At 37.4% G+C, this 254,811-nt stretch overlaps 6 protein-coding genes across 14 annotated transcripts; 3 read left to right on the plus strand and 3 right to left on the minus strand.

The window, feature by feature from the left end:
- Window positions 1-11,090: 11,090 nt before the first annotated feature.
- On the minus strand, window positions 11,091-58,595 carry npnta (nephronectin a). 3 transcript variants are annotated; one of them, XM_039688726.2, is made up of 14 exons: window positions 58,273-58,595; window positions 47,456-47,556; window positions 41,921-41,971; window positions 37,106-37,198; window positions 32,348-32,440; window positions 27,475-27,594; window positions 25,672-25,791; window positions 22,512-22,646; window positions 20,760-20,882; window positions 18,160-18,600; window positions 15,537-15,626; window positions 14,292-14,390; window positions 13,373-13,632; window positions 11,091-13,288 (listed from the first exon to the last, which is right to left on the minus strand). In XM_039688726.2, exons 1-14 carry the CDS (start codon window positions 58,338-58,340, stop codon window positions 13,178-13,180), a joined length of 1,905 nt encoding a protein of 634 aa, XP_039544660.2. In that variant the 5' UTR covers window positions 58,341-58,595; the 3' UTR covers window positions 11,091-13,177. The 3 variants fall into 3 exon arrangements, with proteins under 3 accessions (XP_039544660.2, XP_039544679.2, XP_039544688.2); XM_039688745.2 differs by lacking the exon at window positions 32,348-32,440 and having other exon boundaries at window positions 58,273-58,593; XM_039688754.2 differs by lacking the exons at window positions 32,348-32,440; window positions 41,921-41,971 and having other exon boundaries at window positions 58,273-58,592.
- Window positions 58,596-63,589: 4,994 nt separating this feature from the next.
- Window positions 63,590-146,325, minus strand: gstcd (glutathione S-transferase, C-terminal domain containing). Of its 5 annotated transcripts, none has more exons than XM_039688783.2 (12): window positions 146,190-146,325; window positions 116,488-116,932; window positions 114,127-114,567; window positions 109,926-110,183; window positions 102,902-102,995; window positions 83,329-83,444; window positions 83,011-83,055; window positions 82,457-82,585; window positions 73,495-73,628; window positions 72,595-72,625; window positions 68,849-68,918; window positions 63,590-65,530 (listed from the first exon to the last, which is right to left on the minus strand). In XM_039688783.2, exons 2-12 carry the CDS (start codon window positions 116,902-116,904, stop codon window positions 65,391-65,393), a joined length of 1,875 nt encoding a protein of 624 aa, XP_039544717.2. In that variant the 5' UTR covers window positions 116,905-116,932; window positions 146,190-146,325; the 3' UTR covers window positions 63,590-65,390. The 5 variants fall into 5 exon arrangements, with proteins under 5 accessions (XP_039544717.2, XP_039544700.2, XP_039544709.2 ...); XM_039688766.2 differs by lacking the exon at window positions 146,190-146,325 and adding an exon at window positions 117,284-117,371; XM_039688775.2 differs by lacking the exon at window positions 146,190-146,325 and adding an exon at window positions 117,280-117,338.
- Window positions 118,776-130,963, plus strand: sgms2a (sphingomyelin synthase 2a). Its single transcript, XM_039688814.2, has 6 exons — window positions 118,776-118,848; window positions 122,502-123,073; window positions 124,687-124,804; window positions 125,049-125,202; window positions 125,354-125,520; window positions 130,115-130,963. Exons 2-6 carry the CDS (start codon window positions 122,637-122,639, stop codon window positions 130,298-130,300), a joined length of 1,062 nt encoding a protein of 353 aa, XP_039544748.1. The 5' UTR covers window positions 118,776-118,848; window positions 122,502-122,636; the 3' UTR covers window positions 130,301-130,963.
- cyp2u1 (cytochrome P450 family 2 subfamily U member 1) lies at window positions 131,382-138,201 on the plus strand. Its single transcript, XM_039688793.2, has 5 exons — window positions 131,382-131,945; window positions 134,225-134,878; window positions 134,958-135,119; window positions 135,386-135,553; window positions 137,420-138,201. Exons 1-5 carry the CDS (start codon window positions 131,507-131,509, stop codon window positions 137,596-137,598), a joined length of 1,602 nt encoding a protein of 533 aa, XP_039544727.2. The 5' UTR covers window positions 131,382-131,506; the 3' UTR covers window positions 137,599-138,201.
- On the plus strand, window positions 139,355-145,063 carry hadh (hydroxyacyl-CoA dehydrogenase). The gene is made up of 8 exons (XM_039688826.2): window positions 139,355-139,517; window positions 140,684-140,812; window positions 140,926-141,083; window positions 143,363-143,489; window positions 143,611-143,700; window positions 144,357-144,429; window positions 144,525-144,641; window positions 144,710-145,063. The coding sequence occupies exons 1-8, from the start codon at window positions 139,404-139,406 to the stop codon at window positions 144,826-144,828; spliced, it is 927 nt and encodes a 308-aa protein (XP_039544760.1). The 5' UTR covers window positions 139,355-139,403; the 3' UTR covers window positions 144,829-145,063.
- Window positions 146,326-148,500: 2,175 nt separating the features above from the next.
- lef1 (lymphoid enhancer-binding factor 1) lies at window positions 148,501-194,739 on the minus strand. 3 transcript variants are annotated; one of them, XM_039688858.2, is made up of 11 exons: window positions 194,079-194,739; window positions 192,532-192,598; window positions 191,615-191,742; window positions 169,188-169,320; window positions 167,146-167,239; window positions 166,801-166,920; window positions 164,204-164,366; window positions 163,516-163,623; window positions 160,777-160,825; window positions 159,733-159,773; window positions 148,501-149,832 (listed from the first exon to the last, which is right to left on the minus strand). In XM_039688858.2, exons 1-10 carry the CDS (start codon window positions 194,283-194,285, stop codon window positions 159,739-159,741), a joined length of 1,104 nt encoding a protein of 367 aa, XP_039544792.1. In that variant the 5' UTR covers window positions 194,286-194,739; the 3' UTR covers window positions 148,501-149,832; window positions 159,733-159,738. The 3 variants fall into 3 exon arrangements, with proteins under 3 accessions (XP_039544792.1, XP_039544781.1, XP_039544773.1); XM_039688847.2 differs by lacking the exon at window positions 159,733-159,773 and having other exon boundaries at window positions 167,146-167,236; XM_039688839.2 differs by lacking the exon at window positions 159,733-159,773.
- Window positions 194,740-254,811: the final 60,072 nt, after the last annotated feature.

A 254,811-nucleotide genomic window follows, 5' to 3' on the forward strand; every position in this document is an offset into this window, starting at 1 on the left:
TCTCCAATCTTCCCAAATTCTGATAGAGGGCCACGAGACTTAGACCTGAGTGCAAAAATGGAGGCTCTAGCCCCTTCCAGAGCTGAGATATCGAAACTCAAAAATTCGGCCCGAAAAAAAAAACGACAGTGGTACCCCTTACGGTTTTTTTTTCGGGCGAAAAATTAAGTTTCTCCAATCTTCCCAAAACTCTGGATTCTGATAGAGGGTCATGGGACTTAGACCTGAGTGCAAAAATGGAGGCTCTAGCCCCTTCCAGAGCTGAGATATCGAAACTCAAAAATTCGGCCCGAAAAAAAAAACGACAGTGGTACCCCTTACGTTTTTTTTTTTCGGGCGAAAAATTAAGTTTCTCCAATCTTCCCAAAACTCTGGATTCTGATAGAGGGTCATGAGACTTAGACCTGAGTGCAAAAATGGAGGCTCTAGCCCCTTCCAGAGCTGAGATATCGAAACTCAAAAATTCGGCCCGAAAAAAAACGACAGTGGTACCCCTTACGTTTTTTTTTGGGGGCGAAAAATTAAGTTTCTCCAATCTTCCCAAAACTCTGGATTCTGATAGAGGGCCATGAGACTTAGACCTGAGTGCTAAAATGGAGGCTCTAGCCCCTTCCAGAGCTGAGATATCGAAACTCAAAAATTCGGCCCGAAAAAAAAACGACAGTGGTACCCCTTACGTTTTTTTTTGGGGCAAAAAATTAAGTTTCTCCAATCTTCCCAAAACTCTGGATTCTGATAGAGGGCCATGAGACTTAGACCTGAGTGCAAAAATGGAGGCTCTAGCCCCTTCCAGAGCTGAGATATCGAAACTCAAAAATTCGGCCCGAAAAAAAAACGACAGTGGTACCCCTTACGTTTTTTTTTTTTGGCCGAAAAATTAAGTTTCTCCAATCTTCCCAAATTCTGATAGAGGGCCATGAGACTTAGACCTGAGTGCAAAAATGGAGGCTCTAGCCCCTTCCAGAGCTGAGATATCGAAACTCAAAAATTCGGCCCGAAAAAAAAACGACAGTGGTACCCCTTACGTTTTTTTGTTGGGGCGAAAAATTAAGTTTCTCCAATCTTCCCAAATTCTGATAGAGGGCCATGAGACTTAGACCTGAGTGCAAAAATGGAGGCTCTAGCCCCTTCCAGAGCTGAGATATCGAAACTCAAAAATTCGGCCCGAAAAAAAAAACGACAGTGGTACCCCTTACGTTTTTTTTTTGGGCGAAAAATTAAGTTTCTCTAATCTTCCCAAATTCTGATAGAGGGCCATGAGACTTAGCCCTGAGTGCAAAAATGGAGGCTCTAGCCCCTTCCAGAGCTGAGATATCGAAACTCAAAAATTCGGCCCGAAAAAAAAACGACAGTGGTACCCCTTACGTTTTTTTTTGGGCGAAAAATTAAGTTTCTCCAATCTTCCCAAAACTCTGGATTCTGATAGAGGGCCACGAGACTTACACCTGAGTGCAAAAATGGAGGCTCTAGACCCTTCCAGAGCTGAGATATCGAAACTCAAAAATTCGGCCCGAAAAAAAACGACAGTGGTACCCCTCACGTTTTTTTTTTGGGGCGAAAAATTAAGTTTCTCCAATCTTCCCAAAACTCTCGATTCTGATAGAGGGCCATGAGACTTAGACCTGAGTGCAAAAATGGAGGCTCTAGCCCCTTCCAGAGCTGAGATATCGAATCTCAAAAATTCGGCCCGAAAAAAAAAACGACAGTGGTACCCCTTACGTTTTTTTTTTTTGGGCGAAAAATTAAGTTTCTCCAATCTTCCCAAATTCTGATAGAGGGCCATGAGACTTAGACCTGAGTGCAAAAATGGAGGCTCTAGCCCCTTCCAGAGCTGAGATATCGAAACTCAAAAATTCGGCCCGAAAAAAAAACGACAGTGGTACCCCTTACGTTTTTTTTTTTGGGGCGAAAAATTAAGTTTCTCCAATCTTCCCAAATTCTGATAGAGGGCCATGAGACTTAGACCTGAGTGCAAAAATGGAGGCTCTAGCCCCTTCCAGAGCTGAGATATCGAAACTCAAAAATTCGGCCCGAAAAAAAAAAACGACAGTTGTACCCCTTTCGTTTTTTTTAGGGGGCGAAAAATTAAGTTTCTCCAATCTTCTCAAAACTCTGGATTCTGATAGAGGGCCATGTGACTTTCACATGAGTGCAAAAATGGAGGCTCCAGACCCTTCCAGAGCTGAGATATCAAAATTCAACATTTCGACCCGAAAAAAAAAACGACAGTGTTACCCCTTTCGTTTTTTTCGTTTTCGGGCGAAAAATTAAGTTTCTCCAATCTTCTCAAAACTCTCAATTATGATAGAGGACCACAAGACTTTGACCTGAGTGCAAAAATGGAGGCTCTAGACCCTTCCAGAGCTGAGATATCGAAATTCAAAATTTTGACCCGAAAAAAAAACGACAGTGTTACCATTTTCGTTTTTTTTCGTTTTCGGGCGAAAAATTAAGTTTCTCCAATCTTCTCAAAACTCTGGATTCTGATCGAGGGGCACAAGACTTTGACCTGAGTGCAAAAATGGAGGCTCTAGACCCTTCTAGAGCTGAGATATTGAATCTCAAAATTTTGACCCGAAAAAAAAAAACGACAGTGTTACCCCTTTCGTTTTTTTTCGTTTTCGGGCGAAAAATTAAGTTTCTCCAATCTTCTCAAAACTCTGGATTATGATAGAGGGCTTTGAGACTTTGACCTGAGTGCAAAAATGGAGGCTCTAGACCTTTCTAGAGCTGAGATATCGAATCTCAAAATTTTGACCCCAAAAAAAAAAAAAACGACAGTGTTACCCCTTTCGTTTTTTTCGTTTTCGGGCGAAAAATTAAGTTTCTCCAATCTTCTCAAAACTCTAAATTATGATTGAGGGCTGTGAGACTTTGACCTGAGTGCAAAAATGGAGGCTCTAGACCCTTCCAGAGCTGATATATCAAAATTCAAAATTTCGACCTGAAAAAAAAAAACGACAGTGTTACCCCTTTCGGGGTTTTTTTCGGGCGAAAAATTAAGATTCTCCATTCTTCTCAAAACTCTGGATTCTGATAGAGGGCCATGAGACTTTCACATGAGTGCAAAAATGGAGGCTCCAGACCCTTCCAAAGCTGAGATATCAAAATTCAAAATTTCGACCCGAAAAAAAAAAACCACAGTGTTACCCCTTTCATTTTTTTTCGTTTTCGGGCAAAAAATTAAGTTTCTCCAATCTTCTAAAAACTCTGGATTATGATAGAGGGCTGTGAGACTTTGACCTGAGTGCAAAAATGGAGGCTCTAGACCCTTCCAGAGCTGAGATATCAAAATTCAAAATTTCGGCCCGAAAAAAATAACGACAGTGTTACCCCCTTCATTTTTTTTCGTTTTCGGGCGAAAAATTAAGTTTCTCCAATCTTCTCAAAACTCTGGATTATGATAGAGGGCTGTGAGACTTTGACCTGAGTGCAAAAATGGAGGCTCCAGACCCTTCCAGAGCTGAGATATCGAATCTCAAAATTTTGACCCGAAAAAAAAACAAACGATAGTGGTACCCCTTTCGTTTTTTTTTTTTTTCGGCGAAAAATTACGTTTCTCCAATCTTCTCAAAACTCTCGATTCTGATAGAGGGCCATGAGACTTAATCCTGAGTGCAAAAATGGAGGCTTTAGACCCTTCCAGAGCTGAGATATCGAATCTCAAAATTTAGATCCGAAAAAAAAAACGACAGTGTTACCCCTTTCGTTTTTTTTCGTTTCGGGCGAAAAATTAAGTTTTTTCAATCTTCTCAAAACTCTGGATTATGATAGAGGGCTGTGAGACTTTGACCTGAGTGCAAAAATGGAGGATCTAGACCCTTCCAGAGCTGAGATATCAAAATTCAAAATTTCGACCCGAAAAAAAAAACGACAGTGTTACCCCTTTCGCTTTTACGTTTTCGGGCGAAAAATTAATTTTCTCCAATCTTCTCAAAACTCTGGATTCTGATAGAGGGCCACGAGACTTTGACCTGAGTTTAAAAATGGAGGCTCTAGACCCTTTCAGAGCTGAGATATCGAAATTCAAAATTTCGACCCGAAAAAAAAACGACAGTGTTACCCCTTTCGTTTTTTTTTTTCGTTTTGGTGCAAAAAATTAAGTTTCTCCAATCTTCTCAAAACTCTGGATTCTGATAGAGGGCCACGAGACTTTCACCTGAGTGCAAAAATGGAGGCTCTAGACCCTTCCAGAGCTGACATATCGAAATTAAAAATTTCGTGCCTGAAAAACAACAACGACAGTGTTACCCCTTTCGGTTTTTTTTCGGGCGAAAAATTAAGTTTCTCCAATCTTCTCAAAACTCTGGATTCTGATAGAGGGCCATGAGACTTTCACATGAGTGCAAAAATGGAGGCTCCAGACCCTTCCAGAGCTGAGATATCAAAATTCAAAATTTCAGCCCGAAAAAAAAAATGACAGTGTTACCCCTTTCGTTTTTTTTTTTCGGGTGAAAAATTAAGTTTCTCTAATCTTCTCAAAACTCTGGATTCTGATAGAGGGCCATGAGACTTTCACAAGAGTGCAAAAATGGAGGCTCCAGACCCTTCCAGAGCTGAGATATCAAAATTAAAAATTTCGACCCGAAAGAAAAAACTACAGTGTTACCCCTTTCGTTTTTTTCGTTTTCGGGCGAAAAATTAAGTTTCTCCAATCTTCTCAAAACTCTGAATTATGATAGAGGGCTGTGAGACTTTGACCTGAGTGCAAAAATGGAGGCTCTAGACCCTTCCAGAGCTGAGATATCAAAATTAAAAATTTCGACCCGAAAAAAAAAACGACAGTGTTACCCCTTTGGTTTTTTTCGTTTTCGGGCGAAAAATTAAGTTTCTCCAATCTTCTCAAAACTCTGGATTCTGATAGAGGGCCACGAGACTTTGACCTGAGTAGAAAAATGGAGGCTCTAGACCCTTCCAGAGCTGAGATATCAAAATTCAAAATTTCGACCCGAAAAAATAAATGACAGTGTTACCCCTTTCGTTTTTTTTTTCGTTTTCGGGCGAAAAATTAAGTTTCTCCAATCTTCTCAAAACTCTCAAATATGATAGAGGGCTGTGAGACTTTGACCTGAGTGCAAAAATGGAGGATCTAGACCCTTCCAGAGATGAGATATCAAAATAAAAAATTTCGACCCGAAAAAAAAAAAACGACAGTGTTACCCCTTTCGTTTTTTTCGTTTTCGGGCGAAAAATTAAGTTTCTCCAATCTTCTCAAAACTCTGGATTCTGATAGAGGGCCACGAGACTTTGACCTGAGTGCAAAAATGGAGGATCTAGACCCTTCCAGAGCTGAGATATCAAAATAAAAAATTTCGACCCGAAAAAAAAAAAAACGACAGTGTTACCCCTTTCGTTTTTTTTTTTGTTTTCGGACGAAAAATTAAGTTTCTCAGATCTTCATGAAACTCTGGATTCTGATAGAGGGCCATGGGACTTAGACCTGAGTGTAAAAATGGAGGCTCTAGACCCTTACTGAGCTGAGATATTGACATCCCACGTAGCATTTATGCCATTATAAATATCTCATTATCTCAGCTCTGGAAGGGTCTAGAGCCTCCATTTTTACACTCAGGTCAAAGTCCCATGGTCCTCTATCAGAATCCAGAGTTTCAAGAAGATCACAGAAACTCAAAATTTCGACCCAAAGAAAAAAACGACAGTTACCCCTGTCTTTTTTTTTTTTTTTGTTGCAAAAAATAAGTTTCTCAGATCTTCTTGAAACTCTGGATTCTGATAGAGGGCCATGGGACTTAGACCTGAGTGTAAAAATGGAGGCTCTAGACCCTGCGAGAACTGAGATATTGAGATCCCACGTAGCATTTGCCATTATAAATATCTCAATATCTCCGCTCTGGAAGGGTCTAGAGCCTCCATTTTTGCACACAGGTCTAAGTCCCATGGCCCTCTATCAGAATCCAGAGTTTCAAGAAGATCAGAGAAACTAAAAATTTTGACCCAAAAAAAAAAACGTCAGTGTTACCCCTTTCGTTTTTTGTTTTTTTTGCGAAAAAATAAGTTTCTCCAATCTTCTTGAAACTCTGGATTCTGATAGAGGGCCATGGGACTTAGACCTGAGTGCAAAAATGGAGGCTCTAGTCTAGACCCTTCCAGAGGTGAGATATTGAGATATTTATAATGGCATAAATGATACATTGGATCTCAATATCTCAGCTCAGGAAGGGTCTAGAGCCTCCATTTTTGCACACAGGTCAAAGTCCCATGGCCCTCTATCAGAATCCAGAGTTTCAAAAAGATCAGAGAAACTAAAAATTTTGACCCAAAAAAAAAAAAGACAGTGTTTCGTTTTTTTTTTTTTTTTTTTTTTTTGCGAAAAAATAAGTTTCTCCAATCTTCTTGAAACTCTGGATTCTGATAGAGGGCCATGGGACTTAGATCTGAGTGTAAAAATGGAGGCTCCAGACCCTTACTGAGCTGAGATATTGAGATACCACGTAGCATTTATGCCAATGAAAGCTTTAGCTTAAGTTCTGTTGGGAAGACTCAATCAGCACGTCATGTATTACCTCATTCCTATCCAATCAGGTGTTAACAGTCACAGTATAAAAGATTGGTACTTACACTTGTCTGAGTTTGCAGATGCTGATGCTGCCATTCACCTCCATCCTCCCCAACCACCACCAAGATGGTACCTTCCCCTCCATCCTCCCCATCATCACCACTACCAGGATGGTCCCTTCCTTACACTATCTGTAAAGCTGCTTTGAAATAATATGTATGTTGGCCAGAGGAGAACTGGCCCCCGACTGAGCCTGGGTTCTCCCAAGGTTTTTTTTTCTCCATCCAATCACCAGATGGAGTTTTGGTTCCTTGCCACTGTTGCCTTGCTTTTGGCTTGCTTAGTTGGGGACATTTAATATTCAACAATGTTATTGATCTGTGCTGTATTACTTTCATGTTACCACTGTGAAGCTGCTTTGATATATGTTACCACTGTGAAGCTGCTTTTTACCCTTTACCCTTTACCCCTATCCCTTTAAATATCGAAAATAAAGTTGTTGTCTTTCGAGAAAAAACTCGTTAAATTTGTGAAAAAACTCGAAATACAATCTTGAGAATAAACTCATTAAATATTGAGAATAAAGTCGTGTTTCAAGAAAAAAAACTCATTCAATTTCGAGAAAAAAAGTCAAAATACAATCTTGAGAATAAACTCATTAAATATTGAAAATAAAGTCGTTGTGTTTCGAGAAAAAAAGTCTAAATACAATATTGAGAATAAAGTCATTGTCTTTCTAAAAAAAACCTCCTAAAATTTTGAGAAAAAAGTTTAAATACAATCTTGAGAATAAACTCATTAATTTTCGAGAATAAAGACGTTGTGTTTCGAGAAAAAAACTCGTTCAATTTCGAGAAAAAAAGTCAAAATACAATCTTGAGAATAAAACTCATTAAGTTTCGAGAATAAAGACGTTGTGTTTCGAGAAAAAAACTAGTTCAATTTCAAGAAAAAAAGTCGAAATACATTCTTGAGAATAAACTCATTAAATATCGAGAATAAAGTTGTTGTCTTTCGAGAAAAAACTCGTAAAATTTCAAGAAAAAAGTCTAAATACAATCTTGAGAATAAACTCATTAAATATTAAGAATAAAGTTGTTGTGTTTCGAGAAAAAAACTCATTAAATTTCGAGAAAAAAGTTGAAATACAATCTTGAGAATATACTCTCATTAAATATTGAAAATAAAGTCATTGTGTTTCGTGAAAAAAAGTTGAAATACAATCTTGAGAATAAACTCATTCAATTTCGAGAATAAAGTCATTGTGTGGCAGTAATACAATGGTTTTTACCATGGAGACAGTTTCTCGAAACACGAATTTATTCTCGAAATTGTAAAAGTTTTTTTCCCGAAACACAAAGACTTTATTCTCCAAATTTAATTAGTTTATTCCAAAGATTGTATTTCGACTTTTTTGTCGAAATATAACAAGTTTAATCTCTCATTAAGACTTTAATCACGAGATGGTTTTATTTTTTTATTATTGCTTGGCCCTAATCCTCTTCCGTATGAATAGCCAGTCTATTAGACTTCAAAATCAAGACCTTTAAAACCTCTTTAATAAAATGTAGCATGCATGTATAGATAGCTCCATTCCATGTATGCTAAGCACAACCTATGCTTTTAAGGATGTTTTTTGGAAGACTTAAAGCTCTGCAAAAGAAATTGTTCACCCAGAAAATAAAACTGTCATTTACTCACCCTCATGTCGATGCACACCTGTATTAGATTGTTGTGTAGAACACAGAATGACATATTTTGCATAATTTGCTAAAAAATAATTTTGGCACACAATGCAAGTGTTGGGGGACCGACAGTGTTTGTGAAGGATCAAACTGAAACTTGAATCATTATTAGTTAAAAAATCTTATTTGCTTCTCATTTATATTCTAATTTGTTGCCTCGAGGCATCTTTTTTTTCAACGGATAAAAGTTGTAGTTTGCATAGCATTTTTTGTGTTCCATGGATAAAAGAAACTTGATTGATGTATATTTGATTTGTCATGTTAAAAAACACCATTATCTGCTTCCAGATGTAGCGAGACCTTTCAGATGAGCTGGAAAAACTTGTTTGGTGCTAACAAATCAGAACGGAACAGACCGTCCTGGCAAAATGTTTCCATTATGCAAGAATTCAGGCTTTGCTGGAGAAAAAATATGGAGTTATTAAAGTCTACAGTAGGTTAGTGCACCAAATATAAGTTGCCACTGAAAGTACATTCTTCACTTCTATTGAATGCAAAGCCATGTCTCTAGAGGTGACTGCTGCCGTTTCAAAAGGAAAATGTGCAGATTTTATTTTCCAGTTTCCCCTTGGGGATCGATAAAATTGATATTTTAGATAACTGCTGGATTTTGAACCTCATTGCTACCCAGCCCCAAAGCATAAAGGAAAATATAAAACAACACTCATCATTCTCTCGTACTTGTAATGTGCCTTCAGAGGAACACAACTCTACAACACTAATCTAAGCCACTGCCACCATTTTTTATTAAGATTTTACGTCATCTAACTGATGCTTTTCACCATATGTCAACATTCGACGTTTTGACATCAGTTAGATCCTAATCCTAACCCTACCCCAGACCTAAACCTGCCCGAGTCATCTAATTGACGCTAAAGGTAAAGCATCAGTTAGAGGACGCCCTAGGATAGTGTCCTCTAACTGACGTTAAAGGGTGTCCTAAAACGTAGGATGTTTTTTGACCGTATGGTTGGATCATTAATATTACAACCCGGAATCCGAAAAAGTTGGGAAATTTTGTAAAATACAATAAAATCAAGAATCTGTGATATGTTCATTAACCTTTTATTAACTGACAAAAGTACAAATTTTCCAATGTTTTCACTGACCAACATAATTGTATTTTGTAAATATGAACAAATTTTGATTTTGATGGCTGCAACACACCCCAAAAAAGTTGGGACAGAGACATGTTTACCGCAGTGTCACATCATCTTCCCTTTGAATTACACTTTTTAATCATTTGGGAGTTGAGGATACTAATTGTTGGAGTTTTGCTAGTGGAATATTTGACCAATTTTGTCTGATACAAGACAGTTGCTCAACAGAATGTTAAGTATAGTAACTTAGTTAAGTATAGTTTACTTAATCATATGTGTGAAATTTACTCAAAAAATATCAGTGCAAAAAACTTGCCTTAAAAAAATAGTAAATTTTACTCATTGTTTTTTGCTTAAAAAGACTGAGAAGCACTTTTACACCCAAACATGAACTATTACCACTGTAAAAAAGAAAAAAATATTGTTGGTTTAACTTAAAAAGTTAAGTAACTGGTTGTCTTAAAATTTTAAGTTGATTGAACTTGAAAACGTGAGTTAATACAATAGGGATTGATTTAATCATCACAAACTCAAAATAATAAGTTATCTGAACTAAATAAATTATTTAAGTTGATTTGACAAAAGAAAAAAATGTTGTGATAACAAATCTTGAAAATATCTATATATATATATTTTACAGTGTGCTCATTGTGGACTATTTCAAAATAGTTAGATAATTTAATTTGGATAATCTTTTCACTTTTATTTGGTCTCTGTCCCAACTTTTTTTGGGGTGTGTTGCAGCCATCAAAATCAAAATTTGTTCATATTTACATACAATTATGTTGGTTGGGTAAAACATTGGAAAACGTTTTTTTGTACTTTTGTCAGCTAATAAAAGGTTAAATAGAATGCAATAAAATAAAGAATCTGTGATTTGTTCATTTTACAAAATGTCTTTTTTTTTCTTATTTGGGGTTGTATTTAAAACAACTACCACAATAGAAATGTTTTTTAATATATCCAAACAGAGGATTGGAAGAGGTTTTATTTTCTATTATTCTATCTTTCTACTTATTATTACAGTTGAATCTCAAAACCGCTATTTAAAATGCAACATATTAAAAAATTATATTATTTACAATGGGAATCCTAATAAATCTCGTAAAATTCACTTCTTATAAAATGTATTGGTTCATATCAAGGCCATTAGATGGAAAGAGTAGAAAGAATTAAACTGGCCTTGTTCATGGAATACACAAGCAAGAACAAATTTCTGTGCAAATCATTATTGAATTGATTGCAATCTCTTTACACAAGAAAGCTTGACCGATTAACATAGTTGTTCTGCTTGTTTTTATGAATGAGGGCTTAATGTTTTTCAGACTAGTCAGAACAATATTTCTCCGACACATTTCTCCGGGTTTCAATGAGGGTGACGGTATTATCTGAACAGATCGATTTACACTAAATACCACTATTATGATTAGAAAACTCCAGAATTAATTAACTATATATATGCTACAAAAAAGACAATATAAAGTGCTGTGCAACCATCGTCCCAGGGAATCAAATTAACAGGCAAATCGTTTGGTTCATTTATTTGCAGCATCCAATCTGATTCACTAATAGAATTTGACTTCCCAGTTCTTCAAATGAAAAAGAGTCTAGTTTAGGACAGCTGGTTATTAATTAAAGCTGTGTGTGCAAAACAACATGACATTAACTTCAAACTCTACTTAAAAAGCTGTTACTCCCCAACAAGAGTAAAAAAATACAAGACATATATTTCATGTTCACACCTTTTAATGTCTGGAGGTCGTTGCTTCATCTGAATATTAAACCAAGATCGTTCATAATCAACATACAGTCGTTGTGGTGATCATAAAGGATGGCTGATACAGCCATTAATAAGAAAAATTCAGAACTGTTTACTGGTTTGTAATTAACAATATACGTCAATAAAATACTGGGTCGTGTGATGTAAACATTGTCCTGCATCACTTATACGATGAAGAATTCACATATATGTGCACCTACAAAGCATATTTGAAATATATTTATATATATATATATACACAAGTTTGAATACATTTACAATAATACACCAAAAATAGTCACTCAGATTAGCTGCAAACTGGGCTAACAAATCACGTCGGTCAAATTGAAAAGGGGATTTTGAAAGGACATCTTCATCATCATCATCATTCGGGTGACGAACAGCTGAACTGGCCAACTTACATTTACAATGGCACGATGGCGTCTGCTCGACAGTTTGACAAAAAAAGATTTGAGGTGGGAGACATTTACAAAATTAAAATTTCATTTTCATTTCAGACTTTGACAATTTCGACATCTCATCTAATAGAGTGCTGCAATGATGACATATTTTTGTAAGTCATTACTCGGGTTCCCTTGACAAAAACCCTATAGGACTTTTCCATTGGCTTTGGGATTATTGCAGAAAATAAAATTTGTGATTCGTACACGTGTTGTTCATTATGATAAGCTTCACAAATGAATATAACCTTTGGGAATTTTGAAGCCTAAATACAATCAACAGAAGTAAAAAGCTAAACAGTCACATGACTCCAACATCACCGTCACTAAGCTTTCAACAACTCTTTCAGTCTACTTTCTTCTAGCATTTGCAAGTTTATATCTCGCAATTCTGAATTTAAATCTCACAATTGCGAGATATAAAGTTCAATTCTGAGGGAAAAATACTGGTAGACTGAATTTTTCTGTCAGAATTGTGAGTTTATATCTCACATTTCTGACTTTATAACTCACGATTGCTAGTTATAAAGTCAGAATTGTGAGGTGAAAAGTTGTGATTTCCACAATTTCATAAAAACAACATTTTGAACAAAAAGCTGAGAAAATCGAGTTTAGTCTTTTGTCAAAGACTACAACATGCATGAGCAATGCTTTTATCGCTTGTTTCTACTCCTTTTTTGCCTGTGTTTTGTTTCCGGAGATTAAATACTCTTTCAGAAGATGCATAACAGCGCCCCCTACCATATAACAGTCAAAAGTTGAAAACAAGGAGTTGGAAAATTCTCTCAATGGCAGGGAAACAGTTCAGTAAAACTAAGCCTGTCACAGTTCCTGCTTCCAGAACGCGAAGTAGGGATACATAACTTACCGGTCAACAATAATTTTCTCGATAAAGATTTAGATTATCAGCCCTAATGTCTAGACCATCCGAGGCAGACTGACCACAAGCTATGAGGTTTTTACTCCCGTTGAAGCTATAAGTTCGTATGAAATCAACCTTGTTTTAAGAAAAACAACATCTTATGGAAAAAAAAACTATAGTACCCACAATCCTAAGCGTAGCAGCAACGTCTGCTGTTTGGTCCAACTCGCTGTTACCATAGAAACGTTTACCTTACTAGCGAATGCCTAGAGCTACCCTCAGCTGTTGTTGTAGTGTATCGGGTTGCTCAGCATCAGGACGTAGACAGCCATACCTCAGCTTTCACGCTTTCCCACTTGAGAGTTTTCATTTACCATCTGATAGATGTATTTACTGATGTACTTTATGTTGTAGAAAAAAAAAAACAAGAAAATATGTTGACCTTTTGTTAACCACATTTAACCAAAAACCCATTCAGAAAACCCATTGACTTTGAAACAATGGAACCGGACGTACCAAAACGCTAACGGGGTTTTGGCCTACAAAAATACGTCGTCCCTACAGCACTCAACTGAGCACATGCACTTGTAGCCATTGAGGAAGGTGCACCCATAACCGTACCGGGACTGACAGGAAGTGTCCGTCAGGTGTACCTTTCTGTAAGGTGTCCGTCTTCCTAGAGTCCCGTGAGTAAAGCTGGCGTTAAAAGTCTCTGTTTGTGGTGTTGTTGGTGTTAAAGTCTCCTCAGATTGTACTCTTCCTGACAAGAACCTCGTTTGAGACTCAAGTCGTCCAGAGCTATTTCGCCCTTACGGCCTCTCCGCCGCTCGCCCTTCACGATCACCTGTAGTGACATAAATCAAATAACACCTTGGTGAAACCTTTCGAGACATTCACAGATGTGAGTGTATTCAGGGTTGACGCTTACACTTTCTAGGCCATTGCCCCAAATGGTGATCTGCGTGGACCTCCAGCCGCTTCCTCCCGTTCGACCCCAGACCGCGGGGCTGTGCTGCCGTCCCTTCTGTACGAACACCTGCAGCATGCCAACGTGGTGGCCCGCCATGTTGTGTCTGAAGGCCAGGCACAGGTTCCCCTCGTTCCAGGGCGTCGTCAGGGGGAGGATCAGCTGAGCGCCACGCCCACCTCGCTTTTCTCCGCCCTCAGAGATCGTTAGGTACCGCCCACCTGCCAAAGAGATCACGACAGAGACAAGCGGATTACGTGAATTACGTTCAAAACACTTTATTTGTCCCCGAGGGGCAATTAACGAGTCCATGTAGTCACGTAAACAGTTTACACAAACATTTTCAGCATTTTTCGCATCCGTAGCAAGCATTTTGAAAGGTGTATTGACAATTCAGAGCCACGGAATGAGGAATCCAAAAAAAACGCATACGAAAATGAGAACGCAAACTGGTGTTTTTGTAGTTTACACACATAACGGTATAATTTTCAAAAACTTGTATTTTGAAACCCGTTGTTCCTTTGTGGCGAGCAGGACGATGCCGAGGGACGTGAGAGAGCGCCGCGAGGCCGGTGGCGTGAGTGATAATGAACGACACCTGTGAGACGCGCCTTGCATCTCACGTTCCTTGGCCTTTGTTCTGCTCACCACAACCATGATTTAGGGTTTTATTTAGTTATAATAAACAAAAAAGCAAACCGAATTTTTTATCCGATTAATCGGAAAATAATCGTCAGATTAATCGATTATCGACATAATCGTTAGTTGCAGCCCTAGGCCAAACCATAAAAAAGTTCTGTTTTTACTTGAAAACGATTTCGTGTTAAATTCTTATTTGTCATTTGACCCAATAACATTTTATAGAAAACCCCCATAATACCTGAAGGATCTGCAGTCGTCTCCCAGTGAAGATCTCCCTCTCTGTGCTGGATCCATCCACAGAGACCATGAGCAAAAGAGCAGCTCAGATGGCCCGTCTCTGTGGAATATGACACAATTGATCAAAAAATGAGTTGACAAAAATGAAATGCAATTTTAGAAATTACTCTGAACTCCAAAAAAAAAAAAAAAAAATGTAATCATGAAACTGGGAACAAAAAATATTCACTTCAACCAGTGTGGGAAAATACAATTTTGTCCAGCAGCCAGCCACGAGGATCATGAACCATTCAGAATTGAATTGATAATTGGAGATTTGTAATTTGAAGGAGAAATTGAAATAAAATGAAATTCAATTTTTTTTGTATGAATTACTCGCATAGCCTCATACACACAAGATATTGGGTATTTCCAAAAATCTTATAGATGATATCAATAATTTAAAATAATTGTATTTAATTTTTTATTTTCATTACATTTAATTGGTTTTCCTTTTGTGGAATAAAGAATATTATAACTGATAAATTAATTTGTATGTTTATCTGCAAACAATGAGTTACGAGTTTATATCTCACAATTCTGAGAAAAAAATGGGTGGTGAGTGGATGGATGGATAGTCAAAATGAATGAAGACAACAACATCTAAGCATCTTCAGCACAAAGGGCTTTCTTGGCAGAAATCAAGCCGAGATTCACCTTCCACACGGCTCAGAAAATGAAGCATTTGACTGGGGATGGGTGTTAATTTCACACCGTTTGCAAACAATTAAAATATTGGTTAAGGCTCTGGGCTGGTATTCCCAGGCTCAATCCACGATGGCCATTAACTGAGATCTTCTATTATCATCATGCCCTTGAGTAACACACTGAATAGAGGAAACTCCTGGGAAACTGCCCTTGCAAGCAGCGCAAGTGAAACTGCTAAATGAAGAGTAACTCAGAATTGCGCTATTCTCAATTTCCCACAGGGATCAGTGAAGCGTGGGTATTTTCATGAAGGCCAAAGAAAGCTGTTCGCCTCACAACACTGATCCAATTCATCTGGAGTGACATCAAAAGTCAAGATTAATACCTGCAAAATGCCTGTGATGTAAATAACAGAAAACATTGCAAATAGGCAGTCTCACTGTGTGTTCCCATTTGCTGTATGTCTATTGCTATCAACAGACTAGTCTGCACCCAATAATCGAACACTCTAAAAAACATCTGCAATTTCAGCCAAAAAATAAAAGGAGCCTTCTTTTACCTGGGTCATCCTTCATCTCCTCTTCTGTGTTGCCAAGTTCAATGTCTAAATCGATATCAAACACATTGTTTTTCCCATGATTTCGTGGTACTAGAGGGGAAAAAAGAAAACAAAGAGTTTAGACTATACTGATTCCCAACAAAATTCATATATATATATATATATATATATATATATGAAGAGTTAAGATGCAAAAGCCTCTAAATGGCATTTGAAATTTTCTTCTTTAATGATAATTTTTATCAAACTTGTATATTTAAGTTCAGTAATTTCACTTAAATAACAATTAATAGGTAATTATCATTGTCATTTAAGTGAAATTACTGAACTTAAATATACAAGTTTGATAAAAATCATCATTAAAGAAGAAAATTTCAAATGGCATTTAGAGGCTTTTGCATCTGAACTCTTCATATATATATACATATATATATATATATATATATATATATATATATATATAGCCTAGCTTAAGGACTGTCATTACTATAACATTTAATAAACTATTATAATTCACTATATTTTGAATGTAGTCAAGGGTTCGCAGCAAATCAGCAGAGCCATGATTATATATCTCGGCCTCATTGCTTTATTGAAACAACTAAATGTTGAGGACAAGACAAGTTATCCCCTCAATTACTTTTTTTTACCCATAACTGAAATGTGAGCTTAATGGAGGATTGGAGATAAGTGAGTGTACATCAAATATATGGCTGGATAACAGCAGGAAGGAGGGCAAGTCTGTAATTAGTCTATTGATTTCAATTATCCCTCAAGCCTTTGGTTGTTGACACAGCCCTCCAATAGAAACAATGTCCTTCCAGCTAATAAGAACACGTAGTAAACCAACATTACCCTAAGGTCATTTCCAAACACTGCAGGTGTTCGTGTTGGGGCTATACAACTTTGACACGATTGTTATGGTTTATAATTAAGGAGATATAATTCTATTTAAATCCTAGATGTATATTTGCTATTTCCCCACTGTTTCAGAGCCATCATTATTTATTAGGCCTATTGTGAGTCCTCGGAGGCAGTGCGGGGTAACTGATTTATATCCCGAGGCAGGGTCGACTGGTAATGTAATCTCTCTAGGTGAGTCTTCTGTTTTCATTAGGTGCCGTCATCTGGATAGGAGGCTTTGGGATGCAATTTGCTTTCCTGAAAAATCTGGTTTCACCTTGTGGGAAGCCCAAGAGATACCCAAAAAAGAGCTTATGAACATGAAAGATACAGCATAGTCCTTTGGGCCAGGAAATGGTTTTCTTGGATAGATCCAATGGCCTTCATGACCCTGTCCCAAAGGGTGCACTCAGCAGTCCTCCTCTAAATTCACACATTGATTACAAAAGGCCACATGGACAAGTGCGAACTAAATGTGAGTGAATCGAGGCCGTGTAGTAGCAAAGGGAGCATTTGTGCGTGTGCTTTTGGATCATAAATTGATATAGGACACCCTACAGTCTCAGACTTTACCAAGAAACAGGAGTAAAGGATGTAAGACCACATCATAATTCACATGAAAGAGCCTTTAAAGCACATTTTTGCAAATATTTGGGAAACTCTCAAGGAAGCTATTTTTTTTACACTGACCCTAAAGGAGCAGGACTGTACACCCATGAAAATTAATGTACATGCTATTTTTGTGAGCGAAATCCAGCCATTATAGGAATTCACATGATTGGGAATTTTGTGTAAATGCAAAGGATTTTTCCCATACAGATTTAAAGGAGTAGTTCACTTTTGAAAAAGCTTTTGCTGATAATTTACTCACCCCCATGTCATCCAAGATGTTCATGTCATTCTTTCTTCAGTCGAAAAGAAATTAAGGTTTTTGATGAAAACATTCCTGCATTTTTCTCCATATAATAGACTTTACTGGGTACCAAAAGGTTCAAGGTCCAAAAGACAGTTTCAGTGCAGCTTCAAACGATTCCAGACAATGAATAAGGGTCTTATCAAGCGAAACGATCGCTCATTTAAAACATAAATAACAAAGTTTAAGTTTTATAAGCTTAAACGCTCGCCTTGCTCTGTACTGCGATGCACGTTCGTGACTCTCCTGTTCGAACTCGTTCATCATAATGAACGAATCTTTTTTCGAGTCATTTGGTTCATTCAACGAACGAAACGAACGAATTGACTCGGAAAAAGATTCTTTCATTTTGATAAACGAGTTCGAACAGGAGAGTCACGAACGTGCATCGCAGTACAGAGCAAAGCGAGCATTTGAGCTTATAAAACTTAAACTTTGTTATTTATTTATTAAACGAGCAATCGTTTCGCTTGATAAGAGCCTTATTCATTGTCTGGAATCGTTTAAAGCCCTTTGAACAGTTTGCAGTTTGCACTGAAAGTGTCTTTTGGACCTTGAACCGTTTGGTTCCCACTGAAGTCCATTATATGGAGAAAAATCCTGAAATGTTTTCATCAAAAACCTTAATTTCTTTTCGACTGAAGAAAGAATGACATGGACATCTTGGATGACATGGGGGTGAGTAAATTATCAGCAAAAGTTTTTTGAAAAGTGAACTACTCCTTTAACGACGGTTTTTGCTTAAGACAGAGGAATTGTGGAGATCTGAATAATATTTTATAAAAAAAACCAAGTAAAAGTACTTACTGTGAACATCACCTCTTTGTTTCTGGGTAATGTCTTTGATGCTGTTATCAATTGGCGTCACAAAGGGGATTAAAGGTCTGCGTGTTGGGATAAAGGGAACCGCCGCTGTTACCACTGGGGCTTTTGTGGTAGTTCTGATTGTGGGTCGGGACGGGACCTTAGGTTTGGTTGTCACCACAACAGGGGGTTTACGTGTCGGTATGAAAGGCCTACGGGTGGTAGTCGCTGGGACTCTCGCTGGAGGGGTGACTTTTTTGGTCGGAGGAGGTTTAGTGGTAGTTGTTGTTGTAGGTGAGATCCGTTTAGCTGTCACTGGTGGTCTGAGTGTTGTGGTGGTTCTCTTTTGGTCTGAGCCGGGAATTTTGTTGCCCCCTTTGTTGTCATTGTTGCTTGGCGTGGTCTTTCCAGGTCGTGGAGGGTCAATAACCACTTTTGGGATAGCTAAAAGGAGAACAAACAGGATTCTTAGTTTCATTTGAAGTTAACATGATATTAAAATGGCTCAACTTATTTTTATTCACGTGTTGAATATGTCTTTCTTATCTGGTTTAAACGTTTTTGGGAATTAAGTCTGCGGCTAAACAAGGCCCAATGGAAAAGTCACCATTCATATTTTAAATGAAACTGAAAAGGACACTTTTAGCTCATATGTACAATGAATGCACGAAAGTCATCCATCACATTCGAAATCAATACCAGAAGCGTAGACCCTCGCGCTTGTGTCATTCTTAAGGATGGAACACTAAGGAATGAATGTGACAATGCTATCTCAGGTTTCACAGGAGCTTTGATATATGATTCCCAAAAAGGCAGTTATTCAACACTTTTGAGTCACACCTGGCTGGAAGTTTTCAGAACAGATGCTAAGGAGGGATGGGTTGCCTCATTGGTTTAACGATGATTAAATCAGATGTCAGATTCACAACAACAATTTTTGTCCACTTAACAAATAATAACAAGATTGAGCAGGTTGCATGCATGCAGAATACTTCATGCACAAAGCCACTGACAGTGTTTTGTAAAGGCAGTAGAGAGTGCATGTGAAGAGCGTGCAGCTGTGGTGTCATCATGAACCTCTCTTTGTTCACAAAGATTGAAAACATGGCATCGATCAACCTCAAGGCACAGCAGACAAAAGAATTCCAGGCAGGGAGGTGATGCACACGATATTTTCTTTCATCAGATCTAAAGTGTAGCAAATAAAACCAGCACCTTTTTCATACCACATACAGACATGTAATTTATGATCATTTCGAACAATAACGCCTAAAAAATAACAAATAAAAGTGGGTGTGTTTGTAAAATATAAATAAAAAGTATAAAAATTTGGGGTCAGAGCTATTTTCTTAAATAAATTCATACATTTCCTCAGCAAGGATGCATTAAATTAATCAAAAGGGATAATAAAGCCATATAATGTTACAAGACATTTCTATTGTTCTTTTGAGCTTTCTATTAATCAAAGAAACCTGGAAAAAAAAATGCGTCACAGTTTCCACAAAAATATTAAGCAGCACAACTGTTTTACCATTGATAATAATAAGAAATGTGTCTTGAGCATGTGAAATATTAAATTAGAAAACAGTATTGCTATATCCCTTCTCATTGTTACAAATTGTTCTGTATTTCTGATTAAATAAATCTTATTTTTATCCCAATCTTTTGAACAGCAGTGCTTTTTTTCATATACACGTCTTTACTACTTAAATGTTTGCAAAATTTTGAGCTACATTTTGTATCATTTATCATTATCTACAAATATGCATTGCAATCTTTGCATATTTGAAGGACTGACTTTTTTTTACCCTAATATATTCTTTCCTGTCATTCAGCCACTATATGCTTCATTTGGGATTGTGCTATGGGGTGCTGTCACATTGAAAAGGTGAACAATCTACCCATGTTCAACATACTGGCTGAGGCTCTGGCTTTTCCTCAAGATTTTTCATCATCCATCTTCTTTTCTTACCTGAAAAGTGCCCCAATCCCAGGCCAAGGGGAAGAAAATCTACAAAGAACATGCATTCACCAGTGCAAACTGCAGTAATGGTTTACCTCAGTCTACTCTGTCACTGTTCACCCACACAAGCCAGATCAGTGTTTGCCACAAAAAGGCCTATAGCTCCATCAAAGTCCATAAATCTCCTGTAATCAGCCTTTTTGGTTGTCTACTTTCGAGGGATGCCCGTACGCCGTTCACCTCTTAATGATAACCTTGCCTTAGCTTTTGTCCTTAAAGCATTCATAGTAATGACTCCTGACTTAAGCCTGTCCAAACCTTTATCCTGAAGTGCCTTTGAAAGCACCGTTCCACCTTGTTTTACTTCATACAGCTGCTTTTAATCTAAATTAATCAAAATCACTGCAACTGAGAACAGATGGGGACCAATTAAACTGTTGCCTGAGCCATAATGTGATCAGTTTATGCATGGAGTGTGTTCACTGTTCATTAATGCAAATGAGATATTTTTTATTGTTGTGATATGGATTTTAATCTCGGTTTAAAACGTGTGCATTATAACAGTAACAAAAAGTAAACACTTTGAAGTGGATTTCAATATTCCATCGCAGTAATTATTTGGTTTGCATAGGCTACTTACGTTTGCAGTCGTAGCCCACGCCTCTGTAGTCATCCATACACTTGCACTTGTATGAACCAGGTGTGTTATAGCAGGTGGCATAGGGACCACACTGGTGTTGACTCGAAGAGCATTCATTCACATCTAAAGGACCATTAAAGCAGAAAGAATTGCTTCTGTGAGATCAGGTAGATTTTAAGGTAGATTATAGTGAACAACACTAGCTTCTTTTTTTCTGTACTCTTATATTGAAGTCTTGAGTTTTCTTTCGAGAACAAAAACATCACATTCCTCATTTAAATAATTCCCACCCAAGGCATGAAAAAATAAATAAATAAAGGGGCTTGGTTTGGTTGAGTTATGCCTTGTTCACACTACATGATTATAAAACGCCGGGCTGAACTGTGCAGTTCACACTACATGACTTGCTCTCAGTGAAATCAGGAGTGTTCAAGTTGTTTAGCTGTTCAAACCACACAACACAACGTGACTGATCTGAAACAGGAGGTAATGCACGTTACACGGGCTGACAACAACTCTGTCACCCAACGATTCTATCTTGTCTACAAAACACGTTTTGTCGCGAAAAAACATGCAATAAGACCAACTGGAAATGTTCGTGCGTCAATACCCAGCGAAGAAAAGAACACAACACGCGAATATGGATGTCAGACAGAAACTAGTGCTTCAAACTGTTTGCGCGATGATTTGCTCTGAGAAAAAAATTGCAGAAAAAGAAAAAAATACGATTTACCCGGTGACCTCAACCCATGGCTTGCTCTGATTGGCTGGAGCTCATGACATCACTGAGGTTGAGTCGTGCGACAGCTCTGGATATCTAGCATGCTAGATAATTTTCTGGGCTCGTCGACGCGTCTGTGAGGCGTTTATGAGCGTCTTTGATGCGTTGTTGGCTCTTTCATACTAACAGATTGGCAAGCGTTCATCGTCCGCCAATCCCCCGCGATTTGCACGTGATAACACATTTTTAAGATTTCCACTCTCTGGAGGGTGGTTTCAAATTACGTGTTCACCTGCGAGCGTTCTCGTGTAAACAACAGGGCCTTAGTGTGTTGAATCTCGTGGTTATGGTAAGGGGCGTGACATTTCCCAAACACGATCAAAACGGTTGACCAATCACAACCGTTCCAGACGACCAATCAGAGCACAGTGTGCTTTTCAGAAGGATTGACTTCATAGAGACAGACGTTATGGACAGACTAGGAAGAGAGGTGCTGCAACAATAGTTGCTCAAAAATAATGTTTTATGATCATTCCAACATAAAAAACTCAAAAACTAAATCAAGACTTTATAAAAGGGCATAACATCGCCTCTGTAATGTTTTCAATAAAACATTTGCTGTTATTGTTACCGAAATGTTGGTGCATCACTACTTAGCATAGTGCATTCAGGTTAAAAATAGTTATTTTGATTATCTAAAACAAGATATTACAATAACATGCCATTTTTCAACAGGCATTTTCTACTTGGCTCATCCACGATTGGATAGATTTTCTCAATGCATTATGGTTTATTGAAATGTCTTGTCAGTGAATCCCACATGCAATAATTTCTTACAATTAATTGCTTGCAGGAGTGCCATTTATACTGTTTTCACATAATAAAACATAAAATGCTTCACAAAATCTCTACTGTTGGCAATAATGTGAGTTATGTAGAAGATTTTCGACACTATTCCAACAATTCACATTGTTTGAAAGGTTTTTGGACGTTGTCTATGAATGTAATGTTAATGTACACCACCAGCTTACCTGTACACTGAAATTTCCCGTTGATGTACTGCAGGTCAAAGCCATCATGGCACTTGCAGATGTAACTCCCAAATGTGTTGATGCACTTACGGAAACGGGGACAAACCGCATGACCTGTGGCGCATTCATCCACATCTGCGAAAAACAAACACACCAATCCATCGTTTCTCTACTCTTTTTCAATCTCTGGTTTGGATCAAAGTAAAAAGGTCCCAGTGAATTAAGGTCATCACCTCAAAACTATACTTATATAATTCATGATCCTTGAATTGATGTGGTGCATAATGCTGTCAGTATTCATTTTTGAGACTGGCTATTGTACACTGTGAAGTTTTGTGCTGGCATATGCTGCAATTAAGGTTTAACTAAACAGAGAACTGCATCAAGCAGTGTGTGAACGCGCTGCAGGAGTCCCATTCAAACTCAACACTTATGAGTGCATGTTCAGGCATCCATCTAACAAAAGCTGCCCTCCTCGGAGCGATAAAAGTCCTCTGCTGAAATGCCTAAAGAGCTGAACACCTGTGTCGTGAAACATTAAGATGGTCAGTCTTATGATTTATGGTGCCCTTTTAAAAAACTCACACTGTTTTCTGCACTCCCCTCCTCATACCCTCCAGAAAAGGGGCAGAAAAGTGAGGGAAAAAATGTAGGAGTCAAGCAAGACAAATGTGCGTAGGAGAGCATTAGGTTAACTGACTCAATTTGTCGCATTCCATTTGTGATTTAGTGATCTGTGTGGTGAAGATGTGAATATCTGCTTCTTCAAACAGTCTATGTAGTTGACATCTCTAGGACTAAGGCACACCATTAAAACAGTAATTAATGAACGCCACAATGACATTTCCAAGCACTTAATGCATAATTAGAGTATCAAACGAAAGAAGCACAGCTCTGTTGTCAAGGACAGGTGCAATCCGCACAGTGTTATAGCAGGAGCGCAGACGTGAGTGAAAGCGACTGTGGTGTGACACGTTCGTAATAGCAAAGCTTTGTTGATCTTTTCTGACAGCCACAAAAAAATCATGTCACACCTTCAAAAGATGACTAAACAAAGCCAAACTATCTTGCTCATTCTTCTTTTGACTTAAAGGGGTCATGTCATTTATTATTTAATGTTTTTTTTTGTTTTGTTTTGTTTTGTTTTTTCACACCAGTCTACATTGATTTAAATTTATGCAAATTAGCAGATGATTTCATCTAAAGCAATTTACAGTATTCAAGTCTCCTGGAAATGGCATTGATAGTGTCATATTATTATCATTATTAGTATTATTAGGAATGGCATTGCTAGTGTCATATTATTAGTAGGCTAGTATTATTATTATCAGGAATGGCATTGCTAGTGTCATATTGGCTTGAGAAAGTGGAATTTAAACACTCTGAGACAAAAATTTCTGACTGCTATTCCTCCTAGATCTTTAAAGCTAGAACCACCAAACTCGGGTCAGACCTTCCCAAAAAGCAAACTGACATTGAATCAACGTGGAAACGACGTCTCTCATGACATTGAAACAACGTTGATTTGCTCATCGAATTAACGTTGAACCAACGTCAGACGCGGCATTCTTCAAAGCTAAATGAAATCGAAAATTGGTTTGCTTTCATAACGTTGAAACAACGCGTTGATTTCAAGTTGATTTTCCGTTAGTTTTGAAAGAATGACGCATCTGACGTTGGTTCAACGTTAATTCGATGAGCAAAACAATGTCAGATCAACGTTGTTTCGATGTCATATTTCCACGTTGATTCAATGTCAGACTGTTCTGACTTACCATGCTAACAACAGTCTGGCAATGTGCTAAATTATGCTAGCAAGATGTTAAATTATGCTAGCAAGATGTTAGATCATGCTAACAACATGTTAAATCATGCTAACAACATGCTAAATCGTGCTGCTAGGTATGTGCTAAATAATGCTAACAACAGGTCAAATCATGTTAGCAATGTGCTAAATCATGTTACCATCATGCTGAATCATGCTAGAAATGTGCTAATAATGCTAGGAATGTGCTATTTATATATATTTTTTCAGTTAATTATAATGTATATAATAATGCATACATATATTTTGGCATATAATTTATAAATATGAATATAAGCCTATATTATACACTTTATTATAAATATAAAATATTGACACTTTTGATGGCAGATTTTTAGATGCACTGCTATAGTACGCAAAAAACAGTACGCCAACAGAGTAGCCGGCCTATGTCTGAATGCAAAGTATCGGAAAATGCCCCGGATGACCTACAACTCCCGGCAAGATTCTGAAGTGTGCATTCGATGGACACTTCACTACCCAGACAGCAAACTGACATTGAATCAACATGGAAACGACGTCTCTCATGACATCGAAACAACGTTGATCTGGCATTGTTTTGCTCATCGAATTAACGTTGAACCAACGTCAGATGCGGCATTCTTCAAAGCTAAATGAAAATCGAAAATTGGTTTGCTTTCCTAACGTTGAAACAACGTTGATTTCAAGTTGATTTATCCGTTAGTTTTGAAGAATGACGTGTCTGACGTTGGTTCAACGTTAATTCGATGAGCAAAACAATGTCAGATCAACGTTGTTTCGATGTCATGTTTCCACGTTGATTCAATGTCAGTTTGCTACCTGGGTATCGGGAGAAGATTTATGAATGGCAGTTAAGCGACACAACTGATGCTGGTAGATCACCTAATAATGACAACATGGTGAATGTAGTACGTCCAGATTACATTCATACTACACACACTCATACTAAATACAACATACTTTTTTTAACAGTCATGAAGTAATTTTTAAATTCAAATGTAGGCTAGTATCTCACGAAAGTATCTGATTCCAGGCGCAGCTATAGAAAGTTTTTGTTCGGAAATGTACATTATGTTCTCATAATTGTCCCAATCCTGTTCTGTTTGGTTGTTTCTGTCATGTCTGTATTAATTCTCATTTGTTTCTATGGTGTCTGATTGGTTCCTCTCTGTCCAGCTGGTCCTGTTTAGTGTCCTGTTATGTGTACTTATACTCCCTGTTCTGTTCAGTTGGTTTTATCAGTGTCTACTCTTCTGTGTTTGCAGTTGGATTAAAGGCTTTTGTATTTGTTCATCACCATCTTTGCCGTGTGCTTCCTACAGTTAAAGTAATGCATTAGACACAAACACATACCCACACAGGTCCTGCCATCTGGAGCGAGCTGCAGACCTGGAGACGGGCACTGGCAGCGAACCTCTCCTTTCATTACTTCACAGCCGTACTGGCAGTTCGCCATGCTGCATGTTCGGGCATCTGACAGAGAGATGCGCACACCAGGTTTAGCACTTATGATACACATTTCCTCCACTTAAACATTAAGACACAGAACAACTCGAGTATAAAAAGCACACTGTACATGGAAAACAAAATGTAGCAACAGATGTCCCATATGTAAGCATCCAAGCAAGAGAAAGATGAACAGCCATTGAATGGGGTGCAAGGCCACAGGTCGCAGAAGGGAACACACTTTTCCATATTTAGCCTCATGGCCTTGAAGGAATCGAGCAGTGAAGCAGATAACCTTGGGTTATTAGATTGTGCAGTGATCTATTAGGCCTGCGGAGAAACATTCTCAACTAGTGTCGAGGGGGTCGTCACAGACGGCACAGCCCGTTTTACGTCAGACGGAAACACGAAAGAAGATGCCACATTGTTCCTGCTAATGCAAGTCGAAAAACCAAGTCTTGAAGGAAATGAAATTAGAAAGAGATGTGTTAACTCACGAAACGTTTAATTTCTTGTGTACTGCATAAGTAATAGATCTCAATTCTGGACCATGTTATATCACATAACAATATCAAATAACATTAAAATAAAAGTGAGTTTTGAGTAAATCTTGTGTTTTTATTTTTTTGTTTTGTGTTTTATTAAGTGTTTTAATTAACGTTTGGCATTTAATTTTGAGCAATTTTGTGTATTCTGTGAATCGTTTATTATTATTATTATTATAAATTAATATTTTTTTACATTTATATTTTATGAATAAATATTTTTAAATGCAGGTGGAATACGTTTATTTTTTGAATAGTTATATTATTAATTTTAATAAAATGATATTTTGTTATTGTTATAATAAATAATTATATTTTGTATTATTATATTTGATAGATTTTAATTAATTATAAAGTTATAAAATATAAAATTATAATTTTAATTAAATTGAATTGAATAAAAAAGTTTAATAATAACAAAAAATAATAAAAGTCAGCATATTTGGCACTTACAGTATGATGAAGCTAATTTCAAAAGAGCATTTTTTTACAATCACATAACATAAAGTTAAGAATAATTTGAGCTTGCTCAGACTTTAATCAGATCAGCACCCAGCCTCTCCAAACTATGCAGTAATCTGCCGTCCGAGCTTTGACAATGATCGTACCACCCACGTCACCACACTTTGATTAACTCTGTGATTCAGTGGTGTTTGCTGAAGTGTGAGCTGTGGGAAGGTGAGAAAACATTTATCAGAGAGCATAATCTTGGAAGAACACTTAGCACCAGGCAAGCACAGGCACAGTCCACTTGGCGTAGGGAGGATCGCTTAAGGCCAGCAATAAGACTTAGCCTTAGCCTGGCAGGGTTGAAGTTCACAGCTTTCTCATATTTTTTTTGTGAGTCACTTGAAAGCTCTCTGCGGGGTTGAGGGACGCCCTGAGCTCTTGGAATGATTTGTGTATGGAAGAAGAGACTATAAAAACACACTTTTTTCATTTATGGTTTAAATTAATCCATGAAAGTAAAACTATTTTTAATAATCCTCATTTTATGTTGTCTGTATTTTTGCATTATCTTCGTAAGGCTTTTTGGAACAATATACTATAAAGCCTGTAGAAATCCAGCTAGGCGAAATAAAACACACACACTGCTGGTAACACTCGTCTCAAGCAAAGCGCTGAAGAGCTATTAAACCACGTGTAAAACAGAGACGTAACTCACTTCCACAGCTCCCGTCAGGTAACAGCATGTATCCGTTCAGGCAGTAGCATTTGTAGCTCCCGTATGTGTTCATGCACCTGTGTTTACAGGGCCGAGGCTTGAGGCCGCACTCGTTCAGGTCTGCAGACAGAAGAACAGAGAGGGGGAGGTCAGAACATCCTCGTGTGAGAGAGCCAGGAATTAGGCTTAGACCAGAGGTCAAATTTAAAAGGTCAATCCTTTTAAACCTGTGAGGCGGCGTCTGCTAGAAGAAGGTGAAGCCGCGGGCCACCGTGTCGGGACAGGCCCACCTCTGAGTGCCTCACTCCTCAGGACGCTACACTTTAACAAACCTGAGCTTTAGTGTCCAACACTCTATGTCTAACACAGAAATGAACTTCTTCCTTTTGACAACTCTGCACAACTCTGAAAAGGTCAACTACGCACTCATTACCAGACTTTAAATATTCTAAACTTTAAAGCTGTTGAACTAAAACACTAACCTTATACTGCCCAATATTTGAACCATAACCACCTTAAAACTGTAACTTCAGGACAGCAGATTGAGTAGCAGACCAAATAGGTAAATCAATAGAGCTATGCATTATATTAAAAATCATATGTATATAAAAAATAAAAAACATCACATTATGGGACCAATTTTTGCATGGATTCTTTATTCTCAATTGCTGAATTAGTGTTATTGTTACTAAAACTTAAACTAAAATTATTCAAAATAATTTGCATATGTTTATCATATATATCAGATGAAAAACAAAAACAAAATTGACATTTTTCAATTTTTTCAAAATTGAAATAAAGTGAGTTTAAGTTAAATAAAAAAAATTTAAAAGTAAATAAATTGTAGAAAATATGGGGAAAAAATTTCTAAAATGAAAAATTAAAGGTCATTTAAAATGTGAATAAATACTATAATAGTAAGCTAATAATACTAAAATAACACTGAACTGCTGATCTGAAAACTGTATTATTTTATATTTTTCACTAATTGTATTTTTTCGAAATTTTACACATTTTATTATTGAGGATAATTCATTAATTAATATCCAAAAGGAAAAGATTTTTTTTGTAAATTGTGTGTAATTCTCCCAAAGAAATAATGATTTACAATTTTATGTAAATAGTGAAACAAACATTGTATTTTCACTTAACTTAATACAGACATTTAATTTTATAAATTTTATAAATTATTATTTGATCTTTTTATCCTCAAAATTAAGTGATTGTTTAATTGTTTATCCTTTCCTCGAATGATTATTGCGTAGCACAAAGTAGCCCTCATTTGTTGATACAAGTAAGAGGTTTTCTATCACCAAGGCAAAGAAAAAAACGATATAGTTCAATCCGTGCTCAAGCATATATCCACATGGGCCATCAGCTGGGCTACATATCACTTACATCTCAATATCATAAGCTACACAGCCAGGTTTATAGGCCAGACACGTAGCATGATGCCTGCAGTCTCATTTGCACCGGACTGAAATAGATCCTCCTGGCTGGTGTACATGAATGTCTTTGGCATGGCCCAGTTCTGAGAGAATGGCGCCATCTTTAGCGGTCGGTTATGTGCGGAATGCATTCTAGAGAAGCGTACGCTGGCTATATTTGACAGGTGGCATAGATTTAAATAGATGAATCGCAGTGTATTGCTGGTAATTGGCAGTGGTGGGAGGTCACTTGACTGGGATGATTAGCAGAGGTGTGTGAGGACAGATACAATCACAAGCTATTCATCTTAGTCCACCTCTAGGACCAAAGCAATCTCTCAGTTTCAAAGTTGAATCAAAATCGAGTCAAAATCTTTAACACCGTTTTAAACCGTACAACATTCTTCTGTAAGTGCACATTGTAGCTCTGAGTCGTGATTACGCACTCCGAATTTCAATCCCCAATTAGGCTGCAATTCCCTGATGATTTTGGACTAACGTTGACCCTTTCATTGACATGTTCTTCGCTTGTGGATTTCAGCGGGGCATTTGCAACACTTTGTTAATAGAAACAAGCTGAACTAGTTGGAAATGTGGCAAGACACCTCTATGAAGTGTTATGAGAAATAAAAAGTCTTCTAGGGGAAGAATCAAATAGTGAAAGAGTCATAAGTATTGAAATACGCACTAGTATAATTCATCCTAAAAATATAATATTAAGATCAAAATATATAAATAGAACATTAGAGGAAAATTTCACCGCAAAAAAAAATAAAAATAATAATAATAAAAATTCACCCTCATGATTTCTAAGCATGTAATTACATTTATAAATATACACTGTATACGTATATGAAACACAAAAGAAGATATTTTGAAAATACAAAAATGCTGCCATTCAGTTTGCTGTCAAACTGACCAAAAATGAGAATTTCAGCTCTCCAGTAACATCAAAGCTAGCATGATGAGTCTTAAAATTGAAAATATGCACACTTTATCACATTTGTTGCATGGATATTATATGGTGTTTTGTCATCAGTTGAGCTATAATTCATATTCTTTGTACAGACAATTATTATTATCATTATTAGCACCATCATACATCAAGATTATAATTATTATTTAACAACAGCGACCTTTCATGTATCCTCCAATAAATATCCATTGCAGGGATAAGGGCAGGCAGAACATTCTGTCAAACGTCTGCTTTTATGTTTCATGAAAGAAATGAGGGAGAATGAATAATGACATCATTAAATTTTTTGGGTGAGCTTAACTATGAGCTTTAAGAAAAAAAATGTAATTAGAACTTCTTCACTATACCAAGTGATATCAAATCATCTGTAAAATCTGTACACGTCTATATCGCATGAAGTCTTAGTGGTTCAGGCTGTAAGTCAACTCTCTGAGCACAGCAGCGAGTTAACAAATACATTGCAGAAAGATGTTTAGAAAAATGAAGCAACTCCTGTTTCTGTCAACGGAGGGGAAGAAGAAACTAACCCATCATCAGAGAAGCCTCATTGGCCCTTTGCTAACTAAAATAACGCTGAAAACCGCAGAAATTAAATGTCACATTCCCAGAATAGCCATTCTTGACAGGAGACCGCTCTGAGCTGTAACACATGGCAAACTAATGATAATAATAAAAACGCCTAAATTGTCCAGTTTGGAACAGAGAAAATGGAGGGTAGGAGGTGTGAAGGTGTTGAAACCCACAAACAGAGTGCAGGAAGATTAAACAAGTTTACACTGTATAGAAAGTGTGACCGCAGACTATTTCTGAGTGCTGCACTTAAGCAGTAGAGAGAGAGGAGGAGAGAGAGAGAGAGAGAGAGAGAGAGAGAGAGAGAGAGAGAGAGAGAGAGAGAGAGAGAGAGAGAGAGAGAGAGAGAGAGAGAGAGAGAGAGAGAGAGAGAGAGAGAGAGAGAGATTAACAAAATTAATCTCTCTCTCAGATTAACAAGATTATTTACCAGCCTTCATACCACCCTTAAAATATTTACCATGGCAACCAATAATTCCATAAAATGCAGGGTGGATGGATTGGGATTGGGATTAGGATTAGGATTGGGATGGATGGATGGATGCGATTGGGATAGATGGGTTTGGGATTGATGGATGGATGGGATTGGATAGATGGGAGTGGGATGGATAGATGGGATTGGGACGGATGGATGGGATTGGGATGGATGGGATTTGGATTAGGACAGATGGATGGATGGATGGGATTGGGATTGGGATTGGGATTGGGATTGGGATTCGGATGGATGGATGGGATTGGATGGATGGATGGATGGGATTGGGATGGATGGATGTGATTGGTGGATGGGATTGGATGGGTGGGATTGGGATGGATGGATGGATGGAATTGATGGATGGATGGATGAATGGATGGGATTGGGATGGATGGATGGATGATGTATTGGTTTAGATTGGAATGGATGGATTGGATGGATGGATGGATTGGATTGGATGGGACTGGATGGGATTTCATGAATGGGTTTGGATTGAATTAGATGTGGATGGATGGATTAGATTGGTGTGGATGGATGGACAGGATTATATTGTGATGGATGGATGGATTGGAAAGGATTGGATGGATGGATTGGACTGAATTGATTATTTGATTGGAGATTGGATAGGAGTCATTGGACTGGATAGGATGGATGGATGTGTGGATGATGGATGGGATGGGATGGGATGGAATGGGATTGGATTGTGATGGATGGATGGATTGGATTGGAATGGATGGATGGATGATTTGATTGAAGATTGGATTAGACTGGATGGATGGATGATTTGATTGGGATAGATAGATAGATAGATAGATAGATAGATAGATAGATAGATAGATAGATAGATAGATAGATAGATAGATAGATAGATAGATAGATAGATAGATAGATAGATAGATAGATGGATAGATAGATGGATAGATAGATAGATCGTGAGGGCAGTTCATCTCATTATCCAATTACCATTCAATTACCTCAGAGGCAGACAACAACAACAAAAACAACAACAACAACATGACAGACGCTCTTTGAATGACAGGACAGTTGTTTAGGAACTGGAGATGGGCCTGAGATAAAGGAGACAGGCAGAAGTTTCAAAGAGGAGGAAAGCAGCGGGACAGCCACTTGAGTTCTTACGGAGAAAAGAAGTTCAGAGGAACTGACAGACACAGACAGGATGTGTGTGTAGAAGAAAGAAAGCAGGGTGAAACATAACAGCCTCTTAAAGGCTTTGTGTGTGTGTTTCTGCCAAGGCATGCATGGCTTTCTCCATGTCATTGCAGCCATGCCTGTGGAGGCTTTGGGGATCTGCTGAAAGGAAAGTCCTGACTCTCGCACCATGCACGTGGGCCAGAGGGGTGGCATTCGGGATGCAGGCGTCACCCGGAGAGAGTGTGCATGAAAATCACACACAGAGGATTAGCTCACCCTCTGAAGGCACCGCAATCGGCTGGTGGTCCATGGGAACAAAAACAGGAGGGTGACTGTGCCATAACGGGGCGATAACATAGCCCTGCTCTTCTTTAGGAGTGAGGAAAACAGACAGATAACAGCACACAGGACAATGTGGACAAAAACATGTATACAAATATTCCTGTAGAGGAGAATAATAACATTATTCAGTAAATAAAGATTATATGCAAATTAGCAGATCAAATAAGAATGCACTAGACATGCTTTTAGCTTCAGCATATTCTGAGCTAAACAATGTAAGACTGGGTTTTGATCGTGAAAAGTATTCATTCATATTTTATTCACCAACGTCGTCTTGGTAACATCAAAAGAGAGTCATTACTACGGACAGGGCATTTGTGAAAACTTGCGAGAAACTTTTTACGTGCACAGTGCTCAAACCTTACAATTTTAGGAATATATAATATATAAGGGACATTTCTGAGGTGGAAAAGATCATTATATTTCAATAAAAAATGAATAAATATTAAAATATGAATCTTTCTTCATATTCGCCTTTTGAATTTTTCATCAGAATGTATTACCACCTCTGAAATGACTTTCCTTTTTGCTCCTTCCAACCCCCATTCACATAAAGAGCACTTTTCACAATCCATTCCTAATGATAAAACTGAAAGTCTTGTCTGACATTATTTCTGGTCAAACACAGAAACAGAACAGACATGGGCTGCCAAAGCTGTTTCTTGTTGAAACTCAATTATGATTTGATGATTTCTCTGAAGGAAACATTACTGTAAGATCCCTCGTCTGCAGAAAATGGATAGGACAGATTCGTTGGATATAAATAAAAGTGGGCAGGTTTGGTCTCAGCTGCATAATTACATGGTGAGCACCAACCATCATGACTGGAACAATCCTGACCGCTTTTATTCTGGAACAGCTGATATTAGAGGATGAACAAAAAGACTAAACCTAAAAATAGTGGAGAGTGACTGAACGGTTTGGTATTTAAAGTGTTTATAGTCCAATGTAACCCTTCAGCTTTCAAACATACCAATACAGTACCAACAACTGTCTGTGATTGACACTGGAAAAAAGATGAGAGCAGGGAATGTCAGTGTTACAGAACAATGTCGGCGCTTTACAGCTTAATTATATGATGACGTAAAGAATCCCATATAATCCCCTCAGCTGTGCTTGGCTTTGTCCAACTCCTAAATATCACATGGAAATGAACAATGCTTTTCAAAAAACAAAACACGTTAACCGTTATTATGGCCCTGGCTTGCTGAAAATCAAACATTTAGACTTTGCAAATTTTTAAATCCATGGGTCAATATTATTTTTATGTTTGCCCTAAAGAGACTATACTATGATGTTAGTCCAAAACAGTTGTAGTTTAGCTTCATATGACTATTTTACATCCGTTTGCTGTTTTTTTTTCCCCTACTGAAATTTGTACAGTACCTACTACCCTACTTTGAAATTAATTTTTGGTATGTTTTAGAGAGTTCCCCGAACGTTCCCGAATGGTCCCATGAGGTTATTTTTTGGGAACCAAACAAGAACGTTATAGGAACATTCCATGTAGGGTATTTTTAGGTTCCATTTTAAGGGAACATTCCCTTAACCTTAAGGGAAAGTTCTAGGAACGTTCTGGGAACCAAAAACTAACGTTCCCAGAACATAAATTTGTTTGCTGGGTAGGTGTCTTTGTTTCTGCAGTAGTTTCAATTTTGATATTTTTAGGTCAAACCGTTTGTGTCTATCAGTCATATAATGGAGGTCTATGGTCACCACCTCAAAGAGCATGCACAGAGAAGTCCAAATTAAATTATTATGATTTAATGACTTGTAAAATTAGGTACACATTGATGGCCTAAGAAAATGAACAGTTTTTATATCGTTTTACCTCTTGTAACCTTTGTTTTAAAATCTTTGTGGCTGTGGTTACACGATGCAAAAAAACATGACTGATAGACAAGAACGGTTTAATCTAAAAATATCAAAATTGAAACTACTGTGGAAACAAAGACACCAACAATCGTGGATGCCCTTGAGGTGAGCTAAAACATACCAAAATTATTTTCAAAGTGAACTATCACTTTAAGAGGTGAGCATTTATTTTCTGTATCTGCTCTCTCAGCCTGACCAACTGAAAAAGGCGGCAAACTGTCCAACAATAGGTTTAATCAGACTAAAAAGTGTACATTTATGAGCCAACCCATTTGATATCTTACTATTTTGCCAAATCACTTTAGCTTGAGACTGGAACATCGATTTTAGTAATAAATGCCATGTGCACCAGACCATTTATGCATGATGTTAAAAACAATTGCTTTAATAGCCATTTCATAAACTAAGCATTTGACATAGGCTACAGAGAAGTGCACCCTGGATAATGCATTTTTAAGAACAAAAAGCAGGTTTATCTTCATATCTGAAAGCATTTCACGATATCTGATTCGCCATAATGGATTCCTGACAGATTCCAGTAACAGCAGGTAAGCAGATTCTCATTAACAGAGACCTCCTCTGAAAATTAGCATCTTATTAAATTGATTTGATCCACGGAGAGGCGAATGCAGCTCAGTGTCATTTGACTCCTAAATGGATTAGCGCTTTAATGAGTTTATTTGTTCAGGGCAAAGATGCCCATCTGCCTCAGATCATCTCCATGACAGTGATGTTACAGTGAAGAGCAACAGCAGCCATTGGCAAAACTGAGTATCAAAGAAGACGAATGCTATTGTGCTTTAAAGGGATAGTTTACCCCCTTGAAGATTCTTCTGCTGAACAAAAAAAGAAGATATTTTGTAGAATGTCAGTAATCAAACAGTTGATAGACCCCATTGACTTCCATAGTGTTATTTTGTTCCTACTATGGAAGTCAATGGGTGCAGTCAACTGTTTGATAACCATATTATCTGTTTAATAAACTACCTTTTTTTCAGTCAAAGATGCTCTTCTATCAGCTTAAATCAGTCGGCCCATTCTCCTCTGACCTCTAGCATCAACAAGGCATTTTCGCCCACAGGACTGCCCCATACTGGATGTTTTTCCCTTTTCACACCATTCTTTGTAAACCCTAGAAATTGTTGTGCATGAAAATCCCAGTAACTGAGCAGATTGTGAAAAACTCAGACCGGCCCGTCTGGCACTAACAACCATGCCACGCTCAAAATTGCTTAAATCACCTTTCTTTCCCATTCTGATACTCAGTTTGGAGTTCAGGAGATTGTCTTGACCAGGACCACACCCCTAAATGCATTGAAGCAGCTGCCATGAGATTGGTTGAACAGGTGAGTGTATATGCAGGGCCTAAAATTAACACTCGCCAGCACCAAATACGACTACAAATCAACATTGGATTGAGCTCTCTTTCACATCTTCTTGCACTTGAAAAGACATATTCAAACAAAATGATGTCAAAATGCCCATCTTGGCGAGTATCCTTGTAAACATAATCATTTATGTTTTAAAGCGTAATCAGTTGACAAATAAAACGCATGTGTATTGGATCTGTGCATTAGCTCTTAAAGTGACAGCAGCCTAATAATCCTTCTGCTGTTTTTGTTTTTAATCAGAACAAAAGTTGTGTGTTAATCAAACAACAAAACACAGAAAACAATCACTCTACTCTTGACTGAATAAATTTTGTAACTTTATATTTCATGGCTGGTAAAAAAATATTTAAGTCAGAATGGCAAAAAGTTAGTTTTAGGTATGATATTATATTTATTAATATTGCGATTGTTAATACAAAAATAAACTAATATGTAAAACACATTTTGATTACATTAGGATTAGTATAGAGCTATTAACAATCAGCGTCTGCATTGCAAATGATCGACTACGCTTTCACAAAGGATTCAAAATAAATCATGAATAACATTAGCAATTATTACAATATCTTATAAAATACAAGTGATCGGGTGTTTTGTGTGGTATAATTCTATTTGCATGTTGATTGTTTTGTTACAAATAATTTCAATAAACAAAACCAATTAGCGGCTTGAAAAACACTCCAGTCAGTCACACTGAAAACTAAAAGCATGATTATTTCCACCTATCATTTTAATATGCCACCCAGGTGTCAGCGCAAACCAGCACCTGTCAAAGTTTGAAACACGCAGGACAAACAAGCCCTCGGCATGACCATCATCTGTCATTACCTATAAAACCCATCAGATTCGTTAAATCGCTCTTGCCACGGAAGCCAAGTGAAGCTGTTATCTGTTGTGATGATAAACCCATTTCCACCCAGTCCAGCAATGCTAAAGAAGTTTCATCAACTTGACAAGAAACCATGTCGCAAGGGAAAACCGAAAAGATTCTATTCCACATTCCAGAGGGGATTGTTTCTTCTTTCCTTCCCGTCTTTTAATTACACCTTCTCCCTTTGCCTTCTTAGGGCACAGAATCCTCAGTTTAAATCTCCCAGCCTTCTCCTCTCAAATGAAAATGTGCTGTTTTAAATCAGGGGTTATCTCCGACGCCAGCGCTCTTCTGATGAGACAACTACAGACAGAGTTTAGTCCCTTGGCTCTGTTTTATTTTCGGTACAGCGCTCTTAGTTCAGTAATTGAGATATTATCAGTTTAAGGGAAGCCCCACATCCTGAATCACTATATCGCTCAATACAACACAGATACATTGTTTTATGTTATATCTACATCCAGAGGCCTTTAACTTAATGCAGGGGCAAATTGGTGCTTCAGAATGGAAAGAGAGATTGATTTAAACGTAATGTATGCACACTTCAGCACTTACCTTGGTTGCATGTTTTTCCTGTATAACCTGGATGGCACTTGCATTTGTTGGGACCCACGCATTCTCCATGTTTGCATCCGTGCTGACATACCGCTGTAGGCACAAAGATCATCAGTATCATTTTACTCCATAGTCAGAGTCTATGTAGTATAGATATGGAAACACGTAACATAAAAACAGCTTTCAGTTTCAGTAAAACCACCGTTCGCACTGAGGGAAATAAGTGTCCGTGCGATTAGACCTTGAGGATATTGTGGTGAGAAATCCACAAAAACATTATTTTGGAACGCTGGCCCCCTACATCAATAATTCATTGTTTGCCTTGGTCATTTTAATGAACCGAGTGTACGGTCCACCTCACTTCTCCTTTATGACTCATTACATCTCACATTTGGATTGGGAAGCAGCCCGGAGCTGTGCAACATCAGAAACATTTTAGATCCGAGACAAAAGGAAAACTCCAATATATTTTAAGGTAAAATTATACTCAAGTACTGAGTCATATTAACTACATGTACTTACTATAGAGGTACGGTTAGGGTTTGGTTTAGGGTTAGATACTTGTAAGTATGCATAATTTACTGTTATTACAATAGTAAGTACATGTAGTAACGTGTAACCATGTAACCTTAAACTCAAGTTACTGAAAACTCAAGTTACTGCTTCTGACATCTTCAAAATAGAGACAAAAACATGCAAATTTAAAGAAAAAAAAACAGAAAAAAAATGTCACCAAAATTACCCTAGTTACTTGATCACTTGCATGTGCAGGGCCAAGCCAGAATACTAAATGGTCTTTTAATGGTCTCAACCATTTTAATCAGAAATCACTGGTCAGGAAATTAGCAAGAATTGCACGAATACTGTAGATGAAGTGATAGAATGATCTTTCTTGCTGACAGATTTCTACAGGAAGAAGAGTCAGTGTTGTTCCACTCGATGTTAAAGGCTTCAAACAGCTCATGAGTTGAAAAATGTCTCCCAGTTTGTTTGAGTTTAATTGCCAATAATAAGCCTGATGGACTTGTTCTCAAACCACTTCTCCTCATTGTCTTGTTAAAAAAACAACATCTGATCATTCCTCTTTGTGAAAAAAAGCCATTCTGTGTTATTCTCCTGTACTCTAAAGCATTACAGTAAATGACTTTTCACAGTGAAGAAACTCACCATTTATTATTATATTTCTCTGCAGATTTCTGAAGACAACGCTCTGGAGCTTCACTATGCAACGTGTGTTTCATTGTGATTCAAATTTTGACCAATAGGTTGTTGGTAAAACAATTAAAAACTTAGTTTTTAGTCATTTTTTACTTTTTTTTATAGACCTCAATATAAATATATATAATTTATTTGTATGGGATTTATTTTAATTTTGTGTTTTCCATTTTCATTTTACTCAACGTTTTAGTAATTTTGTTGTTTTTGTCAATTTTATTTATTTAAATGACATTATTTGTTTTAGTAAATTTGCTTTGGCAACAAGTTGAAATAAAGTTTATTTGTAAAAAATGTCTAATATATTTCAGCTAACATTTATTTAGTTTCAAAGTCCCGACCCTGGCTGTAACATTAGGCTGGACTATAGGGCGCTTTATACCAGAGTCTGCAGTCGGCCGATACTAATTTCCATTGAAAGCTTTGTTGAGTCTCCAATTATAGAGGCCAACCACAGCTATTCATTTTCCTCACTGGTGTGAAAGAATACGCTACAAATACTACAAGAGACATGAATGAGAAAGATGCTACTGTATATAACCCCTTGTCCCCAGATGGTGAAAGCAAGACTAGTGTGTACTACACTCGAAAAAATGCTGGGTTGTTTCAACCCAAATTCGGGTAAAATATGGGCAAACCCAAATGTTGGGTTAAAAATGTCATAATAAAAAAATGAACAGTTGAAAGTGAAAGCTGAAGTTGGTTTAAAATGTTTAACCCAACATTCGGGTTTGTCCATATTTGACCAGAATTTGGGTTAAAGCAACCCAGCATTGTTTAGAGTATAGAGTGTAGTGATAAAAGACACACAGATATCTACTTTCAGACTGTTCAAACTGCATGAAGGCGGAAAAGCATTAGCCCACTCTGGAAAAATGGTGAGATAAGAATCAGGCCGTCTCATTCCACCTTATTAGATTGAGAAAGCTAATCAAAGGTACATGTTGACCTTGCTTTTAACCTGGGTTAATCAATATAGAGGGTAGACAGTAAAATCAAACCGCACATTTAAAACACGTTGGCCCTAATTTGGTGGTAAACCCCAAGCTGGCCGAAGACAAACAAGGAAACCGTTAGAGTTCTCTGACATTGAGAGTATATCCGGGCGGCTGCCTTATCTCGCGAGCCAGACTGTTATCAAATGTGATGAAATCATGGATTAATCCTGGTGGGACGCTGTGTGATCACAGGCAGTGGTTATATTTTTAAGTGCTGACGAATGAAGAGCTTAAGGACAGGGCTTTAAAGGGAAACCTATCTGCCGCAGTCCGGTTCAGAGAAATGCCGACACTTGGAACACAAACCACCGGCGAAACGGGCCAAGGGAAGTAGGCTACCCGTTATTGACAAACCACATCAAACGGTCCTGCTGGCTTCAAAACGCCTAGCTCCTCTCTCACCACATGCGCTCCTCTACCCCTGGAGACTTTCATTCTCGGCATAGCATACCTATCAATCCATGCGCTCTGATGACGCATGACCGGATGGCAGCTTCAAAGCAATATGTCAGGAAGTGTTACTGGTGAATTTCATGAAAATAAGATTCGTAATAAGGCTCACTGAGTATTATAAAAACTAATAATGATTTTTTTTTCAAGCAGGAAAAATCAATAAACTTTGCAGAAGCACATCCGCACCATTTCCTAGTGGTTTGTGCCACTAGGTCGATTTTTGTTGTTCATGGACGGACATAAAATTGTATTTAAAAATATATATTAAACATTAGCTTTAATATTTAAAATCTTTTTACTTATATATATATATATATATATATATATATATATATATATATAGGTTTCACAATAAGTAACTACACTACAATATCCCATATAAAAATAAATATATATATATATACACACAGTTTTAGTGAGTAATGGAAATTATTCAACCCCCATTGCAAATCAGGTATATTGGAAAAATTTACAGACTTTCGGCTGCTTTGAAATGAACAAATAAAACAAAAGGCTATTTGGGCTATTCCATCGAATGGGTGACATTTGCTTGTTGTAACTCTTCAAAAATAAACTTTCTTTTTTATCTTTTTCAACATTGAATCTAATACTACACATATTTAACTACTCAAAATGTGTACTTGTCAATCTCAACTATATTTTTTTACAAGGTTTAAGCAGAATATGGACGCATGTTTTCTCAATCCTGTTACTGAAAATCATGTGTAATTTAAAAAGCAAGTTTGGAAGCATGTCAAATAATTCATTTGTTTTCCCCACAAGAAAATGTTTATTTTAAAGAAATTGTTGGTTATATGTTCAAAAAAGTTGATATTTGTGCCAATAAAACCACTATTAAAGCAAGGTGTATTTTGATAAAAAACCCCACAAAAAAAAAAACCCCACAAAAAAAAAAACACAAAGGCATTTTTTTTCATTTTAAAGATGACCAAAGTTTATTATTTTTTAATTAATTCATTAAATAATTGTACAAATGGGCCTAACAAAACTGATAACAATGATAAATGGTTTAATTTGATTTTTTTTAGAAAAAGGAAAAAAAAAATAGTAACAGGACTGAAAGTAACAGGATTAGGTTTTTTGAGCAAAAAGTTATCAAATAAATGGCATATGGCCACATAGCATTGATGCTAATAGCGTGAGGACACTGAGCCATTATTTATCTAAAATATTACATCAAATGTTTTTTCTTTTTTCACTTTAAAGCAGTTTGGATATAAAGTAACACAACAATGCAAGAAAAATCCGATTTCTGCAGGATTTTAATCATAATATTTCACGGTAAAGTTTAGAGATAAAGAGTTGGGACATGCAGATAATACTATTTTTTTTAGTGTTCTGTGTCGTTTTTATTAATGATTTTAATCATTAATGTTTTTAATCAGGTTTTAAATTTGTAGTTAGCTTAATGTGCATGACATTTTGCTTAATAATAAAATATATTTTAGAGTTAATTTTCATGCAATTTTATACATATAATGTCCTGGGGACAGAAATGTCACTGCAGATATTTTCCAGATCTCTAGCCGACATATTACAGACGTACATGTGCCATCTGAAAAAATGATATTAAATGTTAACTTTAACATTTAGAATTTTTTCTTCTTTTATATTTCAGTTTTATTTATACACACTAAAAAATTTATACCACTACAATGTCACATCATAAATGTCTCTACAGGACAACTAGATAGCTAATCAAGTAGTTAAAATGTTTGTTGTTGTTTTTGCTTTGGACGTGTTATCCATAGAAGCCAATAAAACAAAGATACGCATGAGATTTAGCTGTACTGCTCAAATGGGAGATGCCAGTTTAAATCTGGTTTCCATCTTCCATCATTCTGTGTTAAAAGGCCAAAAACACCCTTGATGTGAGATCCTTTGAGGCTGACGTGGGGGAACAAACAAAATATGAATATAAACAGTGATATCCAAATATCCTGGAGGGTCCAGATATTCAAATGGAAGCAGGAGCAGGTGTGAAGTGTTCGCAGGATATCAGGATATTCTCAAAGGAGGAGTGCACGCGGGGGACTATAAATAAACGGGAACTCGGTATTCAGCGGATGCGTGTTCTGAATGACGCTCAGGCAAGATGATTGCAAAGGAAATATGATGTGGTGCTAACCTTGGGGTTGGCACCTTATCCCGATTACTCTGCGGGTTAAGACGTAGAGGGCTGCAAAACAAACAGCCAGACAGAAAAAAAAGAAAAAAAGAAGGAAGCTTCGTCTAAATGTGAGATGAAAACATTACATGGGAGCCATGCTGATGATGGACAAGCATTATAAACGCAACACATACAATACACACACAGATTAAAGATTAAAGTCTCTCACATTTCATGTGGTGATAAGAACTTTTTAAGTGACATTTACGGTTCAAGATACATTTAGAATAAATTCACAGGAATAAATGTTTTCCACGATATTACTGTGAATGGACATATTGTTACGACGAAGTACAAAAATATCAACGCTTAAACTGTTTCCAAAGTATAAAAAAAAGACGACGGTCCACAAAAACAGAGTTTCACTCCTCTAGTTCCTATGTTCTCTTGCCCAGGCAGAGGGCAGCCTCAATAACAAAGGTTTCTTTGCAGTTCCTCAGTCACACAGCTTCACACACACTCCCCTGTGAACTACTGATGCTCAAACATTTTGAGAAACATTTTGCTGAGCTGGTATTTTAAGAGCAGCTTAGGAACAGGATAGTTGGGTGTTGCAGATGTTCAACTATTAAATCCCCCTTGTCCTGCATGACCTCAATGGTCCTCATGTGGGCCAATTACTTCAAATTAAATGATGCTTTAAACTACAGAAGTGACGACTCTCAGAGCTAACATTACCCTTCAAAAGATACCAATACACTTTGCGTTTGAACTGTAATGAAGATATATTAAAGGGGTGGTTTACTGCTTTTTTTTTCTTTGCATGATTGTGTTTATGGGTTGCAATATAACATGTATTTGTGTTTTTTCTTTTATAAAAAGTCTTTTTTTTTCATAAATTTTACCTTTATTGTAAGCTGCTATCTCTTCTGTCATTTGAACGACCGGTTTACTTCCTGATTCTATGAAACCACTCCCTCAGAAACAGGCAGTGGGCTCAGATTGGTTAGTTTGGGCCGGTGTGTTGTGATTGGCTAAACTGAGTAGTGCACATTGTCCGGATACTTCACGCCCATTACCTTTACGGGCGAAGTTGCATGTGTTGTCAACGCATTCTCATCCTTTAGCGTCATATGACGCTATATGACAAAACGACGAAATACTACGCACATGGCACCCGTTATCGTTAATATAACACGCGCTGTGATGGGTAGGTTTAGGTGTGGGGTAGGGTAGTCTCATATTAACGCTTAGGATTTATGACGCCTTGGGTTCGAATGTTATATTAACACTAGAACGGCCACAACGGTCATTTTGACCGTTTTGAATTTTATATCTACAATAACTTTGTTGAAAAAAATAATAAAATCCTGCTGGTACCTGACTTTTCCTAAAATTGTCTGTATTTTCATTTAAAATGCTTTTCATATAAATTAAGTTACGTAAACGTAAGGCAAAACAAAAAAAAATGAACATATTTACCTATTTCGGCCATAGACGGTCATATTGACCGCACTGAATTTTGCGGTATTTTTTGGTTAAATATCCCGCGGTTGATCGTGTTCTCTCTCAACTGTCAACAGAAAGGTCTGTCCGGTCACCTCTGTAGCAGTGTTTGCTATAATATTTATAGTTTGCTAATGTATTTCTACATTAGTTGTTGATCAGAAATAAACAAATAAAACCAGACTATAGTTATCTATAATACTTACGTTATCTATAGGCTATATAGCCTATATATATATATTGCAAGGCTAAAATGTCTAAAATGAATGAGCGAATTAGTAGGAACATGACTCGAACCATGGCCGTGGAGATGCTTCAGAACTTGACGAGTGATTCGGATGCAGGGGAACAATCGGAGGTGGAAAGTGATAGCGACGTTCCCTGGGTGCAAGTTAACATTTTCTCCTCATCAGAGAGTGATTCAGAGTCAGAGTCCACATCAAGGGAAAAGAGACGGCTGCTATCATCAGACACGGCGGATCCAGATGTTCCGTTCATGTCGGATGATCCTGGTGAGCGCTGCTGCCCCGTCCTGCGCTGTTTGTTTTGCTTCATGGGCTGTTCACTAGTTCTGCTAGTCCTATTTTTATTAGCCTATTGACCGCTTCGCAAATCGTCACTATCTAACATTTTCGTCATAGTTTTTGTCATTCAAACCTAGTTTTTATTTAGTTATCGTCTCGTTTTCGTCTTTGAAAAAATGTGGTTTACGAAAATAATTACGAAAATTATTCGTCAACACTGTTTTGAATCTAACGGTCAAAATGACCGTTTGTGGCTGTTCTAGTAGTTTTGGAATTCTGGCACTTCTAGTGTTAACGATAAAGGGCGCCATGTGCGTAGTATTTCGCCGTTTTGTCATATAGCGTCACATCTGACGCTAAAGGATGAGAACGGGCTCGTGTTGTTCCTGTCAAATGTACATAATGGTGTCGATACTGCAGTATGAGCCAGAATCAGACCCAGAAAGCGGCGACGAAGAGAGACAAGCAGAACCTCACCACACACGGATCTTACAAAACGTTTCTGAATGGTAATTTGCCTATATTTTTTTTAACTTGATACACGTTTGTCTTACACAAAATAGCATCGAACTAACTTGCTACTTTATACACAAACAGCGTTGGCATTTTGGTCAAATCGAAAAATAACGTCATAAAGTATATATATATATATATACATGACAAATACATTTACAAACATAGTACATATACAAATTCAGGTCTAAAATGTTTGTACGCGTTTTTCGTAGACACGAAATAGCATAACTAAGTGGCTAAGTGACGTTACGTCTGAAATACATGTAAAATGATTAAGTCTTACTTACAGGTTGTGGCCCAACAACTGCTGCCTCTGGTTTGAAAGTTGGAACTGCTTCATGTTTTAGTAACAGTTTCTTGTTGAATCCGGCATTGAATTCGTGGAGGTTCTGGAAGCTGTTTTACGATTGAGCTAAATTACGATTGTAATTTTTAGGAACATAATCAAACATAAATTGTATCCATTGTTGACGAACTACAACGTCCGTGGGAAGCCCAAACACAGAAGACCTGACAGCTTGGTGAACATAACACACTTTCGACGAGCCGCAGAAATATGGCCATGCCCTTTTTTGCATATTCCGGAGGGAGGGTTGATGGAAATGTGTGGGTTAGTGACGTCAAAAACCCGTTGTAGTCCCAATTGAGTTGTTTTTGTTGGCATTAAACTTCCTGATTTTTAAAAGACGATATCTCTGCTTACATTGAACGTTCAGCGCTGCAACCTTGCAGATACCGTTCATGTACCAACAGCAACAAAACAGTGAAATTTCAACAGTGAAATCACAATCAACCACCCCTTTAATGTTGACTGCCTGTCCTCAAGCACTTGCAGTACACATGCTTTACTGTAACTATGATTTTGCACTTTTCATAACCTGAGGGATGAGGCGAAATGATCTTCGTTGGTAATCCACACAATCCCATGAAAGCTGTTGATAGAGCTTAACTTGTATTGAACCTGGAACGTTCCTTTAAAATTCAGCTTTTAGAGGGAGAACGAGAGAGATTACAGTCCGAGATGTGTCCTGAAGCTTGAGATAGATATTTCTCGTGAAGGAACCTCATCAAAATTCATCCTCAGCTGGAGATCTTGTTAACTCTAGATGATTAGGTTGTTGTGATTGGGGAATCTAATTTCGTCTGTGAGGTATATCCCTAATCACGAATTCAGCCCACGAAACCGAGGGCTGCCCCCTAAACCAGCTGTTTTGAGAAAGTCAAATATTGCAGCTTCATGTTCCCGTTATTGAGGTGTGAATGGAGCCAGATATGACTGCGGCGACTAACAAAACCTTTGACTGGATGGATATTTGAAAAGCATTTCTGAGCTGGGCACTTCACTTTCCCTGAGGACTCGGTGTTCAGGGATGCATTTATTACAGCAATGTGCATCTTCACCCAGTATGAACACCGACCGGCCAAAACAAAACGCAGCAATCTCATCAAACACATGAGATGCAGGGATCCCGTAATCAGTCACGATGGAGCCCTCAACACACGCTTTCTATTCTCTGACAAAATTGCGAGTTCAACCGCTGGCTGACTTGCCGTCCGTGATTGAGAACAGAATCGGTTTGTTTACCGCCCATCGTGCATATTTATTTACTTCAAATCACCGTTTTCAGCACGTATAATACAGTCTTTGTTGAGCAAAATGCGCAATTTGCAAAGGCGTACCTCGCCCACTTGAAGTGTGAGAGACATTTGCACACACAGTCACATTGCTCTGTTACAAAATACGGTATAAAGACGAAACGGTGACGATCTACTAGAAGCACAAGCATTAGTTTTTGGAGCCCCTCAGCATGTGACCCGGGTGAACTGTAATTCTTTGGCAAAGGCAACAGCTGGGCTATCATGTGCACAAGCCATGCAGAGAATCTTGCATTTGTCAGGCTGCCCGATACATTGTGCCAGCATAATACTGTCATGCATCACAAAGTAGCCCATGAATCAGCGCTATAGGCTTGTTCCATTTTTTGATACGGTCAAACATTTGTTCAGAAGCATGGCATATCTTTTTTAGATTTGTAGCGAACATATGGCAGCTGATAAATGAAGCATAAGACGCTATTAATATGAGCAGCGGGAGCACATCCTCAGATTCCATGATAACGCAATAAAATGAGCTTATCCGTACTTGAAGATCATTACGTGATTAATGTGGTGTAAGATTTGAGAGGCATCATCACTTCTAGTGCGAGATGAATGCATTTATATGGATCCCACATTACAGATCTGCATAATCCATGCTTGATCCAACAAAAGGTATTGTGGGTAATACAATGGCTGGAAGTGATCAAATTAGACTTGATTTATCATATATACGTACATTATACTGTGTATATATATTTAGAGCAGCAATTTATTTAATGTTCTTTACTTTTCCCTATTATTGTACAGCACGTATTATTGTTGTGCTTTCTCAATGAATGATTGGACTTTTTAGACCTCAAACTAATCCTGCAGGAATGTGGTGCTGTTGCAGCAGCAAACTACTCGTTGTACCTTTTAATTATTCCAAATGACTGAACCACATAATATTGGGTGTCATGCAGAATATCTCAAAGACAAAGCAGACATCCGGAAGGCTTATCGTTGCGAATAGACCAGTTAGTAAGCATGAAATCCAGAAGCATTATTTCCCAAGACATGGTCTTGCTTATTTTCAGCCATCATATTCTACCACTACTGTGAAGTCACCAGTTCATTATACAGTATTTGGAGGAATCAAATGGATCCTGCAATCAAATCAAATCAGCATCTAAAACTTAAAATTCCATTAAGAGTAAAAGACTTAAAAGAGTATTGACAATAGAAATTCAGTTTTCGCTAAGCTATTCAAATGAATTTGAAATATGGTAGCAACTCCAATGAACTGGTGACTTGCTGTCAGGTGTTGTTAAGTGTCAGAAGAAGGTTAAAGTAGCATGGAGGTCTAGAAGCCATTAAGCGCCCCCCAACCCCCCACAGCACTGTTCACCCTATAGCAGCAGTTACTCACGCTGGCACTGGCCCCAGGAGACTCGCGTCCAGCCCCAGCAGCAGTCCACCCGAGCGCCGTATCGACACAGCCCATTGGACGAGGACATCTGTCTGGGCCACCTATCAGGAGACAGTTTGATCAGATCTTGGCCAATCACTGCACAGAAGACAGTTAAGCGAGTGACAAATAACATCAAATAACATAGTACATAGCTTTAGTATCTATCCATCCATCCATCCATCCATCCATCCATCCATCCATCCACTCTATCTATCTATCTATCTATCTATCTATCTATCTATCTATCTATCTATCTATCTATCTATCTATCTATCTATCTATCTATCTATCTATCTATCTATCTATCTATCTATCTACCCATCCATCTATCCATCCATCTATCTATCCATCCACTCTATCTACCATCTATCTATCTATCTATCTATCTATCTATCTATCTATCTATCTATCTATCTATCTATCTATCTATCTATCTATCTATCTATCTATCTATCTATCTATCTATCTATCTATCTATCTATCTATCTATCTATCTATCTATCTATCCATCCATCCATCCATCCATCCATCCATCCATCCATCCATCCACTCTATCTATCCATCTATCCATCCATCCATCCATCCATCCATCCATCCATCTATCTATCTCTCCATCCATCCATCCATCCATCCATCCATCCATCGGTAGGCCTGCCTAAGTCAATCTAAGCCCATGAATCTGTAGATTCATGATTCTAACACATTTGCAATTCATGAGGTAACATCTATTGTTTCAGTTTTTACTGTTGACTTATCCATTGCATCAGTCAGCCAGTGACGTGTTATCTATATTCACAAAGCTTTCGTTGTACTCAGTGACACAGGTGCTGCAGATAAGAGAACTGTGAGTTATCACTCTTCCACCAGAGGCAGATCTTCTCATTTGGTGATGCTGGATGCACACACAGCGCAGAGATCAGATGAAGTCTGTCTGTACTTATGCTAGAGGGAAGTTATGAAAAAATAAGGGTGTTTTTAGAAAAATATATGTTACATGACCCAACAATGTGAGTGAACAAGACAGATTTTTGGAAAACATCATTCTTGGAAACAACAGGGAAGGCCGTTTCAAACCGATTTTCCATAAAATGGAAAATAAAGGTACAGCTGAAGTGCTTTTGAATCAGAGAGTTTCTTGGCAGTGCACACCAGGATTACAAATCTCTTTTTTTTCCACCAGCAGAGCTCCAAATGTTTTTGTGAAGAAGTAAAACCATTTAAGGTCTATGAAAATAAGCAAAAGGGAATGAACACAGGTCAAATGACGTCATGTAAATGGATCATCGTGGGTAATAGATACAGGGAAAGCACAGAGCACAATCTAAAATTAAACTTCTACTCAAAATGGCTGACTGTATTTAAACAGTGAACAGAAAACAAGAAAGAAAATAAACGGAGCTAATCATAAATCAAATATTAACATTCTCTATATTTGTTAAATAACTTTAATTAAAAAAAAAACCAGATAAGATGATTTGTTTTTGGTAACCCTTACATACATACATACACATATACACAGTGATACTCTATTTTCAAGGATTACTTGATACATTATAAATGTCTTTATTGTATTTCACCTTGAATAAAAAAACACGGACATATCTCAAAAAGTTGCATGTGTTGTATTATGCATACTGTAAGTGCAGGAAACTATTGTGAATTTCAGCCGCACGGTCACTGTCCTCTTCAGTTAGTCTGGATCGTAAGGCAGTGAAAATGCTAATGTGGCCACTACGGCTGCCAGTCACTCCAGTAAGAAAGTGTGATGGTGGCACTAAATGAGAGTGACAGGCTGAAGGGGAAATGTTTGCGTGTGCAGCTCGGAGAGGGGAAGGAGACGGCTCTAAAGACACAGGGCGCATGCTAAGAGGATTGAGTCCGAGCTCCTGCCTGTCACTCTGCTATATCTTACCTGAAACACACATTTAATCACAAACACACACACAGAAACTGGCCGGACTCACCGTGTTCCAACACAATCATCTCTGTATGCGTTAAAACATCACTTCTAACTCACTACAAAGATGCTGGGTGCAGAATACATCACATTTTGCAATGGCTCCCAGGGTTGAACATGTTTTTCAATTATATTTTGTCTTCATTTTTAAAAAGTAAGAATGTAGACTGCACACATAAACATAATGAGACCATATCGTCATATTCAGTCATGCTGCTATACTTCTTTATTATTACTATTTATTTAACTAACACAGTAACATGGTTTATTTTCATTTAGCTGACCATGACCCTATCAGAACAGAAATGAGTTAAGAACAACAATGTCTGTCATAAAAAATGAAAGTGAGGGATCATAATTCATACTAACATTCACTAAGCATCCTTATGGTTGCTCTCCAGATAGGCGGAACACCAAATATGTTAGTTGGCTCTGATTTTGTCTTTTCACAAAATATTTGACTTTCAGGGAGGACAGAAAAAAATGCTGTGAAAGCTTTTTAGAAAATGGAAAGCTTATATTATAACAATAAGATGCTTTGGTTTTGTTTTTAGCCTCTACTAGAAAAGGTTTTCATGCTTTAACAAATTAAAAACACTATTTTTCACATATTTTACAATGTTGCTGCAACTCTCTTCCCAGTCTGTCAGTAAAACTGTTTAGTTACGGTCTATATGAAGCCCCTCCTTCTGACTGTACGCGTTCACACCGGACGCCGAATTAACGCGGCACGAATTGACACCAAATTTTTGATTTTTCAACTCGGGCGGCAGACGCGAATTTGCGTCAAACGCGTGAATGCACAAATAGCACTAACTAAATCATTCGCGTTTAACGCACCAGACGCTCAATTCGCGCCATTCGCGCAAACTTGACGCGCGAATTAGGCGTATTCACGTCTACCGCGTCGCAGGAATTTTTTAAGCGTGTTACGGGCCTTTGCTTTGATTTAAAATCGAAATCATTCACGCCTGATGCACTATTCGTGTCCGGTGTGAACGCACCATGAAAGAGCTCTGATTGGCCGGCTGGACCAGTGTGTTGTGATTGGTCAAGCGCTTTAAGTGGAAATGTCCAGCCCGTTCTCATCCTTTAGCGTCACATAGAACGCTATATGACAAAACGGCGCTATACTACACACACACTACGCACATCGCACCCTTTATCGTTAATATTCACGCAAACCCAAGGCATCATACTGTAAATCCTTTAGCTTAATATGAGACTACCCTACCCTACCCCACACCTAAACCTAACCATCACAGCGCGTGTTATATTAACGATAACGGGTGCCATGTGCGTAGTACAGCGTCGTTTTGTCATATAGCGTTCTATATGACGCTAAAGGATGAGAATGCGTTGAAATGTCACGCCACTTACTGTACCATATAAAAATGAGTTTCAACACACCACTAACTGAATCAACCTTGCTAATTTTTTTTGCGTTTTCCATTTAAATGAGGGATATTTGTCTTGTTCGTAAAGAAAAAAAAAGACTACAACTGAGGCGTTTCAGGGAATTCAGAAACAGTGCGCACTGATATAGAGAATAGAGAGTGACTTTGTCAAGTGATGTCAAAAAGCAAATAAGCCCTCTTTAACATAAAAGAAAGCAAGAAAGAACCAAATAGAGGGAGGGGGAGAAGGGCAATGAGAGAAAGACAAATCTCCTCATGTGTAGCGCTTGCCCCACCAGACACAAGTGAATACGTGCCAGTCAGCAATCTGCAAAATCTGGGCCCGATCCAAAGAGACACCAAACTGAGAGAGAGAAAGAGAGAGAGCGTCGCCCAGCGAGAAACCGGCGCCACATTCACTGAGGTAACAAGTCTGTCACAACAAATCTCACATCCACCTGAGTAAGTGTCTTTCCTCACCTTGTTAAAGATGCAGCCATTACACAGTTTCAATTTCCAGCTCAATCCGGCATTAGTGGATTACACATACGACAAATATCTACATAATGCAATTCTGTCCCGGCTGCTCAAAGGAGGCAACCGGGTCACAAAAATTAGACGTAGATGCCTTTATCTCTATGCCCTGCACATTTGAGTCATGAAAAATTCATGCAATTCACATTTCTATTTGTCTGGAGCGGTCTGACACAATTCATGCGGCTCCGTAGTGAGTCTGCACATGTATATGAATGATGACATGTAGCGGGACTTGAGTGCAAGTGCAGGGGGGTTTAATTACAGCCCTTCACATTCCTCCACCACCTCCACAGACTGCCAGACAATTAGACACGAGCCTTTGAAACATGCGCTCGAGAGACTTGAGCTGTCTTCATTCCCCAGCCTCCATATAGAATATGTGCCTCTGGAGAATGACACACCGGTCAAGCAAAGTCCATCTCAATCAGAGCTAAGCAGCAATCACACGCAGTAGGTACAACTCTGAAATAAACGCGCCATGTGGTGGAAGGGACAGATTTAGGAATCTCTCACAGTTTCTGAGATGTTTATCAGTGTTTGAAGAGTTTTTCCAATGGTCAGCGCAGTTATAAAGCTGATGGGGTTGGAAATTTAGAAGTAGATTCAGAAAAAAAATACTGAAAATCCTAAAAAAAAAAAAAAAAAAAGAGTGGCAATTGAAAAAGAGCATTTTAGCATTGCAAGTGAAGTCACATTAGACTTCTTCCATTCATATGCATGCGATTGTGGGCGGGAGGAAATGCAGGCCAAAGTTTCAACTCTGGCCTGTGAATTTGCATTGAAAGAAGATGGTTGACCAATTAAGAATCGAAAAATGTCACAGATTAAACATTTGCCTCAGTAAAAATCCAAAGCTGCATTTGCTTCAAGTGTTTCCGGGAAATTGGAATAAACAATACATTTTACTCCTTAAAACGCCCCGATTGTAGTCTTGAGTTTTCTTCCGGTAACGAACATGTCACAATATTCCTCATTTAAATATTTCCCGCCCAAGGCAAACGGAAAACAAAGGTGTGAAGCCTGGTTGAGTTAGGGGGTTATAGTAAGTGACCACTTGAAGCGGTTGACCAATCACAACACACTGCTCCAGCCAACCAATCAGAGCACAATGTGCTTATCAGAAGGAGCTTCATAGAGACAGGAACTAAACAGAGCGTTACTGATAGACTGAGAAGAGAGGTGCTGCAACAATGTAATGTGTTTTGTGAACATTTAGGCATGAAAACTACAGAGCCCCCAAAGGGACCTTTGCAAAAATAAAAATATACAGACTTTCACATGCTCACGAGAAACATGCTCCGTAGAAAACCTATTCTATTAGAGCCCAAAAAGAAAACCAAGAAAAGGTCATAATAAGTCCCCTTTAACATATTCAACTTATTATTTGATATTTTTAATTTTATTCTTAAAGGGGTCATGAACTGGCTTTTTAAAATTTGTTATATTGTTGTCTGAGGTCAACTTATGACATTCGCTTGATTTTTGCATTCAAAAACATCAAAATGAATAAGTAATATGCTATTTTGTATCCAAGTTTTGAGTCTAGCTGAAAAACGCTCGATTTTTTGGGGCGTCTCGCACTGAAGACTTGCAAGTAAACGCCCAGTTTTGCATATTATAATGAGTTTCAACTCACCCGTCGATGAACGTGGTTTGTTTTCAAAACGTCCAATGTTGTAAAATGGCAACCGGAATGATCCGCCCATACATGTTCGACGCAGAGTCCGTGTGTTGCACAATTCCTGTCCGATCCAATATAGACGGCACAGCACCGTTCTTTACTCTTAATTGGTCTGCAAATCCAATCTTGTTTACAAAACAATCCTCAGTGAAATGAAGCGAACAGACGGACGATGTTTTGGAACTGGAGCTGGAACGTCATTAAAAATAAAGTTTTAATCCAGAGGAAGCTTATGCAGCGACTGTCTTCTTCCACAACCAGGCACTGCACAATATTTTCTATTGCTCGTTAGCTCGATCTATGTTATTTAGCTATGCGTGTAATGCGCAAATCGGTGGGCGGGGCTAAACTGGCCGTGTTGAAGTAGGCGTTGATCTTCTTCTTCTGTTTTATCCTCTTTGACATCATAGTTCCCCACTTTGAAAAAGGCTGGTGTCAATAAAAGCTTTTATTGGACTAACAAGGACGTTTTTAGTTCTGAAACTTACAGGATATTCTTATAAAATGATGACCTCTTAGATGTCAAAAGCTCAAGGAACATTTGATTTCTCAGTTCATCACCCCTTTAACAACAAAAGCCTCAGAATGTGACAGCATATCTTGTTCCCCATATGTAATCATGATGAGTAGGGTGCATCTCATTTTCAACAGACGGACTGCCGGAGAGGGTCAAATCCAAACATTGAAAGTAATTTGACTACAGACCAGGTGACAAAGCATTTTCACTCAAATACTCATTCATTGGCCATGGAAGCTGACTCTGCCACTGCATGACAGCAAAGTCAGGCCTGGGGTCAAATTCTGCTCCCTGAGACAATTCAGATGATGAAATCAATTGTAAGACCACAAAGAGTGTCAACCGGACATGTGGACATAATTCAAGCCCTTCTGAACAGGCTTGTAGGGTTTACCCGGGGAGTAACAAAGCACTGTTGACAAAATATATAAGAACAATTAGAGATGCGGGGAATGTACATTCTGCTCCAGTGAGTGGGAACCCCCTGCTCAACAGTCCAAAACCCCATGTTGGAAGAGTTGAAAAAGTTAGAAACTTTAATGAGTCTGTCTGGAATTGATTACTCTTGTTATCAAGTCAGCCAATGACAAGCTGGCGGTTTAGCAGTGAGTCATCCCTCAGGTGTAGCACAAGCCATTAGACATGAGCTTAACGGCCCCTGCTAAGGGCCGGGATATAATGAATGAGCCCCTCACTGTGCTCTCACGCACTATATTCTCTCTGTGAATTTAGATCGGGGCAGTGAAGCAGGTTTATAAGCAGGGCAAATTGGCAAATAATGGCCCTGGTGACAAGCGAACTCCATCACGACCGAAATTAATAATGTGCGCCAACAGGTTAATGTACACGTTCATTACAGTGGGCAGCTCCCGCTCCTGAAATGCCAGCACAAGCCATGCCCTGAAGAAAACGCATCAATATCGTGTCTGTGAGTTACACAAACATTAAGCTTGTGATGTATGGGATGACAAAGAGAAGTTAGAATGCACAGAATGCAATGAATAACAGTCTTGACTAAATGAGTGTGCTAAGGTCATTTGGACAGATGACAAACAAGCACGCATTAGTTGTTCATTATGTCTCTAAAAGAGCGCTGCTAATGTTGTACCAAAAAAACTGTTACTAATGTCCCCCTAGCTGAGTACGGATGTGTTCGTGAAACCGCATCATAGCTGTGCTCTGCCTCTGGGCAACTCGCAATGATAAATAAGGGGAAAATGAAGAAGCAAAAGAACCAAGCTTGAATTTTAACACAAAAAATGCTTCTGCCAGTGAATACATTTCCAGTCCATTTCGAAGGACAGCTATTGCTCATCTTGCCAAAAGGAGAAAATGATTCCCAGCAGAGCGGAAGATAGAAGATGCCATAAAGATCACTGCGGGAGTTGAATTCACAAGTCCATACTTGGGTGGCCAGTGTCTCAGAGGAACACCCTGTGGGAACCGTGTGACTGTGACAGTGAATGGGAAGTGAGGCATTCACAACAATGACCAACCGGTAATTAGGCGATGCATACATAATACGTGACGTAATTTGGCGATGCATACTTAAAACATTAAGTAATTAGGCGATGTATACTTAATACATGACGTTCGATTTTCACGTTATTTAGGTGAGGGAAACTTAATACATGATGTAATTAGGCGATACATGTTACATGACGTAATTAAATGATGTATACTTAATACATTACTTAAATAGCCAACACATACTTAATATATGACATAATTAGACAATACTTGATACATGACGGAATTAGGTGATGCAAACCTCTTACATGACGTAAATAGGCGATGCATACATAATAAATGACATTAGGCGATGCATACTTGATACATGACGGAATTAGATGATGCATACTTGATAAATGACAGAATTGGATGATGCAAACTTCATACATGACGTAATTAGGCGATGCATACACAATACATGACTAATTAGGTGATGCAAACATAATACATGACATGATTAGGCAATGCATACTCAATACGTTACGTTAGACGTTATGTATTTAAGCGAGGCAAACTTAATACATGACATTAGGGGATGCATACTTGATACATGACGTAATTAGGTGATGCATAATACATGACGTAATTAAATGATGTATACTTAATACATTACTTAAACAGCCAACGCATACTTAATATTTGACTTAATTAGACAATACATACTTAACATATGACGTTAGGCGATGCATACTTGATACACAACGGAATTAGGTGATGTAAACTTCATACTGTAAATGACGTAATTAGGCGATGCATACATAATACATGACGTAAGGCGATGCATACTTGATACCTGACTGAATTAGATGATGCATACTTGATACATGACAGAATTAGGTGATGCATACATAATACATGATGCAATTAAATGATGTATACTTAATACATTACTTAAACAGACAATGCATACTTGATATTTGACATAATTAGACAATGCATACTTAATACATGCCGTTAGGCGATGCATACTTGATACACGACGGAATTATGTGATGCAAACGTCATACTGTAAATGACGTAATTAGGCGATGCATACTTGATACCTGACTGAATTAGATGATGCATACTTGACACATGACAGAATTAGGTGATGCAAACATCATGCATGACGTAATTAGGTGATGCAGACATAATACATGACTAATTAGGTGATGCAAACATAATACACGACGAAATTAGGTGATGCATACTTCATACATGACTTAAGTAGGCCAAAGCATACTTAAGTAAGCCAAAGCATACTTAGGCGATACATACTTAATACATGACTTAAGTTGGTAATGCATACATAATACATCACATAATTAGACAATGCATACCTAATACATTATGTAAGGCGATGCAAACTTACTATATAACATAATTGGTAGGCTTAATTAACAATACTTGAATGAGGTATCTGAGCATTCCATAATGAATGGTGTCATTCAACAATGCATGCTCAATAGGGATGAGTCATAAGCTCTGTTTTTAAAGAACTTTCTCCAAGTCACAGGAGAGATCAATGAGCCCCTCTAATAATGTCCCTGGAGCCATTCATTCTTGAAAGTCTCTCAGATTGCACCTTTTGGATATCTCTCTTATTTAGCACATCTTATTCAGCACATATTATTCAACAATCAATCTTACTAGCAGAGGGATTCATGAACAACACTGTGCCAGATTAGCAAGACCCTTAAAACGTGCAGACAGTGCAGTGCCAGGAACAGACAGAGAAACCTTGCCCTAAGGTATACTGAGCTACTTATACTAAAGCACATAGTTAATTTCAAGCATGGACATTCAATCCCCTTTAATCTCAATGAAGCTTTAAGCAGATTTGAATCTTTGGCACGTTTCTGTTCACCACATATTTCACATTACATGTTGGGGCACGAAACAACCGGGAGCATGTGCGCCGACTGTCCAAGAGGGAGAATAAATGATTCTTAAACACGATTTTGTTTTTAAACTCCCATTACACACAGTATTCAACACAGTTAGATAAGTTAAAGAATGAATGCTTTTAGCATTTGGGAAGATCTTTAGTGCAGCTGTAGACTGATGCAAGTTCACAAGTTCACCGTGCTGATTGACAACACAGTAACACAACACACACCAAAACCCGTCCTAAACTGAGCTGATGTCAACAGCACTAAACGTGAGGCTAACCTGTTATGCTTTCAGAAGCGTATTTATGACTCGACTTCTATAGAAATAAATCGTTAACACAAACATTGACTATATGAATTACTTGCAGTGTTTTTTAACGAGGGCTTTGAGCCAGAGGGGCGTCTGTGGCTTTAAACTTTACAGGACAGACAAAACACTTTGTTTTTGACCACATTTCAATCACCTGTATTATTAACCTTAAACCACAAACATTGCAACCACATGCATACTTACATGAATGAGTATTTAAGTAAAAAATGTATGGCATATGAAAAAAAATAAGTCGCCTTTTTGTTGCTTTATTCAATACAGTTTGATATCAGATAGGGATTTTTGCACCATTGGATAGAGCTCATCAAGACCTTTATTTTGATATAAAGAACTCATATTCGCCCAAAATGCCACTTGTGCCCCAAGCCTAATTTAGATTTTGTTATTAGTCAACCCTGTTACCAGCAACTTCCTCAAAAACATTTCGAAAATTATACATATAGTAAAAAATAAACAAAATAAAAACAGTGTCATAATGGGATCGTTATACATGGACGTTGACTCCTTAAGCAAAAGTGTCTCATGGTTTTTATCTCATTCTTTTTTCGAAGCTTGTCAGGGGATGATCTTAAGCAGCCCTGTTATCACGATTTCTTTACATAATACAACGACTTATTCAAAAGTGGATGTTTGAAGAATTATCAGCATTAAAATTTCTTTCTAATAAACACACTGTAGTGTTTTGATCTTGAACATAATAATGCCTAAATTAACTTAAAATTGTCAACTCTGTTACCTTTGTTATGAACCCAGTATCTAGCCCATATGTATTATATTGCATTTTGCCTGAGATGCAATTTATTAATTCTTAAAAGACATTGAATGTTCAAAATCTTAAAGCAGTTTAGTTTATATTCATCTTAAAAAAAAAACCAGAACCATAAAATGACTCTTAAAACAAACTCTCACGCTCTACCAAAACTCTTAACATCACATTGATACAGTCGTCTAGACGTTTAACTGCCGTCTCACCTGCCATCGAAGTCCGCGCTCACTCCGAACCAGCAGGTCCAAATCAGCATGAACTTTATGATCCACATCTCCTTGCGTGTACGCTGCGTATATCCAAACGCCGCCGCTGGTTTCTGCTGTTTAAATGGAAATAATGGTGATGGTTAGGTCCGTCAATTTTCAAAGCTACGAAGCGGGTCGAGCAGAATGCGTTGACTGCTGTTCATGCACGAGACACCGGCAGAGTCTCTGTCTGCGCTCCGCTCTTTCTGTGGAGAACCGTGGACTGGAGGAGCGCAGAGTCGGTGCGCTCAGCACTCTCTCTCTATCTCTCTCTACACACACTGAATGAGAACTGCGCGCCCAATAAGGAGGGACGGGAACGCTTATACATACCATAGCAAACCAATGCACATTCGAGTGAACATACTGTTTATATGAACAGTATGAGTTTATAGGGCCATTTAGACTATATGCACATAGAAAATATTTACTCACACACAAACACACATAAACGCATATTTCAAGCCTTTTTTTGTTATAATTTTGATGATTACGGTTTTCATAAGCTGTAAGCTGCAATCATCAAAATTATAACAAATAAAGGCTTGAAATATCTCACTATGATACACACCGGTAAAAAGTTTTATATCGGTAAGATATTTTATGTCTTGGTTTTATGCTCACCAAGGCTGCATTATTTGATAAGATGCTCAAGGAACATTTATGATTATTATCCATGTTGAAAACAGTTTTTTTTTTACATTTTTATTTCAGGATTCTTTGATGAATAGAAAGTTCAAAAGAACAGAATTGATCTGAAATGGAAAGCTTTTGTAACATTAATCACTACCTTTCAAAAGTTTGGGGTCAGTAAGGATTTATTTTTTATTTTGGGGGAAAGAAATAAGAAAATACTTTTATTCATCAAGGATGAGTTAAATTGATCAAAAGTTACAGTAAAGACATTTATAATGTTAGAAAAGATTATATTTTAAATAAATGCTGTTCTTTTGAACTTTCTATTCATCATAGAATTTTGGGGGGAAATGGTACACAACTGTTTTCAACATTGAAAATAATAATTTATGTTTTTTGAGCATAAAATCAGCATATTAGAATGATTTCTGAAGGATCATGACACTGAAAACTGATGTGGAATCAGCAACAGTAATGATGTTGAAAATTCAGCTTTCAAATTACATTTTTAAATATATTAAAATAGAAAACAGTAATTTTAAATTGCCATAATGTTTCACAATATTACTGTTTGTCATTTTTTATTAAATAAAGCAGCCTTGGTGAGCAGAAGAGACTTCATTTAATAACATAAAAAATCTTACTGATCTAAAACTTTTGACCGGTAGTGTGTGTGTGTATATATACTGTATATATATATATATATATATATATATATATATATATATATATATATATATATGCATGTATATATATATACTTTGCATGTAATGAGTCTATACAATATATTAGTTTCACCTTTTGAATTACTGAAATAAATTAACTTTTGCATGAGTTTTTTGAGTTTCACCTGTATATACGCTAGCCTACATATTTTATATATAGTATTATATATGATAAGAAATCACTGGTAAAGGTTTTTGCAGACAGGAGGGCACCTGCTTTTGTCGTGTAAAACTGCTGGAAGGAAGATTTATGGTTCAAAGTCATCACTTGAGTTTCAGGTCTCAAGGAGTCGTGTGCAGGGTTACGTCTCATTTTTAGTTTCCATTTCCATTGGGTAAACACTTAGAAATGCAAGTATGCCAGATGCCATCTATATCTGGTCTCATCTCAAATCAGTCACATTCGGTGATATCTTCATGCTCTACTCTTTAACTAAAGTGCTATATTCCAGGGAAAATAAGGAAACAGATCATGTTTCAATAGTAAGATATTGAAAAAGTCGCCTTTAAAAGTGTTACTGTGCGCAGCTTGTTGGAATACATTTACACCCCATTCCATTGTTCTGCTTAAATACTATTTTGTGAAACATGCACTCACCGGCCACTTTATTAGATATACCTGTTCAACTGCACATTAATGCAAATATCTAATCAGCCAATCACATGGCAGAAGCTCAATGCATTTAGCCATTTAGAAATGGCCAAGAAGATCTGCTGAAGTTCAAACTGAGTATCAGAACAGGAAAGAAAGGGGATTTAAGTGACTTTTTTTGTGCCAGACGAGCAGGTCTGAGTATTTTAGAAATCCAGAGAGAATATCAAGTGCAGTTCAGTGGATGAAAATGCCTTCCTGATGCCAGAGGTCAGAGGAGAATGACCAGACTGGATTGAGCTGATAGAAGGGCAACAGTAACTCAAATAAGCACGCGTTACACCCGAGTTCTGCAGAAGAGCGTCTCTGAAAATGCTGAACTTTGAAGCAGAAGAGCTTCAGTGGCAAAACACACACACCAGTGACTTTCCTGTGAGGCGACAACAGGAAACTGAGGCTACAATTCACACGGGCTCACGAAAATCAGACATTAGAAGATTAGAAAAACGTTGCCTGGTCTGATGAGTCTTGATTTCTGACATTCATACATTGGCATAAACAATAAAAGCATGGATCCATCCTGCCTTGTATCAGCAGTTCAGGCTTCTACTGGTGTGATGGTGGAGGAGATTTTCTTGGCACACTTTGGGCCTTTTAGTACCAATTGAACATCGATTAAACGCCACAGTCTATCTAAGTATTGTTGCTGACCATGTCCATCACTTTATGATCACAGTATATCATCATCTGATGGACACTTTCAGCAGGATGATGAGCCATCATAAAGCTCAAATCATCTCAAACATGACAATGAGTTCACTAAACTCAAACAGCCTCCACAGTCACCGGATCTAAATGGAGGAACGGGAGATTCACATCATAGATGTGCAGCCGACAAATCCGCAGCAACTGAGATCTTGTCAATATGGACCAAAATCTCAGAGAATTTGATTTTGGTCTGATATATATATATATATATATATATATATATTAGTAGGCGTACCTTATATTACTGAGCTCTAAAACCTTATCACAGCACTGGGCATTTTTAGCATACTCGCTGTAAATCAAGAACATGATTAGGACATTATAAGGGCGTATAAATTCAACTGATGTAAAATTTATATTGCTGAATGTTCACACTGCCAAGATTTTGATTCTTTTATGTGTCATATTTATTTCCACATGAAAGAGGCCCAGATCTGAATAAAAAAATGGCAGATTTTATGTGAATTTGGTCTACATTCAGCTGTGGTGTAAATGTACAGTATAATTAGAATATGCTACAGCTTTCTTTTAAGTTAATATGTTCAAATTTGCCAATTTTATAAGCTCGTTATAGTGTCAAAGAGAAACGTGCTTCATGTGTATTTTCAGTCCAGTTTTGCATGAACTACACAGTGACATTTCAAAGATGGAACGACACGGTCACTCTAAATTTATGGAGATATAGAACGTCCACAGCCTCTATGAATGGTGACACTGGAGAAAAACTCATTTCAGCCTCTTCAGAACTGGAGAGCCTGCCACGCTTTCTGATTAGGTTTTGTCACAGATGAATTTAAGGCGGACTGCGGCTTGATTTGGTCATGAATTTTGCGACCTGCAATAGGTGAAATTGCACATTGCTCTTCTGATATTTCCAAAGAAACTTTCCTGTCTCAAGGTAAGAAGGAAACAGGAGATAATGTGAAGGAAGCAATAGCACAGTCTGTACTTGTCATTTGACAAGCGCTTTGAGCACCCTTGATGCGTCTTTCCTACCTCGGGTCTTTGGCTACATAAGCAGACTTTGATTAGCATTTTTGGAAAGCAAAAACAAAACCATTAAATTCTTGCTAGGGTGTTTGCAATGGTTGCCATGATGGTTTGAGTGGTTGCTAAGAGTAGCAACCACTACTACTGGCCCACCCCCAAGTTTCTATGATATTCTGATGGGCCCCATTTAAACTCCACCCCTTGTATTGATCCTTCCCTAAGCCACGCCCAAAAACCGCCACTGGTCAATTATGTCTTAGCAACCGTAACTAGGCGGGGGGTCTGGCAAGCTCTCGAGCGAGGGAAACAGTATGGATTGTGCAAATCTGACACACAGTATTCTAAAAGTTTGGACGGGGGAGTGGAATTGTTTTCCTTCCCGAAAATCTAAAAGCGAAGGGGAAAAATGATGGCCGTGATCAAGCAGTGTGGGAGACCCATTCACAACTAAATGTCGACATGATTAACAAAAACACCTATTGCTTGGAAATACTGACGGTTCTTTGGTCATAATGCATATATTTTAATGTAAAATAAGACGATTAACCCCTTAACGCCAACTGTTGCGAATTCGCATCAAACCCCTTCCATTCAGACTGCAGGCGAGATAGCATGTGTATTCCCCCAATGCCTGTTTTTTTTATATAATTGTAAAACAAGTCAGGACAAGTCAGAGGCTCACTGACATACTTTATAATATATTTCAGCATTTTGTTAATCGACGGCCTACTACCCCTGACTAAGCAACTTTTAGTAGCTGTTCCTCAATTTGTGTTTCCCATTTAAATGGTCAGCACGAGGCGGCTGCTGCTTGCGCTGGGACTATAGGCTTTAGCTTCAATTTTTAAGAAATTATTCTCTAATCAGTTGCATATTATGTCATGAATATATGATCTAAAATCTTTCAATTCAGTTGAAAAATCGCTCCTCTTCATAACGTAAGGATCACATCCAACATAATGTTTGATTTTTTGTTTATATATTTCTCTTGTAATAGTGTGTAAAGTAGTACAGTATGTATTTTCCTCCATCTCCCTCATTGCGCTCTTCACTCCCTGCCCTCCATCTGAATTTCGCGCGTCATCGTAATCACATGACTGAAACCCAGCTAATAGATATGTCTGACACCAGTGCATACACACTGTAATAGATGTGCCAGCCGCGAAAGCTTGACAGGCGTAGCAACAGTAACTAGGGAGGGCGGGGCTTAGTGAAGGGTCATGTCCACGATGTGAAATTCACAAGCATTTCAGGAAAGTAACAAACCTCTCCTCAACAAGCCATGTGAGCTAGAGTTCAACAGTCGGGTTCCGGAAGTAAAAACACAATTCATTTTACTTCATACGAAGAAATATTTTTTAACAGTAACTTATAAACCTTTAAAGATAGATACTGTGGATTCAGAGGCTGTTAATAGATGGCACTGTATAAGTCATCAGTCCACATTATTTTAACTACTTTTTAAAAGAATCGTGTTTAACAGTTCAAAAACTTTGAAAAAACTTCATTACCCATGATGCAGTACAGAAAATTCCACCAATCGCGGCAAATCACACCAAAGATGTCCTTTTAAGGGTTCCACCCCATACTTTTTCCTGTGTATTTAGCAAAATATTGTGTTGATGAAAAGATTTACAGAGCATTTTCAACATGTTTTCAGTAAAAAAAAAAAATAATAAACACCAAAACACTCGCACCTACACTTCTGCCTTCAGTACTGACTTTATGCAGAATATTTTTTTTTTAGCATTAATGTGTCACTGCCATATTTTGGCATATTGCATCATATATTGTATTCTTCAAACCTGTAGTTCTGTAGAAGGAAAAAACAATGAAACAATCTTTCAATATCTTTGTCAACATTACAGTAATGCAATTATATAGTCTCATTTTAATTTCAACCTATCCTATTATGTATTTGTTTTTCCATGTACATTTAATCAGGGACCAGAGCCAATCCTTGAGGAAAGAAGAAGCATTTCCCATTGAAATGATTCCAGGTCTTTGGAAGGTGCCCCCGTCTCCAGTCTTTCACACTCAGAAAGATTGGCTCCGCTAGCAGAATTCAGATGAGTTTCGCTAGCTTGGCTCCTCAAAGCTTAAGGTTGTGCACTTCCTCTTGGCGGAGGAACATATCTCATCTCTACATCACAAACGTGACAGTCCACTGCTTTTCTGTAGCGAGCGATCCGGAGGCGTGTTTGATGACAGTCGTGCAAACACAGCAAAGTAAAACGGGGAAATAGTTCATATATCAGCAAAAGCTCTAGACCGATTGCAGCGCTTTGACATTTGTGTGAGCCGTGGCCTAATCAAATATTCATAACTGTGGTCAGATTAATCCATGCACGCACCATTTCATAAATATTAACCCCTCCAATTCTCCTGACCCGTGTCACAAGAGAATCGTGATAAATTCCTCCTCGTGTTTACTTTCAATACTTTTAATCAAACACTTTAAGACAAAAGCTCGAGAGTGCGAGGGAGAGGTGCAAATTACAATGAATAATTTTACATTGTTAATAACTGGGAAAGGCTGGACTCTTTTGTTTTGTGCGTATTGTGCATTAATGGTGGAGGAGGGAGTGCGAGGTGGTTTTACACAATTCAATGTGACTGATTTGCAAACGACTTTTAAAGTTATGATAAATTGGGGATGCTGGTTTTTGTTTCTATTTACACAAACATCAGGCATGCAAATCAGGACTCATCTGAAAGACATTACTGAAATTAAAATCTCTAATAGTTTAGATGAAGCCAAGTTTAAAAGCTAAGCTTAAAAATCAATTAAAAATCATACTAATTGCACAACTAGTTCAAACCATTATTCAAGTGTGTGCGCAAATAAGTAGCAGATCAAAGGAAAAATATTAAAGGAATAGTTCATCCAAAAATGAAAATCTTAAAGTCATTCAAAAGAAGAATTATTTTCCTCTGTGTTCCATAAAACGAGATGTCAGACAAAATGTCAAAGCTTCTGTTCTGCATAAGAGAAATGGGGATGGCCTACAAAAAAAGCACCATAAAAACAACCTAATTTAGATTCTGTACCTTATACAAAGCTATCGTGTGTCTCCAGAAGACTAGCACACTAATCCAATGGACTTTGTGGTGCTTTTCTGTCAGTATTCACACAATTTACTCTCATGTTATGTAAAAGATTGATCTTTTTTCGTTTTATAGAAGAATGTAAAACGTAATACGAGGTTGGAATGACTTGAAGGTGATTCAATTATTTTTGAGGGAACTATCCCTCCCCGTTTGCACTTATAAATTGACCAAATTCAAACATCCCATGGAATAAAAAATACATTTTTGTAGTCCCGAAGTTTGTCTTGATGTGGGTATTTCTCAGTGAGTCAGTGTTATGTTGTAGGAAAGCCCACAAGCATATTGTTCTTAGGCGAGCAGCCCTCAGGGACCATAGTCATCACTCTCACAGAATACCCATGAGTCTCGGCGGCCCAACTGCGGTCCAAGTCCACTAGTCCCATACAGCGCTTCCCTGGTGATTGACGGAGAAAACAATGGGAAATGAGACCAAAAATTAAATGAGTTACGTTTATTAAGAGCAGGCCAGAAATCTACACCGAAAAACATTACTCAGATATTACATTGTTGTTAATTAACTTTTTTACCCGGCATTGACAGAATACAGATTTTTTTTTTTAATAAAAGCTGTGGCTTTCTTCTTTCTTTTGGTGTATTGTTTGTTCAGATATTCAGTCAATAAAATATTTTCGGGGCCATAAAAGTTTCATAAAAAGATCAATAATGCGGCCTCTATTCATTTAAGTTTAGAAACTATTAATTTTGAGTACTGTGAACTCATTTCATTTGAGTTCACTAAAAGAATGTTTACTAAAATACGATTAAACCCTCGATTTACTTAACTTTTAATATAAAAAAACATTCTGCTTAATATAATCAGCTATTGAGTTCACATCAATTGTTCTATTAAGTGCAATGAACTAGTGATAATTGAATGAAATTAACTAGTTTTACAGTGTTTAAAAGTTTAAGTTTTTAAAATTGTTATATAAAAATCAAATGAAAATAAAAAGTATTTTTAATGTTGAAATCAGTCATGCTACTTCATATTTTTTGAGGAAACCATAATAAATTTTTTTTCTTAATTATGATGAGTAGAAAATGCAAGAACCGTATCAATCTTTCAAATTTCATGAAGTAATTTTGAAACTTTTTCTAAATTAAAGTCCTTTGAAATGCCATTTCTTTAAAGAAGCTCTGTAATCTGACGGATAAAACAGTGAGACTTTAAACAAACTTTCTCATCTTTTTAAACTGTAATTAACAGCTCATCTAAACTCAAAGATATCTGCCTTTGAAAGCCTTTGTGAAGCGTGTGGTTTGACTGGCACGGCACAGGCTACAGCGCCGGTTAGCATGTGTTTTGTAAAGAGGCAGAGAGGCTGTCATCTCGCCAGCTATAAAAGATGGCCAGTGGAAGGAAAGATGACAGCGGCGTCAGATTTATGCGCGAGTAGGATGAGACAGCGGGGCTACAAGTGTGTAGCGAGAAGTTTGATAGAGAGAAGGGTCACAGTGCGGGGAGATCTTGTCTGTGTCGGAAATCGCCCTCGATCCACTCATTCACAGTTCCCTACATTAGTCCACTAATATAGTTCACTTTAAAGGGTTCATGAACTGGCTTTTCACTTTTTTTTTTATTGTTGTCTGAGGTCAACTTATGACGTTCACTTGGATTTTACATTAAAAAACATCAAAATGAATAAGTACTAGGCTATTTCCTACCCTATGTTATTTAGCTATGAGTGTAATGTACGAATCCGTAAGCGGGGCTAAACCGGCCATGTTGAAGTAGCCGTTGATCTTCTTCTGCGGGGGTGGTGTTTTATCCTCTTTGACGTCATAGTTCCCCACTTTGAAAAACGAGTCGTTTGCTGAGCCTGGTGTCAACAGCTTTTATTGGACTAACAAGGACGTTTTGAAACATAGAGGATATTCTTATAATACGATAATCTCCTATGGTGTGTTCAGACCGAACGCGATTAGAGCGTCAAATACGCGTCTATCGTGTCTAGTTAGATGCTTGAACATTCGCTCGAGTTCAAATTTTTCAACCTGCGTGGAAGACATTCGCGGCAAACGCGTCGCCCAATTCGCGTCATTGGCAACGCCCGGCGCGAATGATGCGTCTGTTCGCGTCTTTGCATTGACTTATAATAAAATTCGCGTTCGGTGTGAACACACCATTAGATGTCAAAAGCTCAAGGAAAATTTGATTTCTCAGTTCATCACCCCTTTAAGGAGTGAATGAAAACGAGTGAGTGGAAAGGCTGCTGCTTTTGCATAGTTTGTGCGATTTCAGACACATTTTTTGTCACATTTTTTTCTCTCCATTTATCCTAGACGGAAACCCTTCTTAAAAGTCAATTGGTAACCCAACAACTGCTTACGGTCCATAGAACCATTAACAAGTTTCTTAAATGCTCAATGAAAGTACAACCCAATTAACCATGCTGCAATTAACTAATTAATTAATACTAAGCAGTTGCCAAGGAGTTCTTACTAGTCACCAGTGTTGGTCAAGTTACTTGGAAATAGTAATTAGTTACTGATTACTTCTCCAAGAAAGTAATCCAGTTACTTTAATGATTACTTATTTTCAAAAGTAATTAGTTACTTTACTAGTTACGTTTCAAAAACATGATGCACGACCTGAACACGCTAAAGCAATAGAAATTTCAGCCTAATTCTATTCTTTCTGCTTATTCCATCATCTAAAATGTAATTAGAATAGAATTTAAAATTTTGCTTTTTGTTTTTAAAGCCATGAACAATTTAGCTCCAAGCTATCTGTCTGATCTTTTGAAACTAAATGACTGTACTAGATCACTGAGGTCATCTCAACAAAGATTGTTGATGGTTCCAAGATCAAGGCTGAAGACGAGAGGGGACCGTGCTTTTTCTGTTGTTGGTCCAAAACTATGGAATAGTCTTCCTGTATCTTTAAGATTAATATCCACTGAGTCTGTTTTTAAATCTAAGTTAAAAACCTACCTGTTTTCACTGGCCTACAAGTGTCCTTGATTGAATGTTGAATGGTCAAATTGGTGGTTTCGATGTAAACACCCCCCCCTCCTTTTCACATTAGTTTTGCGGTCAGTCTTGCTTTTTTTTACGATATTTTATTTCTTTTGTACAGCACAATGTTCAACTACTGTTGTTTTTATTGTGCTTTATAAATAAAAGTTGATTGATTGATTGATAATCAAATTAAACATTCTCTTTTTAAACTTGTTTTATTAGTTTCAATATTTTAACTTTATGCAAATTGCATCATGCAAAAAATAAATTAAATGCAACACTTTCAGACTAGAAGAAAACTGAAAACTTAAACCTATTTTCTGCACATTACACCATATTTTAATGAAATAAAAGAAAGTTGCTCATACATCATTGTTATTCACGCACGACTCATGTCACGAGACAGTCTCACTAAACAAAATCGCGGTTATCTAACGCAGTAATGCAGCCTGTTTACAGGGAAGTAATGGTAATCTAATTACCGTTTTTCAATTGTAATCCCTTACTTTACTCGTTACTTGAAAAAAGTAATCAGATTACAGTAACGCGTTACTTCTAACGCGTTACTGCCCATCAGTGCTAGTCACTCACATCCAGAATTTTGATTTCGCCATAAAGTCTGCTCAACACTGCAGCTTATTCAGAGCTTAAAATTGTAGCCATTTGGACGAACTCTATTAGGAATTTCCAGAACCTAAAGCAACAGTGTCACAATAACTCCAGCCACCTGTTAAAACCCCAAACATCTTACCGATTAATCGCCGTTCCAGAGGTAAACTGACAGCTGTCTGGTCTGCAAACCTGCACAGGATCATATGCTCCTGTGGAAACCATAGAACATATGTTAATGTACCAAAAACACATACTGACACATCAATAAACACACTTGCACATAAACACACAAAAACATCTGAAAAACTGCTCAGCTGCAGAGAAATATCAATGCATGAGATCGTTAGGGTTGTGGTGAGAGACCATTTATCAAGCATTGTAACCAGCCATTAGAGGAGAAACAGAGGAAAGCAGCATCCAGTTCATTTCATGTAAATCAATGCACTCTAATTGCAGTTTCTTTCGCCTTTTTTTGTAGGGTCTGTTGCAAGGAAGTGCCACAAAATGACTTCCTCTGCTGTTCCTGGCCAATGATGGCTTCAAGCAACCATTATTCTGCATTAACTGAGTGAAACAAGTGCAGATGGAAAGGAACATAACAGCCCTGGCAGATTAATACCTCCTATCAAGTTGAATCCTTTGGGCTAATAGCTGTGATCGATGCTAAAACTTGGTAAAGAGTTAATTTAACAAAGTAAAGCATTTCTTCAGTATTTTTTAGTATTCGTAGTCGTACCAATACGAACTTTTGCATCGATCATGCTTGCTTGGAAAGAAGCAAAGGGAATCCATCTGTTTTACATTTTGTAAAACTCAAATCAATTCCAAAGGATTAAAATAAAATCAATTTTTTTCTGCAGGGAATTTCAATGGATTCATTTTAAACCACAATGCATTGAATAATCCAGTCAAATTAAAGCAGTTGACGCCTTGCAAATTAAAAAAGGGGGGAATTATATGCATCTAAACTGTGTCTAGATCAAACTTTAAGTGATATTTACCTGCCCCAAAGTTGCTATAGGGCGTTTTTACTGTACACTGTAAAAAATTATAAAGATTTTTATGTTAATGGTTAACGGAAAGTTTCTGTTCTATATAAAGTGAATAACTGTATTAGATCTAACCCTAAACTAAATTACAGTAAAATACCGGTAAATACGTTTTTCGAAGTGAAAAAGAACTAGTCATTTTTTTAATTTACAGTGAAAAACTGTAAGAATTCCCAGTGTGACGCTTCACATTTTACTTTTTTTTTTTACTGTAAATTTAAGTTAAATCCGTAAAGTCTAAAATGTTGCTACCGTATTTTTTACGTTCAATTTCTGGCAACCACAGCTGCCGTATTGTCTTACCGTAAATTTATTTTACAGTGTACAAACAGTTTAATTCATAATTCAGTTTGTTCAAACACTAATAGCAACAGTGATGCTCGTCTTAGCAAACATTAGAGGTTAAATTTCGAATTGCTCAAGATCTCTTCCAAAGGAACTGGCAGTGGGCTTGAGCACAGCGTGAAAGAGGCAGATGCAGGAGTCGAGCAAACACTGATGACAGTGAGATACAGAACGACTGATTAGCCTCATCCATTTCTCACACTTCTGCCTCCACTGCAGCACAGTGCCTGGAGCAGGAAAAAACCATAAAAAAATACAATGTGCAACTACAAGGGGCACTCTATTCTCAGGAATACATTATTTCATCTGAGAATCATGAGAAGAGAAGGAAAAACATCGGCTTAAGGACAGATGTTTTGTGCTACTCAGAACCTGCGGTAACATTTTTATAGAGCTGGAGCTGAGAGAAAAAAGAAATCCTCTAGTGAAGATGAGTCATGACGAGAAATACACTAGTACAGAAAGTTCGGCTGAAACTAATTATTTTCATGGTGACAACTGATTAATTAACAGAATATTACAACCCAGTTTACACACAAAAATACCTCCTGTACTTAAGCCGGGTGCACCGTGAACCATTTATAATAGTCGTTTATGATTGATGCTTGTCAGACTATATGAAGATGCTCCCTGCTGTAAACCATGTCACACTGTGGGCTCTCAGTTCTCATTAATGTCAGACTGAATGGCAGTAAAGAAGCGTTCAAATTTACAAGCGTTTAATTTTGATCATGGCTTCTCTTGAAAAAAAAAAACTGAAAATATGAAGACAAGTGGTGATTTGCTGCGGTTTCATTAGTTGCATCATCATGTTCGACGCTCCTTGGTTTTTGATTTACCGGTCAAAGTCAGACTACAGGACGCAGCGCATCAAAACTTCTCACACTGCCAGAATTTCATCAGAGGTCAAATTTAATTGCAACGGTCGTTAATAGGCAAGTGCACTGATTCATAAGTCACATTCCTTAAAAAAATTCATCCATGACAATGCTTTCACTGTTTGGCATTGATTATTTAGTTTTTTTTCACTAAAATCTATTTCAGACTGAAGATTCTTTAATCATCATTTTTTATAACTACACACACACAAAAAAAAAATTATTTAGTAGATTCAACAGCAGTGCAGGAAACATTTAATATTGTATTCTAGTAACTTTACAAATGTTCAAGAACTTTTAAAATAATAGCATCATGAAACTTGCAATGACTTTTTTTATTTTTTTTAATAAACTGGTTCTAAATTCCTAACCTAATTCATATTAAGTAAAAATGTCAACAAAAAAAAAGCAAAAAAAAAAAAAAAACTTTAAAAAGTATTAATGTTGACAACAAACTGGCTAAAGATTATAGAAGAAAAAGTAGAAAAAATATAAAAAATAAATGAAAGCTAACTAGAAAAAAAGTAAAAATACAAAAACTAAATATTAAATAAAAAGAATCAAATAGCAAAAAAAAAAAAAAAACACTATATACAAATACCACACACACACACACACACACACACACACACACATATATATATATACCAACCCGGTCTCATCCCAAGACGTCATATAACGTTTTGGGACGTCTTTTGACCATACGTCAATATTCGCCTTTTTAGGGCCCCCTTAAACGTCGGTAGATGAGGTTATGGGATCCTAACTCTACCCCAGACCTAAACTTAACCCTAAACCTAACCCGTCACCTAACTGACGTTAAAGGTAAAGTGTCAGTTGTATGACGGCCCGGGATCGCCATCTACCGACGTTTAAGGAGGCCCTAAAAAGGCGAATATTGACATATGGTCAAAAAACGTCCCAAGACGTCAGTTATATGACTTTTTGGGATGAGACTGTGTTATATATACACACACATATATATGCACACATACAGTATATGTATATATATATATATATATACACACACACACACACACACACACATATATATATATATATTCATTTATACACATATATATATATATACACACACACACACACATATATATATATATATATATATATATATATATATACATATATATACATGTATATATATATATATATATATATATATTTATACACAGATATATACTGTATATATATATACACACACACACACACACACACATATATATATATATATATATATTTATACACACATATATATACATATATATACACATATATATATATATATATATATACACACACACACACACACACATATATATATATATATATATATATATATATATATATATGTATATATATATTTATACACAGATTTATATATATATATATATACACACACACACATATATATATATATATATATATATATTTCACACATACACCGTGCATCCAAACTAATGACCTAAACAGGACTAAATCGAACACTGTGTTTCACATACATGAGGCGTACTCCTGTGGAGATTGTGCATTAAGAAATAGGAAGTGTGGAGTCACACACATGTAGATGATAATGAAAAGAGTGTTGCAACACTTACCTTATAGCTCAAAGTCTGCGCAAACCTCGTGCTGTGGAGAGAGAGAGACGAAGGGGGGCAGACTTAATGAACTCGCACACACACACTGAGGAGCGAATGAAGAATGACATGACACGTTAAACGAAAACACGCTTAAGGAGAAGACAGTCCATCCAGATCATAGGAGATGCTGGAAACATTCTATATGGACAATGTAGTGCCGTGCGTACTGTAAATACAACGAGATGTCTCGCGTAACACTCGCATGATAAAGACAAGCCCTGCAACTCTTATGTGTGTGGTAGGTAATGTTTGGTACATTAACTGTCTGTCATCAGGTCGCCCTTCCTCTCCTAACTGTAGAATGCAACAAATAGACAAATCCCTGGATGGGCCGCTGCCATAGCAACACCATGAACACAACCACGGAAAAATCATTTCCTGCGCTCGCTGCTCTCGCCACCCTGCGGCAAAATTCCTGCCAGAGATTAAATGACAGTTTACGCCGGATTTGGAGAGTGATTGCTTGAGATCAGGGGGAAAAACCGATGACTGTTTGAAAGCAGTCGTCACCGTTAAGAAGTTTTAAAACACACTCTCTAATTTTTAGCATTTTCTCGCCAACATTTAACATGGCACTGATGAGGCTCAGCTGTGATTGTTGATACAGGAGAACGTTCATGTGAAGAGAACGACAGAAATAGACGCAATAAGGTATGTTTATTATGCTGATCTATTGTGGTTGGCTATTTTCGAACGGCCTCGTGTTCTTGTCGGGATCTTTTGAAGGTATGCAGAGCTTAGCTTTTAATATTCTGTGGATTATAACATCTACACTGTCGTTGTGTACTGTGGAATTAGGGGAACAAATGAGAAGAGAGACAGATAGGAAGCAAGAAGGAAGAAGGAAACAGTATTGACCTCTTGGGGAAGTTGAACTTGAGTGTGTTTTGAATGAACCCGTAGCAGCATGGACTAATGACGAATCCCGCCCGCACCTGGAGGCAGCGATCCAACACCATGTCTGTTGCCACTCCGCACGCATGCAGGGCCACCTGAAATACACACCACACACCAATCATGCTGGTTACAGACATGGGTTCTTAAACAAAAGTTGGTAACCAAACTACCTGGGCTCTAGAGAAAGATATGTGTGGGGAAACTGTCTATTGTAATAAGTGACAAAGAAGGTCGGTCATTTTCCATTCAAATGTTTGTAAGGTCGCATTCCCTGGATACATAACCAGCCAGTGTTCAAAACTATCTGCTTGCCTTAGCTTTTTTTTAAATTTTTAACTCCAGTGGTACTGGTGGATTTCCGTGGAAGATTTGAGCATGTCTTTGCGTCGTTACGTCACATCTGTACACATAAAGATGGAGTCTCAGCTTGTGTAGGCTATATTGCGTGTGAGGATGTTGGAGGTGGAGATTTATAGCCTATTCTCACAGCACTTGATATAATTCAACTTAGCAATTTGATGGCGGATCCAGAAAGGTTCAAACGACGATCACCAGTGACAAAAGATTCACCCGTTGTAAAATGCAAAAGACTTTGTTCGGACTTCGGAGTGGCTACAGAAAAAAGAGACTTCAACCGGCCCCATGCGAAAACAAGGATAATATCGGAAGAACATTAGATGCGACTAGAGCCAGACCGATATATCGGTCGATATTAGACATTTTCCAAACTATCGGTATCGGCAGTTATAATGGCCGATAATGAATATGAATATGAATATTTCAAAAATAAGATAAAAACGGACGAAACACGCTTCAATCATCTCTCCTTGGCCTGTTAAATTGAAAATGTATGTTTTACAATTTGCAGTATGACGTTATTGCTAAATTATGGCTCATCATAGACTAGCTAACCTGACATTGTAATTATAAGGTAGCTTATAAGGCAATGTAGGGACTAATTATTATTTTATTTATCAGAACTTTAATATATTTTGATGTTCCTCTGTTCTGTTGTGACAATAAAAGAAACAAGTTTCTTTTTAAAATGCTTTATCATATTATTTCAGATAAAACTCATAAAATAACTACAAGTAACTATGTTAGGGAAATCTGTTAATTTTTTGTTGCACGTTTCTTAAAAAAAATAAATAAATAAAAAATATCGTCCGATATATCGGAATATCGGATTTTAAAACCAAAAAATATTTGTATTGGTATCGGGATTCAAAATCGGTCGGGCTCAGATGCGACTTACAGCAGCACACTCTCCTCAAATATTGTTCATAAGTGCTGTGCCGTGCCGAGGGTGTTGAAGTACAACTCACGTAAAGTTGCTAATTCCGCAAATGACTGCAATTGTAGATTTCGAACAGAGATGGCGACAAAGAGGAAAAACGCCGGACTGCAGCTTTAATATATTCAAAAATGTAAGTTATTTCTGTGATGGCAAAGCAGAATTTTTAACGTCAGTGTCAGAGAAATCATTCTAATATGCCGATTTGCTCATCAAAAAACATTTATTATTATCAATTCTGAAAAACGGCTACTTAATATTTTAGTGGACTATACATTTACATTTTATGACGCATTCCATGATACATTCCTCAAGATTATTTGATTAATATAAACATTAAAAGAATATTTATTTGAGAAAAAATCATTAACATATCATTATATAACATAATAAATGTCTTTGCTGTCATTTTTGATCAATTTAATGCTTATTTTCTGAATAAAAGTATTCATTTATAAAAGGAAATCTCTTGAACAGTAGTGAATTTTTTTTAATATTATTTTGGTTACAAAATGAAGTATATATATAGTCTTCATTTTCATAATTAAAATTCATTTTTTGATTTTTTTTGAAAAGGTTACATAAAAAAAGGAAAAAAACGAAATGGCTCATTAAAAGGATGAAATACACAAGTTACAAAGTTACACAACAAAGTCAGTACAAATTTGGTGAATGATATAGCAGTTTTTTCCAAAACAAATTAAGCCGACATGAAAGATTAAAAATTACTCGTAGCACTCTATTCGTCCTGTTCCCCATGCACGTACTTATTATAGTAATAACAATAACTGAGTAATAACAAGGTATTAACCCTGAACCTAACCTCAATTACCTTATATTAACCAGTACTAGGTAAGTACATTGTAAGTACACATACTGTAAAATAAAGTGCAACCAAATTACCAGAACGAACTTGGCTTTTGACCAGAAGGTCATTTTATCTAAAGCATGATGCATAAAAGCATAACACAATTTTGGTTACATCATTGCAAATGTGTGAATTAGACTATTTCCCAGTGCTCAGAGTGGCGTTAATCTACGCATGGCAATTAAAAACGGTTTAAAATCAATGCTTATTGCCTGTCCTTGGCCACATTTCCACACATCTCAAAATTCTTCCCACCTTTCTGTATATAACGTGTTCTCATTGATCTGTTAGTGACTCGGGCACAGAGAGAGAGAGAGCGAGAGAGAGAGAGCATGCCGGTCATATCCTGCCGTGTGACACTGTATGACAGCAGATGTCTCTCTGCCTGTTAGCAGGAAAAGTGGATCAAACAGCTTGATGGAGGGTAAAGAAAAGCTTTAGATGTCCATACAGAGGCTTGTGAAAGATCAAGCGTTCGACTTTGCTCACGTCTTTACCGGACCACTGCCTGTCTCCATCACCATTAGGGTGAGAAACTGGAACAAATAATGCAAACTCTGGCCTCAGCGAGTGTGAGCGCACAGTTGACCAAACCCATGGATTAACACCCTTCAAATCCCCCATAAGAAGTTTACTGGGAAATGTGGCCAAATCTCAGAGGATTCGCTTTACACACTGCTTGGAGTTGCCATAGGAGAGGAATTATGTCCGTGAACTCTGTGTGGGAAAACACACAGCCTAAAGCCGAGACGAAATAAATTAGGAAAAAGCAATATTGGCAAAGCGTCCAGTGTGGATTGTAATTAAGTTCTCGAGACGCTAATTAGACTGAAATGATTCATAATGTGTTTTTAACAGGATCTGGAATAAAGCCATTCTCAAAAATCCTGGGCAGGTGTTTGAGTATTCAAGGGCCACCGTAATGTACTAATCACAATCCATTAACGCAGGTTTTTAGTTCTTTGAAGTAGACCTGTATTTGCATCTAAAGTGAAAAACAGAACGCCTCATCACCACAACAAGCAAAATCAACTGTGAAAACCTTTAGCTTTGAGGACGTCATGCAGCAGGTGCATTTCAAAAGTTGACAATGATGCAACGAAATGACAATATTACAGAGGGTGTTTAAGGACGCTGGGAGAACTTTCAGAAGATGTTTTGTGAAAGTACAACTTTGAATGACCATTCACTGATGAGAGACTCTGAGAGACTTTAAAGAGTAAATCAATGCACAACTAGAGTAGAGCTTCAGGAATATAGAGCGGGAAGAAAACACTTTTTCACAACACGAATTAAATGAAAAATATAGCAAATAACAGACGGGTCTATTCACACCGAAGGCACAAAAAATATTCTGGTAGTTCAGATGCTTTAATGTCTGTTTGCTTCATTGCACATGATCAAAAGGCTTTTATTTTTCAGTTTTGTTGTTGAACAAACAAACAAAAACTATGGAAGCTTGTTTCCGCCACTGATTTTTTTTTTTAAATTGCAACTTTTTATCTCAGAATTGCGAGATATGAAGTCGCAATACCGAGAAATAAAGTCGCAATTGGGAGATAAAAAGTCGCAATTCAGAAAAATAAACTCGCAATTACGATATATAAAGTCGCAATTCTGAGAAAGTCACAATCGCGAAATATAGTCGCAATTCTGAGAAATAAAGTCGCAATTGCGAGATATAAAGTCGCAATTCAGAGAAATAAAGTCGCAATTGCAATATATAAAGTCGCAATTCTGAGAATTAGTCAGAATTGCGATCTATAAAGTCGCAATTCTGAGAAATAAAGTCGCAATCGCGAAATATAAAGTCGCAATTCTGAGAAATAAAGTCGCAATTGCGTGATATAAAGTCGCAATTCTGAGAAATAAAGTCGCAATTGCGTCATATAAAGTCGCAATTCTGAGAAATAAAGTCGCAATCGCGAAATATAAAGTCACAATTCTGAGAAATAAAGTCGCAATTGCGTGATATAAAGTCGCAATTCTGAGAAATAAAGTCGCAATTGCGAGAAATAAATTCGCAATTGCGATATATAAAGTCGCAATTCTGAGAAATGAAGTCGCAATTGCGTGATATAAAGTTGAAATTCTGAGAAATAGTCGCAATTGCGAGAAATAAAGTCGCAATTGCGATATATGAAGTCGCAATTCTGAGAAATAAAGTCACAGTTGTGTGAAAAAGACGGAATTGCAACTTTTTATCTCACAATTCTGACTTTTTTTCTCACAATTGCGAGTTTACATCTAGCAATTCTGACTTTAAAACACATAATTGCGAGTTTATATCTCGAAATTCTGACACCTTCTCAGAATTGTGAGATATATATATACTCGCAATTGCGAGTTATCAGGCCAATTTTAAGGGGAAAAAAAGACTAACTTTTTTCCCCCTCAGAATAGTTTATATCTCACAATTCTTACTTTAAAACACACAATTTCGACTTTATGTCATGCATTTCTGAATTTATAACACATAATTGTGACTTTATATCACACAATTACGACTTTATATCGTTATAAAGTCAGAATTGTGAGATGTAAACTCGCAATTGTGAGATAAAAAGCCGCAATTACCCTTGTTATTTTTCAATCTGTGGTGGAAGCAAGCTTCCATAACAAACTGTTCTCATAGCAAAAAACTAAAAACAAACAAAAAAAAAAAAATCAAAGCAAAGAAAAAAACGAAATAAAAACAAAACAAATAAGCAAGAAAAAAAGCCCAGTTCAACAGAAATCAATCCATGTCCAAAAACAAAATCAAAAGCGATAAAACAAAATCAGGAATGAAAAATAAGATCCAAACAAAAAAAAAAAAAAAAAACACGCTTTATGGGGATTATTTTTTTTTTTTAGTGCCAACGGGTCAGTAGAAACGAAACAACACATTGTTTGTTAGCATTTGTGGGTGAATGTTCTGTAAAAACACAGTAAAGCATTATTTAGCAGCATGCAATTACGACAGAATCTATTCTTTACAAATGTAAAGAGGTTGGAAAAGCACATCACAGTCATTCCAAGTCTTCCATCGGAACGTCGGATGCTCCGTCTCCAGTACAAATTCAGTCATAATGAGACAAAGCTGGTGGGCCGTCGCCCAAAAGATCCGATGAATGTTGTTTAGCAATGGGAAAGAAGCAGTGTTACAAAGCTCAAGTTTGTTTTTCCTTTGCAAGCAAATAAAGTGTCAGAGTCTGCAAAGGTTTTGTGTGGTCTCTTGTACTGAAGGATCTAATAAATTAAGTTTTCTGAAAGCACTGAAAATGTAAGACATTGACAAAGAGCTTAACGTCATCCTCAATGCAAGTTTTTCTTGTATAAATCATTCAGCGATGGAAAAATAATAAAGCAGGCTGCAAAAGCATATTCTTTATTAGTTTTTCTCATGCAGTAGGTCTTTGTTTTTTTGCTGATGATGTTTCTTTTCTTCCCTTCAATGGGGTTAAAATACTTTTTCTGTCTTTATAATTAAGTAGTTTGCCCCGGGGATGGAAGGCACAACTTCACGACTACGATGCAAGTACATTATTCACAGCCACCGAACACAGCAATGTGCTTGTTTCACCATCATTCAACAGGTACAACAAATCAAGTTTGAGCAAACAGCCCATAACTTCTCTTTTCACATCATTACCCATGTTTAGTCATTTTAGTGTAGCTGCAAGCCTTATTACAGACTGTCTTAAAAAGAAATAGTAGCTATTTTCACGCATCTAACCCACTGGGAAACAATAGTTCTGGCTCTGCTGTTTTAGCAAGCAAACCTTTTAATCATTTATGCTGATGAGTTATGCAAGAAAATAACACAATATAGCTTAGAAACTCAAAGATAAAAATGTAAAATTCGATAACTTAAAGACCTAAATCCATCTTTATACCAAAACAAAAAAAACACAATCACTTTACAGAGCTTTCTCAATGCCCGATCTGGCTTGAACATCTGCTTCCTTTCACTTGTTGTAATCGCTGTTTAAGTTATAAAATAAAATCATTCAAATTCATACCAATTTAGCAATGAATCAATCAACTTCTTCAATGTCTAATTATTAATTTCCAAGCCTGTAAATCACCGCCTTACATTTATTCTTGTACAAGAAGCAATTTCACTTGGATATACAACACAATGGGGGGAAAAAAGACTATCACAACTAAATATACACCTAAATCTTATTTATTTGCAAAACTTTTCAATAGGACAAGACTCTAGAGACAAATCTCTGTCCGCTGCGGCGTAACGTGACAAATTGGAGGTTTCTAATGTTTAACCATATACATGATGTTTAATGTCCGCTTGTCACAAGTGCTAAAAAAGTCAGATTTACATGAAAGAGAAAGCTTTTAGTGCAGGAATATTTCATCCCCGCATGGAGGTCTGGATGGAAAAAAAAAATAAATACTATAAAGCTAGTATGTAAATTATGAGAAATAGTGAGTCTCAAATGCATGATATAAAGTCGCAATTCTGAGAAATAAAGTTGCAATTGCGAGAAATAAAGTCGCAATTGCGATATATAAAGTCGCAATTCTGAGAAATAAAGTCGCAATTGCAAGATATAAATTTGCAATTCTGAGAAATAAAGTCGCAATTGCGAGAAATAAAGTCGCAATTCTGAGAAATAGTCACAATTGCGAGATATAAAGTCGCAATTCTGAGAAATAAATTCGCAATTGCGATATATAAATTCGCAATTGCGATATATAAAGTCGCAATTCTGAGAAATAAAGTCGCAATTGCGTGATATAAAGTTGCAATTCTGAGAAATAAAGTTGCAATTGCGAGATATAAATTCGCAATTCTGAGAAATAAAGTCGCAATCGCGAGAAATAAAGTCGCAATTCTGAGAAATAAAGTCGCAATTGCGATATATAAAGTCGCAATTCTAAGTCGCAATCACGAGATATAAAGTCGCAATTCTGAGAAATAAAGTCGCAATTCTGAGAAATAAAGTCGGAATTGCGAGAAATAAAGTCGCAATTGAAATAAAGTCGCAAAGAGAAAGCTTTTAGTGGAGGAATATTTCATCCCCGCATGGAGGTCTGGAGGGGGGAGGGGGGGGGGGTATGGGGGAATACTATAAACCTAGTATGTAAATTATTTTAAAAAATTGTGACTGTTTGATATGAATCCCATTATGAATCTCATTGACATTCTTATTTTTAATGATTGTGCTAGGTGCCCAAAAGAAACTCTACATAGATACAGGTATAAGATTTGGTAACCAGTGAAGGTCTGATAAAGACTCTGTTCGGAAGAAAATAACCACCCCCCTCACACACTCACACACACACAACGGAGCAGTGTGTGAAGCTCAATACTGCAGCTGCAGCTCTCTGTGGATACGAGGCCAGAGGCTGCAGGTCTCTGGCAAAAAGAAACATCTCATTACCTCCAGAAACAAATATAAGAACTGCAGAAAGTACAAACTTCCTCAGTTATCACAGAAAACAGTACCTCTCAAACAGTACACATCAAAAAAAAAAAAATCTAAATCAGGATTTGAATCTTTTTTTTTAGTAAAACTACCTAAACATACTTAAAATGGACAATTGTGTAAGATAAGACTTGATTTCAGAGAATATAAATTGAATTACGTTTTTCCCCCCCTTCACCACTTTGGCAAACTGTAACAAAAAAAACAAACCTCGCAAGGTTTCTACTCAAAGCAAGCCAAAACAATTTGCCAGAGCTGTATGAAAAATAAATAATTTGGTTAAATTTAAATAAAAGTAAATACATTTCGGTCCACCTCAAATATGATTAGGGAGTGCTCTTAACAAATATACAATCCAACTAGATTGCAGTCTAATTTACATTATGCTTGTGGTTACAATATTTGAGCGAATTAAAAAAAAAATTAAGAGAACACAAAACAAATGTGTGTAAATGCAATAGTGCCCACAATCAGTCTCATTTAACATTACATGTAATCTTAATGTTGTCAAGTTGTCGAGGAGCCGATTTCATCACTCAAAATGCAGTAATGAGCAACCCATTCTCGTTAGAAAGGATTTAAAGGACAAATGTGAGGGTGAACTGCATAATTAATATGGATGGCAGGGAGAATCAAACAAGCAACAACTACAGAGTGCCAGAATCCATTCTTTTAAACAGGCTTTGCAATGCAAATGAAGAGATATCTATACCTTATGGACAAAAATGTGTGTGAAATTATTGAAACTGCTCATAGCAAGAACAAGCGCTGAGAGCAAACATTAATAAAAGCACTTATAGACTCAAGGCTGCAGTGGGATCCAAATGGCTGTGGCCATATTGAAATATATCTAATGTAAAACTAGATTAAACAGTTTTTGAAAAATGTAACACCAAGATGCACAATGAAATATTAAACCCTTATGTACTATTTGGCATCTGAGAGACTCCAGTGCTATTTTAATAGCTAAACAACCTTTCTTAATGTTATGAGAAATGATTATAAACCTAAAATCAACTTCATAACAGCCATTACAAATACAAATGTGCCATTTAAATCTCTCTCTCTCTCTCTCTCTCTCTCTCTCTCTCTCTCTCTCTCTCTCTCTCTCTCTCTCTCTCTCTCTCTCTCTCTCTCTCTCTCTCTCTCTCTCTCTCTCTCTCTCTCTCTCTCTCTATATATATATACACACACACACACACACACACACACACACACACACACACACACACACACTTCATGTATGTCATGTATGTTTTATATAAGACGGTGTGTGCCAGATATATACATCATAAATATCATGTATGTTTTATATAAGACGGTTCTCACCCCGATGTTGAAGTTTCCGGTGAAGTAGTCGAGGTTTGTCTGGATGAAGCCAATGTTTGTCAATCCAAGCTGAGCACTTCGGTCTCTGGCCCTGACCAGAGACTCCTCTTTGTTTTCAATGAGAATAACCTGATCAATGACAAAAACTGGATATTTCACCATTCTGCATATTATCTCTCTTACAACTCACTGGTTCATTGCAAAATTGCTCACTGATTCATCTCAAATTGCTCTATGAAAAGCCATTTCATTAAAAGGAGAGAAAAAGTACATCATCTATTCTAAACAACTACCTAACAATCCACTGAACCATTAAATATGTATTTAGCACTCAAAGAGTATTCAAGTACCGAGTTGATTTTCCAATCCGCATTTGTAAAAGCACAATTTCCCCAACAAGGGCTTAGGGAGACAAAATACAACAATAGAGTGGAATCATTTTATTTTTCCAGTGTCTACAAATGATCTCACCAGGGATGAAGGCAGATTTGGTTTCTTTCCTTTGAATCTTTTAACCGGAACTTGCTACACTTGAACAAATCACAAAGTCTTACCTGACATTTAGGAAGCGTGTACGCCAAAACAATCCCAACGTGCCCCTGAGAAAACAAACGAAGAAAAAGCTGCTAAAGAACTCAAAGAGCTCATCAGAGCAAAGTCTGCTGAAGAGAACACACAAGCGAACAGAAGAACATTGACCTGTAGCCCAAATGCTGTAACGTCAGGGCTTATATTTATGCACAGAATAACAAGAGCACTCCCAAAGATTACACGAGGTGACAACTGAGGAGAACAGATGCTTTTTTGGCTGAGTCCCATAAGAAAACAGAAACAAGTCCAAGACGTTTTTAACATGTCAGAAGATAACCTACACCCCCGCTGCAGAAATCCACCACTGTGTTCCCCGGGTGGGCCAGATCCGTCACCATGGCAAGCAGGTTGTTGAGTTGTTGTTGTTTGCGCACGGCGCGGGCGTCTGACATCTTACCTTTGGAGACAAGGGAATGTTAACACCGAAACTGCCAACAGCAACACACTGCAACAAGACTCTTCTTAACCCATAGCCAAAATACTGTAGAAATGTGTGTCCAAATTACAAATGTATTGTTACAATCCAGTAAATACGTGATAATGTACAGCCAAACAGATCATTAACGCAAACTAAACCCACATCGGAATCAGTCCATCACCCTGAATGGGTTTATTTGGGAAATTACTAATTAGTTGGCAAATAATTTGTTAATTTTGTTGGCAAATAATAAGTAGAAAAAAAAAAGTTATATAATTAGGGATTTCAAATGATTAATCGCGATTAATCGCATCCAAAATAAAAGTTTGTGTTTATATAATATATGTGGGTGCACTGTATAATTATTTTATATATATATATATATATATAAATATATAAATACACACACATGCTTGTATATATTTAAGAAATATTTTCATGTATATACTGTATATAGATTTATAATTTTATACATTTAAATTTATAATATTTTTATTATTAAAATTATTTTATTATTATTATTATTATCGTTTGACAGCCCTAAATATAATATAATATCTTGTTTTTCAATAAAATAAAATTAAATTAAACCATCTATTTATGTATTTATTTATTCTCCTAAAGTAAAATTTAACAAAAAATTTAATTTTTACATTAAACAAATATTTGTTTGTTTGATTAATCGCGATTAATCACATCTAACAAAAATGTGTAAATATAAGTGTGTTTTTATATATACATATAATAGATATATAACATACATATAATACATATGTATAAAATACACATATCTATAAACTTTTTTTAGATGTGACTAATCGTGATTAATCGATTCTTTAATTATGTAATATAATTAATTTATATGTACAGTGAGCACTAACATTTTACAACAGTATGGACATTTATATACTTGCAGTCACACAAATGACTGAATACAAAGTCATGGTCAAGAGAAAAAAATGGTTATACATTTATAATGCATTCTCCTAAATTAAAATGTAACAAAATTAAAACCTTTTACATTAAACAAATATTTCTTTGTTTGATTAATCGTGATTAATCACATTTAACAAAAGTTTGTAAATATAAGTGTGTTTTATATATATATATATATATATATATATATATACACACACACATACTTTTTTTAGATGTGACTAATCGCGATTAATCGATTTGACAGTACTAAATAATATAATGTAATATAATATAATTATTTGTACAGTGAGCACTAAAATTTCACAACAGTATGGACATTTATATACTTGCAGTCACACAAATGACTGAAAGCAAAGCCATGGTCAAGAGAAAAAAAATGGTTATACATTTGTAGGTAATATTCTGTTGTAACATTTTTACCAAGCACAATGTGTTAGGGTATAATAATAATGAACAACAGTATAATTAAAAAGATTAATAGAACGTGGTTGTCTAGCGATGAGAATGATTATTTTAGTTCCGTTTGGTTTGTCCACCGCTTGGCTCTAAAAATGGCATTCGGCACATTTAGCATTCTTACAGTTCGCAAATTGAAAAGAGGAGAGCCAAGGACCACTTTCAGCTGTGATTAAACGGATTGAATTATTTCAACGGCTGTTTGAGAAAAGTTAAAAGCGGAAATACTCTCAAAATATACAATTTTTGACCCTTTTTCTCCCTCCCTCGCCACTCAAGTCTTCTCAAACTTTAATTGGAGTCGAAGGCTGTTTTCACACAGCCACACTCTCTGCCACGGGGAATAAATTTGCAGCAGATTTCCTGTTTGGAGCCAAGCGCTGAAGAAACACCATCGGTGTAATATAAATCACAGACGCGTCTGTCGTGCACTGCTGCGCTCATTTTGTGCACGACTCTCTGATGAGAGCGGAAGAACTACCTGGAGCCAAATAGGAAACAAAACCATGAAACAAAGCTTTGTACAGATTTGTTCATCATGTGTCATCAACACCTGGTAATTAATTAATGTTTACGATTCTGACAGGCAACAAAAGAATCAATCAGGCTCAGGTGAGGAGGAAAAGACAAACATGCAGATTTCTTTTGCAAAGAACGCCTGTGGAATTTGCATGTGTTCTTTCTCTAACAGGATCTGAATGGCAGGCGCGCAATCAGAGAGGAGCAGATACGTGGAATGCAGCGAAGATGCAACTCATTAACCGAGAACACGTTTGCAGTGCGTCTCTGAGAGACATAAATCCAGAGGAATGTCGGCCTGGTGTCCCTCCAACATCAAGAGAATCAAATCCGTCTGAAAATCTGCAATCCTTTCAATGAACAACGATGTTTAGGTTTTTATGAGATGCTGACGGATTCAAATTCTAAAATGAATTGTTTGAATTGCTTGAAAATGAAATGATTTTCTCAAAATGTTGTAAGTTCATCTGGCTCACTCAGACAATAGTGGGCAGAGTTAACGTAAATAGCCTCTGCCAACATAGTCATGCTACAAAACTTTGAACATGGCATTTCTGAGAATTACACAATAATTTGCTGTTTTCTCACTATTGCCAAATCAAAAGTAGCAGAATGGCTGAACATATGTTAAAATAAAAAAACTACAGTAAATAAAGCAGCCGACAAGCATGCAAGCAAATAAAGCAATCAAATAAGTGAAATAAAATAAAACTAAGAACCATAAATAAATACATGCGTATCTCTACCTACCCTACCTAACACATGGAGGTGTCACCAAAAAGTGACTGGTAATACTATTAAAGGGGTGGTAAAATACCATTTTCACAACTGATTTGAAGTTTTAGCACAAAATACGCTTTCACTTTTTGAGGGTTTGCAAAAACGTACCATTTTGTGCCTGGCCCTTTAAATGCAAATGAGCTGCTCGTGTGTTAGCAGCTGCGATTACCTCATAATGTTAAAACATAGTCAGTCAAAGATGGAGAGACTCAAGAAGAAGTGACAACATGTAGAATACAACAGGACATCTCTGAATAGTTATGTTGCTGATGTGGAGTTAACTATCTTCAATTAGGATATTATGTCATGTAATCTATAAATCGCTCATATAGGAACTGTTGTGAGATACACACAGAGTGACTTTCTATTGCATGTGAAAAGATGGATGCTAAAGTTTGAGCTGACTCACAAATGTACTCTTAAACAACCAATCTTCCTCTTCTCAACATGGACTGAGTGTTCCCGGGGGCGGGGTTTATGTACATTTTAGGGTTGGTGATGTCACTAACCCGGGAGGAAGCTTGTGTAGTCCCTACCAGCCATTTGTTGTAGTCCTTTTCTTTAAAAGCAAATATCTTCCTTTGCTTTGAACTTTGAACATTGTAACTTTGATACTGTTGTTTATGCTCAAACAGCAACATTACACACTAACTAAAGTTAGAAAAGTTAAATAATATTTTATCACCCCTTTAAAAGAACTCTAAAAATACTAAGTGGGGAAATTCCTACAAAAGATGTTTTCTGCAGACATGATTCTGGTCCTGAGAGTTTTGTTGGAAAAACCAGGAAGACTTTCATAGAATAATAAGATATATTGATCAGGGAGAGTTTTTAATTTACCCAAGATACCCAGGTTTGGTCCAAAACACCCTGCAGTCCTTTAAGACAAACAGAGCTTGTGATAGTGGAGACACAGATGATTGAGACACAAGTGGGATTTCTTGGAAAAATGGATGAAACAAATGAGAAAATATCCTGGGCTGTACTGATAAAAATCACATATCAACATTGCAATTATTTTTCTCATGATATTGCTTTTTCCCAATTCTTTAAATCCTTGTTTATGTGCCCTTTCATGTGATTTCCCCCAGTTAAATTAATGAAAAAACAGGTTGTTTTAATAAACTGACATTCCTCAGTATGGTCAGCTGTGATACAAAATGACATGGGCTCCACCTACTCAGTTATGCCATTTTTAATGCAAATATGACATTGAGATGTCTTTGTTATGACACCTTGACATAAACCAATACATCATAACCTGTAAGTGTCTTTGTTATGACAACTTGACATTACTAAGACAACACAACCTGTCATTAACATGACATAGCAGATAAATTATCAAACTTAAGAAAGCACCTAGCTTTATTGGTTGACATTACATTAAACTTTCCGGTGGTTGGTTTTGACTTTGGCTGTCATGAAGCCATTATAACTTTTTAATGACAAATTCAATTAGTACCACTGTAGTTGAGGCCACGAAATGTAAAAAAAATGTAATTTAAAAGCTGAACTTCCAACATCATTACTGTTGCTGATTCCACATCAGTTTTCAGTGTCACATGATCCTTCAGAAATCATTCTAATATGCTGATTTTATGCTCAAAAAAAAAAATTATTATTTTCAATGTTGAAAACAGTCGTGTACCACCCCCCCCCCCCAAAAAAAAAAATCTACGATGAATAGAAAGTTCAAAAGAACAGCATTTATTTAAAATATAATATTTTCTAACATTATAAATGTCTTTACTGTAACTTTTGATCAATTTAACTCATCCTTGATGAATAAAATTCTTTTCTAAATTCTTTCCCCCCAAAATAAAAAAATAATTGACAACACAAAATATTTTAAAATTTAATTTATTCAGTGATCAAATCAAATTTTTCAGCATCATTACTCTGATGATTTGCTGCTCAAGAAACATTTCTGATTACTGTCAATGTTGAAAACAGTTGTGCTGCTTAATATTTTCATGTAAAATGTTATAAATGTAAAAATATTTTGATTGATAGAATTTATGTATAATTAACATTAAACATGTATTTTTTTTATCAAATTAATACATTCTTGCTGTATAAAAGTATACATTTCTTTCTTTAAATGAAAAAAAAAAAAAAAAAAAAAAAAAAAAAAAACACCAAACGGTAGTGCATATCAATGTAATTGCTGGAATGAAATGTTCCCACTGAACAAGCTTTCTCAAAAATCGACAGCATGGAGGACAGAACAAATGAAATACAGGGACTCTCTTTTCATCATAACTCGGCTTACAAGAGGCTTATGGCATCCAAGCAATAGGCTTCCAAACAGTAAACCAAGGGGAGAATATTTTCCAGCAATCCAGACCACAATTTCCTTCCTTTCTGCTACAATGTAAGCAGGGGAGGGAGAACTTCTATAATAGAGACAAAAGCAGAAAAAACAGGCCTCCCGAGTGGACAATCAGAATAGCGTGTTCAAGTGGCTACATCTGTGCTTACGACTACGAGATGAGGAGAGGACTGAATGGAGGTATTTAAGCAAAAATTGTTAAGGAGGGCATCCTCAAGGATGTTTTTTTCTGCTAACTATAACTATTCACAGTCGCAGCAGCTTCAGTGAGCAATCTGGAGCAGGAACAAAACACTTAAGAGAGTTTACAGATAAAAGGCCAAATTCTGTGACCTCAAGTCACAGTTAGATGGGATACTGTAAAAAACATTTGTGATCATGTAACTGTAGTCATGCCGCCCACCATTACTTCCCACAGTTACCTTTGATAAACTGAAAAGCAAGAACCTTTTTGCTAGGCCATGCATCTCAAAGCACAACAATATTACGACCGCTTATAAAGGTAGTTTTTCCACTAATTGTTAATACTGTAACATACAAATAAGAAACAAACACGAATGAGGGATTATTTTCAGGGAACCTAAAAGCATTAAACAATTGTAAAGGATTTGAAAATAAGCCACATTATGCTCACATTATGGCTTCTATAAGTCCATTAAAAGCAAATAATTCACTTTCTTTGCTTCAATATATATACAGCATACAGATTTGTACTCTCTGAAGGAACCGAGTCAAACCTCAAAGACTTAAGCTCATTCGACGATTTACCTCATTTAAGAAATATATGATTGGTTCTTGTTTTGGATAGTATGTAGTAGTGCAAAACACAGTGAAATATGAGCTCAAGAACACTGCAAGAGGTTAGGAACAGGTCAAATTTGTATCAATTGCATTTTTGACAGCTGAACTTAATAGCTAAAAATATCCACTTGTACTTTACAAACACTGACACATTCAGGTCAAACATGAACAAAGTTAATTCTCAAAGTAGACAAGCAAGAGTTTGAAACCATTTGAATTACCCAGCGTGTACGCGAGACATTTCAGACAGACATGACAAGGTTCAATGTTATATTAAGCCTAAAAGATTAAAGGGATACTCCACCCTTTTTTCATATTAAACTGTTATTCCCTTAACTAAGACAAACACCTCCACGTTTTCCCTATTTAAATACAGTTACTCGAGCAGTGTAACTCGACCTAGGACAGTAAAACAAAATAAAACATTGCGCTTTTCTCTGCTTGGCCCAGTTTGAATGATCTGGACTAGTTAAGTGCGATCAAAGTGTCTCAAGTGCCAGAGCGATTCAGTGCACGCACTGAGATGAGAGAGGTATGCATCAACTCATCTTAGTTAATGGAATAACATAGTTTAATACGAAAAAGAAAAAAAAAATGCGTGAGTATCCCTTTATCCACACACAAATCTGCATTAAAACACAAACCATGACACTTCAAAAAGTCTGTTTGAAATGAATTTTTCTGAAAATAACACCACAACCTGTATAAAAACTGTGTTTCACTGATATAGCGTCTAAATATTTGAGGAGAAAGGTGTAGAATGAGCCAGAATAGACAGTTATGACATCTTATCATCTCATCAGTTATGCCAAAATCATCATATTAGAATGATTTCTGAAGGATCATGCGACACTGAAGACTGGAGTAATGATGCTGACAATTCAGCTCTGATTCACGGGAATAAATTACATTTTAAAATGTAAAATAGAAAATTGTAACAATATTATTTCACAATATTATAATATTTACTGTATTTTATCAAATAAATGTGGCCTTTGTGGGCAGAACTTCTTTTAAAAATATTGAAACAAATCTTCACCCCAAACTTTTGAACACTTACGTAGCACATGACAAAAACATATGGTATTATCCATATAATGTACTTTTATTACAAGACTGTGTGATGCTTTGGTGTTAATACAGCAAAATTATTATTAAAGGGATACTCCACTTTTTTTGGAAATAGGCTCATTTTACAACTCCCCCAGAGTTAAACAGTTGAGTTTTACCATTTTCGAATCCATTCAGCCGATTTTCTGATATTTAGAAGAATGTCAGTAACCAGACAGTTTCCGGTCTCATTGACTTCCATAGTAGGAAAAAAATATATACTATGGAAGTCAATGAGACCAGAAACTGTCTGGTAACTGATATTCTTCTAAATATCAGAAAATCGGCTGAATGGATTCGAAAACGCTAAAACTCGACTGTTTAACTCTGGGGGAGTTGTAAAATGAGCCTATTTCCAAAAAAAGTGGAGTATCCCTTTAAATCTATCATGGCACCGTTTATACGATACTGCAAGCAACTGCAAAACCATGGTACTACCACAGTTCACGTCTAACACAAAGGTTTTGCCACAGTATTTAAATAAAACGAGACTAAAACCATGTTTGTTCAGCTATCAAACAAGTCAACCCAGAATAAAAAAGGGAAAAACATGCAACAAAATTGAGCATTAGTTATTGAATGCGTATGTAGCCTGAGGGCCATTTTCCACAAATGCAGAGACATTTTCAACTGAAGCATCTAATGGCCTTTTAACGACCTCTTAGTGATTTCAAAGAGGACATACACATAAAGTATGACAGCAAGGCTGTTTTCTGACAAACTAAGGGCCTGTGTCTCCATGATTACATTGTTCAGAGGAAACTGGAAGAGCAGTGGGGAAGAAGCGGCACAGCCGGCAGTCTCTCCCCAGCCCTGAGCTCTCGTTTGGAGTCGGACACATTTGCTGAGAGAGAAAAAACAACAGCTGTATTGCGTCCATAATAAAGCATGAGCGGTGGCGCTAGTTCGGCCCATCTGGCTGAGCTCACGTTCCCAGGGAACCCACGCGGATCGTGTGGGAAGTAGACGGCAGCCAACGGAAGCTTAAAGACGCCTTCTATGAAGTGACTCTGAGGTTAACCAATATAGGGAAACTCATTAGTAAAGATGACAGCTTGATTAGTGCAACCCGTTATTGACTTGAGCATTTTGTGGAAGGGCAATGACATAAAACGGGGTAATAAATGAATCCAGAGCCTTGTTCATTCTCACAGTGACAACTAGCAATTAAAACCAATGTGTATTCTTCACACGTACAGCACTGCCTGCTTTTGTTTTCCATCCAAAACACTTCAGATCGTCCCCCACTGGAACCGCCACAGGTCAGTCTGTTCTCACAGGAGCGCAGAATTTATACAAAAACCAGAGCGATAAAACAAACAGAGGATAAGTGAGAGAAGTTTTGTCCTGTGGAGCATATCTATTCAAAACTCTCTCCTCGCTCTATATGCTGAGGATCTCTTATCGTCAGTCATCCATCAGCAATGCTCTGCACCTCAGACCACAATATCTCAGAGATCACAATGTAAACAGAGTCGATGCCTGTGAAAAGCCTTTGTTGAAACTTGAGTTCCAGAACATTCTTGAAGCTTTCAGACAAAGCAAGATGGGCCCAATTGTCCCTAAAACAACCAACGTTTTATACTAATAGTGGTCCCCTTAAATTGCTAACAATTAAGCTAAAAACTAAGATGTAAACTGACAAATTTATTATTGTAATTTGTTATCTCAAAATTGTTTAGACTTTTAGATCAGTCTTGAAAAAAGGAGATAACTGGACTCTTATTTTGATATTCTGTTCCGTTTCCTTTAGTTCCTGTTTCCCTGCTCGGTTTAGTTTCAGTTTCCTTGGTTTCTGTGATTAATCATTATCAGCTGCATCTTATTTAGTTCCTGATTATCCCCTGCATTTATATATATATATATATATATATATATATATATATATATATATATATATATATATATATATCCCCTGCATATATACTTTGTTCAGTTTAATCCTGTATTGGTTAAAGGAGTAGTTCACTTTTAAAAAAAAAACTTTTACTGATAATTTACTCACCCCCCCATGTCATCCAAGATATCCATGTCATTCTTTCTTCAGTCGAAAAGAAATTAAGGTTTTTGATGAAAACATTCCAGGATTTTTCTCCATATAATGGACTTTACTGGTAACCAAACGGTTCAAGGTCCAAAAGACAGTTTCAGTGCAAACTGCAAACTGTTCAAAGGGCTTTAAACGATTTCAGACGATGAATAAGGGTCTCATCAAGCAAAACGATCGCTCATTTAAAAAAAAATAAAAATAATAAAGTTTGTTTTATAAGCTCAAATGCTCGCTTTGCTCTGTTCTGTGATGAGCATTCGTGACTCTCCTGTTCGACCTCTTCCTGAGTCAACTCGTTCACTTCATTCGTTGAATGAACCAAATGTCACAAAAAAAAAAAGATTTGTTCATTTTGATAAACGAGTCACGAACGCGCATCACAGAACAGAGCAAGGCGAACATTTGAGCTTATAAAACGTAAACTTTGTTATTTTTTGTTGAGCGATTGTTTCGCTTGATAAGACCCTTATTCATCGTCTGAAATCGCTTAAAGCCCTTTGAACAGTTTGCACTGAAACTTGTCTTTTGGACCTTGAACCGTTTGGTTCCCATTGAAGTCCATTATATGGAGAAAAATCCTGGAATGTTTTCATCAAAAACCTTAATTTATTTTCGACTGAAGAAAGAATGACATGGACATCTTGGATGACATGGGGGTGAGTAAATTATCAGCAAAAGTTTTTTTTAAAAGTGAACTACTCCTTTAAAGTTTGCATTTCCAATGTATTCCTGATTAAAGATTATTCTAGTTAATACTCGATGCGCGATTGTGCACTGTTACATTATGCAAAATAATTTATGTGTAAAATAATTGTTTTCCAGTTATGTCAAGTTCTAAAATATTTTAGATTGTAATATTTGATATTATTGTAAACGAACAGGCAGAGAGACAGAACAAAGAGAAGATATAAAATTTTTACAAAAATCACTTTGCCAATTTGGCCTTCAGTAAGAAACGTTCAGAGGGAAAGATTATGCTAGTCAAGACCAGAAAATGTTGACACTAATGAACAGTCCCACTTCATTCTAATCATTCATAGCAGCCATTCTGAAAATAATGTGTTTCACATTCTTACATGATGTTCCCTGACCGCCGCTCCGAGGGCAACCAAATCACTGCATAGTTTCTGAAGAGAGCCAAGATAACTGCGAAATCTCAACCTCAAATTGCTTTTGGGCTAAAAGATGTATAAAACATCTTACCCCCCCCCCCCCTCCCCCCTCCCCCCACAACACAATTTATTCATCACTCTTACAAGAACATATTGTGAAAAGGGGAAAACAGCCTCTTGGAAGAGATTGAGGTCTGGTTAGCATGATCCAATTTGATGTCGCAAGTAGACCATTATCTTGATGGTCAGTCAGAGTTGGCGTATATTCTTATAAAATACGATTTTAACAAGCAACATTTAAAAATAACACATTTCTTAAATTATATTACAATAGGTGTTTGCAAGTGCCCAATCTGTTTTTGTAAGGCTTTTTCCTTGTCTACAGCTTTTGGCATCCTCAGGGTAGTTGATTGGGAAAGGTCACAAGTGCATACTTCTAAAAGTCAGCTTTCACCAGCTATTATGGACCTTCTTGTGTTTGATGGACGTGTGCATCTTATTCTTACAAAGACAAAGAGAGAAGACCAGCTAGAAAAGGATACCCATCTCCAGGCAGGCATGCTGTCAAGTATCAGGCACAGTGGAGAGATTAAATTAGCTCTTCGGTTTATTAGTGAAGCAAAAAATCCACGGCAGAACAGGCATTAGGGAGGGCGCAAAGAAAATATGAAGTGATTTGTGCAACCGTACATTCGACTTTGCACCTTTATTTCACTGTGGACAACTGAACTATCAAGACAAGGGCTGGATCCTAATTTGACAAAGACGTCCAATAGAGTAGCTAGATGCAGAAGCATGAACCATCAAAAGCCTGCTGGGATTCATGTGCGTTCAGTCAGAATGGTTCCAGTTCTGACAGGAACTATCCAATCGAAAAACGTTTTACTCTTACAGAAAGATGAGCAAGAAACTACGGGTAGAGAGGAGCCTGGCTTTAAGTCAGGATTTAAGAGAGGCCTGGGAAATGGTGTCTGTGAAAGAAAACAGAATCTTCCGAGCCACATGGGACTCTTTACCGATAGCTGTGTGGCTAAAAATCTCACATTTCCCCCAAATTTATTCAATACCAAGTTTTAGACTAAGGTTTTTCAGTTGTAATTAAATTTTACAAAAAAAATTGCAGAACTTATCTCTTATCGTTGGTTATATCAGCTGGAATGACACATTTTTACACATTTAACAATTATGCATGATGCTGTTATCTTTCAGTTAATTTGTGATAGAGTATGTTGCTCTAAAGAAAAGTGTCTTTTTCAGCTTTATTTGGGTAAAAAAAAATAAAAAAAATCCCAGTCTGAATTACACCGTATAATTCTATTAATCAAGTATTGGCCCGTATTTTTAATTGAAGAAATATCATAGTAGTAATAGATTATGCATTTGGATTGACTAATTTCATTTAACTGGCCTATAGGTAATGATACAAAAATGAAAATGTTTGAACTTAATTCATGGAATCCAATTCATTGAATTATTAAATAACTCCATAAATTATAATAATTGTTTGTTAAAAATGCCATCAACAACACCTGTCCCAATTATGGGACCATCTTACTCGAAGGGACTCGAAGGGTCTCAATAAAGACATTATTTGTTACGATACACATCTAAAATAATTACTGTATCCACAAAACAAAAAAAAAAGTTTAAAATTCACCATTCAATAAATTCACAAATCACTATTATCCAATTAACAAAGAAATAAGATCATTTAAGTAACGCTTCTTAAAAATCTAGGTTTCAGAGTTAGTTGGGAACACCCATATACTTCAACGCATTCTACATTACTTCCACAGGAAATAGTATTTAACAGCCAATCCAACACAGCTATGATAACACTGATGTCCTCGTGCGTACCTTCAGTATGTGGGTTCATGTCGGACAAAGACGCCGCCAAAACATACACATGCCTATTCTGGAGAAATGTAAATAAAGCCTGTGAAACCAAACACCACCCTTACACCGCATTCAAACAACACGTCAGAGATTACATTGTTCCACAGCGATGTGTACAATAGTTGTTCTGTTTGTCTAACAGCTTCATCATACCCAAGAGTTTCAAATTCACACTTGAGTTGCGAGGAAGGTCGGGTGTTGGAAAAACAGACGTGTTGGGGGCTGACCCGCCCTATGAAGACGAGCATGTCAGATGATCCAAAAGGTGCATGAAGTAAATGCACTAGATGCATCTTTGTCCCATAAACCCTACAATAAACTCTCTTTTACCTAGACACAAAGTTTGAAATCCAGAGTAACCTTAACTGATGCGTCGATCTCGCCTTTAACATCATGTTATCATTCAACAGAGAGCTTCAAGTGAAGCACTGGCTCTCTGAACTGACGTTGACTGATGTTTGAACTCCAGGAAATAGCTGTCACTTCTGAAGACAACAACTACACTCAGCACATTCCAGGAATCAACTACATCCATCTTTTTGCACCTGCATTGTAGACAAAAAAGAAATGGTGCGCAACTCACTAACCGTGATCCGTCTGCAAATACCCAAGATAAATGTAAGCAGTGGTAGACACCGCTAAAAAAGGCCCTCTAAAAGATTGTGGCAGTCATCACTTGGGAAGTGGAAGATGAAAAGTGGAAGATTCTGACATCCTGTCAATTCAACAACGCTGTTTGGTAAACAAGAAGGCTGGCATTGGCTTTTTACCATTCTTTTAAACCTAATGAGGTCTATATCGCACCACTCAAGACATGTCAGCAGTAGAAGGCCTAGCATTGGAAAAGAGGACACAAATGTGGCCAAAAAGCCCAGTAAACAAGCAAAAGATGCTTCAATTTCCTTCGCTTTTTTATCAGTTCAGAAAAAAAACATATTGCTAAAACCAAACTCCATCCGCACCACAACTCAAATGAGTGTTGATAAAACTCCTCACAGCCGCTTACAAGGCCTAGGTGATAATAAGGTGCTTTTTTTGCAGTTTAACACTACAACTTTAACAGAAGAAAAGAGGTGAGAAAGCAAGAGGAATTTTAATTGTGCCTCCTAGTCTTCTAAAAAGACTCAAATGAACTCAAAAATAAACTCTTAATTGAGTCTTCATAACAAATGGTGTATATAATAAAAATCACTGACAGCCATGCAACAGAGAGCAGGAATCTAGTATACCCAAGAGGACATTCAAGAAAAATAAAATAAATAAATTGACAGCTAGACAGGAGTTACAGGTGGAGGTCAGCATCTGACGGTTAACAATAGATGTTTTGCGTATGAAATGAGAATCTGAAAGGAAAGAAAAGAAGATACAGTGAAAATATAGAAGAGGGAGAGATAAATGAGAGCTTGGCCTGATCCAATGTATTATTTAGGATGACAATAGAATAACACAGCATGAAAATTAACTAGGACAATCTAAAGGCTGAGAAGACAGCGGTAGAGATGCTTGTTTTACACTGTAACCAGGCCGTAAATTATAATACCATTTTTGTGTAAATATAGGACAAAACCCCAAAAAAAACATTCTTCACATAATGAGAAAAATAACACCATGTTAAGAAAGTGGCATTTTATTAATAAATAGGATCAAATAAAAAAGGACTGGTGTATTGCACACACATTCATGACTCAAACATTTCATCAATTAAAACTCATTTAAAGCTGGAGTGTAGGCTAGTGGAAGAGCTACCAAGTTGAGAAAGTGCTGATGAATCTCCAGTTGGGACCAACAAAACTGAAAGCCAGCTTTGACAGCAACATTTAATTGGTATTGATTAACTGAACCAATCTAACTGAAGAAATTGAGGCTTAATTAATCAAACGTAATAAAATATCGGCTCCTGGAAGTGTAGCTGGCACATGTACAGTATGGGGGGGGGGGGGGGGGGGGGGGGAGTAGGACTTTCGTCTGCAATTATCTGGTTAATCCAGAAAATTGTCAGAATTGAAGAATTGTCTTCCTTTCAATTTACAGGAGGGAGGATTGTAATTGAAGAGTTCAGATGCAAAAGCCTCTAAGTGCCATTTGAAATTTTCTTCTAAAATGATCATTTTTATCAAGCTTGTATATTTAAGTTCAGTAATTTCACTTAAATGGCAATGAAGATTACCTATTAATTGTCATTTAAGTGAAATTACTGAACTTAAAAATACAAGCTTGATAAAAATAGTCATTTTAGAAGAAAATTTCAAATGACATTTAGAGGCTTTTGCATCTGAACTCTTCAATTGTATTTTTATATATATATATATAAAATTAAAAGCGCTTAATGAGATATATAAACTAAATACAAATGTATACCATAGGCGTCATTTAAAAAAAAAAAAAAAGGTTGTCAGTAAGGCCTATCAAGGCCTCAAACATTTGAAGAGTTCAGATGCAAAAGCCTCTAAATGCCATTTGAAATTTTCTTCTTTAATGATGATTTTTTATCAAACTTGTATATTTAAGTTCAGTAATTTCACTTAAATGGCAATGATAATTACATATTAATTGTTATTTAAGTGATATTACTGAACTTAAATATACAAGTTTGATAAAAATCATCATTAAAGAAGAAAATTTCAAATGGCATTTAGAGGCTTTTGCATCTGAACTCTTCATTTTAAAACTGGTTTTAAATCTTTCAAAAGGCTTTGTCATGCAAACATTCAGTTAAAACATATTTCCATATATTTCAAGCTATTTTAATTCTACATCCTTATGTTCAAATTTGAATTGCAATTCTGTATCATGTTTGCTGCCTAAATTCAAATTCAGGAACTGAACTGGAAATTAAAAGGCTTTTTTTTTTCAACTCGTAATGGTGAATAGTAATTTGAGAAGTGGAAGCAAAAACACTGACAAATTCAGGTATCTGGAAAATTCAGGATAGTTCTTCACAATGCTTCTGAATGTGTTAAAGGGATGCTTCAGGATTTAGGATTAAGCGTTGTATTAGTAAAAAACCTGTAGTATTTTCGAATTATCATGCTTTCCACCCGATTTATGCATTTAAAAAAAATCCTCTGATGACGCCAAAAATCGTCATTTTGTTTACATGCACACCTTGTTTCAATCTAACTGAATTCATTCCGATTGGTGAATCTGAATGTAGTGTTTACATGAACGCTAAACTAGTGATCAGTTGACGTGCGTTTTAGCATTGCTAAGAAAATTCCCGCTCCTCTGTGAGAGATACGAGACAGACACGCCTCACAGGTGTCGCTCATCGGTAATCACGCCACCGGCCTCGCGCCGTTCTCCCGCGGCCCTAACCTCGCCCTGTTTGCCACAGTAAACATAACGAATGGCGACTCTAGAATGCAAAAGCCGAATCTCGGACATTTTAGGAAACCTTGAAACACAGACTTATCACTAGTAGCCTAGACTTGTTGTTTAACCACTGCGCTCTGTTACCAGTAGGCGTGGCCTCCTAGGACAGCGAAGCAAGTGCATTCTGGGAGTTGTTGTCTTTCATCCACATAACCCAAAAATACATTTTCTGGCTTTTCTCAGTCTAGAAAGCTCCAAATTCAAAAATAATTTCACATTTCTTGAACATAAATGACCCATTTTAAATACACATTCATCTTTCCAGAGGTGAAGTATCCCTTTAATACAGGTGAAGCAGCATGTAATCTCTACCTCAGACTGCACTGCCACAGACTGTCTAAAGCAAATTCCACATTAAAATGGCAAGAACAGTTTGAAATCTAACAGACAGTTTCCAAGAATCATGGTGCAAAGGTTATTTTAAGTAATGAAGAAACAAAGCTATGTTTGCAAGGTTGCTACAGGGTTGGATGCCGACATCTTACTGGTGTATCATTGATTTCAGATTTATCTGTCCTAACATCACAGTTGGTCTTCCAGTCTAAAACATAGTACGGACCATACGTTTGCCAACAGTCAAAGCCTGGTCCTTGAGATGAAGCAGCATTTCTAAGTCATTCAATCATGTGACTGAGCAATAACGCATCTTTGAAGGTGCTGTAGGCTGTTGAACTTCCCTCCTCCTAGGCCATAAACTGTCTAGAGATGAAGCAATTCAGACAAGTAGTTGCCAAAACAGGCAGATGCGTCCGGAATGCGCGTCCCATGTAAATGTCCCCTTCCCACATAAACACAGTGGAGTCTCTTAATACTCAACAGGGCTGGTGTTGACAGTGAAAATAAATTCACATTCATGGCACCACTGCCAACCGCGTTTCCCAGGTGGCCCTGGGGTTTCTCTTGCTCTGTAGTGGTGACAGCGACTAGTTCTCTCTCCTGCTCTCGACAAACTGCATAATAGACACCCAGGCGATGCAATCCACCCACAGACTGTCCTCAATTTAAAACAATATTTATCAGCAGTGTGGAGGTGGCTCGCAAAATGTGGGTGGTAGTTGCGGTAGTCTCACAAACGTCTAAATATTTAGCTAAAATGGCTCCCAAAGAAAACGGCCAATACATTTATGTCGCTGCCTTTTTAGGAACGAAGCATGTCAAATTTCTAAAGACTCTAGTGGCGAAGCCTGTCTCCCAAATGAAACACGACTCATTTGTAATCTTGTCCATACGACAGCTCCTCTATAGACGTGCCCACGTACTAACATCTTATCCAATGACGCAGTCATCGACTCTGAAACTAAATGCATGTAAAAATATTACAAGAAAAGCAGACATGTCCCAGAAGAGACATACTTGGGGTAAATCACCACACACATAGTGAGAAGATTTACAAACTGTTTTTAGTCCAACAATGTGGAGTGGCCCAACACAGTGCCTTGAGGCACTCCTACACCATCTTCTAGTCAGAAGCTCTCCTGGCAAGCACTAACAACTCAGGAGATGTTTTTTTTTTCCCTTTGTGTAGGAAGGCAGGATCTGCTGACCAGACATATACATGTCTGCTTGAGTAATCTGGTTTAAAAGTTAGGATACAAAAATTCAAGAGTCAGAGATTTGGGTGGCGCAGGCAGACTGCTGATACACTTTCTCCAACAGTTGCAGACTATGACAATCTCATAACAATAGAGCTTGTCTTCACTCTACGGGTTACCTGAATGTTGAAAGATGACAGGAGCGATTAGTGGAGCGCTGAAGCGATTGAGGATTCATAACAAACAGCAGGACATACACAGGCCTCTCTGTGAACATGGATTCAGCACTTGAAAAGACATTACGGTGAAGCGTGTGTGGGCGCATGCTGAAAGACAGAGCTGCAATAGTAAAAGAAAAAGATGGTACCAAATAAAAGCAACATACTTTTTTATGTGGGGGTTCATCTACTGTACAAACCTACTGTATGTTCAGAATGTGACTTGTTCTCAAAACACTAGAAAATGTTACCAAATAAAAGCAACATACTTTGCTTTTAAAAAGATACTTTGCTTTTAAAGCAAAGTACCAAGATAGTACCATCTTTTTAAAAACATACTTTGCTTTTAAAAAAATGGTACCGAATAACATACTTTTTTTACGTGGGGGTTCATCTACATGCCTATGTTCAAAGTGCAACTTGTTCTCAGAACTGTTTTCTCTGAAGGACCCTGCATTAAAACACTAGAAAATGGGAACAAATAAAAGCAGCATACTTTTTTTTTACGTGGGGGTTCATCTACGTGCCTACGTTCAGAGTGCGACTGTTTTCTCTGAAGGGCCCTGCTTTAAAACACTAGAAAATCAGCAGAAAAGAGGCAACATGACTAAAGAACCATCAAAAATGTCCAGGGAACATGACAATCATTTATAGACATTTGGGAGTTCATTTCTGAAAAAGAGTTTGATGCAAATGTGAACAGAGCAATGGAAGTTCACTACAGACTGCGCTGAACGGAAAAATCTCCTAAAAGCCTCAAATAATAAGCAATCTTAGAATGCAAATGGAAGATGAATAGGTTTTTATTTTGAGAGAGACTAAAAATCATGACCTTGGCCTGTCCAGCAAAAAGCAGTTACTACAGTACACTGAATCTGCTATACTGTATGGACAAAAACATTGAGAAATTTCTGTCATTTTTTTACACTTATGTCATATTTCCATTTATCAATGGAAGAAAAAGAAGACTATTTGAAGAATGTTCATGCTGTCTCTTCTATGTAATGCAATTTTTAAGGCTGTCAAACCCAGTTCTACTGAAGCATAAAATTAGGTACTAGAGCCAGACCGATATATCGGCAGACCGATATTAGGCATTTTCCAAACTATCGGTATCGGCAGTTATAATGGCAGATAAATGAATATTTCAAAAATAAAATAAAAACGGACGAAACACGCTTGAACCATGTCACGAGTGTTGGAGTTGTATAGTTTGTCCACCAGAGGGCACTCTACACCGTTCCTGTTGGCAACACTCGTTGAGTTGGGCACGATACATACATTGCTTGAATAACAATTAAAAGAACATCCCCATCAGTTCTCTTAACTCAAATAAGCATGACAAAATTTGTGACTATCATGTCCAGTTTAAAATAAATAATTAAATAAATAAAATAAAATATCGGCCGATATATCGGATTTTAAAACCCAAAAATATTTGCATCTGTATCGGCCTTCAAAATCCTTTATCGGTCGGGCTCTATTAGGTACCAAATTTTTTTGTGCACAAACTCCGAAATCCCTTCTTTCTTACCAACTGAAAATATACGTAGTTTTTAAACTCAAGTAAATTATTCTCTCAGGGGCGTGAGTCGATGAGGATTGTTTCCAGACTCTTTGAACGAACTGGATTTCTGTCTCTACACGGAGCTCGAGCGTCTGTCTGTGCAAGGTGATTGGCATCTCGCTCATTCCTGGTGAAAAACAGCTGCCTGCTGTTTGAGCTAGTTAAGACTCCAGAACACGGCTGTGGAGAGCTCATGACACAGGACAACCAGAACAATCTCTGCTCAGAAACGCATTTCTACAGGTATAGCATAAATTTTCTTCCAAAAAGGCAAAGCAATGCCTGGAGATAACAGATAAAGTGTCCGTTACTGATTTTAGATTGCTTATTATATGCTAACTTGATGCCCATCAATCATAGACATAAAGCTGTCACTTCATCAATAGCTGAAATCATATTAAAGCCATTTCCTTCGTAGTCTCTGTGTGAAGCAGCAACAGTTAAATCAAATTAAATCACTTCCTTGGTAATTTCTTTGTCAAGTACATTACTTGCCAAGCAGAGTGGGTTACAATTTTAAATGCTTCATTAGAGAGCCGGAAAACAATTCTCAACGTGGCTGATGGAAATGATACAAATGACAAGGTTTTACTAACATAGAATATGGAAAGAACTGGGATCGAATACATGACTACCAAAATGGTTCTACACAAATATTTCAATATTACATGAATCAAAAAGATGCTTATCACTATTGGTATGGTAAGAGTAGGGTTGTGTTCCACTTGTTTGGAAATTACAGCCGAGGTTACCTTCAGTGGGGTTGACGGCCATTGGTAGGCTCTCCCAATCAACGGTCCATGACGGGCAAGGGTGAGCGGTGTAAACAGCGTCTATCCCTTTTTCCTACAGGACATAAGAAGACATAAGAACAGGTTAAACCACTCCTGACAGAAGCCTCCAGGCAACCACATGACCACTGCTCACACTTCCTCAGAACGCCTGAGACAAGATGCTAATTAAATCAGGAACCCGTTACAGAGCAGTTCATCCCACTTTACAAACTAATTTAAAGTTCTGTAATTGATTTGACATTTTTCTAGTTGGTTCTTAATCATTAAAGAGACCTAGAAGACCTAGAAGGGTAAAAAGTGTGCTCCGACGTTTATTCCTCATTGAGAATATAAGATGCAAAATACATGCAATGCTACAGAACATATGGTGTTGTGTTGGGGGATTTCATAGGGTACTTTTTTAGTACAAACAAGTCTTCACCAGTTTGACGAGATGAGGTTAGTCACCTACTTACAATGAAATTAACCTGAATGATTAAACAAACTCATGTGGAACGAAGTGAAGTGAAGGAGTGAAGGCAGGGTCAGATTGGTGTTAAAACCTCTAGGAAAGACTTTTTGCTTAACAAAATGCACAAACAATAAGAAACTAAAGGAAAAGTTAAAGTATTAAAGGGTTAGTTCACCCAAAAATGAAAATTCTGTCAGTATTTACTCACGCTCATGTTGTTCCAACCCCGTAAGACCTTCGTTCATCTTCGGAACACAAATTAAGATATTTAAGATATTAAGATCGCTCCTGCATACAGTCCGTAGGCTTTTTGAGGGACTGGCTCTTGCTGTCCCCGAAAAGTCATTAAAGACATCGTTAAAATAGTCCAAGTGACTACAGGGGCTCAATCTTAAGTTTATCAAACAACGAGAACACTTTTGTGCGCAAAAAAACAACAAAAATAACGACTTTATTTAAACTATTCACTTCCTTCTCCATGGGCCTGTAGTCAGTTAACGTAGTGTGATTGCGTAGAGCTACGTCACACGTAGGCTCACTATTGGCCGACGCTGGTCATGTGTGTGTGATGCGTGTGAGGTACAATAACAGAAGCTTGCGCTATTAAACTAGTAACCTGACTCACGCAGAGGGAGAAATAAACGAATAGTTGAAATAAAGTCGTTATTTTTGTTGTTTTTTGCACACAAAAGTGTTCTCGTCGTTTGATAAACTTAAGATTGAGCCCCTGTAGTCACTTGGACTATTTTAACGATGTGACTTTTCGGGGACAGCAAGAGCCAGTCCCTCAAGAAGCCTATGGACTGTATGCAGGAGCGATCTTAATATCTTAAATATCTTAATTTGTGTTCCGAAGATGAACGAAGGTCTTACGGGTTTGGAACAACATGAGGGTGAGTAAATACTGACAGAATTTTCATTTTTGGGTGAACTAGCCCTTTAAGATTCAAAAAGGATGCAAAGAAACAGAAGCATAAAAAAAGTTGAAGCCTAGTCTATATGACTCATGCACTTTGTCTGAAGAGAAACACTGTATATTTAAAATAAGTGAAGTTACTTTCCCATATTACAGTAAACACGGTTAATGGTTAACATTGCATTAACACAAAAACTTTACCATTTAACTTCCAGTGAATAACAGTAAAATGACATTCCGATAAGTCCCTGTGTGACATCACACACGATTTAATTTTAAGTAGTTTTGTTGCGGTGTATGACCCCTGTGCACTTACAATGACATTTTAAGTAAAAAAAAAAAGGATTTTGGTAATTAAACTCTGCATTTAACATTATTAAACAATGAAATATACGTTTAAAAGTCAAATACACATATTGTTCAATACCTGAAACAAAACAAGATTAAAAAATGGATAGTTAACTCCCATGTTTTCTGGAATAGGTCAACAAAGCCTTCCAGACATGCTGAGATTAACCACAATACACAGTATATCAAAACTCTGCTAATCTGTCTAATGACACACTTTAGCAGAGACTAAACTGAGTAAAACCATCTCAAACCATCAAATGAAGCTCCTGAGATGCTCTTGGTCACTGATTTAGAACGAGCCTGGTTCTGCTTGTTAAACAGTAGCTATTGCAACGGTGCATCTATGTTTACTGCCCTGACATTACAAATCCAGGCTGGCCATAAGGTTTGGCTCCGAGAATAAAAATGTAATTTGCTCTAAAGCAATGAGCCACCAGCAACAGCTGCAGAGCAGACCTAAAGCAGAAAGCACGCAGCCTGGAAAATCCCAGTGGACTGCTATGCATTAAGAGAGCCTGCTGAGCTCCAACTCATTGACACACACCAAATTGATATCCACTAGCGTGACGGGAAATATCTGATTTATAGTAGCTGAATGGGAGAGGTGGCAAACACCAAGCGCACACATACAAAGCTGGAAGTCCTGCAGCAGGCCTGAAAACTAGACGACAGCTGTGTTTTTTTTTATCACCTGCTAGGGACTCGACTTCAGCATTGTGGTCCGGGGCAGACAGTACAGAGATCCAGCATTGCTACTCGGTTTGCCTCTCCTGCGGGAGTCGTACGGCAGAAGTGTATGAGACCACTGCGGGCTCTTTACTCATTATCGGCAGATTTCTGCACCGGGGGATGTAGTGTTGCTAGAGTTTGTGGGTCATTTAGATGCTGGGTAAATCAGCAGGAATGCTATGGAAGTGGTGGGAAATTGAATAAGCAGGCAGAAGACTGTGCAGGAGGTTATGGACCGAATCGGCGGTTCCTCTGGGGAGGAAAAAAAGAGCGCTCATCAGGACAGTTATGATGATGCCACAAGCTGAGCTGTCCATGTAATACAGCCTCTTAAAGGTGCATTATTATCTGGAAAGGTGAGGAAACATGGGGGTCTGCAAGTAGAGGGGTACATGAGTAACAGCCCTTAAAAAGTATGCTTGCGGTACCAAACATTTTGATATAGTGGCCCCAAACCAATTTGAACACTAAATCAACAATATATATATATAAGTCACTGAATTTGACATTTCTTTCATACTGAAGAGGATTAGGGCCAAGTGATAACAAAAATATAAAACCACCTCGAGATTAAAGTCATTATAATGCGAGGTTAAACTTGTTAAATTTCGAGAAAAAAGTTGAAACACAATCTTGAGAATAAACTCATTAAATATCGAGAATAAAGTCGTTGTGTTTCGAGAAAAAAAAAACTCATTAAATTTCGAGAAAAAAAGTCGAATTACAATCTTGAGAATAAAGTCGTTGTGTTTCGAGAAAAAAAACCTCTTTAAATTTCGAGAATAAAGTCGTGTTTTGAGAAACTGTCACCATGGTTACTTTGTAAAAACCTTTGCATTGATGCCACACTACCTTTTTTTGGTCCCCGTACGCGCGGAGCTCTCAGGACACCCTCCTATGCCAGTAACTGTTTTTTATGAAGTAGCTAACTGGCTATTACTTTAGGATCGTTATTGGTTGTGTACGCCTCCAACCACAGAATGTCACGACTGTAACCATCTATACAGTCATTACTGGCAATACCGTGCATACGGTTTTACGACTGATCATATTAGCTGTCCATATGCCAGAGTGCTTTTGGGCCAGCGCTGTTCGTTGTTGAAGTGATGGCTCGAACATCTTTTATCAATAAAGTTCTGCATGGGCAAATTCAGTGACACTTTTAATGCAATACATTAGTGCTAAAGTTGATAGTATTTCTTTGTTACTGAAATAAAATCTAAAATATAGCTTGACTAATGATACAACTCTGCCATGTCCTATATCAGAAGGCTATGCAATGAACACTGATCGAATGCGTTATTCTTTATATTTCATTTCAACGTTTTTTTTTCTCGCATAATTTAATTAGTTTATTCTCAAGATTGTATTTCGACTTTTTTCTCGAAATTTAATACGTTTTTTTTTTCTCGAAACACAACAACTTTATTCTCGATATACAATGAGTTTATTCTCAAGATTGTATTTGGACTTTTTTCTCGAAATTTAACACGTTTTTTTTCTCGAAACACAATGACTTTATTCTTGATATTTAATGAGTTTATTCTCACGATTATTTAGACTTTTTTCTCGAAATTTAATACGTTTTTTTTCACGAAACACAATGACTTTATTCTCGAAATTTAATTAGTTTATTCTCACGATTATTTAAAAAATTTTCTCAAAATTTAATACGTTTTTTTTCTCTCGCAACACAGCGACTTTATTCTCAACATTTAATGAGATTATTCCAAGATTGTATTTCGACTTTTTCTTGAAATTTAACACGTTTTTTTTTCTCGAAATACAACGACTTTTCTCGATATTTAATGAGTTTATTCTCAAGATTGTTTTTCGACTTTTTTTTCTCATAATTTAAGGAGTTTAATTCCACATTATAATGACTTTAATCTCGAGATGGTTTTGTTTTTTCATTATTGCTTGGCCCTAATCTTCTTCCGTACTTTCATCTTTATCTTAAAGAAATATCAATTGTTTTATCATTTTGTGACAATGTAAAAACATGCATACATTTGAAAGACATTTTTAAATGTCAACGTATACTTATTTTTACCATAATCAAAGAAAACCACTTTGGCATCATATATGTCCAAAAATTTACTTTCTGCTTTTTCTACTTGCACAAGAAAAAAAAAGTTAATATAGTTAAATGTTTCACACACGTCTAGATGCTTGACTGGCTTGGTATAGGGTCACTATGGTTCTTTTTGTTTAAGGACAAACTTTATCTTACACTTGTGGTTAAACGTTAGCCCACCTTTCAGGACAAACATGTTTGAAGAGTGAAAGAGTGAACTGTGAATTGAAATTAAGTGAACTGTGAGAGAAAAAAAATAGCTTCTTTCAGTTTTGTTATAATACATCATTATTAATAACATGAAAACATGTGGTGTGTAGGATTCCTAAAGACAATGATGATGAATTAAACTGTTACTTTTTATAATAAAATTAATGGACTGAAATATGAAACTCACTTATAGTTTAAAATAAAATAAATCAATCTATATAATTCACCTGATATATTTTCAGCAATGCATGTCTTTGTAAACTAAGCCTAATTATTTACCTATTTACACTACTATTGAAAAGTTTGGGGTCATAAGATTTTTAATGCATTTGAAAGGATTTCTTCTGCTCACCATGGCAACATTTATTTGATCAGTAATATAGTAAAATATAACAATTTAACTGTTTTCTATTTTAACACATATTAAAACATATAGTTTGATGATATAAAAACACCCGTGTTGAAAACAGTTAAACAGCTGCAATTTTTTTAATGTTTTGCATTTACTGTCAATTTTGATCACTTTAATGCAACCTAACTGAATAAAAGGATTCATTTATTTAAAGTATTATTTATTTACTGACCCCCAAACTTTTAAACGGTAGTGTTTATATTGTACAAACACTAAACAGGTTACTGTGTAAAGTGGAGAAAAATTACATTATAATTTAACTAATTTAGGCATTTGTAGTTGCCACTCGCCACAGTAGATTTATTTTAAATTTAGCCATATTAGCAAAGGTATTAACCACAGTTTATGGTCTGCAAAAGAGAGAATAACTGCAAAATTGCATGTTTTATTTAATATCTTATTTTTATGAAGCAAAACTGTTCACTGAATTCATGTTTCTCCTGATCGTTTGACCTTCGTAAAGCAGTGGTTCCCAAACTGGGGCACGTGAGGTGACAGAGGGGGTACGTGAACAAAATGCTGAGCTTTCCCATTCATTTAATTCTACCCAACCTTAAAATAACATTACAACCGAGCATAAGCATAAGCTCAAGCATATGACATCCAATCAAATTACCTCATCTTTTGCATTCAAAACTGACAGTATCCATTCCACACAAGCAACGTGCATATGATAGATGGCCCGCAGAGTATCCTGCTACAAATCTCACTACATTACTGCCGTTCTCGACAATTTACCTTTGTAAAAGTGCATGCACGTTAAACTGTTTTTGGGAACTCCTAAAACAAAAATAGGAACATTTCAAATGCTATGATAGGGGCTCTTTAAGTGATGTGCACTTTAAATACATTAAATTTTGCAACTAAATAATAGTTCCAACAAAAACCACCACAGAGCTGCATTATACAACGGTGTTTGGTGAACAAATCTGCGGTTTTGAACGAATCAGGAGAGTCAATGATTCAATGACCCATTTATAAATACAGCCTTGTTACTGGATGAATGAATGACTCAATGGCTCAGTAATTAAGACAGTGACTTACTGCCACCTACTGGCGGATTTTAAAGTATCTCTTCGTGTTCACCATTATTTCATATTTCTCTATTACACATTTTTATTTAAAACATCATTTTATAAAGGTATATATAAGGGTTAAAATGCACTGGAAAATCAATTTAAGGGGAAAACTACTGTGCCTTAATAGAAAAGTGGAAGACTGGGTGTACGTAGAAAGATAAAAAGTTTGGGAACCACTGGCTTTAAGCATGAAATTAGTCACAATTGATCACAATGCATTTCTTTTTAAATAAAACTCATGAATGTTTCTTTATTTATGAATAAGGATTTCATTGTATATTGAAGTTTCTCTGTTATATCCCCCTACATAGTCTTTAGCACAACTAATGAACGTCAGACGAACAGCTGAAAGAACTCGCAGTGCTTGTCGAAGTCAGACAGCCACGTAATACCAGTCTCCTTAAAGTATCAAGTGGCAGGGAGTCCCATCAGTTAAGAGCGAGTCGGTACGGCTGCTGTTCTGCCTCGCTGGAGTGCATAAATCCTTTATCATCACGGTTCAGGCCCGCAGTGGCACACGGGGCTGCCGTAGAGGGACGGGAGCAAAGCACTGAACGTATTGAGAGCAGATCACTGTTTAGGGATTATGCGAGTTCGCCTCTGACAGGTTTAGTGAAGTGGCAAAGAGAAGCGCTTCTGTGCGTGGCATGTGTAATCTCCTTCTGTGCGAAGGAAGAGTTAGGGAAAGAGAAATGAGGAGAATAAAATAAAAGAGCAAGAGTGCGGGAGAAAAAGAGAGCGAGTGAAATTCAATTACTTGCAGCTTGGTGAGAGTTGGCCTCGGGCCCCCGATGAATGGCTCTTGCTTAAGTTTGGGGCCGTCCTGCTGTGCTCCACTGGATCGTGGGGCCTCTGGCTGAGGAGGGCAAGGGTCGACCGTGCTGGGACTGAAGAGGGCCATCCCACAATCCTTTGCGGCCCTCAGTACGCCGGGGAGCTCCTGCACACGCTGGTACCATCTCAGCAGCAAGGGCAGACGGGACAGGGTAGAGGGGGTGTGCTTTTGGATGGAGATCTAGAATGGTGTAATCAAAGACGTGATGCTTATTATATTCAGAACCTCACATCTCATATGACTGTGTATAAAATTGATATATGAAAAAAGAACTGCATTAATAATAATAATAAAAAAAAAAATATATATATATAGACATACTGTATATAATAATATACATTATTTATTACAGTGAGATTAGTTACAATGAGATTTTTTGCTTTACAGTTAAGAGCATATGGAAGTAAAATATGCCTAATTATCATTACCATCATTTTTTTAATTGCTCTAAAAAAATTCAATATATAGATATCAAAATATTTGCACATGTACATGCACACATTATGTATAATTCACACACACACACACACACACATACATATTCACTTGCATATTGTTGCACTCCTGTTGTTGGTTTGTTTCTATTGTTCTCATTTGGGTGAAAGCGTCTGCTAAATGGTTACATGGAATTTAATATATATATATATATATATATATATATACAGCCCAATATATGAAGAGTTCAGATGCAAAAGCCTCTAAATGCCATTTGAAATTTTGTTCTAGAATGACCATTTTTATCAAGCTTGTATATTTAAGTTCAGTAATTTCACTTAAATGACAATTAATAAGTAATCCTCATTGGCATTTAAGTGAAACAACTGAACTTAAATATACAAGCTTGATAAAAATGATAATTTTAGAAGAAAATTTCAAATGGCACTTAGAGGCTTTTGCATCTGAACTCTTCATATATATATATATATATATATACAGTGCCCAGTGTATAAAAAAAGTCGTCATTTGGATTTAAATAGACAAATCTATATGATTGGATCATTATTGCAGTGATTATTATGTTTCAAGCATGTTATATATTCGGCAACAGTTCTTCTAACCCTAATTGATGGAGTGTGTAGTTTTTCATGCACCTCTTGATGGAAATAACATCAAAAACAAGAGAAAATCAAGAAAAAGATTTTTCATGCTCCCTCCCTACCATTCTTTCACAATTTGAGCCTGATGAATCTTGAACTTGACAAACAAAACTAAAGCCATTTATCAAAGTTTAAGAGTAAAAACTGAGGTCACATTTCAGAAAACAAATGTGCAATCGTTATGGCAAATAGGCGAGAAAGTGAAGCCTCTGTGTGTATGTTGCATATTAAAAAAATGCACACTGACAGTGAGATGCTGTGACTTAAGTAACCCATCAGAGTGCTGTGTCCACTGAACCGAGATCAACCCCGGCTATCATCGCGCCGCAGAGGAAAGACAGGGAGAAAGGGATGAGGAGGACAGAAGGAGGGAGACATGCTAGACGGCGTGTGAAACTAGGAGGCACCGATGCGCCGCTGACCACAGAGAGCCGAGAGCGAGAGAATGACAGGAGCAGAGGGAGAGAAGAATGAACAATGATCAGAGGAGGAAGAACAGAGCAAGAGAGAAAGAGAAAAAGATGACAAAAGTACACACTTCACCGCAGAGACACAGCATGGTCTGAAAGAGACAAAGTCTCTATGATATTCAGCTCTCAAGATATCACTGCACAGTTTGTTTTTTTGTGTGGAGGAATACATTAAGTTCTCATTCTTTTCCATAATACATGCATCACCAATTAAATAATGATTAATTACTAATAAAATAATGAAAAATAGTAAAATACATTTAAAATAAGCTGATTGGTGGAGAGAATCATGGGTAATCCAATTTTCCACCAGAAATTCCACTGTCAAACATGATTATTTAAAAAAAATACGTTAAACTCATGTGATGACTGACATCTTCAAGCAAATACCATTAACCTTGAAGCTGAGAGTAGGACTGTCTTTAAAGATTCAAAATCAAATCAAGAGAAATTTTTATGAGATTTTTACTTCCAGAACTGCACTCTATTCATTTCACTTTATCACCTCCAACCAAACCAAAGGAGTCTGAAAAGGATGGATTCTGATTGGTTGTCAATGTCACCAGCGATATATATATATATAAAAAAAAAATCACTCTGAAAGAGATTCCAACAATATAGTTCCTCTGTATTACTATAGTTGAAGCTGCCGGACTTTCTATTCGCACAGAACGATTCTAAAAAACATCACAGTTATAATTATTGTCCCTAGTAGAAACAGATCTTAAAGGGATACTCCACTTTTTTTGGAAAAAGGCTCATTTTACAACTCCCCCAGAGTTAAACAGTTGGGTTTTACCGTTTTCGAATCAATTTTTGGATCAATTTTTGGATATTTAGAAAAATATTAGTAAACAGACAGCTTCTTGTCTCATTGACTTCCATAGAAGGAAAAAATATATACTATGGAAGTCAATGAGACCAGAAACTGTCTGGTTACTGATATTCTTCTAAATATCCAAAAACCGGCTGAATGGATTCGGAAACGGTAAAACCTATTTCGGAGTGGTAAAATGAGCCTATTTCCAACAAAAAAAGTGGAGTATCCCTTTAAAGAGCACTTAATGCGGCATAAAACTTAACTGCAGTAATGTCATCTAGCACTTTATTTCAATAGTGTCCACACAGTTTATCTAACAGACCGTTAAAAATAAAGGTGGTGGTGGGGGGGTTGCGAAAGAACCACCGTTTTAGGTTCCCTAAAGAACATTTCAGTGAACAGTTCTTAAAAAAAAACCCAATCTTTTTCTTAGTTTAAAGAACATTTTAATAATCGAGAGAACTAACTTCCACTATAAAGAACCTTTTTTCGAATGGAAAGATTGCAAGGTTCTTTATGGAACCATCAACACCAATAAAGAAGCTTTATTTTTTAAAAGTGCATAGTTATAATTCATGTTGTGAAGAGACCTTTATAAACCAGATGCCACTGATGAGTAATAGTCAAGTGAATGCTGGCGTGTCAAAGTTCTGAGAGTGAGAGACCAGGGACATCACACTGCAATGAATCTAATTCAGAGTCCCAATTGAAATAGAAACTAGTGGCCTTATTTAAAGGTGCATTGCGCAAGTTTCTGAGTTTTTGCAGAACTACGCCCCCTCTGGCGACAAGTGAAACTACAACCAGAGGTGTGCACGCTCATGGACCACAAGCACGCTTGCACGAGCTGTTCATAAGCCGCACAAATCTTTTGTTAGTCATAATATCTTCAGAGGTAATAAAGTTATAAATCTGCAAGTCATTCTAAATATATGAAAGGAAAGGCATTTGAGTAAATGACAAACTTATGTGTGAGGGAAAACTTCGGTTAAACTGTTTTATGTGCTTACTGTATCCACTTATGATTGTATTATTATGGAAACACGTTCATGAACAATATAAGTTATTACTTTGTATACAGTAGGATTCCGTTTGAGCCCTAGAACAGACCGGAGATCTCTCCATTTGTTGAAAGCCTTGCCGATGTTGACTCTCGTCTTATTCGGACGCCTGGCACTAGACAAAAGTTTTTATTTTCTTTGTCTTATGTGGAGTTTGTGTTGGGGTTTGGACTGAACTACAAGCCGGTCTCTTTGAATCCTTCTTACTTTTGTGGAAAGTAGACTCAATTTTTGTCGTTCAAGTTGTCTTCGCTTATACGGAGAATGGCGGCGAATACACAAACCTGCCAGATATAGCGAGGTGAGCGTGAACGCGCATGACGTCACGCCCAGGCTCAAATTCCGTCCCGAATCCCTCTTATTTATTTTACTGTACAGGATTAAAGAGGCATTCGCAGTGATCAGAGAAGGGCTCATTCAGCCCATCATGTATGGGTTAGAAAAAGGGCTATTTTTAACACAAATTTTGCGCAATGCACCTTTAACGCGGGACTGAGAAAATCACCTTGAAGTAGGAAAAGTCAGAGTCACGGGAGACTTCTGTGTTTGATATAACTTGAAAGCACCTGTGAGCCTCAATGGTCTACTCTACTCCAGAAACAAATGAATGAATGACTCTGTCTGTGAGGAATAGTGATTTAAACGTAAAACGGTTTTTCGATTTGTTTGTTTTACCAGGTATTGATGGATGCAGGGGAGCAGGACGACGTCAGTGAGGGTGAAATACAGCCCTTCTGCAAACACATGCTCCAGCTCGGGAAGGTCTGTGCTCTTGACTTTCCTGATGTCAGAGCTCTCCCTGGTGGAGGGAGAAGGAACCGCGACCGCAGAGAGCTTCCCCAGAGCAGCACTGAGCTCAACTCCAGGGTGGGATTCATTCAGGCCATCTAGACTCTCTGTGCTGGGGCCTTTTAGTTGAGAATCACTCTTCTTCTGCTGCTGTAGCTTCTGTCTGCGAATCTTGTCGTCATTGTGGACCTTGACGGGTTCCCCTAACCTCTTCTCTAAGTTCAGGATCGCAGCAGGAAGTCTACACATCTGGTCTTCAGGATTTCGTAAGTGTTCCTCCACTGCAGAGGGAATGTCCAACTCACACAGTCTAGTCCACTGACTCACCTGAGGAGCAAATGACAGTTAGAAATCATTTAATAACTGATAAATGTGATGTACAACCCATGATTTATTTGGATGGTTCATCAGAGTTTCATGTAATTATGAAAACTGATTCTGAAATTGTGGCCAATAATGAAAATCTGATCATGTGACACTGAATACTGGAGTAATGATGCTGAAAATTCAGCTTTGCAATGATTTTATAATAATCATAGAAAACAGAGATTTTAATTTTTTTAATTTTTAATTTTTGTATTTTTGATCAAATAAATGCAACCCTGGATATCATAAAAGACTTCTTTCAAAAACATTAAGTATTCCAAACTTTTGACTAAAAGTATTGGTTTAATCATTTATATTAAATGCTGGGTTGTTTTAGACCAATTTGGGGTGAAATATCTACAAACCCAGCCATTGGGTTAAAAATTTAATTTAAAAATGCAACCCAATGGCTGAGTTTGTCCATATTTTACCCAAAATTGGGTTAAAACAACCCAGCATTTTTTTATCATCCCAAACATCTGATATGGCCCATGAAATACATTTGAAATTGTAATAGATTGAATGACACACAACAAAAGCTTCCTAAAAAATGAAAGTTGCTTTAAGGCATTTTAAAACCATAAATATCACTAGTATCTATCTGACAGACATGTCTGAAACGGGTGTCTTGAGACATCGCACCTATCCTGGTGACAGCCCAAGGCTCTAAAGACAGCAAAAAAAGAATCAGGGGAGCAACCCAAGCTTGTTTTTGCTTTGTTATGCCTTACAGCTTCTATCTGAAAAGCATTGAGCTCAAATATCAACATCTGAATGTGTGATTCTGTGATGTTGACCTCCAAAATTTAAGTGATCGTGCCTGTCAAAACATGTCAACATGCTTGTCACCCCACAGCTACAGTAGTTCACACTTATAAGGCCTAAAATCAACACTCACCAAGCACCAAATGCGAGTAAAAATCTGGTTTGCCGAGTACATAAAATGGTGCCATTCCCGGTAACATTTTTATGAATTCTAAAAAACATGAACAACGCTCGGGACAGTTGACACTGCATCGTCACAAAAGTTTAAGCCTTGACAATTTAAATATTCAAGCATCTCGAGGAAGATGGAGACATTTTTTTACACATACTCATGGCAAAAAATAGTGAGAATTCTAGTAAATATAGTTGAGAAAGCAAACAAAGTGTACAGTGGTTAAAGTGGGATTTGGCAGGTGGGAACACTCAAATTTTGTGTAGATGCAATCGGGACCAGCGAGATTTGTTGAGATTAATGAATCTATCCATTTATTAATTTATTTGAGGACCGTTCTGGCACACTTTAACCCAGTATCTGTATACTATAATCCTGATGTGTTTTTAATGTTCATCAAACAACAAAGGACAAAAAAATAAATAAAAAAAAATATCACTCACTGCCTTTGACTGAAAACATTTTTTAACTTTAAAAAGGATTAATTAATAAGGATGTTTAATTTATACAGTGAAGACTACGCAGTATTATTTTACTTACTGTTAGACCTACATGAAAAGCCTGAAAAGCAGATTATTTAATTTGTGTCTTTGTTATATTGTATTTATTTGTGCATTTGATTGCAATTAGATTTTTTTTCTTATTTTATTGCTGACTGTTTACTTTTCTTTCAAAAATATATATTTTATTTTACCGGTCCGGTATAGTAGTGAGCTAGTAGTTTTAGCTGTGGTATCGAAACTGGAATAGAGAATTTTCACTAAATTTTTGGTGTAATCACTGTCTGTATTTGCAAAGATAGAACATATGTATGGCCGGTACATTTTCACAAGTCACCGGCCATTGACAGGTGTGGCAAAAAGTTACTTTTAAGCCCTGTTGTGACTATGCAATGGGATTTTAAGCACTTGTCCTCTTGGTTGTTTTGAAAATCGTATTCTCACCTCAGCACAAGCCTTGAGACAGGTGTTCTTGAAGCCCAAGAGGGACGCCACATCCCTACGGCTTGGCATTAGCTGGCATGTACTCTGAATTATGTGTCTCAGTACGACAGCTAAGCCAGCCCTGCAAAAGCAAACATCAGGCTCCAGCGCAGCGGGGAGACGACACATCTTAACCAGCCGTGGCAGCTCGTCCCTCTTCACCCCAGACACAGTGAGACCCCCGGGCACCAGCCCTGACAGGGACGGCAGGATGTCTGCTTGATCTGTGACCAGGTAGGTGTGGAAAGAAGAGCACTCTGTGTAGGAGAGGAGGAAGAGGACGATAGAGGAGTGCAGGGGGAGAGACACGACTCCGTTCACACTGGACACTTCCAGATAGAGGCTCTCTCTGTCTGTTTGTGCCTCAGTTTGCTTCATTCTGACTGTCTAGTGGAAGGCTTGAAGTCTGCAATAGAAATAAATGGATGGACTCATTAAAAATGTTTCAAATGAATGTTTTAGCAGCATAAAGCCAGTGAAAAATTTAAATATGAGAGTGAATGTCTGGAACACAGTTACAAGATGCACAGTTATAAATAACGTGTTCTATAACTAAAAATAAATAACTAAAAACCTCCTATGCCGCATGCATTGTATAGTTTGTGCAATAAATGTTTAAGTTTAGCACATCAATAAATGTCACTTGTCACTATGTGAGATTGCTATCTGACCGTTTACCGTGGCGTCACGACATTACAAAGTACAATCAGGTAAAAAAAAAAAAAATGAAGGAAGATTGTGAAGTGAACCTACTCACAGTACTGTTTGAAATGAGCAAAACAACCACTAGGAAACACATGTGCAACTGTTTGTGTTACATTAAAAATAGTCCGACTATAAACCGACAATCGCGCTTGAGTTCCATCGATACTTTGGTGGGCGAATAAAAATGTTATCAAAATAACATTGCTTGTTTTATGATTTTTATAATCAAAGAAAATGAACAAGTAATACTTAAAACAACGTTGCAATCGTTTGTTGCAATCACATATAATGAGTTTTTATCGCGTGACAGTGAGTGAATGCCACTTTTTTTGAGGCGTAATTCCAGTAGCAGTTATGTTTAAATAGGGGAAAGATGCAAAGCATCAATTATGTGATGTTTATTTTGTAGTGACTTTATAAAGTAAAGTCAAAGGTATGCTGAACAAAACTGTTTTCAATTCAAAACTACTGTATGAGAAGTGTTTTTATTTTATTTTTAATTATGGTTTTAAAGTCTCGTAAATAATAATAATAATAAATTATGTCATTTAGCGATCTTGTTCACAATTTTTGTCCAAACTTGTTTTGAATGATATAAAAATAAATACTGTTTTAAATGCAGCGCACAGCATCATACCGTTGTCGTTGCTATGGTTACATCCTCACGCCAGCGATAACATTTTGAAAAACGTCGTATATTCTTGTAATCAATCAATCTAGCTTTTGTTTTCACTGATGCACTTTCAGCATTTTCACATAGATTTATTTGATTAAAATCAATCTCGTTTTAAATAAAGAAAAAAGTGAAGGGCGCCGAGTGCGAGAGAACACTGCAGAGGAAGAGTTGCCCACTAAACATGAAAAAAGGTAACGTTATGTTTCTTCTTTAGTAGTTACGTGTAATGAGTTATAAACCTGATAGTTTATGATATCTAATTTGTTGCTGACATTCGGTTTTGGATTAAAAGAGAAAGGACAGCTGGAATTATGGTTTATTTGCGACCCTTAAAGGGATAGTTCACACAAAAATATAAATAAAAAATGTCTTAATTTACGTTACTCGCCCTCAAGTTGTTCAAAACGTGTATGAGTTTCTTTCTTCTGCTGAACACAAAAGAAGATATTTCTGAAAATTTCCCCATTGACTTCAATAGTATTTTCCATACTGTGGAAGTCAATGCGTCTCACAGCTGTTTGGTTAGCTACTGACATCCCAAAAGACATTCAGGTTTAGGTTTGGAATAACTTTGAGAGTGAGTAAAGTAAACAATCTCAGAATTTGTAACGTTTGGGTAAACTATATTTTTCTGTAATTAATCCTGTCTGTAAATTTCTGAATTTCTGTAGGCCTAATCCTCTTGTTTCTATATCTTTTTGATTATATTCAGAGATTATTTGGAACTTTTATCCAGTTGCTTAATGTTCAGTTTACAGTCCAATTCAACGAACACAATCTAAATTTGGAAACCTGCTGAACATTACAAATATGCACTCTTTGTAGGACGTAACAACTCATTACATTGCAACCGTCCTCTCTCCCATCCAGCTATCAATTCACATGGGAGAGGCACAGTGGTTTAAGCCCAGCCAAGGAGGCATCCCATAAACCTTCAAAGGGTGTGTAAATAGTTTATAATTTACATCTGAACATAATTGCATGGTTACACACACGTTGGTTTCACTAAGACATCTCACAGAGGTGATGATGTCTGTTAAACCAACCCTAGTATACATATTTCAAATAGTGAGAACTAGTGCTGTCAAATCGATTAATCGCAATTAATCACATCTAACATAAACGTTTGTAAATATAGCTCGAAATTATCCAAACCCCATTGCAAATCATGGGCTCGTTTTCCGCTTTTTACACAGCCAAACCTGCACACACCTTCCTCTGCTTTCAAAACCGACAATTAGTTTCAACATTTCTACATCAAGATAATGTTTTTATTCAAGTCAAAATATCACTGAATATATTAGAAAACATCAACTAAAGATATTGTTAAGGGTCAGAACAGGCACACTGAAAAACATTTGATGTACAAACAACTTTTAGTCAGAAACTACTTGTAAATGTCAGCCATAATTACAAATAGACAGCAAGTTACTCTGAATTAAACATGACATTTTGAAGTTGGATTAAAACATGGTTTTCTTGTAAAACACGCTCAAATTATCATATTTTTTTGCAGTGTAGAAATAACCCATAAGGTAGCAACTGCAACTTTAACAATGTCACAATGTTACAATTGAAATGGTAATATCTAAAGCTTGGTTTTCAATCCACATCCAAAACATGTTCCAGGAAGTGTATGTTAGTGTACTATATGCATTTACATTATTCATGAAACAGATGCCTTTATGCAAACGACACAGCAAGTGTCGAATCCTTCATCATAATCCGCTCAAATTCAGTAAAGTACGCAAGTTTGAAAACACAAGTGCATGAGTGTGCCTGAAAGGGATCATATAATCAACTCAGAGTCAGCACACGAGAAGAAAAGCCTTTCTCTCTCATCTTTTTAAGTGTGAGGCGGGGTCTCTTCAGCTTTTTCCATCCTTCCCTTTGATGCTGAATTGAAGCTCCGCGCGAGCTGGGAGGGGAGGGGGGGCGGGGAGCTCAACAGGCCTCGGAAACATATCATTACCAATTTGTTTGCGACCGGGCAGTGCTGCTCCCTGGGAGTAAAATACAGCCTTGGTCTGGAGGCAGGAGGCAAGGCTGGAAATAGCACACGGAGCCAAGACGTGCATTTACTGTCTCTGGGAGCATGTGGAAGAGATTTTCCCCTGCCAGGTCTCCACCACAAGCATCACTATTAGAGCGCAGGGTGGAGACTGGGAAAACATGCCCCTCTGAACATGTAAGTTTGAGAGAGATTGTCAGAGGAGGAGTGTAGAGCTGCGGGAAACGACAGGCAAGTGATTCTGAATGAGAGAAATATAGCTATAGGATAAACTCTTAGTATTGTTTTTGATTTTGCATTCGCATAATGTAGTTGTACAAGAGTTGTTAGATATGATGATGGGTGTACAGTGGATAAATGTTGCAGGTTTGTAATAAGAACTCATTTCCAATGCAATTACAATACAGCCTAAATTGATTTGGAGGAAATCGATGCCTTCGTGTTGAGTGATTCTCACTATCCATCATTCTTCCTGAAGCTCGGTTTGTTGTTTATAAATATTGAATGTCGTCGTAATGATGGTTTTTGAGATGCACTTTGGGGTGTGATGGAGCAGAGATGTTCTCGGACCTGACAGCTTTCGGATAAATAGAAAAGGCCATTTCTGAAATGCTGTTGTTTCTGGGTTGAGAAGTCACAGCTGGACTCGAACATGAACACAGCTACTTTTAGTTCATGTGGCTTTTCTCTAGACAGCATTTTGCAGTTGTTTCTGATGTTTCGGGTTTTGAATGATATGCTTTGCTTTTTTGATTACAATGCACGCATTGTAATGCGGGGGTCCAATGTTTCATACAGAATAGATGAAAGATTTTAACATTGAGCTCATTTTTTGTACATTTGGAGTGCTGTCAGTACAGACAAAAATCGGTGTTGCCTACATTGTGTTATCCTCTTTTTAAAATTCGCACCCTGTTGACTTCAATGGGGCATGTTCTAAACCTGCTTTTAGCCTCATAACATCCTTGATTTGTCATTACGTGTGCACAGCCATGTGAGTGGTGTTATTAAGAGTGACCTCGGTCAACCTGACTGCAGTAGATGTGAAAGATATTAATAAAAATGATGTTAATTCAGCCAGCTCACAATGAGCCAAGGATCGCGCGCGCGAACTCGACAATCGATTACTGTCGACTTCGACCGAAAACAAGACACAATACAGGTATGTGAGCTGGCTGAATTAACATCATTTTTATTAATATCTTTCACTTCTACTGCAGTCAAATTGACTGTGGTGTAACGTTACCGTGCACTTTTAAAGACAAATCAAGGATGTTAAGCAGGTTTAGAACTTGCCCCATTGAAGTCAACTGGGTGCGAATTTTGAAAAGAGGATATCACGGTGTAGGCAACACTGATTTTTGTTGTTTTAGTCTGACAGCACTCCAAATGTACAAAAAAAAAAATGAGCGCAATGTTAAAATTGACCGGAGTTCTCCTTTAACTTTGTGCCTGTACGAAATTGAGAAAGAAAATAGCTAAACAGCTAATTAATCATATAATAAAACTTATTATTTAGTCAGTTTTAGTGATTTTTAGTGTGTGCATGTGCATTCAATTTATGTATTCATCAAAAATACATAAAAAGAGTAGTGACATGAAATATAGAGTGCCGAAGTGATAACATCACTTTGTAGGACAACTCAGAAGCTAGCGGCGCATGGGTTCCCTCGATCGAAAAGCCATGCATTTTCCCCATAGACCTTTGGAAAATCGCAAAAAAAAATATAAGATCTGTATTTAACAAAGAGTTGTGAACCTTACACGTTTTGTCTATCAAGATAATCTTTACAAATTAATAATAAAAAAAAAGTATACATTTTGAAGCCTAGCCTATATAAAGTTTTAAAAAACACAAGCAAACACAATAAAGTTTAAAAAAACCACGAGCTGGTTATAACTAGTGTGTTTTATGTCATAGATCAAAACGTGAAAATATTTAGAGGCTTTGTTCACCACAGACGTTATTTCAGGCGATTTAACAAAAACCCATTCAAAAATCCCATAGACTTTAGAGCGAGGGAACCGGACGTGCTAAAATGCTAACTCACTTCCGCGTTTTGGCCTACGTGACGTCGTAACTTCTCCACTCTATTATTACAACTTAATGTAATTTATTCCTGTGATGTAAAGCTATTCAGCATCATTACTCCAGTCTTCAGTGTCATATGATCCTTCAGAAATATATGAAGTATGAAGATTTGCTAAAATTCTGATTATTATCAATGTTGAAAACAGTTTTGCTGCTTAATATTCATGTGGAAACTGATTTTCCTTTTCGATGAATAGAAAGTGCAAAAGAACAGCATTTATTTGATTCAGAAGAAATCTTGTGTAACATTATAAATTAATTTATCATCACTTTCAATCAATTTATGTTCTTTTTTTTACACTCTTTTGTTTTATTCCAAGAAATCATGTCAATTAAGGACAGTAATTTAGCTTTTAAGCCTGTAATATTCATGGTCAGAAATAGCCTCTATTGATTATTAACGTACGTGTTATATGATGCAAAACTTTGAATGTTTCATAAATGTCTACTTCTTGTCCATTTAATGTACTTCTGTTTTCTTTTTTCAAAAGACTGTTCCTGCCACATCATTTGAGAGCTGAAAACAGAGGCCTTTCATTATCAGCACAGAGGAGAGGAACCTTCTGTGCCATACAGGAGGGCGTCTTGGCAGGAAGTCAGTTGTTAGTGGGTAGTTGTGGGCACTCATGGCATCAGAAGACCACCAAGAAATTAAGGACCCCGCAGACGCTTCCAGAACAGATGGAGCTCCATCCCCTGGCACATCTTGCCCCGTGCACAGCCACAATGCTGAAGAGGCGAAGCGGAACGGCTTGAGGAAAGGACTGGTCAGACACCGAGACTATGTCAAAATTTCTGTGCCTGAAGGAAAGGTCAACCGATTGCCGTCAGAATGGTGGAAGACGTTCATCGCTTTGTTTTATGCCATTTTGAACCTGGTTTTGACCACGGTTATGATCACTGTGGTTCATGAGAGAGTACCACCCAAGGAGAACAGCCCACCCCTGCCGGATAAGTTCTTTGACTATATAGACCGCGTGCAGTGGGCGTTTACTGTGACCGAGGTCAATGGAATGGTTCTGGTGTCTGTATGGTCCATTCAGTTGCTCTTTCACAGATACAAGTAAGAGGCATCACTCAACATTATACTGATGAAGACATTGTAGTCTATTGATCTGCTCTATTAGATTACTCTGGCTTGTAATGGTTTGTTAGGGTTATGTTTAAGATGATGAAGAGCAGGGAGAATTAAATGTGAAACTTGAGGGCAGTTATTATGTAAATTAATATTGCATTGAGAAAATCAATTTCATAGATATCATAACCTAGCACTTTACACACACAAAAAAAGAGTATAAAATAGGACTTGTAGACTGTTGGGTTAGGGTTCAGGTTAGTAGAATAAGTTGACTTGTAGTTGCAAATTTACATATAGTCCGTAGAATTTAAAACGGCACTCATAATTTATATACTACATGTATAATGACAAATAAAGTCCGAGTTCAAGTAGAATGTCTGTTGGTGAGCATCAAAATAAAGTGTTAGCAGATATTAAACTAACAGTCTACCAATACTCTATAGTTGACATGAAGTTGCAAAGTTACTTATAGATAGTATAATATCTTAAGTGGACCATCAAAATAAAGTGTTATCTTTAGTTATATTATTAAATGTTTTTGTTAAGGTTAAGGTCCTTTTACTACTTTTTTAAGAGTGCACTGTAAAAATGAATGCTTTATCTAATCAATATAATTGTGGCAACAGATTACAAGCAATATTATTAATTAAATTTAACAAATTAGAATTGAGTAATAATTAATCAAATTATTCCTGAAAAGTTAACCATTTAAAATGAGTAAACTTTACACCAAAAAATGTAACAAAAATATCTCACTAACAGACAGACGTTAAAGATTAATTGAGAACTCTTTATTTTATATTGCCAACATTGAAGACACGTGATGTTTACAAGCAGAATCACGGAAGGAGAAAACCGTCATTTTAAAACAAACCTAAAACAAACACTGATCACCATAATGGTGACTTCAATTTACGTTTTTTTTTTTTTTTTGGTTGTAAGTTTTACTCATTTTAAATGGTTAACTTTTAAGGAATTCATTTGATTAATTATTACTCAATTCTAATTTGTTAAGTTTAATTCATAATATTTCTTGTAATCTGTTGGCACATTTTTTTTGTTTCGATAAAGCATATTCATTTTTACAGTTTACAGTCTACTAATACTTTAATGAATCCTAGTTAACTTGTAGTTGCAAAGTTACTTTTAGTAAGGGGAATGTCTAAAGCTGTGCTCGAATGTCGAAATAATGTGTAACAGAACTAAATAATATTTTTGTTCTATATACTTTACATGAGGTTTGCCATTTTTTAATGGAAGTGTGTGTTTGTGTGTAATTCTGTTAACACTTTAACATCTTAAATATCCTAAAAAATGTTTTTTTATTATCTTGATTTGAATTAATCGTAATAATATTTTTAAAAATGGAATTTTCCAAATGAAAAATGGACGCATTTACTTTTTAACCCCCATCCAGCCAAAAAAGGGTCCAACTGATGTAAATAATTGGGTTACAATTTTATGGATGGTTCCAATTTTTAATTGGGGGAAAGTCATGCAGTAGTATATATATATATATATATATATATATATATATACGTACTAAGTAAAAAAAAAATCATCTATTCAATAATGACTTATTTTTTTCTGTTCCATAGGGCAATTGTAGGAAGACGATATTTCTTCCTTCTGGGCACATTGTACATGTATAGATGCATAACCATGTACGTCACCACTCTACCCGTGCCTGGCATGCACATGGTCTGCGCCCCAAAGGTAAACGCCGATTTAAAGCGGTATCTCAGCTGTTCCTCACTCTCTCGATCCCCTCAGGATCTTATACCTGGATATTATTAGAGAAGAAAACTAAAAGGCATTTGGCTTCTTTAATCTGTAATATCCTCTGTCTTCCTTGAGACAAATACAAAGAGTTCAGACTATCAGTTTTTGGAATGACTTTTCCTTTCATGATTCATCTTTAAACATTCAGTATCTTCACTCATAATTTCCTTTCATTCAGCTCTACGGAGATTCGCAAGCGAAGCTGCAGCGTGTTCTGCAGTTGCTCTCTGGTGGTGGATTATCAATCACTGGTTCCCATCTGCTGTGTGGAGACTTCCTGTACAGCGGACACACTGTCATCCTCACGCTCACGTACCTCTTCCTCAAGGAGTGTATGTCACAAATACAATGGCTGTTTGCTAATTACAGACCTAGATTCTGTTTTTAGCCACTCAGAGGCACTTTCTGGCCATTCAGCATGTTCATCATTCGCAAAGCTACCCATTATGATTCATCGTTGATTCTTTCTCTTTTTTTTTTCAGATTCTCCTCGTTCTTTCTGGTGGTACCATCTCATGTGTTGGTTAACGGCCGCTGTGGGAGTTGTGTGTATCCTGGTGGCTCATGAACACTACAGCGTAGACGTGGTGGTGGCATATTTCATCACCACACGACTGTTCTACTGGTATCACACTATGGCTAATCTGCAGGTACATATATCAGTAATATGAAATAATAGGAATACTTGAATTGGACTTTTATTATAAGGATTTTGATTTGTCTTCCTGTTGTGTGTCACATGATATCAAAGGTATTAAAGGGGTGGTATTAAAGGTATTAAACTCAATTCTCTGTTTGACTGGGATCCAGGTTAGGGAAGTTAAGATCGGAGATATGATCGAACTTTCGACTTCCTGTCAAGAGTCTGGCAGCAGCATTTTGTACTAGTTGAAGGCGCCCGATGGATAATTAGTTAGTTCCAATATAAAGTGAATTACAATAGACGATTCGTGAGGTCGATTCGTTTTACTGTTTCAAAAATTTTTGGATAGAGAAAGGATTTTTGCAAGACGCCGTAGATGAAAAAAAAAACAGGTTTTAACAACAGAGTTAATTTGTTGATCAAACTTAAAGGGTTAGTTCACCCAAAAATGAAAATTAAGTCATTAATTACTCACCCCCATGCTGTACCAACCCCGTAAGACCTTCGTTCGTCTTCGGAACACAAATGAAGATATTTTTGATTAAATTTGAGAGCTGTATAACTACCACATTGACTCCTAAGGGACTGCCTCTTGACGGCCCAGAAAGTCAATGAAGAAAATGTTTAAATATCCCAAGTGACTACCGTGGCTCAACTATATGTTTATCAAGCGACGCGAATACTTTTTGTGCGAAAAAACAAACAAAAATAACGAGTTTATTCGACTATTTCTTTTCTTTCTTGTAGGCCAGAACGAGACTTCCTTATAGATTTCCAAGACGCATGCGCGAGAATTGCGATCTGAAGTAGTGTAAGCTGGTGTAAGCAGATCGCAAATCTCGCGCATGCGTCGTGGAAATCTAAGGAAGTCACGTTCTGGCCTACAAGGAAGAAAAGAAATAGTCGAATAAACTCGTTATTTTTGTTTGTTTTTTCGCACAAAAAGTATTCGCGTCGCTTGATAAACATATAGTTGAGCCACGGTAGTCACTTGGGATATTTAAACATTTTCTTCATTGACTTTCTGGGCCGTCAAGAGGCAGTCCCTTAGGAGCCAATGTGGTAGTTATACAGCTCTCAAATTTAATCAAAAATATCTTCATTTGTGTTCCGAAGACGAACGAAGGTCTTACGGGGTTGGTACAGCATGGGGGTGAGTAATTAATGACTTAATTTTCATTTTTGGGTGAACTAACCCTTTAAGGCCTGAGTCAAATATAAAACCTAGATTTTTTGCAGATGATGTAACACGAGGGTTTAACTCATCAAGATCTAGAATACTGAAGTCATATCGATCACAAGGAAGTTCAAACAGCATTACTTCAGTTTTGTTCTCATTTAGAGCCAGAAAATGTTGTGCCAGCCATAGCCTTCCTGAAAGCATGCAAGTAGAACTTCTAGAGAGCTCGAGTTGTTTCGTTTAAATGGGAAATACAACTAAGTATCATGAGCGTATAAATGAAATGATACTCCATGTTTAGAAAAAAATAGAATCCATTAGTAACATATATAAGGAAAATAATGTTGGGGCTAAAATGGATCCCTGTAGTACACCGCAGGAAAGATGTGCTGCAGAGGAAGTGCAATTTCCAATACAAACAGAGATAGTTCTATTTGTTAAAAAAGAATGAAACCAATTTAAAACGGTGTCCTGAATGCCTAAGTTCGTCAGTCGAGATATGAGAATTGAATGGTCTACCATGTCGAAAGCAGAGCTAAGATCTAAAAGGACCAGGGCAACAGCACACCCCATTATCTATAGCCTGCATAATGTCATTAGTGACTTTCAATAAAGCAGATTCGGTGCTGTGTAGTTTCCTAAATCCTGACTGGAAGGTATCATATAATGAATTTGTACTCAGAAAGGAGTGTAGTTGATTAAGAACGACCTTTTCCATGATTTTCGCAATAAACGGAAGATTAGATATTGGTCTGAAATTACTTAAATCTGATGCATCAAGATTCGATTCGATTTCTGTGATGCGAACTTGAATTTTTTAGCATCATTACTCCAGTCTTCAGTGTCAGAGCAGCTGTTAGAACAGCATTTATTTGAAAGAAATATTTTGTATAACAATATGTCTACTGACACCTTTGATCAATTCAATGCATCCTCGCTGAATAAAAGTATTAAATTCTTTGAAAAAAAAAATGATACACCCCAAACTTTTGAATGGTAGTGTAGCTTGACTCAGAGCTGAAATGTAAGATAAGTCAACATTTTTATTTCATGGGGTCTAAATATGCTTTTGTTTAAATGAGTTTTCGTTTTTGATTCGTTTGAAATATTGTTGATTTCTTTGACCTTAGGTTTGACCTCCAGCCTCATATAGACAACTACAAACCCAAAGTAGACAACTGAAACCAAAGGATGCTGGCAGATCAATTAGTGATTTACTGTAGATTCTGGGGGTCATTAAATCAAAGGCACCAAAATGGCACTAAGCCTTTTACTGAAAGTGTTTACATGGCTCAGAGTTTACTGAGAATATCAAAATCCATTAGGCCGAGCATTTGAGAAATGACTCCCTGATGATGGTAAAGTGCAGCACATTCGATTTGAGCCGATCTCCATCTTTTACACAGGAAAAAAAAAATCCTTTTAAACTATCAAAACACATCACAAGTGTTCATTCAGTTATAAGCAAAGTAGCCCGTGTTATCAAAACTGTCATATCTCTGAAATTATATTTGTGGCGGTGGTTATAGCCGGAAGAATCATCAATGAATAAATGTAAATGCAGTGAGAGTTTTATGCAAATGTCATTTGTTGGATCCTGACTGGAGAGATCTCAAACACAATCATGTGTGTGTCCTGATGTTGATAGGGCTTCTGTCCTTTAATGATAACTTTGATTTTCATGGAATTGCTTTGGATCTAGAACATGTGAAAGCTTTTTTTCTGCCACAGAATATAAAAATAAAATATATCTTTTAGCAATTATGAGTCTTTATCTCACAGAGTTTATAACTCGCGCAGTTCTGACTCTTTCCTAGTAATTCTTGACGTTTTTCTCGGAGTTCTGATAACTCATAATTGTGACCTTTTCTCGCAGATCTTTATTTCTAGCAATTCTAAGTTTAAAACTCGCAATTTTGAATTTGAAATTCGCAATTCTGACTTTTTCCTCGCAAATCTGAGTTTAGAACTCGCAAATCTAACTTTATTTTCACAATTTTATTTATAATTCGCAATTCTGACTTTATTCTCACAATTCTGTTTATAATTCGCAATTCTGACTTTTTCATTGCAATTCTGAGTTTATAACTTACAAATCAATTTTTTTTTCTTTTCTTGAAATTCTGACTTTATTATCAAAATTCTGTTTATAATTTGCAATTCTGACATTTTCCTCAAAATTCCGAGTTTATAACTCGCAATTCTGGCTTTTTCCTCACAATTGTTATATAGTTTAGAATGCACAATTCTGAGTTTATAACTTGCAAATCTATTTTTTTTTCTTTTCTTGAAATTCTGTTTATAATTCACAATTTTTCCTCTTTTTGACTTTTTCCTCAAAATTCTGAGTTTATAACTCGCAATTCTGGCTTTTTCCTCACAATTCTGAGTTTATAACTCACAATTCTGACTTTTTCCTCAATTCTGAGTTTATAACATGCAAATCTGGCTTTTTCCTCAAAATTCTGAGCTTATAACACGCAAATCTGTCTTTTTCCTCACAATTCTGAGTTTATAACTCGCAATTCTGACTTTTTCCTCAATTCTGAGTTTATAACGTGCAAATCTGGCTTTTTCCTCACAATTCTGAGTTTATAACATGCAAATCCAACCCGATCTCACGGGAATTCGTACGAATTTCACGAGGTGGCAAATTCGTAACAATTCGTACGACCTCACTCGTACGAATTAGTACGATTTTGCTAAATCGTACATATTTTACGAATTAGCCAATTCGTATGAATTCGTACGAATGACCTACCCCTGACCCCGCCCCTAAACATAACCGTCACGTAGGTTTAGACAAATCGTACGAATTCGTACGAGTGAGGTCGAATGAATTAGTACAAATTAGCCACTTTTGAATCACTCGTACAAATTCGTACGAATTGGTCGTGAGATAGCATAGGCAAATCTGGCTTTTTCCGCACAATTCTGAGTTTATAACGTGCAAATCTGATTTTTTCCTCACAATTCTGAGTTTATAACGCACAATTCTGGCTTTTCCCTCACAATTCTGAGTTTATAACGCACAAATCTGGCCTTTTCCTCACAATTCTGAGCTTAACACGCAATTCTGGCTTTTTCCTCACAATCTAGCATTTTTAACTTGCAATGCTAACATTTTACTCACAATTCTTATTCGACACTTCGAGTTTATGAGATAAAAAGTTGCAATTACCTTCTTTTTTTGTGGTGGAAAAAAGCTTTCATAAAAAATTACATCACAATGCAACCAACCAACTTTATCCAAGCTGCATTTTTTTTTTCATGAAAATGAATTTTATTTTATCCTTGACATTGCCACTTTTGATTTTAGAAAACGATGAACATGAATAAAAATGTTCTTTCTGTTGTTTCTATTTGTATTCCCTTAGTATGACATTAATTATTATAAATAATGTTTTCCTGTTTTCACCAGACTTTAAAGTGTTCTCCGAACAACTACCTCACTCACACCTGGTGGAACCCCGTGTTTAACTTCTTCGAGAGGAACATCCAGACCCAAGTGCCCTGTTCTTTCTGCTGGCCGATCACATGGCCCCCTGCCTGCCTGAAGAACCCCTGTAAGAAATATTCCATGGTGCAGAGCAGCCGAGAGGAGTGATGTGATTCGTCACAACGCTTCGGCCACCACGTGGAAATGCTTTGTTTCTGGCTTGTGGCTATCTCAGTGTTTACACCATACCAAAGACCAAAGACTGTTCGGCTTCTGTTTATATTAATTACATCTCATTTAACAAAGAGCCAAATAGTTCATGAAGACCAAAAATTGTAAACCTCAATAATCATTGAAAAGTCATTGTTGACTTTTTTTTTCTTTTCTTTTTTTTTTTAACATTTATTTACATTCCTTCATTGTGGCCATTTAAATAAGCAATTTTGACAGTATTTTAAATGGCTTACTGGTTGTAAAATGGTGGATTTTTGGAAAATCTCTATCAAAACAAATCTATCAGTTTTTGCATGCTTCTTAGTTGTCATATTTTCCTCTTGTTTTTTCCACCTTGTATTTAATTGTTATTTAAAACATGTTTTTCATAATGTTGACAAACATGTTTGTCACTTTAAACTGGGTTTTATTAATTTTATACACTATTTTATATTAAAAATGCATGCATTCAGTTTTATTTTGGTTCATTTTATGCTTATATATTATAAAATATATTTTCTACGTTTTATGAAAATAAATGGTCTACATTAACACGTGGTGTACTTGTTGCATAAAATTTTCAAAGATCTTTCAAAATTGCATTGAGGAAGCAAATTGCGATGCTACTTGTAAATATAATTACATGTCTTTTACTTTTAATGTAAGTGTTACTGTTATTGTAGAGGCTCCAAAGAAAGAAATTTCTTAATATTTCTTATGTTAAATAACATTGTTTAGAAATCTGACTATATATATATATATATATACACATATGTGTGTATATATATACATATGTGTGTGTGTGTGTGTATATATATATATATATATATATATATATATATATATATATATATATATATATATATATTGACAAAAGAAGTGAAACCTCATGATAAGACAATCATCTCTTGTGAAACTTCTGTCTGCTTCCTCTATTGGGGATAGTGACCTTAGTTGAACCCGCCCATTCGTCTCGATTCACCAATCAGCTCTCAGCGTGCTCCTCTCAGCCAATGAAGAATACAAAAACACGCAACCCATGCTGCAGCTCCAAGAACACAGTCAGGAAGAAAATGCGTTTGATCAGCAGATAACAAATATTGATCCGGAGGAACTATGCGTCTGTTTTAGGAGTCAGTGGATCTGAAAAGCGAGCGAGTCATGGACGCTTCCCCGGGTCTGCTGTGGCAGTATGTGTTCTCGCCCGCTAACCTTGTGGGTTTAACTGCGTTCGTGCTTGTTTTCTATGTGCTGCAACAGTACCAGAATCATCACAGATACGCGAACATCCCTCCCGGTCCAAAGCCATGGCCCATCGTGGGCAACTTCGGGGGCTTCTTAGTGCCTTCATTTATTTCAAAACGATTTGCAAAGAATCGCGAAGAGTTTACAAAGACGGCCTCAAATCCGATCTCACCTCAGGCTGGACTTATGGAGATGTCCAAACTGTATGGAAACATATTTAGCATTTTTGTTGGGCCTCAGCTCATGGTCGTGCTGACGGGGTATGACGCTGTCCGGGACGCGATGGTAAACTATCCGGAGGTGTTCTCTGACAGACCACACATACCGCTCGTTACTATTATCACCAAGAGGAAAGGTAAGATAACCTGTCGTAGTTAATGATTGCTGGATGCCTTGATAATAGATCAGTAGATTAGAGCAGGACACAATGGAGTAGAATAGAATAGAAAGTGGAAGAGGCTGACTCAGAATTGAGTAGAACAAAAAACAGTGCAGAATAGAATAGAGCAGAGTATGACAGACTGGAGCAGAATAGAATAGAATCATTTAGAATTAACAGAGCAACAGAAGAGACTGACATAGAATAGAACAGAGTGTGATAGACTACAGCAGAATATAATGATTTAGAATTTAACAGAATAGAACAGTAGAAGTGACAGAACAGAAACATTTCGAATTGAACAGAATAGAGAAGTAGAAGAGACTGACATAATATAATAGAACACAATACAATGGAGCAGAATTGAACAGAATAGAATGATAGAATAGAACAGAATGATATGCAAAACAGAATAGAACTGAACAGGACAAGTGGGAAATGAACAACAGAAAACAATACAAGTAGAATCGAATTATACAAAACAGAATAGGTCACAACAGAATAGAACAGAACAGAATAGGAAGAAATAGCTAAATAGAATACAACAAAGAAGACGAAAATATAATTTCTGGTCCAGAATAGAATAGATCAGTAGAGTAGACTGGAGCAGAATAGAACATAATGATATAAGTCTTCAAAACAGAATAGAACTGAACAGGACAAGCAAGAAATGAACAACATAAAACAATACAAGTAGAATAGAATTATACAAAACAGAATAGGTCACAACAGAATAGAACAGAATAGGAAGTAATAGCTAAATAGAATAGAACAAAGAAGAAGAAAATATAATTTCTGGTCCAGAATAGAATAGATCAATAGAGTAGACTGGAGCAGAATAGAACATAATCGAATGATAGAATAGAACATAATGATATAATTCTGCAAAACAGAATCGAACTGAACAGGACAAGCAAGAAATGAACAACATAAAACAATAAAGTAAAATAGAATTAATCCAAAACAGAATAGGTCACAGTAGAATAGAACAGAACAGAATTGGAAGAAAAGAAATACCAAAATAGAATAGAACAAAGAAGAAGAAAATATAATTTCTGGTCCAGAATAGAATAGATCAGTAGAGTAGACTGGAGCAGAATAGAACAAAATAATGGATGATAGAACTGAACTGAAGACTGGAGCAGAATAGAACATAATCGAATGATAGAATAGAACATAATGATATAATTCTGCAAAACAGAATCGAACTGAACAGGACCATCGATCGAGAAATGAACAACATAAAACAATACAAGTAGAATAGAATTATACAGAACAGATTAGGTCACAACAACAGAATAGGGAAAAATAGCAAAATAGAATAGAACAAAGAAGAAGAAAATATCATTTCTGCTCCAGAATAGAATAGATCAGTAGAGTAGACTGGAGCAGAATAGAACATAATGAAATAATTCTGTAAAACATAATAGAACTGAACAGGACAAGCGAGAAATGAACAACATAAAACAATACAAGTAGAATAGAATTATACAAAACAGAATGGGTCACAACAGAATAGAACAGAATAGGAAGTAATAGCTAAATAGAATAGAACAAAGAAGAAGAAAATATAATTTCTGGTCCAGAATAGAATATCAGTAGAGTAGACTGGAGCAGAATAGAACATAATGATATAATTCAGCAAAACATAATAGAACTGAACAGGAAAAGCAAGAAATGATATAATTTCTGGTCCAGAATAGAATAGATCAGTAGAGTAGAATAGAACAGAATTATATAATTCTGTAAAACACAATCGAACTGAACAAGACAAGCGAGAAAAGAACAACGTAAAACAATAAAGTAAAGAAAACAGAATAGGTCACAATACAATGGAACAGAACAGAAAAAAAAGCAGAATGGAATAGAACAAAGAGGAAGAAAATATAATGTCTGGACTTGAATAGAATTGATCAGTAGAGTAGACTGGAGCAAAGTAGAACTAAACAGGACAAGAAAGAAATGAAAAACACAAAACATTAAAGTAGAATAGAATTAAACAAAACAGAATATGTCACAAAAGAATAGAACAGAACAGAATAGGAAAAATAGAATAGAACAAAGAACCTGGGCCTGGTTTCAGAAATCCAATTCATTGTACTCTATATAATACCAAATACTGGTCAGGTCACCATATTGGGGACCATACAATAATTTTTTAAAGAATTGTAAAAAAAACAAAAAACAAAAAAAACAATAGCGTTTCGATCTGAAAAAGCCAAGCGTTCTATGTCTGAAGTGGATGTCGTTCGCAGGGATTGTGTTTGCACCCTACGGCCCGCTGTGGCGAACGAACCGGAAGTTCTGTCACAGTTCTCTGCGCAGCTTTGGCTTCGGGAAGCTGAGTCTGGAGCCGTGCATCACCGAAGGCCTGACCATGATCAAAACAGAACTGCGGGACCTCATGGAGAACACGGGGCCGTCAGGAATGGACCTCACTCCTCTCATCAGCAACGCGGTCTCCAACGTCATCTCCTCCCTGACTCTGGGCCAGCGTTTCCATCACCAGGACCAGGAGTTCCGGACCATGCTGGACCTCATGTCTCACGGGCTGGAGATCAGCGTCAACACCTCCATTCTGCTGATCAACGTGTTCCCCTGGCTCTACTACCTGCCCTGGGGCGTTTTCAAGGAGCTGCGGCGCGCCGAGGTCGACATCACCGCCTTCCTGAAGAAAATCATAGCGAGGCACAGGGCTACGCTGGATCCGGACAATCCCAGGGATTTCATAGATATGTATCTGGTGGAGATGCTGGCCAAGCAAAAGGAAGGGAGTTCAGAAGAGTGTCTGTTCTCAGAAGACGATCTCTTCTACATCATCGGGGACCTCTTCATCGCAGGCACTGACACTACCACGAATAGCGTCCTGTGGAGTATTCTCTATATGGCCTTGCATCCGGATGTGCAAGGTAAAGGTGATGTCATTTACAAACATCTGAGGGTTTGGCTGATGATATATACCAGCTCTTTGTTTGATGACCCCCTCAGAGAGAGTTCAGCAGGAGATCGATGGCGTGGTGGGGTCCGAGAGAGTCCCGTCTCTGACCGATAAGGGCAGTTTGCCGTACACAGAAGCCACCATTATGGAGGTGCAGAGGATGACTGTAGTGGTTCCTCTGTCAATACCTCACATGGCCTCCGAAACCACGGGTGAGTTTTGGTCTTCTGTGTTGTTTTTTGTATGTTTGTCTAAAATGTTTGAAACTAAATCAGGTCAACTCAAACTCTGCCATAATCCACAAGGTTGATAATAGTCAACCTTAACCTTTTAAAATCTGTATTTTTTATATCAAATCCAAGGGTTGTTGAAATATTATCACTGTACAAATACTTTCAGAAGACACAAAAAAAAGTTAATACGTTTTTTTAAAATAGTTTAAATACATTTTTCAGCGAAATTTGTCTCTTCCCACTAGAGTTTCGAGGCTACACTATTCCTAAAGGAACAGTTATCATCCCAAACCTCTGGTCAGCACACAGGGATCCTACTGTGTGGGAAAATCCTGATGACTTCAATCCAGCTCGATTTCTGGATGAACAGGGCAAGCTTCTCAGGAAAGAGTGTTTTATTCCATTTGGAATAGGTATGTTGTTCCAATGACAAAATGTAGCCTAAAAAAAGTAATATTTAGCATTTAAAGTGCTCCTATTATGGTTTTTCATATATTACCTTTCGTATAGTGTGTAATATAGCTGTTTGTGAATGTAAGGTCTGCAAAGTTTCAAAGATCAAAGTGTAAGATAAATGGAGTATTGTCTCCCCAAAAGAAAGAATCGATTCTGAACTGCCTGGAACGAGTCGTCAGTAATTCTAGTCTCACTTTCTTGCGTGAGGGTTTGTATCAAATTTGCATAATGGCCGCCTATGGTCTTCATTGGCTGCCGTGAACAACATGGGTGTGTCTGAAATCACATTCACAGTAAAAATGATATGATCTTTAAGTTATGACAACACATATTTTTCATCGCTTTAACTCAACAAAATAAGTTAAAGTCCCAATGTAGTCAATAATTGTATCACTTAAAAATGACATTTAAACATTTTTTCCTTAAAATAGACACTTGTGCCTCATTTAGTATACGTGGTTCTATAAATATGCAAATGACTGAGCCCCGCCTCTACTCACTCACACCAGCTCAGAGATCCACTCGTTGACAATCACATGATTGGTTACAAGGTAGTCTGTGATATCAGAAACAGCCGAGATTTCAAACCTCATTTTGAGACTATCTTTGGTTCACTGCAGTTTTAAAGAGAAAATTAAGTAATTAAAAAAAAAAAAAATATATATATATATATATATATATACACACACACACACATATTATACAAGATTCAACTATTTTTTATGTCAGTTTAGTGTAATTTAAGATCAAATTACTTAAACATCCATCAAAGTTGATTGTACTTAAAAAATTAAAGTAGTAACTTTGTAAAAAAAATATTTTCATGATTTGTAATCACATTTTTTCTATTGTCAAATCAACTTACATAATTTATGTAGGTCAGATAACAGAATATTTTGAGTTTCTGATAATTAAATCAATCTCCTTCATTGTATTAACTCAATTTTCCATTTCAATGAACTTAAAATTAAGGCAACCAGGTTACTTTTTTAAGTTAAACCAACAATATTTTTTCACAGAGTTCTCGAGTCTGTACTTATTTTGAATAAGTAATTACGTCACGACTGCTAAAAAGGTGTGTTCTAGTATGAATGTGATCTTAACATACTACATGCGCCATGTTGTCATTATCATGTGACCTATCAGCTCTGGGAAAGGAGGGGTTTAGAGAGACCGAATCTTTATCAAACCGTTTCAGACACTGAGAAAAGAGATAATGCTGCAATGTACTGTATATTATGTGAAAAATGTGATTTTTTTTTTTTTACCTTGGATGCATGTGAAACTTGTTAATAGAGACCAAAACAAAATTAGGACTCTTTAAAATAGCATAATAAGAGCACTTAAAAGGGACATTTTTTATGACTTTAAACAGCTTTTTTATATGCGTTTTGGCCATTCATTTACATGACAAAGCATTTTGGGGGCCTGAAAATTCAAACTTTTAAAACAGGTTTGCAACGTCATGCTAATGCATATTATGTGTTCAGTTAGATGAGACCTCAAAGCTGTTGCACACACTCACACAACCAACACAACTCTTCTTTCTTTTATCGGCAACCACACTAAACAGTGCATTACTGCCATCATCAGGTAGCTTGGCTCAGAAAACAACACAACTCTGATGATGGTTGCAGTTTAAATACTCTCCTTCCCCTCCCATCATCCAATCACAGCAGGGCTTTGGGTGGAAACGATTTTGCCTGTACGCAAAAAAAACGTTTCGTATTTTAGTAGATCGTTGTCGTTTAAACGTACCCTATGTTCCCAACTGCTCTTATAATGAGGACTATGTTTAACTGAGTGGATTCTGTGTGCCTCAGGTCGCAGGGTGTGCATGGGAGAGCAGCTGGCTAAGATGGAGATGTTTCTGATGTTCACCAGCCTAATGCAGGCCTTCACATTCAGGCTTCCTGAGGGGAAATCTGCTCCCTCCATGCATGGACGCTTTGGCCTGACTCTGGCTCCGTGCCCGTTTACTGTCTGTGTTAATGCACGCTGAGCAGGCATCATTGGGAAGCAAATTGCACTGGTGGACCATGTTGACTAGGCTACTAAGTAAGGGCTTTGAAGTTGTATGATGAAGCAAAAGGTTTGATATTATTTTTGTAAAAAATGCCTGAACAATTTCAAGAAATAAGAACAAATACCTAAGTATTATATCAGCTTATTTTAAAATATTCATTGCATAATTTAATCAAACTGAACTGCATTTTTACAAGACTGTTATTATTATTATTTTTTAAATTATTGTTAAATTATTTCATGGTTCAATGTTATAGTAAAAACATTAATGGGTGTTCAACTATAGGTTTTTAGGATTTTTTTTATTCTAATTTCTAATTTATTTAATTTGTCAGCTAACAATGGACCTCTTTCTATAAGTCATACACATTTCCAGGATAGAGTCATTTCCACCACATCTTAGAGGTGATGTATCTGCATTTTTTGGAATAAAATGGCCAGCCTTGTCTTGCTACGGCTAATTTCAGAGCTAATTGCACGTCCATATATACATACAGTATTTTCACACTTTTTATATAACGTGACAAAAATACTGATTGATTGGAAATGACGCACAATAAAATATTTCGCTGAAAAGCAACATTTGCCTTGATTTGTCATTGCTTTCTTCATAAATTATGTGTATTTCTTCACTGACTGACACTGTTGCCTCCTTGATAAACAACTGCACTATTTTTTAGGATAAAACGTAAACTTGTTGGTGTTTATTAACTTTAAACACATTGTAAAAGAGTTTTATATTATAATACAGCAAATTAACAGGTCATACTACTCCATGGAAAAAAAGTTTTTTTTTCATGTCATAGCATTGTTTAGAGCAAGAAAATTGAAAAATTATATTTTATTCATATGCTATGGTATGTCATCTGTAATGGACACCAGGACTCAATAGGATAAATCTTTCTTCAGTCAAAAAGAAGTTAAGGTTTTTGATGAAAACATTCCAGGATTTTTCTCCATATATGCACTTTACTGGTAACCAAACGGTTCAAGGTCCAAAAGACAGTTTCAGTGCAAACTGTTCAAAGGGCTTTAAATGATTCCAGACAATGAATAAGGGTCTTATCAAGCGAAACGATCACTCATTTAAAAAAAAAATGTTTTATAAGCTCAAATGATCGCCTTGATCTGTTCTGTGACGCACGTTTGTGACTCTCCTGTTCGCACTCGAGTCAATTCGTTCATTTCGTTCGTTGAATGAACCAAATGACACGAAAAAAGATTCGTTCATTTTGATGAACGAGTTCGAACAGGAGAGTCACAAACGTGCGTCACAGAACAGAGCAAAGCGAGCATTTGAGCTTATAAAACATAAACTTTGTTATTTATTTTTTAAATGAGCGATTATTTCACTTGATAAGACCCTTATTCATCGTCTGGAATCGTTTAAAGCACTTTGAACAGTTTGCACTGAAACTGTCTTTTGGACCTTGAACAGTTTGGTTCCCACTGAAGTCCATTATTGTAAACATTTCAAATATTTTAATGCTCTATGAGAAAAATACTTTCTCTCAAAACTTTTTTAGTCTGAAAATAATAGTATTTTTTACTATTGGTATGTAAACATTTTCTCAAACTTTTTTTCCCTCTCAGATCATCTATTTTCTCGCATATAAAGACACAATAGTAGCTCCATATACACCACAGTGCTTTAGGACATGTGAAAAAAAAAGCCATTGCATAAGGAGGAAACCACGTGATCAGTTCAAATTTGCCTCAGTTCTCGAGCACGCGCTGAGACGCTTGTGCACGCGCAATCTGTCATTTATAGAAACAGCAGCCATGGCATTCATCACGCGCCAGTACATCAGGAGCCTCTCATCTTCTGCAGCACTACATGCAATTAAACATGTCACAGTTATCGGAGGAGGACTGATGGGTGCTGGCATTGCACAGGTAACGACAGAGAAATATCACTTTGATTTGCTGAGAGTGAGTGAGTGTAGCCATTCAGGCTACACGCCAAGCTAAGTGCTATCTCACACAGTTAAATAAAGAAGATTATTCTTTATAGTTTCAAGCTGGATGTAGTTGCATTGCTTTTGATTAGAATGGGTGTCAATAAATCGCAGCCAATTTGTTGCAAACTTCTCCCACCATGTTGCGACCATAGACAGTAAAAGAGGTTGCGACTGTCTTTCAGAGTGACCTTTCACCCACTTCTTACGTTAAGGTTAATGTATCCCTTCCATTTTATTTAGCATATAAATATTATGTGTGTGTGTTTATAAACATATTAAAATCGTTTGAAATAAATATCGTAAGGGAGAGGTCACCCTAAAATGTAAAATTCTGTCATTATTTACTTAACCTGCAGTCTTTTTAAACCTGTATGTTTTCGTTAACTCTCTTGAGTATGTACTTATTTTGAATGAGTAATTATTGTATGACCGCTAACAAAGTATGTTATATAGGGGTGTAACGATTGATCAACAATCGATTATTTGACTATAATACATTTAATCGATGTAATACATTTAATCTATAATCGACATTTAATCATCGATTAAGCTGGTTCATGCGCGAGTCGCATTTACCTTTTTTTTTTTTTTAATTTTATTTATTTTTTTATTCTTCCGTGGTCGGTAATTACCCTTGGAATTCATATAGCATATTATAATCACTTATTAGGCCTATATTAATTTATAGAATAGCAAAGTATGCCTAATCAATGACTGTACCACATATTCTAGATATATGAAGGCTATCATGATCATTTTGCCAACAATGAACCATGGATTAATTTAGTTATATTATAGTTGAATTAATTACCCGATCAGCATGGCTATCTTGTTTTCTCCTAAATAAAAGCTCAAGGGTTTATTTCTTGTAAGTGTAGAAATAGGACAAAAGTATTTTCATTTTCCTATATTATAGTGTAATGTTGATTAAAATATACTTTTGAAATATTCATTTTCATATATATAGTAGCCTATATAGGCTATATGGATTTTACGTCATAGGAATAATTATATAAATCATTATTACATTATTATAAATAAATATTTTTTTTAAATAATAAATTACATAAAAAGTTACACATAGTCCCTTTAATGTTTCAGGTTGCTGCATCCACAGGACATTCAGTGGTGTTAGTGGACACATCTGAGGACATACTGAAGAAGTCTGCAAAGAGCATTGAGGCTAGTCTGAAAAGAGTGGCGAAGAAGAAGTTTGCAGAAAAACCTGAGGTTAGTTTGACAGCACTGAGATTAACCACAGTCCCAAAGTTATTGATTTCATGTGGGGTTTAATGGCTGATGTTGCTTTATAGTTCATTAAAACTGTGGCTCACATTCTCTAGGATGGAGAAGCATTCGTTCAGAAAGTCCTGAAGAATATCTCTACAAGCTCAGATGCTGCGTCTGTAGTTCAGGGCACTGATCTTGTGGTGGAGGCTATTGTGGAAAACCTCAAAGTCAAACAAGATCTGTTTGGAGCTCTGGACAAAGTGGCCCCTGAGTAAGAAAAACTTCTATTTCACAGGAAACTATGTAGGGTACAACCAAGGGGGTAATCCATCGACCGGAAGTTGAAGCCTCGCGGGAGCTGCCATCTTGTAGCAGAACTTCACTTGCGTTAGCATTCCCATTGACTCCCATTCATTTTGGCGTCAATTTGACAGCGAATAACTTTACATCTGAGGCGTTTGAAGACCCCATTTGTCCTTTATTTATTTCTAAAGAAACACGACAATGTATAAAATGCTCCATTACCTTGTAGCTTATGTTATGGCCCCGTAGAAGCAGTTTTAGTGAAACGATTTTAGGCTAACGATTGCGTCATACCCACGCGACTCTCTGTCGCACAGTAGAGAGATTACCGTATGGACAGGAGAAGAAGCTCGCGAGCAATCGGGGAAACGTGGAGGCAAAATGACAAAATAATTAATCAGAAAACCTATCAAAATTGTCTCCTTCTCCTAGCTCATGGACAGCTCCTATTCACACTCTCCGCCTCTGCAAGTTTCAGATTTCTAATGCCACATCCACAAGAAGACAGACTGGGTGCTTTCGTCACATCTACGTCGGCAAGCTCTGTTTGAGTCTGCGCGTCAGGGACGGAAGTGCTAAAAAAAAAATCGTCTCAATGGAGTTCCAATGAGATCGCTCTGTCCATTTCTTATACTGTCTATGGGGACAACAAAGTTAAAGGTCCAAAAGGATTGTAACCACTAGATGGCGCACAAAATCCAGCATTTTCACTCTGCACAGAAAATTAAATGATCTTTAAAGGGATAGTTCACTTTGAAATACAATTTTGGAATTTTTTTATATGTTTTAGCTTACGTCAAGGGCATCCAAGATGTACGTGTCTTCGTTTCCGCAGCAGTTTCAATTGTATTATTTTTAGGTCAAACTATTCTTGTGTCAGTCATATAATGAGGTCACCACCTCAAAGAGCATGCACAGAGAAGTCCAAATTAAACATGATTTAAAGACTCGTAAATGTAAGTACACATTGTTGGCCTAAGACACGAAAGGAGCGGTTTGTGTGAGAAAACGAACAGTATTTATATCGTTTAACCTCTTGTAACCACAGGCATGTCCAAGTGATCTGAGGGTGCGGTCTACGCAAGTGCCGGAAGTGATCTCTTGCGCGTGTATGTCACTCATTGTTTACACAGAGATTTCAGAAGTGTTACCCTTTCACGGAAGATCTAAACATATTTAGATAAACAGGAAATTGCAATGGAAGACGATTTTGATATATCAACAGACAAAGTTTGTTTTTATTCACAACCGCGCGAGAGATCACTTCCGGCGCTTGCACAGATCGAAGCGCCCGTGCCTTCCGATCACTTGGACGTGGCTGTGGTTAAGAGGTAAAACGATATAAATACTGTTCGTTTTCTCACACAAACCGCTCGTTTCGTGTCTTAGGCCATCAATGTGTACTTACATTTACGAGTCATTAAATCATGTTTAATTTGGACTTCTCTGTGCATGCTCTTTGAGGTGGTGACCATAGACCTCCATTATATGACTGACAGACAAGAACGGTTTCACCTAAAAATATCAAAATTGATAATACTGTGGAAACAAAGACACCTACATCTTGGATGCCCTTGAGGTAAGCTAAAACACATCAAAAATTAATTTCAAAGTGAACTATCACTTTAATGCAATCGTAGGCAGCAACACAAAATCAATTCTGGACTAAGTTGAGCCATTTTTATTTTATTTATGATAATTAAATGTTCAAGGTACAAATGTTCAAGGTAATTAAATCAACAGTTTTGCAATATCTGAAGAATATGGAAAATATGGTATTTGGGGAATAAACTTATAAACAAACAGTTTTTCGTGTGTTGACATGATATTGTTAGATTTAAATGGTTAATTTATGGTAAATTCACTTTATTTATAATGAAACCATCAAATTTAAATAGCATATAATAAAATATCATATTATTGTTGCTAAATAATAAATAAATAAGAAAAGAATAAATGACTAAAAATATGCTGCTGAAGTGATTGTTTTGAACAGTTACTACCAGATTTATATTATGCCAGAAGAAAGCGCACAGTTATTCAGGCAATATTTTATTTAAATACTTATACTGTTCATCATCACTATATTTAAACATTTGATGCAGAATGCAGAGATCAGAATCTAGTATTCTGGAGAGCTGAGAAAATATAAGTTAATGTCCAGTGTTTTATTTTTGTTGTAAATTGCGGCAGCCATTACTATGGTCTAATTGTTTTATATCAGCCAGATGTGTGTGTTCTCCTCAGACACACCATCTTCGCGAGCAACACATCGTCCCTGCAGATCACGGACATCGCCAGCTCCACGGCAAGATTAGACCGCTTTGGCGGACTGCATTTCTTCAACCCCGTCCCAATGATGAAACTGGTGGAGGTTTGGATTGAAATTCCAATTCACTCACTGCACAACCATCCGCATCAATAAAAATGGCAAATTCTGTTCAAGATATTGAAGCTTGCTTTGAATTGGATATCTTAAACATGTCTTATCTCAGGTGATTAAAGCTCCAGCTACAAGCCAACAGACGTTTGACGCTCTCCTTGAGTTCAGCAAAGCTTTGGGGAAGCATCCAGTCTCGTGCAAAGTAAGCATTCTGTAATCTTCTATTACAGTCGTGTGAAAAAGAAAGGACACCCTTTTGAATTCTATGGCATTTGGTCAATATCAGGTCTTAAAATGAGGTAAATACAACCTCAGATGAATAACATGACATATACAATTTTTTTTTATTATGTCCAGAAGTGTAAAACCATAGAATTCAAAAGGTTCTACTTTCTTTTTCACATGACTATATACACTCGGAGTAGGGCCCTATGATTTCCGCGTTCACGGAATCGAGGAATTGGCAAATTAATGCGGAATCTAGTGTTAACGCGGAAAACTTTAACTTTAAAAGCATACTTTTTTTTTCTCATAACTGTCAAGGGTACAAAAATTGAATTCCCAAAAATGAAAATGGAAAAAACGGAATTCGGGGAAAAATAAAACGGATTTCATAGGGCCCTACGGCCACTTTAGCTACACTTAGTTTTAATAGTACCGGGTCGGATCCACTTTTGCCTTCAGAACTGCTTTAATTCTTCATGTTACTCATCAGACCAGGCAACATTTTTTTTTTTTTTTTTTTCAATCTTCTAATTTTGTTGAGAATGTGCAGATTGTTGCCTCAGTTTACGGTTGTTGTTCGAGATTCAAAGACTTTAAAAAGTCCCTCAGCTTCCACTTGCTGTCTCCTCTCAGGACACTCCAGGGTTTATAGTGAATCGTCTGCTGGTTCCTTACATGCTGGAGGCCGTTCGACTACACGAGAGAGGTACGTGTGTGAACCAGTCAAGAGTGATGAATGGATACCAAAACATATTTTGGTGCAGGTTTTTTTTTTTTTGTTTTTTTCCATATTTTTCTCAGGTCACGGTTCCAAGGAAGACATCGATGTGGCGATGAAGCTTGGGGCTGGTTATCCTATGGGGCCGTTTGAGCTTCTGGACTATGTTGGATTGGACACTTCAAAGTTTATTATTGACGGTGAGCACTTTATCCAGTTTTAATGTAATAGTATTGTGTTGAGGATTTCTAATTGTGTGTTTGTGTAGGTTGGCATGCGATGGACCCTGATAACCCCCTGTTTGATACCAGTCCCCTGCTTAACAAACTGGTGTCAGAGGGCAAGTTAGGCAAGAAAACTGGTGAGGGATTCTACAAATACAAGTAACATGTGAAGATTACCTGCCTTTTACCTTATAAACAGACAACAAATGACCCGTCAATAAAATGCACTGGACTAAGTGTGGATCAGTAGCACCAGTTTTCCCAGGGAAGTCCTGTATGAAATTCTGGACCAGATAAATCGTTTTATAAGACAGCAATGTCTTCCTCTACATCTAGTGCCTTGCTATGATTCTATGAACTTTTGAATGTGTCGAATTAAAAGATTTAAAAAAAAAAAAGTTTCAATGTGTTTTGTAATTATTAATTGTCATATACGCGTCAATTGATAGCAAAGCAGAAAGAAACGCTTTTATTATCAATCATTATTTGACTAATGATGTTGTGAGGTAAACTTCATAATACAACATTCAGCCACTAGAGGTCGTTGTTTCATCATTAATTCAAACTGAGTTCACTCTCAATAATAGATCTTAACGGGACAGTTCACCCAAAAATGAAAATGCTGTCATCATTTACTCGCCCTCAAGTTGTTGCAAACCTGTACGAGTTTCTGTCTCCTGCTGAACACAAAGGAAGTTATTTTGAAGAATGTTGGTAACAAAACAGTTGTTTGGCACCATTGACTTCCAAAGTAGAAAAAAAAAATACTATGGAAGAAGTCAATGGTGGCCCACAAATTGAAAGTGTTATCTGATGTAAATGCATCTCTCTCTCTCTCTCTCTCTCTCTCTCTCTCTCTCTCTCTCTCTCTCTTTATATAAATCTTGGCCTTAAAAACTATATGGACAGTCTGCTCGTATTTAAAAATGTATAAACAGAATATTAAACTAAGAGACATATTTGTGTTAAAGACAGCACAAGCACGCTATTCAAGCAAAAAAGAGGAGATTTTAATGTCCAAATACATTTTGTAGCCACTATGCACATGATTTACCATCACAGAGGAAGCTCATTGAAAAAATCTTGCATTTTAGTTGAAGCTATGAATAATTAAAATAACATTTATGAATAATGTTTATGCATGAACTTTTGGTGCTCATGGTGCTTTTTTCTTTTACTAAACAATCTGACTTAGTTTCTTACATAAAGGTACTTTACAGTGAACACAAGATGCTCTTATTGTGGCCTCTCATCACATTTTAATGCAAGAACTTTACCTTCAGAATAATTCATGAATATATTTTCAGTCCTAACTGCATATTAGACATGTAATTCCAGTTGTTGCAAACTTGGACTAAAAACAAAAAAGACAGGCCAGCAACAGGGATTTGTCATCAATATGATTCAGAAATAGCAGGTAGATACAATGACTACGGGTCTTTTAAATCTAATTGCAGTAGGCCTAGGTTAAATATTAGCGGCAGCTGCAAATAAATTATTTCCTACAGAGGCTTTCAAACTTACTTTTTTCTCCGGACGGTTAGGCCTTCATGGGAATCCCGCCGTCTGGATACTTCATGGGAACAGTGGAGAGTTTCCTACTACACGACTTTCCATTTCAAACAGCCATTTTCGTCTCATTTCTCTGTCTTCCCTGTTGTGGTGATTGTTCGAGGCCTGGCAGACCGCCATCATTAACGGAAACGCCCACACTGAGACCGACTGAGTGATGACATCACCACACCTGACCTTCATCATATATCACATATGTTCAGAACGAGGACGTTGATAAAGCTCACATCAACACTTCAAACTTACTCATTGCTGTATACTTATGTGAGGAACAATTTATCATTTAACTGGCCCTTTTAGCTGCTTAAACACGATATTCAACCGCGTTGATTTCTGCGAGTTGACTATAGGCCTATTTTCAGTTCAAATATTTACGTCTTCCTGTTGTTTCTACATTAATTTAGCGATTCGTTAGAAATTATATCAGTTGTTGTGCCTTGTGCGATATTGTGATTATTTACGATTATATTTACAGAACAAATTGTTTAGTCACTTTTTTAAAAATCGATTGACAACTCTTTTTTTATAGTTACAGCTATTCCTATTTTCACAAAATTATTTCAAACAATAGGCTAATTAGACCCAAGATTACGAATAGCTAATAGGCTACACACAAATATTAACAATATTATGATATAAATATAATATTGGTTTCTGAAGTCAATTTTCATTTTCAACCACAAATACATCTGTCCAACATTGGAAATTAAAGGGATAGTTCACTCAAAAATGAAAATTAAGTCAAATTACTCACCCCCATGCTGTACCAACCCCGTAAGACCTTCGTTCATCTTCAGAACACAAATGAAGATATTTTCGATTAAATTTGAGAGGTGGATCACTGCTTCATAGGCTCCTAAGGGAATGAAACTTGATGGCCCAGAAAGTCAATAGAAAATGTTTAAATATTCCATGTGACTACAGTGGCTCAACTATAAGTTTATCAAGTGACACAAATACTTTTTGTGCGAAAATAAAACAAAAACAATAACTTTATTCGACTATTCCTTTTCTTCCTTCTGGGCCTGAGATGAGGGTTCAAGAGATTTCTATGACGCTTGCGCAATTCTCGCGCATGCGTCGTGGAAATCTCTTCTCGTCTCAGGCCATCTGAGACATTGAACAGGTCTTCCTAATAATCCTTTAGGTGAATGAAATTGAAGTCAAAATGACTAATCGTAATTAATTGCATCTAACAAAAAAGTTTTTGTTTATCTATGTGTGATATATATATATATATATATATATATATATATATACACACACACAAACACACAGATTATATAATATACATTTATATACACACACCCAGATTATATAAAAAACTTTTGTTAGATGCATTTTTGATTGATTTTACAGCACTGCTACTAATGCATGTAAACGAGCTTGTGACAAATTTCATATTTGTTTTAGTCAATTAACAGAGATAGTTTAGTATGCTCGATGCAATAGGTGCTGTGTCAGATCAACATGACTACTACTGTACATGATGAGAGTAGTAGTGTAAAAGGCAGTCATGTTTTTATTTATCTTCTTCCAGTAGGTGGCGCCCTATCATACATTATTCTCTATAGCCAATTCAGTTGTTGTAAACATCCTTGATGAGACCAAAAATACACTTGCCAAACATGAGCACAACACCCACAGAAAAGCATCAAGACAGAACAAAAGACTGTTAACAATTAGAACTCTGTATAATTGTGAATCATATAGGCTGAAATGACACACATTTTATTAAGAACTACACTTAAAATGTTATTTATGTCCATAACTCAGATGCCAGTGTTTCATGCATGAGGTGGCACTGTAGTAGCATAGACGTCAACGGTGAGCTTTTAATGCAGAACATCCTACATTCACAGTTCTGTGTGCTGTCTGTCATAGTGTATCTGCCATTGCAGTCAGCGTGCCTACTGAAAGACTTAAAGATTAAAAATGATGCTTCATATAATTATAGACCCTCAATTTAAAGCATTTGTTAGGAGTATAATGAATGAATGGCCATTTAATTATTTTAGCTATATTGTAAATCATCTCTTATTATTAGTACTTAAGGCCGAATGAATATTCAAATGCACATTAAAATGAACACTAGCTGCATTTTATTTCTCGTTGATTTTAAGAAGCCGTTTGAAGTTTCCCCAGAGATCCGCCGGATATATTCTATAATTCCTAATGCTTCTGGTAGGACGCAGAAATTCACTCTCTCTACTTAACCGAGACACATTTCAGTGTATACAATAAAATAAACATACTGCAGTCGTTTTCAGTCAAAGATGCCTATTTATTTTCATAAAAAAAGACATGTTGAAACAGTTCGAATGTGACCACTTGGAAGCAAAATGCTACACCAAGTTAACGATTCAAAATATGACAATGAATGTAAAAAAACAACATCTGAGAATGCTAAAAGAGAATAATTAAAAAGAATAAAATGTGGAAATGTTTGCATGGAATAAACATGGTAAAAGACCACTCTATTACCTACCAGAGAGACAGAGGTACATTGCAATTAAAAGAAAGACTGCCAAGTGCTGGGGTAAATATATATAGATATATCTGCTTCATTTGTCAATTTAGATCAATAAAATATAGGCCTCTGGGTACCTACTGTACTCTTTCACCTTTGTTCTAATGTTGCCTGCAAAAATACCAAGAAACAGTGACATCCAGACATCTCTTTTTAAAAAGTACACATTGAGCATTATTTTACATCTGCGCAAGTAGAGACTGAGAAGTCAATATCCGTTACAAATAGCTATCAAAAAGAAGACTTTCAAACGTTATTTCTGCAAGACGCTTTAACAAGAAAAATGGCTTTCCTGTCTCCAAGCTTATTTCGTATACCATTATTTATATATATATATATATATATATATATATATAAATAATGATAAAAAAAATCACTTAAAATATACACCGAAAAATGAAAATAAAGAATTATAATAAAAAAAGCATTCAAAATAAACTTGAACCCAAGATGTTGAGGAGAAATCAAAACATCGACCCTTTTTGCACCAATGTGTCAAAATGCAAAACGCAACCTACGGAGACTGTTTCCAGGGCAACGCGTAATCCCTAAAATCTTGCGATAGAACGTTTGTGTGGCGTGTCGGGCCCCCGCGATGCTACATTTTACGGGGCAAGAGAGGAAGTGAGGGAGTGACGTCGTGAACACACAGAGGTGCCAAATAACTTATAATAACTTAGGGACAGGTGTAGGAACGTGTGTGTTTGTGTACATGTGGCCATATGTGCGCTTTACAAACGGTCAAGGAACATAATCAGTGCAACGCCTTCGGCTTCGGGAGTGAATTCAGGACAGTAATAAAAACAAAAACCCAAAAAAAACCGGTATTCACGGGTCTGCGTGAGGGCCTGTGTTGGTGATTGTCTGTTCTCAGTTCAATGTCTCTACAGCAGCGCCTGCAGCCGAGGAGCAGATTCAAGGACCGGGACCCTCTGGATATTCCTCAGGGGTCAAGAGGTGACGGAGGGGTGAAAGGTTGAGGAGTCTAACAGGCTTCCATCTCTAAAAGGGGGCCTGTAGCTGCTGTCTTTGCTTTGCAAGAGGAAAAAGAAGTCCGTTTTCCTCCTGTAGAACACAAATGGAGAGGAAAACACGATTAGATATTTCAAGTTATAGGAATAATTCACCCAAAATTGAGAATTCTGCCAACATTTTCTTTTTTTTTTTCTTTTTTTTTTTAGGTCTATACAATGAATGCTGTTGAAAGTTACAGTGCTGTTTTGGACCCCTATGACTTTCATTGTATAGTAAAAAACTATGGAAGCCCATTTCTGCCACAGAATAAAACATTTTGAAAGATAATTGCGACTTTTTTTTTTTTTGCGATAAACAATTCTGAGATGTAAACTCACAATTCACAATCACAAGAACAAAGTCAGAATTGTGAGATAAAGTCCTAATTATCATTTTATTTTCTATTCTGTGGCGGAAACAAGCTTCCATAAAAAAAAAAAAAACTACTGAAACATTTGGTTTGGAACAACGAAGGTGAGTAATTTGTTTTTTTAGGGTGAACTATCTTTAGACACATTTTAGATCTGCAACAAATTAGGCACTTTACCATATGATTACACGCATTCACATCACGCATTATGATTTGTGTATTGCACAAGAGGACATTTAGAGCAAAAACAAAGCAAGTTTATACCAAATTGGCGCACTCAAAAATGTCCCCTAGCATGCCATTTTGGGAAAAAAAAAAAAAAAAAAAACTAATCCCCACGTTCAACATTAATCAGAAGCCCAAAGTTTTTCCATCACAAACAGTTCGTCCAATCAGAATCCATTTTTGAGATGTGAAATATTAAATGCATCAGACTATTTTGGTCGACAAGCTGTATGGGGCTATTTCAGAAGTGCATCAAATGGAATTCCTGATCAAAGTGAGAAGCAGGAATACAGGAGCAAACCTCTGATGGATGGAGAGAGAGAGATAGAAGAGAGACAGATAAAATGCAAGACTGGTAGCGGGCTCCTCCCTGGAGCGGAGGTCGAACACAACCTTTTTCACCGAGATGTCAGTTTTACTCCACAACTGCACCCTAGACCACTTTCACACATAAATACACTCGTACACCCATGTGGACGGCTTTACCACATGTGGATGAAAGGCAACTACTTTTCCAGGGAGATCTGACCCTGGTGCCGAACGAGGATAGAGAAAGAGAGTCACAGAATAAAGTGAGTGGGGACGCTTTTATTTACCTCCCCTGCCCACCCTTTTCATCCTACGATCTCAAAGCTTCCCTGCGCCCCCTTCCTGGAGAGCGTTTTCCTTCCCGGCCACAGATGAAAAAAGTTGGCATGCTTTCCTGCCTTTCCCCACCAGCCTCCTGTTGGAAGGGGAGGGGGCGCGTCGGGGTGTTTGGAGAGGTTAGGACGGTGCCGTCGGGCCACGCTTTACAGTCCTTTCTGATTCAAACGCAGGGATTCAAGAGCTACTTCCCATTGGCGCTGAGGAATGTCGAGGCCCTGCTCGCAGGAAATGAAACGCTCCTCTGTATTCGAGGGCCAGCCTCTCTCCGTCCTTCTCTTGGGCTCGCTCTGCGGTAGCGAGGCTGTTCTTTGAAGTGTGGGAGGTTAAGATAACAGGCATGGCCCTGTGTCACTCAATTGGCCCGTTCACCTCCCGGGGCAAATCAAAAAGCCTGCAGCTGGGACCAACACACCTCCTTCCCCTGGTCTAACCCTTCCTTTTCCACAAAAGCCAGAGAAGGCAGCTTGATGTGGTCAGAGAGCAAGAAAAAAAATATTGTTCTGAAAAACTGGAGAAAGTGGGCTGCGGTTACGTTTGCCGCTAAATTTCCACTGTGCGCAGCTTAAATGATATAACCGCGTGTATGCGCAGTAATTGGTGGGCTCACTAGGAGGCAGCACTATAGCAGTTGAAAGGTGATTTCAAAAATGGGCAATTATAATGGAAAAGGAAAAAAATATGCACTGTAAAAAATTGTATTCACTTTTTTTTACAGCACAGTAAGATTAAACATTCATATTATAATGCATTTAGTTATTTTAGCCAAGAATACTCTAATTAAACTTTTTAAGTCTGCATATCTGAAAAACAAAAATGGTTGGAAAGGATTGTTAAAATTATTTTGATTTTAAATATAAAGTAAAAAACAAATCAGCCAGTGCAGAATGACAAAATACACTTACAAAATCTATGTTAAATAAAACTTATAAAAACAAGATATAAAAAAGAAAATGTATCGCTTCTAAAAAAAAGCATTTTGTATTAAATAAATACAAAAACATATAATGCAATGTTGCATCTCAAGTAAATGTAAATATATTCCAAACTTGTTCAAAACCCAAAAATAATAATAAGTCAAGGGTGAAAATGACAACAAAAGATGTGCGAAGAGGTTAAAAGATTTGTACATCTTGAGTTTGACAACACAAAACCGTGCTCTCCTCTACAGGTCAGGTGAAGTATTACAAAACTGTCGTAGTGTGCATGCTTCGAACGTGGGCCCAGGGTCAAAGCTAACATTGAACTGCAAGAAGTAACAACAGCCAGAAAAGCTATGTATCCAGGCTTTAGTGGGGTACCTAAAAATCTTGATTCTGGTGTAAAGCAACTGTTTCTACAGACACTTAGCCGTACGTGCAGAACTGGAGAAGGTTCAAAGCTTTACGATGAAACACTGGCAGGGAATGGGAGTATGGACAAAGAGCTCGTATCTGGGTTGTGTTAAGCCTAGTCAGCTGAAAAGGTCCATTTTCACACCAAACTGACTTTGGACCAGTGACCTTGTGTTGTAGCACTTGGCTTCGTTTCTGGTTTTTGGCAGCGTCCTTCAAGGAGTCCATAAAAATTCAACAGGCACTATAACCAATGATCTGCGAGGAGGAGGACGGGTTCAAAAAACCCCGGCCTGAGTAATAAAAACAGCACCTGGATGAAAAATCGGATTTAAACAAACCGCTTGGGTTCAGTCAGCACTTCCTTTGGCCCTGAGACAGTAACATCAGGGAAGGGAAAAACTCTTAGAAACTCTTATACGTCTGTACAACTGCAAACCAACCGTGGCTGTGGCCTTTCTGCTGTGATCTCTCTAAAAAAGGCAGAGGAAAGAATGTTCACCTCAATAAAACCCTTAATGCAACAACAAAAAAAGAAAAAACATCAGGTGAGGGTAGGGGACGCGAAGGCTTGAGTGGGGTCTACCCACATCTGAGGAGCGGTGGGATGGGAGCCCAGGAACGACGTGCTCCTGCAAAGCCTGAGCGGCACTATCAAAGAGCAGCACAATGACTGCTCCCCTCCACCGCCCGGACGCTTCAAAGGAGGAGCGGGGGACGAGGAGCGGGGGTTACGCCTGCTTTCACAATAGGAGCCAGATTTACTCCCTAGGAGAGGAACTCCAGAAAAGAGCAGACGACGGCTGGGGCGTGGAGGAGCGAGAACGACAGAGGAAACGTAGTAGACGCCACAAGGTTTACTGATTCCTCTGCTACTGTGGGTCTACATCTGGAACCATCCCATGATCTATATGAAGGATCTGATGGGGGTGATTCGCATATTGAATTCAACAATTTCTACAAGTTTGTTCCTTGCACCTACATACCAGCAACTCCCAGACTCTTTTAATAGCGCTGCAGAGGTTCTTGGCAGCAACACATGGAAGGAAACCTCTGGGTTTCCGCTGCCCTCAGTGATATTAACCAGTTTATCGACAGTGACTCATGCTTGAGGGTTTTGCATTGCGCTGAATTGAATTGAGAATTCATTGTCAACTTGAAGTCAGTTCCTGAATTTGGATTGATGTAGACAAATGTTTTTGATTGAGGAACTATACAAATCAACTGAACTTTTTTCCTACTAATGCAAAGTATGTCAATACAAAGATTAAAAACGGACAAAGTCTTGAAAGACGGACAGATAGACAGCAGACAAACAGACAGACATTTGTATTGTTTATACATTTCATCATACTTGATAATTACAATTTGTTGAGAAGGTTCGAAGAACACTTCCCCATTTCACAGTAAATTCAGTTTCAATTGACCTTATGCACAGCTGCACTACTTCCTGAACTTAAGCCAGCTCCTTGTTTCCTGTCTGCCATTATTGGCCGAACTTGATTAATTCAGGTGTGTCTGATTATTGTTGCCGTGACTACCGAGGTCAGGCACACCTGGATTAATCAATTTGTTCAATAATGACAGACAGGAAACAAGGAGCTGGCTTAAGTTCAGGAAGTAGTGTAGCTGTGCATAAAGCCAATTGAATTGAAATTCCAGTTCAACTTCCCGTGTGATGTGGCCATTAAATTAAAATGTACACTCATGAATTAAAAGGGAACCAATTCTTTTTACCCATGCAGGTTCAGTTGAGGTCCAAACCTTTCCAATCCAAACATTTCTGGTAAAGCAACTCAAGGTACTTCGTTCCAGCTTTCTTAGAAATTGAAAGGGTTTTCAGGCACAAAGAGTATCAGTTATTCTGCCATTCATGTGCCGGAGGCAGAGTGGACATTAAGAAGAGAGACAGGGCGCTCTCATCAGCACACAAGGGACTTTCAGTGTCTCCCTCTCATGCCTTTTCATCAAAGGGTGACATCTGACTTCTGGCCTCACTCATCACAGACACAGAGCCGGATAAAGACGACCCGATTCGGGCACAGCTGTCCAGCAGCATTTGCTTCACAGAGCAGGCTGTGACCTCCAAAGTGCCCGGTACCTCCAACGGTCTCCCACACTGCCCCACTATTGTCAATCTCTGGCACACTGAAAGCTTTTAAACCTTCGGCCGACCAATAGTACGGTACGCCTCATATAGGGGCTTGGCAACATCATCAAACTCGGACGAAGAATGACGCTATAAAAATCAAAAGCGAAACGCCGCAGAACAGTCATCGTAACACAGCGTCAATGTCCAGGTGGCAACAAAGCAGCATGTTGAAATGTGCCAGACTGTCGTGACTCACAACCTTGGCTTCTTTGAATGACTAAGACTACATCTTCAGCGCCAGCTTTCCATTAAAAGACCAGCATTGTTACATGGCTTTCCCCATTCCCAATGAAAAAATAAAAATGCACAGTGGCAAAAAAGTAACAGCCCTGAGGGCATGTATGCCCCAGCTCAGATAACAATCTCAAAGCCTGCAAATCACAAGGGTTAGTCAGACAAGAGCTCTCACAGCTAAATCTGAGAAACAGATAGTAAGAACAAGAAGAGGATGTGGAAATGTTGTACAGGAAAAGTGGGATGTGTGAGGAAGAAAATTCTATAACCTAAATTTACTCCAATGTGCATTTTTGTTTTCAAGTCAGAGTTAAGGAATATGTGTCATAAAGCATCTAATTAAAGACCAAGCCTGTCCTTCACACCAAAAATAAAAAAAACACCACTCGTTTTCTCCCTGAGAAATCCCTTATTTTCCACCCTGAATGTCTTACACGTACATACTGAATTTCTGTGAAATCTAGATACACTGCAAAAATGTTTTTAATTAGTCCCCTTTGACTCGTTTTCTTGGAAAATATCCTAACATTTTTAAATCAAGATTTTAACCCTTAGGGGTCTGAGGTGTTCTCTGGGTCCTGGAGGTGTTCTGACATGCGCTGACATTTGTGTTTTCACATTTTTTTTCTGTTACTTGTGACATTTTCATGGCTAAAGTATTATTACACTGTATTCGGCACAAACTCTGCTACAATAATATGTCAGCAGCATGTATGTAAAATGTTGTAGTTTTGAGATGATAACGTTTATGCGTGGTTTGTGAAAAACAAAAAAATTGTGAGCTGGGGCTCGTTCTTCGTACGTTGCTTAAAACATCCGAGATCAAATGAGACATCTAAGATGAGATCATCGTGCTAATCATGATCCGGCTAATTGGGTTCTTCGAACACACCTGTTGTTTATGATTAGTATCGCTGGATTGAGTTATCTGAGATAACTGCGCGTTCTCGCGTTGGTTTAAAAGGGTACATGTATCGATAGCAGAACCAGTAATCAGCAACGCTGCTATTGGCTGTTCAGCATGGCCAAAGAACACGCCCAGTTTTTCTCCCAAGCAGAGCAAGCGCTTTTAATGCAAGGTTATGCCGAATTTCAGTCTTTAATTAAAACGCCAGGAACACCTCAAAGTGTGCAAAAGCCAGGAGAGAGTGCTGGCAAAACTAGAAGACAAATTAAATGCGTTTGTGGTGGCCATGTTAGATGTTTTAATAACTTATTATTATTTTATTTTTATTTTCATAATTTCATAATTACTTTGTTCATTGTAATGTCGAGTCACCACACTATAATAATGGACATGGTGAAAGTGAAGTACAAAAATATTCTACCTAATGGTAATTTAAGGCCTTATAGGCCTACTAGTCTCTTTTAAAAAGGCACTGTTAAATAAATGATTGTCTGTTTATAAAAGCAAACAGGAAAAATGCTGAGAAAAAAATAATAATGATGCTCCTGACCCTGGCAGAAGAACTGACCCTTGGGTTGAATGTGAATTGCCCTGTTGTGAAGGGCATCCCTGGGTTCAGCTCTTCCAGACCCACATCAGGGACCAGTAGCAGCAACACCTTCATTGGGAAATGAGATTTAAATTATCTTTGTACACTATGAAATAATTTGTTGCTGCATTAAATGAAGTAGACCTATAATCCAAATTGGCCGGTTTAGTCATTTCAACTGTGAAATCTTGAGTAATGATAAATTGCTTTGTCTTTTGAAAGTAAAAACTGATAAACTTAGTTAATGTAAAAATATTTTGCCATGAGTTATCAATCATATTGCACTGGAGAGATGACTGAAACTTCTCAGATGACTGTCCTTTGGAGGAAGTACTTTAATTTTAATTGTGCCTATGCCTATTATTTCTGACAGGAGTCCACATGTACAGAAAGGCCTATACAGAAGAGTCTGCACACAGCATTGATATAGGGGTGGGCAGTGTAGAGACAACTTTTGCTTTTTATTTGTTGCATGAGGCATGTGTGACACAAACGACACAGGGTTAAATTCGTTCCCTATATGAGTCTTCAACAGAAAATATAGTATTTTTTTGAAAAAACAAAAATCAGGGGGAGAAACAGAACTTGACTAAGAAAAAATTGCACTAGAAATAGAGTTGCTTCAAAATAAACTTCAGAGTAAAATCACACAGAGTACTATTGCTGACCTTGCATAATATCTTTTAAAAAGATGACTGAATAACTGGCTTTTCTTTACAAAGAACAATTGAAATAAAACTCTAAGCAAATGAGTTTTGCAAATTTGTCTTGTCTTTTATTTTAGGCTTAATTCAACTTTTTTTTTTTCCTTTTTCTGATGTTGGCAGTGTTGTGTAATGTGGCACATGCAATGTCACAGGCCCTGTCAGGTGCAACCCTCAGGCTTTTTAGACCCTGAAATCTTCCCTTTAGTTGGCCAAAGCTCATGTCATTGTGGCAAAAAAAAAAAACAACAACAACTAAGAGCACTACTTTGTGAATGGCACAACAGAAAGCTTATCAAGTTCTCCGCATCTCCAATAGTGTAAAGGAAGCCACTCGCAAATAATTTTAGGGCAATGCAAACATTTTGTACTGTTGTTGAAGCCCGACATCGAATCAAACATTAATGTGCATTTCCAACAAAATAATAATGTATTTAAACGACACCCTCACGACGATCGTTTCACGACGTTCGTTTCACGAGAAAACAAAAATAAATCTCAGAAATTAGGCTACACTATCGCGCTACGCTGAAGGACTTCCCGTATCAGCCGCGATCTAATCCTGTTTACATGAAATAAGCCTGCTCGCGAGCAGGTTCAAGCTGACGGACTTGTTGCTATGACAGCAAGTCCAGGATGAGCGTCGAAGAACCAAACGATCCAAGATCATGCCAAATCGCCAACAATCAAATCCAGCTAACTGAGTTAGCGACGTACGAAGAACGAGCCCCTGGTATCACTGGCGATACCGTGGACCCCAGGGGGTTAATTGTTTTTAAGCATGTACAATACCACTCAAAATGAATTAATATACAATACTGGGACTGCTTAAAGTGATTGGTAAAGACTTTTCTGGTGTTACAAAAGACTTCTTTTTAAATCAATGCTGTTCTTTTGAACTGTCTATTCATCAAATAATTCTGGGGGGAAAGTAATGTTTACACAAAAACATGGCAAAAAAAAACGGTTTTCAACTTTAATAACAACACTTTAAAAAAATATTGTTGGTTTAACTTAAAAAAAATCAAGTAACCTTAAAATTTTAAGTTGATTGAACTGGAAAAAGTGAGTTAATACAATGGAGGAGGTTGATTTAATCATCAGAAACTTAAATGAATAAGTTATCTGAACTAAATAAATTATTTAAGTTGATTTGACAAAAGGAAAAATGTTGTGATAACATTTAAATCTTGAAAATATTTTTTTTTACAGTGAAGAAATGTTTTTTTTTTGAGCATCAAATCATCATATTAGAATGATTTCTGAAAGATCGTGTGACACTGAAGAATGGAGCAATGATGCAGAAAATTCAGCTTTCATTGCAGGAATAAATTACAAAAACCAGTTATTTTAAATTGTAATAATATTTGACAGTATTTCTGTTTTTGCTCAATTTATTTAACTAGATCTGCATTTTGTTTAAAGAATGAAGATTCATTCTCTAAAAATATCTTATTTAGCATTGCTTCAGGTAAATATATCTTGTTTTTTTTAAGTGGATATTTTAACTAGAAAACCACAACAACAAAAATACTCGTTAAGAATAGGATTTATTTTGCACTATGTACAAGCTACTATGATCCCATCAATTATCAAAAATGTTATCACTTTATTTACAAGTATTACATTTGTCATTTGTGAGGCGAATAAATGAAGACAAATTTGATGTTTCGCAGTCTGTCCGGATCTGCATGAATTGACAAGCAGCGGCAATATTCTCTGTTTTATGTATATTAGTTTAAGGTTGCCACATTGAATCAGCTGGAGCGTCAATCCCCAGTTCACTAATTACTGAACCGAAGATAGAGCGCCTTTTAGCTGCTTTTTTTTTTTAAAGAAAGAGAAAAAATAAGAAAGTGTGAAACTGTCCAATTTGTGTTCGGTAGCCACAGGGTAGTGAACTGATCAAACGTAAAACCTCTGTCTTGTAGGTTTTTGGGAAGGACCATATTTGTCACATCTGTGCAGCTTTCATGACAAAAAGAAGTGGAAAAGCAAGATGTGGGGTGATTTAATAAGAGGGAAAATAGATATGTTCTCTTGATGACGGAAACGATTCTCTTCTTTGTTTAGAGAACTAAATTCTTTTAGGCCAGTTGGTTTAATCGCTAAAAAATTAAAAAGCAAAGCGCAAGCCAAATTTGCTGGCAAGGGCTTCATTCATTCACAGGGTTGGCGAGATAACACATGGGGGCCATATGGGTGAATGCTAAAAGAGTTAGCTTACATCTGGGTCGACTCTTTCAAAACCATCCCAGTTTCCAAATGTTGTCAAAAAAGCGCCAGTCAAACATGGCCGTGAGCCACAGGATTGTATGTTATTGGTGCATGCCAAATATTAATGATGGAAGGAATGAATGAGGAAAGAAACCTGATAGTGTGGACTTGATGTTCTGAGCCGACTTTGTCGAGATTATTCTGTTCTGTGATCTTTCAAACTAATGGTGCGCTCGATAAAAGCATTCGTCTTCTGAAAATACAAACTCGTCACCCAATGCCACAAGCCACACATCAGTGTACAGGAAAAGGGATGTAATGGAGTTCTTAAACAGAGTTAGGAAAGAAAAATGACTTGTCACAACAATTCATCTGTATGTTCATAAGAGTAAACCCTTTAACAATGGCGCTCACACACACAAAGCAAACAACAGCTTTTGTAATACAACAGTGAATGGTTGATTGGTGAACTCAAGGTTTGCCTTTAGGATTAGTCTCATGTATTTCTGATTGCCAAGAACCACATTAGAAAATCATGACTCAATCAGACCAGAGGTACGGAAGAGGCTCTTACCATTGTTCAGATGTACGCCGTTTTCATTCTCTGGCCTGTACCTGCAGGAAATCGTAGCTTTTAATTACCAGGATGTGCCTCTAAGTACATATAAGTCCATCTCTGGTCTTAATTGCCAATGTAGGGCCAACAAACATAATTGGCTGGCATATTTAACACATCAGCATTGTTCATTAAAAGAACAGTTCAACCAATAATGAACATTCTGTCATCATTTACTCATCCTCGTGTCATGACTTACTTTCTTCCAAGAACACATAAGGAGAAAATCTGAATAATGTGCTGGACGAATCACTCAGGATGGTTCTTGTGAATTGGATTAAATGCTTTATTGAAAAGATCTGACACATAAGAATGTTCCATTCACAAATTAAACATCGCTACAAATGAGTCATTAGTCACTTTAAAGAGAGCTTTATGGCATTTTTTTTTTTTTTTGTAATTTTGTAGCTAGAAAGCCCCAGTACAAAAATTCACCCTTTGTGTTCCATAAAAGAAAAAGTCATATCCATTTGAGTGTACAGTAAATGATGCCAGATGCTATTGTAATGTTCATTTGGATAAACTATCCATTTAATTCCATTATACACAACTCTAAATTATCTAGATTTAGCGCCAGATATACATTGTACAAGCACACATTGCAAATGCATTTATAAAACGGCAAATAGCCAGAAAAGATAGAAACAATGAAGGAAGCATGTGGACTTTAAAACAGACTAATCCTAAAGACTTAAATATGAAGAGAAGATGGAAAGATGGAGTGGTTGGGTGGGGTGTACTGTTCATAATGGTGTGAAAATTACAAATTAACAGTAAAACTGCAGACTTGTGGATTTTCAGGCAACCAACAGAGTCATTAATTCATAAATGTTCATGTTGACTTTAGAAATGTTGGAATTCACTGTGTGAACGCATTTATTGAGCATGTGGCATCCCATCATAAACCACTTTACATAAACTACGGTGACATTAGCTAAGTTAGTGTGTACATTAATGAAATAGGACAAATTACAGCCAGAATGCAAGGTCACTGAGTCTTACCTGGGGCAGGTTCCTGGATCTTTTCCCGCTTCCGCTTCTTTTTCTTTCCCTATGAAACAGCCAGAGGAATATTTAAAGGGCCGCCATGAAAGCATGACTCTTCTGCCATTTGTCAATTGAAAAAATATTCCTTACTGTATTAAAATAAAATAATTAATAAAATAAAAGTCCAATACCCTTCCTAATTCTTCTGGATTCCATGTTCAAATCACCAATCAGAAAGTTAAACAAGAATAAAACATCTGCCCCTGCTCCAATTGACACGACAAACACTCCTCCAGAGTGAGAAGTCTGGACTGCTTTAGGATTTGTAGCTTACCCAAAATCCCCTGGCAGGATGACTATAGGTATAGATAGTGCTGCACTGTCATTTTGCAGTCCAATATGAGCCACGCTATGGTTGCCTGCTGTAAAGTCTGATAATCCACTTATTCAGTCACTAATCTGTGTATTCTAGCCCTGACTGACGGAACCAAGAAGCCCAGAGCAGGAGAAGCGTCGATGACAGAGCAGGGATACGCTCAGAATCCTTAGCACTATTAAATACAAGTGTGCTCCCACCACTAATATATAAGTGGAGATGAAAGTTCATCTGTCTTTGAAGTGTTTCGTTTTAGTCCTGTTGCTTTTCCATTTGGTGATTAGTGTGAAAGCCAGGTTTTAGTTTTAGCATCACATCCTGGCACTTCATATTGAGTGAGATTTATGCTGGTTAAAACTTAACCATACATTTTGGAGGTGAATTCTGCAAGTGTACTGCCTTAATATCTGCAACACCTGTGCAAACTAAAGGAATAATTGTATATAATTGTATATAGGATGCAAATGGCCTCATTTATGTACCATAAGCAGAATGGATGAATGTAAATCCTTGTGTAAAACCATTCTAATACAACAATTGAAGAATTGTTCATAAAAAATATTTGTATGAAACCATCACATTTAACGCAATTTGCATTTACACAAACTTAACAGGCTTGTGATTCATGAATCAGTCGTAAAACCAACACTTAAACGTCACTTAAATTGGCATAATTCACGCAAGAACATTTTCAAGAACAATTTACACAAATTCAGTCTGCTCATTTCTGAGCTTCATTTCTGAGACTCGAGCAGAACAAATTTATCATCAAACCCCGCTTATGTAAAGGATCACTTTCAGTGCAACAATTTACGCAATAATATATATGTATGTATATATATATATATATATATATATATATTTACATTTACATTCGATTAACAATTCTGCTTGTGTTTCTGCCTCATTTATGAAACTCAAGAAGAATGGATGTGTTTTGTAAATTTGTATGGATACATTCAATGCAATAATTTACAGAAAAGCCTTTTTTGAACAATTTGCACAAATTTGTTCTGCTCACGTTTCATGAATGAGTCACAAAAAAAATCCTATGAAAATAACCATCAATAGAAGTCATTGTGAAACAATGACCAGCCTTTTTGTTAAGGCTTTTTTAAAATTAAATACAACAAATTGCTATCTATCTTGTGAATATTTGCATTATTTAAAGCGATACTCCACCATTTTTTCATGTTAAACTATGTTATTCCCTTAACTAAGACAAGTTGATACATACCTCTGTGGTCTCAGTAATAGGTCTCAGCGTAATACTACAGTAAGTGATTGGGAGCGCTTCGACTCGGCGAATATGGACTCGGCGCAGTAATATCATCACTCTGAGAGGACCTTTCACGAATGATGATATTACTATGCCGATTCGAAGTGCTCCCAAGCACTTGCCGTGGTATTTCGCCATACAATATAGTTATCCACTTTACACGCTTAGAAAAGCGCAACGTTTTATTTTGTGTCACCGTCCTAGGTCGAGTTACACTGCTTGAGTAACTGTATTTAAATAGGGAAAATGTGGAGGTGTTTGGTCGCTTCTCTGCTTGGCCCATATTGAATGAACTGGGCTAGTTAAAGTCCCCGTGAAATCAAAATTGAACCTATTTACTTTGTTAGCGCATATTACTAGTCTTGTGGTGAACAATTAATCCGTGCAAGTGAATATATATTAAAAAAAATGTTTCACCTTAGTAATCTTTAATCAAAATCTGAAAAGTTACTTCCGGTCTGGAACGGTTTCTTTTTCTGATGACGTAGGTTTCACATTTGGGTGGGTAAACGCTTAACCACTCCCCTCAAACCGTTAGTTTGCTATGAGCGAGAGATGGAGAGGAGGAGCGCTAGAGTAAAACCCTGCCCTCTGTTCAATATTTCGTTTCACTTGGAAATACGTCACAGCACTGGAGAAAAATCGTTTGCAACTTCCGGTTCACGGGGACTTTAAGTGCGATCAAAGTGTCTCGCACACCAGATATGCATCAACTTGTCTTAGTTAAGGGAATAACATAGTGTAATATGAAAAAACGGTTGAGGATCCCTTTAAATATATATTTGAGTAGGATTTTAGACTTTTTATACCTATGGTTACACTTTTACAATTTTGGTGTCCTTGTCACAGGTTACATGTAGTTAACTATTATTACTCAGCTCTTTGAATTGAACACCTTAAAATAAAGTGTCTCGGACTTAACTTTCGGACTACAAAACAAACAACATAGACTTGTGAATCGTGTCATCTGTAGTAGCTAGTATGCATATATTTTCATTTTTGAAGACACTCAAACATTGCGAGCATTATATTTACTCTCAAGCACTCAACACATGACACAACTCTCAGTCTCAGGCAGTGTGTTAGTGTGGACACTTACATAATTGTCTCTGGCAGACCATCCTGGGTAAAGCTGCATATGGAGCTGCCGTTCCTTGCGGGCTAATTCGTAATACTTAGCTTGCTCTTCCCGAGATAAAGCATGCCACTGTTCGGTGCAGAGGGAGATTAGAGAGAGGGGGGAGAAAAGTAGTCAATTACTGACATGCACTTTTAAGTTCCTTCCAAAGAGTCGCATGCTGGCGTTTGGCTAAAAATCCTTGTTAACTCAAATGTTGTGTGTGTGTCAGAGTAAATCTGTGTGTGCGTGTGCCTGGGGGTGGAATGGAACATGATGAAGAGATTAACATATGCAGCGATGAGAGAAGGGAAGGAAAAAAAACACGAAACTTTGATTTCATATCAAAACACTGGTTCCAATTTAGCGGCGCTTTACTTCAAACCATGTCAGGGTGCAATTACCCCACACCACCGCAAAACGGTCCTTTGCTGTGGCTAGCCGCCTCAAACCGCCATAAAGCATTAAATATGTTTAACAGCTCCTCTATTTCCAATTCCGAAAAAGAAGGATTACACAGTTAAACCATCTACCTGCCCAAAGCCCCCAATTTCTGAACCGCCAGCTTGTGTGTTGGTGTACTTGTTATGTTGAGTTATACCGATGTGCTAACTATGATAGAGCCGTGGTGCAAGAGACCCCAAAGCGTGAAGGCGAACCACATACGTACCCTCCGGCCGAGGATCTGATTGATCGCGGCGCTCTCCTTCAGCGTGCATTCGGCCACCACATTGGCACGCATCTCTTTCATATACAGCATGAAAGCATTTAGAGGTTTCTTGATGTGAGGTCTTTTGGGCTCCTGCTCCTTTCTCTGCTCATGCTGAGATTTCCTGGAGAAACAGGGGGAGGAAAGAGTTAAAAAAAGGGGGGGGGAGAATTATTAAGTGATACAGGGAAATACAAAGGGGAAAACCGCTCAGAGGGAGGTGCGAAAGCGGCTGCCACAGCGACGCCATGGCGTGTGAGAGCGCCGAATGTCTGATTCCAACCACCAATCAGAAAGCTGCGTGAGAGAACAATCTGGGAGCCAGTGCCGAAAAGCTAGCAGCGGCTTTTAATTATGTCCATTTGGGTGCTTTCATGCAAAGAGATTACTTCACCAGTAATGGCAACCAAACCTTCATATTCCCTCTCTCTAGTCTACGAGAGTCCCAGTGTTTCATTCCCATTGGTGACCTAGAGCTGATAGGTCTTGCCAACAGCACGACTCATATTCGTTGAAATCAGATGCACCAAAAATCTAATTTGAGCTGACTGATGAATAGCCAATATAATACAGACCTATTATATTTTGAGTGAATAGATAAAACAGAATAAACTAAAATCAATAGTTTTAAAATCGCAATTAAACGAAAGTAGCAACAGATCTTTTGCTACATATTGCCAGATTAGTGAAAAAATGTTGGGTGGGACTTTGAGATGTGGGCATAGCACTCAAAAGTGCACTCAAGGGCAAGGTTGAAGCGGACTAAGGCTTTGTCCACACCGATATGCGTTTAGCAATACATTTTGTATCATATCTGCGTTTCGTCCAGACGGATCCAGCCTTGGGAGCCTGAAACCGCTATTTTTTTTTAAACCGGGTCCCAAAGTGGATAAATCTGAAAACGACACCCTTGCGTTTTTGTGTGTACAGCCAAAGCCAGCCAGTACGTATAGTTTGTGAAACGATGATGGCATCACCCACATGTCGACCCTAGTGAGATACCGCTACGTCACATAAAAATAACTTCGGACTACATGCTTGTGTTCATGCTGCAGAAGCTACTTAGCCCCGTTTTATTTATTTATTTATTATTTACTTGTATGTATGAAGAGTTCAGATGCAAAAGCCTCTAAGTGCCATTTGAAATTTTCTTCTAGAATGATCATTTTTATCAAGCTTGTATATTTAAGTTCAGTGATTTCACGTAAATGGCAATGATAATTACCTATTAATTGTTATTTAAGTTTGATACAAAAATCATCATTAAAGAAGAAAATTTCAAATGGTATTTAGAGGCTTTTGCATCTGAACTCTTCGTATATTAAATTTCCTTATTTGACTTTATTTTTCATATTTTCTTTCTTATGCTATGATGCTTGTCTGTTGTCTGATTAGACATTTCATATTTTGTACTAGGGGAGTCACCACGCCTTAAAATTAGTCCACATGAGGTGCATTGGCAAAAAAAAAAAAAAAATCCAATTAGAGAGGCACTTCAAGAGAGTCCGCACACTCCACCAAAGACGAGAGACGTCAAAAAGCAAGATAAAATCAAATGCTTTTACTGGAAATAGTGGGAAACGTTTCGGTCACATGTGGCCTTTCTCAATGCCAAGCTTACAACAATACATTTAGCTATTCAAGGGTGGGGAAAGTGATACTTTAAAAACGCTTTTGGAAATTGTTGATGTTTGAAATCAACCAAAACAAACACACTCCTCTCTTCATTGCTCCGCCTCCAAATAAGAAATCACGCTCCAATCCTAACTGCCCTGCTCCGAGCCGGTCTCGAACCTCGATCACCAGCATGCGAGGCAAGTGCACTAGCAATGATGCTAAACACAGCATTCTCTAGCAATCTTCAGCGCAACTCTCACCAGCTGGTCTCCATTACACACACAATCCAAGAGTGGATGTCTGTTTATCATAGCAGAAGCACAACAAAATAATGCTTCGCAAAAAATAAAGCGCAGATGAAGAACGAATGACGATGAAGCACAAAAAAATTCACGTACAGTACACAATAGAAAAGGTTTGTTGTTAGTTGCCAACAGCACAGCAGCTCCAGACAAACAATGTTACTCATGTAGAGCGAATGAATCAAAGCAACATCCATGTCAGGTCCTAAAGCTCTTTCCTGATCAAAATCCTTCATTTTCCAGTTATTTCTTCTAAGCTTTTGTATTGTGTCTCATCTCTATTATGTCTTTTTTTCGAATCTCCCTCTTTTGCTTGTCTCTCTCCTCCACCGTCATACTGATGTTGATTGGCTACACACGTTTTTTTGTGTTTGTGTCGGTCGGTCTAACTCAAACCGCATTTTTCAAATATATCACTTACCCCACCTTTAAATATAGAGTGTTTTTAAAAGCATGCACAAATAAATGTACTATATCAGCAAATATATATCTCATATTAAGCAATACCAATAAATTAAAACAAAAAAATCTCTAATATTGGCCAATAATCAGTGCTCTGTAATTATATGTGCGATCAGGGAACATAAAGACATTGATTGTATTTTTAGCATGCTATAGCTGAATGGACGAGACACTCACATGTGCATCAGGTCTGTGTCGTGATGCGGTTCGTGTTTCACCTGCGGGTTGACAATGGCGGGATGGGGGATTCCTGTGGCATGGGGTCCAGGAGGGCCTGGTACCATGTGATGAGAGAACCTGAAAGTGAAAAATATTGCGTGTGGGTTAATGTATCATTCACTCTCCGTATTCATAGCTAATAATATTTACCTTTTGAATATTCATGCTCTCAAAATAAAATAAAATAAGTCTATGTAGCCAACGTATGGAATTTCCAGTCTCTACTTACACAATTAGCTCTAATAAAACCTGATCGGTTTACGTCAGTTGTCAAAAACTGACGATCTCTTTAAATGCACTCACCATCCCAGTGGAGGGGTCATCTGTCCGACTCCCCCAGGGGAGAGAGGGTAGAAATTGGGAATGTCTGGTCCAGGATGATGCCTGGGCATACCTGCTTCAAGATTCAAGAAGAAGCGGATGAGAAAACCACAGTGACGTGTGTTAGTGTGAGACAGACACATCTGGAAAACAGCAGTGTGACATCAATGTGTGCTGCACAGTTGGGCCCTATGGTCCGGTACGGTGCATATAAGCGGATCATGGGATAATTAGGAATGCTTTTGCGCTGTTCTAATAAGCCCCGCTGATATGATTCATGCTGCTTTTGGATGTCAGTTGGCCTGCGGTACTAAGCTTCTCAACTTCACCCCAAACACACGCGTGCACACTCACACAAACACACATCTGCACCAAGGTCAAGACAGTGTTTGTGTATAAAGACTTAAACTGAGGAGGGAAAAGTGAAGTAAGGCCCTAGGGCTAAATTAAACTGTCAAAAGGGTGTCCGTGGAAGACAACAAAACCCTAGGGATATATACACAAACAGCAAGAACATTCAGTTTAAAATCAACCCTTGAATCTCCAACTGATCATTTCTCTTTCACATGGAGCTCAGAGTGTGTGTTCCTGCAAAATAGGCTTGATGGCATATCAGCCAGCAGAAAAGGAAAATCATCCTGGTGATCCTACAATATGCACAGTAGGATCACCAGGAATGTATATTTAAAAGATAAACGTGGTCTACTTTGATTTCACGCCGACTATCTGTACGAAACCATTAAATGCTGCACATTTACCTCAATTCTTACTGAAAAAGATCTTGAAAAGGCTACTCTCTCATATATTCTTTGTGTAAGTGTATTATCCATTCCGCCCTCGGCGTATTATGTCTGATGAATAAGTGACTCCATGTTTGTGTATGAAAACAGAGCAAGTTTTGGATCATTTGGCCAATCTGCTTGTGGCGTGCAGCCTAGTTTAGGCTATTTATAGCTCTCCAGACCTCCTCTACTTCATCACATCCTGTCTGCCCTCTCCCTCGCCAGTTGCCACAGAGGTGAGTGCTAGCCGGAAGGAGCACATATGGAGTTGTGTTCGCGTGCAACAACGCCTGCCAAAAATCTCAACGCCCCGTTAAAACTGTAACCCCACCACCTTTGACAGACTTAGGGGAAATAGGATTCTACTACGAATGAATTGTTAGCTTATTAAAGTGTAAGTGTACAGTTCATGTCTCTTCAGATTAGTGATAGTAGAGAAATAGTGCTTAAGAACACCAGGAAATAACATTCCAACACACAGCAACAGAGTTAAAGGGACAGCGCACCCAAATTGAAAAACCGTCAACCTCAAGTTAGCCTCAATTTAATTTATCTGTGGAACACAAAAGATGATATTTTGAAGAATGTTGATAACCAAACATTTTTGATGATACTGAGAAAAAAAATATTCTCAAAAAATCGTATATTATACAGAATAAAGTCAAATGGGTTTGGATGACATAAGGTCTAGTAAATGGCAGATTTGTCATTTTTGGGTGAACATAATTTTTTTTTACCCATATTGTTCCCCATACTTCCTTCGCCTATCCAAAACAATTTTCTTTTCCGCTGATGTAACCAAAAAATATTAACCAATATCAAAGCCTACATTTCAGTTCAATAAAATGAATTAAATCAAGCTCATTCCTATATAATTTTCCACTGAATATTCTATTTTACTCGTTATTTATAGAACATATTAATGTTATTTATTATGCATTGAATGCATTTTTGAAGTCATTTGACCCCTAAGTCAAAGTTGGGGACTTGTCAATTATAAGAATCATAGTGGAAGCTAATTGGAAATGGTTGCAATTGTGAATTGAGTATTTAATTTAGTTTTATATCCATTTGTGTTGCTCATGGATATTATATTTAACTAAAATAAAACTAAAACCATTTAATACTTAATGTACAGACCAATGGCAGACGTAGTTATAGCTGCTAAATTGTGATTTTAGATGACTTTAATAGTTTGCAATGAACAACAGTAGCATATTTGTGCGGTTTGCATGCGTTTACCTTGCTTGGGGTTGATGTCCTGTGGGTGGTGTCCCGAGTGTGGGCCGGGGGCGAAGTGCTCGTCACTGTATGTGATCAGAGGGGTGAGAGGGTGAACGGCATGGGACGGCTGAACCACCGGCACCTTATTTGACTGCAAAACACAGAGGGAAAAAATCATCATAAAAATGCGACTGAGGCATTCAGACTAACAAATCGGCATCAACCCAAAAAAGTTGAGCATGCACACTTCCAGCTCACCAGTGCTGATGTGTGGATTGCCTACTGCAGTAGTTTTGGAAAGAAACGAATGAATAAAGAAGGGGGTTGGGAGAGACAGAGGAGGAGAGAATGAGAAACAGGGAGGGAGGATGGGAACGCCACAGGGCAGAGGCAGACCAGAGGTCTCGGGGCTGAAGATCAAAGGGAATCATTAGCCAGTGAATAAGGGAGTTCATTACAGAGCCCCGGCCGTCTGCGGTGGAACTAAGCAGGGTTAATCACGTCAGCAGTGGACTCAACACACACACACACACACACACAGCTCTGAGCTTACTCACAAAGCAGTGCTCTCCACACCACAAAAGGACATCAAGTACACAATGTGCAAGAACATGTAGCACTTTTTCAGATAATTGTTGAGCTTCTCCTTTACCTGGTCTACTCTACATATGATCTATTTCTGTCCAAAATAGTTTATTTATGAGAGCCATAACTGCTAAACTCTGGATTTTCTTTGAGCCCAAAGTCAAAGTTGGGGGCTTGTCAATAAAATAATCAAAGTGGAAAGCTAATTGGTACTGGTTGAAATTATGAATTTTGACTAATTTTATTTAATTGTATAAGCATTTGTGTAGCTCATGGATATTGGGGTTAACTAAAATAAAACCATAAAAGAACATGTTACTTGAAATGAAAATAAATGTAAATGAAATAAAAAAATAAATACATTTTCCCATAGCAACATTTTCAACTAAATGAAAAACATTTTCATTTAGTTGAACTTGATGTACTAAAACAGCTAAAACTCAAATAAAAATGAATAAATATTATATATATATATATATATATATATATATATACACACACACACACACACACACACACACACACATATATATATATATATATATATATATATATATATTTGTGAATATATAAATATATAAGTGAATATATATATATATATATATATATATATATATATATATATACATATACTGCTCAAAAAATAAAGGGAACACTTAAACAACACTTAAAAAGTAAAAAAAAAGTATTTAATAAGATTATTTCAGTATATATTCAAAATTAAAATGGAAAGTATAAAATATTGGTAAGTCTATAATAGAATCTCAATGATACTAAATCACCACTTTGTAGCTTAGATTTAGCAATAAAGCTTTAGAAAATATTAAATAAGAAATATATTTTTATGAAGAGACCAATCTCTTTCCCATTGATCAGTGTGGTAGCATGAGAATTATGAAATACATAAAGCATTACGCATACACATCCTTCACCATTCATTAATTTGCACTAGCATGATAAAAACTGTCCTGTATTTGTTAACCAGCAAAAAAAGACACAAGAACACACATTTGTTCATTGTGAGTGGAAAATTCCCAGGAAGACTTCAAGGCAGCTTATAATCACATCACATTTCAACTAATGTATTAAAAATGTCCTATGAAATCAGTCTGAATACAAAAACAAACACGAAATCCCTTTGAAAGAAAAGTGCAAAAAAATAATTCATTGATTGCCTATTGTTGCCTAAAACTTAATTTAGGTTCAGCTGTATTAAATCTCCACAACTTTACCCGTCTCACACGAGTAAGAAGCGGCCCACCCGTGCCACAGGCAAAACTCCCACAGGCATGAATGAGTGGTTTGTCCTAATTTGGGAGCAAAGGTTGCCGTTTCCGACCAGCTTATTGGCCAGAGAGGCAGGTGTAGGGTGCCATTTCCTCAGCAGACGTACTGCTGTAAAACCATGGGGAGGGAAGAGTGTGTCCGTGTGTGTTTGGATGGGGGTGTTATTATTTCAGAGTCTCTCAGACACTGGAGCGTCTGAGAGGGAGGACGATGAGATGAATGGCATTCTCTGGAAAGATCCCAGCTCTCATAACCAACACTAGGAGTTCCAAACACGTCCAAAACACCAACATTTCCCAAGGCATTTTTTGGGAGTCTTGATGCTGATAATACAAAACTGTGTATGTTCATTTATTCCTCATACTTTTGAAAATGCCAGATGTAGGACATGCACTTGGATCCTTTTTTGGTCCTAGAAAAACAAATATAGTCCTCCTAACCCTATCCCTAACCCAATCCCCAGTAAAACCAAAGGAAAATGTTAGGTTGATCATGTTTTTGAAGCCCTAAGCTCTAAGTGTATCCCTAAAATATGCTGGGAATGTTGTTCCAAGACCAACAAGGATGTTGAACAAGGAGCATGTCCTATTTGGTGTAGCAAATATATTATATTTAACCACTTTTAGAAGGTTGTTTCGACCCCACTTTTGGCGTAATAATAACTTAAACGTATATAAACTTTGCTTTACTTCAGTACAAAGGAAACAAATTGTAGCCAGCTGGAATGTCGTTTTGAGACCAAGAACAAGCCTCTGCCAACCTTTCACATCTGCAGTCAATCGAACAAACTTGAAATTGGTACTGGGCAAACGATATGTGCCAAATTAATATTCATAAGGCAGGCTGACAAGGTTTATGACGGGTCAGATTCTGCCAGATGATTATTTTTTGTTAAAACTTGTTTATCAGTACGATGGCCGATATAATCGAATTAAGTGAATTCACATGCTTCAAATGAAACAATTTAATAAGATAATAACATACAAATATAACATTATTAATTAATTAAAAACAATAGTAAAACATCTCCTTTGCTCTTTTTACAAAATAATAAAAAACTAAAAATTAGCCTGTTAATAATTCACTCCCTTGTGTGGTTTAAATACAGGTTCAACTGATGGTCAGAGGTCACGGCTAATCTGGACTAGTAGTTTTAAAAAGGCTCTTTTGCTACCTTAAGGAAACCTTATCCCTGAATCGCCCTCATTACTAATATGTGACTGGGGGCAGTAGCTACTGTGAAAGGCCTTCACTGGAAGACTGCACGATAGAATCCTTACCCCCTCTTCATTTTACGCCTCTCAGCTCTTATTGGCTTTTCCTCTGGGAGAGAGATAAGAGGCAGGCATATTTTTCATTTAAGCCCCTAGTCTCTGTCTCCGAGTAAAGGAGAAAAAGAGATACCAAAGAGTGGAAGAAGAACTTAAAAACAGTTTGAGTTGAAGAAAGGAGTCCAACGCAAGCATCATGCAAAAGACACCACAACTCTCCAGTATTATCAATACGAGGTCCTCGACTCACGGCAGCCATGAAAAGTTGGAGCTGGCACTTTGCGTTCCACCTTATTCGATCGGGGCCTCTTTTATGTCCTCTCAGTCGCAGCTGTCAGAGCCCATTTCTCTCAACTTCTTAATAAACTGCCATCTCGGAGCATTGCATGAAGCTAAAATTCCAGCAGGGAACCTCAAGACTGCAGTGCCAATTCATAGGGGCCCCAGAGGCACAACCTTGAAAAATGCTCGCTCTTCCAAAAAAATAAAAGAGAAAGAAATAAAATGTCATATTTAAAATACATCCAGCTTTCCAAAAATGTGGTTGCCTTTAATATACGAAGGCAGGGTTTGGTTCTTTTGGCTTTCTGTGGTCTTAAATAAAAGTCACGCAGAGTGATTCACCGCCACTCAAGGCCATTCAAATCCTTCCAGGTGGTTTCGTGCCACCCAGTTCCCAACCCGTCTCAATTGCGTATTAAACTGAAAACACTTTCGGCCAACCCGACCAGGAAGTGGCCGGACACCCCGAATGCCCACAGGAACTCGGTTCGGATGGTGCCATGGCGATTTATCCCCAAGGATCTCTCAAGGGCCAGGTTTTTCACAGGCCCGGGCGACAGGATATGGCACGGACGGACCTCCCCCCGTTCTCTCTTTTATTATGAAGAAAAATAATAGGCTTAGGTTTTTCTATTCATATTTGCAGAGAGGCGGTGCCGATTGAAAAGAAGCATGTCCATTTAGGATTTTATATGCAGGTCTGGCCAACCCTGCCTCTAGAGCCCCTCAGATGTGGTTTAAAAGAAATTTCATTGTGCAGAACCCAAGCTGGCTGAGGGCCGGCAGAAAATCCAGAGGAAAAAGCAAGAGTGCGGGAAATGGCAAACTTGGGTGCAATGAGTTGGGAGACAAAATGGACACTGTTCATTTCAACAACTTGTCCAAAAAGCACCTCTACTTCAACCAATCAGCACTAAACACTGAAAGGTAATGAAAAATGATCAGGTCTAGATGATAGAAAATCTGGATGGGAAACCATCTATCATCTAACCCAAAAAACCTAACCACTGCCTGTGGCAACATTTCTGCAAAATGACATTAAGTTGCTTCTTACGTGTTTCGCAACACTTTCAAAGTGAAATGTCCAGTGAGTAGCACTAAAAGCACATCAACTTTTATCTGAAACAGATCTGGTAGCGCTTTATTATGTTGGTTGTTGTACGTTAAGGTTAATGCTCCATCACGTTTGAAAATAACGTACCAACTACACTAATACTGGCGCTAAACCGAACTAATAGTGTTGACAAAAGCAAGCGTTGTGATAAAACACATTTGTTGAAGCAACCATGCTATTTCCGCTGCTTCTACAAGACTTTATGGGATTCGTACCTTCTCGCTTCGCATCGCAAGTTCAATACTATACCATGTGAGTTACAGAGCAAGTTTAGCCATAGAAAAGCCATGTATAGAGAGCCTAAGTCCCGCCCCTCCGCTTCCGGCTCATGGGACCTTATTTCAGAAAAAATATGAATGGTAGTCAATGGCGAGAGACAACTCATCTTTTTATTCCGTCTGAACTGTGCCCTCAATTACACATATGATGTTTGTCAATTTAAAAGATAATTCTGAAAGTCAAAAACGTCGCAGTTTGTCATAAAACAGAAGAGTAACATTTAGTTTTATGTGAAAATCGCTCTATGAACTACGTCTCCCGGGAAGCGAAACAACGAGTGAGATCCTCTGCTCGTGTGTGTGCAGTCTGGTACAAAACACTCAAGTATGACGGCGTAACGTTACGATTATAACGTAAGACTAGAAACAATGAAAGACAATAGCCTCAGTAAAGTTAGCTTCATTCATTGAGAGAAAATGTGCGCCTTTGGGGTTTGTAGTCTTTGTAATTACGTATTTTCACAGTCTTATACTTCAACGGTTTTACATCAAACTGCGACTTTCTTTACTTTAAAATCTTTTAAATTGAAAAACATCATATGTGTAATTCAAGGCATAATTCAAACGAGATCAAAATATTTGTTGTCTCTCGCCATTGATTACCATTCAATATTTTTCCGAAATAAGGTCCCATGGTGGTCGACCGGAAGGGGAGGGACTTAGGCTCTCTATATGGAGCTGGTTATGTGATGCAAATATCTAAATAGATTCATTAACAAATCATGCACTATGGTGAAAATGTTCTTAACTGTGTGAAAATAAGTCTTGATTAACAGATAATTGGTCTGTGTAAGCAGTAATATAATAATTGTTGACGTTTTACTGCCACTAATGTTCATTCCAGCTGGAAACTGTAAAATACTTTAATCCTTAAGGTTTTGTAGTTTTGCCAAAATGTAGGTAAGAGGCACATTTTTCCAATCATCCTATGTTGCCCAAAACATTGTCAGTAAGTTACCAACAAGCGTTTTCTTCGCACCACCAGCCCTTTGTCCTTTACTCAATTATCTCATTTCCGTGGTGTTGAAGGGGGGAGGGTGGGATATAATAATCGCTTCCCTCTACTGTAATTTGTATGCAATGAGGACTCCTCATGCCAGAGGCTACAATAAAGTGGCTGAGTGAAAGAGTGCGAGGTGTTTTGAAAACATTCGAGAGTTGGCAACTTAAGTGGTAACGACAGATTGCCATACAGCTACAAATCTAGGTGAAATCCCTCTATAATGTTCACCAAAGAGAAGATGACCACCATGAATAAAAGGAAATTAAAGAGTGTAGATGTTCAAACAAGCCAAATGTCCAGGTCCTTCTGGGTTCAATACACATAATAATGATGATCACCACATAAAATATAATTCAATTAATACACATATAAGGCAAGGTCAGTAAGCGATTCTATCACACTAGTCTCTTGTCTGTGTCAGCATGTATAAGTCTTGTGGCTATACTTTTGAAACGGTGAGTATTTTAGTAGTGTTTGCCAGACAAATGGGTTGAAACTATATTCTGTGATAAATTGACATTGACACAATGGTAATTTAGATTTATATGAATGAATGAATAAATCCAGTGGTGTCGTACAGAACAAAAGCAGTAAAAAAAACAATAATTGTTAGAGGAAGGAGTTGCAATTAACTTGCATTGTAAACAGTAAATTGACATACATGAAGGTAACATATTTAACCCTGAACATTTCTTTAGCACTATGTAGGAAAATCAGAATAAACAAGCAAAAACCAAAAAAATATTGTGAGAAAAATTGACTTGCTTTAGGTTTGTGACTATTGAAACATTTGACAAAACACAGTCCAGTCCTGAATAGAAACACACCCTGTACTACCAGCCAAAACTACCAGTTTTAGCCCACAAACACACACACCCTAGTCCAGGTGTTCATACTCGCATCCCATTGGTGGAAGGCATGACCTTTAAATAACAAAGATGAACACACACACACACACACACACACACACACACACGTTGCCCACTCAATTCAATATATTGGCCCCTTTAAAGCCCCAGTAGGTGAGCAACCCCAGTGCTGAGACGCCTAAAATAAAGAGAGGCCCCCAGTCTAGAGTGGTGTGTTATAAATGCAATGTGATATTGGCAGAATGGCCTGTTGGCTCTGGGGCTTAATGTAACCAAACCCAATTAATGAAAAGCTCTCATGGCACATGCCACATGCCCAAGGTAACGATACAAACAAGAGGAGGAACCGAAGGGTGGATGGAGAGTGAGAGAGGTAGAGGAGACGGGAACGAATGGAGGAAAGCCTGCCCTAAAAGGCTTTAAAAGAAAGAGAGTGAGAGAAAGACAGAACCTTATTTAAATCATTCTCAGGGACGAGTCTATTTTGAACATTGTTGTCAGATCCTGAATGTTACACCCACCAAAAATTAATAATCTAAAATAAAATAAAATGTATATTTTACATTTGATCAGGTGGTTTGTACATAAAAAAAATAAAATAAATAAATAAGAATATAAGAAATATGTTATGGGGTTTTGGGTGTTTTTACAACTACAAAAAACTAAAAACAAACCATAAATAGGGACTGTACAAGAATAATTAGTACCATATTTACCTAAGTTCAAATGGTCTTCATTTTCTGTTTACGCTTCTGGGTCTATACGACCCCAACAATTGATTGAGTAATTGTACAAAAAATATAAATTTTTAATTATACAAATAATATATTTTTTTAGTTTACTTCTCATCTATTCATTAATGCTGTGTTTTTGGAGATATAAAGTACTTTTGTATCCATATACCACACAATTCCTCAACTACACCATTAGCTTTAGCATTTGAAATAATATTTTTTTATGATACATTGCATTTATGCTCTAGTAGGCCTTCATTTCTGTGTAAAAATGTTCAGATTTATGGCGGATTTTTTTTTTTTTTTTTTTTTTTGAGACACATGAAGAAAATATATTTAGTTTTTTTCACATTTCCCATTCATTTCAATGTGGGGTCATATTGACCCCGAAGACCAGGAGTTGAATTTTTTTTTTTTTTTTACATACCTTCAGAACAACCGAATCAAGCCCAGGTTTTTTTTTTTTGTTTTTGTTTTTTTTTTTTGTATATAGATAGATAATGTTTGAAAAGTCACAAAATCTTATTCCATTGAGATGAAGGGAACCTTTTTTTTATTAAGTAAAAAATGATTGGGGTCGTATAGACCCCATGACCCGATTGAGGGCTACGGACAAAATTTCCAACAATAATGATGATAAAATAAATGTATCAATACCAACTTCCACCCATGTGCTAGCTAAGCCTTAGGTTCAGAAATTTGAAAGCAGTGCACCAGCTGTCATCTGCAATAGTCAAGCAGAGGAGCAGAAGATCAAACATCTCACCCATTAATGGCCCAGAAAACCACATCACCGGCATATGCAGTGCTGCATTCTGACAGATGTGAACCATGTGAAACAAACACAAATCTGATACATAAACGCTGGGACTGCGCCAACCTGAGGCGGCGCACACCACGGACGAGGAATTTAAAGCTCATGGCGAATAAAATACAATATTTATCAAGACAATAAGGCGACAATGCTGCCTAACTGACAACAAAGGATTGAGTGGAAAGTGTTGAGTGTGGGCTGTGACGACAATTAACAGACTGTGTTTAAAATTCTATAGACATTGCCGATTGGTTGTGAGGTAATATCGTCACAGTTTTGCATTGCTTGGAGCTTATATAAGGGCTCTCACCATCCCGCTGCACGAGGCTTACGCAGGGCTCATTTCCACAGCAGGACCTGGTCACTTCAAAGCGGCACCGAAAGGTCAAAATTTCCAGTGAAGGGGACCGGTGTCAGCGGGCAACGCAGCATACACTGGCCATACACACACACACACAACGTGCCATTAGCATGCATTCTGACACAACAGCCACGCACATTAAACTTTAAAAGCCAGCACGACTTCTACATGCCAAACACAAGCATCCGTGATCCTCACAATGTTGTTGGAAGTGTGGAAAGCATGTGAATGAACACTTGTTTATTCCTTTCTTTCATACCGAGCCAGCTCTCGCTCTCACTCTCACTCTCTCTCTCTCACTCACTCGGTTATTTATGGAAAGGCCGATACTCCAACATAATCAGACTGGCCAATCGCTGCTATGCAACATGCTAGGGCTAGCTTTACAGACGACGAAAATTAAACAGCTCAGTAGCAAAGCACAAATTAAAGGGCTGCTAAATGTACAGTAGACACACTTTCTAAGGGTTTTAACATTACAACCCAAAGCATTAGCGTGTAACAGACATGAATGATCCCTCGAATCATGCGGCTTGAGTAGAGGCAGACAAAGCGATCAGAATTTTTGTGTTAATGGACCAGTCGTCAGTTGGGTTATAGCGGTGAATGGGAGGCGACAGCATGTGCTCTAAAAGCAAAAGTAAAAATCTGCAATAGCGTTTCAAAGACTTTCCAAAAGAGGGTAAAAATATTGAGAGATTGATTTACAGCAGTCAGAAGAGAGAAAGATGTCACTCCCTCAGCCATTGTATTATAAAACACCCTCACAGTAGCGTTAGCTTTTTGTCATTTACGGACCAGGTAATATACCAATATATAGCCTTATAAATGTTTATATTGGTAATATACCAATATATAGCCTTATAAATTATCAACATTGCAAATCTAGTCACATTTTTACAAAACTGAATAAATGTGTATTCCCTTTTGTAAAAATGTGACTAGATTTGCAATGTTGATAATTGTAGATTTGCAATGTTGATAATTGTAGAAACGCCTCATCACAGATAAATTGTCAGAAATCAACTAAACTAATGAGACAAAAATAAATAAAAAAATAAATAATATAAAAGAAAACACTTTTTAAGAAACAAAATTAAGGGAATTAAAATACGAGCAATTATTAATATATATATATATATATATCTAATATTTTAAATATTTATTTTATTGAAATATTTTTTTTAACTAAACTTATTTAAATTCATATTTATTTTAATAATACTTAAAAAATGAGGATAAAATTATATAAAATTGACATTAAAATAGAGGGTTGTTTCTACAGAAATAATTGGTCCCACCACAAGGTTAAGAGCAGAATCATTACCAAAAGAAAATGAATGTACCCATTTCAACTCCTCAATTGCTATAATAGTTCATCCTCACGATAATAGCTCAGAACACCAAACCGCACAGCAATCACCAAAAACAACCTAGCACTCAAAGGCTCCTTCCCTCAAAACATAAAAAAAAATCAGTTTCTTCTACGACACAAATAAAGAAGGAAGCGGTGGAAGACATATCAAGTTCTTGAGTGAGCAGGCATTTGAAGGAATGGGATTTGCCTGGCATGTGCAGACGGTGCTTGCCAGCGCATTCACACAGGTATACGGCACATAAATGGCTGCCACTCTGGATTTGGGAGGAACTTGCAGCGAGGGGAGAATGAGACCTGTGGGGGAGCTTGTGATGGAGGGGTGGAACAATCCGCTCCCTCGCAGGCTCAGGTTAATGTTTGAGTGAAGCGGTGATCCTCTGCCACACGTGTGTGTTTGTTACCGTGTGTGCACGTGCACGTGTGTCTGTACCTGCAACATCAGAAGTGCTGGGCTGTGGTGAACAGAGCTACTTCAGATGCCGGGTAGTGACCTAGTTTCACACTCTCAGCAACAAAGCCTGAGCTTTACGGCCCAGAGTTAGGGATTGGGATGAGAAGAAAAGAGGAAGCAGAGCAGGGGGAGGGTGGGAAAGAGACAGAAGTCTACACCGGTTGAAAGCAAATTAACATAGCATAAGATGTGGATTTCTGCTCGGCACACATCATAAACGTTCAATAGTTGCATCATACACACACATTTTCTCTGAGCACTGCAATGGTCATGTTATGACATCATGCTCTGTGGCGTCTTTTTTTAAAAACAAGCTGAACATATAACAATTACTATAAATCAAAAATGTAAAAATATACAATCTACTCCACTTTCCTGCAATGCTGCAAACATGCAGCTTTAAAGATTGCGTTCTGTTATGAGGTACGGCTCGGTACAGCTTGGTTCGTTTGGCTTTAGCTCGGTTGCTTTTCCACTGCAGTTAGTACCACTTTAAAGTGGGTGGGATTAGTTTAAAAGCAGTCGCCACTGTTACTGGCTATTTAAATCTAGCAGGTTTGGTTTCTCGCGTCGCAAATACAATGACGCTGGTAGTGACGATCCTGTCTGACCAATCAGTGATCTGCAGTGTGTTCACGTCACATTTCAGTACCAGTATGGTACGCTTGGAACCTCAACAGACCAGGTACAATTTAAAGCGAGCCGAAGTAAGCCGTACAGTACCGTGCCATGCAGTGGAAAAGCGCCACAATTGAACCGTACCGAGCCGAGCCGTACCGTACCATGCGGTGTAAAAGCGCCATTATTGATCTTCTATTGGACACGCGTCTTTACGTGATACAAATTCGCAGCTCAGAGTTCACAAAAACTGAAATTGAGCACAGCGAAAGGTTAAACTTTTTTGCATGCGCTTGTGTTTCCAGTGTTCAGCAATGGGACAAAATGTGCAGTGTAATCGCCCATTTAGGATACACCCCAAAAACAACTCCACTTAAAATCTTCCCCAAATAAACCCACTATCCCAGCAGGCACACTGTTATATTTAAAGGAAAAGTGTTTTCCATTTTCTAAATTCCTAAGTAAACTTTTCCACAGGTAGCAATGTCAATGCCATATGGGTTTGCATGAAATAATAAATGATAAATTCATATTGCAATGCACAGTAAGAAGCGTCTGCCAAATGCATAAAAGTACATTTTCACGAAAATGGCAATACAATAAATGAATGGCATGAAATTAAGAAAACAGTCAATACTGCTTGTCTTCTGTATGTTTGGAAACCATTATTTTTCCAATCACCTCTGCTTTTCAAGGTGCGGTAAGAAATTTAAAAAACACAGTTTCAGACAGAGCACCAAAACACACTTGTAGCCAATCAGCAGTAAGGATGAGGAGAGAGAGCTCAGTGCACAAGACAGAGATTAGCAGAACGACTATAGAAAGAGAGAGATGGCAGAGAAAATGCTGGGAACATAACTTTAAAAAGAAGGGTTACAAATACAATCAAGCAAAAGACAGCATATCTTAGTTTCTTAGTGAAATACAGAAAAACCGCTACTTGCGCATCAAGAAAAAATAAAGCAACCTTAAGGCCTTCCTGCTCTCTCTACAGCGCTGGAAAGCTTCTCTGATATTAACACAGGTCCTTTTGCCTGATCGGAATCCTTCTTTTTAAAAATTTAGATGTTCCTGGAACATCTAAACCTCCAACGCCCGGTTTAAGAATCATTTCAAGTTTCTGAAAAGTGAGATAAAATACTTCTAATACAAGTTTTCTTCTTTTGGTTCCCTTTTTAGTGATCGCGTTAATCTTGTCACATTTGTAATGTATTAGTCACTTTAACTCATGAAAATTAGGGATGCACGTTATCAGCAACCGTATCGGTATCGGCTTCATTTTTGATGTTATCATTATCGGCCTGATAAGAAAATTAAACAATTGATATATTAAAGTCGATAAATAATGGATTATTTCCTTCAGCTGTGACACTTCAGATGTGCACTGTTCGCCATGATGTTTTTGAGTTGCTTGAAATATGATGGGAATCACTCAAAAAAGGAAAACACAGTGCAATGTTTGAATGTCATGTCATATAGGTAACATAAAATTATATTGACAACATTTTAATTGTGTGCTTGGGACATGGACTTTTGTGTTTGTAATCAGGCTCTCAAAAATCTCATAAAAATTTGGATTTAGATTTATGGGCCAATATATCGGTTATTATCGGTTTTCAAATATAAAGAATTATCGGTATCGGCCAAGATTTTCACATAAGTGCATCTCTAATGAAAACTATGGTTTTGGGGATGGAAGGGATGTGTTTGCCATTGAATAAGTAGAGGGGCTAGATAACAATTTCACCTGAATTATTGTAGTAACACGAAATGCTTTCACTTATCGAGGGTGGAGGCATTAGGTAGGGGCCTGTTTGTTTTGGTGATTTCAAATATCAATGGTGTTTAAAATACAGTAAATAACAATAAAGTACAGTCACAGTATTCCATTTATATAATTCTGCATTCCGTCCACATTTTTGGCATCACACAAATCATAAGGAATATGAAATCATATGACACTCTGGTCACTTAATATAACTATAGGTCCCTAATTTTAAGTCTATAAGATATTTTATCCACCGGACGAAAATCACTAAGAAAAATAATAGTACACCGGTCCTCAACAAGCTGTATGCTTGCATGTGTTCCACTAATTAATTTTTTTTTATAATTATTTCCCAAAATCAATTTTCTTATTATTTAGCTTGAAATCGTTACTTGTGCAGTTCTCCGTGACAGAGATTATTTAAAACGTAAATGTGATATTTACTGCAATATATCAGAATCTATTCTGTCAGATTCAAGACTGAATTAGTCTCAATAAGACAGAGGATCAGTTGTAACAACCCTACATCTTCCCTCTTTTATCACGTAAAGTCTTTGTTGCACTGTTTTGCTTTTAGGTAGGACAATACCGCATTACGCACAAACCTCTCATATAAATGTGGCCTCGCCACATTGTGAGGGAATTAGCTAGTTAACCTCAACACAACGGCTTTTCAATTTAGCATCAGCCAGTGAAAACCCTCAGTCTGAGAGCGCGCACACACTCGCACTATAATCCCTGAAGAACAAATGACTTCTCTCAACCCACGCATGACTAGGGAGCACTTCAACAAGCTCTTGAAAGTCGGCTCACACACAGGACGGGCACCTCCCCCGGTTCGATACTTTTGAAGGACTACTTTTGTGGCTATTGTCCCGACTAAAGCAAACAAAACATCGGCTGTGTGCAAACAAGACGAGACGCGGAGGCGGAGTATGCAAACGTGCATGAGATCTTTGTTTTCTTGACTTTGTGCAATTTAAACAGGAGATAATGGGATAGGAGAGGGAACAAGTCCAAGATCTGGTCTAACGGAACGGATTCAGAAAATTAGCCCAACCCTGTGTCTGTGTCCATTAAATGACAGACTGAAAAACAGACGTGTAAATAAAGGTGTCATGTGCTACAACAGGGTTTTAATTAATGTTCAATCTCAAAATGAAAACGAGCTGAGAAACCATCAGACAGTAATTCTACAGTAAGTATTATTGATCAAAGACCACGTATAAATATCATTGTATGCCAGGCAAACCTATCTGGAGTCTTCTGCAGGAATATGAATTATACCATAATGGATTCCAAAACCCACAAAAACTCCACTGTGTACTACACAAATCACAGCAAACCGGAATATATTTGATAATTTTAACATTTGTGGCTTTTAATCCATGTCTTATAGCTTTGGAGGTCATATGTGCAAACGTCAAGTATTTCTCTTCTATTAAAACAGATGATACTGATGATTCATCTTGGACTCAGGGGCGTAGACAAATTAATCTCTAATGAAATGTTCTCAAGAATGAGAAATACCACCTTTCTGTAACGCAACCAACCAGCAATAGCACGTAGCAACTCATGATTCATGGCTGGGGTTTTTTTTCCATTTGAAATTTGTGGAAAACACTTTTCCAACTCTTACAACTGTTATTTGTGTCAACAATATGGCCTGTATCCTACTCTATAAGGCCTATTCTCAGCAGGTCTGAAACGGACATCATCAAAGAGATATTTATGTTCATGAAATGCTTATATGCGAGACTATTTGAAATATAGCTTCAAAACTTCCAGTACTTCAGCCCATCTCCAAATCTTGGTAACTCACGCACAGGAGCCAGTCATCGACATACACTACAAAAGTGTACATTTTAAAATAATAGTGTCATCAAAACTATGAAATGACACTTCTTTTCTGACAAAAATGTTTCAATGTTTAATATAAATCACTATCAAGATATTTATTTAAAATATATGAAAGTCAATATAGGCTCTAAGTTTCAAGTTTCACAATTTTTAAATCACTTTGGCATTCACTGCATCATTTTAAATGGCGTGAGAAATACTTTTATAACAACTAACTGTATAAATTCCATGTAGTCTCAATTAATAATCATAAAAGCCACATGCATTATAATTACAGAAGATTTTTAGATAAAGATTGTAAACTTCCCAAAAGCATTTTATAGACATGTATCTACAAAACTAATCTCAAAGATTTCAGATCAAAATGGTCTTAAGGTCTTGAGAAACAAACATAGTCAAGTTTGCATCAATAACATCAATATAGTGTGGTCTCGAACCAAGATCTAAATAAGAGTTTATTATTACCTATGCATATCCTTTGAGAGGCACAGATGTCATTACGCTCTGGTTCCACGAAGTTGGTACGAGGTGCACAAAGGCAAATCTGAACAAACGCAGTCTTGCAGAGTATTTTTATAGGTTTCATCATCCAGCATCAAACAATCGGGAAAAGTAAACAAAAGTGCTACTCGTCTCAGGACTCGCATCCGCAACCAGAGCGAGAGTGAGTTAGACTGACATACAATAAAATAGAGGGTAAAAAATACAGAAATCCCCGTTATAGAGTGTATTTGAACATGCAGTCTCATATCACAGGCTCTATATATTTGTGAAGGGCCCTTCAGCAATAAATGAACACTCCACATAGGCCCAAATCAATTAGCGATAAGGGAAAAAAAACATCACAATGCAGGTCTGTTGAGATCAGTAACAGTAATGCAGAAGGCCAGAATCAGAGATGAAAGATCAGATCAAAGCAGCAGAGCAGTCAATTTGTCTGATGAACCTTATTAACAATAGGCTGAGATGCACTGGTAATGGTTACGGTTTGCGTAAACCATGGTCGAGCATGAACATGAGTGCATAAACACAGGAGAAAACAAAACAAGAATAGAGTTGCATGTATTTAGTATATAATAGTACTTTTTATGTTTTTGGAAGAAGTCTCTTACACTTGCCAAGGCTGCATTTATTTAATCAAAACTACAGCAACAGCATACATTTTACAATTTAAAATATTTATTATAATTTGTTTCTATACATTTTCAGCATCAATCCTCCAGTCTCCAGTGTCACATGATCTTTGCTGCTCAAGAAACATTTCTGATTATTATCAATGTTGAAAACATTGCGGAAAACATTTTGCGGAAACCATGATTTTATTTTCAGGATTCTTCGATGAATAGAGTTAAAAAGAACAGCATTTGTTTGAAATAAAAATCTTAAGTACCATTATAAATGTCTTTAGTGTCACGTTTGATCAATTTAATGCATCCTTGCTGAATAACAGTATTATCTTTGAGAAAAAAAAATCTAGCCAACTAAATTAGATATAAAAAAAAATTGTTAAAAAGGTTTTTGTAAATTCTTACATTTTTATTAGGGCTGGGCAACGATTAATCGCGACCAAAATAAAAGTGTGTGTGTAGTGTGTATAATTATTTTGCATATAAAAATACACACACATGCATGTATATATTTAAGAAATATTTGCATGAATATACTGTATATATGTATACATAATTTATATTAAATATAAATATTACTATTTTATTTATTAATAACACATGTTTCTTAAATATATACATGCACGTGTGTGAATTTTTATATACAAAATTATTATACACAGCACACACACTTTTATTTTGGATGCGATTAATCATGATTAATCATTGCCCAGTCCTAAATAAATTTATACAAAACTTTTTTTTTTTTACATAACAACAAGCATTTTATATATTTTACTGTTTTTAATATAAATTGATATTAAACGTGTTTAAAAATACATTTTAAATTTCAACAAATCTCATTTGTCATTAATAAATACATCATGTAATGAACACTAAAAAAAGGTAGTGTTCCCTACTACTACAAAGAAAAAAAAAACGTAATTCACAAGTAATTCAATGTGTTACTTGACATTTCTCAGTAATTGTTTGTGAAAGTTGTTTATACACACACACTTTTCTTTCCAGTATAGCCTATACATCGCCATAACAGATGGCTACAGGCCCCCCTGCTCTCTGGGTCACTGAAAATGTGTTTATGTTGCCATCAGCATCTTAAGTAAGTGTGTTTTGCACAAATTGGACACCTCCAGGGGCGGGACAGTTTCCCCGTTTCAGTCTAATGTGGGAAAGCCTGGAGCTTGGGGGCGGGTGTGTTGGCAGAACCGGGCACACGCTCCACTACAATAGGCGAGCCTCGTTAGCTCCGTAGCAATCCCACCGCCTACGCCACACCAAAACATCGCCCGCATAAATATGGGGACATCTGCAAGGGTAATCACTGCATTGTGCTCCCATTTTCTGCTCTGCTGGACGGCAACAGGGCAGCCTGCTTTTCAACACCTCTCCCCCTCCCTCCCTCCGCTGGTCCTCCCTTCCCCTGCCTGGGCTCCGTTTCTGGGGTCAGAGTCCCTCAGGTAACAAAACCCCCTGAGACTTGTGCTGAATTACATGTAATTACTCCCCACAATCTGATTGATTTTGGTCCGAATAGGGCAAGAGGACACCTTTAACTTCCTGCTTGCCTTGCTTCAGTGTATCTTTGTCAACCCCCCCCCCTCCTTCCATGCACAACAACCCCCTCTAATTCCCCTCACCATCCCTCGCTCACCCTCCCCTTCCCCTTTCTCTCTCTCTCTCTCTCTAACGCTCACGAAACGAAGCCAAGACTCTTCATCTAGTAGGAGGCAGAAGGCTTTGAAGAGATCAAAGCCAAGGCCGCGAGCAGTTGTGCGCCCTGGGAATACGCCGCAGCTCTCTGCTCCACAGCCCCCTTTTTCCAGCGTCATGTCGGATTGCAGCTGGATTGCATTTCGCCAGTTTTCTTAATGCTCTCGGTTTTGACTTTGACATCACTGATCCCCCCCCCACCCCCCAACCAACACACACACCTTCTACACAAACGAGAGAGAAAGGAAGACAGTAAAAGACAAAAACAAGAGAGCGAAGGAGAGAGAAAAAAAAAATCAAAGAGAGCAAAGTTAAAATGGAAAAAGCTGGAAAAGAAAGGAGTAAAATAGGAGAAGAGAGATTGACAGGGTGATTTTTATTTTCACAACTCCATAATTGGCCAGTTCAAAGGCGGATGAAAAAAGGAAGCATTTGTTTTTAATTCCGCGGCAGATATGAAAGGAGCGACAAACTTTTATGAGTTCCCCAAAAATTAAAGACAGGCTCTTTTCACATTCAAAGAACAGGGTGTTTTTTATGGCCGAGACCACACAAAACGAGCTGATAGCAAAGCCCACCCCTCCCATCCGCGGCAAACATGAGTTGACTGACTGACTGCGAGATGCCGAAAGAGAGGGTTTTAGTGCGCAACACAGAGAGAGGGAGTGAGTGCATGCGAGAAAGAGGAAAAAGAGGCTGTATCCATGCATCCATTAAACAGCCTTGCTAATAAAGCCTGGTTGCAAGCCATCTTTTGTACTGTAACTCAGAGAAACCCTTTACCAAACTCCTACACCAGGGAGCATGAATATTTCAGTGGCGTCTGATCCACGGAGCATGTGAAGCTCTTTTGCCCCCACATACACAAACAGCCTGACAAAAAAAATAAAAAATAATGAGCTTCAGAAAAAAATATGAAAAAAAAAACAAGTGGAACCTAGTGGCACAGAGCCTCTATTGATCAGTAAAAAAGCAGTGCAAATGAACTTCAGAGATGCGTGCATGCATGTCCGCAAACACAATGCGGTTTCAATCACTGTCACTGATGAATTTCTCTTGAGATGACGAAGGTTTGACGAGACGCTCGACTTGTGTTTCTACGTGCCAAAATTACCAGCGCTACTCAATTTTCAACAGTTATACAACTAACGTGATTTGATAGAAGAGGGTTACTGACACGCATCGAATGTGGATTCTCAAACAAACAATTGTAAAATGAGAAAAACATGGGGATTTTAAGTCATTCGAGACTAAACGAGCTTGGAGTGACATGAGAATACACAAAACGAAGCAACAACCTTTCAATGAAAAGGAGTAAAAAAAAATGCAAAAGAAGAACAACTAATCTGGCACAAGAGCGTCAGCTGTATTGTCAAAATAAAGCAGGATTTAAAGAGGCCGCTGGAGGGTGATGGAGGTCACAGCCAGGCCTGGAGACATAACATACAGGAAAAGTGATGACAACTGTGATGCGAAGACAAAACACAACATTGCGCTTCATTTGCACGTGCCCTCAGGATCCTCTCAACAGGTGCTACCGCTGGCTTGCAGAATAGCACAAATAACACTCGTGTGTTCAAGCTTGTTCAACGCCAGCTCAAAAATGATCACCTTTAAGATATAAACTTGGCATTGAATATTACCAAAATTGTTGATGAATTTCACATTCATGCGTTAAGTAGATGGTTTGATACAAAGCGAATTACTCAACCATGTTTGTAATACTATATATATATATATATATATATATATATATATATATATGACAGCATTTCTCGAAAACACAAAAAAACTATTTTATTTAGGCGTTCTGGCCAGAATTTCAAAGTTATTATAGTCTCCTACTATGAAGACACTGCAGTGGGTCTCTTGACATTAATATTTTGGGGTTGGTAAAATGCCCCATGGAGGCAAACTTTTGAAAATTAACCTAATAACACTGCCAGCCTGTTTTGCTTTGTACATCCGACACATGGATTCAATATGGCTGTGGTAACCAGCCGATGTAAACAGAGTATCAATGGCCCTCTGTTTCAAAACCCTGGGTCTGTACCAGTGCACTTCAAAGGGCCGTGGGTTGCTGAAATCTGCGAGGTCTAGGCCACGCTGGTGTTCAGACCTGCTCAGCAGATGATATGGCTACTAGTTTGCCCCTTATCACCCATGTGTGGGGGTGGTTCGCTTTGCTTGCCTTCATCAAAGGATGACAGGTTACGCGTTTAAAGTCTACGTGCTAAAAGCGTCAGGAAGGCATATGGGTGAGTTTAGAAGTTTAAAAGTGTAGATTATGATGTAAATAATAATCCTGAAGAGCACGACAAATATGCTACATAAATAATGTTACAAAAACCACACACAATGGCTGCTGGGAACTGTAGTTTCTTCGAATGGTGCAGAAAGGAAAAGAGTGAGAGTAGATGATCCAGCTGTGTGAAATCTCTTTAGGCAAAGCCAGGGTTTGGGGGGGTTTGTGATTCCACGGCATGTCCACGCCAAGAGATCCGTCACATCCCACATCAAAGCAAGCCGAGTGCGAGTGTATATCTTGGGTCGGTTCTTCCCGTGCCTCACTGCCAGAGGCCAGTCAGGATGGGGGAGGTAAACGGCACAACGACAGAAGCTGCTCCACCAGTAGCTCCAGCAAATGTACTACAGTAGCCATTCATACATATGGAGAGCAAGCTAACCATCAAAACTTAAGGTAGAATCATTTAAGCCTCAATGCAATCACTCTATGTCTATTTAAATAATAAATTAACCTACTTTGCATCCATTTAATGGTCTTTGTTCTAACTTCACATCTGCTCCACTCTGAGAGTTTTGCGCGCCAAACGTGAATATTTGTCACAGAAACAATATGCTATTTACAATGTTGCCCAATGACATAGTTTGTTTCAAATTATAGCAACTTCACAACCAAATATACAAAAGCATTGAATCCGGAATCGCAGCTAACACAGAAAATGTGATGTACAAACCACTGTACAGGTGTAAATTTGGTTGAAATTCTTATACATGGAGAAATTTGATTTTCGTTTAACTAATATTGGCTAATTATTTGAGTAATCACTTTGATTGTTATAGTTTTGATACGTGAAAAAGCATTTGGATCAGCACATTCTGAAGAATTTCAGGACATTGAGATAAAGGCATTAACTAACTTATGGGTCAAACATGTAACATCTCAAACACTTCGTGAGATGAAACTTTGTGCTCGAACTTTAAATAATCCAATTTAAGATAAAGATGAAGAAAACGAAGAAAGGGGATGAAGAACAGATTAAACAATTCAATGAAATTCAGGACCCCATCGCCCCATTCTTCTCTCCAACTGATTAAAAGGGGCCCGAGATAAGCGGAACTACATGAAACGCGAGGGAAATCATTTCAAAAGGAGGAAATGCCTAGGTTGTCTTAATTCCCAATTCACCATTTCATACTAATGTTAAAATATTATAACTTCAAAGCAACAGGCACTAGAGACAATGCAGCCCCAGTGTTTACCTGGAAACATTATCTGTTGACCCCAAGTTAGTCATCTCAAAGGAACCCTGGATGCCATTTCCAGATGTCGTCTATCAGATTAGAGCAACATGTAAAGCTTTCATGGATAACTAAGCACCATGATGACAATTTCCACTACTGCTGGGGGGCTGGAGAACATTGCACTCGTACGGTTGGCGTTTCACCAGGTAGCAACGACACACACGCTCAAAAAAAAAAAAATGCTGACCACCAGAATATTGTCTGTTTCATGACTGGGAGGGAGTTCAGGCACTGGAATGTCATAGCCAATGGAAATCAATCCAAACTTCAGGGGAATGAAGGGGGAGGGAGTTAAAAAAAAAAAAAAAAAAAGAAGATTCCTTTGATCTCGCAGAAAACCGATCCCAGGCCTTGGAGATACTGTGTCCGAATATTTGAGCCACCGCAAAGGAGAGAAAGAGACAACAGACAGAGGAGTTTGAGGAAAAGGATCTGGCATGATTGCGGTTTTATTTGCACACCGAGTGAAAAAGAGAAATTCAGGTAAGTTGCAAATGGTCGCACATTCTGCAAAATCATTGTAAAAAGTATGAGCGGAAATAATCTGCTATTATTTGTGGATTTTTTATTGTACCTCCCAAGCAAAGGCCTTAAACCACAAAGGATGTTCCAGTGACTACCTTGCTGACCCAAAGACATTTTTTGTAAATCAAATCTAAACCACATCTTATTGTGTAACAATGTGTCTGCTTAAGAAGAAAAAAACTGTTAACTAAGTCATAACCATTTATCCCAAAATGCTTCGATCAATTACAGGTCAACCTTCTGTTTGGAGTCCGTCACCACAGCGGTGAAACCGAGCAAAAACCGAACCATAATCGCACGGCCGCAGACTGATAAAGGAGCTGAATCCAGAGCTGTGCAAACAATGGATGAGATGAGCTCAGCGGAGAAAGCCCTCTCTCTCATCGGGCTCACAGACTGCCTGCAGCGGCCATCTCTTCCAGGCACCAGTACACTGCCAAACAGGGAGTCTTAACCACACAAAAACTACCAAACAGGATTAGGGTGGACAGCTGCTAGCGTATCCACCATCTTTTTCTTTTTTTTTTAAACCCCCTCCTTCCATCAGCGGTTGTTTTATAGAATAATCGAGAGGGTAAACATCTGTAAGTTCTATACATTTATCCTGTGCACGTCTCTTCAAAACAATCATACAAATATGGAAAAAAAATAAATAAATCTGCCACGCTGACAAGTATAGACAGTACGAGAAGATATGGATATGGGTCATAGCATTAGTCACAGACACGCCGCCAAGCAGCGACTAACGTCATAACCCAAAGCTGCACGCTACAATGAGGAAAGATTAAAAAAAAAAAAAGTTATGAAAAATGTCACCGGTGGACGGAGAGGGATCGGGAGTGAACGGCTCGGGAAAACACTCACCGTTCTGGGCATGGGAGGCGAGAGAGAACCGTTGTTCATGTAGGAATCATTGTTCATATTGGTCATCATGATGTATCCTGGGTAACTGGGGTATGGGTGGCCTTTGCTGTACATGTCCTGGTGCTTTCCTGTGAGAGAATAAAATTCAACCTTAGTTAATAAGCAAGATTTACATTTATTTTAACAAATACTTGATGTGATCCAGTCAAAAAATAAAAGTAAAACTTTCAGTGCCAATTCACAACGAATCAAAAATGAACGTTAAAAACGCACGGAATCCAAGCTAAACAGGAAACCAAGAAGGTATCTAAAACGGGGAAGCCGTTTTGAGGACACTGAAGTGTTTAGCTGAAAATTAGCATCTTAATTCACAGCAAGCAGAGAACAAAGGGCAAAAGACAATCAAGTCACTTCACTGTGACCCCAGCGCCCTGCTCGGCGTAAAAAAGACCCGGGTGCAAACAGAGATCAAATGAACTCCGGGCCATCACAGCAACATGCTGCTCTTGACAATAGAGTCTCAGACGGTGTGTTTGGAGGCCAGCGTGTCACAGGAAGATGGGGCACTTCCCTGGCACGTGTCATTACGTGTCGACAACAAACAGAGTGTGGGCTGTGAAATTCCCTTCACAAAGCCATCGAGATCAGTGAAGCGGATGAACCAATCAAAATAATTACCAGCATGTTTATTATATATATTATATATATATATATATATATATTTACACACACATGCATATATATATATATATATATATATATATTTGTGTGAGTGTATATTGCTTTCTTTGCAATAATAAAATTAAAATGCCATAATTTTGTAAAAGCATGCTTTGAGAATAAAAAAAAAAGTACATCACAGAATCAAAGAATTAATAATAATACACCATGTTTTCACCCCAAGCCATAGGACTTACCATCATCCGGATGGTCCCTGTGCTTCTCATGGTAAGAGTCTGATGTTATTTGGGACTGTCTAGCTGCCTGTTCAAAAATGTGGGAGAGAGATATTAACAGCTTAAATTCTGATGTGCAAAAGTGTTTATATTTATCCAGGATTCCTGCTATCTGAAGAAAAACTGACAAAACAAGGCATGATTTGATCATATTTTTGACAGAAGGCATCCATAAGGAAAAGATAACTTGAGTTTTTTTTAGACATTGATTAAACTCAGTCATTTTCTCTCTGCTGTGGAGTCTGACCACAAATGTGGTCGGTATCTTAAGGAAGGAAAAAGAAAGGCTTCGCTACTATTCTCGTTCGCTCCGCATTATGAATCAGAAGTGCCGGGAAATAAACTCCATTTGGAGTTCAGCTCCCTCTGGGTGCCTTCCAGCAGAGCGAGGATCGGCACTGCTTTCCCAATTAACATTCAGCCCATCAGTTTGTTCTTTCTCGTGTCATGCTGTAACCCTGCATGCTGTTGATGCCAGGAGGAAATACATTTCATTAATAAAGCCATGCATCTGCTTATTCTTCAGTTCATTTTACTTGATTCACATGACCAAGTAGTAATGGGAATCTTTCTTTTTTTAAGCATAGAAACACAAAAATAAACTCAAACGAGATTACACCAGCACACTCATCGGACAACTGTCTCATAAAATTTATTTTTTGTTTCATTCGGATAATTGTTTACTCTTTTCTTTGTGTGAAATTGTAGTATGTAATTTGTAAAAGGGCAGGCAAATTTATTTGTCGCCATCCTAAATGGGGTGTGCTGATTTTTAATACATATTAAACATGTATGTTAATTAAAAATAAGCATATTGCAGAATTTTATAAAATAATATCACAATAAACCAATCAGAGGAATAATGATATGTTTCAGAAATGCTAAAATATGTGCATATCGCACCATGTTATCTGGCACACTTTCCTGGATAATTATTATTAATCAGAAAATATTGCAATAATAATAACGACAGCAACAACAATGCTTACCATTGTAGCAATATCATATTTACAATATTGTTTAATAACTGTTAAACATTAATTGTTGAATAAACTGAATGAGTATATTTTAGGAGGCTACAATTTCAAATAAATTTATTGAATAGCGACTATATTGTGATTAGCAAAGGAAAATATGAATAAACAATGTCTTTGAAAATTAAAAATATTGTTAATGATAATTTGACTGAATACTCTTAAAAAATGTAAACATTTAATAATTACTATGATCAATTAAGAAAATTATGAGCATTGAGGCCCTTTTAGTGTGTGTTTTTCCAATCTCGTTTAAATATAAAGACGTTGGGTCAAAATGAGTTTGTTGACTTTAACACGTGTAGCACTACCATTTAAACCATCCACACACACAAACACGCACACACTAACAACACAGAGGCTAAACTATCAACATGACACTTCATTCTGAAAACAAATCCCAACTTCCCAACAGCTGGACACGAAGTTTGACGAGACCTTCACGTGCGTCTGAGGAGTAGCTAAGTTACTCACGTCGTGATTGTTACTGTTGGGACTGATTTCTGTCTCGTTGACCAGAGATGACTTGATCTCCGCTAAGTCTCCCTCCTCCTCGGAGTGGTTGATCTCCGCGAAGATCTGCTCCTTGTGCGGGTCTCCCTCGTCTTTGAACGGGATCATTTCATCGGTGGCGCAGAGCTCCGGGTCCCCGCCGCCTCCTCCACCTGACAACTGCGGCATTTCTCGGGTGATTGAAAGTCCTCCTCACCCTACAAACGCCCGGAAAGCGAACGCGTGCAACAGAAACCCCCGTATACTTTCAGCTCGCGCGCACCCCAAACACGCGCGAGAGTGTTTGGTCAACAGCAGCAAGAGCGCGCGACCGGCAAAACACTCAAGAATCCAGAGGGGGAAATAAAATAAAGCGGCGCTGAATGTAAAAAAAAAAAGGAAAAAAAAAAAGAAAGAAAAGAAAAAGAAAAAAGTTAAAGTACAGTTCCTTGGGTGTTTTTAAAGCAAGCGTCAGAAGTTAAAGCTCAAATGAACGCAGGACAGTTCTGTCTGTTCCACAAAAAAAATGACTCCCAAAAAAAGTGCTGGAGTTCAGATGCTGTGTGTCATTCCCGTTTTGTTTGTTGGGTAAAAAGGTGTCCCTCTTCAGAAATGAGCTCAGCAGAGACTGAGAGTAATGTTGGACTGGAGAGAGTGTAGTGCTGTACTCCTCCCCCTGATCTCTGACTGACTATAGAGATGAAAGAGAAGCCGCCGCTGTGATTGACACCTCACACACGCGCGCGCGTACACACACGCACATGTATTGACTGACACTCCAGAGGAAAGTAAAGGGGGATTTTATACATTTTATCCAACAAAAATGGACAGAGAGAAGAAAAAATGTGGAGATTCATTTTTCAGATTCGTTTTTTGGGGCTGTTGGAAACGAAAACAATGTCGTGACAACGTCAGTTTAACCAATTAGAAAAGAGCTACTGGATAAGCCGTGTAAAATATTTAGTATTTACAGGAAACATCACAAGTCATTTGTGAACATGGTATTGAATGTTAGATGACTGATTTCATGTAAATCAGCTGGTTCTTTTGTTTAATTCCATATATAGGCTAGGCTAGCTAATATCCACGAGCTTTTCATCGTAGGCTAATGTTTGAAACACATTGCAATATACTTGTACTGGAGCCAGAAAGATGCACAACATTGTATAGCATTATCATCTTATGGTTTTAAATATGTTTTATGTATTAATATTTATATTTATATTTCCACAATTTTGAATTGACATGACCAAATTAAATAGGCTATAGGATGGCGGATAACATACATGTTATTTAGTAGGCTATATAGCCTAATTATTAGTAATAATTTCTAATAAGAAGTACATTTGATTAACAAATTCAATAGCCTATTTTATTTTAGTGTTAGTAAAAAAATAGGATCAGCAACCTTTGTGTTTATTTTGGATTTATAATCTAAAAAATAGGAGACAACTATTAGATTATTATATATACAAATTTGAGACACGTTTTTGCAATTATTAAATGTCCATATAATAAATGGTCGTTTAAATAGAAAAAAATAATGCAAACAAATAATAACATTAAAATACAGAAGAAAAAAAAAACATGCAGAAACTGCGTTTTTAATGCAGTTGTATAATAATAGAGGATGAGATTGCGTTTGAAACGATCTATAAAGTTGTTGTTTTTTTTATCTCGTAGTCATCTTATTAGTAACATTTTCTCATGCATACTTGAAGTTGACTCGACTGCTTCGTTTGTTCTCAAGGTAGGCTAATCTAAATTTAATTGTTTTATTCAATTAAGCTTATTTATAAAACATACACGGTATAATCATATGCCATGCAATTTATTAGGGGTCACTTTTGAACTATGTACTTAACGAATTATTTACGAACCTTTGCAAAAAAAGAAAGAAAAAACACAACAAATAGGCTATTGTGTAACATGCTCTGACATTTGACGATAAATATTTGTTATAAATGGGCTACAATTAGGCTACAGATCTCGTTATCATCAGATTTTAATTGAAAACATTAATTTAGCCATTTTAGTCAAATTAGCATATTAAGCAGATTTTGTGAAATTGTTACAATGAATAAATCAAATGTAAACAGCTGCGAAATCTGCTAGCAATATTTAAATAGGCTATATAAACCCAGATAAATGCAAGGAGCCCTCCCTCAGTGTAGCAAAAAGCAAGAAAAGGGAAGAAAAACATTGGGAGGTGTTTCTACGGCTTGCGTGAGAATAAGTTTGGAGTAGGAGGCAGATCTTTATAAAGCAGGCGGAGGAGGGGTCAGTGGGCGGAGCCACGGCTGCCTTTGATCTGGCGGCGGCGGCCTCTTTCATCCACATTCTTTGTATGACCATATATGGTGTGAGGATGGAGACGCGCCAATATTTCCACGCGCTCCTTCATCCCAGCTGAGAGGGAAAGCGACGGTTCTCTTCCGGGTAAAGGAGACACAGCGAGAAAGATCAAAGGCTTTGGAATTGGAACCCGAATGTGGAATAGAGAGAGAGAGAGAGAGAGAGAGAGAGAGAGAGAGAGAGAGAGAGAGAGAGAGAGTGAGAGAGAGAGAGAGAGAGAGAGAGAGAGAGAGAGAGAGAGAGAGAGAGAGAGAGAGAGAGAGAGAGAGAGAGAGACGGGACTGGCCGCATTCCAGAGTGTAGCGGAAAGCTGAGCCTTAAACACACACACACACACACACACACACACACACACACACACACACACTCGCGCATTCATTTACTGAGACTGGCTCTCGGGATAACAATCGAACCTTTCAGTTTTTAAATGAAATGTATGCATAGCAGGACAGATGTGTTGTTATTGTAAACTGTGTGGATTTATTTTAATGCATGGTTAAACGCAAGGCTCCCTATGAAATGCATTAAGGCTGTAATTCCACAGCCCTGAGACAGCAAAACATTTATTATTTTAAAATGACAGATTCTCGACAATTATTAAGTGTGTCTGCACTGACAAGATTTTTTATTTAGTCAAACAAAGAAATATTTAGTGACAGGAAATACATTCTAATTCAATTGTAAAAATGAATGCGCTTTATTTAATCAAAAACATTGTGGCAACAGATTACAAGCAATATTATTAATTCAATTTAACAAATTAGAACTGTAAAACCTGATGAGTTAGTTCAACTCAAACTGTTTGAGGAAACCGATTGCCTTAAATCGTTTATTAACTCAAACAATTAAAAAAAAATTGATTTGTTTCCAATTAACTCAACTTGTTGTTAAGATAACTTGGGTAAATAAAGTTAATTAGTTAGTGTAACTTAAATCTATGAAGTATACTGTAAACCCACATAAGTTGGCAGAACTCAAATCACTTTTAATAGTTTAAACTTAGTTAGCTTTAAAAGCTAATCTGCTGACATAATAAATGCTAACATAATAGAAAGAGTACATTATAAGCACTAACAAGCACAGTAGCACTTGCTGTATGGGCATACTAATATAAAGGGATAATTTGCTCTCAAATCAAGCTGAATGCACCACTTGTCACCATGATGGTAACTATCTGAATGCCAACATTAACAAAAATTATTCTAAATTAGCATAACAAAACATTAATCAATACTAAATCTCACACTTAACATTAAATTTGCATGAAAAAAATATATAAAATATAGTGCACTTAATTTTAGCATGTACACTCTCTTTCGAGTGCCATTGGCAAAGCATGCTGGGAAATAGATATCCCAGCCGTTTCAGTTAAACTTAAGTTCGTCTAAATTAAAATAAACAATTTCATAAATCTAAAAACAATGAAACAGTTCAGTTTACTTAAAATATATCAGTTCTGTGAACTTGAAAGAAAAAGAAGTGCTAAATACTCATAAAAATTAATTTGACTGAACTAATTAGTTGAATTTAAGTTTGTCCTACTCAAACCAATTAATTATTTTGACCGTTAGGGTTTACAGTTTAATCAAATTAATTCCTTAAAAGTTAAACATTTAAAATAAGTAAAATAAAATGTGTTTTAAGTAAATTTAAGTCACCATTGTGGTGATCAGTGTTTGTTTCAGGTTTGTTTTAAAATTACGTTTTTCTCCTTCAGTGATATTGTTTGTTAACATCACGTGTCTTCAATGTTGGCAATATAAAATAAAGAGTTCTCAATGAATCTTTGACGTTTGTCTGTTATTCAGATATTTTTGTTTAATTTTTTGGTGTAAACTTTACTCATTTTAAATGGTTAACTTTTAAGGAATAATTTGATTCAGTATTACTCAATTCTAATTTGTTAAATTTAATTAATAATATTGCTTGTAATCTGTTGCCACAATTTTATTGAATAGCATATTCATTTTTACAGTGTATAGAATGTCAGTATTGTAATCCTCAGTATTGGCAGATTGATTCTATCCAGACTGGTTTCTATATGGCAATATAACCTTATTGTAAACTGTTGATTTATTTTAATGGATGATTCTTTGTAGCATAAATACATTAAGGCTGCCAGAAATCTCAAAACAGGAATTTTTGAACTGCGCTTGTTAAAAAGTCTAGACATGAACAGGATTTTTAACTTCAAATTTAGAAATTATTGCTGTATTTTGGTCTAATTAAGATTGGGCATGTCAGAAAAAAAAATCAAGAGGCAAATTAAATTAAAGTAGGCTTCAGTATCTGGCATCATAAACCAATGTTAGCCTAAATAATGAAGTGCGTGAATGCATTTTCCTGGTTCACAAAGAGGTAATTTAGTCAAAACTCATTCTTTGTATGGGAAAGCAGCTCTGTGTGTCTAGAATATCAATAATTAGAATAAAAATCCAATTCAGCTTATTTCATAACATGAGGATATCTGACCTCATCGCAAGAACACGTTAAAACATGAAACTATCCACATTTCAGTGAGACTTCAAAGAAAACCGTATGCTTATACATCATTTAAGGGCAGAACATTGCGTCATCATCGCTGGACCTTCAACCGTTAGCAAACATACATTTACATAAACATAGTTAAGAGCAGTGTTGAATGCACAGCTCTTGCCTAGTATTTTTCTTTTACAGTAGGGTAGGTGCAATTATTGCCCTTTTTTTTCCTTCAAAAAAGAGAAATATCGTGAAAGAGAAGATCATTTGCATTTCTGTCTTAATGAGTTTGCAGAAGTGACCCCTCTGGATCAAACATGAAAAGGAAAGTGTCCTGCTGTGTCCTGACCTGAATTTAGTTGTCTCTCACTCTTCTACTGCATATTGAATATTATATAACCTTGAAGGACCAGGAATGTATCCATAACACAGCATAATTTATCAGAGCGCTGCTAATCTAGACAGGAATTACTGTTGGGTTCAGAAGAGAAGTTCAGAAAAGATTGCCCTCTTGCTGTGATGCTCATGCATGTATTGCTATTGATCAGGAACAGTGGATTAATAATTTGGTTTAACTGTAATCTGAGGATGGGAATGACCTATATAATGGAGGGAAAATTTGCTGATTTGGCCTGTAAATTATTCAATTGTTTTAATACGATATAGCAACACCTCTCTTCCCAGTCTGAACGCTCTGATTAGTTTCTATGAACCCCTTCCTTCTGATTAGCAGTCTGTGCTCTGATTGGTCGGCTGGATCAGTGTGTTGTGATTGGTCAACTGCTTCCAGCGTGTGTGGGAAATGTAATGCACCTTACCAGCGAGTTTCAATACTAACTCAACCAATCCCCTTTATTTTGCGTATGCCTTAGCTGGAAAATATTGCGCGAGAACTGAACAAGAATGAGTAGAAGTAGATCGCAGTTCTCGCGCATGCGTCGTGGAAATCTCTTGAACTCTCGTCTCAGGCCCAGAAGGAAGAAAAGGAATAGTCGAATAAAGTCGTTATTTTTGTTGTTTTTTCAGCACAAAAACTATTCTCGACGCTTGATAAACTTATAGTTGAGACACTGTAGTCACATGGAATATTTAAACATTTTCTTCAATGACTTTCTGGGCCGTCAAGTTTCAATCCCTTAGGGTGCCTATGTGGTAGTGATGCAGCTCACAAATTTAATCAAAAATATCTTCATTTGTGTTCCGAAGATGAACGAAGGTCTTACGGGGTTGGTACAGCATGGGGGTGAGCAATTAATGACTTAATTTTCATTTTTGGGTGAACTAACCCTTTAAAGCAACAGCCTCTGGTGGAACGGCAACGGCAACCGGAAGTAAACTGTTAACTGTGTAGCTAAAGAGCGCAAAGATCACTAAGCAACAGTAAAGAGGACAGCATGGGGGATAATTTAATCATCAGACAAAATACAAAAAAAAGGAGATTTTAAAATGTAAGAGAAGGGTTGATTTTGGCATTTAATTATATACAGAAATGATTACAATGCCACATAACCTAAACCATAACATTAACTTTCATAATCTGTCACGTAGTAACGACTACGGCAAATCAGCTGTTCTCCCGTTTCCCGGTTACAGTAGAACGTCGTGAAGTTGCAGTTAATGTCGCGCATGCGCAATAGAACGCCAGAATGCCGTTGCCGTTCCATGTCACGTGCTGCGCCTGCGCATGGAGCGTCGCGTTTTTAGGGCGCCATACGAGGCGCTGGACGTTTTTAGAAAAGTTCACCTCCCCCACTGTGATTGGACAACTGGGTAAAAAGTGACAGTGATGAGCACTGCGTTTTACCCAAAATTGAACATTTTTCAACTCTCGGCGACCAGTAGGCTAAGTAAAAATCGTTTTTGGTCATCAGCCAATCCTGTCATGACGTAATTTTTCTCTCAGATGACCCAAAGATAGCAGGATGCGAGGGGGAGCAAGTTATTATTCAAAAATAAGATCAGACAAGCATTTTTGTATCTTTGGAATAATGTGCACTGATGAATCATTCACAATAACACCTATTAAAAACGGATCAATTTTGACTTCATGTTGATTTTTAAATAGAGTGCATTTACCTTGATTTAAAAAAAACAGTATTTCAAGAATGACAGAAACAATCACAGTATAGTACAGTTCAGTGAAACCACACTCTTTGCAGCCGCGATAAAGCTGGCAACCGACCCGGCGGTTCTTCCACCTGCTTCAGTTCTGACAAACCCCCCTGAATCGAAAATTATAGATGTGAAGCTCCCAGTCACCGCCTAATAAACGACAGGAAACAAACATCACATTAAGATGAAAAGAGCATACAATTAAAGTTGAGAGGGGCGAAAGAAAGCCATTTATCAGACAGAAGAAGAAGAGTTAGAGGTGGCTGAGGTTTTGAGGCGAGAGATGGTTTTTGCTACTCTTTTATTGGCGGGAATACAGGTGATGTTCAGAGGAAGGGAAAGTGTCTGGAGGGGATGAGCTGAGCGTTCAGCCCCACTTCTGTCCTATGATCTGCTGATTTATGACACGGCGAGAAGCAGACATACTGTTATTAAAATAAAATCATATTCTGGATGGAGCTGGGGAGGGGAAAAGACCCAACAGGGAGAAATTTGTTATGCTGGGTTATTGAGTTTGGAGCCTTCTGCACCTACACACATTCACTCTTGGCAAGCCTGTCAAAATACGCAATGAAAATTAAAAAGACTATAGAATATCTCCCACGTATGTTTTTAGCCTACATGGGGGTATTTTTCATAAATGTCAGGTATGGTAAATTGACTTGCCACATTTTAATCTTAATTTCTGTTGGACAAAATGGACAGCTCTTTTGAACTTTCTATTTATCAAAGAATCCTGAAAAAATGTGTCAGTTTCCACATGAAAGTAGCACAACTGTTTTCAACACTTGATCATCAAATCATAGAACGATTTCTAAAGGATCATGTGACACTGAAGACTGGAGTAATGATGCTGTTGCATCACAGGAATAAATTACATTTTTAAAATACATTGAAATAAAATATTTTTGCTGCTTGTTCAAATTGCTTAATTAAAATGAGCTTAAGCAACACAATTGCTATACATTTTGTCCAAACTTAATTTGATTGAGTTACAGCTGCTTAAATATATGTAAAATTTAGGTTTACTTAATCTGATTGTGTTGGATTACATGAATGATTTGTGTTGGATTACTGAAACTGGGCAGTGCTAGTTAGTTCCCAGCATGCTTTGCATTTGTTGAAATATAAATATAAATGTTGAAATTAAGTGTTATTTTATGTGTTTTTGAGAAAATGAGAAAAGGGGAAGACTTGATAAGTTGTGTTTAATGTTCAATAAAATTGAAATTATTAGAGCCATTTAAATTACAGTGGGTTACCATTGTGAAGAAGAGTGGAGCATTTGGTTAGGCTGAAGACTGATTCAGCAATACTCACAGCAAATGCCTTGGCTGATGAACCATGTAAATCTTCTTTAAGATGTTAAAAAGTATTTCTACACTATTAAATAATCTGTACTCAACCATAGTAAATAACTTGAGTCAATCTTAACAAATTAAGTTGACCTAACGCAAGTTCATTAAAGGAGTAGTTCACTTTTAAAAAAACTTTTGCTGATAATTTACTCACCCCCATGTCATCCAAGATATTCATGCCATTCTTTCTTCAGTCGAAAATAAATTAAGGTTTTTGATGAAAACATTCCAGGATTTTTCTCCATATAACGGACTTCAGTGGGAACCAAACGGTTCAAGGTCCAAAAGACTTTTCAAAGGGCTTTAAATGATTCCAGACGATGAATAAGGGTCTTATAAAGCGAAACATTTAAAAAAACAAAGTTTAAGTTTTATAAGCTCAAATGCTCGCCTTGCTCTGTTCTGTGATGCACGTTCGTGACTCTCCGGTTCGAACTCGTTATTTGGTTCATTCAACGAACAAAATGAACGATTTGGCTCTGAAATGAACGAATTGATTTTGATGAACGAGTTCGAAAAGGAGAGTCATGAACGCGGATCACAGAACAGAGCAAGGCGAGCATTTGAGCTTATAAAACTTAAACTTTGTTATTTTTTTATTAAATGAGCGATCTTTTCGCTTGATAAGACCCGTATTCATCATCTGGAATCGTTTAAAGCCTTTGAACAGTTCGCAGTTTGCACTGAAACTGTCTTTTGGAACTTGAACCGTTTGGTTCCCATTGAAGTCCATGGAGAAAAATTCTGGAATGTTTTCATCAAAATCTTAATTTATTTTTGACTGAAGAAAGAATGGCATGAATATCTTGGATGACATGGGGGTGAGTAAATTATCAGCAAAAGTTTTTTTAAAAGTGAACTCTTTAAGTCCACAAGTTAATCATGTGGACATCCTTTCCATGATTTTTTATGTTCATTCAAAGAGTTATTTTTTTGAGTGTACATTAAAAGAGACAACAGTTATTTTACCCCTGTGCACAAAAGACTTATTGTGCAGGCGACACGTAGAGGCAACCCCTGTGCAATTTCCACAGCCTGTGTTTGTCTTCAGACAGGAAGTCCACCAGTAGCCCAGAATGCTGTATCTGTCTTTTCATCCTGCCGCGTTATTGAAGCACACATTGAGTTTGGGTCAGGTCCTGCTGAGAAAGTGTCAAAGGTCATGACCGCCTTACCGAGGAGTCATAAAGCCCAAGTCCTGTCTGTAATCAAACACATACACACACACACACACACACACACACACACACACACACACACACACACACACACACACACACACACACACACACACACACACACACACACACACACACACACACACACACACACACACACACACACACACACACACACACACACGCCTCTCAGACAGGTCATCTCTAATGGCATTTAAACAAGATCCATCACTGTCAATATCTAGTCACACTAACAATGAGCAGGAAACCATAAACAGACTCAGCACACAATCCTATATCACATAAGCAATATTAATGTGTTCACCACAAAAATAAATTCTGTCATTTTATACTCAAACCTCATGTCGTTCCAAACTCTGAAATTAAACCCATTGGAGTAAACCCTAGTGTTGTTTTGGACCACATTAACATTCATTGTATGAAAAGTCATTTCATTAACAAAAACTGAAACATTCTTCTTTAAAAGTAAATTAAAAAAAAAATCCAGAGCTCTAAAATGTTCTAGCAATAATGTAAAGAAAATAAAAAAATAATAAAAAACGCCATACACCATCCTCCATGCAATATGAAACTGAAAAAAATGCAAAAGATCAACCTGGATGTTGCTACAATAAAGCATTTCTAAGGAGCAAAAGGTTAGACCAAAGAGTTTTATTTTCATATAAATATTCAAAGTGGAGTAAGCCGATAGTCAAACGTTTGGCTACACGAGACTAACCCTACCTTTGTCTGAGAGGGATTTCCCAGACACAGTTCAGTCCTGATTCAGGTAGGCAAATTGACTGAGTGCTTTTTTTGGTTGAAAGAGCCTGTTCAAACAGCTCAGAGACGTGCAGGAATTGAAAAAAAAAAAAAAAAAAAAAATGATAATCTCTGTCAGCAAGTGTCTGGTGTAGAAGACACTCGTAAAACACTTCCAAAGCACTGAAGTCATAGCAGAGAGATATAATAACATAAATGTGCAATTCATTGTTCACTTTTATCTATTTATTATCTTGTCCTACCAACAAATGCTGTTGAAAGTCCAATGCTGATTAAATACTAATTGCTAACCTTTTTAAACTGCTTTGGTAAGGAAACGCTCTGACAATAGCCCCAGTGAATCGTGTCGGTCTGATTTACACAACCTTTCAAAAAATTTCGGGTGAGAAAAATGATTTTTTTAAAAAATAAATTAATATGTTTATTGAACAAGGATGCATTAAATAGATTTGAAGGGACAGTAAATGAGGTTCCTATTTCTTCCTTTTTAATATTATATTAATCAAAAAATGCATCCACAAATATATTAAGCAGCACAACTGTTTTAAACATTGATAAAATTACTAAATGTTTCTTGAGCATCAAATCTTCATATAAGAATGATTTATGAAGGATCATGTTACACTGAAGACTGTAATAATGATGTAAATTCAGCTTTGCATCACATGAATAAATGACTTTTTAAAATATATTTAAACAGAGAACAGTTATTTTAAATTGTAATAATATTTCACAATATTACTGTATTTTTGTATAACAAATACATGCAGCCTTGCTGAACAGAAGAGACTTCCTTCAAAAATCCGTTGAATGGTAATTGTGTACATTTTTATAATGTTTCATTTTTTCAATGTTTACAATTTTTCAAATCCCTACATTTTTGAAAAGCAAAGAGGCCAATTAACTGGACTAATGATCAAGACCCCATGACCTCTGCATCGTGTTCCTTAAGGCTGTATCCTACAGTATGTAGTGCCGAATTACCATGTTTCATAACTGTGAAATTATAATCTGGTTAGTCATGGTGAAATTCTGTGCGAATGTACAGTCTACTTGCTAGTGTCTGATCCCACCCTGCAACCCCCAGCCCCACCTCTTAAATTAGGCCCCTCCCCTTACACTCCCTGTCTAGTCATTACTTACCTAACCATCTGTCTGTTTAATCCCTATCATCAATGGCCAAGGGAATACTAGAAATCAAAGGGTCCTTTCATGATTTCACACAACACCACAGCATCGGTTGAGCGGGGTTCTGTAAATATTTGCTGCCTTTCATTTGACGATGAATCGTTCCTTCAACTAGAGGGATTCGTGGGTAAACAGGGAGCATTTCTGGAGGACCCCGTGGCCCCGGCGAGTTTGTTTACAGTGTTTCCGCCGCCGATCATGCACTCCGATGTCCTTCCTGTTTCCCATGGGCCTCTGTTCCATCTCATCGTTCGGCCTTCCTTCGTTCTCTATCTCCTCCTCATCGACCCATCGTCCTTCCTCCCATCCCGTCTCACCACCTCTCGGATCTCCTATGTGCCGTGTCCTTCCTTTGATTTCTCGCCTCGCTGCCATAAACATTCCTCCCCAGTGGTCTCCTTCAATTTCTTCATCTTTTGAGCATTTAGCAAACGGCATGACTTTGATAAAGCGTGTCTGGAGAGAACTGATTCAAAAGCAGACAGCGCAGGGTTGGAAAATATTTGCACCCTTACAAACACGCAAACATTCGGTTTATCCCAAGATACTGATTTAGCATCGGTGTTTGTTGTTGATGATGATGTTCATCCGTCATGGAAGTGTATGTTTCGCCTGAAAGAAACACACTGATATTTCTTTTCTAGGCGTTTACTCACTTAAACCATGTTAAAAATATATATATTCAACAAACGCAAACATTCAGTTTATCCCAAGATGCATTGGTGTTTGTTGATGTTCATCCGACATGGAATTAGCCTAGGCATGTTTTGCCTGAAAGAAACACCTGAAACACACAGACGTGTATTTTCTATGTGTTTACATTTAAATATAAAATAAAATAAATATAAACTATGAATATATATTCAGCAAATGCAAGCATTCAGTTTATCCCAAGATACTGATTTTGCATTGGAGTTTGTTGATTATGTTCATCCGAAATTGAAAAGGATCATATGTTTTGCCTGAAGGAAACTCCTGAAATTCACAGAAATAAAATATTTTTAAGATTTGTTATCACAACTTTTTTCTTTTGTCAAATCAACTTAAATAATTTATTTAGTTGAGATAACTTATTATTTTGAGTTTCTGGTGATTAAATTAATATCCTTCATTGCATTAACTCACTTTTTCCAGTTCAATCAACTTAAGATTTTAAGACAACCAGGTTACTTACTTTTTTAAGTTAAACCAACAATATATTTTTTTTACAGTGAAAAGATCAGTGTGGTCTAAAAGCTCTCTGTGTAATTATCTTCAATATGATAATCATCATTGCTCTAAAAAGAACTTACATGTTTAATCTTAAGTTTCAGATGAATAATGGCAGACTGTTGAAATTTAAGTCAACATCAAAGCTAATATTTAGTTATATTTGGGTGTTTTAAATATGATGTCAATTTACCTGAATCTGATTCAAAGTCTTAAAAAATGAGGTTCCCCATTGCTAACAGACCACTGGAAAAAACCAATAGACCCATCAGAGGAGACTCTATACCCCAGTGCACATGAGCCTCCATCGCCATCTGACACAGGATCATCGCCCCTGATACGCTGGGCCCCTGAGGGGATCGTGGAGAGCTAGTGGATTGGATCCCAGGGGTGTCCAAAATGAATCCAACCTAATCCAACCCCATCCGCACGCAGCGCAATTTTGCTGTCTGTTCAGCTCCCCTGTGCTGTTTTTGAAATGGACCAAAGCTCGCTTTCTTTTCCTTTATGAAGCAGAAGGTCATCTATAAAAGAGATTTGTTTATTATTATTTTTCTATAAATTTGATATATTACATACATTGAACATACAAAACGCTGGGTGTCAAACTAAATAAAAATGTACATTTAGACATTCATTTCTGCATGTTCACACAGATGAATTAAGTTAAAAAGAAGCAAAAGCCTGGAAAAAATAAATATGGTGGGCATTGGAAGTGCTGAAAAGAAAATTCATTCATACTTTACAGATATATTGACAGTGCCATAAGTCAGGCAACCCGAGTCAAGATTTTCCTGTTCCTTCTCCAACTGCTTACAGTCCTTAAAAAAAAATAAAAATAAAATAAAATATATATATATATATATATATATATATATATATATATATATATATAGTATATATATATATATATATATATATATATATATATATATATATATATATATTAGGGCCTTAAAAGTTTTTATTAAAAGTTTGTGTGTACATAAATATGTGGGTGCACTGTGTATAATAATTTTATATATATAAATAATATATTTTTTTTTTATAAACAATAATTTATATTATATATAAATACAAATATTTTATATATAAATAATATTTTTTTCTAATATACATGCATGTGTGTGTTTCTATATATATATATATATATATATATATATATATACAAAATAATTATAAAATAATTAATAATTACTGTTAGGTGGAGGAAGATTAACTAATCACTGATTAACAAGAACGGGTGGCAAAAAGACAGAATATAGGCCCTGTTTACATGAGAACGCTCGCGGGTGAAAACGTCAAAATATTTTATCGGATGTGCTTTTTGTTTACACGGTGACGGCATTTTTGGGGGTTAAAAACACAAAAAAGTGAAACCACCCTCCAGAGTGGAAATCTTAAAAACGCTCCACCGAGTTACAGTCTAAGGGGTAAAAACCATAAAAACACAAAAGTCTGCTAAACAGTGAAGGTTGTGCGCAGACGCGCAGACTTGATGTTGTTGTGTGGCAGTGCTTCACATTGCCACCTAGCCGCTTGGAGTGCATACTACATCGAATTTCACACACTTTTGCGTCACCATATGCGCGCGGATTTCCCACCCATAACGCTCGTCTAAACGCAGAATAAAAACTGATAACGCAACGCCACTTTGGCGTTTTCTCTTCAGATCGTTTCTTTGTAAACACAGCCATAATTGTGACAATTAGACATACCTGAAATCTTTTTATTTCATTTGTACCTTTTTGTGTATTTATTTGTGTTATTGCCTGTAATTTGTTGATTACTTCTTATTTTATTACTTACTGTTTACTTGCCTTTATTTAACATGTTAGTCTCTTTAAAGACCTGCCTCTTTTCACTCAGCCCATCTTAAATCTCAACACTGTAGCCAGATCTAGCTAGATCATGGCTTAAGCCGCCAGGACGTAGGTAAAAGTGCTTACATGCAGAGCAAAAATATGGGCATCTGCATTTGCTCAAACAGTTTATGATCTTCCCCAGATAAATAAACACAGTTTAAGGTGTTTACACGACCCTAAATGATAATTAAACGGTACAATCGGTGCATGCAAACACACCCAGAGAGCTCAGCTCACCTTAAGTGCATTCCCCCTTACGACCCTGTCAAAAACAGCACACAACTACGTGTCTGAAGCATTTTTTTTTTTTTTGCACGATGAATCAGAAATCACATTACGGGAATCTTCCTCTAATCTGAATATTCCAGGACTTTTCCCCCCCGTTTTTAATGAGGGTGCAGTGTGTATTCTGGGAGGATGAGTGTCTGGCTGATGCTGGTGATTTGTTGGAAGGCCCCATTGTCCCATGTTAATGATGTCCCTTTGTGAGAGATGGGGATGAGGGCTGAAGACGTTGCCCGTGGTAAGGGAGCGGGCGGCTGAGGGTCTTAGTGTGACTGGCAGCTGGAATAATCCTCCCTTTGTACCCTCTGAGGGGCTCTACGAGTGTGCCCCATCGCTTCAGACCAGCCAGATGGAATCACAGAGAGCGAGCGACAGAAAGTATTCAAAGCCACACAAAAGCCTTCAGGCCAGACCACGTTTAGCTTATCTTAGGTTTGGTTTTCGCGCGACGCGGCGCTCAATGTCTTTGGTCGGGTACGTCAGTGCCGCCGGCCCGAAGCGTGCCAGAGAGCCCTTTGATTGGAGCGTGTCTCTTTGTGGACTCAACTCCTTGGTAAACCTGTGGTAACTCAAACCATCCAACACACTTTGTTTATTTACGCTTCAGGCCTCAGAATGATATACAAGTGCGAGTTATATAAGAGTTGTTCTGTTTTAGTTCACTTGACATGGATTCCCTCCAGTTGTGTTTGGCTTGGCCATGTGATGTGGTCGCTTCCCAGCGGTCTGTGCCGTTACGCCTCGAAAATGTCAAAGACGACTCTCCGGCAGAGACGCAACGGCATTTTTGCACATTCTGTTGGCGGTTTCGCCCATCATTAGATCTGAGGAGTATTTGGGATCACCATTGTTTGTGCATGGCAAGCAATCTATCTTGATGTTCATATTTAGATTGCAACTGAAACCCCTAAAACATATTCTGATCCCCCTGAAACCCAAATGTGGATGGCAGCTCTTTGATTTCCAGTGAATGAGCCTCCTCACTCCAAACTTCAAATGAGACATTAAGCAAAGGGATTTGATGTGAAACAAACTCCATTGATCTTCTAGCTTTCTTCTTAATTTTTGACGAAACTGTTGGATTAGCACCAAAAACTTTTCGAAAGCCTTCAAAACAGTCATTAATTCCAGCTCGGTAAATCCAGTTCCTGTGCCGAATGCTACTGAATGCGGTGGAATCCCCTCAATTCAAACATAATTTCCCAAAACATTGAAATGCACGAGTTCCTCGCAAGCGAGCTAATCGTTTGCTCAAATGGCAGATGGGAACGATTATATATATTTAGAATCAAACATACAAACAGAGAAGCTCAAAATGAGCGCTAATACGCACTTTATCGTGGAAAATGTGAACAAAGTGTCAACATATCCATGCTTTTCAACATAATCTCACCAAATCAAAACGAATCTGCATATTGTGTGTGCCGAAACAGACTGTCCGAGCCATGAATGGTTGTTTTGGGGTATGAATCTATTGCCTGTTGAATAAATTGGTCAGAGAAAAGAGAAAATAAGGGTTGAGAGATGTCTTGCTTGAGTGTACAAATCCCACTGAAGGGGCAACAGTAGCTTTGAAATGAGACTCATTCTTCTGTGTGTGTGTGTTTTGCACATGTATAATGAAAAGCAGTTAGTGAGTGGACCATATCCTTTGCCCTGAGTGGCTCTGGCGCAGACTCTCTTAATTTAAGAGGGGATTAGGCTTGTGGAAGAACACTACACCCTCCCTCTCTAATTGGAGACGGCTAATAGCTGGACTCCTTGAAAACTGAGCCTTTTATCTTCCCAAGCTGAAATGGACTTAAAACATAGAAAGAATTACAATATATCCATCCAAGCATCACACATGATTTCGCTGGCTGAGCTCCTAAGCACCCGGCGTAGCTTCTCGCTGAATTCATTTGAATGCACATTGACTCGTGATGATGTCAAAGACCCGATGGGTGATGTCATCAGCACAAATCATAACGGGCTTTATGGCAGCGGTTCTCAACTGGTCCGCTTCAGGAGCTGAATTTTACTTTTATACTATATAAAAATAAAATAATAAGCATTATTACATATATGTTTTACAGCAAAAAACATATTATTAACATTGAACCATGGAAGAACCTGTATTTAATGTAGACTGTGTCATATTTTCTTATACATATTGGAGTGGTTTTCGAAGATGTCGTACTTTACAAATCAAGCAACCTGTCCGTGTTGGCATCTGCTAAATTAAAAAAAAAAAAAAGCTTTATTGCGATCCACCGAATGAAACTCAATGCTTTTTGGCACACTATATTTCGATTGAAATAATAATTATTATTGATGTATTCGTGTATTCTATGGCACTAATACCATACAATACACGAATAAGATAAAATAAACAAAAATATATATTATAAACTGAAAAAAATTAATTTAAAAAATATATAAATTAATTTCAATAAATATAATAAATAAAGATAAAATAAATATTACAAAATTGATAAATATATTGAAAATAATAATAAAAGCACAAAAATTATGAATATATTAAAATAATGAAATAAAAGAAGAAGAATAAAAGAAATAAAAAGATACTTTTTTTCTTACTTTGGTCACGTTCACTTTTCCTGACTAATACAGGCTGCCAAAAACAAACAAAAAAAGTCAAAATAGTTATGACGACTAACATACTTCCAGATGGTAAAATGTATTATTATATTACAATTTAAATTCTTGCATGTACATTTAAAAAAAAAAAAATTGGTTCATCAACTTCATCCAGCTTCATCACCAGTTGATTACTTCCCAAACTACAAAATGTTTAATAAACAACTTTGAGACCAAATGAAAAGGGATCATAAACATTTCATAAGAAAAATCCCTCAAAGTTTATTTACAACCGTATGCTTTGAAGCACAACTGTCACAAGCTGGTCGGGACCATTGGTTACGGATGCTGTCTTAAAATATGGTGCTGATTCGACTTTGACAAATCAAAAGCCAGCATGATCATGGAGAAATCTAAGATATTCCTGCTGATTTTCCCTTTTAAACAGTCCTAGCATCACAGCTTATATAAAACGTTGCAACCAAACTTTTTTTCTTTTTTTTTTTTTTAGGGGGGAAAACTTCTCAAATTCTCTGAACTGTACAACATCTCTGCGAGTCTCTCCAAGGGCCGAGCACTTCAAAACCCTCCTCAGAAGCCTTGTAACAGACCCAAAACCAGCCTTAGAAAAGAGAAGGAGAAAGAGAGAGGGAAGAAAAAAGAAAAAGCATGAGAAGCAAGATCTGGAAGAGTAAAAGAATCTCTAAGAAACTATAATTGAAAGAAAAGGCCTGAGTTTTAAAGCGACCTCTGAACAGATGAAACAAGCGCACAACTGTACCCCCCTCCCTTCTTTTCCCTTTTCCTTTCCCTTTTCTTGCAGCTTACTGAAATAAGGCATTTCTTTTTTCCATCTGATTGAGTGTAAGACTAAAAGAGGACTAGAGGAAGCGAGACCAGCTTGTGTGTGTGCCCACTAGCTTTTAGTCCGTAGCCTAATGAGTTCCTGAGGGAAGGGGTGCTGTCAATCATCCAGCGTTCCCTTTTTTCATCTCCCACCAACTCAGTCTGTACCGCAGAACTGAGGGGCATGACATAATTAGAGATCACTAAGTTACCACAACTTTTCCCTCTTTATAACAGGCCTGCATTAACCGTAGGGAAAAAAGCGCTATGATGTGATCAATTACATGATGTCCAGAGAAAAACAAAAAAGTAGATGTGTTGGATTTAGTAGGATCAGCATCCGGTTTAACCCCTGGGAGTCACATGAATACAAAAAGGGTGTGAGAGAATGAGAGCTAGAGAGGGATATTATGATGTTTTCATTTGTTGAGCGCTAAAAGGGTGCCAGTAAGCATTGAGTAACAAACAGATGGGAGGAGTGCTGATTGATGGGTCACGGGAAACAAAAACAAGACAGGGATTTGGAAACATCTGCATGTGAATGGAGCTCACTTGAATAAGCCTTCGCTGAAGAACAGACGCCGGCAGAAGCTCGGAGTAATTGCCGATGAGCAATTTCAGAGAGAAACGGATCTAGCGGAGAAGACAAGAACATGTATAGCGCTGAAGAGGAGGTGTGTGAGACAACAGAGCGCGTACATCATACCAACCGGCGTTCATTAAAAGAAAATTATGTCTTTATTTACTCTCTCGCATGTCATTTCCTGCATTCTGCTTCGGTGGAAGACAAAAGGAGAAATTTGGTTGGGCAAAATTCACAGCTGAGGAACTGTTCCCTTGAAATCACGAGCTGAAATCTTTATAGAATTGACCCCACATTGAATTGAAATTGAACGACATCAAAAAGGAAACTAATGAATTTAATGCTGCCTTCAAAATTAAAATAGCTTTTTTGTTGATTATTATAATTCACTACAGCTTTATTAGTCTGCCCAAGATTTCGAGATTGCCCGAATTCGGGATTCAGATTTTGTGTTCTACAGTAGCCATTCATTATGTTTACTGTAGCAGGACGAGGCTGAGGGCCACGGGAGAACGGCGCGAGGCCGGTGGCGTAATTACCAATGAGCGACACCTGTGAGACGCACCGGTCTCGGATCTCTCACAAAGGAGCGGGAATTTCCTTAGCAATGTTAAAACGCACAACAACCGATCATTAGTTTAGTGTTTACGTAAACACTACATTCTGATTCACCAATAAGAATGAATTCAGTTAGATTGAAACAAAAGGTGTGCATGTAAACAATGAATGGCGACTGCAGAAAGCAAAAGCTGAATCCCTGACATCGATGGCCAGGAAAAAGAGGATGGTAACCCTTACTACTCAGCTTTCTCCACAGAACAAGAACCTGCTAGCTTAGCTTCCAAAAAAAGATGGCTGACACACTATGTGTACTTTCTGTGAGTGAGATCCCACCCTCTATGGGCGGATTAAAAACATGCGGAACAGACCCTACTGTAGTCTTTAGCCTCTAGCCCAAAAATCCTCCGATGACGCGTTTAGGTCATCCTTTCACAATTGAATTAAGATTCAAAATGAAACCTTTTATGTTGTGCAAGGTTTAACTTGATGAGAAATGACTGTTACTTTTTCGAGCTTGACGGACACGGTCACTATGAACTCTCATTGTGTAGAAACGTTTCTCATTGTGTTCAAAGTGTGTGTGTGTTTCGGTTGAGGTGATTTATGGGTTTAGAATGATATGAAGGTGAGAAAATAAAGAACTACAGGGAAAAAAAAATCGCCATTGGAAAAGGAAAACCATCTCCGACAGCACAATGAATACGCAGGTCGTAAACAGGACTGAAAACGGCATGTTTCGCCACGCAAATATTCAAATTGTAAGCCAGGTCCCACTTAGTGATAGTATCTCATCATTATTTGGCATAAAGAATGTATATCAACATCGTTTTTAAAAAAAAAAAAAAAACAGCAAGGGCCAAACATACATCGTCCCCCATTGAGAAGGAAACCCACAGCTTTGGGTTAATTACCCCACAATGCAACGGCTGCAATGATCACCTTCGTCTCTTGTGAAACTCACTGTGCGCTTTGGCAGCCAGGCCATGGCGGTGCCAACAGGAGGAAGAGTGTGCCAGCCTGTGAAAGGGTTGAGTGCGGTTGACCCCCATGGGTTGTGTGGGCATTGGACTCAGATCAAAGGCATGGAGCAGCGGAGAGAGGAGGAGGTGAACAGCTACGGTGAGGGCGGGAGATGTGCCAACTCGGATTTGCATCCCTGGAGACGGAGAGAGGGGTGAGACAGAGAGAGAGAGACACACAGACAGACAGAGAGAGATACAGGATTTCTATCTCTCTCATTATTTGCTTGCTCATGATAAACCCAACGATGCAGTGCAAAAGGTGTCATGGTTTATTTGAATGAGAACTGGTCAAATTGGGTTATACTAGTGTGCTGAAAGCCGTCTACATTTTCCCAAGTGTCCAAACTGTTATATAAAATCAACGTTGGATGTCTTAAAGATTATTAAAGACGGCTTATCTGCCTTAGCTTGTATAACCACCTCTTGCTTAGCAGGGTTTGCATCTTTCAGGAAATAAAATTCACAAATGAGATTTTTTTCTCAGTCTCCCAGACAGAGAAACTTTTGCTTAAGTCCTTAAAGGAGAACTCCGCCGCAAAATGAACCTTTGGACTAATAAAATATCGGTACCAAGTCAACCGTTCTCTGAGATTTGTTTTCATGATAATCAAATGTAAAGAGTTTTATCTCTAAAAACTGTTTAGTGTATATAGTATATGGGGGCATATAATAAGTAAAAAGAAATTGCTAGTTTATACCATTAACAAGGCTCAAACTAGCCATACACTAACACAGTAACATAATGAGGGTCCCTACATGCAAAACGAAGCATTGAGAACTTTGTAAATGTACAGAGAGTTTAATAAGACGATATTTTATAAAGACAGGCCATCTTTGGAACACAGTCTCGACAAGTCGAACCATGAATAACCAGTATCTTCTTATTAAACTGTCTGTACACTTAAAAAGTTCTCAATGCTTCATTTTGCATGTAGGGACCCTCATTATGTTACTGTGTTAGTGTGGGGCTATTTTGAGCCTTGTTAGTGGTATTAACTCAGTGATTTCTCTTTACTTATTATATGCCCCCATTTCTAGCGTTATAAACTAAAAAGTGTTTAGAAATAAAACTCTTTACATTCGATTATCATGAAAAAAAAATCCCAGAGAACGGTCGACTAGGTACCTATATTTTATTAGATATATCAGATTTACTTACTAATTTACCATCAAATGTATCCACATACATTTTTTCTAAAATCAATATATATATATATATATATATATATATAAATCTTTATGTAAAGGCACAATGAATATGCAGGTTGAAAACACAACTAAAAATTGGCATGTTTATCCCATTTTTAGTCAGGTGGATGAAGAATTCTTAGTTAAAATTAAGAAAGAGAAGCCAGAGTTTTAGGTTACTTACGGCAAAATGAAATACATTTTACAAAGATCAAATAATCTGAGCTTCTATTCAGAGTAATTTTGAAATAAATAAATGAATAAATAGCTTTTCAATCTTTGTAATTTTTGTTCTCTTGGAGACTTAGAAGAAACATCTGAGACCATTATAAAATAGCAATTTGCTAAAATAGCAAAAAAAAAAAAAAAATCCTCTGAGATTCGTCTTTTCGTCATTTCACCTCTTCAACACTCACAGTGGGAGAATTATTCACTCATCTGATCACTATTTTATCACTGCCTCACTATTTTCCTCCTTACCTGTTCTCCGCTGCTCCCCTGTTCACCCTCCTCCACACCTGAGTTTGACATCAGCAGGGCCTCATTTAGTGTCAACTTGTGTCTTCTCTTTAATGATGGGGGGATTAGTGTTGAGCAATCGCTGGGCGCGCACAAACACACACACACACACACACACGTACACTCACATTCCCGCTGCGAGTGTCTTTTTAAGAGACTGATCAATGTCACTTTGGCATACTCTCAGTGAAGCTTAACACGACTCTACCCAGCATGGGCCGCAGTTCCTACAGCTCACCAGAGGTTTTACGGACTTGTCGAGTCTAAATGGCAAGAGGGACAACAGAGGAAGAGCTAAAGCCCCAAATGCTAATGTCTTAGCCCTCAGTGGGAATCTGGTTTCAGGAGTAAAGGAAATTCATATTTTCCGAAGGAGATCTCATGATTTTCAAATAAGCTGAAAGTGAAGGTTGAAATAACAACAAAGAAATCCAGCTCCCAAAAGTACTTGGAACTGCATTTATAGCACAGTGAGAGCTAAGAGAAAGGCCTTCTCATTCATTCATTCGTTCTTTCTCTTGTTTATTTGTTCGATAATTTTTTCCTTTCTTCGAACAAATAAACGGACGAAATTTTAACATTGTATACCCTTACTTTGGTAGTACCATGGTACATTGATAACAAAAATCATGGTACTTTGATATATGCAGTCCAACTGAATCAATATGGTAAAGCTACTAAAAGATACCATGGTGAACTTTTTTGGCCCGTTCACATCAAGGAAGTTAACTATAATGATGACTACAACTATATAGTTTTAATAATTGTTCAATGGAGCTAAAGCTGCAGTTACTGCTCTGGCGTACAAGTCCTTTGTGGAGTATCAAAAGGATCGAGATCTACAAGAGAGAGCGAAAGATGACGAGAACAAAATGTTTCTCCCATATTAGAGATGTCAAATTTCTTAGCAATAGTAAATGTAACATTGGGATGTACCGATACCATCTTTTTCAGAATCGATCCGATCCGATACCAAAAATTCTGAGTATCGACCGATACCGATCGATTTTTAAATCAAGTAGAATTTCTATAAATCTGTGTGTTGACTAATAATCACTCTTGTGTGTGTTAAACACAATCTGTGTAATACAGATAACTTCATTTTAAAGATAAACAACAAATCCAATAAAATATATATTATCATAATCTATGACAAATTCTATTACAAACTAGATTAGTGGATAATACACATTTCGGTACAGGCATAAGGCTGCTCAAAATGCCATCATATGTTTTGGATATTTGTCTGTCGAAAAACACGTAATGTTTTGTATCTTTAGGTACTGTCTTCTTAAGCGAAATAAGACTAAATGTATTATGTTCTTTTTTTTGGTCGGGATCAAAATATCCAAGAGAACCAAACTACAAGTGTAAACACACCCTTAGTCTTTGAGTAACATTTAAGGTTTTTATTTACCCAGAAAGCATTTCAAACCTTGACAGATCCAGAACCACTCTCCTTTCGAATAATGAACCTGGACCACGAGTCAGAGACCTGGGAATCATGGGATAGGTTTTAAAAGCTCTCTGTCGGTCATAACAGTCCACAGTGAGGCCACTTGGATCAACATTAAAGAGAGTCGCGTCTTCAACGTGTGACTGCTGGTCCTGCAAGAGAAAAATATGTGGGAAAAGATGATATTGACAAGGAAAAATGCCTAAATGTTCGCCAGACAGTCTTGGTGGTAGATGAGGCACATGGAAACTCCCTTTTGTTTTCTGGGGGGTCTCGGGGTGTGGCTCGCTTCACAAGAATGCGATCAGCTCCGCTGAAGGGTTATGGATTAGCTTTGGCCTGTGCTGACAGCGCAGAGCTTAGCCTTGTAAAGGTCGATACCACCAAAACAATTGAAAAGAGTGTTTGCTCAAACCCCTCCTGAAGTACAATCTCCAACAAACACCCCGTTTCGGAATTTCCAAGGAAACTGCCAAGAAAAAAAATGATGGGAGATCCCACTTTTCGGGAGTAGGGTGCCAATGGCAGGCGTTGATATTTCAAAGCACTCTGTTGAGACCCTGAATCCACAATGTGTGATGTATGTTTAGGAAGGAGTCTTCGGGGCCTCTATACATGATGAGAAATGCTAAAATCCAAACCATTTATTTTGTAAATGTACATCATTTAAAATGGTCCAATGAGTTTTTGAAAGTCGCTCACCAAAGCTGCTTTCATCTAATCAGTAAAACAGTAATATTGTGAATTATTATTAAAATTTATAATAAATGTGTTTTTGTTTTTTAATATATATTAAAATGTAATTAATTCATGTGATCACAGCTGTTTTTCAGCATCATTACTCCAGTTTCAGTGTCACATCCTTCAAAAATCATTTTTGATATGCTGATTTGTTGCTCAAGAAACATTTTTATAATCAATGTTGAAAACAGTTGCTGCTTAATATTTTTGTGGAAACTGTGAAACTTTTTCCCATGATCCTTTGATGAATAGAAAGTACAAAAGATCAGTATTTACATTATATTTCTCTCACATGTGATCAGTTGAACTTGTCCTTATACATACAATACAATAACATTAAGTGTTAAGTCTAGGCCTACCAGAAAAAAGAAAACTGAAGGATTATGTGACACTGAAAATGGACTATATAGTAGTAACCTATATTGACTTATTGTTTGTGATATATTTTGTTAAGTTTTATTTTTTTCAGCCAACAACCTTATCCTGAGGTAGGCCTAAATTTAAAGTCTGACTTGTTCACATGGTGTATTAACATATTTCTGCGGTTAAAAGACTGACTGGGCGATTTCACATGATACATTTCAGTAAGTTGCACTCTGTTTCAACATAACTTCAGATATTCATTCATATTTCATGTTGTAGAAAAGATAAGACATCGGTTCACGTGAGCTCTATTCTGCCGTTTGGAAAGCAAAAAATAACATAAAACAAATTCAAGTTTTTGCTTATTATTGCGTTTCTCCACAAAACAGCTCATTGCTGACAGATAACAGAGCACAAACATTTGCCCTTGACAGGTATGATGTAGGGCATATAGTTTTGACTGTTTGCCATCTGCAGTTACAACGATTTGTTTTCACGTTTAGAAACATTTTATGTCAAAATAAGTTTGTAAATGTTTACCCTTGTTGTGTGTCATTTACCAAGTTATTAGGTAGGCTGTGTGTGTGCTATTTCGTTGGGTTGGCTATTTACAAATGATCCTAATGCCAGTCTAAAGTCTCAAGGTCATGGGTTTCAGGAAATGTAGCCTATGTTAGGCTGTTGAAATGTATCCAGTGCAATAGAAGTTATAGGCTATATTATACGTTACATAGGAAACTGTTTTACAATTCATAGCAACTTAACATTTTAAGTTAAAGTCAAAACATTTACTTAAAATAACTGAGTAAATGAATTCAGCTCATGCAAATTGTTTTTAGGTTTATATTTTTGCAGTGTTGGTGCACCGGTGTCATCTCGTCCACTGCCGGCGTTGATGTTTAAGGCTCCCTGTCGAATCCCCAACAGATCCCAGCCCTCTGCTAAGCTTAGCAACTGAGCCCTCGCACAAGAGCCAGATTAAAAGGTTTGGTTGGGAACACGACAGGGAAAAAGGTTTGCCTTTTCCATTGTCAGCAGCTTTTATCCCTCGCAAGCTTGTGAAAATTCATTCAAAATTAGCTGTCAAATTTGGCGAAGAGAATCAGATGCAGTTGACAGAAGATTATCGTGTTAAAGAAAGCAAAGAAATGCATCAAGTAATTTATTTTGTTGCGATCAAGACTGTTCAAGATGAACTGCTATTTCACCACTAAAAAAGGCCATTTTAATTGATCCTCGCTTTTAGAGGCTAATTTTTCACTCACTGCCTTTCAGAGGTTTTTTAACTCTCGGAAGGCACATTGCTGCCAGTTAAGCGAACGATACAGTAGCTGTGCAGTAATGAACTTCGGATTCAGAGAAAGATTTAATTGGAGAAGAAGAAAGCATCTTCCCCATCATCTTGAGTGAACTGGGCAAATCAAAGTGACTGCAAAGTTAAGCACAGGCTTAATGATGAGGAAAAACGAGCTTGTGCGTATCTGAATCGCAAGATAGAGATCTGGTTGTATACTTGCGCATAGGCATATCTAGTATGTTTGGGTGTGAAATGTACCTTTTGACTTTGTCAAGCATTGCCAAAAACTTAGAACAATCACACTCAAAACCTTAGTGAACATAAAAAAAAATAACTCAATTCACAGCTTGGCTTCATAGCAGTAAAAAACACACATCAACAAATAACATGAGGTTGGTGCTTAAATGTGGTGCAAATCTGACAGCTGTCTAAAGCAAATCTGACAGCTATATGACTTCTTTTCCTTTTCTGTTCTGATTTCATTTGTATTTTTATCCCACTTTTAAAATGAATATTTCATTATTCTTTAAAAAAAATCCCAGTGATGGCCTTTGAAGCCGCTGTCTTCTCATGCGTATTTGTGACATCGCAGGATCTGTGGAGAGATCAATCTCCTCCTCTGGTTAGAAAACATGAAAAGGTATGAATGCAGGGCTAGTAAATGTGTTTGGGCAGCTTATTGTTAGAAAGAAAAGTGAAGGGTGACATATTCATGCAGCAGTTGTAATTTAGGAACTTCTTAATATAGCCGTTTCATCTGTGGTTGTTTTTAGAACGAATCTGGGAACGGAACAGGAACTTTCTCTCACACACAACAATCTCCTTTCAAATGTTTTTTTCAGGGCTAACTAAAATATATATATATATATATATTTTTGTAATTAAAAGGCTTTGCATTATTATGGACAGCAAATGGCAAAGTGCGTGCTTAGTTTAGCATGCTCACTAAAGCACAACTTTGCAAATATGTGGGTGATATAACCAAAGACATTTTATGCAAGTATGTGTGTGTGCTCACTGTAAATCACAGATTGCGTGTGTGAATGAGATATAGCTCCAATGCAAGTTCAGTGCATAGAGAACAGCAGTAGAGCCCTGAGGGGTGGAAATCCCCCTCACACAACATTCACTCTCCAATTAACTCTTACCAACACCTGTGACATGACAGACAGACAGACAGACAGACAGACAGACAGACAGACAGACAGATAGACAGACAGATAGACAGACAGACAGACAGACAGACAGACAGACAGACAGACAGACAGACAGACAGACAGACAGACAGATAGACAGATAGATAGATAGATAGATAGATAGATAGATAGATAGATAGATAGATAGATAGATAGATAGATAGATAGATAGATAGATAGATAGATAGATGACAGAAATGAATGGATGAATGGATGGTAAAAACCTTATACCAGCCTAAGCTTGTTAGATGGTCTTAGTTGGTTTAGGACAGGGGTAGGCAAGTTCGGTCCTAGAGAGCCGCTATCCTGCAGAGTTTGGCTCCAACACTGAAAAAAAGTCTCCTTAGTAATCATGAAGACATTGATTAGCTTGTTCAGGTGTGTTTGATTGGGGTTGGAACTAAATTCTGCAGGACAGCGGCTCTCTAGGACCGAACTTGCCTACCCCTGGTTTAGGATAAGCAGGGGACACACTTAAGAATTGTAAGGCTGATTATGAATGTAATTTGATAGTTACGACTGATCATGCCCAAACATGCCGAGTTCAGAGACAGTTGCGTTCAGTCAGTGTTCACAGTCAATGTTTGAAATCTGCTCAAGTCGTTAGTAACAGTCGGTATGTGTGTTTAGTTCAGTCTTAGAATGTTTCAGGTTGTTGTTAAAGGAGAACTCCGGTGCAAAATGAACCTTTGGTCTAATAAAACATTTGTACCTAGTCGACCATTCTCTGAGATTTGTTTTCATGATAATCGAATGTTAGCTCTAAAAAATGTTTAGCATATAATCCTAGTATATGGGGGCATATAATAAGTAAAAAGAAATCGCTAGTTAATACCACTAACAAGGCTCAAACTAGCTCCACACTAACATCATGAGGGTCCCTACATGCAAAACGAAGCACTGAGCACTTTGTAAGTGTACAGACAGTTTAATAAAAAGATATTGGTCATTCGTGGTTCGACTTGTCGAGACTGTTTTCCAAAGATGGTTCCTGCCTGTATACGCGAAGTGGACTGTCTTTATAAAATATCTTCTTATTAAACTGTCTGTACATTTAAAGTTCTCAATGCTTCATTTTGCATGTAGGGACCCTCATTATGTTACTGTGTTAGTGTGGGGCTATTTTGAGCCTCGTTAGTGGTATAAACTAGCGATTTATTTTTACTTATTATATGCCCCATATACTAGCATTGTACACTAAACACTCTTTACATTCGATTATCATGAAAACAAATCTCAGAGAACGGTTGACTATAGGTGACAATGTTTTATTAGACCAAAGGTTCATTTTCCGGATTTCTCCTTTAAGTGTGTCCCTGGCAATGGTATCCCAGTATGACCACTTAAAAAGTGCTCAAAACCCCTTTAAAACCAAACAAAAGACTAGACTGAGATGAGCAAACCATCTTAGGCTGGTTTATATGTTTTAGCAGGATAAACAGACAGACAGAAAGACAGATGGATATCAAAATCCTTTGAAAACCATCCAACAGACTGGTCTAATACCAGCAAACCAGCTTAGGCGGTAATCAGATGCTTTTTAGATGGATGGATGGATAGATTAAAACCTTAAGCCGGCCTAAGGTGGTTTGAACTTAAAAAGTGCTCAAAACCCCATTAACAGTTGAGTCTAAGACCAACAATCCAGGCTGGTTTAATATGTTTCTTAGCAAGATGGATGGATGAATGGATGGATGGACCCCTCAAAATCCACCCAACAGACTATTGTAATACCAGCTAAGCTGGAATAAGATGCTTTTTTTTTTTTAGATATATAGGATAGATGGATGGATTGAAAAAAAAAACTTAAAGTCCTCCTGTAGACAATAATTTCACCAAAACTACATATTTAAAAGTTTTTTTCCCCTTGAATAACATCTCTACATGCTTTAAAATTGCTTGAATGTAACTCTTAACCTTTGCGTCACTTAGTACACGTGGTTCTATGAATATACAAATAAGCCCCGCCTCCACTCACTCGCACCAGCTCAGAGATCCACAAGTTGAAGTTCACACCTTGACCTGATTGGTTACAAGGTAGTTTGTGAAGTCAAAAACACCAGAGATTTAAACACCTTGTTCTTTGGTTCACTGCTGATTTAAGGAATTAATAAAATACTCAGTAATGGTGTTAAGTTGCACATGGTTTGTCTTAAACCATTTTAAAAACCCCACATTTCTCCACAGGGGACAGACTTTGAACCTGCCTAAGATGCTCAAAGCCACTTGAAAACCAACCAACAGACCAAATCGTTCCAAGACCAACAAACCAGCTGGTTTACAGTGTTTTTTCAGAAGGATAAATAGACAGACAGACAGACAGACGGACAGTATCAATGTCAAACAAATCTATTTTGTCTTATTGATTGGTATTTGTTGATTTGTTGGCGTCATACCTCTTAAATGTACTTCAGAAGCAAAAGCATCAGTTTAAACATGGCACAAATTACATTCAAATGCGGAACAGATGATTCAGCATAGGCAATATGTGCGGCGAGGAAAATTAAATCCCATTGCGAGAGGGCGGATTGTAATGTACAAAACAAGTCCAAACCGAACTTGATAAAATAATCATAAGTGGGTAATTTTCTTAGCAATTCTATGTTACTACTTAAAACCTTTCTGGATGCTCTCACGAGTGCAACACAACACAGGCAGCCTTTTGTTCACCACAAGGCACTGATGTGCTTTCAGTTTCCATGCCAACAGACTTTCATCTTTCATCTTCCTTACCAGCTCATCCTACGCTTCAGATGAATTAGGTTTGTTACAAATTCTTTTGAAGTGTGGAGGCAACCCCCCATCTCCAACCCCACTTCAGCCAAAACAAAACAAGCCCCCCAGAAAATAAATAAATAAAGCAACCTGAGTGGCTGTGCGTAAGCCAATAATCAGTAGCTATTTCGCCCCCTTGCTCGACCAATGGCGTTACACGCGGGGAAATCGCGCCTTCATTCCGAGTCGGAATATTTCTCAGCTGCTGCCCTTCATTTTCCCGAGCGGCACGCGTTGAAGTGCGCCCTACTATTCAACTCCATTATGAAGCCCAAGCTCTGTCAAGATGCATTGTGGCTGCGTAATGATCTTCAATTACGCTGATGTCGGACCCGTAGGGAGATGTCGTACAGGCGGGGAGGGCGAAGAGGGAAGTGTATCCAGAACAAAGCCTTGAGAGCGAGAAGAACCTCCACGTCTTCAGATATGGATGTCTCTCAAGATGCTGCGGAGAATTACACCTTAAGACACAAAGAAGCAATTTAAGAAACCCAAGTGCTCCAAGACGGAGAGAGCGACTCGGGCATGAATGCCGGCGAAGGCCAGTGTCTTTGAAGAGTTCCCACAATAGCGCCCCTGTTCAAAAGCCCCACATTCCGACTTCATTTTCATTTGTGCTCATTTCAAATCTTTTTTTGCTGAGTGCTTGGCATTTTGCAAATGAAAAGGGGAGCGTTTCCGAGGACGGCTGTCTACATGTCAGTTTGTGTAGATGCACAACAACAACAACAACTCGTTTTGGCCCTGAACAACAGCAGATCAACTTTCAGTTGGACCATTTATTTCATCTCATATCTTCTGTCTTTTTTTCTCTCATCCAAATCATAAAAGTTTCATAGGATACAGTCCCGTAGAGAGAAGCGCTACCGATCGCTGGTGACATCAAGGTGTCTTGGGCCTTTTGAAGTTCACTCGACTTGAGGGAATAAAGAAATCAACACAGCTGCACAATAAAACACCATCCAGGTTTTGGAAATCTAGTTGAGGTGTCTGCAGTTTCGGAGGTGAAGCGGAGGGCTTTGAAAGCAGGGAACAGTAAAAGGAAGTAAGCGGAAAACCAAAGGAATAGAAGCGAGCTTTCATTCTGTCTATAAAGACAGGCATCGACAGAGACAGAAAGACAGTGCGGTTAAATTTAGAGCGCGTTTCAGACTGCAGAAGGCCTCGCTTTATGATGCCAGTCGTGGCAACCAAACATCCACTTGCCGAGTGCGTCTGATTATTGAAAGCTCTCCTCGAACGAGCTCTCATATTGTGTGTGAAATGAATAAAACCATGGTCTCTAAACACTTTTTCATTAGCATTTAAAAGACTGGCATATGGACACAAGGGACTATTTGCTTCAGAATGAAATGTTATAGATCGTCACACACGGCAAACAGGCACAAAAATATGGACATTTCATTTTGTGATGCCAACGATTTTTTTTTTTTTTTTGCTTGTTAATTAAAAACTGCTTAACAATGCAGCAAGCAAAGCTTGAACCTTGGTAAACAAACACATTTTGAGGTAAGATGTATACAGAGCGAATTTAACTTGTGCGTAAAATTGGAATTTGAGAATAAATGCATTTCTATCCAATCCAGAGAGTCGAAGATAACTAAATCGCCACTTCCTGATAAAATGGTGGTAAATATCACAAGCAAAATTGGAAATTGCATGAAATGTGCATGTTCATGTGCAATGTGCATGTTTTCTTAGCAGGTGAGCTACCAAGGAAGTTTACCACATCAGAAAAGTTATGTATTTATAAATCTAGTTATGTGAAGCAGATGTCAAAATGTATTAGTTTATATATATATATATGGTGTTTTATTGCCTCCAGTAGTAATTTTTTTATGGAATCTGCAGTGAGTTGGTCCATTTTTGGAGTTTTGCTAGCATGTAGGTAGGTTTTTGTGTTTGTACACATTACATTTTTTTTTTCAACTGATCTGAAGTGAACACGAATGAGTTACCAATGGAGAACATGTGTTGTAGAACATGGCATGAGATAAGAGTTAAATCAAAGATGGGCAATCTTTGATTTGAAATATCTCCGGCCCTGTTTTTCTTCTTTTTTCACCCCCCAACCAAACTGACTCATTAACTTCAAAGCCACTGATAGAGCTTTTAATTAAGAGGAATGTAACATTGAAGCACAGATAACCCTCCCCGTATTCTCCTCCTCTCCATCTCTCCTTAAACACACATCATTAGAAACTCACTGTAGGTTTACACTGCGCAGCACTAATCACATACAACCTGCTCTGCTAATAACACAGCTTTCACCTGACATCACGACGGCTCCGATCATTAGAGACTGCTGTGTATGATGTCACTTCCTGCGGGGGAAAACAAAGGAGCGTCCAATTAAAACCTAGTGCTTATGAATAAAAGGCCATTCTTCAAAAATGCAGTATTTTCAATGATTGAGTTATTTTAATATGCCAATACAACTCGTCGACTTGTTCATCTGAATTTATCTAAATAATAAATTTGAAACATTTTCAGAACATTTTTACCCTATTTATATGGCAGATTTCTATTTATTTATTTATTTTCAGGTCAATATAAATATACATAAATTAATGCATAAAATTTGACCATATGAGACAGAAGCAAACAAACTAATAATAACTAAATAAACAAGCAAACAAACAAACTGTATGTGTGTGTGTGTATATAAGCAAGCAAGCAAATAAATGAATTGAAAAACAACCAAATAAATAAAACACAACCAAATAAATAAAGAAGGTTAATCAATAACATTATAAGGGCCAGACGAAATGTGGGATAAGTAATAATAATAACAATAACAACGATTATAACAATATAATATTGATGTGGCAATTGGTAATTAATATGGTAAATAAGCAAGCAAGCAAACTAACTATATACATAATTCTGATTTATACAAATACATACAACTACTTAAATAAGGAAACAATGAATATCTTTTTTGGGATAAACTTTTAAACGCATATTAGTAAACCAATCACTAGACATTTATCCCTGTTCATGCCCACTATTAGCCTGGTTAAAACCAGACGATTCTCAGTTGTAACTGAGATATAGTCTGGCAAAGCATCATAGACAAATCGTTTCCAGATAGAGGAGAAACATCTCCGAGTGTTGTTCGGTTTTTAACAAAAAGGAAACATTCAAATCGCTCAAAAACAGACGCGATAGCTGATTCGAGCGAGTGATGTTCGACGGCGGCGTCCATCTTTGTAATGTAGGCCACAAAATCTGCTTCAAAATCCCAGCACAGTCGTCATCGTGTAAAGCCCGCCCCAACGTTTCTGATTGGTGCCGCGATTTCTGCGGACTGGAAATGGGTTTGAATGAGCTCTTTGCCAGACTAACTTTCAGAGCAAATCTAAATTTGCCAGAAGTTGTCTGGGTTTTCCCAGGCTAGCCCACTATCTACGTCCCACAAAACTAGCTCGACTGGCACAGTCTGGCAACCCCCTTCTCCCCCCTCCAAACACCTCCACCCTCTCCACCCCCCTACCGCAGGGATCAATGGCAGGCTGAGAGGAGTGGGGTCTTGCCCACAGGGGAAGCTGAATATTGGCCAAATTAATTGCAGGTTGTGATTGAACAGCGCTCTGGGAACACACACATACACACACAGCTTACAGGCAGCACACCCCGTATCCTGCACATGTCTGTACACTCACGCATGGCCACACATACACACGCTGTAGATACCATCCGTCAGCATGCTCGCTCCCAGATGAGCATCTACACCCACCCAGAGGTGCTGCTCCTTTGTCTCCAGGTAGCCGAGACCTGGCAAGCGGCCCACAGCGTGCCTCTTTCATGTGGGCGAGGGGAATTATCTCCCTTTATGTGTGTGTCTGTGTGTGTGTACGAGTGACTCATTCAGAGGTAGCTTCCATATCGGTGCTCTGGAAGCGGGCCAGCCACCTGTGTGCTTTGTTTATGTGTGTGTGTGTGTGTGTGTGTCTGGTACATCAGCTCCAGAAGCATCTGAAACAGCGGAGCAGAGTGAGGCCAGGAGCCTGCAGGGGACAGAAGATTAGAGGAGCTCTTTCAAACAACGTGTGGAAAAGGGGGGAATAACAACCTGCCTTTAAAGGCGCACTATGCAAGAACTGTACCATAATATAACAGCTTCAAAGTCATTTCGGTGGTAAACAAAGTCATAGTAGGGCGAATCATCCTGGTAGTGAAGAAACCAGCAATGCAAGTTTAGAGGAGCGCACCCGACAAATCTCTCGAGAATCACAACATGCTTTACGGTAAAGACGTCATACACATCAACCACAACATGAAGCACAAAGACACTTGCACGCATTTCATAATGGTCTAGTGGTAGATCTTTTGCCAAGCATGTCAGAAGTTACAAGTTCTACGTTTTTTCTCTCTAATCAAAAACGTTAATATACTGTATGTTCATCAGTGGTTATAGTCTATATCAAGCAGGGACACGTTTTTGTGCAATTAATTTTTGCGATTTCACCGGAATGGATAGAGTCTCCGCAGCTGCAATAGATTGAAGTGAAGACTGCATACATGCCGCCACAAGAGAACACTGTGTATCCATGACACTGATAACAGCAGACACGAGTTCAAAAACACATTTTAGCGCTAGATCTCTTATTTAATGCAAAAAAATGCACACTAAGCAAGATTTGTACCGTAATATAACAGCTTCAAATGGGTTTCAGGCTGTGAGTACAGAGACCAGTCTATGGCAGTCTATGACGCTCTGTGTGTAACGTTAAATACATGTACTCCACAGCGACTCTAGGGGTCGCTGTTTGACAAAAACGGAATTCCTGCATAGTGTGCCTTTAATTAGGCAAGGCAAGTTTATTTATAGAGCACATTTCATATACAAAGGTAATTCAAAGTGCTTTACGTAGAAGAAATTAAAATAATCAAAACTAATAAGAATAATTAAAAAAAGTTTAGAATAAAAAATTAAATAAAGTACAGTAAAAACAGTCGGACGAACAGTGGCATAGTGCTCATTAAGTGAATGCACAGCTAAAACAATGTGATTTGAGTCTGGATTTGAATGTGACTGAAATCTTGATGAAATTCCAATGTCTGGTCATATAAAAGAGAACCCAATTATTGACACTTCATGAAAAGAGTTAGATATAATTTAGGGGGCGATGACACTGTTTTCAACTTAACCTTTTTAGGGGCCTGAAAATGCGAATGGGTTTCAAAGTGCAAGTTTTTCAAAACGATTCCGTTATTTTCTCTGTTTAAACTATAAAAACTCGAACTTTTGAAAACGGAAGTCATGCGCATGCGTATTACGTGTTCGGTCTCTAGGCACATAGTGTTTCTTTACACAGTGACATCGCCATCTACTGGCCTGGCATGAATAATTCAGTGTTTTCAATTGTATTTGCAGATCTATGTGAACCGGGATCATTTCCACAAAGTTGTCGTCTGTACGTAAAAAAACGTAAAGTACAAACGTTTCTGTTTTTAGTAATTTGTTGTCGTGTAAATATACCCAAAATAACAGACATTTATTTGGGGTTGATGTGGCAAGTGACAGTAAAAACAGTCGGACAAACAGTGGCACAGTGCTCATTAAGTAAATGCACAGCTAAAACAATGTGATTTGAGTCTGGATTTGAATGTGACTGAAATCTGGATGAAATTCCAATGTCTGGTCATATAAAAGAGATCCCAAAAATTGACACTTCATGAAAAGAGTTAGATATAATTTAGGGGGCGTTGACACTGTTTTCAACTTAACCTTTTTAGGGGCCTGAAAATGCGAATGGGTTTCAAAGTGCAATTTTTTCAAAACGATTCCGTTATTTTCTCTGTTTAAACTATAAAAACTCGAACTTTTGAAAACGGAAGTCATGCGCATGCGTATTACGTGTTCGGTCTCTAGGCACATAGTGTTTCTTTACACAGTGACATCGCCATCTACTGGCCTGGCATGAATCATACAGTGTTTTCAATCGTATTTGAGGATCTATGTGAACCGGGATCATTTCCACAACGTTGTCGTCTGTACGTAAAAAAACGTAAAGTACAAACGTTTCCGTTTTTAGTAATTTGTTGTCGTGTAAATATACCCAAAATAAGAGACATTTATTTGGGGTTGATGTGGCAAGTACACTAAACTGTTTGATTTTTTTTGACATGGTGGCTTGGCTTTTCACAGGTTTACCAGAAACCATAAATAGCCAATCAGATGGATCTACACCTGCGAGCTCCACCATGCTTCCATCAGCACCGCAGGTATGTGTGGTCTGAGGTAAAATAGGCAAGTCAAGGGCCACAGGTGGCCCCTATAGCGCAAACAAACTGCTCTGGGTTGTTGATGTCTTGGTTGGGGGAAACAACCCCATTCTCCCGGGTGCACCTGCATTATATGAGAAACATCCACCACAAACATGTCCGCGTGTCTTCGGGTCCATATTAAAGCAGATTGTGTGTGTGTGCTTGAAAGTGGTCGGCTAGCCACACAGGTGCACTTCTCAAGTGCCCTCAATGTGGAAAAAAAAAAAGCTCTTATCAGATACACCATCTTGCAATATTGCATATGGCCTCTAAATTTTTGCAATCATAAAAGTAGATGAATGTAATGGTACATAATGAAATCTAGAAAGTGACTGGCCTCAATGAAATTTGGCATCATTGCAGAAAGATCAAAGAGAAATGCTTCATTGATTGCTGCCTAGTCACTAGCCTCCTCGGAGATAGAAATCTATCTAAAGAAAGTCTATGTGCTTTGATGTGAGGGTGTCTGGGTCTTACATCAGAGCCAAGGTCGACAACCTTGAAAGGCAAGCCTATTAAGAGAAAAGTAACAAACACGTCTCCACGCTTTTACGGCAACGGGAGCGAGGGCAAATTTCCTCCGACAAATAAACTTTCACTGTAAACCGGATCATAATTGCTGTGATGCAATTAAAATGCTGCACACATGTTTACTTTGCTCAAAACAATTCGCCCTGCACATACGAGGCACATTTCGGGCATATCAATTCACATCAAGATCAATGTTCGCTCACTTATGTGTATGCGCTAGTGTTTGTGATGGAGAGAAAGGCTTGTGCGTACATCAAAGCGCCAGTGAAGCCTCGTCTTGCCATCGGATAAGGCCGGTAAACTACTCTTCGTTATTAAAGATCCCAGTCTAACTCCATGTTATTTATCTTCATGGGTTTTAAGCTTCGCTCTAGCCCTTCTCCACTGAGTCACAGAGGAGCGGCCTTTAAAAAAAAATCATTACCACCACCAAATCTGGGCATGTCTCTTCAATCTGCCCTGGTTGTTTGCCCATGATGTTTTATCACTCTAATAATGGTTTTCTAGACTGGGATTGAACTTTATGTCAAATTTTGATGTGACATTTGAGTGGAAACACCAAACGTAACGGCTTCATTAGCTTCAGAGGTGGACAGAGTACACAGCTTTATTACTTGAGTAAAAGTACAGATACCCCTTGCTAAATTTTACTCAAGTAAGAGTACAACAGTCAGATGTCTACTTAAGTAAAAGTATTGAAGTACTTGAGTATCAAGAGTACATTTTCTAAATATTGCATTACTACTGCCACAGTGCTTACATTTATGGACAGAAACGTCCCACATGGAGTTATGAAAAATGTAAATGTTAATCCCTTGGAGAATGTAAAAGGAACTGGGAGTAAAATCAAGTCATTTTCATTTTTTTTTACCATATTGCTTTATTTAACATTTAATGGCGGGGCGAGTTGGGGCCACGGGTCGGTACATTCCCGGGATGGACCTGCTGTGTCCTCATCCATTGTTTCATCCATGGTTTCGTCTTTTATCTAAATCTGAGCATGGAGTTGACTTTGGCGGAAAGCTGAAGGTGATTGATAGGCTGTCCCAATCAGTGGCGCCTGCACAATCCAATCACATTTGAGAGGGAAACAACTACATTGAGGGTTTCTGAGATTTTTCTTTATTCCAATTTTTTATTTTTTTTATTTTTTTTTAGAAGTAGTAACGGGTACTCACGGTTATAAATAGAAATGGATCAAAGTTCTGAGGAGAACTGGCCCCCGACTGAGCCTGGGTTCTCCCAAGGTTTTGTTTTCTCCATTGGTCACCTGATGGAGTTTTAGGACACCTTTAGGTCACTTGATGGAGTTTTTCGTTTCCTTGCCTCTGTTGCCATTGGCTTACTCAGTTGGGGATATTCAAATGAATTAACCAATCATTAATACCATTGATCAGCTCTACTAAACGTGAGTGTTTTTCCACTAAGAAATGAACATTGTTATTATGTTTTGATTGATACTGTGAAGCTTGTGAAAAGCCAACGCATTCTCACCCCAAGGCGTCACCTTTGACCATGCTTCAATATTTGATGTTTTAGGCGCCCTTTAGCGTCACTTACATGACGCGATCCTACGGCGTCATCTAACTGACGCTAAAGGAAAGCGTCAGTTAGAGGACGCGGTTAGGTTTAGGTGTGGGATGGGGGTAGGGTACACGCGATCCTAGGGCGTCATCTAACTGACGCTAAAGGGCGCCTAAAGCGTCAGATATTGAAGCATGTCCAAATGCTTCCCAAGGCGTCAGTTAAGTGATGCCTTGGGGGTGAGAATGGGCTGGAAAAGCACTATATAAATATACTTGACTTGACTTGAATTCTGCATTTATTTTACACTTTAACTGGCACCGTTCTGATTCTGAATAATGGTTTCCTCTAAACAATCCCTTAACGCTTCCATTGATGATTCTTTTAATAGTACTAAACATTTGGAAAAAATAAATGCAATTTAATTTGATAGGTCACATAATTTGGTATAACACTGGCTCATACGAATCATTCATTTGGGAATTGAACAAGCCAGTTTGCATAGAGTATTTCTGATTCACTAAAGAAATGCTTCAGATGTTGTCTATTTCGTGCTGCTGAAGGAGCTGCTGCTCTCAAAATATCTGACAATGAGGCATGAAAATTAAGCTAAAATCAAATATTATTAATACTATTTGGATTTTTTTCCTCGCAATTTGGACTTTTCTCAGAATTGTTAGTTATAACTTAGAATTTCGACCTATAAACTCATAAAAAAAAGTCATAATTGATGTAAACTCACAATTGCAAGAAAAAAGTCCGAAAAGCAGAAATGATCTTTTTTTAATTGCATATTTATATCTTAAAATTCTAAGAAAAAAGTCAGAATTGCGAGTTAAAATGTCACAATTACCTTTTTTTTTTTAAATATTCTGTGGCAGAAACAATCTTCCAAGATTATTGTCATACCCCGTTGGCAGCAATTTCTCTTTTTTTGAGCAAAAACTAAATCTTCATAAAGCAAGACTTAATATCTTGAGTCATTTCCATACAGTTTCTCAGACGAGGCTTATCTAGTCCAGGACTAAAATGCATGTTTGATCTGTTTTAACTGAAAGCAACTTGCACTGACACATATATTAAAGTATGTCACTGCCATTATTTTGTCTCAAGATGCACACCAGTAATGATTTTTTTTCCTAAGACACATTTATGAAAGCTACTTAAATGCCCTAATTGCAGCTAAGCTAGGAACTATTCACTATGCATCTTGATTTAGGAATGATTATATATTCATACTGGAAAACAAGCAGTGATTAAATCTGCAAATATAACAAAATCTAAAGTCGTGCTGCTAAAAACAATTAGTGAGACTCGCGTTTGAGAAGGGCCGGCACATAAAGCGTTGTGGGGTTTCCCCTCCGCCCTTCTCCGTCTGAACATGACTTCCCATGTCTGTGAATATTGTATTAATAAATGGCTAAGAGCGCACACCGCATATCCTGTGTAGTTTCCATACAGATGGAAATTTTTTTATGACCTCACTGCTAGTTAAATGCTAGACATGCGCATGAAATATGCCTTTGATACAAATGGAGAATTGATTTACAACCTGACTTTTATCATCATAACCTTTTCGCCCCTGAGCGCACCTCTCGGCGCAGACGTCTCTCACAGGAGAGGAAACCACCTGCTTTGATTTACTGACAGCACGAACGGGCCATCAAGTCTGATCTTCGCAAACAATCTCAACACTCAGCCAAAATGAGTTAGGCTACTTGTGACGCTAATACGCAGTGCATGTTGCGGTTGAATAAGAGGGCTAACTGACCTCCCAGTGGACATTTCAAATGATTCTGTAATGGTAAAAGCTCCTCTTGTAACACTGTGGAGGAGAATGAAAGGCTTAACTGCTTTTGTATGGCTAATATTAAAACAACCTGATGGCGCTGAGGCTGGTGCAATCTGCATTGGAAATGAACGTATAGAAGGCCCTGTGGGCACTGCTATTGTTTCACGGCTATCTGCGCTCCCACTCACTAGAGTGCGGGGGCATGCCGCACTGCACCATGGGATCTCTGATCACACAGCTGATAGACATCCTACCACAGATTCCATTAGATTCCAAATTAAAACAGGCACTTCAAAGAGCACAGACAGAAAACATGAAGAACGAAGGCACTGCGACCAAGGGAGGGATAATCTTTGCAAAGAGATGATGTGAAGCCCAATTCAGAACACAAAAATGCACTGACTATTCTTTTTTGTTACTATATTTACTGGTTATCAGAATTATGAAAACCATAAATTATCCAAAAGCCATTCAAAACATACTGTCAAATATCAAATTCATTATTATTCATTACTGGCTTGAAATCGCGCTGTTAAAATCGTTTCACGGCGATTAATTGCATCTAACATAAAGGTTTGTGTGTGTGTGTGTATATAAATATGACATCAGCAGTTTGAAATGAATTTCTTGGACTGTCAGTCACGTACAGCCTTGTTTACAGGTTTAAAATTGGTTACATATATGAAATAGTTCATAATTTGTAACATAGGTTTTTAGAATGCTTGATTTTGATTCTGGTCATTGAGTTCTAAACGTCTCAGACATTCTAAACTAAGATGGATACATTTCCATGATGTTTGCATTTAATTTCCTCAATGCATGATTTTTTGTTCATAAAAAGTCTCTTTTGTTCATCAAGGCTACATTTATTTAATCCAAAATACAATAAAGTAGTAATATTGTGAAACATTATGATAATTTAACTGTTTTCTATTTGAATATATTATAAAATGTAATTTTATGGATTTCTTATGTTTAAATGTACAGGGTTGATCAATTTAATGCATCTTTGAGCAATAAATCAGCTTATTTAATGTAAAAAAAATACACTACTTACCCCAAACATTTGAATGAGACTCACAACGGACTCACTTTCTTGCAATAAAACATTGCAACTCAAATCAATATTTCATTTTCATGTATTTATTTATTTTGTAGTCATATAATAAACAAGATGAACCCCTTCAGTGGGATACAAGACCCCTCTGCTTCGCATCAACCTTCATCATCTGGTTGGAGTTCATTTTAATGACCATCTGACTGTACATTATCATTCTCATACTCTATTCTAACTTCTACAAAACCAGTCCAAAAGAGAAGACTGGTTCATTTATTTATTTTTTCAGTCAAGGCTGGAAAATTCATGATTGGATCCCTGGAGTTTGGTTGACCAGGTTTATCAGGAAAAGATTAACAAAACATATCTAAAAAAAAAAACTAGAGGTAAAAAGAGTTACGTGACCTTGTTGCGATCGTCCGGTGCGATTCCCCGGCCTCTTCTACTGAAAAATGTGTCCAGCGAGGCCTTTGGAAAGGGCTTCCGAGAGGATGCTGCTGTGGGATGACGGGGCAGAGACCCTACAGCTTGCTGGCTGATTACATCGCTACGCGAGTGTGGCTTCAAAGACTCCCCCGCCGCCCAGTTTGACCAGATAAGGGCACTCAGGCCACGGTTCAGCTCCTGGACAGGAACACACAGAGGGGTCAACGGCAGGACCATGAGGGCTCTTGCACACAGAAAGACATTAGGGATGACACTGTAAGAGGAACAGATTCGCTTGCCTATGTTTGAGCAGTCGGAGTCTCTTTCTACGGATCCAAGACACAGCTGTCATTGTGTGGAATTCACTTTTTCTAAAAGACAGTGTTTAATATGTTCAGTGTATGGCATATAATGTATTCTAATTTTTAATTAAATTACTGATGAGAGTAAAAAGGTAACACCCATTCTAGATTAATACAAGACACACAAACATCGTTTTGGCTTCGTAATATTAACACTTGATGCCAAACCTGACTTTTTGTCATTGTTCATTTGGTGTAAGATCAGATAGACAGACAGACAGATAGAATGAGGCAGACAGACAGACAGAACAAGGCAGGCAGATAGAGACAGACAGATAGATAAAATGAGGCAGACAGATAGAGACAGACAGACAGACAGACAGATAGTGAATCATACAGACAGACAGAGACAGACAGATAGAATGAGGCAGACAGATAGATAGTGAATCAGACAGACAGCTAGATAGAATGAGGCGGACAGACAGATATATAGAATGAGGCAGACAGAGAGATAGAATGAGGCGGACAGACAGATATATAGAATGAGGCAGACAGACAGATATATAGAATGAGGCAGACAGAGAGATAGAATGAGGCGGACAGACAGATATATAGAATGAGGCAGACAGACAGAGAGATAGAATGAGGCAGACAGACAGATATATAGAATGAGGCAGACAGACAGATAGTGAATGAGGCAGACAGACAGACAGACAAACAGACAGAGAAAGACAGACAGATAAAATGAGGCAGACAGATAGATAGAACAAGGCAGGCAGATAGAGACAGACAGACAGATAAAGTGGGGCAGACAGACAGACAGCTAGATAGAATGAGGCGGACAGACAGATATATAGAATGAGGCAGACAGACAGAAAGATAGAATGAGACAGACAGACAGATATATAGAATGAGGCAGACAGCTAGATAGAATGAGGCAGACAGACAGATATATAGAATGACACAGACAGACAGAGAGATAGAATGAGGCAGACAGACAGATATATAGAATGACACAGACAGACAGACAGATAGAATGAGGCAGACAGACAGACAGATAGTAAATGAGACAGACAGACAGTGAATGAAACAGACAGACAGATAGAATGAGGCAGACAGATAGAGACAGACAGACAGAGAGACAGACAGTGAATGAGACAGACAGATAGAGACAGACAGATAGAACAAGGCAGACAGATAGAGACAGACAGACAGATAAAGTGGGGCAGACAGACAGACAGCTATATAGAATGAGGTGGACAGACAGATATATAGAATGAGGCAGACAGACAGACAGATAGAATGAGGCAGACAGACAGACAGACAGATAGTGAATGAGACAGACAGACAGTGAATGAAACAGACAGACAGATAGAATGAGGCAGACAGATAGAGACAGACAGAGAGACAGACAGTGAATGAGACAGACAGATAGAGACAGACAGATAGAACAAGGCAGACAGATAGAGACAGACAGACAGATAAAGTGGGGCAGACAGACAGACAGCTAGATAGAATGAGGCGGACAGACAGATATATAGAATGAGGCAGACAGACAGAAAGATAGAATGAGGCGGACAGACAGATATATAGAATGAGGCAGACAGACAGAAAGATAGAATGAGGCGGACAGACAGATATATAGAATGAGGCGGACAGACAGATATATAGAATGAGGCAGACAGACAGCTAGATAGAATGAGGCAGACAGACAGATATAAAGAATGAGGCAGACAGACAGAAAGATAGAATAAGGCGGACAGACAGATATATAGAATGAGGCGGACAGAGAGATAGATAGAATGAGGCAGACAGACAGAGACAGACAAACAAAAGAATGAAATTCTTAGACAGACAGACAGACAGACAGACAGACAGACAGACAGATAGATAGATAGATAGATAGATAGATAGATAGATAGATAGATAGATAGATAGATAGATAGATAGATAGATAGATAGATAGATAGATAGATAGATAGATAGATAGATAGATAGATAGATAGATAGATAGATAGATAGATAGATAGATAGATAGATAGTGTTAACCTCTAACAGTTTGGTGAAGGGGTGGTCAAAATCCCTTCAATAGTATAGGAAGATGATAGATAGATAGATACTAGATAGACAGACTGACAGACAAATAGGTTGATAGATAGACAGACTGACAGATAGATAGTAGATAGGCAGAGAAAATCTATCGACAGATTTTTTTTTCATGTCTTTTGCTTTCACACAAGAAGACAGAGATTCACAGAGGCTTAGTAATCCAATGATGTCATTCCGCGAGTGTGAATCGTAGCGCTCAAAAGTTGCACTGTGTGTAAATAACCCTTGCACTTCTGCTTCAGGCTGAGTGTCAGCACCTGGTGGAGCTCATATATCACAGACCACAGCCGAACAGTCGCAGGAGTACGGAGATCATCCCCCCTGCGCTGGCTGGAGTAAGGCTTCAATCACAGACTATGCCAAGAGATAAGAACTCGCATCACATGCCTGAGGGAGGTGGGCTTCTCATCCCACTTGGAAAGCTTCTGGCAGGTAGAGCCTAAGAGTAAATGGTGAGATGATTTTCTCTGCAAACAAGTCTCCTTCAATGCAACTACTGACAAAGACGTGAGGCGCCCACTACACAGATGAACACCGACAGATAATACTCAAGAAAATGACATGGAGTCTGGGTGCAACAGTCTCTAACATATGACCCCTGGCCTGGGTGATAAGAACATATTGTACAGCTGTCATAATACATATTTAATCATATTGATTATTTTGGGTCTTTAAAGTCAAGTGTTATAAAATCTAAAGCTGTTTAGCTGACAGACAACCAATAAGATCTTTTTCAAGAAAATGTTTTTGAAAGAAGTCTCATGCTGATCAAAACGGCATTTATTTGATCAAAAAATAAAAACAGTAATAGTGTGAAATATTATTGCAATTTAATTTTTCAATAATAACTGTTTTTTATGTAAATATATTTTAAACTGTAATTTATTCCTGTGATCAAAGCTGTATTTTAAGTGTCATGTGATCCTTCGGAAATCATTTGAATTTGATGATTTGTTGAGCAACAAAAAATTCTTATTAATACCAATGTTGAAAACCATGTAAACCATGATACATTTTTTTTTTTTTAGGATTGTTCGATGAACAGAAAGTGCTTATTGTACCATATTGGTTATGAATAAGTTTCTTAAGTTTCTTTTGGTTAGTTTCTAAATAAAAAGAGACATTAATGAGATTGAGCACTTTTAATTTGTATTATATTCACTAGATTATCCAAAAAATATACATTACACATGGTTATTGAAAGCTATGAAAGTTACACAAAAATTTTAATATTAGTATCATTATTAAATATAAAAATATAACTAAAAACTAGGGCTGTCAAACGTTTAATCGCGATTAATCGCATGCAAAATAAAAGTTTGTGTTTACATAATATATGTGGGTGCACTGTGTATAATTATTTTATATATATAAATACACACACATGCTTGTATATTTAAGAAATATTTTCATGTATATACTGTATATAGATTTATATATAATTTCTATAATATATAAATATTTTATATATAAATAATATTTTTTCTTAAATATACTTTATATATATATATATATATATATATATATATATATATATATATATATATATATATATATATATATATATATAATTATACACAATGCACCCACATATATTATGTAAACACAAACTTTTATTTTGGATGCGATTAATCGTGATTAATTGTTTGACAGCCCTACTAAAAACGTATATAGAGTTACCATGATATAAAGCTACCATGATATGGGTCATGCCACCCAACTGTCTTCAGGAAGTCGCTCTGGCTTAGAATACAAACTAAGAATATTATAAAAAATCTGAATATTAACACTTATACAAAATAAGCAAATGTTAATCCAACAACAGGAACAAACTCATGTACCTTTTGCATTTTGAGTGTATGATTTTGTTATAGCCTCATTACACTGCATTCAAAGAAAACAATAACATCTTATGAATGTAGAAATTACAACTTGCCTAGATCCTCTGGCTACTTAACGAAAGGTTAAAGGGCTGAGTGATTTATAGATGCCCTAAGGATCTAACGTTTAATGATTAATGTCCAGTGTCTTTCATAACTTATCTTTCCGTTTACGACTCAAGAGTTTGAGAGAGGAGTCTTCAGATCTTCACTTTGCAGGAACCGACCAGAGGCCTGCTGGGCTGCCAGCAATCCTGTTTTGTTTGGAAGAAGTTCCTCTTATATTAAAATAATGGGAAACAAATTGCCTGAGCATGTCTGTCTTTCAACCACGGGATTCCCTAATCCAAATCCACCACCGTGGAGAGAATGAGGGGAAAAAGTGAATCGAATGTTGAGCTGACCCAAGTCTCATGAAGCAGAACCTCAGCTTACGATCGAAAAGTTCACTGGCTGTAATTCAGAATTATGTTAGATTTCAATAGATTTGGCGCCAATCATTTGCAATGTAGACAGCGCAACACCCAATATACACTGTAAGAGTGGCGCTGCAAAACTAGAACAAGGTGTAGACGCAGTGTAAACACCAGATTTATTGCGCGAGGCCGCTTTGTTGATTAAAATGGGATTGAAGTGGTTTAGTATTGTCGCATTGCTCGATTTCTGTGTGTCATTTATTCAAAATTTGAATAACAGTTTTGTTTTTCATGCTGCCAAGAAGACTGATGTGAAGTTTGTCAGTGTCTTGATTTACTGATGTATAAAACAGTGATAAATAAATTCAGCAACACAGTTCCCAGCTTGTTTAGGGTGTGTAGCTTTCGTAAAGAATATGGCATGCAGTTTTCCTATGCAAATTAAGAATTTTACAGTCATATATGCAATTATTGTGAATATTAATAAGCATTTTTTATTATTAATCAGATTCGAATCATAATATTAATAAGATCTGGTGACTACCGATGCCAGAGAGCTCAAAACGTTTCTTGAACATTTCAATGGGTCCGCTATCCTCAAACGACCTCCACAGTCACCAGATCTCGATCCAATAGAGCAGCTTTGGGATGTGCTGGAACGGGAGATTCGCATCATGGATGTGCAGAAACTGCCATATGATATCATGACAATATGGACCAAAATATCTAAGGAAAGTTTCCAGCACCTTGTTGAATCTGTGCCATGATGAATTTAAGCAGTTGTGAAGGCTAAAGGGGGTCCAATCCGGTACTTTCAAGGTTTTGCTGATGAAATAAAGCTGAACATGAAAAAAAAATTACATGAAAACTTAAAAACCTAAGCAAAACTGATATACATATACGAAACCCCTAAAGGGGCATGGTGTTGGTAAAATAATATGAGATGAGAGGAAAGGAAAAATAAAACATAAAAAAAACCTAAAAATAAAACCCATAAAAGCGTTCACCTGCAACTTCGCAAAACCGTTTGAGCTCTCTGCGAGCGAACGCAACGTTTCTCGGAAATGCAAAAGCTTTGACAAATATTTTTTCCTCCATCTCATTTTTTTTTTTCATTCCCTTCCCCATGTCTCTTTAGGGGAAATGTGCTTTGGCAAGTACTGAAATAAATAATTTAGGTTGAACAACGAAAACAAAAAAAATAAATTAAAGCTAAATAGAAACATTTTAAATAACAAAAACTAATAAAAATGATAAATAGATGTCACAGAATGTAAATTTTATGGAATGATACAAATAAATACTATTATAGTAAAAAAATTATAATAACGTTTTTTGGACCCCATTGACTTTCATTATACGGACAGAAACATTCTTCAAAATATCTTTTTGTTCGACAGAAGAAAGCAATTCATTCAGCTTCTGAACAACATGACGGTTAGTAAATAATGACAGAATTTTCATATTAAGGTTCTTTTCAAGTCCCACCATGAAACATAAAACACACATCTGTAAATTAGGCTGGTTAAATCTCAGTTCTTAAAATAGACTATTTTAACTGCCTCTGATTTGCCACTATCAACACCATTGACAATGAATTTAATTGCGGCAGCAATTTCTTTTCTTTTTTAATTGTGGAGACCTACAATTCAGTGCTGGTTTAGCTGGTCATAGCCATGCTATTCATCCGAGAGACTTCAGATGGTTGACCAGCATGGTGTTTGTGGTGAAGTTGGTTGACCGAGGAAGTTTTGCTGGTTAAGCAAGTTAAAAAGCTTGGTGGGCACACCAGCATCCGAAACACAACATATGCAGGTGCTGGTTTGTTCATAAGGGAAGTGGGTGAGATAGCATGGGAACCCCAACATGAATAAATCACATCATAATCCCAGTCACCACAAAGAAAAAGAAAAAATGGGGAAAGGGAAAATCAGGCCAAACATATGGCTCGAAGAGAGAGAACGCGAGCAAGAGAGACCACAGTCAGGCTGCTGGGGAACAATAGAAGCCTTTCACATGAACTTAAGCATTGATGACAAGATGCCACAAAGGATGAGGGTGACATATCAAAGAACATGACCACCAGTACCGATAGTCCATCATGGCAGAAGAGGAGATCCGTGTTCATCGGGGAGGTCTCGCTTGGCGAAGGGAGTCGGGAGTGTGTGTGTGTGTGTGTGTGTGTGTGTGTGTGGCGCTCGGGCGGGGTGTGTGTACGGGGGTTCTTCGAGTCCAGACATGAAAAGGAATTCTTTCATCATTGCTAATCTGCAAAACATAAACATTAGAGCATCCACACAGTCTGTGAATCTTTCTCTGTGTGTTTCGGGTCCTCCACCCTGTGGATTGTGGTTAGGGATGTGGGAGCCTGTGCTTGTAAGTGTGCGTGAGTAGCTCCGACTGTTTGTTTATGCTTGCCAGAGTCATTGTAAGTGCACAGATCGAAATCCGTTAGGTCTCGAGGCCAGATTGGAGGAAGGAGATGCGAGTAATTGTCAGGAGTTTGGGAGTCGTGGAACGCAAAGTGCAAAGAACGCTTGTCACTGAATGTTGTTCTTTGTATTTGTGTTCTCAAAGAACAAGTTCGAGTTCTTAAAGCTACACTGTGTGACTCTTTTAGTTTATTCTTAGCTAAAAACACTTAGTTCTTTCAAAAATACATGTGCTCATTAATGTATATTTACTTCGTTCAAGTAATAAAGTATTTCTCGTGAGTGTATAATATGCCATTGAAAATACATTCGGGTAAGGAGTTCTAATGTTGCCCCTCGGTACATTAGTCAAAGAGGGACATACCCGTTAATTCAAGCTTCGCCTTTCGCGTTTAAGTTTGAGTTAACACTCATGGATGAGGTCGAACTGGAAGCCATGTTAATCTTGGACTACATTGGACACCGTAGGAGTTAAAACGAAATTGAGAGGAACAGAAACTAATATTCACTGGATGGTCATATACCTTTTCACCACTAGATGGGGGTCAAAATTACACAGTGTAGCTTTAAGTGAAAAAACGATGTGCCATTGACAGCACCGAATGGGAAAAATAAGATATTATTTCCAAATATTTTCACTCATGGAAGTAAAAAAAAATAAAAAAATCTGCAGAAAAACAGAAAAGGATTAGCTACAGTCAGACGTGAAGGCCTGTAGCTACAGGTTTATGACTGTGTTCAGATCAGCCAGACACAGACATTCGTATTCTCAAAATAACCGTCAATTAGTCATATTTTCATGTCTAGCTCACTATTTGCTAATCATGTATAAAATCACCATAATTGGGTTTAGGCATCATCAAGTGCGGTGGATGCGCATTACTAGCCACACTCTAGTAGTCACTCACTGCTCCATCCGTGGAGAATTATCCCTCTCTGAATGATACCATAATTAGTTTTCATAGCACAAATTGAAGTGCAACGTCGCATTGGCCTCAAAAGATTATCTCGGATGCCCGGACCTTTCCATTTCGCTCCCCGGTGCCTTTTGCTTCACATACACACAGACTGTCCTGCCTGCACAGAAGCTAAAACTGGGCTTTTTGGAGCATTTAAGAGATAAGCCCAGCCGGTTTACGCCAATGTACCGCCATAATCCAGTTTTCAGCTCCTCTTCCTTTTTCAGACTCCAACTCGGTGGTCACCGCCATTCAGCTGTGTATCTGTGACAGATTAGAGCAGATCACCCTGGTTTACCTTCACCACATCATCAAGCCCCCGACACCGACCGTGAACCAGGCCGACGTTTCCATCTATCCGGCACACGTATGCGATTTTCAAAAGGCAAATGCAGATGCCTCCTCTCTTGCATCAAACTACAGGACAAAAGAAAGGCAAGAGGCATGTGGAATATAGAACGAGGCCGAGCGCAGGGTTGGCGGTGGAAGAAGGGGGATAATCCTATTTTCGTACGGGATGTACTGTATGCGAGACCCTTTTTCACCGTCTGCGCCGTCCGTGGTTATCACCCTGAGAGTTTGCTGAGACTACAGGACGAAGGCTGCAGTTTAGCGGGCTAATCCACACCGAGCTGGGGCATTAAATCTGTCCCTCTATTCACACTTGCCGCTCCAAAGCCACTGTGTACAACATACTGAGCCCTGCGCGGTGTCATCTGCTGACTGCAGTATTTAACTCCATTATGAGGGAGTATAATCTCGGCCACACAGTGAACATTCACTAAGGTCTTTACCTCCTAATCCAGGCCAGGAGATGTGAGCATGTGATGTTTGGGAAGTCATATTGTGTGTTGTTTTTAGGCTTTTTTGTCATCTAAAGTTGCCATTGTAACTTATTTTAGATAAATAAGATCTTTTTTACTTATCTATAGAGCTTCATAATAATTCTCTGAGGGAAATATGACCTGAAATACAATAAAAATCAAGAGGGTTGTCTGACTCACCATTCTTTGTTGCCTGTTCCATTTCAATGCACAGCGCCCTCAAGTGGAAGACTGTGGAGTAGCACCTAAAACGGATAAATTAATCATGGTGTTAAGAATCTGATCTTAATTGTCCTGCACTTTTTTCTGTGACTTGAGCTTTGACTTAAGCATTTGTTTCCCAGTGTACGATGAGCAAATAACAAATAAACGTCTTGAACTTGAACTGTACTAACATGAATATATCATGTTTGCAATCTTCATCATATACTAGCATCAACGTAAAATAAGAGTTGACTAAGGTTTTAGCTGAATTAATCAAATAAAATGTCACAACAAAGGTATTTTAATGTGTCTTACTACTTTAAAGGGATAGTCACTCACCCTCATGTTCCAAACCTGTATCTCTTTCTTTTTTCTGTAAGTTTTGGGAACCAAACAGTTTTGGTCCCCAATTCAAATTGTACTTTGGTATAGAAATACTGGAAGTCAATGGGAACCAAAACTGATTGGTAACCAAATACTCTTTGAAATATCTGCTTTTTTAATGTTCCACAAAACAAAGAGAATCATAAAAGTTTGGAATGACATGAGTAACTGATGATAGTGTTTTCATTTTTGGCTGGACTATCCCTATATAAAATCCATCAGAAAAGTTAATGTTGTCAATACTACAAGTCATTTTTGATCTGATATTCATCTAAGCCAATCAAAACCACTGAATGGTTTTCAGCATGATTAAAATGTTTGGCCAAACGACTTGATACTTCCTTCCTCCCATGGCTGACCATTTCACCTGAGCTCAATCTAAATTATCCCTATATGATCTATCACCTATGAATAAGAGATGAATATCATCCCACAGGCAGAGCCATGAACTCTTATCAGATCTTCTTTTCCACCTCCATCTCTGAAGCTACTGCGGCATCAGCTTCAAACATAACCCAGCTGATGCATTTCTTTCAACCTGTATCTGACTGTGAATATAGATATCGGGTCAGAGGTTCAAATGTCTTAAAGAGTTTTTCCTGTGCCAGGGTCACTAGCTTGCTTACTGGTGGGTTCTATTCATTGTTAAGCTGCTTGGGAACAAGATTACACAGTGTTATGTGAAAAAACCAACAACAACAAAAATTAAAAGGTAAGTGCGTCATAACAAACCAAGTCAATAAATATACTTTTGTGATCTTGTAAACAACTTATATTTTTATTAGGGCTGTCAAACGATTAATCGCTATTAATCGCATCCAGAATAAAAGTTTGTGTTTACATAATATATGTGGGTGCACTGTGTATAATTATTTTGTATATATAAATACACACATGCATGTATATTTAAGAAAAAAAAATATTTATATATAAAATATTTATATTTATATATAATATAATATAAATTATATATAATACTATATACATGAAAATATTTCTTAAATATATACAAGCATGTGTGTGTGTATTTATATATATATTAAATAATTATACACACAGTGCACCCACATATATAAACACAATCTTTTATTTTGGACGGGATTAATCATTTGACAGCCCTAATTTTTATTATGCATTTGCTTTTAAATAAGCTTTAAATTGTTTCTTTTTTCCGATTAAGAATTATGTATACTGGTTTTCATTTATACCCATCAATATAATAATGCATATATTTTTTAAAATATTTAAAATATTTTAGTTTTTATTGTTTTCTTTATTTTTTAGCTTTTAAAAGAAATTAATACTTTTATTAGGAATTGATTTAATAAACCAGTAAAGACATTTCACAAAAGATTTCTGTATCGAATAAATGCTGTTCTTTTTAACTTTATATTCATCATCAAAGAATAATCTAAATATTACGCAGCATAACTATTTTCAACGTTAATAATACGAAATGTTTCTTGAGCAGCAAATCGTCACATTAGAATGATTCCTCACGTGACTCTGAATACTAGAGCTGAAAATTCAGCTTTACATCACTGGAATAAATTACATTTGAAAATATTTCCAAATAGAAAAGTTATTTTAATTAAATTGTATTATGTCACAATTTTACGGGTTTTACTATTTCAGTCAAATAACAGCAGCCTTGGTGAGCAGAAACTTCTTTTGAACGGTAGTGTAGTTTTACTAAAAAAAATTATATGTATAGCCTAACAAATGCCACCTGAGGTTGGACCCACCCGGAGAAATATTTGGGAACACGTCTCTGGTTTTTGCTGGATCCAGTGCGGGTGTCTTCGGGACCCCTGGAGCAGACACAAAGGCAAGACGAGCCAGGGTTTACCAACGCCACAACAACGGTGCGGACTCATTGTTTTCTGCTCTTTTCATCTCCACTCACTCTCTCAAAATATTTAGAGGAATGCTCGGAATAACACAAAGGACTGAGAAACACTCACTCTGTATATTGTTGAAAGGAACTCTGTCTGCAGAACTTTTCTTCAAAGTCTATTTTGTTTTGTTATATTTAGCCTTATTTTTTTTTTCCTCATTGTTCCAGGGACTCAGTTTGGAGATTGGTGGCCATCTGTCCATTTATTTTTCATGCTTCTTATGATTTGTACATGCTGAGACAAAAAAGGAGAATATTAAACTAGGTTAGATGAATGAATATAACGTTTCTTATATCTTAATGAATAATTAACATTTGAGAAGGTTTACTACTAACGTTAAATCTTGATTCCAGAAGTGACTTTTTTTCTTCAGTTGAACAGTAAAGAAGGTTTTTAGCTGTAATCGTGGTCCTTGCTGATTCATACAATGCAAGTCAATAATAACGTTAAGGCCGTGTGTGTCCACCAAAGCCCGCTGAAAACGCCAGACGCTCTGCTGAAGACGTTGTGTTTTGTTTTGTCAATGCAGCGTTTTTTTCCGGTGAGACGTTTTTGTTGCTATGATACAGAATATCCGCAGCACAGTTTACTTGTAACTGATTTCGCAGATAACAAGTTTCATACTAAAAATGTATTTTTCACGCATTTTGTTCGGTTAGCTCTGTTGCCGTTGTGTATAGGCTACTGAAAGAATGGGTAACACTTTAGAATACGGTTCCTTCGTTAATGAATAACTACACAAGAACTAATGAGTAACACAATATTAACAATCTAGTAACTATTATTAACTAACAAGAAACTCTGATTAACAAACTAGTAAGTAATAGCGCACAGACGAAAGTGGTAGTTCACTATTAAGTAATCAATAACTACTATTTTTTTAATGCTTCCCAGAGAACTACTGAAAAAGTTTATTAACAAACTATAGTACTATTAACTAAAATAAACTCTTATTAACGAATTAATAAGTAATAGCTCACAGATGAAAGTGTTACTAGATACTTCTGTGGGAATTACTAATTATTTGGATTCCTATTATAAAGTGAAGATCATTGGAACTAACTAGTAATTAGTCAAGTATTACTAAAGACATTTTCTAAAAGTTACTAAAGTTCACCAAAAAACTCAAACATTTGCACAAATCATGACTAGATCATGTAGTAACACTTGAGTAATTACTAGTTAGTTCCAATGATCTTCACTTTATAATACGAATCCAAATAATTAGTAATTCCCACAGAAGTATCTAGTAACACTTTCATCTGTGAGCTATTACTTACTAATTATTTGGATCCGTATTATAAAGTGAAGATCATTGGAACTAACTAGTAATTACTCAAGTGTTACTAAAGACATTTTCTAAAAGTTACTAAAGTTCACCAAAAATCTCAAACATTTGCACAAATCATGACTAGATCATGTAGTAACACTTGAGTAATTACTAGTTAGTTCCAATGATCTTCACTTTATAATACGAATCCAAATAATTAGTAATTCCCACAGAAGTATCTAGTAACACTTTCATATGTGAACTATTACTTACTAATTCATTAATAAGAGTTTATTTTAGTTAATAGTAGTTACTAGATTGTTAATAAACTTTTTCAGTAGTTCTCTGGGAAGTATTAAAAAATAGTAGTTATTGATTACTTAATAGGGAACTACCACTTTCGTCTGTGCGCTATTACTTACTAGTTCGTTAATCAGAGTTTCTTGTTAGTTAATAATAGTTACTAAATTGTTAATATTGTGTTACTCATTAGTTCTTGTGTAGTTATTCATTAACGAAGGAACCGTATTCTAAAGTGTTACCAAAGAATGTTGTGAAAGTTGGTCGGTGTGGTTTAGTCCCGCCCCTCCTCCACTGTGATTGGACAGCTGGGTAAAAAGTGACAGTGATGAGCGCTGCTTTATCCAAAGTTGAACATTTTTCAACTCTCGGCGACCAGTAAAATACGCCGGGCGCTCGGTGCTTCAGCGTGAAAAAACTCTCAGCGCCTCGTTCGCTCATGCCGCTCTCATGAAAACAATTGAAAACGTACGCCAGGCGCGTGGAAAAACACTTTGGTGGACACACAGCCACACGGCCTAACGTTAGCTACCAAAACTTTGAGGGTCGAAAAACATATGGCAAAATCACAAACTAATACCCGTGGCTTATGATGATTCATTGAGGTCTTATGAAGCGAAAAGATCAGTCTGTTCAAGAAACTGAACACTAGGCTATTTACACCATTATCACCTGTAATACACAGTCTCGGCAAACGGTCCAGAGCGAGTTCACAGTCAGTCTGCTGCAGCGCGAACTTCCTGTCGCATAATGACGTAGAGAGAGGGAGGACGTGCATGTTGTATTGTTCCTCAAAATTGTACTTACTTGTGCTTATCGGATGTAGAAACCTATTCATGCGTGATCTCGATAATGAGGAATGACCTTTCACAGATTCTCAAAGTTTGACCTGGAGTCCGCGCAAACGCCATTATGCTACAAGAAGCTCGTGCTGTAGACTGTCATGAACGCGCTCAAGACCGTTTGCTCAAGCTGTGGATTAGGATTGCAGGTAAATTAATGTTGTAAATAATGTTATATAGGCTACCTAATACCATAATACTTCAATGTATAGTCAGGAGACACAGGTATTGATATTGATTAGCCTATATGTTTTAATTTTTACTCTCAAAGTGATGGCAACCATTGACTTGCATGCATTAAATCCCCAGGTAGCCTATACTTCTTTAAAAACTAAAAACTACTCATCTACTCATCTTACTATTCAACCAAAAAAAAAAAAGTCACCTACATCTCGGATGGCCTGAGGGTGAGCAAATTAACAGGAAACTTTTGGGCAAACAGTGCTTTTAAATTATTATTATTTTTTGCAAACTATCTGTGGCCCTGGAGTTGAATTGTTGTTTTTGAATAAGACCAAATTAAGCAATAGCTTGCTATAAAACACTCAAAGATAGAGAAGTGTTGTGATCAATGACAGCCATCTGGGTACATTTGGGTAGGGCGTACAGCACGTGTCTCTCCCTGTTATCTGTTCAATGGCATGTTCCTTGGGACGCTACATTGATTAGGCCCTGAGGGGGCCCTGTAGTGCTGCTCCGTCACAGGAGCCAAATGACTGACAGCTCTAATGAAGTGTATAATCATCGGGGCAGAAGAAGCGTCAAAGCTGCCAAGACTTCAATCGCTCTACGTGATGACCAAAGAGTCTGTTCGCTCTTCTGCTCAAAGTAAGTGGGCGCCCCGCGGGACCACACGACTCTGTCCCATCTTAGAACATTATTCATGTGGCCGTTTGGTGCAAACCCTCTGATCCGAATTATTTCTCGATATTTTTGTAAACCTTGTCATAAAATATATAATCGATATTTATGAATTTGTCTGAAATTGTGATTTCTTTTCAATCACGACAACCATTGTCGACAGTCAATCAATTCAAAATGCTTAAAGCAAGAATTAAAATACAGTAAAAAGATAGTTAAAAATAAAACCTAAATGAAAACAAGTAAAAATTGAATAATTTTCATTATATAATTTGCAAAATTTACAGCAATGTAATGTGATTTCCACCAAAATGTATCACGGTTTACAAAAAATATTAAGCAGCTCAACTGTTTTTAACATTGATAATGATAAGAAATGTTTCTTGAGCATCAAATCCTATTTAGAATAATTTCTGAAGGATCATGTGACACTGAAGACTGGAGTAATGATGCTGAAAATTTTGCTTTGCATCACAGGAATAAATTACATTTTAATGTATATTAAAATAGAAACCAGTTATTTTTAATTGTAAAAATATTTCAAAATATTATTGTTTTTACTGTATTTGTGAACAACATATAGCCTTGGAGAGCAGAAGAGACTTCTGACCTACCTTCGCTTCCCAACGGAAACATTCAAAAACAAACAAATCAGAGTTTTGAATTAAATTTATTGTGATGTAAAAAAATATCAACTTATCAACGCCATTTCGAGTTTGAAATTAGAGATGCTACGAAAGCATCCACGTCTTGCTATAAGTCACCAAAATAATGACACATCTTTTGGAAACCCGGCCACATAAAAAGCTCACCATCGAAAGCGAAATGTTCACGAACATCTCACTCAACCCTAGACGGCTTTTATTTCTAAAACAAGAAAACGTACAACATCCTCTCAGAAGAAGTTTTACCCATCATCCCCGAGGTGTAAATGTGGGCATCTGTCATCTAAACCGAACATAATACAATAATACGTCTTCTTCGCATTTGTTTTCCAGCCATCAGCTCGTTCTATTATAAAAAGGCAGATCTCTTTCCACCCTCTTCCCCCTGCGTGCAACAGAGGGGTCCTGAAGAGCCGTGGAACCTCAGAAGGCTCATTCTCTCTTTGTTCTATTATTCACCAGCCCGGGCTTCAAAACTCACCCGGTTCTCTACGGGTTTGAAGATCTGCTTTTACAGCATGCGAGAGATGGATCGGAATATACTCGGTTAGATCAAGCAAGCAAAATGCAGCGTCTCTGGAGACGTGTTTCCACCTTGGACCGGGACCCACTCACAAAGCAGTGCAGTTCTGTGCTCATAAAAGCAGAGCGCCATTAATAAGTTGGAAACTGGTCCCATTCATTCATGACTAAAAAGTTCATCGTTACACCTGACTTAAATCTTTTGATCTGAGATAAACCATTGTTATCGATCATTTACAGTCACAAGGCACCACAAATTTTAATTTTAGCATTGGAGAGTATTTGTTTACCCTGAATGCTCATTTGTACCAGCATAAACAGTTATTTGTTAGCTAAAGGCGCATGTTTGTTTTTCCTTTTAGACTCTTCAGTGTCCCACGGGCATTCGATACATTGGTAATAAGGACCAGACAAATGTTTAGCAGAAGCTGCGTTAAATGCTTTGATGTACTTTTAGATTTAGCGAAGTCTACAGTGATGTCTTCAAAAATACAAATATACAGGGAGCGAAGTTAAACTATCTTCCCATCTGCACTCTCCCACAGAGCAGCGATCATTAAAGGCTCCGTGTGTAGTGCTGTGGCAACTGGAGATTTCTATGGACCTTGTTGAAAACTTCTGATGAACCATTCCCCGATGAGAAGCAAGCTAAAGAAGACCTTCAGAGGGATGTTTCTCTGACTTCTTATATCCCAGCAGAAACTGTACTTCAGTGAAAAGCAAACTTTAAACATTGGCTGCTTTGAATCAAGATTGGTTTATTAATGATCTAAAGCCCTGAAGAGCCATGTTGATCAAACTTAGCATGCTGTAGAAGCATGAGACATTTTAAAAATAAGATCATTTCAAAGTCCTGTGGCAGAATTGAAGCTTTTCTTGTTTTGTCAATGTAAGAGGAGGGCTAATCCCGCCGGATCCATGTTTACTGTAAATTATGGCATAAATAATTTAAAACAAACAATTAACAGTGTTGACTGTTGAATTTATCAACAAAACAAAAAAAAAAGTAAAGTGCAAAATGTTTTAAAAGTTAAGAGATGCTAACACCGCAACAAGAACCCATTATAATCAGTGATGTTGTCTACACTGGATGTGGCGTGACGTGACAAATCCCCGGCAGTAAACCAATGCCTCGTTCTTTTTATGACCGACTCCAAGCACTCTGCGACACATCTCATAGGAAGGACAAATGGATTTGCAATGGTCCCTTTGTTGCGACAGCTTCTAGCTGTGCAACTGTGTAGACGGACTGTAAGATTGCTAAGGTGTTCAAAGTGGTTTTCAGCATTGCTATGTGTTATATTTTAAAATTGGTCAATTATTTGCAATTATGACTAAGTTTCAAATATTGGTAACTTTACAATAAGGTTTGTTAGATGACATGAACTAATAATGAGCTACACGTATACAGCATTTTATGAATCCTTATTAACAATTACTAATACTTAATTAAAATCTTGTTAATCTTGTTATTTTGACAATGTTGTTTTCGGTTTTAAGAACATCATGGACGTGTAAACATACCCTTTAAGGCACGGTAACATTAGCGTTGTCTCTGCAAAATTTCCCTGACAAAAAAGCCACAACCTGTAAGTAGGCTAAGACTTAATCATTTTAAATGTGTTCGCATGTATAATTTCAGACGTAATGTTTTAGTTTTATCAAATGCCAGCACTGGCTTTATAGCCACTAGGCTACTAGTTATGCTGTTTATTGTCTACGTCTACGACAAACGTGTACAAACATTTTGGACCTGAATTTGTATATGTGCTAATTTTGTAAATGTATTTTTTATGTCTGTATACTTTATGACGTTATTTTCGATTTGATCAAGAACGTAGGCCCCTAAACCAATACCAACGCTGTTTGTGTATATAGCCAGTTAGTTTGATGCTATTGTGTAAAACAAACGTGCAAAATGTTAATATATAGGCAAATTACCATTCAGAAACGTTTTGTAAGAGCCGTGTGTGGTGAGCTTCTGTTTGCCTCTCTTCATCGCCGCTTGACAGGAACACGCATGCAACTTTCGCCCATTAAGGTAATGAGCGTTATCCAGACAACACGTGCACTAGAGTTTAGCCAATCACAACACACCGGCCAAAAATAACCAATCTGAGCCCACTGCCTGTTTCTGAGGGAATGGTTTCATAGAATCAGTAAGTCAACCGGTATTTCACCTGTCAGAGGAGAGCGCGGCTTACAATAAAGGTGAAATTTATGAAAAATAAGACTTTTAAAAAAAGAAAAAAACACGAATACATGTTATATTGCACCCCACAAACACAATCATGCACCGCAAGTAGCCTATAAGCTCGCATTTGTGTGATATAAAGTTAAGACAAAAAAGAAAAAGAAAAGAAAGAAAACAGAAAGAAAGGTGTGAAAATCAGGACAAGGGCCTTACCATTCCTTTCCCAAGCTCAATTAAGAGCTTCGGTCCGCAAGCTTCTTTTCAAAGTCGTGAATTATTTATCTTTGAATTGTTAATAAATAATAACAGAGGACTCTGGGGATCCTCCCCGGTCAATTAGACGATGAAGAGGGCGAGTCAGAGCAACAGGAGGTCGTCTTCATTATATCGCTCACCGTCAGACACAATAACGCCTCAATACAATGCCCGACTTCAAACAGCCTGACGGATCCACTCCTTATTTCCAACTCACCTTCTTCTTTTGTATATTGATAAATTAATTTTAGCTGTCTTTTTAACCTTTCTCGTCCAGGTGGTCTGCTCCCAGTTGGAGAGATTTCTTTGGTGTTCATCATGATGATGATTACACATTTCTGTGGAAAATCGAAGGAAGTTCTTGAATCATATACTGGAATAAAAGTGTGAAGATATCTATATCTAGTGCAGTTTTGCATTGTTATACAGGTCTATGAGTACAGAACTAAGATCTGGCACACCTGGGGCTTGCATGATTATAGACATTTTGCATATACAATAAATTGTAGGCCATACAATCTGTAAATCAGAGCGCTGTGGAGAGCAAACACACAGGTGAATCAGATTCATAAAAAGGTCATCCGGTTACTTTTTACCTTTTTTTTTCTTTTCTTTATGAGATACTTCTTTTGTTGCAAAGCGTTACTATAGGGAAGTATGGCCCTATGCTATTTCAGATTCAGCACAGGTGGCGATTAAAGCTTTTACTACCCCTTTAAAAAACATATTTGTGGCATGCTTGCGCACATTTTGCTTACTGGGATTTTCCAGAGCACTTATGTTTTAAAAAAGGTCAATAAGAGTTGGTGAGATGTGGAAAAATTATAAAATGAATCTTGAGAATCACTAATTATCTA

The sequence above is a fragment of the Pimephales promelas genome, chromosome 6 (genome assembly GCF_988280905.1).
Source record: "Pimephales promelas chromosome 6, fPimPro1.hap1.1, whole genome shotgun sequence".
Taxonomy (NCBI): Eukaryota; Metazoa; Chordata; class Actinopteri; order Cypriniformes; family Leuciscidae; genus Pimephales; species Pimephales promelas.

Coding starts and splice junctions, on each gene's coding strand:
- npnta (XM_039688726.2), bottom strand. CDS start 58,340: ATGTGGATCATAAAGTTCATGCTGATTTGGACCTGCTGGTTCGGAGTG. Junction 47,557..58,272: donor AGCGCGGACTTCGATGGCAG/GTGAGACGGCAG, acceptor GTCTCCTGATAG/GTGGCCCAGACAGATGTCCT. Junction 15,627..18,159: donor ACAAAGAGGTGATGTTCACA/GTAAGTACTTTT, acceptor TTTCCCCTCTAG/TACCACGAAATCATGGGAAA.
- gstcd (XM_039688783.2), bottom strand. CDS start 116,904: ATGAAGCAAACTGAGGCACAAACAGACAGAGAGAGCCTCTATCTGGAA. Junction 114,568..116,487: donor GTCTCAAGGCTTGTGCTGAG/GTGAGAATACGA, acceptor TTTGCTCCTCAG/GTGAGTCAGTGGACTAGACT. Junction 110,184..114,126: donor CCTGCATCCATCAATACCTG/GTAAAACAAACA, acceptor ACACCATTCTAG/ATCTCCATCCAAAAGCACAC.
- sgms2a (XM_039688814.2), top strand. CDS start 122,637: ATGGCATCAGAAGACCACCAAGAAATTAAGGACCCCGCAGACGCTTCC. Junction 124,805..125,048: donor ACATGGTCTGCGCCCCAAAG/GTAAACGCCGAT, acceptor CCTTTCATTCAG/CTCTACGGAGATTCGCAAGC. Junction 125,521..130,114: donor ACACTATGGCTAATCTGCAG/GTACATATATCA, acceptor TGTTTTCACCAG/ACTTTAAAGTGTTCTCCGAA.
- cyp2u1 (XM_039688793.2), top strand. CDS start 131,507: ATGGACGCTTCCCCGGGTCTGCTGTGGCAGTATGTGTTCTCGCCCGCT. Junction 134,879..134,957: donor CTTGCATCCGGATGTGCAAG/GTAAAGGTGATG, acceptor TGACCCCCTCAG/AGAGAGTTCAGCAGGAGATC. Junction 135,554..137,419: donor TTTTATTCCATTTGGAATAG/GTATGTTGTTCC, acceptor TGTGTGCCTCAG/GTCGCAGGGTGTGCATGGGA.
- hadh (XM_039688826.2), top strand. CDS start 139,404: ATGGCATTCATCACGCGCCAGTACATCAGGAGCCTCTCATCTTCTGCA. Junction 139,518..140,683: donor TGGGTGCTGGCATTGCACAG/GTAACGACAGAG, acceptor TTAATGTTTCAG/GTTGCTGCATCCACAGGACA. Junction 144,430..144,524: donor CGTTCGACTACACGAGAGAG/GTACGTGTGTGA, acceptor TATTTTTCTCAG/GTCACGGTTCCAAGGAAGAC.
- lef1 (XM_039688839.2), bottom strand. CDS start 194,285: ATGCCGCAGTTGTCAGGTGGAGGAGGCGGCGGGGACCCGGAGCTCTGC. Junction 167,240..169,187: donor GGACATCAACCCCAAGCAAG/GTAAACGCATGC, acceptor TGAATCTTGAAG/CAGGTATGCCCAGGCATCAT. Junction 166,921..167,145: donor ATGACCCCTCCACTGGGATG/GTGAGTGCATTT, acceptor TTTCACTTTCAG/GTTCTCTCATCACATGGTAC.